Source organism: Ictidomys tridecemlineatus, chromosome Y (genome assembly GCF_052094955.1).
Source record: "Ictidomys tridecemlineatus isolate mIctTri1 chromosome Y, mIctTri1.hap1, whole genome shotgun sequence".
Lineage (NCBI taxonomy): Eukaryota > Metazoa > Chordata > Mammalia > Rodentia > Sciuridae > Ictidomys > Ictidomys tridecemlineatus.
In genome coordinates, this window is record NC_135494.1 from 5,572,568 (window position 1) to 5,830,271 (window position 257,704).

General features: G+C 35.0%; 2 protein-coding genes and 1 pseudogene across 8 annotated transcripts; 1 reads left to right on the forward strand and 2 right to left on the reverse strand.

Moving 5' to 3' along the window:
• Positions 1-1,533: 1,533 nt before the first annotated feature.
• LOC144372002 (lysine-specific demethylase 6A-like) lies at positions 1,534-199,249 on the reverse strand. 6 transcript variants are annotated; one of them, XM_078035390.1, is made up of 29 exons: positions 198,599-199,238; positions 198,323-198,386; positions 184,375-184,483; positions 155,044-155,093; positions 142,936-142,994; positions 141,272-141,392; positions 113,464-113,518; positions 111,826-111,860; positions 93,484-93,577; positions 91,793-91,919; positions 86,340-86,438; positions 85,949-86,168; positions 85,122-85,256; positions 83,781-83,876; positions 82,317-82,415; positions 81,325-81,720; positions 61,002-61,780; positions 57,383-57,512; positions 55,962-56,067; positions 55,109-55,314; positions 45,329-45,393; positions 45,181-45,255; positions 44,292-44,440; positions 40,750-40,864; positions 38,736-38,923; positions 37,168-37,309; positions 11,091-11,217; positions 8,343-8,513; positions 1,534-5,924 (listed from the first exon to the last, which is right to left on the reverse strand). In XM_078035390.1, exons 1-29 carry the CDS (start codon positions 198,748-198,750, stop codon positions 5,895-5,897), a joined length of 4,194 nt encoding a protein of 1,397 aa, XP_077891516.1. In that variant the 5' UTR covers positions 198,751-199,238; the 3' UTR covers positions 1,534-5,894. The 6 variants fall into 6 exon arrangements, with proteins under 6 accessions (XP_077891516.1, XP_077891517.1, XP_077891520.1 ...); XM_078035391.1 differs by lacking the exon at positions 85,122-85,256 and having other exon boundaries at positions 198,599-199,237; XM_078035394.1 differs by lacking the exon at positions 81,325-81,720 and having other exon boundaries at positions 198,599-199,237.
• LOC144372003 (G patch domain and ankyrin repeat-containing protein 1 pseudogene) lies at positions 189,296-190,400 on the forward strand (annotated as a pseudogene).
• A 36,052-nt stretch (positions 199,250-235,301) lies between the features above and the next one.
• LOC144372004 (ATP-dependent RNA helicase DDX3X-like) lies at positions 235,302-248,267 on the reverse strand. Of its 2 annotated transcripts, XM_078035396.1 has the most exons (17): positions 247,998-248,267; positions 245,320-245,386; positions 244,630-244,677; positions 241,926-242,055; positions 241,476-241,634; positions 241,296-241,395; positions 240,997-241,132; positions 240,590-240,675; positions 240,315-240,413; positions 240,072-240,232; positions 239,575-239,719; positions 239,319-239,463; positions 238,971-239,152; positions 238,616-238,733; positions 238,383-238,536; positions 237,905-238,041; positions 235,302-237,710 (listed from the first exon to the last, which is right to left on the reverse strand). In XM_078035396.1, the coding sequence occupies exons 1-17, from the start codon at positions 248,040-248,042 to the stop codon at positions 237,631-237,633; spliced, it is 1,992 nt and encodes a 663-aa protein (XP_077891522.1). In that variant the 5' UTR covers positions 248,043-248,267; the 3' UTR covers positions 235,302-237,630. The 2 variants fall into 2 exon arrangements, with proteins under 2 accessions (XP_077891522.1, XP_077891523.1); XM_078035397.1 differs by lacking the exons at positions 241,926-242,055; positions 247,998-248,267.
• Between the last annotated feature and the right edge of the window lie 9,437 nt (positions 248,268-257,704).

Consider the following 257,704-nt stretch of genomic DNA (forward strand, 5'->3'; position numbering starts at 1 on the left):
CACCTTGTTGTTGGGTGAGTGATTTCGGTAACTTTCAGTTCACAATGATTTCTCTATAAGTTCCTTGTTCTTTTTTTTTTTTTTTAATTCCTATGTTGTACTAGCCATTCTTATATCTATATATCTATATATAATTTTTTTGTGGGGGGGGCACTACTGGGGATTGAACTCAGGGGCACTTCAACATTTATCCAGCCTTATTTTGTATTTTATTTAGAGACAGGATCTCACTGAATTGCTTAGTGCCTTGCTTTTGCTGAGGCTGGCTTTGAACTTGAGATCCTCCTGTCTCAGTCTCTTGATGAATTAATAAGACATCTCTCTGGTTTTATATGTTGATCTGAAAGAGTCTGGCAAGCTGTGATTTCCACAAAAATGACTGCCATGACTGTCATGGTTTTCAGTCCACAGTTAGGATTAAATTACTTGATTTCCACTAACTTTACTGTTCCTGTCATGTTTTGGTCTGCATTTCTTTCTAGTTGATAAGAAGGTGAACTGATATGCTTTTCCTCTCTTCTTTTACTGATGTCCTTCTCCTCTTTATCCACTCTGTCCGGGGGTTCTGGGCCAAAGAACTACTTACACTGTTACCCACCTTTCTGGTTAAATGTTCCTTCACTGGCTCCTTTCTAAAGCTGTGGAGTTGTTACCTATCTCCAGCCTACCACATTCCTTTTTCTGGAGTTTTCTTTCTTTCTTTCTTTTTTTAATATTTATTTCTTAGTTGTAGTCGGACACAATACCTTTCTTTTTATTTATTTATATGTAGTGCTGAGGATCTAACCCAGGGCCTTGCCCTTTCTGGGCCAGTACTCTACCACTGAGCCACAACCCCAGCCCTCTTTTTTCTAATATATTTAGCTACAAATGGACACAATATCTTTGTTTACTCATTTTTTAAAATGTGGTGCTGAGAATCAAACCCAGAGCCTCACATGTGTGAGGCAAGCGCTCTGCCACTGATCCACAAACTTAGCCCCTCCTGGAAGTTTCTTTTTTAACTAAAATAAGCATCCTAAATGACTCAGCTATTGTACTCCTCTTAGGTGTTTACCTAGTGAAATTTAAAAAATTAAAACATGATTGCCCAAATAAACTCAAAAGCTTTATTCAGAATAGCTCCCAAAATGGAAATAATACTAGTTTTAAAAGCAAACAGCAGTATTAAAAACTGTGACACTTTAAAACAAATATTTCTCAATTTAGGAGGGTAGTGACTAGGTCTGTGTGTGCAGTGAGGACTCATTGTTATGAGAGGGTATTTTGTTGCTGTTTTCCCATGGCTGTAATGGCAAGCTGACTTTCTAGATTCTCATTTTTATAAGGGCATAATCCTATTCAAGGGCATTAATCCCATATGACCTCTCCTCTAATCAGACTATCTCCTAATGTCACTTGGGGAACAGGATTTCAACACAGGAATTTGGAATGGGAGACACAGTTTACATGAGAAAAGTAGTATATCTAAACAATGGATATGAACCAGAAATAAAAACTAAATTAAGGAACTGAAAATACATCTCCAGGGAATTGATGCTAGAATCAGATCAAGTTTGAATCTTTATTGACCTCTCCATTCTTTAGTTCTTTATTGATTAAATAGAAACAAACAAACAACTGAGATTGCCCTACGGGGATCACTGTTAGGGTTAAACAAAGAAATACGTGCAAAGGTTTTAGCATGATGTTTTCCAAGTATACAATAAATGGTTAAGTCATATAAAACATATTCTTTCAAAGCAAAATATCATTTTTTGGGTTTCATATACTGAGACATGAATATCTGTATGTACAGGCTGAGTCAGAATGGCAAGTTCAAAATTAGCCTCAGCAAAAGTAAGGCATTAAGCAACTCAGTAAGACCCTGTCTGTAAATGAAATACAAGATAAGGCTGGGGATGTGGCTCAATGGGTGCCCATAAAATCAATCCCAGGTATCCCATCTCCCTCAAAACGTACACTAGATAAATGCTACAAAATGTTGCTTTAAGTCAGTAATCTTCTAAACCTAATCTCACATTCCAGTGTTTCTACAAAGAGCCATCCAAATTGAAAATCTTTCCTCAATTATGGTAATCAGGTTTTAGAACATTATCTCACAAAAAGAGTTCAGTGTAATGTCACAGATACCTTGTGCTAATTCACCTGTTTTCTTCTATCTAAGCAGATTAAAATTTTCCTAAATATTCTCCAGGTAATTCTAATCATCTGCTTTGACTCTTTTGGAATTTATTATTTTTTTTAAATCAAAAGCACTCCTGTCCACTAGAAAGATGATGAAATCTAGAAAGATGATGAAATGAAATCTGTGAACTTTATTTCTTAAAATGTTTTCCAAATTTGTGTCTATACTTTTCCATTCTACGATATAAATATGAAAGCCCAAACCATTTTAAAATTTCTATATTTAGAAATAAACAATTCCCTGGCATGCAAGTAAAGAACAAATAAGAGTGTGCCACACAGGAAGATTTTGAAATTTTCATAATATACTTCTGTTTAAAAACATTCAACATTTTCATGACTAGATGTAAGGATAATATAAAAGTCTTAACATAAGAGGGGGTTAAGCCAGGAGTTCCCTTTACTAATCTTCTGATAATTCTCTCATTCCTTAGTTATGCCAGCTATTTAGGTGTTTAGAGGTATGAACCACAGATTACTCTACCCATCCTCAAATGCAAAACTCAATTCTTGTTATCTGATGTATTTCTATGAATCTCTGATATTGGATGGCAAAATGTTTGTGATACTGAGGGTGGGAGGCAATCTCACATCATATCTATATTGCAACTTATTAGAAACTAAATAAGAAAATGAATAATGGAAAATACAAATTATAGTAATTTAAAGACTAAACAAAGGGCTCATGTTTCTGAGGAACAAATCTTCATTTAGGCAGAAATCATGTTATTTGATTGTAAACCTCAGTTAACCAAATATCAGTGTTTTCAAGATCTTGTTTTATAATTTTTTCCTTTGGAAAAATAATGATGTAAAAAATGATTAAAAAACACAAGCCAAATCTTGTGTTTTTTAATCTAGCACAAGTAAGTTGAAGGACACAATTGTGGCAGAAATTGAAACTAAACTTCAGTAAGTTTGTATTTAATAGTTGAGAAAGAAAAAAGAATATTATTGAGTTTCCCACTGTTCCTACTTTATTTTAAGAAAAAATAATTGTCGCTCTAGAAAATTTTTCGATTAGGATCGTTCCTAACACTAATTATGATAAACATTTGCTTAAATGAAAAAGCATTTTATTCTTCAATTTTTAAAGAACAAAACAAAACAAAGTAGGAATGTGTATCTTTCAAAAAGTAAACACCCTTAGAAAGGATGATGATAAAGTAATAAAAAGAAAGTAGGTAATTGAAGATTTCAGTTATCTTCATCTACTTAAGTGATATTGATTTAAGGCTTCTTATTTCCTGATTCTACCCATTAGACTTATACTAACTTCTGAAAAGTGAAAGTATTATTTTTAATAAATCCAAACGTAGTAAAAGAAAAATATCATTTTTTCAACTCCAGAAATAGTAAATTAAATTTACATGAACTGTAGTAAAAAATTCATCTTAAGAAGTTAAGATATAATATTGTGAGAGTAATGAAAAGAAAAAAGTGTAAGAAAATTTCATGCATGGCTTTAGTATTCTATAATTGTTTTCTCCATGTTTGTTTTTAATTTTTGTTGAAAAAAAGTTTGGGCTGACTCAATGATTTCTGAACAAGAGGATTTATAAGAAAAACACAAGACTATTGGCATTTAAAATATCCAGAGGTATTTACTACTTCTCTTCATTTACTGAAAAACTGCAATTATTCTCTTCTAAAGTAATATATAGGTGATTACAGCTCATGGGTTTCAATACTTAAAAATTACTCAACAATCAAATGTCTCCATGTCTTTAGTCTTCAAATTACTTCTAAATATAAAAACATCTCAAAATTGTATTGAGAAGAAGCTTCATTAATGCTATCACCTAGACATTTTTCACACAAGATTAAAGCTTCTTGCCAGACAGCTCAGGAGGTTGAGGCAGGAGAATTAAGAGTTCAAACCCAACCTCAGCAAAAGTGAGGTGCTCAGCAACTCAGTGAGACCCTGTCTCTAAATAAAATACAAAATTGGGCTGGGGATGTGGCTCAGTGACTGAGTGCCCTGAGTTCAATCCAATTCCCAGGAGCATTAAAAAAAAAGCTTCTCTTTTTAGAAAGTTATATAACTTTATTTATACAATATTGTGACTAATCACTTAAGTTTCTTAAAAAACATTTAGAACAAGTGATAAAATGACAATACAGCTGGGTGTGGTTGCACGTCTGTAATCCCAGCAGCTCCAAGGCTGAGGTAGAAGGATCATGATTTCAAAGCCAGCCTCAGCAATTTAAAGAGGCCCTCAGGAACTCAGTGAGACCCTGACTCTAAATAAAATACAAAAAAGGGTTGGAGACGTGGCTCAGTGGTTGAGTGCCCCTGGTTCCAGGCCCCAGTACTGCACTGTACTATATCAAACCAAACAACAACAACAACAAAAACAGGTTTTTGTAGAACTTGTTAAAAATACTCCCAATCCCTTTTCTTTCCCTTCTATCATTTTGTCATCTAACTTTAAAAAATAAATCAGCTAATATGTTTAATTTCTAAAATAAGTCATCATTCTGAATATCTTTTCAATTTAAAAACCTCTAAATGAAAAATAAGATTTATCCAATTTATAATGTTCCCTTTAATATCCTTACTATTTTTACTGTTATTAAAAATACATTTGCCAGCAATTATTTATTGGCTATCATTGCAATAACAGCAACTTAATAAATGAGACTGAAAGACATAACTTTAAAAATAAACAAACTTTTTTTTTGGTAAGCAATTCTTTTATAATAGGCACCTCAAAAACTATTGTAGATGTAAAAAATTAAAAATTGTTTTGTTTATACAATTATATATTGATATTTCTGTATACACTATACATATGTGTGCATACTCACACATATAAAATACATGTATTCATTTGATTTGATATGAGCACAAACTGGGTTTTTTACAGAAAGGCTTTTTAAAACTCATAATGGTGGAAAAACCTTTAAACATTAAACAATTTTAATACAAGTTTCTGTACAATGTAAGCAGTTTTATTTATACATAGAAAATGTAATAGGAGTAGTATTTAAAAGTACAGAACTCCTTGGTATTTAATGGCAAGTAAATCTGGAAAAAATAACAACATTCCATCCACAAATATTGTCAAGCAATAAATATGTATTTATATAAATAATTTAAATCTGTATCAAGATTAGAAAGAAAATCACAATCTGAATTTTATTCTTTAGTCTACACCTAATCCATTATCTTTGTATCTTGATGATTAATTTTCTGTTTTATTTTGAAACCAAAGGATAATCATCATGGTCTCTAAACATTACAGGAAAATCAAAATGGTAAAAAACTTTCTCATCCAAAATAAAAAGTTGGTCCAAAATTTTAAAAAAATTTGTTAGTCATATTACAAAGAATGACCACCTAGGACAGTATTTTTTATGCCAGGAAAATCCTGAAAGAGTAAAATACAGATGAAAATTTATCCATAAGCCTAAAATTGCAGACGCATAAAAAAGGTTATTTTTTAAAGTTAGTTCTTACTGACAGCTCTGTCAGATATACATACATAAAACATATGATGATGACAATTTTTCTGAAATACACCTGTGTCAGCTTTCTGAGTCTTGCAATAAAGGCAGTGCTCTTCTTGTCCAGTTGACTGACCCTCTATTCTTGGAACATTGCATAGACATAACTTTGAATCAGCAGTTCATGAAACAGCTATAAAACCAGTGATACAGGTATTTCCTGAAGAGCAGAAAGGTCTCATGTTCATGGAACAATATTAAGATGAGGAAGATGATAATGAAGGAGCCTAAAAAGAAATATAAGGTTGTAAAATCATTTTATTATATAAATTAAGAATGTTTGTAGCTCATATCTATAAACAACATAACATTTTCATAAAGTAACTTTGAAAAAAATCAGCAAATCTCAATAGTTTGGTAAGTAAGATGTTCTTCTTGTGTATACTAGAATCTGTTTCCCATTACTCTTATACCGTTATCTCCATCATTCTTTATACTTCATCACTTAAGTCAAAAACTTTTGGGCGAAATCTGAGCGGTCAGAGGCTCTTAAGGCTGTAGCATTACCGAAAGTGCCAGAGTATAGCCACTGGGGTGCTTTGTTGTTTTACGGATTCTGAGGTTTGGAAATGGTGAAGTATGTTATGAATAAAAGTGGATTAATTTCCATTTAAACGAAAATGGCCAATTTTTTAAGAGGAGAAGTACTGAATCTTTATAAAAATCTGCTGTACCTTGGATGGGACTATTTTAAAAGGCGTTTGAAGGATATTTTCCTTAAAAACAAAGATGTGGGGCTGGGGATGTGGCTCAAGTGGTAGAGCGCTCGCCTGGCATGCGTGTGGCCCAGGTTTGATCCTTAGCACCACATACAAACAAAGATGTTGTGTCTGCCAAATACTAAAAAATAATATTAAAAAATTTCTTTCTCTCTCTCAAAAAAGAAAAAAAAAAAGAGGTGAAGGATCCAGAGAAGATCAAAGAACTTACGGAAGGAGGCGAATTTGTCATGAAAGAGCTAGAAGTCTTGTACTTCCTTAGGAAATACAGAGCTACTAAACAATGCCATTATTCAGATATCAACAAAACTAAGTGACCATTACTACTGCAAATCAGCTGAAAAATCAGTTCCAACTGTTTTGTGTATACCAAATATTCTAAGCTAGAATGGCAAAATATACATGTGTAAAAAAATACCTGAACTGTCCTGCTAAACCAAAACTAGTATGTTTCAACTGGATAACTAAGAGCTATATCCACAATCCTTTATACTCAATTTTTATTAAAAAAATAAATTTATTTATTAAAATAATTTAGCTATACTATCAATTATAAATTAATAAGAACCCAGTAAGAAATTGTTTTCTAACTTAATAGGTTTTAGTCTGTTACTTTTAGCCAATTTCTTCCTTGTACTGACAAGAGAATGCCATTTAATGAGCAAAATAATTTCTTTATCATTTTAAATTTTTTTCCAGTTGTAGATGGACACAATATCTTTATTTTTATATGGTGCTGAGGATCAAACTCAGGGCCTCATGCATGCAAGGCAAGCTATAACCCTAGCCAGCAAAATAATTTCTTAACACATTTATTCTCCTTACTTTTGGAGTACTTTTATTTTTGACCCAATTTGGTAACCTAAAGCACATATTAAAGGATGATTTAAAAAAAAAAATAACTCCCAGTAATGCAGTTCTAGAAATAAAGATATGAAGATTACTTCTGACCTTGACTTTGAAATAGCCTCCCAGTGATTGGCTTTATATAACTATTATTTCCATTATTAACTTTGATGTTGACTCCCTTGGGCCTTAAAACATTTGTTGTGAATCAATTACCTTCTTTCACAAATAAAATAATAACCTTATTCTAAAAACACTTTTGGAATTTTATTAATTTGACAAATTTTTAAAAATACTTAAACTCTAGCCTTTTCACTACTAAAAAAAAGTTGATTTCAAAGTAACTGAAAAATTTCTTTAAATTCTCCTAATAACTGAATTATGATTATTCCTCATAAATTATATATTCCATATAAGTTCTTTTCTTCCTCAAATAAGAGGTCATTAAATAAGAACCATTAGGAACTATTTTAAATTTAGAGCAAAAGGTCATATGACAGTATTAATAACTCATGAATTATTTTCTGTATTTTTATTTATAAAAAGCCATTGAAAGCCAGAAATAAATGGTATATCAAAGAAATAGTGTTCCAAATTCAAAACTCTGCAACTGACTCTAAATATTATTACATTACATGGGTGTTACATATTGAACCATTTAGTCAATGTTCATCAAATATTCACGTAAGGTCAATACTTACAGGAATGATTACCTTTTAAATAAATAATTAGCTTGGAAAACAAGTGTATTTTATTTTTTTAAAAATTTATATTTTAGTTGAACAAAATATTTCTTATTTTATTTTATTTTTTATTTCTGTGTGGTGCTGAGGATTGAACCCAGCGCCCTTCGCATGCCAGGCGAGCACATTACTGCCTGAGCCATATCCCCAGCCAGACATTTTATTAAGTAGGGAAAAATGTCAATTTCAAATTCATAAATTACTTTGAAGTATGAAGGAGAAGAATATTTTTCTTTATACCATATCTGTAAGATTAATATATTATTAACTTGTATTTACTAAGTAACACAAAACAAATACTACTGCTTCATAAACCAGCTATGTTAAATTCACTTACTAATGTAAACTGGTCATAGACTTGCATTAGATCCTCCATTTTGTACTGTTCTAGCACCACAAAATTTTCCAAATTTCCACTTGTTTTTCGCGCACAATCTTGGCAATGTACTTTGTAGGTCCTCTGAGAATTGCTTTCATTAGTGACAAAAAGCAGATTAAAAACTTCCACCTATTTTTGTACAAGAGAAAAAGAACAATAAATAGAGACATCTGAATTCTAACAAAATTTTTTTACTCATTGGTATCACCATGAAATAGTATTTTTACATGAAACTGTAGGCATTGATTTGGGTTAAATTCAAGTGCTTAAAAATCATACTTGTATGTGTGAGATGCTATTTTATACAACATCCAAAGGTAATGTTATATATTTAGAGACTAAGAACATTAACTCAAAGTTTGATAAAGAACAACCTCTTTTTATTTTATTCCAAATGACAGGGAGCAATTAAATAAAAATGATCATTATTTACCTTGTAGTATTTTTATAATAGTCTACCCTCATGTTTTTCTTCTCTCGTAGCCTGAACTCTAAAGGAGGTACTGTATGTTATTCATATTTTGATCTCTAGAGCATTTCACTAACACTGTGATACTGGGAATTGGAAATAGGAGCACTCAATCACTAAACCACATCCCTCTGTCCCAGCCTTTTTTGTATTCTAGAGACATCGTCTTGCTGAGTTGCTGGTGCCTCACTTTTGCTGAGGCTGGATTTGAACTCATTATTCTCCTGCTCAGCATTCCGAGTTGCTAAGATTAAAGGTATGCACCACTGCACCTGATACAACTGTGTTAATAAGAGCTAAAATAACAAAAAACTTGAGTAATTATAATCAGTCTTTCAAGAATGGGAAACCTAGGTAAGTAACAAACTGTGTTCAAACTGTGTTCAAGCAAGTACAAAAAGAAGTGTATTTGTGAGCATATATATAAGAAGATAATAATTCATCTTTTAGACAAAGATTGATGAATTACAAAGGCTCAATCAGGATAAAGGATATTTATGGTACATAATAGCTGTTTCTATTTTCAATATTGGAAAGAGATCTGTTCAATTTCAGAAGCAAAGCACTAACTAGAATTTATCATAATAAAAGACTCTTGTTTTAAATAAGATATAGAAAATCATTGGATTTAATTAATTTATCTCAGAATTACAGACACTCAAGTTTTAAGAATGTGTCTTCAATTTCTTAGTCAAGAGGTTCTCTAACTTCTTGTTGATTTCCCCAACGATAACTCATTTCTTGAAGTCATATTAGAGTAGCTCTGTTAAATTCCAGAATTTATAAGGTTTTTCATTACTATCTATAAGCTGTAACAATAGTCTAGTGGCCCGAGTTAAAAATTTGGTATCTCCGGTTTGTCACTGTTCTCCACTTCATTAACTGTCTTGTTATTATACTTGTTACATACTTTTCAACCTCTCCTTTTTCTTTTGCATTTTTAGGGCTACCTTATAGTCTAGTCTCTTCATGAACAAAACATGTCTTAAGAACGTTCCAACCATCTCACAATGGATCATTTTGCTTTCTATATAAATACTCTCCAATTTTCAATCACTTTTCTCTTTGAAATGTGTATCTTGGTTTTTTGTTCAAAAAACTTAGTGAGTTTTAATTTTTCAGAATAAATAATAAATGCTTTTCAATGAATCATGATGATCTGTGAGATACATTCAGCCTACCCTTAAAAGACTTAAGAATTTGTAGTCTATTTTTTAGGTCCAGTGGATTGACTGCTCAACTTTACTAAAGACCCTAGTATTTCTTCCACTCCTAGAGTGTTTTCAAAGCCTAATGGATTTTCTATAAACCTCCAACCTTAGCCATTTTGACAGCTGGAAGTTAGCACAATCTTCAGAGATTTAATTTTTAATAAGTCTGTATGGTCATAACATGCCAAAGTTAGAAGAAAATGACTTTCCTCACTGTTTAATAATTTGTCTATATTTTCAGTTTCATATTCATTGTATCTGTGTCATAATTATTGTATAAATGTTTATAATCTGTCACCTACAAGTAAAATGTAAGATCCTTAAAAGTACCCACCACACATTTGTTTCTATACATCTTTCAACAGAAAAATGAACAAATACAAATTAAATATCCCTTACAGATATTAGAAATTTGAGATTTTGGAATATTTGCAAATACCTAAGGATATACCTTCGCCCAAGTCTAAATGCAAAATTCATTTATATCTTAGATACTCACTACACATATAGACAAAAAGCAATTCTATACACTATTTTTACTGTGCCCATGTTTTTACTAAAGCCCTTAATGTTAAGTATGGGATTTTCCACATGTGACATCATGTCAATATTCATAAAATTTAAAATTTGGATCATTTCAGATTTTGGGCTATCCACTTAATATATGGACTTAATACTATCTTCTAGGAATAAATATGGCTTGTTTACATCTATACTCTTACTATGCATTCTTTGTACTTTAAAATCTGAGATGATTATTATCTGCTAAGCATCTATTACATGAATGTGTTTGTAGGAGATTTCCAAGTTAATACATGTATCACTGAAATGTTTTACTTCAGATAAGAATTTATCATGGTAGCCATAATAGCTGGTTCCAGTAAAAATCATTACAAAAAGGTATAGGCAAATTTGTAAATAAGAAAAAGAGAAGAGTGGGGAGGTGATGAAAGGGGAAAGGAGGAACAGAAAACAGAATTTAGAAAAGCCAAAACAAAACAACAAAAATAAGAACAATTTACTTACCTCACAGATGCTACAGTAATGAGCTGGTTCATTTTTTGTCCGCCCATGCCATAAAATCTCTTTTCCTGCTGCAACAAGAGCTTCTCTCAATGACTGACACTGCTTTAGAATTTTCAGAAGACAATATCTAACATGGAGAAAAATTGTGAGAGCAATATTATATTAAAAAATAATATGACAATTAAATTATATAAACTAATATACAAAATAAGTCTATTATCAAACAAATAAGAATTATTCAATTATGGCAGAGAACAATGATTAAAAGAAAAGATTTTGGGTAAAGATTAATTAAACATTATGCTTAAGACTTAATGCTTTGGCTTATCTTATTCACAGGAAATAATTTTTGAATGTATGAAATAGCTTAAAAAATATGAAAAAAAGGTAGTTTTGATGTTTCCTCAAATTTTTAGTTTTGTGTATTTTAGTATAACAAGAATTGAATATAAAAAAATCTAACTCCCCCAACTAAATACTCAAAACGTCAGGATGGAAACAGACACTGGGTGGCTACAACTTGGGCTGATTCTTTTTTTTTTCTTTAGTTTTTATTTTTTAGTTTTAGATGGACACAATATCTTTATTTTTTATTTTTATGTGATGTTGAGGATCGACCCCAGTGCCCTGAGCATGCCAGGCAAGCGCACTACCGCTTGAGCCACATCCCTAGCCCTTTAGGCTGATTCTTTACTGACTAATCCTGATAAGAGTATGTTTATCACCATAATCTTTTTTTTTTTTAGTTCTTGATAGACCTTTTATGTTTTTTATTTATGCATGCAGTGCTGAGAATCAAACCCAGTGCCTCACACATGCTAGGCAAGTGCTCTACCACCGAGCCACAACCCCAGCCCTGTCACCAGAATCTTATTAGATGATAAGCAAATTAAAGAAGCAAGAGATGTTCTGCCTTCTCCTATAGTAGTAAAACTATGTGAACAATAAACTTTCCGCCACCTGTTAACCCAGAATTGTGTTCACTTGGAGTAATAATACAGGGCTGCATTTATGCTTAAGCATATGCTTTATTCACTAAATTACAGTCCCAGTAAAAAATTTTATTTTTATTCTTCAAAATTAGTATGAGAGTAATATTTCAAAAAAAAATGAGATAATTACTTCACTGTAGTTTTGATTTGTATTTCTCTGATAGTGATTTTTTCCATGTATTTATTTCAGGTATTGGTCATCTGTATGTCTTCTTTTGAGAATATGAATTTAGATATATGGCCCATACTTCAATGAAGTCATCTAATTTTGCTATGGAATGTTTTTAGGTTCCTTGTCCAAAAATATCTTGCCTATTCTAATGTCTTAAAGCATTTCCTTGTTTCTGCTAGTAGTATGATAACACCCAGTCTCACATTTGAAATGAATCTTTAATCCACTTTGAGTTGTTTTTTGTAACCGGTTAAGAGACCGGGGTCCAATGTCATTATTTTCCATGTGGATATCCAATTTTCTCAGCCACATTTATTGAAAAGACAGTCTTTTTACTGATGAATATTCTTATTAGCACCTTTGTTGAAAATCATTTGGCTATAAGTTAGAATTATTTTGGGGCACTCAATTCATGTACTGAGAGAACAATCTTGCCTTGTAGCTATTAAAAAAAAAAAGATAACAAATTTTGGTGAGAATGTGGAGAAAAGAGAACCCTTGGTAGGAAAGTGATTGACTAAAGCCATTATGAAAAACAATATGGAGGTTTTCTAAAAATCAACTGAAAATTTAAAACAGAACTATTGTAGGACCCAACCAGCCATCACCCAGATAAATCCAAAGGAAAGAAAATCAATCTGTTAAGGAGATATCTGTACTCCAAGGTTTACTACGGCACTACTCACAAAAGCCAAGAAAGGAAAATAACCTATTCATCAACTGATGACTGGATGAGGAAAATGTGGTTGATATACACACAATGGAATATTACTATTCAGCTATAAAAAAAGAATTTCTGAAATCTTGTCATTGTGGCAACAAGGATAGAACTATACATTCTTAAGTGAGATAAGCCAGGTACATAAAGACAAAGACCACATGATCTCACTTGTGTTGGAATATTAAAAAGTCGATTTAATCAGAGTAGAACAGCGGTTATCAGAGGCTGAACAGAGTAAAAAGGAGGTAGAGAAGGGAAAAAAAAGTAGATTAATGCATAGCAAGTTACAATTAGGAGCAAAAAGTTCTGGTATGTCACAGTTGGTGACTATATTTAACAATACTCAACTTACACAAATACTATAAAAAAGAACTTTGAAAGTTTTCACCATGAATAAATAAATAATGTTTGAGAAGACAGTATATTTAACCTGATTTAAACAAGCAATGTACACATTGATTCATCACATAGTGACACATAAAAACAAAAATTGACTATATGAGAAGAATACTAAGAGTAAATTTAATGTAAAAAAATAAATGCTAAAAAAAAGTCTGGAATAGCTGTTGCTTCTGCTGCTTCTTAATCATTAGAATCAATCATGATTAACATGAACTTAACAATCTGCATTATCTTGTGGAAGGATATAAGATCCCTGAGAATACAAGGGGATGGAACTTGATTATTTATGTACCTTATAAATAGACTAGTAAGGATGTACTTCTTGCTTGCCTGCTAAAGTGAAAGTATGGTGAAAAAGCAATGTTTAGTACTGCCTGCATAATAAATACCAAATGATGATTTTTCTCAAGCATCTGGTACTGCAACTGCAGTCACCATTTAGTCAAGTTTACAACCAACTGTGGCCATCCTCCAAGATACACCTGTTTTTTGCAAAGTGTGCAATCACCCACACCCCGCATCTTTCAAATCTGAAATGGTGGCATCTCTGTAAATCCTTCAGGGATGCAGTATTGATTTTTGCTATTTTTTTTTCTATAGGTAGAGGGAGTTCTAGGCAATTGAATTTTACCTTCCTGTACAAAATCATCTTCCCAGTACAGTTGAAGACCAAAAGGAGGAAAGTAGGTCTATTTCACTCATATATTCAGTATAAATTCAGTGACCCACTAGGTTCACCTTGATATGGAACTGAACTAATACTATATTGGTCTTATGGTCTCCATGATCCTCTCTCTGACTAGTAAACCAAAATATTCTTTTTTTCAGAGACAGTGCCTAATAATGCCAAGGTATGAATATTTCTTTTTCCCTAATGTTAAGTCTGTAGGCCTTGATGGTACAGACAGGGAGAAAAAAATTAACAGTATAAATACTTGGAAATACAGTAAGAGAACATCTTTATATTGATCCAGCACTGGTGCAAGTCAAAAAATTGATTGCACTGATAATGCTATTTTTGAGTTGAGATACAGTTTGTGGGCTGGGGTTGTAGCTCAGCGGTAGAGTACTGACCTAGCATGTGTGAGGCCCTGGGTTTGACCCTCAACACCACATAAAAATAAATAAGAAAAATAAAGGCATTGTATCCAACTACAACTAAAAAAAAAAAAAAAAAAGAGATTTGGCAGAAGTTCTATATATTTCGTTTCCAGAAACACCATGATCAGCTGGTGAATTACATAGGTCTCTGTAATTATAATAATCCTATGCTCTTCTATTTTTGATGATTAAGTGCCTCCACTTGACCCATTTCCCCAGCATCCTATTTACCCCATCTGTTTAGTTTCACAATTCAGGAACTAAAGAAAGAAATAATCACTGAATTTTTCCATGATGTTGGGAATCTTCTCTCAATTTTGTTACTCATGCTAACATCCTAATCTGTTGAGAGCCACAGCCGAAGGGGCCCCAGCAAACTTCCAGCTGCCGGCTGATGATTGGCTCACAGCGGCCCCAGCAACATCTAGCTGATTGGCTCCTCTGTGGTGATGTTCATTGGAGATGCTCATTGAGCTGTTTCCCTGCCCTTTAAGACATCATGCTAACATCCTAATCTGTTGAGAGCCACAGCCGAAGGGGCCCCAGCAAACTTCCAGCTGCCGGCTGATGATTGGCTCACAGCGGCCCTAGCAACATCTAGGTGATTGGCTCCTCTGCTGTGATGCTCATTGGGCTGTTTCCCTGCCCTTTCAGACCACGGAGCTGCTCATTGGGGGCCTTTTTTGGCTCCGCCCATGTGACTCAGCCAATCGGCCTCAAGAGCAGGAGGATTGTGGGAGGGGGTGAGGCTTGTGTTTGTGTGAGAGGTTTGTGGGAAGCAGGTGGTAGCAGTTGGGCTCTGAGGGTTTTTCCTGAGGAGCTGTTTTGTTTGGCGTGTGTGGTTCTAAAAATAAAGTTCGTTTCTTTTGACAAGTGGCTCCTGAATCGTGCCCAGCCAGACTGTGGCATTTGGTGGCTCGCATGGGGAGCAACTGAGGGTAAGTATTAAGGTAAACTACTCGACCCTGAGGGCAGGGCAAGAGGATGGGTAGCCATTCTAAGATTCCTCTTTTGTTTTGCTTCACTTTTGTTTTAAGTTGCCTGTCCCTGAAGATGAGTGAGATGGAAGAAAAACTGCTCACATCTGAGGAACAGATAGGGAGAAAGGACGGATGCACATGTCAGGAGGATAGAAAGGCTATAATGGGCACTAATCTCCCCCATGTATTTAATTTTTTTCCTCTAAAGTACACTATGATGAATCTGGAATTTCAGGTTACTTACTGTGGGGCACATTTCAGTCAATAAACTAAACAAACTAGAAACTCTGACAAGTCCAAGATTGAGAAGCCAACATCTCATGAGAGGATCTTGCAAAATCCCACGGCAAAGTAGGAATATATGCATGTAAATGTAAGAGAGGGCTAAACTTACTTTGAAAACTGGATCTATTGCTCCACCACACATTCTCTGCCAAAATATTCAGTATTACCTCAGGCCCAAAATTATGGAGTTAAGTCACCATGAACTGAAAATGCTGATATTATGGCACAAAATAAACTATTCATCTTGTAAATTGATATATGTCAGGTATTTTATCATACTAACAGACAACTGACTTATACAATAACTCCTGAGACAATAAACCCACTCTTACATGCACCTCTTAAAGGTCCTACTTTGCAATTCTGTTGCATGGGGATTAAGTTTCCACCACATATATTTTGAGACACATTAAAGGAAGAGGAAATGTTTCACAGATAATAATCATTTTTTGCTCAATTCTTTGGATTTAAATGTTAATCTCAATTTAAAAAGTGCTTTTACTGAAACATCTAGTGCTTATCTAGGTTTTGCTGCCTTGACAACGTGATTCAAAATTAACTGTTATATATCATCAATAAGACGTAACAAATATGATCATATGATATTTCACAACAAAATACTAAGTATATATAAAGGTTAACATTTAATGGGAGAAAAAGAAATTTCTTAAATAAGAGTTGAGAGACTTCCAATAGTAGATGTAACTCGATCAAATGAAACAATCAAATGAAGGGCTATAAACACTTCTATTAAGAAATAGTTTACGAAACAATAACCTAATTCTACACCTAGAAAGTAGAGAAACAGCAAATTAAACTAAATCTGTCATAAGGAAAGAAATAAACATTAAATTTAAGACTGAGGGAAATAAAAAACAAAAACATTGACATAGTTTTGGGCAGAATAATTAACAAAGTGGGAGTCTCAAATTATTAAAATTGGAAATGAAAGTAGAAACACTGTTATACAATTATTGAAATAAAAAGGATTACAACAGAATGTTAAGAATATTAATATACCCATTAATCAGATAATCCAGATGAAGTAAATTCCTAGAAATGTAAAAACTATCAAAACTGGGGCTGGGGATGTGGCTCAAGCGGTAGCGCGCTCGCCTAGCATGCGTGCGGCCCGGGTTCGATCCCCAGCAGCACCACATACCAACAATGATGTTGTGTCCGCCGAGAATTAAGAAAAAAATAAATAAATGTTAAAATTCTCTCTCTCTCTCTCTGTGCCCCCCTCTCAAAAAAAAAAAAAAAAAAAAAAAAAAAAAAAAAACTATCAAAACTGACTTAAGTTTCAAATCAAGGCTTATCAAATAAAATACTGCATAAGTAATCATTCACGTACCTACAACAAACATCAACATAACATTGGAAGACTTTAACAACGTTATCAAAGACAGTACATGAATGTAAGAGGGGTTAATTAATTTCCCAAATACCAGAAATTTTAAATGACTTCACTAATGCATCCTACTAAGCAAATCGGTTATTTCCAAACTCAATCTATGAAGGTAAAATTACTATATCAAAGCAACTAAAGGTATCACACAGAAATTGCAGACCAATATTCTTTATAAATATGCAAAGATCCTCAAAAAATCTGACTCCTACAATCTGACTCCTGTAACACATTAGAAGAAATATACATGGTGAATTCTTGTCCTAAGAATTCAAAGGTATTTCAAAATGTGAAAACAAACCAATGTAATTATGTTATAAAGGAAAAATAAACTTGACATCATTTCAATCAATGCTGAGCAAGAATCTGACAAACGCTGTCTAAATTGATGCAAAAGGGAAGTTCCTAAAAAACAAAACAAAAGACATATATGAAAATCCACACTTCATACCACACTAAAACTTTTAGCTGTAAGATGAGGAGTAAATTGAGGATGGCACTTTGACCACTTTTTTCTTTATCATTAATGAAGTTAGGACTAACCACAGCATGTAACCAAGAGAAAGAAATTAAAAGCATCCAAATTAGAAAGGGATTAAAAAAGTTATCACTTCACAGATGACTAATCTTATTTTTAAAAAATCCCCAAGAACATAGATTGTATATAAATTGAAGTTATATATATTTAAGTTGTAAGCTGGGCATGCCTGTAATCCCAACATCTCAGGAGCCTAAGGGAGGAGGACTGGGGGTTCAAAGCCATCCTCAGCAACTCAGAGAAATCCTGTCTCAAGTAAAATATTTTAAAAAGGGCTGGGGATGTGGCCTCAGTGGTTAAGCAACCTTGAATTCAATCTCTAGTACCCTCTCCCCCTGCAAAAAAACACAATTGCAGAACACATATCATAATGGAAAATTCAATTGTATTCTACATATAAAAAATGAACAAGTGTGGAGGCTGTGGCTCAGTGGTACAGCACTTGCCTGGCATGTGTGAGGCATTGGGTTCAATTCTCAGCCCAGCATGTAAGTAAATGAATAAAATAAAAAGGTTATCAACATCTAAAAAAAAAATATTAAAAAAAACAGTGATTCTCAGCACACTGATTATTTTGACTAAAATAATGATTTTTTAATTCAGTAGTTATACCTCAGTTGGTAAAGTGCTTGCCTTGCATGCACAAAGCCCTGGGTTTAATCTCTAGTATCACCAAACAAACAAAAAAATAACATCCAGGATCTTTATTGTTTATTGTTATTATCTTCCACATGTAATATGAATTGAACAGTACACTTTTGAACAAACTGCACTTTGAAGAAATTGAGAAAGCAAGAAAAAAATTAAAAATTTCCTAGAATTGAATGAAAATGGAAGCAACATATCAGATTATGTGGGATACAACAAAAGCAGTACTAAAGACGGCCTTTACAACAATGATTGTATTACAATAAAGAGGTATCAAATAAATAGCATAAGGCAATTTAAACCCATGGAAAAAGAACAAACAAACCACCAAATTAGTGGAAGGAAACAAATGATAAAGATTGCAGCAAGTGGGGCTGGGGATGTGGCTCAAGTGGTAGCGCGCTCGCCTGGCATGCGTGTGGCCCGGGTTCGATCCTCAGCACCACATACAAACAAAGATGTTGTGTCTGCCAAGAACTAAAATAAATAAATAAAAATTTAAAAATTCTCTTTAAAAAAAAAAAAAAAAAAAGATTGCAGCAAGCAAGGCAGATGGAAGGCCCAGCCTGTAGCGCTCACTCTGCAAGATGCAGAGGGAAGGCATGCAGAACAGAGGCTTTGCTTGCAGGTCAACAGACCAAGCTCTGGACACAGCACAAGGTAACCCCAACTCCCCCCACCTCACCAAACACCCTATGCGGGTAATAGACAGAATCCATACTGGAAAACCTTACTCGCCATCTATCGGTGGGTGTGGCCACCAGCATGGTTCTGCGGCTGATCAGAGACAACATTTATACAGAGCTGGAAAGAAACATGAGTAATATGAAAAGACAAGGAAAGAAAGGACTACAAACAATGCTGGACAAGTTAACATTAGAAGAGGAATGTCAGATAAAGATTTCACTATATACATGGTTCAGATGACATGAGTCTTAATGAAGACATTAGACAGCAAATGAAGACAATGAAAATTCACTTTGACAATGAATTACATAAACAAATCCAAGAAGCAAAAGATACAGGGAGATAAAAAAAAAGATACAGGGAGATAGAGGTTATTAAAACAATTACAGTAATAGCAATAAAAAAAACAAAAACAAACAGAAATCCTGGAAATGAAGGAAATTATAAATCAAATTAAAAACTCAAATGAGAGTATCATCAGTAGAGTAGACCAATTAGAGGTCAGAACGTCAGACAATGAAGACAAAATATATCATCTTGAAAACAGCCTAAACAACTCAGAAAAGCTGACAAGAAACCATGAACAGTACATCCAAGAAATCTGGGATACCATAAAAAGACCAATCTAAGGGTTATTGGGATAGAGGAAGGTATAGAGGTCCAAATCAAAGGAATGAGCAATCTGTTCAATGAAATAATTTTAGAAAACTTTCCAGACATGAGAATGAAAGAATGAAATAATGAAAACATGAAGACTGAGACGGAAATCCAAACCCTAGAAGCCTACAGGACGCTGAATGTACAAACCCCGAAGAGACCCATGCCAAGATACATTATAATGAAAATGTCCAACATACAGAACAAGGAGAGAATTTTAAAAGCTACAAGAGAGAGGAGGCAGATTACATTTAGGGGTAAACCAATTAGGTTAATGGCTGATTTTTCATCATAGACGCTGAAAACTAGACGATCCAGGAACAACGTATTTCAAATGCTGAAAGATAATGGGTTCCAACCAAGAATCTTGTATCCAGCAAAATTAAGCTTCAGGTTTGACAATGAAATAAAAACCTTCCACACAAATAAAAGTTAAAAGAATTCGCATTTAGAAAACCGGCTCGGCAGAGCATCTTGGGCAAAACATTACACGAAGAGGAAATGAGAAACAACAACAAAAACCAACAGTGGGAGATACTACAGTAAGAAGAAAAAACTAATCAAAGAGAAAAAACAAATCAAGTTAAATAACAAAAATAAACAAACATGGCTGGAAGTACAAACCATATCTCAATAGTAACCCTAAATGTTAATGGCATAAACTCACCAATCACAAGTCATAGGTAGCAGACAGGATTAAAAAAACAGATCCAACAATATGCTGCCTACAGGAGACTCCTCTGATAGAAAAAGACATACACAGACTGAGGGTGAAAGGTTGGGAAAAATCATACCACTCACATGGACCTTGGAAGCAAGCAGGGGTGTCCATACTCATATCAAATAAAATAGACTTCAAGCCAAAGTTAATCATAAGGGATAAAGAAGGACACCACATACTGCTAAAGGGAACCATTCATCAACAAGACATAACAATCATTAATATATATGCCCCAAACAATGGTGCAGCTATGTTCATCAAACAAACTCTTCTCAAGTTCAAGAGACAAATGGACCACAACACAATAATCATGGGAGATTTTAACACACCTCTCTCACCACTGGGCAGATCTTCCCAACAAAAATTGAATTAAGAAACTATAGACTTCAATAACACAATAACTTAGACTTAATCAAATGGATATACTTTTTTCTCAGCAGCTCATGAATCCTTCTCGAAAAAAGACCATATATTATGCCATAGGGCAACTCTTAATGGAAATCAACTATTAAACTAAGGAAGAAAAATTCCTACATCACACTTGGAGAATGAATAATATGCTACCGAATGAATAATGGGTTACAGAAGCCATCAAAGAGGAAATTAAAAAATTCTTAGAGATAAATGAAAACACAGGCACAACATATCAAAATCTGTGGGACATTATGAAAGCAGTACTAAGAGGAAAATTCATTGCATGGAGTTCATTCCTCAAAAAAAGAAAGAGCCAACAAATAAATGATCTCACACTACATCTCAAAGCCCTAAAAAAAGTAGAGCATATCAGTAGCAAATGCAGTAGAAGGCAAGAAATAACCAAAATCAAAGCTGAAATCAATGAAATCGAAATAAAAGAAACTGAAAAAACTGACAAAACTAAAAGTTGGTTCTTCGAAAAAATAAATAAGATTGACAGACCCTTAGCCAGGCTAAGGAAAGAGAGAACCCAAATTACTAGCATACGGGATGAAAAAGGCAATTTTACAACAGACATCTATAGAAATACTTAAGATAATTATAAATTATCTTGAAATCTTATATTCCAATAAAATAGAAGACAGTGAAGTCATAGATAAATTCCTTCAGTCATATGATCTGCCCAGATTGAGTCAGGAAGATATACACAAACTTAAACAGATCAATACCATGTAAGAAACAGAAGAAGCAATCAAAAGATTATCAACCAAGAAAAGCCCAGGACCGGATGGATATACTGCAGAGTTTTACAAGACGTTTAAAGAAAAACTAATACCAATACTCTTCAAATGATTTCAGGAAATAGAAAAAGAGGGAAAACTTTCAAATTCATTCCGTGAGGCCAATATCACCCTGATTGCAAAACCAGACAAAGACACTTCAAAGAAAGAAAATTTCAGGGCTGGGGATGTGGCTCAAGCGGTAGCGCGCTTGCCTGGCATGCAACCCGGGTTCCATCCTCAGCACCACATACCAACAAAGATGTTGTGTCCGCCGAGAACTAAAAAATATTAAAAATTCTCTCTCTCTCTCTCTCTCTCTCTCTCCTCTCTCACTCTCTCTTAAAAAAAAAAGAAAAAAGAAAGAAAATTTCAGACCAATATCTCTAAGAGAATATAGATGCAAAAATCCTCAATAAAATTCTGGCAAATTGGATACAAAAACATATCAAAAAGATCATACACTATGATCAAGTGGGTTTCATCCCCACAGAAATCAATAAATGTAATTCACCACTTAAGATAAGAACCATATGATCATCTCACTAGAGCATTCGGCAAAATACAGCATCCCTTTACGTTTAAAACATTAGGAAAAACTAGGGATAACAGGAACTTACCTAAACATTGTAAAAGCTATCTATGCTAAGCCTGAGGCCAGCATCATTCTGAATGGAGAAAAACTGAAGGCATTCCCTCTAAAATCTGGAACAAGACAGGGATACCCTACTCTTACCACTTCTATTCAACACAGTTCTTGAAAGACTAGCCAGAGCCATTAGAGAGACGAAAGAAATTAAAGGCATAAATATAAGCAAGAAAAGAAGAACTTAAAACTAGCTCTGTTTGCTGATGATATGATCCTATACCCTGCAGATCCAAAAAGTTCTACCAGGAAACTTCTAGAACTAGTAACTGAATTCAGCAAAGTAGCAGGATATAACATTAATACCCCTAAATCAAAGGCATTCCTGTGTATCAGTGACAAATTCTCTGAAATGGAAATGAGGAAAACTACCCTATTTAAAATATCCTCAAAAAAGAAAAAATACTTGGGAATCAACTTAACAAAAGAGGTGAAAGATCTAAACAATGAAAACTATAGAACCCTGAAGAGAGAAATAGAAGATCTTAGAAGGTGGAAAAATATACCTTGCTCATGGATAGGCAGAATTAATATTATTAAAATAGCCATATTACCAACAGCACTCTACAAATTCAATGAGATTCCGATCAAAATCCCAAGGGCATTCCTCACAGAAATAGCAAAAGCAATTATGAAATTCATCTGGAAAAATAAGAGACCCAGAATAGCTAAAGCAATTCTAAGCAGGAAGAGTGAAACAGGTGATATTGTTATACCAGATCTTAAACTATACTACAGAGCAATAGTAACAAAACCAGCATGGTACTGGCACCAAAACAGGCTGGTAGACCAATGATACATAATAAAGGACACAGAGACCAACCACAAAATTACAACTACCTTATATTAGCAAAGGTGTTAAAAGCATGCAATGGAGAAAGGATAGCATCTTCAACAAATGGTGCTGGGAGAACTGGGAATCCACCTACAACAAAATGAATCTGAATCCCCATTCCTCACCATGCACAAAAGTTAACTCAAAATAGATAAAACCTAGGAATCAAACCAGAGCCTTTGCATCTAGATAGAAGAAAAAGTAGGCCCTAATCTCAATCACGTGTGGTTAGGCTCCAAGTTCCTTAATAAGACACCTATAGCACAAGAATTAAAACCAAGAATCAACAAATGGGATGAATTCAAACTAAAAAGATTTTTCTCAGAAAGAGAAATAATAATATGTGAAGCGATTAGGGAGCCTACATCCTGGGAACAGATTATTATCCTTCACAATCATAGAGCTCTAATCTCCAGGATATACAAAGAATTCAAAAAGTTAAACAAGAAGAAACAAATAACCCATTCAACAAATGGGCCAAGGACCTGAACAGACACTTCTCAGAAGAGGATATACAATCAAACAACAAATTCATGAAAAAATGCTCATTATTGGTAGCAATCAGAGAAATGCAAATTAAAACTATTCTAAGACACCATCTCACTCCAGTAAGAATGGCAGCCATTATGAAGTCAAACAACAACAAGTGCTGAGAGGATGAGGGGGAAAAGGTACACTCATATATTGCTGGTAGGACTGCAAGTTGGTGCAGTAAATTTGGAAAGCAGTGTGGAGATTCCTTGGAAAATGGGAATAGAACCACCAAATGACCCAGCTATTCCTCTTCTTGGAGTATACTCAAAAGATCTAAAAGGGTATACTACAGGGACACAGCCACACCAATGTTTAGAGCAGCACAATTCATAATAGCTAGACTGTGGAACCAACCTATATGTCCTTCAATGGATGAATGGATTAAAAAATATGGTCTTTATACACAATGGAATATCACTCAGCACTAAAAAATAACAAGATCATGGCATTTGCAGGGAAATGGATGGCATTAGAGTAGATTATACTAAGTGAAGTTAGCCAATCCCAAAAAAACAAATGTGGAATGACTTCTCTGATATAAGGAAGGTGACTCAAATGGGATAGGGAGGAAGAGCATGAGAAGGAAATTACCTTTAGATAGGGAAGAGAGGTCGGAGGGAAAGGGAGGGAGAATGGGAATTGCATAGAAGATGGAAGGAGACCCCCTTCTTTATACAGAATACAGGACGATGATGTGAGGGGAAAAAAAAAATAAGAAGGGGTCACATTAGATTGGAAAGACAGCAGAATAAAACAGACATTATTATTGCTGTGGGTATATACATGACTGCATGACCAATGTGATTCTGCAATCTGTACACTCAGAAAAATGAGAAATTATACCCCATCTGATTCAAATGTATAATATGTCAAGATCATTGTACTGTCATGTGTAACCAATTAAAACAAATAAAATGGAAAAAAAGAAAAGACTGCAGCAAAAACAAAAGAACAATTTAAAGCTTCAATGAAACGAAGAGCTGCTTGAAACACACAGCAGGCATTATAGTACCTGAATTAAAAATATAGTATAAAACCACCATTTTAACAAAAAGTGTACTAAACTGGCATCAAAGTAGACCTGTAGATGCGTGGAACATAATGAAAATCCAGAAATAAAACCTGCCTTGACAGCCATCTGATTCTAGGCAAAGGGATATCTTGATAGTCTCTTTCATAAATTGTGTTAAGAAAACTGGAGATATAACAACAGAAGATGAATTAGATCCTTATTTCCTAACCTATACAAAAGTTAACTCAAAATGGATCAAAGACCTTAATGTAAGATTTAAACTACAAGAAGAAAACAGGAGAAACTTTAGAGGTACAGGCATAAGAAATATAAGAGTCTGACACCCAGTATATAATAGCAACAACTGATAATGGGATTATGTCAAATTAAAAATTATCTTCACAGTGATGGCAACAATTAACAGAGTGAATAGAGAACTTCTAAATTGGAAGACACTCCTTGCCAGCTACTCCTTTTATAAGATGCTTGTCTAAAATATAAAAAGAACTTAATTATTTTAACACTAGAAGAACATGTAATCCAATAAAAAAATGGACAAATGATCTGAACACACTCAAAGAAAGAGGTGCAAATGACAAAAAAACATAAAAAAAAGAAAGAATTCAACATCTTTAGATACCAGAGAAATAAATGCAAATCAAAACTACACTGAGATTCCATCTTACCCCAATAAGAATGGCTATCATAAAGGAAAAAAAAAAAAAAAAAAACAGGATTGGTGATGTGGTTCAGTGATAAAGTGCTTGCCTGGCATGTATGAGGCCGTGGGTTCAAATCACCAAGCCTCCCCCCCCAAAGAAAGAAAGAAAGAAAATAAATAAATAATACTGGCAAGCATGCAGGGGAAAAAAGTATTATAGGGAATGTAATTAGTATAGCCAATATGGAAAACACTACAGAGGTTTCTCAAAAACTATAGAACTACCTATGATTTACTTAAACCATTCCTTAACTATATATAACCCAAGGAATATAAGGTGGGAAGCTAATGTCTGCCAGAGCTAATAAATTCAGCAAAGTGCAACTTACAAAATCAACAGCTTTCCTATATATCAACAATGATATGCTGAGAAGGAAATCAGGAAAACAATCTCATTCACAATAGCTTAAAAAAAATCTCATTCACAATAGCTTAAAAAAAAGTAGGAATAAATCTAAAATGGAGGAAAAAGACTTCTACAGGACACTGAAGAAAGAAATTGAAGAAGCCCTCATAAGATGGAAACACCTCCAATGTTCGAATAGGCAGAATTAATATTGTCAAAATGGCTATACCACCCAAAGCAATATATATAGCCAATAATCCCCATCAAAATAAATGATATTCTTTATAGACTAGGAAAAATAATCCTAAATTTCATTCAAAAGAATGAAATCTCAGAATAATCAAAGCAATTCTAACCAAACTCAGAAAAAAATAAACAAAAAAAAAAAAATAAGTTAGGCTTCATGTTATCTGAGTTCAAATTATACTACAGAGTTATAATTACAAAAACTGCAAGGTACTGACATAAAAACAGACACACAGAAGACATAGAGACAAACCCACTTGGATACAATTATGTGATCTTTCCTTTGATCTCCACCAAAGTGCCAAAAAACATGCCCTGGAGAAAAGACTGTCTTTTTTAGCAAATGCTACTAGGACAACTAGTTATCTATATGTAGAAGGACAAGACTAGATACTTTTATCCCACCCTGAACAAAAATCATCTCAAAATGAATCAAAGACCTAGGAATTAGACAAGAACAAAGGAATTCCTTTAAGAAAGTGTAAGGCCACCACTCCAACATATAGGTGCAGGCAATGACTCTCAAAACTTAGGAATTTAAAGGAATGATGTCAAATGCTTCTGCAGAGCAAAGGAAACAACTAAGAATGTATAGAGAATTTACAGAATGGGAGAACATCTTTTTTAGCTACTGTTCTGACAGAGGATTAATACCCACTTTATATTAAGAATTAAAAAAAAAATTAGCAAAAAAAGCAAATGACCCAATTAATAAATGGACAAATGATCTAAACACTTCTCAAAAGTAGAAATACAAATGGTCAATAGGTACACAAGGAAAAAAAGATACAACACATTAGCAATTAAGGAAATGCAAATCAAAATTACAGTGAGATTTCATCTCATTCCGGTCAAAATGGCAGTCATCAAGAATACAAGTAATAAGTGCTAGACAAGACAATCAAGAAAAAGGAACACTTTTACTCTATTAATGAAATGGTAAATCAGTACAATTATGATGGACATCAGTTCCAGGGACTAGGCATGAAACCACCATGTGACCCAGCTATTCCACTCCTGGATATTTATCCTGAAGAATTAAAGTCATCTTACTGCAGTGATACTTGCATATCTGTGTTTATAATAGCACAATTCATAACAGCCTAGGTGTCCATCAATAAATTAATGGATAAAGAAAATGTAGTGTACATATGCAATAAAGTTTTATTTGGCCATAAAGATAAAAGAAACTTTCAGGAAAGCGGATAGACTTTAAGACTAGAAAAAAATAAGCCAAACTCAGAAGGTCAAGGGTTCTATGTTTTTTCTCATGTGTGGAATCCAGAGAGAAAAAAGGAAAAGGTGATAAAGAAGGGAGTCTCATGAGTATCCAGGGAGATCAGCAATGCAAAGAAAAGGGACTAGTGGGAGAGAAAAGATGGGGAAAAAGGGAAATACTGGGGAATGATATTGGCCAAAATATACAGTGTGCATATAAAAATATGTAACAATGGATCCAACCATTATATAAGATTATAATGCACCAATAAAAATACAGAGAAATAAAAGATCATGTTCACAAATATAAATAATTTTTTGACAATTTAATAAAATAAAATGTAATTTAGAAGTCTCAACACCCAACTAAAAAAATTTGCGAAAAGTAAAAAATGATATAAATTCATGTAGAAAGGTAGTTTCAATTTTTTTTTTTTTTTTTTTTTTTTTTTTTTTTTTTTTTTTTTTTAAAGAGAGAGTGAGAGAGGGGGGGACAGAGAGAGAGAGGATTTTAACATTTATTTATTTTTTCTTAGTTCTCGGCGGACACAACATCTTTGTTGGTATGTGGTGCTGCTGAGGATCGAACCCGGGCCGCACGCATGCTAGGCGAGCGCGCTACCGCTTGAGCCACATCCCCAGCCCGGTAGTTTCAATTTTAAAAAAAGAAATAAAGTGAGTTATAATGTAAACATCATTTTCCACTATTAAATTTGTGCCTTGTGCAAAAAGAAATTCAAAATCATAGTTTTACTATTTTCTTCTAACACACTAATTTGGTATTAAACAATTATTATTTGACATATTTAGAGTGTCTAGACTCTGAAAAGGAAATAGTTTGATTCAAAATGTTGTCTTAGATTTGATTTATAGAGTAAAATATTTTTATAAAGACAAATATATGCATGCATGTGTATACACACACACACACACACACACACACACACATTCCTGCTCCCCACAAAAGACACATTTGTTCAAAGAATTTTGGAAAGGGAATTATGACTAATAGCACTTGTGTGAACTCTTTTCTAATATTTTGTAACCTGATGGAAAACAAAAATAAACTCTCCAGCTTGACTTGGTTTTAGCTGACTTAAAAACTACTATCTTTGCTGTAAATAATACCTCTCTGACTCACATGTCAAGATAATGATTACTTAAGTTACGTTACTGGAACTTGAAGGCTGCTTTTGTTGAAACCACTAACTCTTCACTTAGGCCTGTCTAGATATCTGATGGGTAATCTTTTGATGTTGGAAGGCCCCAAACTGCTCTCAGGCCATTGTTAATATTGTCATTTTCTGGACATGAATACTAACAAAATACATGCAGATCACTGGTTACTTTACTTCCAATTGTCTCATATCCTGCTTCTTCATCCTATAAGTATCCCCAAACCAGATTATCATAGTTTGATTTGAGATGTGGATCTTCCACCTCCATGCTTGTATGACTTACTAATGAAATATTTCTCTTTTGCAAAGCTTGTTGCTTCAGTGACTGGCATACTGTGCAGCTGGCAAATGGTCCTGATTCAGTTTCGTTCTCAGAAGATCGTTCAATCTTCCATGTGGCTTTCTAGTTATTCCTTATCAATCCTTCCATCAAAGCAAAGGTTGGTTTTATACACACACACACACACATATACACACACACATTGTTCTTCTTCTGATTACTTAATTTTTAAAATTTATTTTTATGTGGTACAAGGATTAAAGACAGTGCCTCACAATGTACTAGGCAAACACTCTACTACTGAACCACAAACCCAATCCCATCAGACTACTTATTCAACTTCTCGAAGAACTGGTCATATTTCTTAAAAACCAACTATAAAAAATCTATTAAAATATATATATTATATATATATAATATTATGTAGTGTCAAAACATTTAGAGGGTAAAAAGTGACAAATAATAGAAACTTTTTATATATTTTTTCCATTTCCACTCTTTCACATCAGCTGCTTTTTAATTTCTTCTAAATTGTCAAGAATTTGAATGTTGAGGTGGGTGCAGCGACACACATGCCTGTAATCTCAGCTGCTCAGGAGGGGGAGGCAGGAAGATTACAAGTTCAAAGCCAATCTCAGCAAAAGCAAAATGTTAAACAACTCAGTGAGACACTGACTCTAAATAAAATTCAAAATACGGCTGGGGATGGGGCTCAGTGATCAAGTACCTGAGTTTAGTCCCTGGCATACACACACACACACACACACACACACACACACACACACACACAATATTAATTAATTAAAAATTTAAGTGTTGAAGTAATACATAACTGCTCTACTTAAATTATAAAAATCATGCTTTCTTATCAAAGGAGGATTAAAATAGTAGATAAGTAGCAGCAAAATAATAGAAAGATTTAAGCATATACCAAAAAATAGTAGAGAAATAATTATTATAATAGGAGAGATGAGATTTTGAAGCAACTCATATGGTTTACATAAAAAATGTAAATTAATTCTAAAGAAAGCTTATAACTGGGATATTTTATATTTTAAAACGATTGGTCATTCACAGAGGTCAACAGAATAATTACCAAAAGTTAAAAGCCAGGTTGCTATGAATGGTATAATGAAGAGAAGATGAAGAAAATACCTGGGGTGACATGAAAATTCCCTCAAAGCAGAGAAAAATTTTCAAGCAAAGATTGTTTCTTTTAAAAGAAATATTTATTATTTTTTAGTTGTATTGGACACATTATCTTTATTTCATTCTTATGTGGTGCTTAGGATCGAGACACATTATCTTTATTTCATTCTTATGTGGTGCTTAGGATCGAACTCAGGGCCTCACATGAGCTAGGTGAGTGCTCAACCACTAAGCCACAATCCCAGCCCCCAAATATTACAGACTTAAAGTTTGAGGACCAAAGGAATCATGTGGATATAAGCACTTTTTAGCAAAACAAAAATGTTCTACTGTATTTCTGTAACAATATATTATATTCTCCATGGTCTCCTGCCTTTCTTTCCTTTTTTGCATCCTTACCTAGTCTTTCTTTTTCCCACTCTGTAATAGAAGTTAATTCTCATTTCTGTTGATGACTTTTTGTTTTTTGTTGATCTCTTCCACTCAAAGCCATCATTAACTACTAAGCAGAACACTTTCCAGTCAATAAATACTAACTTTGACTTCTATATGAAGTTTTGCATTTTCAATCTTTTTTTTTAACAACAGTATTTAGCATCTCAAAGTTGTTACTATAATAAAATGAAGCCACTGTCACATTTATGAACTTTAATTTTGTTGAACTAAATGGATATGGGGCTTGAATAGCAGATAATGCTATAAAGCACTTGGAACTTACTAACTTTGCCTTTCCTAACTTTGGACATTTATCCAGGCGTAATCTGACTCAAGGAGAGGCTTGTAAGGCCAGCCTACTTTTTAGAGGCACTCTTACTGTTTCTTTCTGAATAATATACAAAACAGAACATTTAGGGAAACCTGGATTCAGATTTTCCTCTATTACTGTAACTGAAAACATTCCAAAACAGACTCCTAGAAAATCTGATTCTGATACAGTAGAAATGATTAAAGGCTCAGGGGGTGAAGGGAGGGAAGCAGCCTACTAAGAATTTGTTGTTAAAACCTAGTAAGAATCAGGTTATAAGACTATAATCACCATGAAAGAGGATATCAAAAGCATGACACATCACACAGACGAATTAGAGAGCTTGAACTCAGTCTACTTGAAAATATACTGTTGGAGAAAATAAAGAAGGGAAATGAAAATTGAGAAATTTAAGACAATGTTAAAAAGGTCAAATGTTTGGGTTTGGTGGGCTTCAAGAAGGACATGAGAATGCCTAAGAGATAACAGCAAATTTATACCAAACTTAGAAAAGAATATAAATAGTCAGCAATAGGAAGGTTAAAGGTCAGGATTTAACTCATTCAAGTCTACTCCAAGACATAAGAAAAGATTCCCAATGTGGCAAAAGAAGAAACAAACAACATACAGGGTTATCCCTACTGATTTGAGTGTAGATGCCTCAGCAGAAACGTTAGGCCAGAAAAGAGTAGCATCAAATTTTCACAGTACTGAAGGAAAAATCTACCTACCAAGAATATGGTACCCAACAAAGTTAACTGTAAGAAAGTCATTTCAATTAAAAAGCTTGAGTATTTGCTCTGCCTATAAATAATATATTAGGTAAATAATATATTATTATTTACCTATAAATTATTTACCTATAAATTATTATTTGCCTATAAATAATATATTAGGTAACTAAATAAATCTTAACAAATTTATATATTCAATTTATATTTTTATACATAAATTACACTTACTAATATAATTACTGATATAATTACTAATCACAGCAGAGAAGCTACAGGAAGATTATGATATCCAGGTGAGTACATTTGATATTTAGTAACAACTGATTCCTTAAATACATATCTTTAGGAGAAATGTGTTTATTGAGAAGGACTTCCCACAAATGTGGTAGAGAAACTCATTTCACCACATGCTTTCTGAATCTCCATATAGGACACAAGAAATACAATAAAACAAGTAAGATGATAAGTCTTAAATTCCTAAATCTCAAAGTGGAAAATTCTAAAGATATCAAAGTGGATAAACACCTGAAAATTAAAAGCTGTGATTTTTTTTTCCAACAGTCAATGAAACTCAAGAGGATATAGAAATACAGTTAAATGAAATTGGTAAACAATGTGTAATATGAATGCACAACTTGACAAAGAAACAGTTTTTGAAAAAGAACGGGAAAAGAACCATTGATTAATTAATCAATGGCTTTTTTTAAATGTAGAAAAATGAATATGCACATATACAAGAATATATGTCTCTCATATATTACAAAAATCAACTCAAACTGGATTGGAAGCCTTAAGTGTAAGATCTGAATGTATAAAATTACTAAAACAATATAAAGGGGAAATGTTCAGGTCACCAGAATGAGCAAGGATTTGGGGGGGGGCAACATCACAAAAGCGCAGAAAAAATTACAGATGAAGAATCAAATGAAACTAAAGCTTTTACAGAGCAGAAGAAATGATCAGCAAAATGAATAGACAACCTATAGAAGGAGGGGTTATATTTGCAAATTATATATGTCAAAAGGAATTAATGTCAAGAATTAATAAGGAATTCCAGAAACTCAATAGCAAAAAACCAAACTACTCAAAATTTAAAAAGTAGACAAAAGAACTACACAAAAACTTCTCAAAAAAACACAAATAGCATATATGTATGTGAAAAAATGTTCAACATCACAGGAAATGAGCATGAAAACTACAACGAGATAGCATGTCCCCACAGTAAAAATGGCTACTACCAAAAAAGACTAAAAATAAGTCCTGATAAGGATATGAAGGAAAGAAAACAAATGCACTGCAGATGTGAAAATTAGAATAGACAGTATGGAAAACACTATGTAAATTACTTCTAAAATTAAAAATAGATCTGCCATATGACCCGGCTATCCCACTACTAGCTATATAGTTAAAGGAAATGAAATCACAATGGAATTCTTTTCAGCCATGGAATACTTTTCAGCCATGGAAGGATGTCATCTGTGACAACACAGATGAAATTTGAGATCATTATGTTAAGTGAAGTGAAGCACAGAAAGACAAGCATGATCTCACAAGTGGACTCTAAAACAGGTTGCTCTCATAGAAGTTGAAAGTGGATTGATGATTGTCCAAAGCCAAGGGAAATGGGGGCAGAAATGGGGACTATTGGATATTAAGTAACAAATTGGTACAAGTTCTGTTGCACTCTCCCATAGTGAAGAAGAGGCTTTGATAATAATGACATAAGAATGAAAGTAGACACAAAACAATTAGTTCTCATCATTGACTGCCTTAAATTTTTATGTTACATTCATCACATAAAAGGCACAGAGAGCTAAATAGGTTAGAAAACAAGACCCAGGAATGTGCTGGGTCTTAAGTTTAAAGGTAACACACAGATATAAAGCAAAGGAATGAAAACAACAACAACAAATTCCATGCAAATTAGCAAAATAAAACAGAATACCTATATTTAGGAAAACCACTTCCAAATCCAAAACTTCTCTAGAGATAGGGAAGGTCATTATGTGCTTATAAAAGGATCTATTCTACTAGGAAGTACAGGAATTGTAAATAAATACGTATGCAACATCAGAACACCTAAATGTAAAAAGCAAATACTGACAGATCTGAAAGAGAAACTGACAATATTACCATAATAGTTTGAAACTATAATACCCTACTTATAATAATTATTGAACATTCAAAGAGAAATCAATTTAAGAATTGATAACACTACAGACCAAACAGTATATACCCAATAGCAGACTACACATTCTTCTCAAGTATGTGTATAATATTCTCAGGATAGATAATATGTTAGGTAACTAAACAAATCTTAACAAATTTAAGATCAAAATGATCCCAATGTAATCTAGAATCTTTTCTAACCACAGTGAAATCAAACTAGAAGTCAACAATGTAAAAAAATCTGAAATGTTACAAATATATGAAAATTATAGTTAAAAAAAAATCGACCACTGGGCAAAATGAAAATTAGAGAAAAATTTAGGAAGTATTCGAGACAACCAAAAATAAAAACACAACTTACTTAAACCTCTAGAATGCATCAAAATAGTACTAACAAAAAAGTTTATGAAAACAGACATGTACATTTAAAAAAAGGAAGGTTTCTCAAATAACTTCATAGAACTATAAGAGATTAAAGGAAACAGATTGCAGCAGAAATAACTCATATACACAATAAAAATCCTAAAAATGAGCAAAAAACACATTTAAAAAAATGTCTCAACTTTACTAAGGAAAAAGAAGATTCAAATAACAAACATCACAAGTGATAGAGAAGACATTACAACAGATGCTGAGAAAGAATTAAAATGACTTTCATGAATGAATACTAATATGCTGATAAAAGGATATCCAGAAAACCAAGAAACATTCTGCCTATCACATAAGTATCAAGAAAAAGAGGGGTAGGGATATAGCTCAGTTGGTAGAGTGCTTGCCTTGCATGCACAAGATCCTGGTTTCAATCCCAGCACCACAAAAAAGAAAAAGAGAACCTGGACATATTAATAACAATTGAAGAGATTTAATTAGTAATAAAAATAGAGTGGTATGCCAAAAACATGTAGTGGGAAAGGAAAGTTGTCAAAAGGCAGCGAGGTGGAAGGTCCAGAGGGGGGTGCACAGGCAGGGGGTCCAGATGCATATTTGCCTGGTTACTCAGAACAATGGGGGAGGACAATAGCCAGTTTAGCAGCCAGGGCAACTTAGCAAGGCATTTAAGTAGTAAATTAACCCAGGTTCATCATCAGTATTATCAAGGAATAATAGAAAAAATAGAAGGGCTAGGAAAACAGGACAGTTGCATGGAGAATTATGAAATTGGGCCATTATTTCATATCATACAAAAAAAATTAACTCAAAAAGAATTAACAGTTGTCAGGCATGGTGACACATGCCTATAATCCCAGCAGCTCAGGAGGCTGAGGCAGGAGAATTACAAATTCAAAGCCAGCCTCAGCAATAGAGGCACTAAGCAACTCAGTGAGATCCTTTAGTCTCACTGAGACTAGAGATAGGGATGTAACTAGTAGAGCTGGGGATGTAACTCAGTTATTGAGTGCCTCTAACCTGAATACCCCCAACTGTTGAGAGCCACAGCCAAAGGGGCCCCAGCAAACTTCCAGCTGCCGGCTGATGATCCAGCTACCAGCAAACTTCCAGTTGCCGGCTGATGATTGGCTCACAGTGGCCCCAGCAACATCTAGCTGATTGGCTCCTCTGCGGTGATGTTCATTGGGCTGTTTCCCTGCCCTTCAGACTGCCAGCTGATGATTGGCTCACAGCGGCCCCAGCAACATCTAGCTGATTGGCTCCTCCACAGAGCTGCTCATTGGGTGACTTCTTTGGCTCTGCCCACGCAACCCAGCCAATCGGCCTCAGGAGCAGGAGGATTGTGGGAGGTGGGGAGGCTGGTGTGGGAGAGAGAGGCTTGTGGAAGCCGGTGGTGGCAGTTGGGCTCTGAGGGTTTTTCCCTGGAGCTGTTTTGTTTGGCATTTGTAGTTCTAAAAATAAAGTTAGTTTCTTTTTGACAAGTGGCTCCTGATTTGTGCCAAGCCAGACTTCGGCACCCAACCCTCAAAATTAATGGCTCAAACATAAGAACTGAAACTGTAAAAGTACCAAAGGAGGACACAGTAAAAAAGCTTCTTGGCATTGGTGTGGGCAATGATTTTGGGGACATAACACCAAAACTCAGACAAGAAAAGTGGAACTAAATAAGTAGAACTCTTATCAAACTAAAAAGCTTCATAGCAAAAGAAACAATCAACAGAGTGAAAAGAAAAAAGAAAAAATGGGAGAAAATATTTCAAACCATGCACTTGATAAGAAATTAATACTACAAATACAGAGGGAATCTTCATAATCAATGGGAAAAAATAAGATAATCTGATTTTAAAATGTGCAAAGAACTTAAAACAGACATTTCTCTAAGTCATTGAAATAGGCAATAGGTATATAAAGAATGCACTACATTCCCCTGCTAGTAGTAGGGAAATGTAGAGCAAAGGTACAGTAAGATATCACCTCACATCTTCTAGGATGGCTATTACCTAAGGACAATAAGGAGATTGGCTGAGATGGGGGAAAAAAAAACCAGAAACCTCTTAAAAAACAATTGGTAAGAATGTGAGTTGGTATAGCCAACACAGATAATGGTACAGAGGTTCCAAAATATTAAACCCTTCAACTACCACATGATCAGCAATTATATATATACTCATGACAAACAGGAAATGGAATCAGTTTAAGTGTCTGCTAATGCATATGGTATCTATATACAATGAAACAATAGTCTTAAAAGAGAAGGAAATTTGGGGGCATGGTGTGCATACCTGTAATCCCAGAGATTCAGGAGGCTGAGGCAGGAAGATCACAAGTTAAAAGCTAGCCTCAGCAATAGTGAGGTATTAAGCAACTAGTGAGACCCTGTCTCTAAATAAAATACAACTAAGGGCTGGGAATATGGCTCAGTGTTTGAATACCCCCTGAGTTCAATCTCCGGTACAAAAAAAAAAGACAGAAGGAAATTATAATATCAGTGATATCATTAATGAATGAATCTTGAAGGTTTTTTGTTAACTAGAATGAGCCAACTTCAAAAAGACACATACTGCATGATTTCACATACACATGGACTCTAAAAATGTCAAATTAACAAAGTAAATTGTTAGGTTACCAGAGCTGAGGTTGAATGTGATTTGGGAAAATGTTGGTCAAGGGTGCAAAGTTTGTTATCAAGTAAATAGGTTTTAGGGGATGTAATGTACAGTATGAAAACAATAGTCAAAATCTAAAGGGAATTAGTGTTCTCACTATACACACATAAATTTGTTAATTATATGAGGCAATTTTATAATGGCCTTAACTAAATTTCTAAATGCATAAGTGTATCATCTTAAAGCAAAACATAACATCAAGTGTATATCTTTAATATGTACAATTTTAATTGCCAACTAGATCTCAATAATTGAAAAACAGAAAAAAATAAGATAAACAATAATTTTAAAATAATGAAACAACTTGAGTTGTTTTGGGAAATAAATTTTGTTAGAGTACAAGCTGAATTTGTGAATTTACTGAAAATCAGCTGTCTTTATTATTGTAGTATAAGAATCCTGATTATATGTGAAAAAAAAAGTATGTTGTTTTTTAAAAAATATTTTTAGCACTCAATGGATTGATTATTTATTTATTTATATGCAGTACTAAGGATCGAACCCAGGGCCTCACACATGCCAGGCAAATGCTCTATCACTAAGCCACAACTCCAGCACCCAAAGTATATTCTTTTATGATATTTTAATAAGCTTTCTGGACCATTTTATCATTTGAGGTCAGGATTCTTTAGAGGGAAAAAAACTTAATTATCGCTTCCTACTCACAAAATGGACAACAGCAGTTTTAGAAAGTACTCACTTAATCATTTCAAAAAGCTTTGGATCTGAGACTTTAATGTTTCGTGCCATATTCCAGGAAAGATGAACCATGGGCACAACTGACTTCACATTTTGCAACTTGTTCCATTCATATCGTTCCACTGCCAATTTATACTGGCAGGCTAGGGGGGGAAAAAAGCAACTGTCATAAAATAATCCAAATTAACAAATAATGAGAAGATAGCTATTATTACATCTCAGGTATAATTTCCTCACTAATTCTAAAATCTTAAAACATGAAAGATTTGTTTTATGGTGATTAAGTATTCTATCATGTAAGAAATACAAATACTTGCAGTATTATGCTGGGTTGTTTTTATATCTTATTTCATCTTTGCCTATCTTTCTTGATTTTCCAATCCATATTTGTAGATGATGAAACAGAGGTCCTTAGGATTTTTTTTTGAAAAAAAAAAAAAAAAAAAAAACTTATTGAAGTAAGGAAGTTAAAGATGTAGAGTCCAGGTAAAATTCAGATCTTTCTGGCTCTAAGAATCAGACTGTTCATCTTAGTAAAAGCTTATATTAAGTGTTTTAATGTTTCTTCAAAGTTGAGGATAATTCCAAAACTTAAAAAAAATATATAATATCTGTATTTATTTCAAGGTGTTGGCTTGCAAAAGCCTGCAACAGGAACTGAATTTTTGCAAAACTTCGACACAATAGCATTGTGTCAAACCACATAAAATAAAAATTCTTAATAATTGCTATTGCTTTACTCTTCCATAAAAAGATCCTTAATAAATATAAAACATGACATTCTAAGATATTAAAAGCATATCTCCTATGTCTACAGAGAAATATATTCATTATTCACTGAAATCTGTCATTGAATTGATGTTTTTAACATGAATTTAATATCGGTACGAGCAATTTTTTTTTGCTTCTTCTGCTTTTCCATGAAGGGAGAGCAGAAGGGAGATACTGGGGATTAAGCCCAGAAGCACTTTACCACTGAGTTACATCCCCTGCCTTTACTTTGAGACAGGGTCTTGCTAAATTTCAAGTTGCTGAAGCTAACCCTGAACTTCTGAACTTCCTGCCTCAGCCTGAGTTGCTGAGATTAAAAGTATACTCCACCACCCCTGCTGATTTTCTATTTCTTTCTTCTTCTTTTTTTTTTGTACTAGGGATTAACTCAGGAATATTCAACCTGTAAACTACAACTCAGTTCTTTTTAAAAATTTTATTTTGGGGCTGGGGATGTGGCTTAAGCGGTAACATGCTCGCCTGGCATGCATGCAGCCTGGGTTCAATCCTCAGCACCACATACAAAGATGTTGTGTCCACCAAAAAACTTTAAAAATAAATAAATAAATATTTTTAAAAATTCTCTCTCTCCTTCTCTCTCTCTCACTTTCTCTTTAAAAAAAAATTAAAAATAAAAATTTTATTTAGACACAGGATCGCACTGAGTTGTTTAGTATCTCACTGTTGCTGAGGCTGGCTTTGAACTTTCTACTTTTAATAAATTACTTTTTAACAAAAAACTACCTAATGGAAACAATCCCTTAAACATTAAATTTGTTAAGGAATAGCATACAATACCTGTAAGTGGTCCAACATTCCAGGCAATGTTGTTGCACCACCCAATAGCCTGCACCCAATGCACAGTGCCTGCATTTATCCAGACCAAATCTCCAGGTCGCTGAATAAATCTATACACAGGAACATTTGCTTCATAAAGATCTTCAAGATTTGGCCACCAAGAACTCATTAGAAAGTTCAAATTATTTCTGGGGGAGGGGGAATAAATAATACAGAGAATTATTTTTTATCAAAGATCAGAAAATAATTTTAAAAGTTTTAAAAAAATTTGTATTTATTTCATTAAAGAGTTGAGCTGCACAAGCACTGTAAAGAGAACTGCATTTTTTAAACGTGAACACTTCAATGTGATAGAATCCATATTTGGAAAAATTAACTGCATGTGAGTATTGGTTGACTTGGGCAAACATTAATGACTATAATTTTTATTATTCAAACACCTAAAAGTTAAAGTTACATTTAAAAATAGAACAACTAGTTTCTTTAATACAGAAGATGAGGATTTTATCAAGTCATTTAAACTCAGAACCAAAATATTACAGATAAAAGGATTAGAATTTCCTTTAATTCCTAAGACAAAATTGAAGTGAGAGTCGTCTTCTAACTGTTCTAAAATATAAGCAAAAAAGAGGTATCTCTATATGGGCTTAGCAATTAGTTGACTAAAATGAAGTTGTTGAGTAAAACTATCAAAAGAAACACATATATGTACATATAAGGTTTATTTATTTATTTTAAATACACTGTGGATTGAATACAGGGATGTTTTCTTTTTTAAGTGTTTTGGTAACAGTGACTGAACCCAGGGAAACTCTACACTAAATCATATCCTCCCAGTTATTTATTTGTTTATTTATTTATATTGGCTGTTTTTAGTTATATATAATATATGTAATGAATCATATATGTATATGATTCATATTAAATCATCAGAAAAGCATAGCATATAATTTGTTCTAATTCAGACCCAAGTTTTTTCCCTTTCCCTTCCCTCTGCTTCCCTTCTTCCTTCCCATTTCCGTTCCTTTATTCTATTGATCTTCTGAATTATAGATTTTTTTTTTTTGAGACAAGGTCTTGTTAAGTTGATAAGTTTGGCCTTCAACTTATGATTCTCCTAAAGGTCACTGGGATTTCAATCATTCTCACCATGCATAGATAGTTAAGGCTTAATTTTGAAGTCTATTTTTTTTTTATCATTCTCCTTCATTACAATATAACTGTTGTGATTCTTTTATTTACATTGTTGTTTTCACAAAGAATTTTATGATATACTTTACTTGAAACTAAGTTTTCTCAAGAAGAAATGTATACATCAGAAATGTTAAGATATAAGAAACAGCACTTGTTAAAATGATAAAAGATGTTTTGTTGATATAGATTCTTATTTACCTCCTTTTCTCCTTCTAAAACTAGTGTGCGTCTACAAGACCCTAACAAATGAAGGATAAAAAAAATCATGTTTTCTTCATACTTCTCAAGACTTATCAAAAAGTAAATAAACAAAAAGAAAAAAAAAGCTATAAGTATCAAATAAACCTTACCCCTAATTACCCATATACTACAAATTGAAACTGAAGAAAACTAGAGGCACTGATAATAATGTTATGAGGCTGACTCACAAAAATACACAAAATCAAATTATTAATAAGGTATAGAACAATTTATTTTAGAGTTCTTATCATTTAAAAAAATAATTATAAAAAGCCTATTTTTCCCTTAAAGCACATCTATCAAAAACATGTTTATATCATTTTTAACATAAAGAGTTTACTTTCTATTCTCAATTTTTATCTATTACTAATTTAGAGGCTGTTTTAAAAATATCTTTAAGTATCCCATGTAACAAAAATTTTTTTTAATTTAAAATCAAGTCACTTAAAATAAAATTTCTGCTGAATAAAAAGTAAAAATCCTGCAGTTCTATAAAGAAACTCAACTTTGTATTTTGTCTGGTACAAAAACATTTTTTCACAATCATATATTAAAAGAAACTTTAATTTCTGAAACCTACTTTTCACAGAATTCATTCAGAACACCCCAATAATCTTCAGGTACAACAAACCATTCACAATCACCTGGGCCAATGTTTATGTTAACAGAACAGAAATTGTTATTTTCTTGGTGACCTAAAAAGTAAAAGAAAATTAAAGTCATTATCATAGTAAAAATTTAGTAGAGAAAATGTCTTTAATTTACTGGAGAATTTTGAAGACTAAGTGAAAAAGAGACATCTGGAAGTGAGAATAATACATTAAGTGCAATATATACCTTCTTAATATGATTTCCTCTTTCCTTTTGATACAGATACTATCAAAAATTATAAATTTAAAAAACAAAGTTTTCAAAATGTAAATGGGGTTTCAGTCATTTTATAGGTGCTATCACATCCCAACCTGATGTAAGGTAAAAACCTGTTGACTCTTTCATCATGGGTAAGTGGATAATACTGCTCATGGTTTGAGGCTTTAAAAACTAAAATTAGAGCTGGGCATGATGGAGAAAGTCTGTAGTCCCAGTGGCTCAGGAAGCAGGAGGGCCATGAGTTCAATACCAGCCTCAGCGAAAGCAAGGTGTTAAATAAAATACAAAATAGGGCTGGGGATGGAGCTCAGTGGTCCAGAGCCCCTGAGTTTAATCCCTAGTACTCCTTCCCCCAAAAGATTAAAATTAGAGAAAGGCATGGTAGTGCACACCTGAAATCCCAGAAACTCTAGAGGATGAGGAAACTAGAGGATCACAAATCTAAAGCCAGTCTGGGCAACTTAGCAAAAAATAAAAGTTGCTGAGAACATAGTTCAGTGGGCCAATGCTTCTGGGTTCAATCCCTAGTACCAAAAAATAAATAAAAATTAAAATGAGAGTAGCTGAAACACCATAGGCAAGGCCATTCACTTACCCATACTGAAAGAGCTACAAGTACCATATACATGATCTGATCTTAAGATCTATGAACAATCTGAATTTTTTTGAAGACACAAGAGCATTCAGATTGTGAACTCTATTATACAGATACCATTTTTATTTATGTAACAATAAAAAACAAAATTCACATAGAACAGCAACCCAAAGTAACTTTTTTTTAATTATATCTAGCAAACAAAACATAACAGATTTCTGCCAAGAAATTCCTTAAGGTTCCATAGGAACATAAATTGAAAAATATACTAATACTCGCTTACTTAACTAAAAATCCCAAACATTTTAGACACGCTGGCAAGAGATATCATATTTTACCTCCTCTAAATTTTTAATGAAAAGAATACATTTTCTTTCTTTTCTTTTTTTTTTAATATTTATTTTTTAGTTTTCGGCGGACACAACATTTTTGTATGTGGTGCTGAGGATGGAACCCGGGCTGCACGCATGCCAGGCGAACACGCTATCGCTTGGAGCCACATCCTCAGGCAAGAATACATTTTCATTACACGCAATTTCACTTAAAGTTTTCAAAATTAATGGTTTCAATTTCTGTGCTCAAACTGTATTATTCATTGGCAGATTTGCAAAATATTCTTATGTGATGTTCTCAGAGACCTACTGAATAGCAATATCATGACTTTTTAAAAAAAGTCAGAAATGAAAGCTGATTCTCACTTCTTCTACCAAACAACAGATTGATAACATTATTATTATGAAGTTACACTGCATTCTTCAGAGCTCAGAGACGAAAATTTTTTTGAAATGACTCAAGAAAAAAACACCATTTGTCACTGTTATTTGAATATTGCTGACCATGGAAATTTTGTTGCAGCCTTTGAAATTTTTCCTAATTAATTAAACTTCCAAATTAAACAGTTTAAAGAGATCTTACATGTGAAATTTATACTAAAGTAAACTTATTTTGAAGACGAAAAAAAATTCTGAGATCAAAATTAATACAAAATTATCAATTTTTAATTTCTTTACAAATTTCAGTTTCTATAAAATAATAGAACAAGCTAGATCTTCATTCCTATGTATATTTGCAGCATATAACAAGCGAGATCAGTTTCTATAAAATAATAGAACAAGCTAGATCTTCATTCCTATGTATATTTGCAGCATATAACAAGCGAGATTCCCATTCTCACATATATTTGTAACATATCAAGTCTCACATTTATTTGGAAAATTTCAAGTAAAACTTTGATTATCCTAGCCCTTAAAGAAGAATTCTGTTGACTACTACTTTAGATTATTTTATTTACAAAAACTAAGGGGAATAAAAAGGAACAAATAAGTAAGACAGCAGTACACTGTATTTTAAGTATTATTAATAAAGTTTTTTTTTCACATATGGTTCAAATAAAGAAGTTCATGATAAAATGTGGTTCTTTCTTACAATAACTGTAGTGAAAAAAAAATTAGAAACACCTGACAGTTTGCAGTCAATAGAATAATAATTTATGGCCTTTACTCAGTATGGGGCTTAATTCTCGTTTCCTAGTTTAATTTTTTTAATTACTTTATTCTCTACACCTAATCAAACGAAATAATACTGATATTAGTTATAATTACAAACACTTATTACAAAGAAAAACTTCAAAAAAATCATTTCAGTTTTAGTAATTATAAATAGATATAATATATTCAATAAATGGTAAGGATCTGAACAGACATTTCACAGTACAATTGATCAACAAATATATGAAAAAATGTCCAACATCTCTATTCATTAGAGAAATGCAAACCAAAAACGACACTGAGATTTCATGGCACTTCAGTCATAATGACAATTATCAGAATACAAGCAACAATAAATGTTGGTGAAAATGTGGGGGGAAAGGTACACTTATACACTGCTAGTAGAACTGCAAATTGGTGCGACTGCTGTGAAAAGAATTATGGAGATTTCTCAAAAAAAAAATTGGAAAGGAACCTCCATTTGACTCAGTTATCCCTCTCCTGGTTTTATACTTAAATCACTTAAAATCAGCATACTTCAGCGACACACTCACATAAATATTTATAACAGCTCAATTCATTGTAGCTAACCCATGAAACCAGCCTTCTTTATTCAAATGATTAATGAATAAAGAAGTTAAAGAAATGTGGACTGTATTCACAATGAAATATTACTCAGCAATAAGGAAGAATGAAATTAGGGCATATGCTGGTAAATGGATGGAGCTGGAAAATACTATGCTAAGCATAATAAGCCAATTCCAGAGAACCAGAGGCTGAATGTTTTCTCTGACTGTGGATGCTAATATATAATAAGAGCATGGGGGGCTAGAAAAGAATAGAAGTAATTTGAATTATGCAGAGGGAGGTGAAAGAGAAGAAGTGATAAGGGCGTAGGAAGGACAGTAGAATATATTGGAAATTATTACCCTATGTTCATATATGAATACACAACTTGTGTACCTCTGGATCATGTACAACCAGAAGAATGAGAAGTTACAGTCCATTTATGTATGATATGTCAAAAGACATTCTACTGTCTTGTAACTAATTAGAACAAATTAAAAGAAGAAAGTAAATAAATGAATGCAAAGATATTGATTCTGTGTGTTTTTTGATTTAAACTTTAGTTTTTCAACTATATAAAATATATTAGTTCATAAAAATTACCTGGTGTTCTACTGCCTGGAACTTTCATATATAATTGAACTGTATTCATGCCCAGGATGGTATGACCAACATGGCTTAGAAGATTTCCTGCTGATACAACACGTACAAAAGCAGGAAGTTTAGTCAGCTCATGTAACTGCAGCTTCCACCTGCAATAAAATAACAGATTGAAAGTGAAACTCTTTGCAAATACTAGTGAGAATTAATCAGGTCCTCAAAATTCATTTTTTTTAAAAAAATATTTTTATAGCTTTATTTTATTCATTTATTTTATATGGTACTGTGGTTTGAATCCAGGGCTGCACACATGCTCATCAAGTGCTCTACCACTGAACCACAACCCAGCCCCATCCAAATTCTTATGATTCAATCAGAAGATGTTACACATAGAAATATTTTAATAGTAATAGTAAAGTGTTTTAATTTTTTTCAAAGAGAAAAGTCCTAAAATAGAGATCACCAAAAAAAGTCTCATATAAATTTATAAAATCCTAGTAAGTGAAATAAACAATGTACTTTCTTTCTTTCTTTTTTTTTTTTAGCAAGAGAGAGAAAATTTTAATATTTATTTTTTAGATTTTGGTGGACATAACATCTTTGTTTGTATGTGGTGCTGAGGATCGAACCTGGGCAGCATTGCCAGGCGATCGCGCTACCACTTGAGCCACATCCCCAGCCCTGTACTTTCTATTTTTAAGCTTGTAAATTAGTATGTTTTTTCCAGAAGAAAAATCTCTAATTATAAGATCTTATACAATAATATATGAGTCTTAAAGATTTTATCCAAAACTTAGATGTCAACATAATATAATGACTAAGTGAAAGAATAGGAAGGAAGGCAATTCTCAATTCTGTAATCCCCTTTGCTTTATTTAGTTAATAAACTTACTTTTTGTTATCAGAGAGGTCAATGTTGGTCCCAAATTTTATGGTTTTAAAAGGTCCTTTTCTTCTCCTTCCAGAACTTAAAAAAAGAGAAAGTATTAGATCCATGCCTTTCAGACAGAAATAAAGAGTGGATGCTAAAAATTACTTACTTATCTGAAGATGTGGATTCATTATCTGAATAGTCTTTAAGTTGTGTTTTTCTTTCATTTTCTTCCTACAGAGTAAGCAGAAGATTCACACTTAGTATCCTATAAATGTCCATATTTTAAAAACAGAAATACATGCACAGTTTGTAGAAAATACCTCCAATTTCTTAATATTTTCAAATTAAATAAAGACCCAAGAAATGTTAAATTGTACTGACTTTGTACTCAACCTCTGTATTTACACAAATTAATATTATGAAATTCTGGTATTGTACTAATTTACAAGAAGAGCAAAAACCTATTCTAATTTTGCTTTGGCTAAAGTTTCTAAGTGACAAAGGAATGTAACTTTTACAGAATGTCCTGGGAATTAAAGACAGAACTAATAATAAACAAAATTTATAGGCAAATTGTTAGGAAAAAGTTGTTAAAAAATACCAGAAATGGAGAACTAATATTCTATTTTAACATCACAAAGGCAAGTTTTGGGTTGTGGTTGTTGCTCAGTGGCAGAGTGCTTTACTTAGCATGTGTAAAGTAGTGGGTTCGATCCTTAACACCACATAAAAATAAACAAATAAAATAAAGGCATGCTGTCCATACAAACTAGGGGGGGAAAAAAAAAAAGGCTTGTTTTGGGGAATAGGTAAGATGATAGAGAGGAACCAGGGAGGGATCTCTAATTTCTCTGCAGCATGGAAAAGAGGGAATGAAGGCACAGCTGATATGGAATGTGGGTGACCAAAAAAATGCTTCAACAATTAACTCTGTCAACATGAAAGAAGAGTAAATGTCAGAGGAAGAATTTACAAAGTTCACAGTTAATGTTCATTGTGCTAAAAGATGTAGAGAGTAAGTTTAGAAAACACAGAAAGTTAAAGAAAAATCATTTTAGAAAATAGAGACTCTGAAAAGGAACCAAACAGAAATCCTGGAAATGAAAGTCAAGAAATTAAATTTAAAATTCAACGGAAAGTAACCGTAATAGATTAGGTGACTCTGAATATAGCTTGTCATAAAACCAAAGTATATAATCTTAAAAGTAATGTTAACCATAAAGAAAAGATGTTAAGAGACTATTCCAGCATATTCAAGAAACCAGATTTAAGAATCACTCGGGTAGATTAAGGCTTCAAAAAACAAACTCAAGAAAAGCATGATATTTCAATGACATAATATTAGAAAATCTTTCAAATCTTAGAAATCAAATGAAAATCCAAGTACAAAATTATAAAGAACTCTGATAAGCAAGACCAAAAAAAGTCCTCTCCAAAACACATTGAAATGAAAAATGCCAAATATACAGAATTAGAAGAGAATTTTAAAAGATGTAAAATAAAAATGGCAGATAATATTTAGAGGTAAATTAATTCAAATTTCAACTTATTTCTGAATCCAGGTCCTAAAATAAAATCCAAGAATGATACATACCACCAAGATTACTATATCTGGTTAAATTATTCTTCACAACTTAAGATGAAATAAAACTTTCATGATACGTAGAAACTAAAATAATTCATAACTACTATGTCTGTACTATAAAACATAATATTTCATGCAGAAGGAGAAAAAAACCCTCATTTCAATGATATGCACTAGGAAAAAATTATAGGAGAATTAAATCTAAATTAACCATTAGAAAGAAATCAAAATGGCAGGAAATAAAAATCATCTCTCTTGAATAACTGAATGTAAATAGTTTAAACTCTTCAAACAAAATACACAGATTGGTAGATCCAAACGCCAGGAAAGTTGGCTGTTGTCAAATCAGACTAAGAAGACAACAAGTCACAATTAATCGGAAAAGTCAAAGACATGCAGAATCAAAGAGATGGTGACATCTAAACAATATTTCATCCATTTACAACATGACTCACTTTCTTCTCAGTGGCACACAGAACATTTTTTGAAAAAGATCATATTTTAGGTCACAAAGCAAATATTCACACATACAACAACAACAACAAAAAAAAACCCCATAATTCCTTGCATTCTATCAGATCATAAAACAATGAAACTAGAAATCAACAAGAGAATAAAAACAAAACAGCAACCATTCTAACCTAGCAATGAAATAATAACCTTTGAATGTTGAATGGATACCAGAAAAAATCAGAGGAGACATAAAAAAAATTCTTAGACACAAATGAGAACAATGATAAAACATGTCAAAAATCTCTGGAAGAGTGTGAAGGTAGTTATAACAGGAAAGTTTATAGCACTGAGTTCCTATAAAAACAAAACAAAACAAGAAATGTAAAAAATAAATAATCAAATGTCACACCTTACAGCACTAGAAAAAGGAGAGCATATTAACACTAAAATCAGTAGAAGATAGAAAATAATTAAAATCAGAACAAGGGCTGGGTATGGTGGTACACAAAGATACTCAGAAGGCTGAGGCAGAAGGATCACAAGTCCAAAGCCAGCCTCAGAAATTTAGCAAGGCCCTATCTCAGAAATTAAAAAAGAAAAAAAATTTTAAAATGGATTGGAGATGTGGTTTAGTGATAAGTGGTGCTGAGTTCAATCCCCAGTACAGGGGGACAAACAAAATCAGAGCCAAAGACAATGAAATTGAGAATAAAGCAAAATAAAACAAAAAGCACAAAGGGCCAATGAAACGGAGTTGATTCTTTGAAAGAAAAATAAAATTGATAAGCCCTTAACCAAACTAATCAAAGGAACGAGAAAAGACCCAAGTTAATAAAATTAGAGAAGAAAAGGCAAATATCACCATAGACACTACTGAAATCAAGAGATTCATTAGAAATTCGTTTGAAAATACAATAAGCTAAAAAATTTCAAGTAATGAAACTGAAGCAGCTACAAAAAGCTTTACAGAGAAAAGCCCAGGGCTGAACAAGTCCTACTAAACCTTTTAAAGAAATAAATGCCACCAATTCTTCTCAAACTATCCCAAGAAATAGCAAAGAATTTAACCCTGACAAATTTATCCTATGAAGCCAGTGTAACCCTGATATCAAAACCAGAAAAGGCACAAAAAAGAAAAGAAAATTTCAGACCACTGTCAATATATGAAAAATTCTTTCATAAACACATTAAGAATATGGTGTACTATGCCTAACTGGGTTTCATCCTTAGGATGAAAGTATGGCTCAACATGTCAAATCAATAAATGTAATTCATCACAGAAATAGAGTTAAGGACAAGAATCACGTGTTTATCTCAGTACATGAAGAAAAACCATTTGACAAAGTACACCGCTCATTCATATTAAATCACTAAAGAAACTAGGCATGAAGGAACTTACCTTACTTAACATTGTAAAGACTATATGAGACAAACCCAATGCCAATATCATATTAAATGGAGAAATACTGAATGCATTTCCTCCAACAACAGGAATAAATCAGTGATGTCCACTCTCGTCACTCCTTTCAAAATAGTTCTTAAAAATTCTAGCCAGAGCAATCAAGACAATAGAAGGAAATTAAACAAATACTAAAAGACAAAGTCAAATAATGTGTTTGCTCATGGATCCTATATTTAGAAGATCCAAAAACTCCACCAAAAGACTTCTAAAACTGATAAACAAATTTAGTAAAGTATCAATACACAATATCAGCCTACTAAAGCAACCATTTTCCTGTACTTCACTAATGAATCTGCTGAAAATAAATTAGGAAAACTATGCAATATAAAAGAACTTCTAAACAACAATAAAAATACTTGGATATTAATCTTAATGAAAATTACACAATACTGAAAAAAGAAATTGAAGAAGACATTAGAAGAAATGAAGACCTTCCATGTTCACAGACAGCATCATTCACGTTATTCTGGATAGCTTTGGCTATTCTGAGTTTCTTAGAATTCTCTTACAATTCTTAGTGTCAAAATGGCAGTTATACTAAAAGCATTATCCAGATTTGATACAATCTCTATCAAAACCCGATAACATTCTTCACAGAACTAGAAAAAATAGTTCTAAAATTCATTTGGAAAAAGTAAGAAACTCAGGGCTGAGATTGAGGCTCAGTGGTACAGTGCTCACTTAGCATGCATGAGGCACTGGGTTGGATCCTCAGCACCACATAAAGATAAAATAAAGGTTATTGAGTCCACCTACAATTAAAAAAAAAAAAAAAAGGTAAGAGACTCATAATAGCCAAAGCTATCCAGAGTAAGATGAATGATGCTGAAGTCATCAAAATATGGTGCTGAGAAAATGGGAAATCCATATGTCAAAGAATAACACTTGACCACTATCTTTCTCACAAAAACCTACTCAAAGTGAATCAAAGACCTAGAAATTAGACAAAAAGCTCTGCAGCTGTTAAAAGAAAATGTAGACCAAACTCCAACATATGCACAGGCATCAACCTCCTTAATTGAAATTTCCTAAGTGGAAAAAATAAAATAAAAAATCAATACGTGAAATTAAAAAGCTTTTGCACAACAAAGGAAATAAGAATATAAAGAGAGAAGGGGCTGGGGTTGTGGCTCACTCAGCAGTAGAACGCTCGCTTAGCACGTGCGAAGCCCTAGGTCCGATCCTGCACACTACATAAAAATAAATAAATATATTATGTGCAATTAAAAAATAAATATAAAAAAAAACTCAACAAAATAAATGGCCAATCAATTAAAAGGAAAAAGAAACACACTTATCAAAAAAATACAAATATGAAAAATGTTCAACTCTAGTTGTTGAGAGCCACAGCCAAAGGGGCCCCAGCAAACTTCTAGCTGCCGGCTGATGATTGGCTCACAGTGGCCCCAGCAACATCTAGCTGATTGGCTCCTCTGCGGTGATGTTCATTGGGATGTTTCCCTGCCCTTCAGACTATGGAACTGCTCATTGGGGGACTTCTTTGGCTCCGCCCACGCGACCCAGCCAATCAGCCTCAAGAGCAGGAGAATTGTGGGAGGAGGTGAGGTTGGTGTGGGTGAGAGGCTTGTGGAAGCCAGTGGTGGCAGTTGGGTTCTGAGGGTTTTTTTTCCCTGAGGAGCTGTTTTGTTTGGCGTGTGTTGTTCTAAAAATAAAGTTAGTTTCTTTTGACAAGTGGCTCCTGAATTGTGCCCAGCCAGACTGCGGCATTTGGTGGCTCGCACGGGGAGCGACTGAGGGTAAGTAAACTGCCAATAAATATATGAAAAATATATGAAAAATGTTCAACTCTAGTAATAAAAAAATGCAAATAGAAACAACACAAAAATTTCATCTTCTTCTAGTCAGAATGACAATTTCAAGAATACAAATAATAATGTTGATAAGGATATGGAGGAAAAAGGTTTACTCATATTGTTGGTGGAATTGCAAATAAGTTTATTCATCTGGAAAGCAGCATGAAGACTCCTCAAAAAAATTAAGAATGGAACCATCATATGACCCAGCTATCTTGCTCATTGGTATTTATTCAAAAGATCTAAAATCAGCATGCTATTGATGCAGCTTTATCAATGTTTACAGAAGCACAATTAACAACAGCAATCTAGGTGAATGAATGAAGAATATATAATATGTATACAGATTAAGAATTAATCAGCCATAAAAAATGATATTATGGCATTTCATCAAATGGATAGAACAGGAGACCATTGTGCTAAGTGAAATAAGCCACACACACAAGAAGTCAAAGGCTGAATGTTTCCTCTGATATGCAGAAACTAGTCCAAAGTAAGGAAAAAAGGAAAGAACAAAACAGAAAAGAAAAGTAGGGGATCCATTAAAATAGAAGAAAGATCACTAGAGTAATTGAAGGAGATTGAGGGAGAGAAGAAGGGACAGGATAAAGGAAGAACAGTAAAATTAATATGACCAAATTTTCCTAAACACATATGAATTTAGCAAATGAATCTTACCATCTTGTACATTTAATAATGAAACACTGAAACTGTTAATAATAAACTATTAAGTAAATAACAGAAAGATCATTAAAGTAAAGAGAACAGGGGGAGGAAAAAAGGGGAGAAAGAAAAAATATTGGGCTTGAATAATTATGTAAAAATGAATCCTAATGTCATATATAACTAAAAGAACTATTGAAGAAATCGAGGTCTGGAGTAGCTCAGTCCTACTGGGGTTAAACCAATTATATATATATATATATATGTATATGTATTTTGAAAAGCCTTGTTTTGTCTTTTCATATTGGCCTTACTCTATAAAATAGAAATCTGTATATTCTTCTACCTGTCCCAAATATGAAAAGAAAATGAACAAATTAAAATAAGACCAGGAAGCAACAGAACTATCTACATCAATTAGGAATACCAACTGGCAAAGTAATGGTACACATTTCAAAGTAGGAAATGTATCTCTGCATACACATACCAATATACATACCTACTGTATATAGAGAGCATGAAAAAAGTTAAGATGTTCTATTTCTGATTATATTTTTATTTAGTCACTCTGTCTTTCCTTTATAAATCATACAACAAAGGTAAGAACATAGGGAAGATGTTTTTCCTAGAACTTCTGAATATTCTGACACATGAATTCTGAATAATTAGTTTCATAGTACTTGTAAAAAAAATGCTCAATAAAAAACTGTTTTTACAAGGATGACAAAATTATGAATGAAATTATAAGTAAATGATGGATGAAATTCACATGAAAATGAATGAAATTGAACTTAAACCTAATATCATGTGGTAAATTCAACTCAAAATATATCAATAACCTAAATATAAAAAGATATAACAAGAAAACTTTTAAAAGAAAAACATTGCTAAATCTGCAAGTGTATGTATTATGCATATACTTTTAGTGATGGTAAAAAAAGAAGAACAATCCCAGAAAGACAAATAAATTAGACAATAACAAAATTAAAACTTATACTTCAATGAACATCATAAAAAAATGGAAAAGTAACTTGTAACAGAAAAAAATGTACTTTAAATACTTGTCAATGAATTGTAATAAGAATATACCGAAAGAACATTACCAATCAATAGCAAGACAAACAGCCAATTAAACGATGGATAAAGAAATAGAACATATACTTCAACAAAGATGTTACAAGGACAATATAGCCATAAAAAAATCTTAATAAACAGCCTTTATTTCCTATTTGCAAATACAAATCAAAATTGTAAGAGCTATTACTTCACAAATACTTCAGTGGCTAAAATCAAAAGGTAATACACAGGTGATAGAAAGGATGAAAAAATGGACACTTATAAACTAAGACTAGGAATAAAAAATGATGCAGCCATTTAAAAGCAAATTAGCAGTTTCTTAAAGTGATCAACATCGGGTTTCCATATCACGTAGCAATTCTACCACATAATTACCTAAGAGCATCAAAAATAGAATTCCCATACTAATACCTGTATGAATAATAAGAACAATATTATTAACAATAGTTACAAAGCAAATGCAACTGAATCCTGTCAAATGATTGAAGACAACTCTCCAAAAAAGTGACATACATGAAATATATATTTAGTAATGGAATATTATTTAGTAATAAAAAAGAAATAAATTCTTGATACATGATATAAATAAACATTGAAAATCTTAGGTTAATAATAATAATAAAAAAAGACACTGGTCATGACACACATTATAGCATACATTTACATTAATACTCAAATTAGGCAAATCTATAAATACAGAAAGAACAAGATACTTTCTTAAGACTATAGAAGTTTAGGACAATGTAACACTGAAAATAGGTATAGGGTTTTATTTGAACCTAACAGAATGTTCTAACAATAATTATGTTGATGGCTGTACAACTATGAATATATTTGATCTGTATATTTTAAATTGATCCATTAGGGTCAGGATGTATGTATAGCATTTGCCTAGCATTTAAGAGAAAAAAAAATATAGCTCAGTGGCAAAGTATCTGCCTTGCATTTGCAAATCTCTTGGTTCAACCCTCAGTTCCAAAACAAACAAACAAACAAACAAACAAACAAAACAACAACAACAAGAGATCCTAACTTCCAGTACTATGTAATAAAACAAAACTAAATTGGTGAATTTTATGCTGTGTAAATTATCTCAATAAAGCAATAAAACAGAAACCTGCAACTGGTGACATAAGCGAAGTGGTAATAAGAGAGATTTTAAGGCCATGTTATTTTCTCATGGAAAAAAGTCTTAAAACTAGTCTGAAAGAAGTTTAGTATCTGTGGAAAACAGTCACACATCTACATAAAAAAAAAGCAAACAATCAAGACAAAGCCATGCTAAAATCATAAGGAAATCCTATGGTGTCTTTACTTTTCTTATCCTACTCTTGATCAGGCATATGAATAACAGTGCTGCTTTGGAGGTTTTGAAAACTTAGTTAATTATCTGCCCCACAAACCAGAAATAGAAGAGTCTATGTGCACAATTCGAACCCATCTAGGGATAGTTCAAAAGACTGGGATAGTTTTTGCTTGCTATTAAAGTTTTTATAAAAATTAAAGAGGAGGAAACAATTTCCAATTAATTCTATGAGGCAGTTTTACACTAGAGAGATAAAGACACTAGAAAACCATATAGTAATGTTTATTAATTTATTAATACAAATATTAGTAAATTGAATTTAGCAACACATCAAAAAAGATTATATACCATGCTCCAAATTCTTTTTTCCTGAAAATCAAGGATACAATATGAAAATTAATCAATATTATTTAAAAGGAAATATTTTCAACCAATAAAGACAATTTTGAGAAAGCACCAGAGATAATAGCATACTCACAAAAAGTTCAAACACTCTCTTCTAAGTTCATTGAATAGGGTAAAGGTTAGTCTTTTCAATAAATGATACTAAGAAACTGGCTTTCAACATGCAGAAGAATGAAGCACAGCTCTTATTTTAGACCACATAGGAAAATTAACTCAAAATATATCAGTTGCCATATATATTGTTAGAACATTCTGTTAGGTTCAAATAAAACCCTATACCTATTTTCAGTATTACAACTGTAAGAAGAAAATAGTGGAAAAGCTCTGTGATATGAATTTGGCAATGATGCTTAGACTTCAAAGCACAGAAAACAAAAGAAAAGATAAATAAATTAAACACCACCAAAAATTTAAAATATGTGCATCAAAAAGCACTACCAAAAAGTGAAATGGCCAACAAAATGTAAGAAAATACTTTCAAAATCATATCTTACACAGAATAATATTCATATTCTATAAAAACTTCTAAACTGGCTGGGCTGGGGTTGTGGCTCAGGGGTAGAGCGTTCGCCTAGCACATGTGAAGCCCTTGGTTCAATCCTCAGCACCACATAAAAATAAATAAAATAAAGGTATTGTGTCCAACTACAACTAAATAATAATTAAAAATAAAACCCAAAAAACTTCTAAATACAACAATAAAATAACAGATAATCAGGCTGAAAATAAATATGCAAATTTCTCCATAAAAGACCTCAATACTACAAATAATGAAGGAAATTTACTTTAAAGCCATGAGATGATGGTGAGAGTGTTCGCGCACCTGTGTGTGTGTGTGTGTGTGTGTGTGTATACATAAAATGAAACAAAATGAAACATTTCTTCCTTGGTTGAGTGAACATTTGCGCTGCCTCCAAATTTTCTTCACATTATTATTATCATTCTCCCAACTATAATGTAGGCTTAGTTTATAATTTTAAATGAAAATATTCAAAACTCAAAATAGATACTAGATAATAATTTTTTCTATGTATACATGTATTATTAACCATAACCTCGCTTAAATTTTAGTTTAATAAGGTTTAAGTTATAAGTATTTATAAAACACAATAGTAAACACCAAGTAGTTACAAAAGTAATGTGCTCTATAAAATGGAGGGAGTAAAACCAAACAAACTTACTCTCAATGATTCCTGGAAGGAAGAGGCCTGGTACTGTGCATACTTAGCAATTGTGGTATGTGATCTATTACTTTCGTAACGCCAAATTTTCTTTGTACCAGTGGGATCCCAGTTTTCATCTGCTGGTTGCAACAACTGTGTCCTCACTTCTACCATGTGTTCATTATTAGCTTCTACCAAAGTTTTGGTAGAGAAAAGTCCAAGATCTTCATAAAAAATAAGTTTTGTTAGTGAATAAAATTATTTTCAGTATAATAAAAAATTCAAAGTCCTTTAAAAATTTATCTTTGTGTAGTTCCATTAGTTTTCCTTAAGAAGTCATTTGGTACCAGATTTTCACAATAGAACCTGGATATAACTATCAGTTTAACAAATGAGTTATGGTGTTTATAAGCAGAATTAAATGCTCTGTATATTTCATATAAAAATTTATATAATAAAATTACTTTTTGTTTCATAACTGATACTCAATTTAAACTTCACTGCAGAAATTGCCAATAACCAATATCACTAACATTATACATTTAAAATATGTATGCCCAAATTCCACATAGACAGACTTTCTTAAAAAAAATATGATTGTTTTATAAACTATCAAAATTTTAATGAGACAGAGCAGGAAAGATAAAGACAGAGATGAGATTGGAAGAGAGAGAAACAGAGATAAATAAAAACAGTGACAGAATTTTTATTAAAATTTTTTATTTTAATAAAATAAAAAATTTTTATTTTATTAAAATAAAAATTCAAAATGGTAAAAACAAATCAGCAAGTTTCTACTGGTGCTCTTCTATTTGTATTCTTAATTGAAACATTTCTTGTTCAACTTTTTTTTTTTTTTTTAAATGCTTACCTAACTTAAGAGCTCCAGCGAGGCCTCGTATTACTGTTACAGGGTTTTTTGGGTTTGTACAAAATTGATGTAATGGAGGAAAGAAAGCATCACGCTTATTTTCCAACTATAAAATTAAAATGTATTGTTAGGTCTCAGGAAAATGACTATTATTCTGCAAATTCATGTCATTTTTCAACCAACTCAACAGTTTATAAAGTCTAGACTACATACTAGTCTTTTCAAAAAACTGTGGAAACAACTCTGTAAATTTCTATTTTAAAGAAATACATTTAAATGTTTTAATGTCCTTCACCTCTTTCATCAAAGATTCATAAAACTACATTTAAATATTTTAGCTTTTCAAGTATTTCCCAAGTATACTTTCCAAGTGTACTTCCATTACTTAGAAAAATAAAAAGAATACAAATCTTTTTGTATTCATTTCTTCAAAATTTGATGAAAAACATCATCTCGTCTCTATTTCTATCCTTCTCTAAAAGTTATCTAATTTTAATTGGGTAAGGAATTAAGATAATGTCTGATAGAGAAAAAGCTAAATTTCACAAATCCACTTAAAAATTTAAGTTCATTCTAAGGTCTGTATCTTCACTTCTTAACCTAGGATTTTTTTTCTTTTTTGACTATTTTTTCTTTTTTGACTATTAAACAATGAAAGGCACAAACTCATCAGGAGAAAAACACAAATATTGTCTGAATTTTTATTTTCTGAATTTCAACTCAACTTTCTGTATCAAATACTTACATTGATGACATTCAAAAATGGTAGGTAGTTTCAAATTCAAAATTTGAAATACCTATTATATTTTGGTAGACTTTATAATAACATATCTTATCATTTTCATTCTCAATTACCATTTTTGAAAGTAGAAAAATTCTTTGATTAAAAAGGCATAAACTGAATAAATTTTTAAGGTTCACACAATTGGTAATTCATGCAATGCAGATTTAAAAACATATTTACTAAATGCTTAAACTGAAACAACTATCTTTGGAGGTTCTCAAAATCCCAGTTAATATATGAAAATAGATTTAAAAATTTTTCTTCACAAAATATTTTTTAATATACCAATGATTAACAAACTTCTTTGCCAGATACAATAAAGTTTTGTTTTTTTTTTACTTTTGAACTACCTTTTTCCTTCAGCCATTAACATTGAAGGCAGAATGTAAAGAAATTGATGAGGCTGTGTTTCAATAAAACTTTATATTTATCAAGAAAAAAAAGGAGTGTACCATATGTAGATGAAGAACACTTTTTTATCATCCTTTGGAAAATAAGTATATTTTTAAAATATTCAGACTGGGAAAATAAATTTAATGTTTCCTAAAAGGCATCTAAATTGATTTAAAAATTTATCCTCTAAAGGCAGACAAGTTCAGACACTTGATTTATTTATAGTTAATCAGTTGAGACTCACATAAATACTAGGTGTGGGTGGATTCAACTTCTCCTTTGGTAAGGGAGGATACGGTGAAGCTGGTGGTCGTGGAGGTGGACATTTATCCAACAAAATGTGACTATTAGACAAGCCATTTTTCCCTAGATTCCTTTAAAAACAGCAAAAGAAATAAATCAGCATTATACTTACTTTGAAAATAGAAAAAAACCTGCATTAAGTTAGCTATAAATAATACAATCATTCTGAAGCAGGTTGAGCCAATAAAAAACTCGAAAATGGCTGTTAATTTCAGTAGATGTTCAGTTAGATTCTTTTAACTACACAAAATATTCACTTTGATTCCTTTTATCTTTTATTTAAAATATACTATAAACCTCACAAATATTTTTCAATATAATTTTTAAATTTATTAATTATAATTACTTTTTAAATTTATTATCTTAATTTTTCTAACTCATTCTATGGTCAAATTCTCTCCATTAAATATTAAAACACTTGTCCAAGGTTTAGATATCAGTAATAATGACAACAGATAATTTTTTAACAACACATTTCACTAATTATTTCCAAAATATCTTGTGACAACTTCTAAACCCAGCAATTCACTAGTTCTTTCTTTTCAAAACTTATTTTCTATGTATTAGCTGGCTAATATATTCAGCATGGTTCCAAAATTTATAAATTACAATAATTTTTAAGAAGATATAAAAATATGCTACTCATCCTCATATTATATCTGGTTATTACTTAATGGTATCTGAATAATTTCTTCCTTTACTGAAAAGTATCACATTTACTAAATAACAAATTCATAAAATGTGATAAGAATCACTATCAAACTAAATTCTTCTTAAGGTATAAGCAATGTAAGAAGAATATTTCTAAATACTTAATATTTTTTAAAATTTATTTTTTAGTTGTAGATGGACAGAATATATTTATTTATTTTATTTATTTGTTTTTAATGTGGCGCTGGGGATCAAACCCAGTGCTATACACGTGCTAGGCAAGTAGCACTCATTACTACAAGCACAACCCCTAAAGCCTTAACATTTTAACAAATTCAGAAAACAAGCCTTTGAAATTATTCAAAATGCCTTACCTAATTATTAAAATTTTAGAAGAAACAACATGTTAAAACATCAAAGGAAAAGAGCTTTAAAATACTAAGATTTCAGACAAGAAAAGAATCTTTATTTTGAAAAGTAAAAAAAAAATCACTAATTGCATTTGCTTCTGAAGAAATTATGTCTTTCATTTCAATCTATAGAACAATAAAATTTTGAAGAAAATTTATCACTGCTTTGTTGTATTTTCTGCACAGAAAAATTCCTCTAAGATCTTTGATATTGGGCTAATAAAAGTAGGGCTTGAAATGTACGATTATGCTCTATTTAATATTATACCTTTTGAGGTATAATATTAAATAGTTCATAAAAGGTACAACATTTCTTAACACAACCTAGCTACAACCCCAGCTCCCAAATAACTTTTAAAAAATAGAAAATACTTTATCTACAGGACAATTCAAAAATCGTCATTAGGACAGTTTCATGACAATAATAGTCTCTATACAATAAAATATGGCCTTCAATGCTGAACTATACGTCAGCTACTCTTTTTTAAAAAAATATTTTAAATTTATATTATTCTTTTAATATTAGTAGTAATTGGACACAATACCTTTGTTTTATTTATTTATTTTTATATGGTGCTGAGGATTGAACCCAGTGCCTTGCATGTGCTAGGGGAGCACTCTACTGCTGAGCCACAACCCCAGCCTCTACTTTTTATATAACTGCAGTTGCTAGAAGGAAAAATAATATTTAAAATCATGCATTTCAGTCAATAATAAACTACATACTTCATTATACTTCCTAGTGAAGTCACTGTCATCTTAGTTTCTGTACATTCAACTCTAATGTTCTCACAACAATCACCTAATAATTGTTTGACATATGATTAATAATATTTTGAGATGTCTCAAGATATGAGTCAAGTATTTAATTGTACTAGAAAAGTTTCTTAACCTAATTTATTTTGAGACCAAGTTAAGCTTATTTAATACCTCAATATGAATAAGAGCTTAGGAAATAATGACTTTAGAACTGTATTTCTACAGTTATATAACAGAATTTTAAAAATGAATTTACTTTTATAGGAAAGTAAAGTAATGGGAAAATGTAGATACTTATTTCAAAAAGAAAGATTATATTGGAAAAAATGACCCACAACCGAATCAATTACTTGAATTTTTACAAATTACAATAATAAATCTTAAAAGAAACAGACTTCTAGGTTGCTACCAAGTTGAATAAACAAGACAGTTTTAAAATAAATTAGAAACAAAAATTCTGTATACCTAAGGAAGCTGACGTAAAGAGTCAGGAGTTTGAGACCAGCTTTGGAACCAAAAACAGACCCCATTGTAAAAGAAAGGAAAAAATGACTAGGAATTCAAAATTAAAGGATTATCTGCATAAACGGTGCAAACAATCACATCTAATAATTCTTATTTATTAGGACAGATCTAAAGAAGATATTTATGTCCCTAATCATACAAGTCTTTTCCTGTTAAAATATACTCCCCAATCCTAATGCAAGTGGATAGGCCTGCAGACAACAAAAAGAATTATGTTTCCATTATATGTGCACTAAATTGTTCAAGAGATATAATTAAACCTTACTACAAGAGTTCAATAGTCGAATAATGAAGCAGCAGAAAAGGTAGGTATGGGAAAGATTAAGTTTACTCCATTCTAATAGCTTCTTGACTCAGGAAGTTGCTTATTGCAGAAATCTATAAATCTGCTTTTTAAAATAGTTAATTTTAAAATATCTAACTTCAATTTTCATTTACATTTTCTTGTTGTTTACTACAGAAATAAAAGATACTCTTTAGATAAATTCATCAATGATTTAGTCATCTTTCTTATCAAAATTTCTTTATCAGGAAAATTAACATTCGTAGAAAGATGTTCCTTTGCATTTTCTGGGTTCACAAACTTCTGCTCAGAATAGGTACCACTATCAACTCTTCTAATTGGTTCTCATAGAACAACACAGAAGATTGTCATTTACCACTTAGTTACTTCTTGGGCTAAGAATAATTTTTTCCCCAGTTTTCAGATTTCAACTCCCCACTCCTCTTTGCCCCTCCACTTCTGCCTTTTCCTTTTTAAAAATTAATTCTTTAATCCTCAGAAAAAGGTAATCACATTGAAGCTGATGACTTTGATAATCAATAAAAGTCAGTAATACTAACAAAACACATAATCTCTCAGGTAATGCTTTATAAATATATGCTTCTGACATCTGGTAAAGTATAAAATAACAATGTTCCTTATGAAATTATTATTTTAGATATGTAATATGGTCTTTTGCTACACTTCAAAAAAACAAAATTCTATTTTCATTTTTTTAAGATAAAAATCAAGACTTTTGAGCTACCAACAGTCAGCCATTTTCACGTTTTTTTGTTAAATATTGATTTTTTAAGTTATAAACAAAAATGTATTTTATTTTATATGGTGCAGAGGATTGAACCCACTGCCTCATGCATGCTAGGTAAGTGCTCTATCTCTGAGCTAAACCCCAACTCCCATTTTCACTTTTTGATGAACTTTGCCACACTAACCTGCATGCCTTTAGAACTTCTGTTGAACTGGAGTATATGGACACAGACATTGATGGTATAATCTGAGGATCAGATTTGAGGTTAATTATAGGCAGATCTATTTTTGTAGAGCTCTGTGAATTCTCTATCCCTTCTCCATTAATCGTGTGTAACCCACTTTGAGGACTATTAAGGCTGGTAACACTGTGTGTGCTAGTCGGCTCAGTCGACTTTGGAGATGGTGTAGCTGTGGAAATGGCTGAAGAAGGTGAAGAGGTAACAGAATTATCAGTCTTTGTATGAATAGCTGGATGAGTATTATTGACTTTTTCAGAAGTTCCAGGGCCCACACTGTCATTGGCTTTTCCAATTAACAAGGCAGAAAGCTGAGGATTGTCCGAAATTATTAAATTTGGTGATATAGAATCTCCATGGTTAAGACTGGAAATAGAAATTGTTGTCGCCTGATGTACATGATTAGAAAGTTCCTTGACATCAGCATAGCTATTAGATGTATCTCCATCTTGCCTCCTTGTTTCAGACCCCAAGGATCTATTTCTTGAAGGTTTGCTCTCTTTGGTAAAGGTAATACCTTTTTGTCCACCTGAGGTAGCAATATGAGAGGAGAAGTGATTGAGAGCATCCCCCTGTGGTACTGAATTTCTAGGCAGCGTGTGAGGTCCATTTTGATTTTGACTACTAGTGCAAGCTGCCTGGAGATACTGAGTAGACCCAGTAGGAAAGAGAGGTTGTTCATCATTAGATCCTGCCAAATGTGAACTCTGACCTTTATGAAGCCCCTAAAAAAAAAAAAAAAAGAAGTAAAATTGGTTTAAATATTAAATTATGCAAAGCTCCAAATACATATACAGAACAACAATGAGGATTAAAAATTTAAGTAAAAATAAAGTCACCAAAAATAAATAACTAAATGTGGAATGTAATTTAAAACCAAAACCTAAATCAATAATTTAACTCCAAAATAAAGTGATGAGTAATTTCAGAGTAAAATGATCTAATTGGGATACTTAATTTAATTCCATTTATTATAGCAACAGAAATTTTTCTCACATATAACTTGAGAATGTTAAATGGTTCCGTTCTGACATTTGTATTTCATCTCAAGAAAAATATGTCTCTATATTTAGATTTTAGTGGAGAAAGTTATTCATGGCCATTAACCTAGTCATGAACACAAAAGATAAGTAAGTTTAATATACAAATTATACTTATTAAACTTTTAAAATTATCAGCAAAGTTGTAATATAGATATGGCAATAATCCTCAAAAGCAAAAATGCTAAATCTCAGAATATATTTAGTAATAACTTATTTAAGAATTTCCACTCTCAAATCACCCAAACAGGTAAAGACATTCTAAATGCAATGTCCCCAACTAATGATCGGATAATTGTTATTTTTTTAAACTCAAAAGTTAGAAGAATATACTAAAACTGTTCAGTAATTTTTAAAAAGCAGTCTACTATAGATAATAATTTTGTGTTTTAGATGAAGAGAAAAGTTATTTCATAGACTGAAAATATAAATCATTTAAGCAATTTTTATCCAAAATTTGCCTGATGTTGTAAACTGCATTATGATAATTCATATTTAATTCCAAAATAACTAATAAATTAATTTCTCAGGAATACTTCCTAAATAAGGGAATACTGCAACAATAATCTAATAATTTCCCCAAATAAACAACTACTGATATACAAAAACTATTGGGGTAAAACTGTAATTACATAATAACATAGTCTTTTTTAAAAAAATATTTTTTAGTTGCCAATGAACCTTATTTATTTATTTACTTACTTTTTTATTTATCTGTGGTTTTGAGGATCAAGCCCAGAGCCTCACATATGTCAGACAACTGTGCTAATACTGAGCCACAACCCCCGCCCACATATTAACATATTCTTAACTTTCAATACCAATATTTAGTGGAACTTCAGAATGGACAGAGAACACATTAGAATGATTGCTTTGTGAATTGAGAATTATTTAGAAGCAAGATAAAAGTCTTTTTATTTTGATATAAAGGGGCAATTGTCAGAAACAAGCTTTGATTTAAAAAAAATTAAAGTCACAAGTTATATATACTCTAAAATTTGGTGGTATGCAAAACTGTAAAGATCATGAAATAACAAAATGTTTCTAATCAGAAATATATATACATTTATATGTAGTACATATATACAGAATTTTTTAAAACTGGATTCATGCAAAATGGCACAGAATGTCAGTGTTTAAGGAAATAAAGAATAACCTTGGTATTAAAGAATTCTTATTAAATAAATATATTTTCAAAATTTACTAAATATTGTCAAAATTTACTCTTAAACTATCAGAAGGTGTAAAAAATTTTATTGTTTCTTCTGCTACAGAGAAAAGCATTCTGAATTACCAATTCTTACATCTGAAGTTCACTGTGGTGAAAGCAAAGAGAAACTGGAGAACCTGATAGTAAGTTTGAAAGTGTTCCTTAACTCACACAAAAATCAGTAGTCATATAATAGAAACCTAATATCTATGGACACAAGTTTGGCACTAATAAATAGCTGACCTCTGAATTATGTGAAAATCAGAAGAATCCTAAGTTACCAAGCTAAAAATTAAGATTAAAAGCAGAAGATGGAGACTACATAACTCCAGAAAATAATTGATGTAAGTCATTTATAAAGAGAATGAAAACAGTTCCAAAAGTATAATATTAAAAATGCCCTACTTCTAATAAAAATTTGCCAAATGTTCAAAGAGATCATTAAAAATATATATTTAAAGAAATCCAGGAAAAACAATTTTCAATTTAAAAAACCTCATTACATAAAGAAGTTCATAAAACTTTCAATGGAGTAAATGTAAAAGGAACTTCACCACAGTCATCATAATCAAATTATTAAAGCTATAGTACAGACAATCCAAAACAGGAAAATCACTTATCATTTTAAAGAGAAAAGTGAAATGATTCACTAAACAGACTTAAATTTTAGGAAGAATGACATAGTAAAACAAAACAAAACAAAATACAGTGGTAAGAATTCTGTGTCAAGAGGCTGGGGTTGTGAGTCAGTGGTGGGTTGCTCGCCTAGAGCGTGTGAGGCCATGGGTTTGATCCTCAGCACCACATAAAAATAAATAAATAAAATAAAGGTATAATAAATATAATTTTTTAAAAAAGAATTCTGTGTCAAGTAAAATAGTTCCTCAAAAACAAACCTGAGGGCTGCCGCGCTGGGTTACAACTTCAGTACCACATAAAAATAAATAAGTAAAATACATAAAAAGAATTGTGTTTTAAAAAACAACAACAACAAAAAACAACCCTGAAGGCTGAGGTTGTGGCTCAATGGTAGAGCATTTGCCTAGGATGTGTGAGGCACTAGGTTTGATCTCAGCCCCACATAAAAAAATAAATAAATAAGATAAAAGTGTCCAACATGTTTTTCTACAACTAAAAAAGATACTAAAAAACAAACAAGCAAACTTGAAACAAAGACATTCCCCCCAAAATACTTAGTAGCACAGGTGTACACTACTAACAAAAATTATGTAGATCAGATAATAAATTAGGTCTGTAAGATTGAATGAATAACCATGGAAATATTCAAAGAGCTACAAATAGAAAAAAATATTTATCAATATATGCATACTATGTGTCTTGTTTTTAATGACATAAAAATATTTAAAGGAATTATAATACTCATCAAATTCAAATTTTATGCAAAATACACATGCACACACTGTAAGTGGGGAAGGAAAAAATAAAAAATAAAAGAAAAAGGGCAGAGATTCTCAGGCTGATTAAAAACACCAAAGCCAAACACAATCATTTTGCATAACAATGGGGATATGTTTACAGACAATTTTGTTGGTAAATATCAACAAAGTGCATTTTTTACAAGCTGCTACATTTGCATCACTAGATAATATAATTTCATGATTACCATCTTACATGCAGTTCATAGTTGATTGAAACATCATTATGCAGTATAAGATACAACATGCTGTATATAAAATATTCTTTTTCTTCAAATACAGAGAAATATTCAAAAGAAAGGAATGATGAATGAACATAACAAAAACAGTAACTGCAGGAGTTGGAAAGGAGATATTAGTACAAAGAACACTTTAAAGAAAGAATTAACTAATAAAAAGAATAAAATTTCACAATGGTAAGTCAATATTATGTAATTTAAAATAACTTACTAAATATAGATTTAAAAATATATGAAGAAAACCATAATAAATGTGAAAAACACTATATAATTCAACATTAAGAGCTGGAGATTTCAATAGCTTATTATCATTAGTTGATAAAGCAGATAATCAAGAAATATGAATCCAAGACTTTAGTAATAGTATCAACTCTTTTAATCTGTCATGTAAAAAATGTTTCATTTGACATTGACAGAATACAAATTGTTTACAAATTCTCATGGACTATCATTCATGATCAGTCAGTATAAAAGGAAAAACAAGTCTCAAAATCAGATTATTCAAAGGATATTTCTAAACAAAATTGGTTTACATTAAATACCACAAAACAAAAACTAATAAATAACCAAGTTTTTGCAAAATAAATTAGAGCCTTAATTCTTCAATAAGTCAAATTAAGAAATTTCTTAAAAATTAGAAATAACTTGACAAGTTATTGTTGCATCAAAATTTATGCTGAAAGTAATTCTTGATGGTTATTTATAGCTTTTAATATATTGGCAAAGAAAGGTCTAAGACTACCAAAGTAAGCTATTATATTAAGAAGATAAGGGAGATTTCAAACCAAAATAATTACCAAAAAAGCAATAACACTGATCAGAAGTAAACTCGGTGAAATAGACAACAGAAAATCAAAGGGAGAAAGCAAAGTTGAGAGAGAGAGAGAGAGAGAGAGAGAGAGAGAGAGAGAGAGAGAGAGAGAGCGAGCAAGAGAGCGCGCACACACACACTCCAGATGTGGTGGTGAGTGCCTGTAATCCCAGTGGGAGGCTGAGACTAAGGGACTCAGAGCCTTCCCCTTTCTCTAATCCTGATTTCAACCCAGCCTCAGCAATTTAGCAAGACCCTCTCTCTAAAAAAATTTAAGAAAAAGGGCTGGGGATGAAGCTGAGAGGTTAAACGTTCTGGGTTTAGTCCCTGGTTAAAAAAAAAAAAAATAGGGAGAGAGAGAGGTAGAGAGCAAGGAGGAAGAGAAGGAGAAAGTAAAAGGAAATAAAACTTTATATACTGCTGACAGGAATGTAAAAAATGGTTTAGCACCTTAGAACAAGATAAATTTTTTTTTAACTAAGCAAATCTTTACCTCATGATAGTAATTCCATTTCTTTTTTTAAATATATTTATTCTTAAGTTTTAAATTTGTAAGGGTCTGGCGGAGCGTCGGAGGGAGAGACCACACAAGAGACCGGCTTCATGCAATTGGCAAAAGGGGATTTATTGAACCAGCATGCTGGGAATCAAGGCTCACTCAGGAAGGGAGAGCAGCCCAGAGCCCAGAGCAGAGGTCAAGGAGAGCTTAAGTACACTTTCTGGAGAGGGTGGGGGACTTTGCATACATCAGAACAAATCATCTTGAGGCATGGGAAAATTGAACAACAACTCTGAGCTATGATTAGTACATTCATTGGCGGGAACAGTCTGGGTGGGGTGATTGGTCACTACTAAGCGGGGTGGGGGGTGGGGGGGGTGGGGGGGTGGGGGGTGTACACATTTAAACTGATTGGTTTTGTGGCCTGGATGCTTACCTACCAAGCTATTTGGAGCCCTTAGCTAATAAACAACCAGCAGTTCAGGTATTGTCCTAACAGCTACAGAGATTACAGGTTCCGGGGGTAGCAGAGGAATTTTAACAATACCTGGCCTATTATTTTTTTTTTTTTTTAGCCCAAGCCTTTCAATTTAGAAACTTTACAATGCCCACTCTTTTACACTTTAACTCAGACTCTTGCAGCTTAGAGTCAGCTTAGAAATTTTACAAGGAATATTAATCAGCCTTATAGAAGAAAGAAATTAGAACATTTGCTGGTAAATGGATGGAACTAGAATCTGTCATGCTAAGGGAAATAAGCTATTCCTAAAAACCACAGTCTGAATGTTCTCTCTGATTGTGAATGCTGATTCACAATCAGGGGAGGGATATGGAATGGAGATTCACTGGACTGTACAGGGAAGAGTTGGGGAAGAGTAGGCGAATGGGAATTGGAAAGAGTAGAATGAATTGGTCATAACTTTTGTATGTTTGTTTATGAATACATAACCAATGTAATTCCACATCATGTACAACCATAAGAATGGGAAATTATACTCCATGTATGTTTAATATAACAAAATACTTTCTACTGTCATGGATAACTGAAAAAACAAAAAAAAAAATTAAAAATGTTGAAGAACCATGTGTATGACATTGGTATGAACAAAAAATATTTTGACAACCCTCTAAAAGCCCCCCAAAACAAGAGGAAAACTAAACAAAAGGGATAATCTCACATAAAAGGCCTTTATAAGGGCTGGGATTGTTGCACAGTGGTAGAGCACTTTCCTGACATGTGGGAGGCAATGAGTTCAATTCTCAACACCATGCAAAAATAAATAAACAAAATAAATGTATTGTGTCCGTCTACAACTAAAAAAAATTGTTCAAAGGTTTTACAAGCAACAACAACAACAAAAGAAAACAAGAAACAAACAGCAACAACAAAACTTTGGCAGACTGATAAGTCAATCAGGAAAGTGGGAGAAAATATTTGTAAGTTACTAAACCTATAAAAAAGTTAATATCCAGCATGTATACAGAATTCAAATTTCTGAGCTGTAAAATATCAAAGAATCCACCTTTGGCTATATGACATGAATACACATTTATTACCAAAAGAGTATGGCTAAAAAGCACATGAAAAAATGTTCAACATATCTAATCATGATGAAAATACAAATTAAATAAATAATGTTACCCAATATAAAAATAGCTATTAGCAAAAATAATTTAAAAAAACAAATGCTGGTGAGAATGGAGAGAAAAAGAAGCTGCATGCTATGGGTCAGATGTAAATTAGTACAGCCATGATGGAAAAGAATAGCCAACAAAAATAAAAATACAAGTGATTCATAAATACCACTGAAGGCAATAAGTAAAAAAAAAAAAAAAGAATACAAATATGCTAATGAGACAGTTCCATTGCATAGCAGTCAAGACATGGAATCAATTTAGGAAACCATAGGCAGATTTTTAAAATATGAAATACAAAATCAACAGGATACTATTCGTCCATAAAAAGAAATGAATTCTTTCATTTCTGACAACATTTGGATAAGCAAGGAGAATACTATATTCAGTGAAAGAAGCCTGGCACTAAAAAACAAATACTACATGTTCTCACTCATATTGGAATCTAAAAAAGTTGATCTCGGGCTGGGAATGTGGCTCAGGCAATAGCGCGCTCACCTGGCATGCGTGCGGCCTGTGTTCGATCCTCAGCACCACATACCAGCAAAGATGTTGTGTCCGCCGAGAACTAAAAAATAAATATTAAAAAATTCTCTCTCTCTCTCTCTCTCCTCTCCTCTCTCACTCTGTCTTTAAAAAAATAAAAAATAAAAACATTGATCTCACAGAAGTAGGGAGCAGAAGAGAGGTCATAACAGGATGAAAAAGTAGAAGAGAGAGAATGGATTACAACTGACAACTCAATTAGAAAGAATTAGTTCTAGTATTCTGTTAATACAGGATGATGATTATTGCTTTACAAAGGTTTTTTTTAACAGTATTCTTCAGCCTAATAACAAGATTTGAATGTTCCCAACAGAAACAATTAATACTGAGTAGACAAAAACAGTAATTCTGATTTCAATCATTACACATAGTATTCATGTTCTAAAATCTCCCAATCTTGTTAATATATATAATTAGTATTATTACTAGAATTTTTTTAAAAATTGTAATAAATAAAAACCCATGCTATTCAGGAATGCGTATCTCTTCCAAACTCCTTCAGAAATGAAGGATAAAAAGCTTCTCCCGATAATCAAAAGCTAAGGAAGTTATTCAAGGTTTTGTAAGAAAGATCTGTCTTACAAAAAATGGTAAAGGGAGCTCTTTGAACTGAATGAAAAGGATATACAGTAACACAAAGACATATGAAGGTATAAAACTCACTGGTTTAAAAAAAAACTGTACAGTAAAATTTAGCATACTTAAATACTGTAATATTTATATCCTTAAAATGAAGACTAAAAAGACAAAACTAGTTTAATATAACAACAATTTCTTAAGCATATACAATATGAATGGATGTGGATATACAATATTTAAAGTGTATCATTAAAATTTTAAAATGGGGAAGTTGTATTAAAATGTAGAATTTCATCTTTTGCAATCAATGACAAGTTGCTATCAGCTTCCTATAATTTCTTTTTACCAATAGATTGGTTTCTTTAAGCCTCAGCTTACCACAAACCAATGTCTGTAACTGATATATTAAACGATAAAAAGTGCAGATACTTACATATTAATAGAGAAAATTACTTAACCACAAAGAAAGACTGTAGAGAAAGATCTACAAAACAGTGCACAATTAACAAAATGGCATCCTTTACCATCAATGTTTACCTTCAATATAAAAAACTTAAATTCTCTAATCAAATTACATTGTGGTTGAATATAGATCAAAAAATAATACCCATCTCTACATGTTGCCTATAAGAGACTCTGTTCAACTATAAGAATGTACATTCAATGAAAATAAAGGAATGGAGAGTGACATTCCATGAAAATAGAAAACCCAGAGACAGGAAGAACAACATTTAAATTAGATAAACAGTAAAGAGATACAAAGAGAAGCATTACAGAGTGATAAATGGAAAAAAATCTGCAACAAAATAAAGCGACTGTAAACATGCCTCAGCATCAAAGCACCTAAATATAAAATGTTGACAGATTTGAGGGGTAGGTAGACTGCAATAAAATAATTTTAGAGGACTTCAACAGTGCATTTTCATCAATGGGAAGATCTTCCAGAAAGAAAATCAACAAAGAAGCATCATATTTAAACCGGATTCTACACCAAATGGTAAAGAGGCATTCACTGAAAATTCTATCCAACAGGTATAAAACGTGCAGTCTTCTCAACTGTACATGGTAAATCACAAAATAAGTCTTTAACAAATTTGAAAGAATGAAAACCCTATCAATAACCTTTTGTATCACAGTCTTATAAAAAATTAGCAATAGGAGGATTTTCTGAAACTTTACTAAAACATGGAAATTAAATAACAAGGTCTTTGATAATCAGTGGGTCAATGAAGAAATTATAAAAGAAAAAATAAGAATCTTTCGTAATTCTTAATTCCATTTTCAAAGGAAGTGGATTATGACATACTGAAATCTATGGAATGGTGCAAAGCAGGATTATGCTAGCAAAAAATATTAATAAAGAAGAAAGATAGCTACACCGTAACCTGGAGGTGCAGGACAGGCATAGGGCACACCGCTCCACACACTGGGGTTCCTTATTCATCAATGTATATGTTGGGCTCCACAGCCCAACATCAGAGTACACATAGGCTTGAGGGTGCCACCACTTCAAAACTGGGATATTGCAGCTTCTATCAAGAGACAACATTAAGGACCTGGTAAGACGTCAGCAAGGTCCTTGTGGCCTGGCTGCACCAGAAGTTTCTCTACGAAGGGTGCTAACAGTTATCCTGTTGCTGACGTAACAGAGTCTTGGATAGGGTTCTCTCTCTCTCATTTCTCCTACTAACATCCTACTAACATCTTATAATTACCCTCTTACTAGTCATATAATCTAATACCTCCGTATTCTCACATCCTATGTCATAAACATCTTAGCCCCCCAGGCCCACCTTCTACCATTATAAATTGTAAAACATTATGCAAACACATTGACTATATGTTAGAAGATAACTGAACTCTTCATTTTTTATTGTAGTGACAGAACTATAAATGTAAAAATAGAAGCCAACTGACATATGGCTGCATATTTGGTTATATTGAGTACTGTAATACTGATCTCTTCTTTAAAAGTGAGGTACTGGTAACCTGAAGGGATACTATAAGACAATAGGGCAGAAGGTGTAATATCTCATATCTACACTGCAAGAGAAAAAGACACATAAATCTCATGAAAAAACAAGGGAGGACAGTGCCCCAAACCAACATACTGTAACAACAGAATCCATATATACCACAGTAGGCAAAAATGTCAGAGAAGGCGATCAGAATATACATCACTAAAATGATTTGGGAATTAAAGAATGTCTGTAGTGAGCAGATACAGGCAAAAATCAATCACTCTAACAAAGAGATAAGAGAGCAAATACAGATAGTCAGAGATTACTTTAGGAACGTGATAGAGATTCTGAAGGGGAAAAAAAAACAAAAACAAAACAGAAATACTTGAAATAAAAAAAAAATAACATCAGCAACAGACAAGATCACCTGGAAGACAGAACCTCAGACAATAAAGACAAAATATACATTCTTGAAAAATAGAGTTGACCTCACAATGAAGATGGTAAGAAACCATAAACAGAATATCCAAGAATTAAGGGATACCATCAAAAGACCAAATTTAAGATTTATTGGGATAGAGGAAGGTTTAGAAATTCAAATCAAAGGAATGCACAATCTCTTCAATGAAATAGCATCAGAAAATTTCCCAAGCATGAAAAATAAATTGGAAATCAAATACAAGAGGTTTATAGGACACCAAATATACAAAATTACAGATCTACACCAAGACACAAGATAAAGAAAATGCCCAGCACACAGAATAAGAATAGAATTTTAAAGGATGAAAGAGAGAAAAATCAGATTACCTTTTAAAAGACCAATTCAGATCTCAGCAGATTCTTCAACCCAAACCCTCTAGAACAACACATACCAAGCTCTAAAAGATAATGGATGTCAACGAAGAGTCTTACATCCAGCAAAATTAAGCTTCAAATTTGATAATGAAATAAAGACCTTCCATGATAAACAAAAGCTAAAAGAATTTACAGCAAAAAAGCCTGTACTATAGAACATTCGTTTTTTTTTATTATTTAAAACTTTGATTTGCTACATGACAACAGAATGCATTACAATTTGTATAATACATATACAGCACAATTTTTCATATCTTTGGTTGTACACAAAGTAGAGTCACATCCTTCATGTCTTCTTACATGTACTTCGGGTAATGATGGCAATCACATTCCACCACCTTTCCTATCCCTGTGTCCCATCCTTTCCCTTTTCTCCTTTGCCTATGTACAGTTCATTTAATCCTCCCCCCACCACAGCATATTATGCCAGCATCCTTAAATCAGAGCAATCATTCAGAATTTGTTTCTGTGGGATTGGCTAACCTCACTTAGCATTATATTCTCCAGCTTCATCCGGGTACCTGCAGATGCCATGATTTTATTTTCTTTTAATGCTGAAAAATATTCCATTGTGTGTGTATGTATGTATGTATGTATGTGTGTGTGTGTGTGTGTGTGTGTATATATATATATATGTATACATTTTATTTATCCATTCATCTTCCAAAGGGATCTAGGTTGGTCCACAGTTTAGCTATTGTGAATTGTGCTGCTATAAACATTGATGTAGCTATGTTCCTGTAGTATACTGTTTTAAGTTCTTTGGATATAGACCAAGGAGTGGGTCAAATGGTGGTTCCAGGGGGCTGGGTTTGTGGCTCAGCAGTAAAGTGCTTACCTTGCACATATGTGGCCCTGGGTTTGACCCTCAACACCACATAAAAATAAATAAATAAAATGAAGGTACTGAATCCAACTACTACTAAAAAATAAATAATTTTTTAAAAAAATGGTGGTTCCAGTCTCAGTTTTCCAAGGATTCTGCCTTCCACATTGGCTGCACCAATTTGCAGCTCCACCAACTATGTATGAGTATGCCTTTTTCCCCATATCCTCACCAACACTTATTGTTCTCTGTATTCTTAATACCTGCTATTCTGACTTGGAGTGAGATGAAACCTTAGTTTTGATTTGCATTTCTCTAATTGCTAGAGATGTTGAACATTTTTTTTATATATTTGTTGACTGATTATATATCCTCTTCTGATAATTCAATATATGAGGCTACTATGACCTTGACACCACACCCAAGCAACAACAAAAGCAGAAAAAGAAAACTATACACAAATATTCTTGATGAAATTAGAGGCAAAAATTCTCAAAAGTAAAACAAATCTAACAGCACATTCAAAAGATCATTCACCAGATTAAAAGGGATTTACCCCAAAGATGCATGCGTGGTCAACTATGCAAATCAAAAATGTGAAACAGCCAGTCTTCAGTTAGGAGGGTCACACGCTGAAGTCCAGCCTCAAAAATCTGGTGAGATTGTGTCTCAAAAAAAAAAAAAAAAAAAAAAAAAGGCCTGGGGCTGAATGAGTGAAAGACAGTCCACAGACCCCTCTCTGCCAAAAAAAAAAAAAAAAAAAAAGTGATAGATCACATTAACCAAATGATGGGCAAAAATCATAGGACAATTTCAATAGATGCCGAAAATTGAGTGACAAAATTGAACATGTTTTTCTAATAGCAACCAGGCAGAGAAGTAACAAACTATTTTAAAATATCAAAAGCCACATGTAACCCACAGTTCAGGAATCTTACTGAAGGGTAGGTGAGGTGGATTCAGAAAGCCTTTCCATTCAGATCTGCACAAAAGACAAGGATGCCTACTTCAGCGTCTTTGAGTCAATATAAAATGGAAACTCTAAGCCAGAGAAATTAGGCAAGACAAACAAGTAAAATGCATCCAAATTAAAAAGGAACAGGTCAGGTCATCCCTATTTCAGTGGCATGTTCTTTTACACTAAAAACACAAAAGTTGAACCAAAAAATTAGTATGGTAAATTTGTAGGATACATAATCAACAGATAATGATCAGTAACATTTCTGTACATTAATCTTGACTACCTGAAAGAAAACTGTAAAACCCCAGTTAGTTTCTATACCAAACAACAATTAGAATAAATTCAACCAAAAGCAAACATGGCACATCAAAAATTGTAATTCAGGCAGAGGGCAGTGGGCATGAGAATAGTAAACAAAACTCTAGATAGGGCAAAAGGACAGAGTGGAAGGGGAGGCATGGGGGTAGAAAAGGTGGTAAAATGAGTGAACATTAGTACTCTAAGTGCATGTTTAAAGACACAAATTGTTTGACTCTTTGTTGTATACAACCAGAGATATGAAAAATTGTGCTCTATGTGTGTAATGAATTGAAATGCATACTGTCACATAACAAATTAGAATAAATTTTTTTAAAAAATTATAGCCTATAAGATAGTGATTAATATATATTCCATTTTCCTTATTTTGATTTTTTGAAAGGGCAGCTTTATTAAAAGTTAGCCATATTCTTTCTATGTACAATGCCAAATATAATTATGCAAACAATAAAACTGTTACACCCCCAAAATACTTAAGTTAGTAAAAGGGAGAAAAAAAGAAGAACAAAAAATTGTAATGCACTGTGGAAAGAAATTAAAGAAGACATGAATACGCAGGAAGATATTCCTTGTTTGTGGACTGGAAACATTAATATTGTTAAAGTAGCCAAAGCACATAAAACAATCTACAGTCAGTAGGGTCCTTACCAAAAAACCAATAGCATTCGTAACAGAAATTAAAATGTATAGAATTTGTATAGAATCACAAAATTACAAGAATAGTCAAGTTAATCTTTAGGAAAATGAAATAAACACAGTAAAACTGAGTTGAATGCTACCCATTGGCTGTCTTTAAAATGTACTATAAAGCTAACATAAACAAAATAACATGGTACTGGAATAAACAAACACATGCACCAATGAAATGCAATAGAGAGAGCCCATAAAGAAATCCACATGCATACAACTAACCACTTTTCAACAAGGATACCAAAAACACACATCAGAGAAAGGACAATCTCTTAAATAAATAGAATCAGGTAAACCACATGTCCATTTGCAGAATGAAACTGGACCTATCATTGACCATACATAAATTTGAACTTAAACTAGATTGAAAACTTAAATGGAAGATTTTAAAACTATGAAACTGCTAGGAGAAGTATTTCTTGCCATTGGTCTAGGCAGGGATATTTTGAATGAGAAGTCAAAATACAGATGATGAAAGCAAAAATAGACAAATACGCTTACAAGATATTAAAAACTTATATACAGCAAGGGGAAAAAAAACCACAATAGAGTGACATTTTGGTTATGATAAGCATTTTGTCCAATAAGGGACCCTGACACACAGTCCAAAACCTTAAAGACAAAGTCTTTAATTTAAGGCAGTCAACTGAGCATGTTATGCTGGCCATTGTGGTTCAGACTTTTTCTTGTTAACACTTTTGCAAAAGATCAAGGCTGTAAGTTAGCATATAAGCGGCTTTTGTCCTGCCTTGGGATCCAAAGATCCACCTGTCTTCCTCCCTCCCAAGACATACTTCTACATGTAAAGTGTCAATCAAATTGTACTTTGTTAAATCCTGTAACTATTTCTGTCTATGTTTGGTTGGTCTCACATGACAAGACTTCCATGAATCAACTGGTGATTTTTCAATTTCCAGGAAGCTCAGGAAACACACACAGGGAGTCAAGTGTGAGGAGACATTTTGGGTTGAACATCTACCTGAAGTATGAGGGCTAAAGACTGAGGCTTGGGCACTATATGCTGGATGCCTGTGGCTGACTGCAAGAACACAGGGATACCTTAAAATGTCACCAAGTTTGCAGCAATTGTTCACAATGCTGCTTTCTGACCAATGTGGTCAGAAAGAGTGACATGATTGGCAGGCTACTGTTGTGGGTTCTTTATGTCCCTACCATACAAAATGCCACAGAAGAAAAATAGATTTAAGACTTTTCACCTCCCTTCTGCTTTCTAATTCAACAGGGAAAGTGTAAGAACCACATTTAAAATTAGAAATCACTCTGGTGTGGATATAAAATGTCTCCCAAAGGCCAAAGGCTTGGACATCAGCCTGTGGCACTACTGGGAGTTGGGTCTAGTTGGAGAAAGGAGATTGTTGGGGAATTCCTTCGAAGGGTAGTCATACCAGGATTCTGTGCACTTCTCTTTTTCTTTACTTCTCAGACATAAGAAAGTGAGAAGCTATTCCTGCAAAACATTTCCACCATGATGTTCTGCTTCACCACAACACAAAAACAAGAGCCAAGTGACAATAACTTTAGCTTCTGAAACTGTGAACTAAAAATTCTTTCCTTTAAGTTGATATGTTAAGAATTTTTGTCATAGTGATGGAAAGTTGATTAACGTGGAAACACTAGGACCAGTTTGTCAGACTGGAAAGAAAAAAAATCAGGAAACAAAATGTTTTATAACCTGCATTTTCCAGAATATGGATGAACCTGGAGGACATTAATGGTAAGTAAAATAAGCCAAAAGACAAATACCACATTATTTCACTCACGTGGAATCTTAGAAAGTTGATCTCACTGAAGTAGAGAGTATAATGACAGTTATCAAGGGCTAGAAGTAAACAGTATTGAATAGTGTTTAAGAAGAATGTAGAGTAGGGGAAACATTGGTGAGTACATACAGTTACAGTTATATAGGAGGAATAAATTTCAGAAGATCTAATTTATAGCAAGATAGCAAGGTCATTACTGGAAAAGATATACAATAACTTTCCAAATGTAAAGAAGTGCAGTGGCTTACTCCTATGATTCCAGAATTTCAAGAGACAGGCAGGAGGATTGCAAGTTCAAAGCCAACCTCAGCAAAAACAAGGAGCTAAGCAATTCAATGAGATCTTGTCTCTAAATAAAATACAAAATAAGGTTGGGAATGTGGCTCAGTGGTTAAGTGACCTGGGGTTCAATCCCCAAAACGAAAAAAGAAGAAAAACAGATGTAAAGAAAGTTCATGTTATTAGTTCTTACACACACACATACACGCACACACACAAAAAAAACTGATTAAGATATAAATTTGATTCACAACATTTAATAATAAATGCATATTAATTTTTATATATGCCAATTTTTTAAAAATATATTTTTAAAATAATAATTTTCTTAAATGTTTTTAGTTTTAAGTAGGCCTTTATCTTATTTATTTATTTGTATTTGGTACTGAGGATAGAACTCAGTGCCTCACACTTGCTAGGCAAGCTCTCTACCACTAAGGCACAATCACAGCCCTTAAAAAATATAGTTTTGAAAATAAAAACAAATAAAAATCAGTAGTCAAAACTTCCACCTTAGCATACTAACCAAAGAAGAACCAATTATATCCAAAGTAACTAAAGTAATAATAATTACAAGGTAAATCAATTAAATAAATACAGAAAAATAGTAGTGAAAAATCAATGAAATAAAAAATGGGTCATTTGAAAAGATCAGTAACATCTGCTTGCCTCTAGCCACAAGAAAAAAAAAAAACAGATTGGAAAAAAACAAACCACTAAATCAGAATTGGAAATGGAAATGGTTCCACTACTACTAATCTACATTTAAAGGATCATAGAGAAATATTATGAGCAACTTTATAACCCAAAGACTGATGAATTAGTTGAAATGACACAATAACTACAGAATTCACCTAATGAAAATTGACAATCTGACTCAAACTATTTTCTAGTAAGAAAAATAATTATTGAATAAATAATTAATATCCTGTCCCAATAGAAAACAGTGGCCATTTGGTCAATGTAAGAAGACAAAATTACCCCAAAACCAAAATGGCAAGAAAGGAAAGTCATGAACAAATAAAATTATGGCAAGAAAAGAGAGTCATAAATAAAGCTATGGCAAGAAAGGAAAGTCATAAACAAATCTCTCTTGTAAATATTAGATGCAAAAATATGGACAAAGCATGCAAAGACAAAAAAACCAGAACATCTAACACCATTTTAAAAGAGAACAGGGACAGAGGATCAACACCAACTGACTTCTTGGTATTCTTCATAAGGCAACTGTAATCAAGACAAAGTGATATTGGCGAAAAGGATAGACAAATAGAGAGTTCAGGAACATCTAGAAAATCAAAGATCTTGGGCAAAGGAGCAAAAGAGAATACAACAGCAGAAAGTAATCTTTTCTGCAAATAATGCTGGAACAACTAGATGTTTAAGTGCAAAAACAAGAAAAAAGACAGAAAAACAAAACACTAAAACAACAAAAGGAAGAAAAAAAAAAAGGAATCCTTAGATAGATTTTTTTCCAGTCTCTTCAAAAAAGTAAATAAAAATGGATCATGAATCTAAACATAAAAACTATAAAAAAAAATTCCTGGATGAAAAAAGAGAAAATCCATATACCTTGGATTTGTTAATGACTTTTTCAGTAGAATAACAAAAACATGATACACAAAAGATATGATAGGCTGCAGTTAATTAAAACTAAACATGTGCAGAAGACATTGCCTAAGAAACAAGAAGACTAGCCATGGACTGGTAGAAAATACTTGCTAAATACATCTGATAAAGGATTATTACTCAAAATTGACAAGAACTCTAAAAATCCAACATTAAGAAAATGAACAAAAGAAACAAATAACAAATAAACAAATCTGGCCAAGGATCTGAACAGTTAACTCATCACAGATAATACACATAAGGCAAATTAACATATGAAAAGATCCTCCCCATGGTATTTCATTAGGATAATGTAAATAAAAATAATAAGGAAATGCCACACTACATACTAATAAGATTTCCTAGAGCAAAGAAAGCAATAGCACCTAGTATGAGTGATGATATAGACCAACAGGAAGACCCATTCACTGTTTATTGCAGACTGAAATACAAAATGGTGTAGCCACTTTAGAAGACAGTTTGATAATTTATTTGAAAATAAAACATGTCCTTGCCATGTGATCAAAAAATGACATTCTTAGATATCTACCAAAAATGAGTTAAGGATTTCTATATGGAATCTACACATAGATGTCTATTTCAAATTTTATATAATTGCCAACTCAACTAAGAAGTACTTCAATAGATGATTGGCAAAACAAATTTGTACATTTACACATGGGACTAGTATTCAGGGTTCAAAAATTTAAAAGATCTATTATGCCACAAAAAGACAAGGAGGAAAATAAATGTGTGTATCTAAGAACAAATCAATCTGAAAGGCTTTATAATATATGGTTCCAATAATATGGCCTTTTGAAAAGGGAACACTACAGAAACGATAAAAAAGTCTGAGCCAGTGTGTAATCAGTAACTTGGGAGGCTGAGGCAGTAGGATCACAAGTTCAAAGCCAGCCTCAGCAATTTAGTGAGACACGAAGCAACTCAGTGAGATCCTATCTCTAAATAAAATATAAAACAGAGTTGGAGATGTAGCTCAGTGGTCTAGTGCCCCTGAGTTATATCCTTAGTACCCCCAATCAAAAAAAAAAAAAAAAAAAAAAAAAGGTCAGGTTGGCGTAAGTTCAGGAGAGGTGGAGAGGGATAAACAAACATAGCACAGCATACATTTAGGAGAGTAAAATTTTTTTCTTGGGTACTATTAAGATGAATGCATGCCATCCCCTATTTGTCAAAACTCATAAAATACAACACAAATAGCAAACTATGGACTTTAGTTAATAATAACCAATGTTGTCTCATCAATCCTAAGAAATGCACCAGAGTAGTGTAAGAGATTTGTGAAGAAATGGAGGAGGGAATGGGAGGTTTCTGTCTGTCTATAAACCTAGAAGAGCTCTAAAAAAATATACTCCATTAATCACTAATAAGTTTTAAAGAGGTTCAAGAAATTCACATTGTTAATCAAAAGCTTAATGGCTCTTTCCTGTATTCAAAGTGGGACCTTTCCTAAAGCCTCACATTTAACCAGCCATACTTTATCTTTCTCTTTCCAAATTCCTTAAACTATCTGAGTATCTAATATTTTGGCCCACCTGTGGCACTTCTTACCTATAGTTCAAGTTACACTTTACTGTAATTTATGGTATTTAAAACTTTTTTTTTTGGTCCAAAGAGAATGAATACTTAGCATCTGGCATAATGTTGATTTTTATTCAGGGAATATTTGAGCATAGACCTGCAGATAAGAGATATTTCTTTTTTTTTTTTTTTTTTTTTTTTTTTTTAGAATTTTAACATTTATTTATTTTTTTCTTAGTTCTTGGCGGACACAACATCTTTGTTGGTATGTGGTGCTGCTGAGGATCGAACCCGGGCCGCACGCATGCTAGGCGAGCGCGCTACCGCTTGAGCCACATCCCCAGCCCATAAGAGATATTTCTTGTCTTATGGAGGGATTATATCCTTCTAAATCCCCAAAAGATAAAAATATTATAAGCTGGGGCTGGGGATGTGGCTCAAGCGGTAGCGCGCTCGCCTAGCATGCGTGCGGCCTGGGTTCGATCCTCAGCAGCACCACATACCAACAAAGATGTTGTGTCCGCCAAGAACTAAGAAAAAATAAATAAATGTTAAAATTCTCTCTCTCTCTCTCTCTCTCTGTCCCCCTCTCTCTCTCACTCTCTCTTAAAAAAAAAAAAATATTATAAGCTGAAAACAGTTAATACATCTTACCCACTAAACATCATAGTTTTGCCTAGTCTAACTTTTATAAACCTGCTCAAAATACCCACAATCTGCTTGAGCCTACAGTAAGTGCAAAATTATCTAATACAAAGTCTGTATTATAATAAAGTGTTAAATAACTTATGAAACTTATTTAGTATTATACCAAAAGTGAGAAAGAATGGCTGCATGAGTATAGTATGCACACATGGGTTTTGTAGTTACCCTAGGATGCAAAAACACAAAATATATTAAAAAATTCTGATCCATAGAGGACACAGTACAGTAAGAGATGTTTAACCTCATGATCACACGACTGCCTGGGAGCTGGCAATAAGTTGTTGCCTCTATTAGCACAAAATATTCCGAGCCCACAAATGATCAAAATTCAAAGTACAGCTTCTATTGAGTGCATATAGTTCATTCACCCCACAAAATGTGATTTTGATAGTTTAATTAGCAACTAGATTAAGGGCCCCCTCCCTTCTTTCCCTTGACTCCCATACTATCTAACATAATGTGTATGTGTACTAATCATACACTGATACATTTATGTGCACAGACTGAGTAAAAATTTAGTAATGATCCTAGTTAAAAATCTTATATGGTTATTGAATTATTTAAAGTTAGTTCTTAAAGATAAAACCATTCTTTAAATTTAAATGGTTATTGAATTATTTAAAGTTAGTTCTTAAAGATAAAAACCATTCTTTAAATTTAAATTTCTTCTTCTTCTCAAAATGTATACAAGCCAAATAAAGATAAACTATTGTATAAGAGCCAAAAAAACAGCTAGTCTTTCTTTTACCTGAGCAGAGTTAGACAGTTGTTTTCTCCATGGCTCTCCTGTGATGCTGGTCAGGTTTGTGCAGTTATGAGGTAGAGTGAATGTGTTTTGCTGCAGGTAAGGCACATTTCCATTACTTCCACTTCCTTTTATATAATTATTGCCTACCAAAATAGTGTCTGTATTCCCTAGAGTTTCTGATGTGCCGAACGGAACATAGCCTGCAGAAAAAGGTCCGTTGGACAAAGGCTTTTCAAGACAAGCAGGGCGAACTCCAGGCTGAGAGATGCTAGGTGCTCTGGTCAGAGCTGCATGTGGTTGCTGGCTAGAGATAGAGTTTGTACGCAGTGATGAGTCAGATATTGGCCCATTAGGAATTCCAGTAGTTTGTACCTGAGCAACTCCTGTTTGTCTCATCTTCAAAAACAAAAAGAAAACCTGCTTGTGTGATTCTGAAAATGTGTAATCAAAACATCTGTAATTTTATCATAGCATTTCATCTAAGTTAGAAAAACACTTTCAAAAACAAGAAACCATGCTTGATTTTAGAGGTGATTACTGCATAAAAATTAATATTTCCTTGCAGAGACAATAAAATCAGCTAAAATTCATGGATTACAAATCATAAATTAATAGGCCTTTTTTTTTTTCATCATGAAACAGAGGACTTCAAGTTTCCATTTTATTTATACCAAATCCTTCCAGTAACACAATCATTAAAGCATCACCACCTCAATTTGGGGCAATTTGTTAATTATTAATATTAAAAATAAGCAACTTAAGACACAAATAAAACATTATGCAAATAAATAATAAAATACCAAGTGATTGTTATAAATTAATTTGTAGCTCTTTTTCCCTTCAAAAATCTGTTTCAAGCATTCAAAGCTGATATTAAATTCCACTGAATACACACAAAAACTAGCAGTGACCTTAATGTCCTCTAAAATGACACTGCAATAAAAAAAATCCCATGTGCTAATATATTTTAGAAATGATAAAAGTGTACATACTCTTTGTTGCATTAAGACAAACTGATTTTCCAGCTGTTCCAGCATCAGTCTCTGAGCTGGATTTAAATTATCTTTATTTGCACGCAGCTGTTCCAAGTGCTAAAAGGAAAGACCAGAATAAAATCCAAGTTTAAGCAAAATATTAGAATGAATACAAAGTTTTATATAAAAACATGATAAGGCAATTTCTCAATAGAAAGTCTGTAAACTCACCCCCTGTACTCATTTCCAAAATAAAATTTTTCAGAGGTATGAGAAAGGCACAGATCTAAAGATTCATCTCAAGAAAGTTAATTTGTTTGTTTTGAATGAAATGTATTGAGGAATTGAAATTTCAGAGAGAAAACTATTTAACAATTTTGTATCCTTAAAACAGCAGGATATGACATAAAAACCCAACAATGGGGATTTGATTAAATGAGGTATAATCCCCACGAAGCCTCAATTGGAACATATATCACCATAAAAAAATAATAAAGCAGGCTGGGGATATATAGTTCTGTTGGTAGAGTGTTTGCCTTGCAGGCCGCACAGGCCCTGATTTCAATCCTCAGTACTACCAAAAAAAAAAAAAAAGAAAGAAAGAAAGAAAACATGAAACAATATAAAGACATGGGAAAATCCTCAATTTACATTTTTACAAAATAATTTAAAAAACAGGGCTGCAGTTGTGACTCAGTGGTATAGCGCTCGCCTAGCAAGTGCAAGGTCCTAGGTTCAATCCTCAGCACTACATAAAAATAAATAAAATAAAGGTATTGTGTCCAACTACAACTAAAAAATAAATATTTTTTAAAAAGAAAAAAGAGGGGCTCTGGACATTGATTGCTCAAGTGGTAACATGCTCACCTGGCATGTGTGAGGCACTGGGTTCGATCCTCAGTACCACATAAAAATAAAATAAAGATACTGTGTCCACATAAAACTTAAAAATAAACATTTAAAAAAAGAAAGCAAAATTCTGCAATAAATACACACATAACTTCTGTTTATCTAAAGTTCTACCTACATTTCTATTTTAAAAATGCAAAAAAGGAATGTATGAGAAAGACATATTTGTTTGTATTTGCAAATTTTCCGTCTACAAGAAATGATACCGCCTGTCTGTGAAAAAGGAAAATTGGTAACTGAAGGAAAGAAAAAACCAAACAGAGCTTTTATACTCTCTAATCCACCCATTTCTACTTTCTGCCCAACCACCAAAATTAATTATAATTTCTATTACTTTGAAAGATAATGTACATATTAACTAAAAATTGACTGAATTCTAAAACAATCCTTATTACTTCTACTTAAAAAAATACATCAAAAGAATATTTCAGGGGCTGGGGCTGTAACTCAGTGGTAAAGTGCTTTGCATGTGTGAGGCATTGGGTTCGATCCTCATTACCACATAAAAATAAAAAAAGATAATGTGTGTTTATCTACAAATAAATAAATATTTTAAAAAAGAATATTTCATACCTGTAATTTCTGTGGTGTCAAACTCCATGAATGTGCTTGTTGCTGTACTGGATGAGGTGAAATAGTTTGGCCACTATTCCAGTTATCAGAACCATTCTGAGAAAAATTGATTTTAGGAATATTTGGTTAAACTCCTATAGTAACAGCTATGACTAATGAGACAACAAATGACTAGAAATTGGAATATTTATTCATACACCTATAGACATTAACTTTTAAATTCTTCTAAATATAGTCTAAGAGGCTCAAACAGTTTGTAAACACATACATTTAGGGAAAAGTCTAATATCTAAATCATTTCTCAAAATACTTAGACTACCTACTATAACCAACATTTCAATTTATTTCAACGTAGTACAGAGGAATGATAAATAACTGTTAAAAATCATAAAAGCTGTGAAATGAATGGAATGACTGATGAACACAAAATTATCCCTGCTTTCTACATACAATACGATGCAGAGATTATGGAACAGAAATACTGTTTTATTCCCTGATGTCCACAGATTAAAAATAAATGATAAGGAAATTTCAGAAGAGTTGAAGCTTCATTTTTAACTGAGATTTTTCCATATCTCATAAGTATGTGCTGTGTCTGTATATATAAATATATATATTGAAAATGAAAAAAAAAGTCAAAAGAATATCTCATACCTGTTATTTCTGTGGTGTCAAATACCAATGAACTTGTTGTTGTACTGGATGAAGTAAAACAATTTGACCACTTTGGGGGGGGGGATATATATTCATGAACACACACAACACATACATATGTGCGATACTTTGTTGGACTAGGTGTTCTTTTTTTCTTCGAAAGAGTGGGCAGGCCTTCTACTTGACTACAAGTGATCATGTGTACTGACAAGGATTGCTGTGAAATTAGTGTTTGACTAAAGTCTAACACAAGTTCAGTATTTGGACCATGAACTTTATAAGCCTAAGTAAGGTTCACATTAGTACAACAAAAATAGGACAGCATTCTTAATTCATTCCTTCAAATTATAAAACATTATCAGCTGTGTACTTTTCAAAGTTAAGTGGACATCACTGATTGAAAATACTGAAAATCAAAATGAAGTATTCAATAGACTCAAATAGTTTTTCTTTCAAGTTTTGAAAATATACAAAGATTTTTAACTGACACCAAGATCCTTCCCATATCAGAGGAAGATTTATTTTTGACCTAAAATCCCTTTGAAATTAAAAAGGACTTTATATTGTCAAATTAAAGGGATTTTTTACGTTAAAAGATCCTACATGTATTAAAATAGGTTTAACTACTACAGATTGGAAAGAACCCTTAAAAGCTGGGCACCTACAGAAGACAACCCAACTTCTCACCTGCTGTGCTGTGTTCATGGCACCCTGCCTGGAGGTAAGCTCTGCGGGGATTGGTAGGCTCCATGCCTCCTCAATACTAGGAAGTAATTTAGTTTTATTCTGTAGACTAGCTTGTGGAAGGTTACACAACTGAGCCTAGGAAAAATTATGTAAAAAGCAAATTTAACACAAGCCTACTTAAGTAAGAGCAAGTCCACTAAATCTTCCTCAGTGCTATAAGTATTTTACTTTTTATAGAAATATAATTCTGAAATTGGGATTTTAGATAGATGCTAAGTATAAAAAGGGCAACTAGAATATACTTGTAAATATTAGAACAAAGTTATGCTCTAATTTTATGAAATTTCAACCAAGCGTGAAAAGCAGTGTGTGTGTTCTTTTCTCTAAAATGCTATGAAAACTTAAAAATGAAGATAGCACACTGAAAATGTTCACGCATATTAATGTATAGCATGTAAATTAATATGCATCAACAAAGTACATGTGCAAAGGGATATATTTTAGATACCACATCTTACTTCAAATGACAAGAAAAGTAATTTCACAAAATATTGTAAGTATGGAAACAAATTAGCATCAAAACACAAATAGACAAACTTTCCTGCCACTTTTTATAAGGGGAGATGTGTGTATTTTAAAATATGTTGGTTTAGGGCTGGGGTTGTGGCTCAGCAGTAGAGCGCTCGCCTTTCATGTGCGGGATCCTGGATTTGATCCTCAGCACCACATAAAAATAAATAAGTGAAATAAAGGTATGATGTCCAACTACAACTAAAAAATAAATATTAAAAAAAATAGACAAAATATATTTTAGTTTAAATTTTTACCTGTAATAGCTTAATTCTTGCTGCAAGTGAAGAAGTACTACTACAAGTTTTGCTTCTAGTTGCATTTAAGTAGCATTTAATGGCATCCTGAGGCTGGTTACAGGATTCATAGAGAGTTCCTAGGTCCATCCAGGCTGCTGCATGCCCATGGTCCAATTGTACAGCACAAATATAGGCCTGCAAAGCATCCATAGGCTGGTTTTGTTGTTGATAGAGCACACTGCAAACAGAAATGAGTTTTCAAAAACTGATTAGTTTTATGGTATTTCGACACATCTTTCAAGGATGCTCTTCATTGATTAAAATACTATTTATTTTTATATATAATATAAAATAAACATTAATAATAAAATATAAATACACAAAAATTATTTTTAACATACAGCCTTACCCTATTGAACACCATGTATCTGCACTTGCTTCTGATTTATCAATAGATTGTCTATAGGATATAAATGCATCCTGGACTTTCCCAATACTTGAATAACACCTAAAAGAATAAAATATACACACAATTAAACAAAGTCCATTAATAGATAACTTATTTGCCAAAATGAGAGACTGTATATTTAAATGAGAAGAAGAGAGTAAATAAGGTATATATATATATATATATATATATATGTGTGTGTGTGTGTATGAGAGAGGGAGAGGGAGAATAAGGAGGGAGAGGGAGAGAGAGAGGGAGAATATACACCTAGATTCATACATAATTTTAATCTCCATTATATTATAATTTGGTGTTTTGTAAATACTAGGATATGTTTTGTAAATACTAGTGCATGTTACACTAATGAAGAAACTACTGAAACTATTACACTGTGAATTTCTTCAATGCTTTGATACTGAGAGTTAAACACAGAACTCATCTTACATAATTTAAATTCAGGTTTCCTACATCGTAAGAGTAGAGGGTTAAAAGTACAGAAAAAAATCCACAATCTATTGGTAATGATTTCTAAACTGGATTTAATTCTCATTCTCCAATTGATAACACAGCAATCATTCTGTCATTTTGAGTTATTTGTTGTGAAAGGAAAATTACTGTATCATTTCCAACACTTTATATTTAACTCTACATTCTTATATGTAGCAATCTTTCCCCTCACACAACCTGTCTCATCATATATACATATATGCATGTGAGTGTGCAAGTATATGTACAGCTGTCCACACACATGAGTATTCTTCAAGAAACTATCTGTATGGTTTCACTCAGGATGACAATCAAGATATAAAACAACAAAAGTCTTTTAATATTATTAATGAAACAAGTACCCTATGTTGACTGCTGTACTTACTCAATGAAATTTTTATAACTCGCATAGGTAAAATGCCTGGGAAACATAAATTAAAAAGGAAAATTTGCACGGAGACATTTCATATTGGTTTAAAGGACTTCATCATGAAAGCGTCTCACATGTGCAAAAAAAGAGAAAATTAGCCTAAAAATAGAAAATTTTAACCTACTCTGTGATTTTTCTTAGAAGGCAAGTGGCTTAAGAAAAGAACTTTAAAGGAAATTGCTCACAAATCTGTCTTTTTTTAGACCTTAAGACTGATACTTAAAGTCTAAAAAGGACATAAATTTGGACTTACAGAAGGTGAATACATACATTGTCTTAGAGTTACAGGCAAAGTAATGAAGGGACAAATAAGAAAAAGGTGGGGAAAGAATACACCTAATAATTGGTTTTAAAAAACTGAATGATTCAAGTAGGAGGATAATAAATCTGTTTTAAAACCTAGTTCAGCTAAAAATTGGCAGAAATACTGTTATAAAACCAAGTAACTAGTGGCAAGGGAGTTGAAGCTCAGTGGTATGTGTAAGAATCTGCATTTGATTTTTAGCACCATATATAAATAAAATTAAATAAAGATATTGTGTCCATCTACAACTAAAAGCATTTTTTAAAAAAGCGAGAAACTAGTTTGAAAAAAACATCATGAAAAAAGTTTTAAAACATGCCAATGAGGATGTGAGGTACAGTCTTTGAGTATGTATAATGCAAAGAACAACTAGATGTAGTACTGAGATCTTTAAATTTCAATCTCATGAAACTGAAGAACACAGGACATTATCAAAAGAGGGATAGAAATAAGCCTTAAAAAATGGCTTATCTATGGGCTCTAGGAAATTTAAAAGTGTAAAAAAAATGAAAGAAGGCAATATCAGAGAGTTCTTACAACCTGTGTAGAAGGGCTGGGAGAATGGGACAATTTCAGAAGAAAGCAACAATGTAAACAACCAGAAAGAATGTAAATGTTAAGAGAGAGTAAGACATATTTTTTCTTAAAATGAACTGAATTTCAGATCATCAGACAACTCTTCACAAATGCCAAGAGTAATAAGCAACATTTCATAGTCCATTTCTAAAAAGTGAAAATAGAAGCAGTATACCTGTGAAAATTCATTTATATAAATGGAGTCATTCCTATTATACTCCACTAAAATGGAGTTCAGGGGTATTAGACACATCTTTCAAGGATGCTTTGCATTGATTAAAATACTATTATTTTTACATTATTTTATTTATTATTATTTTATTTTTATATAATAATATAAAATAAACATATGAATAATAAATATAAATACACAAAAACCTGGACTTTCCCAATACTCGAATAACAAGATGAGAAAGGAAAGCAAATCACAGAACCCTAATTCAGAAATCATCTCACAGAATAAAACAAACTATCCTATCTTTAAGACAGTTTTTACTTGGCAAGCCATGGTAGAACTGCCAACTTTGACCTTCAGATTACCTTTACAAAGTTAACTTCTGCCAGTTGGTAGTCAGAACTTGCCAGCTCCCTCAAATGCTGAGACAGACAATGAACTTTCTTTCAGAATTCCTTGTATATATTTCTTTCTCCCGGAAAAATTCTAAACTTTCTTTTTTCTTCAGACATATAAAAGGCCACCCTAGTCTGTGCATATGCATCCCACAGTGCAATTCTATGTCATTTTTTTTTTTCCTTTCGAGGCTGGGTATCAGGAATTATACCCAGTGAAACTTAACCATTGAGCCACATCACCAACCCCTTTTATTTTGAGTTACTTTGGGACTCACAAAGCTGCTGAGGATGTCTTCGAACTTTTGATCCTTCTGCTTTAGCCTCCCAAGAACTGGGATCACAAGCATGTGCTGCTCCAATTCTATTCTTCATGCCTAACAAAAGTTTCTATAATTGGGTTTCATCTGTATATGAACACTTAAGCCTGACAAGCCCAATCACAGATGTCTGAGTCTACTGACATACTGTTTTTCCTATATGTAACTTGTCTAGATTACATTGAAGTAGTCTGAGTAATTAAAACAACAATAAAAACACAGGTGGAAGCTGGTGCTCCTTTTCTAATAATAATTACTATGAAACTTTACGGAAAACACTTTATTCCTCTGGACTAGTTTCCCACAGTGGATCTAAGAAGTTGGATTCTTTGCCTCTTGAATTCAAGTAATGAAATCCACAGACAAGCAAAGGATAGGGAAATAAGTGTTACTTAAAGTAGAGAAAGAAGAGAGCCTCAAAGAGTGGGAGGAACTACTGAGGAACTAGCACTAGATGTTCTTTGCATAAAGATGTTAAGGCTTATCTACTGGTTCTGCAGGGGCATTAGAGAGGGATGATGCTAATGGGTATCCTGCTATGAACCAATCAACTCATGGATTTGAACTTACTAAGACAATCAGGAATGTATGATTTCAATCTCTTTACAAAATTAAGAAGATGGGTCCAACATTTTAGTCTCGTGTCTATAAACAAGAGGAAGCATTTGGGTAGGAGTCTGCTTATGGTTGACTTAGGGATAAGAGCAAGGACAACTAAGGAAGGCTGCTGTGGTTGAAGATGTTTGACACAGAAACAAGTATTCTAGGTCAGAAGAAGGCACTGTGGTTAACACTGGCAGGGAGCAGCAACTCCCAGGATATCTTTCAGACACACTGTCTCTTTTTAGGTTGGCATGATGTCCCTCCCTCTCCCCTCTTGTTCTTTTCCGAAGGCCCTACTCCTACCTACCAAGGTAAGATCTACTGTCTGCCTCAAAATGAGTAAACTAGGAAGCACCCTACTCTAACCCAAATCTAACATTATACCATCTTAGGAAGCCATTATCAGAATTAATAACTAGTGATAGTATAAATGTATTACCCACTCTTTTCCCTTTTATATATACATCCCAACTAATAAGTGAGCTCAATATTCAACATAGTATTAAACACATAGATAATGTATACATGTATCAGAAATATTACTGTCATCAAATTTTAATATTTTTAATAACACCTAAGTTCTTCATGTAGAACTTATAAGTTTTAAAATATAATTTCACAAACTTGTTTTCTTTCTCCCAGCAAAAAAGCAGATTCGAAGGAACATAAAGTAAAAAAGAAAAAAATTTAAAGCTAATTAATACCTAAAAAATAATACTGAACCTAAAATAGGTTACCATCTTCTATCTAAAAAGTCAAGAAAGTGTTCTGTGGGGACAAGTGCATGGAGTACTGCAGACATGGCATATATTAAGGGCATCTGAGTGGCAAACCAGCCCCCCATGCCAGGCATGTATGCAGCAAACCACTTACGCCATAGGCACAGCCCTGAGCATGAGGCCACGTGTTGCAGTCCCTTCACCTGCTCCACGGCCCATTCCTAGATTGGTCGCTGCAAGGACAGCTGGCCAGAAATTGCATAAGTATCTGCTTAGCTACTGCCTCAGTGTGTGTGTGTGTGTGTGTGTGTGTGTGTGTGTGTGTGTGTGTATAAAAAAACTGTGCAGTAAAATCAGACCTGCTTCCTCTTTGGTCTCTGGAGTTCTTGTTTAGCAACTCTGCAGCCACATTCTCCTCTACCCTGCTCCGTGACCTCTTCACTGAATGAGAGAGAGCCCAGGTATCATTCTGTTCACTTGGAAACTTTTATCCAGAAAAGGTTAAAAGTAAAAAGTACACTAGTGCTTTAAATCCTGATTTACTGGAGAAGATCTCTGTGAATATGGCTGTCCTCACATAAAGCTGGTAAAAGTACAGCATTTGTACAAAATTCATACTTTAAAGAGTATGTTTCCTATGTGTTTATTACAGTAAACTACAATAATACAAATCTCTGGCACTAGACACACCCACAATGCTATGATATAATGTGCTACAAATCTTATTCTTTTGTGTTGTTGTGGGGGCAGGTGAGGTACCAAGAATTAAACCCAGGGGCACTGGACCTCTGAGTCACACCCCAGCCCTATTTTGTAATTTATTTAGAGACAGGGTCTCACTCAGTTGTTTAAGACCTCCCAGCTGCTGAGGCTGGCTTTGAATTTGTGATTCTACTGCTTCAGCCTCCCGATCACTGGGATTACAGGCATGAGCCACCGTGCCAAATCTTATTCTTGACTGAAAAAGAAATCTAGGTAGAAAAACAGTTCTAATATGTAAAATTCTTATGTAAAAGTCTGCTTTTACTAATAATATAAATGCATTTTCTGTTTTACTAAATAAATGAAAAAAATAAAAGAAATTTACAGGCACAACTTAAAACACCAAACTAAAAACTATTAGTGACTGCTATTTGATAAAAAGCTATTTAATATTGTTTAAGAACAATTCAACTAAGATTACAATAATGTGAAAACAAAATCTAATCAAAATAAGAATATCTCAATAAGAGCAAACACATTCAGATTGTCCATTTTCACCTTCCAGAAATCTTCATTATATTAAAGACATAAAAAATCTTACGATATTTAAGATATCTAAAATATGTCTATGACCAGACCATTTCATGTAAACTAACATTTTACAAAGCATATCAACTCTAAGCAGTCAAAGAGTTCAATCTCACCTTCCAAGGAAATACCAAGATTGGCCAGAATTAGGATCTGCCTCCAGTGATTTTTGGAGATACTGAATAGCATAACTTTCCTTTGTGGCTTTGTCTCCTACTAGATCCATATTATGATGCATCCAACCTGTAACAACAACAACAACAAAAAGTCACATGTATTTACCCATCATTCAACTATTTTTTTTTAGCATTAAGAATACCACATAGGGTACAAATAAATTAAAACAATATTTTAGTAATTTATTCCATTGCTTGAGATTATGTTTTCCCCAAATTGGAAACCACTGAATGAAAGTGCAAGATAATCTGTATCATACAGAGAAAATAACTAAGTGACCTTGAGGCACTGGATTTCTTAGAGTTTATAAACCAGAAATTCTCCTTTCCTAAATTTAATTTTGAAAAAAAAATCCAGAAATGATATGGCTAAAGATGATACACTTATTTTTCCTTTGAAAGTCACAATACACCAAAAAGAATAAAGAATAATTTATGCATCCTATCTTTATTACCAAAGAATAAATGCAAGATTATATAATCAAGGGTAAATCCTTTTTTCATTTTTGAAACCTTACAAAAGGCCCAGCATCTTACTAACATAGATTATTTACAGGAAGATCCTAAATATGACAGCGTTTGATGGAACAACTAAACAAAACAACAACAAACTCCAAGACTGTATGGAAGAGCTCAGTGAAAAGTAAGTTCAAAAAGTTATGAGAATGGTATAGAGTTATGCACCACAACTGTTAACTTAATAACTAGATTTAAAACTATAGCTACACAGACAATTGAAATATTAGGTTATGAGGCACTATGTGATAAACAGAAATAAGTGTTTTAGCTGTGGCTCAATTAAAGTATACAAAATTTCTTTGCCAAAAGTATTATCTAAGCAAAACTAAGCTTTGCTGATACTGTAATTGTATTAAAAAAAAAAAGACATACAATAGCATTCCTCTTATTCCAAACCTCATTGAAACGCAGAAATTATTTGCTCCTACTATGTATAAACAGTGAAAGTAAAACCAACCAACCAAACCATGACCCAAATGCCAAGTATCATAGAGAAGACAAATAAGCCTTATCTAAAATAATTATTGGGAGAAATCCTCATTATCTTTAAAATTTTAACACTTTATATTATTTTCAAATACATTATTTCTTCATTATACGAATAAAGAACTCTATTCAAGGAAATATAGAATGAGATATCCTCTAATACATAGGTGAAATGTTTCTATCAATCCTATTATCAACAAAACTATTAAAGCAAGCTCAGAACTTATTAAACTGTAATAAATTGTCTTAATTCAATTAACTTCCTAAGAACCCTGCATATAGAAGTACTCAAACCCCATCCTCCCTTGGTCTAATGGTAAAGAGAAATATTGAGAATATAAAAGAACTAGCTTCATTACATCTGGATGAATGGTGAGACAAAGTTTGCCTAACAATAGGTATAAATATAATAATTATAGACAAAAAAGAAAAATAACACATTTATAAAGAAAGGAATTAAGGTACTCATATTAAATTTAATTATAACACAATACATGGTACATTTAATCCTAAAACAGATTTCAAGTGAAAATGAATTTCTAAGCAGAAGGCTAACTACCCCATCCTATGGCAAAACAACATCTTTAAATGAATGTAATGGGTAATAAAAAATAAGTCTTATGTACCTAACTGTTGCAATACAGTTGCTTTTACTTGTGCAGGTAGGTTTTCTGTCTTTAAGAGTTGTTCATAAGCTTCTTTTGCAGAGTGATACTTCCTCTGAAGAGTAGGGGAGAAGAGGAATATTTAGAAAAAATGAAACAACAAAGCCTTTAAGTAGAAATACCCTTGATCTTAAACAACCAACAATAACTTTATTAACTTTTTAAGCAATTAAGCAGATAAAAACTGCAGCAATATACAGTTGATCCTTGGTATCCATAAGGAACTGGATCCATGACTTCCATAGATACCAAAACTGGGAGATGCTCAAATGTCTTTTACATAAAATGGTAAAATATTTGCTTATAGTCTCTGTATATCCTTTCATTTACTTTCTTATCTCTAGATTACACTATGTGAAAATGCATTAATCACTCTAGAAACACTTTCAAAGGCAGGGTTAATTAATACATTGAGCAAAAAAGCAAATGTCACTACCCTTTGGATGAGAACAAAAAGTAGTAGAATTTGAATTTTCAAGTGCTCAGTTCTGGGGAATATTTTTTCCAAAATATTCGTAAATGGGTTACTTTAAATTTAAATTTAAATGGGTTACTTTACATTTCCCACTGATAGGATATAATAATATTGTCTAAGGTTACATAAAATTTATAAGTGACTCCATTTGTCACCCATCTTCCTCAAAAACTTATAATGAAACTAAAATCCTTTCTTGTTCTCATCAGAAGGCCGAAGAAAACTCCTCCAAAACCAAAGAAAATACTAACAAAAGAAAATCAAGTAAATTTTATCTTAAAAAATTTAACAAAATAATGGCTTACAATAGCTCTATTTCCCTTAGCAGCTTAGACATTTTTAAAAGTACAATAGTAGAAAGTGTCATTTCAAGAACTACTCATGATTATTTTAAATTAGCTGAGCAATCTGATTATATCAATGATGTAAAAACTGTGCTAGACATAGAGTAAAAAAGACCAAAACACACCCAACAAGTAAAGAAGTAGAGAGGTACATAATATTGTTTTTATGTCTGTCTCACAAAGCACCCAACCACGCCATAATCTAAACAAAGACACATCTTTAAAATTCATAATTACTTCCACTTACATGGTAATAAACACATCCCAACTACATACACACTCACATACCCTAAAATTGGCAGTCAAGGTGAAAGAGAAAGTCTTATATTCCGAAGTAAAATTTATGTGTACATAAAAATCTAATTAGTAATAAAACTTATGAAAGAAATTTTCAGATAAGGGTCCCAAGGCCATCGAAGAATAACACAGGAAATTGAAGAATAACAAAGGAAATTGCAAAGATGTGAATATCTGAATTTATATTAATATGTCAATATACAACTTTTTAATGCTAAAGTATCCAAAAGGCAGGCAAGAACACAAAGTGATGACAGTTTTTAAAAAGTTAAAAAAAAATTTTAAAAGCCAACACAAACCCAATGTCCATTCAATAAATACCTCAAATGTAAAATGAAGAGAATAAAGCCAGACATAGTGGAGCACACCTGTAATCCCAGTGGCTCTGGAGAAGGATGGCTCTAAGCAGAAGGATTAAGAGCTCAAAACCAGCCTCTGCAACTTAACAAGGCCTTAGGAAACTCATTGGGACTCTGTCTCTAAATACAATATAAAAAAGGACTGGGATATGGCTCAGTGGTTAAGCACCCCAGGGTTCAATCTCTAGTACCAAAAGAAAGAGAGAAAAGAGAATGAAAACATATGACCCCATCACATGCCATTTGTAAACAACTCATTTCAAATTTAACAACCAACTGAAAATGAAAAAAACATAAATAATTAAAAATGTATTTCCAGGATATAATCAGAAAACACCACAATAATATAGTCAACTCCATGGGCCCATCCAGCCATAAAAATTTATCAAAATAAATCAAAAACTGCCTTTGGATAACCAAAAGTTTATAGCAATCAAAGTGTTAGAAAAGCAAGAAAGAAAAAACTGGAAAGAGAGCCTTCTTGGGAATTATGATATTTAAAAGTTGTGGAGTTCACTGGAGAATTTGGAAAACCATACCCAACACCCTGAAAAAGACTTATGCTTTTAAAGATCTAAAATCATTGCATTTCAAATGGCAAAGAGGAATTGAAGGCTAAGATTTGTAAGCTACCTAGAAAATGTCTCTGTGCCTCATCAAAGGGATAATCTGCAAAACAGATAAATTGTTTGGTGGTTTCTTTTATTTTTTAAAAAAATTCTCTCTCCCCACTTCCCTCTCCTTTTGTTTACTTTCTTACTTTTTACTTCTGGGATGCAAAGAAATCTTTATTATGTGTCATATAATTGAACAGAAGCTAAAAGAACAAGGGTTTGATGAGAGAACACAAATAAAAAAGAATACAGACGGTTACAAAAAAATTAACATAACATTGTCACTACACAAACAGGCTACAATAAATAAAAAGAATGCAGTAAGCAAACAATCAAATTCTGAGGAGGAAGAATTTGACTTCTGGAAATGTCATATTAAAATATTCAAAACATCAAAACATTATGAAGCATGTAAAGAACACAGTATTTCCCATTCAAAAATATAGATTTCTGTGTTTTTATATTGCAAGTAAGAAGCTGTAAGGGTCTGGTGAAATGTTGGAGGGAGAGACCACCTACTGGCCATTTAGCCTAGGGCCCTGTGCAGTTTGTCACAGGGCTCGAACCAATCAGTTTGAATGTGTACCCCGCTTAGGAATGACCACTCACCCCCGCCCAACCTGTTCCCGCCAATGAATGTGCCAATCACGTCTCAAAGTTGTTGTTTAATTTCTTAAAGATTACCTGTTCAAAAACTTACACTTATAACCAACTTACACAGACTTTCTTTATCACTTACTTAAACCCTCTTATTTACTTAAACTCTTATCCAGAAACACATTTTCCCTCTATTAAATCCATACCTAGAACCTTCTAGTTTCTCTTTTTCATCTGTTAACCTTCTTCTGTTCACATCTTGAAACAATACTTGTAAACTTTTGAATTTAAGCAGAGTTAACATTTTATTAGGGCCTTTTTGAACACATAGAGAAACTTATAAGTTTAATTTTAAAGACATCTTTACTTTTATCTGTTTACCCAATCTAAATTGAACCATTTGAATCAAGTGAATCAAAGATATTTGGATCCATTTTTTTTTAATTTTTTATGAGTGCTCCTCATATATCTGCCAATTGTCATATAACTGCATGATATATGGACATACAACACATAACACAAGTGTGCACACATATACAAGGCCTTGTAGCTGTTTTCTCAGGTGAAATCTCCATTGCAATGTTTAAAAACTCCACAGTTGATCAAAAATAGAACTGATCAGTAAACATTAACTTGTCTGTAGGATCAAAATATTGAGCTAAAAAAAAAAGAAATACAGAATCTAAGAAAAAGCAAGAGTCCTAAAAAAGATGACCAGCCAGTAATTAGTAAATACCATACAATTTACTTTTTGGTTTGGTCTAATTTGAGTTCAGGTAAAAAGACACTTTTACTTTTTTTTTTTTTCCCCTTGGGCCTGAGCTCCAAGCTGCTTCTGTTTGCATATCAGCTTAACCCCTGGCTAAGGTCTGGAAGGAGCAGGGAAAAACTGCTATTTTGAGCAGACACTTTAGGCCTAAGGAATTTTAACCTTAAGTTACAATTTCCAGGTTTAGATGTTGAAAATTATGATACAAATTTAAGACGCAATTCCCAAAATTTCATCTTTTTACACTAGAAAAACTTGCTTACATAAAACTGGAAATAGGATCTCTACCATCAGAAGAAATTTCTTTAGGACCTCTAAGCCACTTTGCTTGTTCTGAAGTTTCTAAATTAACATTAAGTTATATTAAATTTGCCTGAAAAATTTTAAAAAGAGAACCACACACTACCATGCATATCTGAAATTAAGCTTTAAAAATTCCCAAGACTGTTGCTAATTAATGTCATTTCAATAAGCCAGACCAACGTTTTAATTCAACACTTTTTCCTAAATCTTACACACTGAAAGAAACAGATACCAAATTGTAATTTACTACCCTTGCCCAAATCAATGCACTGTATACCTAGGGAAATCTCCTTAGGCTACCCAGTTCAAAAATTGATGAAAAAAATAAAACTGAATGATTGGGAGTTACTTGCCAACTTGGAAGTAGAGTTCTTTTAATTTTCTATCCTAAGTATCTAAGTTCTCTGGCATGAATTGTCTGAAACCACAAACTAAACAATTACCTAACCCTAACTTTTAACTGCAAGATTATACAATGCTTCAAACTCATTTAGATACCAGATGTTACAATGAAACGTCTTTTAGACACACATTTAGCCTAGATTATCCCCAAGAAACAATCTATAATAACCTTTAAAACAGACCAGATAAGAAAAAAAAATCTCTCCAGGTTTTGAACTTCCATTTAATTATGACTCCTATCAGTGGCACCTTAGATTTCCCATGAGTGGACAAGATGTCCTCACATAGGAGCTGCCAATGTCTCGGCTTGGCACAGAATCACGAGCCACCACACACCTTGTAGATTCAAACAGCAGTCCTTTATTCCCGAAGTCACACTGGCCTCTACACAAACAGGTTCTGGGGAAATCCATGTTCTGCCACCAATTCACCTACTCCAGGAGGCTTTTTCCCAATCCCATTTTAATCTCACGAGAACTCAATGGGAACAAGCAGCAGGAGCACCCTAATCTCAGCAGCAATAATCTTTAACCTTCAACTTCCCTAAAACCCCTATTGTCTTAAACCAGGAACACCCTAAACCCAAATTATCTTAAACCTGCAGGATACACCCTAATCCTGGATCCACCCTGGTCATTGAGCAGGGTCACCTTTCTCAAACACACATGCAAGGTCACAGCAAATTCTCAGTGTGACTGACTTACTGCATTTAGGTGGAGTAATCCTTATAGTGCAGAGAAAAAAATGAGGAAATTTCCCCAAAGCAGAAAAAGGCTCTGGCAGCTGCTGGGAATTCCTCAGTTTTCCCTTTCACTTGCAAGATTAGCTCTCCTCCAGTTTGGTTTGACCTTAGGCACTAGGCATATTTTTTTTTCCTAACTTTTTAGTAGCCAGCTCATCCTCTGTTTGCAGTTATTTTGAGTGCTAGGCTTCCCCAAGAAAGCAAAGTGGGGATTTCTTAAAAGCCCCCTTGTGAGTGTCAAAATTTGTGACTGAAAATTTGGTTCCCATCCCCCAAAGCCAATTAACACCAATTTAATCAGCAGGCATCTCTATTTTCACTCAAGCCAACTAAGGGAGGGAAAGAAAACATTGTTTTCCTAATTTTGTTTAACAAAGGGGAGCAAAGTTTACCACCCGCCTTGAGGCTGCAATCCCAAGCAGCCAATCAGACTCTGGGGACCTGGTCCCTTCTGCCTCCACAAGGGAGGGAAAGGGCCAGGTGCCCCTAGCCACCTTCCCCCCCTCCCCGGGTGGTCGGAGGGAGGGGGCAGTCCCTTGCCAGGTCCATCTCTGACCCGCCTGCCCCACTGTGGTGGAAATGGTTACCGGCAGAGCAGGGGGAGGGGCGGTCCCCCCCACCTTACCTCCAACCCTGCCCACCGGAGCACCACCCCCCTCCAGGGAGAGGAGATGGCGAAGGGGGGGAAAGGACAGGTGGGTGGAGGGGCCAGGAGGAACAGGGACAGGACAGATCTGTGCGTACCCCACCCATGCAGGAAGAGATTCGCAGAGGTCCTGAAAGGTTAGAAGCCATGATCTAGATGGACATGTGGCCTGGCTCAAAGACAATATCTCTGACTTTGCAGATTAGAGAGAGAGAGATGGAGGGACTCTCCTGGGGGCCATTCAACTCCGAGGGAGGGCCATTCTGAAAGGCAGAGAGACAATACAAACGTGACACAAACACAGGCACACACAATAAACGTTTAACACAAATTCAGAAGCAAAAATTAAAGACAGACAGTCGCCTTCACCAGAGGAAAAAAAAGCCAGACGGGTTGGCAGCAAAACACACCGACGAGGGGCACCTCCGTCCCCCCGAGTCCCCCAAAGCATCCCTTGGGGTGTGGCCTGTGGCTCCTTAGACACGTCTGCCTGCCACCGCCAGGGGGAGCTTACGCTCTCCACTGACAGCCACACACAAACACTGCCAACCCCACCGGAGGCTCTGAGGGCTTATGCCTTCTGGGGACTTACGCCCGCCATTGAGCCAGAAACCGAACCTGAATGCTCTCTGGGAGCTCATGCCCCCCATGGAGTCAGACATCGAACCCAAGCGATTGCAAAATAAAAACAAGAAGGAGAAAGTGGAGGGAGAGAGAAAGAGAGAGAAAGAGAAAGGCGCCTTACTTACCCCCCTGAAGCAGTCCGTTGTTGGGGTCTCCCTGTCCGGAGAAGCGCTGTTCCCTGCCAACGCACCAAATGTAAGGGTCTGGCGAAACGTCAGAGGGAGAGACCACCCAAGAGACTGACTCCATGCAATTGGCAAAAGGGGATATTTATTGGGGATCCATTCCAGCACTCTGGGACTCTGTGCTCACTCAAGGAGGGAGAGCAGCCCAGAGCCCTGAGCAGAGGTCAAGCAGAGCTTAAGTACACTTTCTGGAGAGGGTGGTGGGCTTTGTATACATCAGAACAAATCATCATGAGGCACGGGAAAATTAAACAACAACTCTGAGATGTGATTGGCACATTCATTGTCGGAAACAGGTTGGGCAGGGGTGAGTGGTCATTCCTAAGCGGGGTACACATTCAAACTGATTGGTTCGGGCCCTGTGACAAACTGCACAGGGCTCTAGGCTAAATGGCCAGTAGGACGCCTTCTTAACTATCTCAGGAATCTGGGTGTAACAGAGGAACTTAATAATACCTAATTTTAATTCAAGCTTTCCAGCTTAGAAACTTTACCCTTTCAAAGCCAATAGTTAACATTCCATCCTCACAAGTAAAAAGCCATAGGAACTCAAAGACAAATAGCTGTCTTTAGACTCACAAAAGAGATGGGGTTGGGGGCAAACCAAAGTCTCCTAAAAGGGAGAGAATGAAGGACAAATGTAGAGAACAAGACTAGCCAAAGCAAATACCAAGAAAAGAATTAGAGTGCAGAAATTTTTGCCAACACAGGGAAACTTGAACTGTGATTGTTTTAAGTGTGCTGACATTACCATAAACCAAACACATTAGTGTCTTTCCAAAATTTCAGAGTTTGCTGAACAATAGTAAATTCACAAGCTACACCACTTTTAACTGAAGAGTTGTAGATGACCTTGTAGGTGAAGTTGGGCAATCACTGGTTCTCTTATTCCAATTTTCATTTCTCATATTTAAAAACCTCAAGTCACAACCACACTTTACACACACACACACACACACACACACACACACACACACACACACACACACACACAAGCTAAAAAAGGATTAAGGTGGCTGAAGGGAGAGCTGAGGCAGAGAGCAGATATGAACGCAAAGAGTCAAAGTAAGTAGCCAAATAATATAAAGAACCAAGAGCAAGAACTTGTTTTAGGTCAAGGTCTGGATGGTAGCAGCTTCACAGTGTCACTTAAATTGTGAGCTGGAGAAGACCAGTGGCAGTGGCCATGTGTAATCCTCACCATCAGGGAAACCACATTCTACTAAAACCTGAGGAAAGAGATTCAAAGGTTCATTGCTTTGGCAACTTTCCTGGGCAATGGAGTCAGGTGCTGCTGTGTCCAGTCTTGGAATGCCCCTTCTTTTGTAGTTTCAAGTGAGGGGGTTGCATCATTTAGTGGTCTAGTGTGTTTGATAACTGGGGCTTGTTTTTCCAATAAGAGTTAATACAGGCACATGCATCCATGTGCCTCTGATTAGCTGATAAGTGATCATTCATATTAGCATTGAAGCCAGATTTAAAGTTAGGTGGTCAGTGTAGTTAGGTAAATCTGGGTCTAATACTGAGTGAAATCTAAAATGGAGGCCATGCTGAGAATGACTCAGGGAAAACAGGACAACTCATGGAATGTTAATGAAGTCCCAAAAAGGCCCTAGGCCAAAGTCCACCTCAAAGAAATATTAATGGAGCCCAGGAAACAACCCCCAACAGATTTGGAGATAGCCCATCCCAGAGAAGTGATAAGCCCATCCCAAAAGTCCTTCCTGCCCGTTTGGCCCACCTCTGTCCTAACCCTTCCCCCTTGCAGTCCATCACCAAAACTATAAAAAGGGGAAACAACCACACTTCCATGGATTCCACCTCTTGGGTCCCCTTCTTCCTCCAGGAGAAGTCTTTTCTGCTGTCCTTTAATAACCTTCTAATTTCTACTCTGACCTTGCCTCCGCGTGCTTCCTTGGTGTTATTCTTCAACATTGGAGAAGCAAGAACTCTTTACCGGTCAACAGCGGTAACAGCATGACTGATTTACTTATCAGTTTGTACCTTATTGCTTTCCAGGCAAATGATTGTTTACTTGTATGCAGTGTGGAGTTACTTCATCTCAGTCCTTAAACTCAAAATGAAGTAACTTATGGCAATCTACTGCTTTACCAAATGGAGGAACTGCTATTCTATACATTATAAAGTAACTCCGAAAATGCTTTCCATATGAGTTCCAAAATTGCAAGGAGTTCAGCATAAACAAATTTGGTAAAAACACCATAGGAACTCATACTCTTTTTGAGTATTACTCACAAGTCCTCAATCTTGGAAGCACTCTGTTCTTTTTCTTTAGAAGAAACTGTTTACCAAGGTTAACCTGATAAAGGCTTAACTGACCTAAGGAAAAAGACATATCCAACTCCAAGACCTTCTCCAACTCCCCACACAAATAGAGTCTTCTGCCTTCCGCATTCTACCATCCCCAATCTGCTTATTCAATATCTCTGCCGTGCTTATGATCTCTTCAAACTGAGTCCTTTACCTCTTAGCATGTCTTATAATATTTTTATTGACAGCTATACAAAAAGCAGTGTCCAAAATATATAAAACCAAAAAACAAAGCAAACAAAAACTTAAAAAATGGTTAGTTCATGTCTTCAGATAGAAATACTGGACACTGTTAGAATGACAGTTCTTTCCAACTAAACCTACAGATCTATACATTAATAAAATCTCATTTAAAATCTAAACAACTTATTTTGTTACAAAGAAAGGCCCAGAATGGACACCACAATGATGATGAATGAAGAAATATACTATTATAATTAGTATAAAAATATACCAACTCATTCAGAAAATGAAATACTGTTCAACTCAAAAGAAATCAACCATAAGCCACAAAAAGACATGAGAGAAATTTATCTGCATATGATTACATGAAAGAATCCAAATGAAATGGCTACATATCCTGATTCTAGTTCTACAATATTCTGGAAAAAGACAAATCTAATAGTAAAAACAATGGTTGCCAAATTAGTGGTTGAAGAGAAGATGGGCAAAAAACATATATGTTTAGGGCAGTTAATCTATTTGGTATGACAATGTAATGATACTCTCGTGTTTGTTCAGATTTTGAGAAAGTACAACATCAAAGGTGAACCCTGATTTAAATGGTGGTGTGATGACCATGATGAAATATTAATGCAGTTTCATCAACTGAAATAAATATGCCACTATGGCAGCAGATGTTGGTAATGGATTACTACCAACATATATGCAAGGAAATTAGGGATGTGTTGAAAATCTTTGTACCTTTTTCTTTGTACCTTTGACACGACATAAAACTCCTTCAAAAAAGTAATGCTTATTGATTTATTGGGTAATATAATAAAGGGGAACTATCTCAGCGGCAGCACATGTTATACTTTCTAGAGAAACACTTTTCTAGCAACTGCCTTAAATACATTTAAATAACAAAAACTATGGAAAAGAACAAAAGGAAATTGAAAATAATCTTGAACAAACAATATCAATAAAGAAGTAAAAACATAAAAAGTAAGCTAAAAAAATATACATCTTAAAAGTGTAACAACAAATGAATATTCACTATTTATAGTAAGATTCATTATAAGATTTCTGCAGGCAGACTTATCAAAAAATCTGAAGACGAGGCAACTAAATTCATCCAAGCAGTGGAGCTTTTAATATTTTCATTCTTTTAAAATATTTTTTTAAAAGAATGAAAATATTAAAAAAAATTAAAAGACACTAAGAGAACACTGGAAAACTGTGAAGTATATCAGCATATGCATAATATAAATGTCAGAAAGAAAGAATGAGGCAGAAAGAACAAAGTTTAAAAAGTCAAAAGTTTCAACCTGAGTTTTTATAAAAAGGCAAATTTAAAAATCTGATGAGATGCAATCTCTATTTAAAAATCTTCATCCAAAGAAGGGCAAGCTTAAGATATTACTATCAAGACACATAAGGTATCTAAATAATTAAGAACAAAGACAGAATCTTCAAAGCAGCATAACTATGCTGCTCATCAGAAACTATGAAGTCTAGAAAACAATGAGATGAAATATTTAAAGTAGTGCAAGTAAAAAATAAAATAAAATAAACACTGTCAGACAAGAATTCTATATGTGGCAAAACTGCCTTTCAAATATTTAGGGTGATCTCTGGTACTAAAATAATAATAGACAGTTAGCAATATCAAGATAAACAAAGTTGACCTGGCCTATGAGAAAAGATATAATAAATCCTTTAGATTAGAATGAAAGGACTCTACATAGGAACAAACAAACTAAAAAAGTAATCTGTCTGTCTGTGACTAAAAAAGTAATCTGATGAAAGTAGGTACATGGGAACATTAAAAAGCCAGTATTAGCAATTTCAAGTTTATAATTCCTCTTTTTTCCTCACTATATAACTGAAGAAAATATGCTAAAACAATAAACAAAAGCATATTAAAAGATAAATAATATTAAAACAATAATTTGTAACAACAACGATATGAGAAAGAATAAATCTACAAGAAAAATCTATGCCACTTAAAGTAAGTTTGTACCAATTCAAACTATTGTTTTAAAAAAATCTTGTCCATGATAAAACTATTCCTATACAACCAAAGAGAAAAGGAAGACAGAATGGAATCAAACTAAACCACTAGAAAATATCAAACACAAATAAAAAAACTGAAGAGAAATAAGAGACCAAAGAAACCTCTACCACATAAGAAAAAAGCAAAAGGATGGTAGGATGCCTTTCCTTATTACTGGTAAGTGAACTAAATTATCCATTCAAAGGCAGAGTTAACAAAATGTATAAATTCAAGTTCTAACTTTATGTTATCGACAACAAAAGATAGTTCAAATGGAGAGAAAGTAAATATTCCACATTAATAGGAACAAAAATACAGATTGAGTGTCAACATTAGTATCAGACAGAATTAACTTTAAGTTACCAAAAAAAAAAAAAAAGACAAAAAAGGCATTAAATGATCCACGGTTAGTTAATAGAGTGCTTGCCTCAAATGCACAAGGTTCAATCCCTAACACCACAATAATAAATAAACAGACAGATAGATAGAGTTAAACCAGCAATATTTATTTATAGAAAAAAGAAAAAAAGGAAAAACTACATATTATAAACATATACATGCAAAACAAAAATTCCAAGATACAGGAATGACAACATGACAAAATTAAAGGAGATGTTTTATAATCATAGATAAAGACATCAAACCCATTTTCAAAAATGAATTATTAACTATTAATAACTATTAATAATCAGTAATAACAAACAGTAATAAACTATTAATAATACTAATTGTTAATTAAGCTAAATTTTAAAAATATGAACAACAACCACACTAATGGCTACTAGAATAGAATACACATGCCTCCAACTACACATGAAACATTCCCTACAATATAGACAGTACAACATCTTTTAATAAATTTTAAAACTGTAAAATAATACAGATTATCTTTGCCATCCACAAGAAAGTTAATAACAGAAAAGAGAACTGTTAGAAAATTATAAATAAGTACAAATTAACTGATTTACACTTAAAATTAACAATAATTCAAACAAAAGTCACAAATTAGAAAATACACACACACAGATAAATAAAAACAAAAATACAATCTAATAAGATATGTAGCAAAAGCAGCCTCAAAGAAAAACAAATGATGCCTATCTTCACATGCTAATTCAGCAATAAAAAATGTGGAAAACATTAAACACAAAGCCAGAAGAAGCAATAATATTACAAAAGATAAAAAAATAAATAGAAGGAAAATAAGAAAATCAAGAAAACTGAATTTGAGCCTTTGAATCTAAATTTGATCTATAAAACTTAAAAATCTATGGAGTCTGACAAAAAAAATAAAAGAATTGATCACAAATTCATGTGGGAGTTAACAGTACTCACCTCAGAAAACCAAAATGCATCTTGAGGATACTATGCAACACTGTGACATCAAAATATTCGTAAGAGAAAACAAATATCAAAATGAAGCCAAGATGAAATAGTAAAGTATCAGTAAATCCATAACAAGATAGCAGAAGATAAATGAACACAAGCACCCAGTTACTACTAAGCTCCACTGAAAGATAGGAACAAAGTGAATACAAAGGATTATAAAGAGTTGATTCTTTAAAAACATATACAAGATTGACAAATCTTGAGCCAAATTAACCAAAAGAAAGAGAGAATAGACCTAAAGTAATAAGATTAGAGGTAAAAAGGAACAATCAGAACAGATGTCACAGTGGATTTCCATAAAATCATTGCATTCTATAAATCCAGTTAACCTCCCGCCAAAGCCTGATGGGGACACAACAACTAAAAGTAAAAAGAAAAATAATAAATCTAAAAACTAAGATTCCCAATGAATACACTATGGAAAAAATGCTCGACAAAATACTTGCAAACTGAATTCAATAGCAGATTTTTTAAAAACTCAGAGACATCATGATCAAGCTGGTTTTATTCGAGGAATACAAGGGATGGTGAAGATATGCAAATCAATAAACATTAACAGGAAATACACTCAAGATAAAAACTATGTGACCATCTCAACAGATACAGGAAAAAAAAAATCTGATAAAATTTAACATGGCTTCATTGTAAAAGTCCTATACAGATAAGGTACACATGGATCATACCTTATTATAACAAAGATTTTAGACAAACCATAATCAACATCACACTTAATGGGGAGAAAGGAAAAGCATTTCCTCTAAGGCCAAGAACAAGAAAAGGGTATCCGCTGTTGTCACTCTTATTCAACACAGTAAAAGAAACTCTAAGCTTCATCCAAGACGGCAGAATAAAGGACGTGTCATTCCTGGCTATTCCATGGCATAAAACCAAGAAAGGAGACAGGTAGCTTCTCTGCAAAATGAGTGAACAAAAAAGGGGAAATGGAGAGACGTTTGAATGGAACCTAAAACTGGACATTAAAGCAGACTGGAGATACAGGAGGCTGGATATAATAAAATAAAGAAAAAAAAATCCCAGCAGCATAGCCACTGCCATAGCGGGATCAGAAGTGCCAGCCAGAGAGATCCCTCCATAAGCATAGTAGAGGGAAAAGAGAATTAAAGAAATATGAATTTAGGGGAGGAATTAAGTGTGTCTGGCTACAGAGCATTTAGAGAACAACGACATTGCCCAACAAACCTTAAAGACTTGTTTCACAATATCACTCTCTGAAGGATATTCCTCATTGCACTTTTTATCCACGTGCACGGAAAGAACCAACCATCTTTCCCTGGGAGAAGGAAGGAACTATTTTGCAGCCAAGGCACAGGGGAGGGCTGTGCCTTTTTTAAGGAAGCAAATTCCTGGCAAACCTGAGTTTGGCCTGAAATACAGGGCCAGTAAATACATGACACAGTGTGCTTAATGATTAGGAAAAAAATCAAACATAGAGAGAAATTTACACAGAGGAACACTGTCATGGAAACCCACCTGGCTCTACCTCTCCCCTTCCAATCTTAGTGCTTGCAGGATTTTCCTGGGAAATATGTATCTAGCCAGGAACTTGGAAAGGCAATGGCAGAAGGCTAAACCTGAGACCAGGAAATGTGGAGTCTGCAGATTACAGAGGGGACTTAGAATTGGTTCCTACATCACAAAAGTGGAACCCAGGGAGGATCCCTCGGGTAATCTCACTTTTCTGACATTTCTTCCACTGTGGTGGAATGTATAAACATATATATATATATATATATACACATAGATGTATCCCATAATTCTCTTAAAGTTCCAAGAGGGACCAGCAAGTACTAGGCACTGGAGGTGCACTGATTTAAAAATCTCCAGACAAAACTGGCATTCAGTGAAGGGCTTGGAGCCCAGTAAAACCTAAACCCATCCTCTAGGAACTCTGCCTATGGGATTACTCCTCTCACTCCAGCAATCCAAAGAGTGGAGATCCATGCTCCAGACAAACTCACCTAAAACACCTGAGAAAGTGGGAATATTCTGAACTGCCAACAGAAAGATTATTTTAACCTTTTATAAGGATTTTTTTTCTTTTTTTCAAAATTATTTTTCTGTTTCATTGTGATCTTGATGGTACATGGCTATTAATATATTTTTATAATTTTTTCTCATTTCTACCATTTATGAAAGCAGTTATTTTCTATTTCTGTAAACTAAGATATATCATTTTTTTGAAATTTTAGTTTAGTTTTGTAGTCTTTTATTTTTATTTAAATATTTTAAAATTTTTATATATACATATGTATGTGTATCTATATATCTATGTATGTTTGTATATATATACATATATGTATGTATATATAGGTACATATATATTTATACATATACATATATGCATACATATTTATTTTTTCCCCTGAAGACAACAACAACAAAAAAGCAGAAATCCTAGAAATGAATAAAATAAAAATAAAAGCTCAATAGAAGGCATCACCAACAGACTAGACACTTGGAGCACAGAAGCCAAATATATAATCTTGTAAACAGAGCACAGACAGACAATGATACGAAACCGAAAACAAGAACTTCAAAGAACTATGGGATACATCTATATGTATATCTATCTATATACATCCCACCACAGTGAAAGAAATGTCAGAAAAGTTAGGTTAGGAAAAAAAAAATACACACACACACACACACACACACACACACACACACACATTCCTCTATTTCCCTTGATTCTTTTTTTCTTCCATTAAAAGGTAATCTCTATTATTCTCTTCTCTTCCTTTATTCTTTTACTTCTGTCTTTTCTACTCCTCCCTCATACTCATCATACCCTACATCAGTTCTGTTTTCTCCCATCCACCATTTGAAATTATAAAACTTTTTGCAAACTTGCTGTATTTATTACACGCAATAATTGATCGTTACCATTTCCGTTTATTGTGATAATTAACATTTTAGGCATTATTATAGTAGCAACTTTTTAGTACAATGCTATATATTGCTTGTAATGGTTGTTGTTAGTATTCGTCTCTTACAAAATAGTACAGGAAACCTTTAGAGACACCATGGAGTAGAAACTACTGCCCTATATCCACTGGGTAGACACACAATATGAAAAAGTAAGAAAACAAATCGTCCCACTCAAATGAAGATACTCTAAAAACACAACACCACAGTGTTCTCTGGTACTCCCAACCTTATTGTGATTAGGATGTGCCTATTAGAGAAAACATTTGGCCTTTAGTTATTCGGGACTGGCTTCTTACTCTTAGCTTGATACTCTCCAACTCCATCTATATACCAGCAATGTCATAATTTCATTAAATTTCATAATTTCCTTAAAGGTGAGTAATATTCTATTAAAAATATACTACATTTTCTTTATCCATTCATTCATTGAAGAACACCCAGGTTGGTTCCATAGGTCAGCTATTGTTAATTGAGTACTATAAACATTGATATGACTGCATTACTGTACTATAATGATTGTAAGTCCTTTGGATATAAACCAAGGAGTGAGATAGCTGGGTCAAATGGTGGTTCCATTCCCAGTTTTCTGAGGAATCCCCATACGCTTCCCATAGTGGAATCCATTGCACGGATTTGCAGTTCTGCTAGCTATGTACAAGTATACATTTCCCCCATATCCTTGCCAACATTTATTGTTGCCTGTATCTTAAGGATTGCCATTCTAACAAGAGTGATGAAATCTTAGTGTTGATTTGCATTTCTCTAATTACTATAGATGATGAACAATTTTTCATGTTTGTTGATTGACTATTTCTTCTTCTGTGAAGTGTCTGTTCAGTTCCTTAGCCCATTTATTGACTGGGTTATTTGTTTTTTTGAGTTCTTTATTGGAGGTGTAACTGGTAAAAATTTTCTCCCAATCTGTATATTATCTCCTCACATTTTTTATTGTTTCCTTTGCCGAGAAGAAGCTTTTGAATTTGAATGCCTCCCATTTATTGATTTTTTAATTTTACTTCTTGCTCTTTAGGAGTCTTGTTAAGGAAGTCAGATCCTAGGCTGATGTGGTGAAGTTTTGGGCCTATATTTCCTTTTATTAGGTGCAGGGTCTCTGTTCCAGTGCCTAAGTCTTTGATCCACTCTGGGTTGGTTTTTGTTCAGGGTGAGAAACACAGAAACAGCAGTTTACTTTCATTTTGCTACATATGGATTTCCAGTTTTGCTAGCACCATTTGTTGAATAGGCTAGCAGTTCTCCAGTGAATGTTTATGGCTTATTAGACATAACCATATTTATATGCATTTGTCTCTGCATACTCTATTCTGTACCCTTGGTCTACGAGTCTACTTTGGTGCCAATACTTTTCTGTTTTTGTTACCTTAGCTCTGTAGTATAGTTTAAGGTCTAGGATTGTGATGCCTCCTGCTTTATTTTTCTTGCTAAGGATTGCTTTAGCTATTGTGGATCTCTTATTTTCCAAACAAATTTTATGATTGCTTTTTATTCCAACAAAATTGAAAATATCAAAGGCTTCAACAAATTTCTAGAGACATATGACCTATCCAATCTGAATGAGAAGGTCAAACATGATTTAAACAGATCAATTTCAAGTAATGAAATAGAAAACACCCTCAAAAGCCTACCAACAAAGAAAAGCCCAGGACCAGATGGATTCTCAGCCAAGTTCTAAAAGACTTTCAAAGAATTACCACCATTACTCCTCAAAGCATTCCATGAAACAGAAAAGGAGAGAACCCTTCCAAACTCATTCTATGAGGCTAATATCACCCTGATAACACCACCAGCCAAAGACACATCAAGGAAAGAAAATGTATAGACCAATATCCCTAATGAACATAGATGCAAAAATTCTCAATATAATTCTGATAAATCGCACACAAAAACATATTAGAAAGATAGTGCACTACGATCAAGTGGGATTCATCCCAGGGATGCAGGGTTGGCTAAACACACGAGAATCAATAAACGTAATTTATCATATTAATAGACTTAAAAACAAGAATTATATGATCAGATACAGAAAAAGTACACCTTCACATTCAAAACACTAGAAAAACTAATAACAGTAGGGACATACCTAAATACTGTAACTATATTGCTAAACCCAGTCTCTCCCCTCTCCCCTTTGTGTTTATTTCTCTTACCAATATTATTTTTACTGGATAATTTATGGAGTAGTTACATTTATTTTTAAAAATCAATGAAACCCATGTTAATAACAAAATGTATAACACTATAAAATAAACAATTAAAGGTGTTATAGAACTCAATATCAATAAACACTGTTACTTTAGGTTATAACCAATTTCTTTCCTATTTTCCATTACAAACTATAAATTTGTATGTTTCTGTGGTAACAAAACTCACCTGAGACTCTTTTTTTTAAATATTTATTTTTTTGGTGTAGATGGACACAACACAATGCCTTTATTTTTTGTGTGCTCTACCACTGAGTCACAATCCCAGCCCTCACCTGAGACTCTTAACTAAAATTTTCTCTAAACAAAATAATCTTAAAGAAGTGTAACACTACTGGACATTTCAAATGCTAAGATAATTAAGAGACTTCACAGTCTTAGAGAAAAATACTGAAGAAACTTCTACAATAATCCCTGGTTCTAACCATCCATAAATATTTTGAAAAGAAATCTAAACATCACACATAAAAATAGGAGACACTTTCTTATGGCATAGCCATAGATGTAAATCATATTAAATATCAATATTAACCATATATCAATTATTATATTTAGAAAATGAATTAAAAGTTTATGACAGTTACCACAAATATTACAAATATACTGAATAAGTCCCAAAATCTTTTATTTGTCTTAAATAATTGTATCAGCAAACAAAATTTCAAACACAATTAATAAGGATAAAGCACTAAAAATATATGTAATAGTAAAATACCTAAATAAAATCATATGATAAATTCATTTTGTTTAAAGCAAAAAATTTTTTCCTGGTATATTATATTTCACTGAAAGCATAGGTGGACAAGTCTGTTTTTAAGAAAGGTAAATTAAAATGCTTACCTGGGTTTCATACAAGTGGGCAATATGAAACTGAACTGTAATGGATCATGGAAAAAAATCAATTTCAATACAGCTACATTTCAAGTAATAAGGTAGAGCCAAAGTAACAATGACATAATACATGATTCAAAACACAAGCAAATGTAAAACTACAGATTTCTTTCCATACAAGAGAAAATTCTTTCATAATTAATTACATTTCTAAATTCAACCAACTTTGTAGGACAACATATGGCTTTATAGGTAAATAGCAAAGTTAAATAGTTGCCACATAAAATAAATACTATTTATTGAATAAAATATATCACAAAATAATATGCCATACACACACAGGCACAAGAATAATACCCCTTTACCTCGTAGTTTGAGAGATTTTCTTCCTCGTTAGTTATTTTTCCCACTCAGCTTTCCTTACTATTTTTTTTTTAATTTTTAATATTTATTTTTTAGTTTTCGGCAGACACAACATCTTTGTTGGTATGTGGTGCTGAGGACTGAACCTGGGCCGCACGCATGGCAGGCGAGCGCGCTACCGCTTGAGCCACATCCCCAGCCCCAGCTTTCCTTACTATTATCAAGTCCAATTAATAGAAATTTTATCTTATTTCATTATTGGAGGTACATGGATTATAAATTAAGAAAAAGGCAAAGATAAACATTTAGGCCCCCATTTTCCCTATACTTGTGTAATCTGTTGAAGATTATAAGGAAGGAAAAGAACAGTGATGATTGGCAGGCATGTTTATACCATCAGAAACCAATCTAGATTTAGTCTCAGGGCCCAAGACTCTGACCTCACATTTCATAAGACACAATGTCACTTTTTAAAAGGTAAAAATCTCAATTTTTTAATACATTCATATATGTTTTATTTTTATTTAAACCAGGGATTGAATCCAGGGATACTTAACCACTGTTAAGTGTCTTACAGACAATCATATAATATTAAGTGTCACATTACCTTATTCTTTGCTTTGAAAACTTGTGATTTGTAACAGCGTTTGTAACACAGTCAAAATACAAGGAATGTACAAAAGGGGAGAATTTATGCTTTTATTTTAAAATGGACACAAGGAATATCTGATAATAATGATTATCAAGCTGGCAATAAGTATTAGTGATCAGTGAGAAACCAGGCTTTTCTAGAGTTACTAAATGATCACATTGATTTTCTTTCTGTCTTTTTTTTTAAAAGGGCACATTGATTTTTGTAAGTTAAAAGAGAGAGAGAGAGCAAGCGAGCGCAGGCATGGTGGCACAAGTCTGTAATCTCAGCAGCTTGGAAGGTTGAGACAGAGGATAGTGAGTTCAAAGCTAGCCTGAGCAATGGTGTGGCGCTAAGCAACTCAGTGAGGCTCTGTCTCTAAATAAAAACAAAATACAGCTGGGGATATGGCTCAGTGGCTGAGTGCTCATGAGTTCAATCCCTGATCCACACGCCCCCCAAAAAAGAAAGAAAAAAAAGTAGTACGCAAATGAACTGAACATGTCTCTGAATCACCCACATGTCTTCCCATTCCTCCTCTCAATTAGCAATAGAAACAAAGATATAGTAAACATAAACATATACTCATGGTCATAATTTGAAATGTTCTTGCTCTAAAGTCAAAAACAATATTGTACTTAAAAAATACTTACTTTCTGCCCTGGATAAAGTACAGGGATTACAGTCAATCAAAGCCAATTGAAAATGCTACAAAGAGGAAAGTGAAAAAAATTAATGCTTAAATTTAGAGTTATTTAAAATAATTTTATTTTCTACTTTAGCTTTCTAAGGTCTAATGACAGAATAAAGGCCATACAAACAAAATATACTACTCAGTCAAATAAAATCATTATCATTAACTTATATCTGAATTGTCACCAGTTATTTTCACAAGATAGTAACAAATGAAGAATAAGAGTTAACATCAACTAAATGTTTAGTTATATAAAAAAAGTTTGAATCGTCAAGTAAATAAAACATTAAATTATAAAGTGTTTAAATGGACACAGATATTAAATCACTTTTTAAAGTTTAGAGGTACAGTGGTATTTTTTAGAGTATCAAAACTTATATTAAAATATGATATAAACTTTATGAACCAAATTAAATAATAATGAAATGAGAATTTACATGAATAAAACATGTCTGCTTGTACTGATTCTTCAATGTCACTAAACTCTAAGACCTTTCAAACCTGTAACCCTGTGTGTGTGCATGTATGATTCTTTAATCCATGTTCAAATTCATATATAAAATGTAGTTTTTAAAAAATATTTATAAATTATATGAATAAAAACATTAAAATTATTAATAAATTCTGAATGTATACATCTATAAAACGAGTTCTAAAAACACAAGAAAACATTAAGACACCAAAACATTAAAAAACATTAAGTTATGACTAACAACAAAAATTAACAATTGGCATGAAATCACAAAAGTTCTATTTATAAAGCAAATATTCTTAATTTTGCTAAACATCTAATTACTAAATATTTTTTTAAAATAGTAATACATATACTCCCAATACCAGTTTCTTTGTTAAAAAGTTTAAGAACTGTTTCAATAAAAAAATCAAAGTAGAATTATTAAGAACATTTCTATATTAATCATTTAGAATTCTCAAAAACTAACATTTACTGCTCAATATAACGAAAAAAAATTGTGAATAAATGTTATAAAGAGAGAGGCTGCTTTTGCTACAAGCACCAACTCTTCACCTGGACCTGCACAGATGTGATGGATAACTGAAAGCAGGATGTATACCTGACATCTCTCTTCATATGGCTCTTTAAAGTCCTTTAGCACTTTAAACTCTGGGACAGGTTTCTGCTAGGGACTGCACTTCGACATGTTCACTGTGTCAGAAGTATTCCTATCATCCCCAAATTCAGTCTGTCTTCTCTTCCTTCAAGGCTGAAAATGTCAGGATGGAATTAACTTTCATAATCTGCGTATTATCAACTGCCAGCTCTTCCAAAGGTCCTGCTACTACTAACTACTGGAGTAGCTTTTAAGTCTCTACTCATTGACCTAAACCTGAAAGCTACTCAATCACTGACCTAATTTCATCTGAATTTTTTGACTCATTCTTATTCTTCTAAGTCATTCTCTCTTGCAGTTACCTTGGATCTCAGTGATGACAGGTCTGGTGGATAAACCTCTTATGACTATAGCTAAAATATTTCCAGACAGCAGCCACTTTTATTTTTTTATCACCAACAAGGCTGCTCTTGACTCTGAGATAATGATCAATCAGTTCCTGGCCTGCAGACTGATAGCAGCCCTCCAATCCTTGCCTTTGCTCCTTTCCCATGTAACCCTATGACTAGTGTTAGCATCTGCAAAACAGAATTCTATATTCTTTCCTGTGTAGCCACATCGAGAAGAAACTCCAGCCTTCCATACCATTCATCTCTTTAATTAGCCTTTGATTTATATAGCTGCTCAAGGTTAGTTGGAATCCCGGAGCCAGGATTTGATCAACTCCAGTAAAAGCAAAATTGATTTTAAGATAATTAGGTGCTATAAAGAGAACTCTAATGTGCTTTTAAGTAGAACTTTTCAGTAAGTGATGTTTGGAAAACCAAATATCCACATGAAAAGAATTAATTTGGATCCTTATATTACACTTTATGCAAAAGTTAACCCAAAATATTTCAAAAACATTACTGTAAGGGATAAAACCTTTAGGAGAAAATATGAAAGAAATCTTTGAGGCTTTGGATTTGGCAATGATTTTTTTTTGGATATGACATCAATGGTAAAGGCAACTAAAGAAAAAAAATCAATAAACTGGGGGGGGGAGTCATCTAAAGGACTCAAAGCTTCTGTGCATGAAAGGACACTATCAAAAGACTTATTATCAAACCTTCAAGATATGGGAAAATATTTGCAGACCACAGATCTCAAACTGGATAAGAACTAGATACACACATACATATACTATAAAATGTTTTGTATTGTTTCAGGAAAAGCCTCTATAATCCACTCACGAACAGTATCGAAACAACCTTTCCAGAATGCACATGCACAAAAGAAGCTAGCTTGTCTGATCAATAATCATTTGACATCACAGGTCAAATTCCTCTGTGCAGAACATGGTAATTCTCCACTGAAAGAAAGGTAATCTTTCAATAGGTAAGATACCCTTTAAAAAAATGCTAAAATTTCTATCTCTTACCATCCAGTCAAAAACAGATTCTGCCCACTCCTGCCTACAAATTCTATGCTACAAACTGATTTAAAGAGCAGGTTTGAGCTGAGTGATCCTGATCAATATCATGGCACCAGTTTTTGCAAAAAGAAAGAGCTTTATTAAAGTGAATCACTAAGGATTCCTCTCACCCTTTACAAAAAATGAACACAAAATGGATCAAATATCTTAGGAAGACCTGAAACTACTAGAGGAAAAACATAGGGAAACCCTTCAAGATACTGGAATAGGTAATAATTTCCAGAAAATAAAAACAATTGATAAACTGGGATTATCCCAAAACAAAAGGCTTCAGAACAACAACAACAACAACAAAGTGATCAATCAGCAGAGTGAAAACAGCCTATAGAATGGGAGAAAATCTTTGCCAGATATTCGTCTGACAGAGGATTAATAACCAGGTTATATTAAGGACTCAAAAGATAAGACCAAAAGAGCGAGCAATCAAATCAACTAACAGAGTGATGATCCCAATGGACAATTCTCAAAAGGAAGGTAAAAATGACCAATAAATAAATTTTTTAAATGTCTGATATCTTGGGCTGGGTTTGTGGATCAGAGGAAGAGTGCTTGCCTACCATGTGTGAGGCACTAGGTTTGATCCGCAGCACCACATAAAAATAAAGATATTGTGTTCATCTATAACTAAAAAAATAAATATATATTTCAAAAATGTCTAATACCTTACAGGCATGTTGGCATAGACCAGTAATCCCAGCAGCTTGGGAGGCTTAGACAAGACAATTGCAAGTTCAAAGCCAGCCTCAGCAACTGTGAGGCACTTAGTAACTCAGTGAGACTGTCTCTAAATAAAATACAAAACAGGGCTGGGAATGTGGTTCAGTAGTCAAATAATCCTGAATTCAATCCCCAAAAAAGTTTAATATCTTTACCTATCAGGGAAATGCAATCAAAAACTACACTGAGATTCCATCTCACCCTAATCAAAATGGGTACTGTGAAGATTTTGAGAAACACATTCACCTCATCCAAACGCAAACAATGGGATCGAAGACGGGAGATACAGGGGCAAAAATAAAGTCAGACTTTAATTACATTCTTGTGTGTGTGTGTGTGTGCACAACCGCAGTACTAGGTACTGAACCCACAATTTTGTGCAAACAAGGCAAGCACTCTACCAACTGAGCTATATCCCCAGACCTAGTAACAGTTTTGCAAGATTAAGCGCCTTGTGGTCAGAAACCCAGGGGTAGTCACAATCAGCATTTATCCTCTGATGCACAAGGTCCTTCCCTGGGTTCTTTCATGGCTCAGTACTATAGAGTACAGTCTTCCTAAACATGACGTAGGTTTTAGCATCTCTAATGGGGTTTATTTAAAATATGTACTTCTTTTCTTGTAGCAGAAAAGTAGTCTTTGGGGTGTATGCACTCTGGTACACATGCAGCTCTCATGTCTTTCCTTAAGCTAGAACTTCTTTTTCTTCTTTTTTTTTTTTTTTTAAGCAGGATTGACTGTCTTTATTTAGTGGTAATAAGAAAAAAGGCTGAAGATTGGTACTTAAATGTGCAGTTAACAGTGACCCTTTAATACAGGCAAAAATAAAGAAGAGACAGGAAAACTGAAAACTAAGGGAGACTTGAACAAAGGCAATGTTAGTCCAAGCACTGCAAGCTCTGCTGTACTCCTGTACTTCAACAAGGGGAGAAAGACAAAAGTACTGACTATTTTCCAACCAGCATGTTTTCTCTCTAAAGTCTGTCGATGGTTATATTTCACTGTATCTTATGAATATATTTTTATATATATGACATTGTATCAGAAAAATTACTAAGTTTTTCTTTGTCTTAGTCTTTTTTTCCATGACAGTTTAAGTGTTCAAGTCCCTTGTACTCCTTCTGTATCAGAAATGCAATGCTTGAAAACTATTGTATCATCTTTGTCATCCACCATTCCCAACACTTCAGATTTTTATTTCTCCAAAAATGTTGATGCACAAACTTGAATAGGGCCCTAACTATCTGCAGAATTCTCAGGAGTGGTAGCAGTGCCTTTAGAAACCCTTTACTTCTGCTGCTTTTTTATGCCTAAATAATTTTATTTTTTGGAGGTTTTTCTGAAGGTCTTATTGGATAAAACCAATGGAAGAAAATCATAATTAATTTCTTTTTCTGCTGATTTCTTCTTGAGCAATTTTTTTCTTCTTTTAAGTCACTCTTCCATCTGTGCTTTTAAACAAATGTCCACTTTTGATTATACCACTTCATAGTTGGATATGATGACTAATGAAATGGAACATTCCACTCTTTAAAAGTTCTTCCTATACTTTTTCTGGTGGCATAAAATGACACACCAAAAGTTTCATCAAAAAAGTAGTATATCACTGTTTCAGCAACTATCTTGGCAACATCTTCAGTTTTTCTTGCTTTTTTCTGCAAGAATACTATACCTCCTTCTGATGGTTGATGGCTTTCTGTAGGTTCAAAGAATCTGTCCCGGTGGACAGTGTACCTTGACCCTGCCATGCTGAAAGATCTCTTCAGCACACTCTACGTGTGTTAAATAAAATTTATTCATTTGTAGAGGAACACACAGTATCTTTATTTATTTTTATGTGGTACTGAGGATCGAACCTAGTGCTTTACACATGCGAGGCAAGCACTTTACCACTGAGCTACAGCCCAGCCAAGCTACTAGTTTTTAACAAAGAGATTTCTATATCTGTTTATCAGGCTGACACCTTCCCTAACTCCTTTGTCTACAGGCTATTCGAATGCACGCGTTTTGGTTCTGTGGACTATGATGCTGTTGTGTAACTTGGCCTTCTGGTCTACTTCCCCTCTGGTTGCCTTTCTTACATCCCAATTTTACATTGAGGCTGAATAATGTACTCTGAAAATGGATCACTTCTCACAGTTTCATCAAGAAAAGAAAAAACAAATGTTGATGAGGATACAGTAGAAAAGATACCCTTATACACTATAGGTGAGAATGTAAATTAATAAAGTCACTATCAAATCATAAAAAAATAAAATGACCGTGTAACCCAGGTGTACCTCTCCTGGGAATTAAAGTAGTGTAAAACAGAAATGCCTATATGCCCATGTTTAGCAATCAAGTTATGCAATCAGCCTTGGTGCATGTCAACAGATAAGTCAATAAAGAACATGTGATCTAGATAAACACAATGGAAAATATTATTCAAGGATAAAAAAATGAAACTATGTCATCTGTAGGAAAATGAATGGAACCAAAAATCATCATGCTAAGCCAAAACACCTTTTTGGTGTGTCACTTTATGTCACCAGAAAAAGTACAGAATATATAGAGATGTATGGCATGTTTTCTCTTATACGGAGAATCAGATGGGGGGAAAATCTAGGAAAAGGAAAAAACATCAAGGAAAAGAGGGGAAAAGAAGAGGAGGGAAATATCATTAAAGCATGTTTCATGAAACATCAAAATGAAACCCATCACTCTGTATAATTAACATAATATAATTATATTAATTTATAAATATAATAATTTACTTCAGAATATATGAAGACTTAACATAACTCAACAACCAAAACCTAAAAAACCGAATTTAAAAATGGCATGGTCAATAGGCGTGGGTCCACCCCTCCACCAGCAGGCACCTGCCTGAGACCAGCCTCCAGCACAAGACCACCCCTTCCAACCAGCAGAGTATCACAGAAACCAGGCCTGGACCAGATCCAACACACTGACTTGCCCAGGACCCAGGTCCAAGATAGGTCTGAATTCGAAGTCCCTCTACCCGCTGCCCTAAGCCTAATTCACTTCCATCTTGGGACTCAACTCTTTCATCACTGGATAGATCTTCCAAACAAAAGCTGAACAAAGAAACTACAGAACTCAATAACATAGTCAATCTAACTGACATATACAGAATATTTTGTCCTTCAACAAGCAATATACTTTCTTCTCAGTAGCACATGGATCCTTTTCTAAAATAGACTGTATATTGTGTTAAAAAGCAAATCTTAGCAAATATTTAATTTGTATTCTATCAGATCATAATGGAATAAATTTACAAATAAATGATAAAATAAGAAATAAAAGCTACTCCAACACCTGGATACTAAAAAATATACTACTGATTGAACAATGGGTTGCAGAATACATCAAGGAGGACATTTAAAAAAATTTAGAGGTGAATGAGAACAAAGATACAACATATAAAAAAATCTCTGGGACACTACGAAAGCAGTTCTAAGGGGAAAGTTCCCTGCATCGAATTCATTCCATAAAAGAAAAAGTCAACAAACAAATGACTTAACATTACATCTCAAAGCCCTAGAAAAAAGAACAAATAAACACCAAAAGCAGTAGAATACAGGAAATAATTAAAATCAGAGCTGAAATCAATGAAATTGAAGCAAAGAAACATTTGAAAACAATGATAGAAAAGTTGATTCTTTTGAAAAAATAAATAAAATTGATAGACCATAAGCCATGCTAACAAAGAGAAGGAGAGAGTAAACTCAAATTACTAATAAAAATACAGAAGATAATTAAAAATTATTTTGAAAACTTGTACTCCAAAAAAATAAAAAATATTCTAAAATTATATAATTTGCGCAAATTCAATCAGGATGATATACACAATTTAAAAACATCAATTTCAAGTGATGAAATAGCAGATGCCATGAGAAGTCTACCAAGCAAGAAAAGCCCAGCGCTGGATGGATACACAGCTGAGTTCTACAAGATTTTTAAAGAAGAATACCAATACTCTTCAATTTATTTCAGAAAATAGAAAAAGAGAGAACACTTCCAAACTCATTCTACAAGGCCAATATCACCCAGATTCTAAAACTAGACAACGATAAATTAAGAACAAAAACTTCAGACCAATATCTCTAAAGAACATAGATGCAAAAATTCAATAAAATTCTGGTAAATAATTTCAAAACATTTTAAAAATATAGTTCACAACAATCAAGTGGGGTTAATTCTGAGGATGCAAGGTCGGTTCAACACCTGGAAATCAATAAGTGTAATTCATCATATCAATAGACTTAAAGATAAGAATCATAATGATCATATCAACAGATGCAGAAAAGCATTTGACAAAATACAGCACTAGAAAAATTAGGGATAACAGCAACATATCTCAACATTATAAAGGTTGTCTATGCTCAACCCCAGACCAACATCATTCTAAACGGAGAAAAACTGAAGGCATTCCCTTTCAAAACTAGAAAAAGATAGAAATGCACTCTTTTAGCATTTCTATTTAATGTAGTTCTTGAATCACTGACCAGAACAATTAGATGAAAAAAGTTAAGGTGATATACATAGAAAAAGAAAAACTGAAACTGGCACTCTTTGCTGATGATATAATTCTATACCTAGAAGAACCTAAAAGTTTCACCAGAAAACTTCTAGAACTAGTGAATGAATTCAGCAAAGTAGCAGGATATAAAATCAACACACATAAATCAAAAGCATTTCTGTATATCAGAGACAAATCCTCAGAAACGAGGAAAACTACCCCATTTAAAACAGCTTCAAAACAAACAAACAAATAAATAAATAAATAAATAAAATACTTGGAAATCAACTTACCAAAAGAGGTAAAAGAGCTATATAATGAAAACTGCAGAACCCTAAAGAAAGAAATCAAAGAAGGCCTTACAAAATGGAAAGATCTACCTTGCTCTTGGATAGAATGGAACAGATAGTGATGCAGCCTATAATCACAGTAATTCGGGACAGTTGAGGAAGGACAATTCCAAGTTCCAGGTCAGACTTGGTTACTCATCAAGAACCTTACTAACTTAGGAATATCCAATTTTGGAGTTAACAATAATAAAGGCTGGGGATAAAGCTTGATGGTAAAGGAAGAAAGAAAGGGACAGAGAAAAATTAAGCGACACATTGAAAGATACTGGTCATTATGAATTGCAATGTTCCCTTCCTGCTTCCTGTTTACACCACTGCTGCTTTTATATAGCATGCTAGGTTCCTATTGCTCAAGATAAAGGAACTATCTGTAGATTCATAAAACTTAATCATTAATTAAATCAATTTCGTTCTCAGGACTGCAAAAATAATGTCAATATTAATTTAAGATAGAAATTCAGGTATTAAAGTCACACCAAGAAAATTGGTTGTTCAAAATTTCAAAAAACAGGGTTTGGGATATTTAGTACATGGTACTAGGGAGCAAGGAGAATTTGCTTAACCTATGTAAAGCCCAGAATTTCATACCTAGAAAAGTGTACAAACTATGCACACTCTCAAGAAACTTTTCGGCCACCCTTCGCATGGGACAACACCATGGCAGAACACCATGGCAGAGAACAGACCTCAACAAAATTCGGTGGGTGGGATAGCTCCAGCGAAACTGGCGACTGCAGATGTGTAACCCCTGGGCCCCCACCTCCCCACAGCGGGGAAATCTCAAAGGCCCCTCCCCAGCTCTCCGTGAACTCAATTGTCTGACCGAAGTTGCCAGGAGGAACATCGGATGCCTGGCTACTGCTCCCACCAACGCTGACAACCGAGGTCACTTGCACCAGCTCCCAGGGGCGTGGCTACCAGAGGGAATCAGGTAAATAAGCTGACAGTCCCCAGCCCCTCGCTCCATAACCTTGGGTTCTGGGGGAATGGCAAACAGAGAGAGTGTGCCCAATTGTTCAAGAAAATAAGGCACCCGGGAGCGGCAGACCTGGTGTGTAGCTAGTTCTGTGGTGAACGCCACCGGTGAATGGGGCCTGGCTGGAGGTAAAGCAGGGAAGTGGCTGGAGATGAGGAAAGGCCTTGGGCGAACAGGATAGGAGAGCCGTACAGTGAGGGAGAAGAGCCGCCTCATAGGGATTGTTTCTTGCATATTGAGAGGAGAAGCATGGCCAGGTGGGCACAGCTCCACCTTCTGGAAGAGAAGTTAATCGAACTTTAAGACTGCATTTTTTTCCCATTTCTTTTCAATTTCCTTTTTCCCCTTTTCTTGAATTCTACCTATTTACTCAAATTCTCTTTGGCGACTTCTTCCTTCCCCCTCAAATACTTTTCCTCCCAAGCATTACGATGCTCTCTATGTGTAATTTACTACATGTATATAGGTAAATGTTCTGAGGCGATCAATAGTGACACCAAGTCCCTAGCTAACCCCAAATACTCTGCACCATTCTCCTGTTAATATGCCCCATCAGTAGAGCAATCTTCCAAGGTTGCCAAGATATACCAACCTCAATACCATCACATCACCCGACCTAAACTTAAGTCCCAAGACCAAATTGCAGATCGCTATATGCCATCAGAATCCGTACACATTTTATGAAACGAATGAATCTGCTTTAAAGTACAATAAAATTCATCATCTCTAGTCATAGTCTCCCATCACAAAGGAGAAACCCCGGAGATACACAAAACCAAATTAAATTTATAGAAGTAAACAGTAACTCAGCAGTCAAACAGGGCCTGAAGTACCATGAGTGTCATGAAAAGGCAAGAAAGAAAAGGAGTACAAACAATGCAGGACAGCCTAAATCTACAGGAGAGGATAGAGGCATCAGGAAAATGGTCAAATAAAGAACTCAAGGAATACCTTACGCAGTTGGAATGGAAACTTAAAAAGGTCATTAGAAAGAACACACTGAAATGAATTACATAAACAAATTCAAAAAGCAAATAAGCAACTTTAGCAGAAGCTAGATATTATAAAAAAAATCAAACAATTATCCTAGAAATATAGGAAACTATAAAATAAATTAAAAACTCAGACGAGTATCACTAGCAGAGTGGAGCAAGTAGAAGTCAGAACATCAGACAATGAAGACAAAATATATCATCTCGAAAAGAGTCTAGCCAACTCAGTAAGGCTGGTAAGAAACCACCAGAGAAACATCCAAGAGATATGGGATAACATAAAAAAACAAAACGTAAGAGTCATCGGGATAGAGGAAGGTACAGAGGTCCAAACCAAGGGAAAGAGCAATCTATTGAATGAAATAATTTTAGAAAACTTTCCAAACATGAAAAAGGAAACGTATGTACAAATTCTAGATGCATACATGATGCCAAGCATACAAAATCACAGTAGACCAACTCCAAGACACACTGTTATGAAGATATCTAATATATAGAACAAAGAGAAAATATTAAAGCTACAAGAAAAAAGAGGCAGATGACATTTAGGGGTAAACCAATTAGGTTAACAGCTGAGTTTTTGACCACAGATGTTGAAAGCGAGAAGATCCAAGAACAATGTATTTCAAACACTGAAAGACAATGGATGCCAACCAACAACTTTGTATCCAGCAAAATTAAGCTTCAGGTACAACAACAAAATAAAAATCTTTCACGATAGACAAAAGTTAAAAGAATTCACAGCCAGAAAACCAGCACTGCAAACCATCTTGGGCAAAACACCACATGAGTAAGAAATGAAAAACAACAACCAAAACCAACAGTGAGAAGTACCTCAGTAAAGTGGGGGGGGGGGGGAAGATAAATAATCAAACATGACTGAAAGTACAAATCATATATCAATAGTAATGTTAATGGCTTAAATTCACTAATAAAGTGACACAGGCTGGTACGCTGGATTAAAAAAACAGATCCAACAGTATGCTGCTTTCAGGAGACACATCTGATTGGAAAAGACATACAAAGACCAAAGGTGAAAGGTTTGGAAAAATCATACTATGCACATGGTCCTCAGAAGCAAGCAGGGGTGGCCATCCTCATATCAAATAAAATCGACTTCAAGAGTAAGTTAATCAAAAGGGATAAAGAAGGACACTATATACTGTTAAAGGGAATCATTCACCAACAAGACATATCAATTATCAATATTTATGCACCAAATTGCTTCAACTTTAATAAAACAAACTCTTCTCAAGTTCAAAAGTCAAATAGACCACAGCACAATAATTGTGGGAGACTTCAACACACCTCTCTCATCATTTGACAGATCTTGCAAACAAAAGTTGAATAAAGAAACCATAGAACTCAATATCACAATCAATAATCTAGACTTAACTGACATATATAGAATATACCAAACATCATCAAGCGGCTATGCTTTTTTCTCAGCAGCACATGGATCCCTCTCAAAAATAGACCATACATTATGCCATAGAGCAAACCTTAGAAATTATGAAGGTGTGGAGATAATACCATGCATCTTATTTGATCATAATAGAATGAAAATGGAAATCAGTGATAAAAAAAAGGAAGGAAAAAACCTACATCACTTGGAAAGTAAACAATATGTTACAATATGTTACTGAATGTTCAACGAGTTACAGAAGACAGAAAGAAGGAAATCAAAAAATTCTTAAGAGATAAATGAAAATTCAAACACAACATATCATATAAATTATATTAATAATTTGAGATAACTCAAATTATTAATATACAGGATAAAAAAGGCAATATCACAACAGACACTACAGAAACACAGAAGAAAATTAGAAATTATTTTGAAAACCTATATTCCAATAAAATAGAAGATAGTGAAGACATAGATAAATTTCTTAAGTCATATGATTTGCCCAGACTGAGTCAGGAGGATACACACAATATGAACAGACCAATATCAATGGACAAATAGAAGAAGCCATCAAAGGACTACCAAACAAGAAAAGCCAAGGACCGAATGGGTACAAAGTGGAGTTTTACAAAATCTTTAAAGAAGAATTAATATCAATACTTTTCAAGTTATTTCAGGAAATAGAAAAAGAAGGAGCTCTTCCAAATTCATTCTATGAGGCCAACATCACCCTGATTCCAAAACCAGACAAAGACAACTCAAAAAAAGAAAACTACACACCAATATCTCTAATGAACCTAGATGCAAAAATCCTCAATAAAATTCTGGCGAATAGGATACTAAAACATATAAAAAAATTTTACTATGATCAAGTAGGATTCATCCCTGGGATGCAAAGATGGTTCAATATACAGAAATCAATAAATGTTATTCACCACATCAATAGATTTAAAGATAAATGTTGAGAGCCACAGCCAAAGGGGCCCCAGCAAACTTCCAGCTGGTGGCTTATGATTGGCTCACAGTGGCCCCAGCAACATCTAGCTGATTGGCTCTTCTGACGTGATTTTCATTGGGCTATTTCCCCGCCTTTCAGACTGCCAGCTGATGATCGGCTCATAGCGGCCCCAGCAACATCTAGCTGATTGGCTCCTCTGCAGTGATGCTCATTGGGCTGTTTCCCTGCCCTTTCAGACCATGGAACTGCTCATTGAAGGACTTCTTTGGCTCCGCCCAAACGACCCAGCCAACTGGCCTCAAGAGCAGGAGGACTGTGGGAGTTGGAGAGGCTGGGGTGGGGGTGAGAGGCTTGTGGGAAGCCGGTGGTGGCAGTTGGGCTCTGAGGGTTTTTTCCTGAGGAGCTGTTTTGTTTGGCGTTTGTAGTTCTAAAAATAAAGTTAGTTTCTTTTGACAAGTGGCTCCTGAATTGAGCCCAGCCAGATTGCGGCATTTGATGGCTCGTACGGGGAGCGACTGAGTGTAAGTAAACTGCTCGCCCCCTGAGGACAGGGCAAGAGGATGGGTAGCCATTCTAAGATTCCTCTTTTGTTTTACTACATTTTTGTTTTACGTTGCCTGTCCCTGGAGATGAGTGAGACGGAAGAAAAACCGCTTACACCTGAGGAAAAACTATTTGCATCTGAGGAACAGATAGGGAGAAAATAAGAATGGAAAGGTCAGGAGGATAGAAAGGCTGATATAATGATTTCGTGTGGATTCATTTTTAATGCATTCTGACTCGGTTTTGTTTGGCGTCATCTTGTTGGGTTGTATTATAGTAGAAATACGGGATCAGAAATTAGTAAAAAACAAACCGAAAGAGTGTTAACTAAATTGTTAGAGGAAGGAGGTATCTCAGTAAAATCAAGAGCAGTCAGGGCATCTGTTGATACAATACAAAAATGTAGCCCATGGTTTTTTAAGGAGGAGTTGTTAAACATATCACAGTGAAGATTAAATTGGCCATCATGGTGAAGATTTAAAAAGAATAGAAAAGAAAAGCCCAGGAACTCTGCCAGTAGGCACATTGACATCTGGGTGTTGGTATCTGGTTTGCTTAGTCCAAAGCCTTCAGTTCAGACAACGGTAGAGGAAGGAGAACACATATTGATTCAAGTAAAAGAGAAAGTCTCTCAAGTTAGTCAGAAAGAGGAAAAGATTCAAGTAAAAGAGAAGGTCTTTCGAACTAGTCAGACAGAGGAAGGAAGTTTAGAGCAGAAAAAGCCATCAGGGGAAAAGCTACAACAGGAGACTGCTGCAAACACCTTTCTATCAGAGAGCATAAGTGTCCAACCAACAGCACCACCACTACAGGAGATGCTACTAACAGCATTCTATCACCAGAGGGCACAAGTGTCCAATCAACAGCACCACCTCCATATGCTAGGAGACTCCCAACCCCCGCAGTTGATAGTTGGGATCCTGAGACGGGATCTCAAGTATGCCCTGTATTTGAGGTAGGAGGGCAGCGAACTTACCAGGGTTTAAATTTCAAATCAGTGAAGGAGCTAAAAGAGGCTGTAACAACCTATGGTCCTAAAGCACCCTTCACTATAAGCTTAGTCAAATCCATTAACAATTTGAACATGACGCCAGCAGATTGGAATAAAATGTGTAAAGCTGTGCTAAATGGAGGTCAGTGCCTGTTATGTAAGGTTGCCAATGAGGAATTTTGCAAGGAGACGGCTAGGCGAAATGCAGCAGCTGGTTATCCTCAGAGAAATCTAGATATGTTGTTAGGAAAGGAACCTTATGAGGATCAGCAGCAACAAATTGCATATGATCCTGGCGTATACTCACAAATTACTGTAGAGGCGATTACGGCATGGAAGACTTTACAAGGACATGGAGGTGTACAAAATCAATTACCTAAGGTAATACAAAGAGCTAATGAACCTTGCGCTGAATTTGTAGATAGGCTTATTCAAACAGCTACCAGAATTTTTCGGAATACACAACAAGCAATGTCATTAATAAAACAACTGGCTTATGTCCAAGCGAATCGTTGGTGCAGAGATATCATTAGACCATGGAAACAGGAAGATTTAAACACATCTATTAAACTATGTAGAGACATTAATGAACAAGAGCAAGTCATGTAAAACAGGCTTTAGATGCCAGAGACATTAATGAACAAGGGCAAATTGTGGCAGCTGCAATAAAACAGGCTTTATATGCTAGGCCAAGAACATGCTACAATTGTCAACAAACAGGGCATTTCAAAAGGAATTGCCCCATAGGAGGAGGGTTGAACAAAACTAGGTATCAAAGGAGTAGAATACCGGGTATTTGCCCACGATGCCGTAGAGGGAGACATTGGGCTAATGAATGCCGTTCTCAAACCACCATAGAGGGTACTCCATTATCAAAAAACGAACAAAGACGAACTGTTTATATTGTGGAGAAAGGCATCGGGCTCCATTGCAAAAAAATGGACGGGAGGCCCAATGCTCCGGGGCCCAAAACCACAAATATCTGGAGCACTGGAGGAACCCAGCAACCCCATCAGGGTAGTGCCCAGGACACATTGTCCATCAGATCCCTCATCAGGCAAACCAGAGGGAGCGCAGGGTTGGACATCTGCGCCTCCGCCAGATCAGTACTAACTCCAGAGATGGGAGTTCAAATCATTCCCACAGGGGTGAAAGGACCTCTTCCCAAAGGAACAGTAGGCTTATTATTGGGACGCAGCTCTTCTACTCTAAAAAAACTTATGATAAGTCCTGGGGTAATTGATCCCGATTATAAAGGTGAAATAAAAATTATAGCTGTTTCTCCAAAGGGTATATCAGTAATTTCACCAGGAGATAGAATAACACAGTTACTAATAATACCAAGCCTACATGATAAATTTTCCAGTAATGCTGTAGAAAGAGGTTCCAAGGGATTAGGCTCCACAGGTGTAAATTGGCTATGCTTTCTTTAAATTTAGATTCTCGCCCCATGCTAAAACTAAATATTCAAGGACATGAATTTAATGGGCTACAGGATACAGATGCAGACCTTAGCATCATCTCTTGTCAAGAATGGCCAAAACATTGGCCATTACAACAAGCCACTCAAACGCTTCGAGGCCTAGGAGTGGTGTCTAATCCCCATAAAAGTGCAACGGAATTAGATTGGAAGGATCCTGAAGGATGTGAAGGAACTATACAGCCATATGTATTGGATCATCTTCGTGTAAATTTATGGGGACGAGATGTCTTAGATCAATTAGGTTTGACATTAACAAATAATATCAATCAAAATCCACCCACTATTATGGCTAGACAAGGTTTTAGGAAAGGAAAAAGATTAGAAAAACAAGAACAAGGTATAGCAGCACCAATACAAATAGATCAAGGAACAGACAGACATGGGATTTTCACAAAGGGCCACTGAGACAATAAAAATTACATGGAAATCAGAAATACCAGTATGGGTTCCCTGACTAAAGAAAAGATACAAGTAATCCATGATGTGGTCAAACAACAATTATTAGAAGAACATACATAACCTTCTGTATCTCCCCATAATACTCCCATTTTTGTCATCAAAAAGAAATCAGGTAAATGGAGATTATTGCAAGATTTAAGAGCCATTAATAATGAAATGGTCATTATGGGACCTGCTCAATCGGGGATTCCTCAATTGTCTGCTTTGCCAAAAACTTGGTATGTTTTAGTTATAGATATTAAAGATTGTTTTTTTTTCAATTCCAATTCATCCTGAGGATAGTCCACGTTTTGCATTTACTATCCCTGCACTGAATCTTGAAGGTCCTGATCAGAGATATGAATGGAAAGTACTCCCTCAAGGGATGGCTAACAGCCCAACTATGTGTCAAATTTATGTTAACAAAGTAATCCAGCCACTTAGAAATCAAAATCCTGAACTACAAATACTTCACTATATGGATGATGTATTATTAGCACACAAAGATAAAACACATTGCTAGAATGTTAAGTCACACTTATAAACTTATTAAAAAATTATAATCTACAGATAGCAATAGATAAAGTACAATTAAATTTTCCAATTAATTATTTAGGAGTTCTATTATCCTCAACCGTGGTCCGTCCACCAAAAATTCAAATACGAGTAGATCAACTCAAATCACTTAACGACTTTCAAAAGTTATTAGGAGACATAAATTAAATAAGGCCTTATCGAGGTATACCAACAGGAAAGTTGGGACCTTTATTTAATATCCTAAAAGGTGCATCAGATCCAAATTCACCCCGAATGTTAACACCTGAAGCAAGAAATGCATTAAAAATCATTGAAACATATATGGAAAATATACATTTGGATAGAATTGATATGTCTGTCTGTATTATTTATTGTACTACCAACAAAAAATATTTCTACAGGAGTATTTTGGCAAGAAGGTCCATTATCATGGATACACATATCTTATTCTCCTAACACTATTCTTACTAGTTATCTTGAGGCTGTAGGACAATTAATACTCAAAGGAATAAAAGCAGCAAAGGCAGTGATTGAAATTTCTCCCAATAAAATTATTACTCCATATACTATGAATCAAATTGATGAATTAGCTAATGAGTTAAATACTTGGGCAATAATCATGTGCAAATCTAATGTTTCATTTGATAACCACTTACCATCTAATCCTTTATTGTCTTTTTGGTCATTGCATCCTGTAATTTTTCCAAAAATGACAAGAAAAACACCTATCATTCACTGATGAGTCAAATAATGGTACAGCAGCAATAATTACACCTGATCAAACTTTTACATTTTTAGTACCCACACAATCTGCTCAAAAGTTAGAGCTTAATGCAGTATTACAAGCTTTTGTGATATTTAAAGATTCTGTATTTATTTATTTTCTGATAGTCAGTATATAGTTAATGCTATAGTGTCCCTTGAAGATGCTGGTAGGATTTGCCCTTCCTCTACCGTTTTCTCTTTGCTTTCCACTATACAAAGTCTAATCTGGGACAGAAAAGATCCATTCTTTATAGGACATATCAGGGCACATACAGGATTGCCTGGAGCCCTTGGTTTGGGCAATGATCTAGCAGATAAAACTACACATAACATACATATTTTCTCTACACTAGAAGAAGCTACAAATTTTCATAAAAGGTTCCATGTCAATGCTAATACTTTATAAAAGCATTTTAAAATAACTAAGGAACAAGCTTGAAAAATAATAAAACAATGTCAAAATTGTGTGACCTTTTTACCACAAGTTAATCTTGGAATCAATCCTGGAGGACTGATACCTAACCATATTTGGCAGATGGACGTCACACACTTGCCAGAATTTGGAAAATTAAAATATTTGCATGTTACAGTTGATACTTCTTCTGGATTTTTGATGGGCTCCCTTCATGCCACAGAAAAAACTGAAGATGTTATAGCTCATTGCTTACAAAATTTTGCCACTGTGGGCGTTCCAAAACAGTTAGAAACAGATAATGCCCCTGGTTATACTTCTACCTCTTTTAAACAATTTTGCTCATCATTTGGCATTACTCATATAACAGGAATCCCATACAATCCACAGGAACAAGGCATAGTTGAAAGAGCTCACCAAACTATTAAAATGTACTTATTAAAGCAAAAAGACCAAATTGAGAAGGGGTATATACTCCTCAAAGATAAACTTAAAATAACCCCTTTTACTCTAAACTTTTTAAATTTGGATTCATCAGGACTTAGTACTGCAGAAAGGCATATGTGTCCAAAAAATGTGCATAAGCCCAAGGTACTTTGGAAGGATATTCTAACAGGACAACGGAAAGGTCCTGACCCAGTAATTGTCTGGAGTCGGGGGTCTGTTTGTGTGTTTCCACAGGAAGAACTGCAGCCGATTTGGATTCCAGAGAGATTAACTAAAGTTCTGACCCAGTGATTGTCTGGAGTTGGGGGCCTGTTTGTGTGTTTCCACAGGAGAGCAGCAGCCGATTTGGATTCCAGAGAGATTAACTAAAGCAATTTCTACAGACCAAAAAGAAGATGATTTGGCTCAAATCCATAACAGCTGATATCCAAAACTCCAATTTGGCTATCCTTACATCTGCGACAGAACCAGGATGTTTTTTTCAATATCTATTTTATTATTGCCCTTTCCCATATCATGAAGTTCTGTTTTGTTTCTTGAGCTCATACAGACCTACGTTAATGTTTTGCTGATCAGTTCTATTTTTTTTTTCACTATAGAGTTTTTAAACATTGCAATGTAAAAAGTTATAAGGCCTTTACTATTATGTGTTGTATGTACTATATTATGTGTGCACACTTGTGTTTTGTGTTATGTTTGAATGTACGTATGTCCGTATATCATATATGATGAGCGCTCATGAAAAAATCGATCTAGTTTTTTTTTTTTATTCATGTGATTTAAATGGTTTAATTTTAATTGGGTAAACAACTGTTGAGGATTGTTTTAATATGTGAACAAAAAAGGAGGTTAACAGATCTGTGTGTTTCCTTTCAACTTTCCTTTTCTTTATATTTAATAATTCTCTTCAAGACAATGTAAATTGTGAAGACAATGTAATTTGTTAAGAAATTTGTTTTCTTTTAGTGCCTTCTGGAATGTTACATTAATTTTTCTTTAGCCATTATTGCCAGAATTCCTATCTTCATCCCAGTGTCGGTGAAAACAAAAATAAAACCAATCTACAGCTTCTGCAATTGCCATCACTGAACTGCTTGCCTGGACTATGTATCACTTGTATGCATTGTGAACTCACCTGTATGCACTGTGAACTATCTGTTAGTGCAGCGACTTGTGGTAGTTTTGGGGTATTTTTGCTGATGATGTCATCGGTGGTACAATTTTTCCAAAAGAAGCCGTCAATTGGCTTGGTGTATCTTCCTCCCATCTGCTTGTCATGATCTTTCAGCTGGTACCTCTCCACAGGAGTGGCTGTATACTGGACCAGTAGTCAATGATGGGTAAGATCCAATTACAATGGTACCAACCTAAGACAGGAGGCTGATGCCCTGAGGTCAGCTCATCCGATGACGGGTAAGGACCATATGTAGTATTGGACAACCTAAGGCAGGCATGGTCCCTAAGCCACATGCTTGTTGTTGAAAACAGAGGGGGAGATGTTGAGAGCCACAGCCAAAGGGGCCCCAGCAAACTTCCAGCTGCCAGCTCATGATTGGCTCACAGCGGTCCCTGCAACATCTAGCTGATTGGCTCCTCTGAGGTGATGCTCATTGGGCTGTTTTCCCGCCCTTCAGACTGCCAGCTGATGATTGGCTCACAGTGGCCCAAGCAACATCTAGCTGATTGGCTCCTCTGCGGTGATGCTCATTGGGCTGCTTCCCTGCCCTTTCAGACCACGGAGCTGCTCATTGGGGGACTTCTTTGGCTCCGCCCACGCAACCCAGCCAATCAGCCTCAAGAGCAGGAGGATTGTGGGAGGTGGAGAGGCTGGTGTTGGGGTGAGAGGCTTGTGGGAAGCCGGTGGTGGCAGTTGGGCTCTGAGGGTTTTTTCCTGAGGAGCTGTTTTGTTTGGCGTGTGTAGTTCTAAAAATAAAGTTAGTTTCTCTTGACAAGTGGCTCCTGTATTGTGCCCAGCCAGACTGCAACAATGTATAAACATGGATGTGTAACTGATGTGATTCTGCAATCTGTATACATTGTAAAAATGAGAGTTCATAACGCACTTGAAACAAATTTATGAAATATGATATGTCAAGAGCTTTGTAATGTTTTGAAGAACTAATAAAAGAGAAACTTTTCTAGTTCTCCAATAATAAGGGAAGGGAAAGAAAAAAATGATCAATTTATTAAAATTATCATTCTATTTGTATTTCAAATTTGTATTTCTTATAAATAGATACTTATTTATCTATCATGTCCATCAAGATGCCTTAATATCCTTACAAAATACAAAATAGTTTGCGATGTATTCCAGTATTCAATAACATAATTTCTTACTTATTTAGCAGAATTCAACCAAAACTAATTTTACTGAAAATTCAGATTCTCAAAATGAGAAGTAAGCCAGGCACAGTGGTGCGTGATCACGCCTGTAATCCAGCGGTTTGGCGGGCTGAGACAAGAGGATCAAAGATAGCCTCAGCAAAAGGCAAGGCACTAAGCAACTCAGTGAAACTCTGTCTCTAAATAAAGTACAAAGAAAGGTTGGGGATGTGTCTCAGCAGTTCAGTGCCCCTCAGTTCAATCCCTGGTACCCCTATACACACAAAAATGGAAGTAAACAAAAATGCTTACCTTTAAGTTACAAAATAAGTTAGGAACAAATAAATAATTACAAATTGATGTTGAGAAAACTGAAAATTCAGTGAATCATCAATCATCATACTAATATAATTATAAAAATGAGCTAATTCATACATCACCATGCAAATATGGTAATTAAAATTTATCTACAAAACTTTTAGGAGTTAACATATTTGTACCAAGTAACTAAGATTATAATAAGTTTACAAAATAGTTTGCGATCTTCCAGTATTTAATAACATAATTTCATACCTGTTTAGCAGAATTCAACCAAAACTTATTTTACTGAAAATTCAGATACTCAAAATGGGAAGTAAGCCAAACACAATGATGCAGCACTGGGAAAAATTTACTGTTCATTAATTAACTTTTTGAAAGATCAAATAATAGCGCTGGAGTTGTGGCTCAGCAGTAGAGCTCTTGACCAGCATGTGTGCACCCTGGGTTCGATCCTCAGCACCACATAAAAATAAATAAAGGTATTGTGTCCCATTACATCTGAAAAATAAATATTTTTAAAAAAGAAAGGTCAAATAACAGACAAACTAAATAATGATATATGAATATATGAGGAATTCCAAAACAAAGAAAATCAAGCAATTTTGTAAGTGGATGGGGAACTGTGGATTTTAGGGATGCTGGAGATATATATTTCATCCTTTACTTGGAGACAGGGGTTCATTAAATTCTCTCAAAATCATTCAGTCTTTCGAATGACCTTACTTCAGAATGTAAATCAAAACATACTTCTCTATCAAATAAATCTTACTACAAAAAAAAGAATTTAAAATTTCCACCAACTACCAAATGAACAATATAATTATTGATGAATTATTAAATTGCTAATAGGTTAAATTCAAGATTATTATCTTTATTATGAAATACAATCACCAATCTCTAAATCCAGATTTAACCAATTGGAAACCAAAATTATTCTGAAATAAAAAACTGCCTGAATTGAACATACACACCTTTTTTTCTATAATTTTTCCATAAACAATTGAATGCAACAACTATTTAAATCACATTTACATTGTTTAATCACCCTCATTATGCAGGCAGAATCACTTCCAGAACGTTACATATATCAAATTCCGATAATGGGGTAAAAATAAATCTATATGTATTAATACAGACAGTATTTTCACCCCAAATATTTGAGATGTGCTGTTCACTGCATTAAGTACTACAGGTAAACTAAAGATAATCAATAAGAAAAAAATGTTTGTTTGTTTTAGTCAATTTTGGTAATAGTATAAACAAAATACTATACACGAACAAAAAAAAGTTAAGTTTATTTGGTCAGTTTTGGAGGTCTCATTCCACATAAGGGAATTGTTCTGGTCCCAAAAAGGGTAGTACTTCATGGAGGATCGCCCTAAGGCAGGAAAGTTCTGAGCTCATAGCAGTGTCAGGGAGCTCAAAGAGAGGCAGAATCGGGTCACAGGGCAGAATGTACTCATCTAGAGCACAACACTAGTGACACACCTTGTATAGTTTTGCCCTACTTGCCTACAGTTAACATCCAATCAGTCCATTCAAACTAAAATGAATTGTAGAGGTTACAGATCTAAATCAAATCACTACACTTCCAAACACTCTAACAGTAACACAAGCTTTTGGGGAACACTCAATATCTAAGACATAACATCTTGTCCCTGACCTCCAAAATCTTGTATCCATCCCACAATGTAAATTCATTTGGTCCATAAGCAAGAGTCCCATAGTATTAATTTTCAGCATTGTCCAAAAGTCCAATTCCAAAGTCTTACCTAACACTGAAGGAAAACTCTTAGGTGGAAACCCCTGTGAAAATCAAGACTAAGTTATATAGTAGCACAGAATAAACACTCCCTTTCCAAGGGGAGGAAGACAACCAAAGAAAGAGATAGGGCAAAAAAAAAGACTGAAACCCTTTTACCAGTCAAGTAATCAGGTCCTGGTGCGTCACCCATAACTCTTCATACAGCATCTAGTACACACGGTTTTGAGATTTTATTTCCAAATGAATTTCCCCACTCCTTTTGCTATTGTAGCCTCTCTTAGCCAAAAGCTTTTCTTGGCAAACAATCCACATTACTGATCTCTTATTTTCTGAAGTTTCCATTACTGCTTCAACTCCATTTTCACAGCTTCAGGAATCTCCTCTTCAGGGCACCCAGGAGGGTTTCAAAGTTGATTATACTTTTCCTGGCCTCTAAAGTCTTCTCTAAGATTTCAGATGAAGCTTCCAAGACCTTTAACTCTACCATCCTACATTTCTGCAGAACCAGCACTATGTAGATGCTGCCAAGGTCTGCTGCCAGCTCAAGCAGTAGCTGAGCCCCCTGAAATGACTACTGCAGCAGACTCTTGGTAGTGTCTAGGTAGCTGAGCTGAGTAAAATACTTCCTAGGTCCCTGTATGTATGTAAAGCAATTCTATGGTTTTTACTGAAAGGAACTTTCCCTTTTACACCCCTGAATTTGCAATATATGTAATCCTGCAATTTCTGAACACTTTCAAGCCCCCTTCCCTACTGTCTTTATAAAAAGTCCTTAAAATATCCTAAGTTATTGATATCTCCTGAACAACCGTAACTTAATTTTACATGCACTTTCCTGGCCAATTACAAGTTTTTAAAATCCTTCAATTCTGCTTTCTTCTTTTTTTTTTTTAATTTTTTAAAATTTTTTTTAGAGAGAGAGAGAATGTTAATATTTATTTTTTAGTTATCGGCAGACACAACATCTTTGTTTGTATGTGGTGCTGAGGATCGAACCCGGGCCGCACGCATGCCAAGCAAGCGCGGTACCACTTGAGCCACATCCCCAGCCCCAACAATTCTGCTTTCTACTCCTGATTCTCATAGTATACCTGCTATAAAGCTGCCACATGTCATTGAATGCTAAGCTACTTTTAAATTTCCTAAAGTCCATCACTTTTTTGTTTAAGTTCACCACTTTTAAATTCAGCTTTACATCAAGTCTTAGGAAATGAGCAAAATGTAGAAAAGCTCTTTGCTATTATATATTATATAATATGAAAGGTCCCTAGTCCAATTCTCAAGAGTACTTTCATTTCCTTCCAAAACCTCATGAGTGCAAAAAGCATTCCTGTTGGTATTCTTGACCTCTGAGTTTTCACCAGTATCTTGCATTAAGGACTGCTTGCAACATTCTAAAGACTTTTGAGACTGCATCTCTAAATTTTTCCAAATTCCTCCCTCAAGCCAACTCCAAATTCTTCTGAACCTCACTATCAGGTTAGTCATATTTCTCCACTCACAGTATTTATTCAACTCAGATCTTTCAAACAAAGATGGACTAATTAGGTTATAGCTCTCGCAATCCAGTCACTTTACCTCCAAACAATCTTGCATTAACACGAGAGCTTTTGAGTAATACCTCATTTTCAAACCTCAATAAGGTTATAACAAATATTTTGTCATTTTGGTATTTGCAGGGAGTCCTAGAATCAATTCCCTATGATACAAGAATGACCATACTATAAATACTATCATAAACTTGCTATTATATAATGAGGAAAGTTCTAGTGATACCATTTTATCCAAAAATAATAAATATTTCATGATTAGGAAACATTTTCTCATAATTCTTCAAAACCAGATTACCAAAGCTACTTTTTTCTCTGATGTCCATTTGTTTTGATTATATAATTTAGAAGTAAATCATATAGGGTTAGGGTTAGGGTTAGAGTTAGGATTAGGGTTAGGGATATTTCACAAATGTAAAAATTTTCACTTAACACTACAAACTTTATCAAGTTTTAAATTCTATTCCCATCAAAAGAATATTTAGTGGATCAAAAGAGACCCTGAATTCATTTCTTCATTATATGCTAGTCTAAATATAATTATTATTGTATAGAATAAAATGAAACTGGTTACTAAAAACTGCATTTGGATTCACACACAGCGCCACTTGCTTATCTTAAACTTAAATGTTTCACAATCTCTTCCTCGTTGCCATTAGCCTATTTGTGTGTAGTTTGTGTGCATGATTGGTGTCTCTATATTTTTGTAATGAACTATAAAGATTTGGATAAACTGCCTTATGTGATCAGCACTGATGATTAAAATTGCAGAGGGAAAGAAAAATCTGTGCAGAAATAATGATCCTGTTTGTTGGCTAAGCAAAGACTTTCAATGCACACTTTATAAACTTTTCAATTCTCTTTTTCTACTTATAAAGTTCGAAGTACATTTATTTAATATTATTTATATTTGACAATCAAAATTAAACTTTATATCAAATATATCCAATAATAAAAATTAGACAATGATATGCCTGCGTTTTAATTTTGCTTTTCTAGACATTCTTTTTTTATGCATATGTTTATATAAACTGTATAAATCACACACACAGACACAGCATACATAAACGTTAAAATAATTTTTTAATTTGTACTATAAAGCATCTAATCAAGAGACAGCAATTGGGAATACAGAAAAAAAGAAAGATACTAGATATCAAAAGACAAACACCCATTAACCTTGGAATGCTGGATATGTCCATGAACTTCTGAACCTTCAAAATGCAAAACAACAACAACAACAACAAAAGCAACTTCTGAGTAACCTAGGCTGAACCCTTGTGATTAATAGGGCCTAAACACTAGGCACAAAAGGTAATGTAATAAGAGCAATGATTGACCATTGGTAAAACTGTCCCAACACATTTCCATGAACTCCTCAGGACCCTCTTCCAATGATGGAGTAAAGCTTTTAAGGTGATAATTTCACACCTGAAAATAATACTAGTAAAGATGAAAATATGAAATACAACTTGAGTAGCAAAGGAAAAAAAGAGCAAAGAAAAGAAATGGGAGTAGAGGGCAAGAAATTTCTTACCTAACAAAGTCCAACTGTTCTCATATGAAACCAAGGTGAAACTATGCTCATGAGACCAAGTTATCCTGTCAATGACTGCAAAGAAAGAGTTTAAGTTCAAAGAAGAAAATGGATTCATAGCTTCTTCAAGTATAAGACTTGTGAAGAGCCAGGCAATAAACATTCTCTGGTTTGTAGGACATACATAATCTGTAACAAACATTTAGCCAGTATCTCTAGCAACCAGGAAAATGCAAATCAAAACTACACAAAGATTTCATCTTACTTCAGTCAGAATGGCAATGATCAAGAATGCAAACAACAATAAATACTGGGAGATTGTGGGGGGAAAGATACAACTGAACATTTTCGTGGGACTGCAAACTAGTATAACACTCTAAAAAGCGGTATGAAATTCCTCAAAAAATAGAGTTAGAACCACCATATGACTCAGCTATCCTACTCCCTGATATTTTTTCTCAGAAGATCTAGAATTGACACACTATAGCAATATAGTCATCCCAAAGTGTACAGCAGCAAAATTCACAATAGCTAAATTATGGGACCAACCCAGATGTTTGTCAATAGATAAATGATCATAATTTCTTATTCATCCATCTCTTGTGTGATGTGTAGATGGATGCGATATATATCACACAATCCAGTTCTACAGCATTTGCCAGAAAATGGATGGAAATGTAGAAAATCATACGAAGTGAAATAAGCCAAGCCCTAAAACTCAAAGGTCATATGTTTTTCATATGTAGAAGCTACAGTAAAATATAGAAAGGGGGAAGGAAGGATAGGACCACATAAAAATCAGATCAACAATATAGAAAGGCTTACCTAAGTTATCTGAGTCCTTCTAACAAATCACTGAACTTCAGAATGGTTCAGAACAGACAACCCACGCAGTTTTTTTTAAAGTATTTATTTAAGAATTTATAAGGTAAGTAATAGAATTAGTGTATATATCCATCAATAGAAAACTGGCTAAAAAGAAAATGTGATATTATATGTAATAAAGTATTAATCAGCCATAAAGAAGAATGAATTATTCTCATTGGAGGCAAAATATATGGAACTGAAAGACATCATGTCAAGTAAAATAAAACAGAAAAACAAGTGCTTATGCTTTCCCTTAAATGTACAAGCTTTAAAATATAAATTAAAAAATAAAATCAACCAAAAATAGAACTGTTCTTACTAGAGACTGGGAAATAGAGTGCAAGTATAGTGGGAAGATAGTGAGTGAATTTTTCATTAGTGCATTCTACATGCATGTATTAAAGTACACTGAACCCCCTGAATATGTACAATTCATATACATGTTAATAAAAATATTTTAAAATAAATTTGTATTGGAATATAAAAAAAATTTATTAGGCATTTTCATGTTACTGAGTACAAAGTATATCTTACTAAATAAAAAAAGATATACATGCTATCTTTAAAATCAAGATAATCTACAAAAGATCTACACCTGGAAAAGGCCAAATATTCTTAATAATCATACTTTCACAAAACATGCTTTTTCTTCAGAAGCTCTTTCCAAAAGCAATAAATTTGTCTTCAGGGAAGTTCTATTTCCATAAAATGCCTTGTAAGATAAAAACATGGCATAAACCAAGAAAATAAAAATTTTTTTTGAGAAATCAAACTTGTCAGAATTAACATATTTGAACAATAATGTAGTATTTCTTTCTGATAATTTCACATTCATCAATTAGCAGTCCAAAGGCCTCACAGAGAAAATTCTGTTATATAAATTTACTGTCATATTTGTGCCACTGTTAAAGGAATGTAGCTTCCTAATAAGTCCTATAGAAATCAAAGATGAATGATTAATACAGAATCACTAATCAATTCATTCTCTTCTCAATGGTGGCAATCACTTAGAAGAAAATGATGTTTAGGCTGAAATGAAATCCATACCTGGCAACCATCTCCTGATCACAAACTTATTTAAACTTAAAAACAAAAGTTAGTTTATTATTACTAGATATTAGATTAAGAATCTTAACATACTAAAAGTTACCTTGCAAGTCTTAGAATTTTTATATCCCAAAACCCACCCTTTCTTATCTTTTAGTTCATATCCTAAATTCTCTAAATTTTTATAGTGCTACCATGAACTCTAACACCTTTTATACACACATAAACAGTAATAAAAAAAATATTTTATCTCTGGAAAATCTCATATCACCTACCTTTAAACTGGATTCATAATCTGTGTTCACTTTGAACATAAGCCCAAGTCGTAAATGAATTTCCTTAGCTCGACAAAAGCTGGGGTCAACGTAAAGCACATCCTGAAATGCTTTAATTGCCCTGAAAAAAATACAAATACAAGAAATTAAGTTTTTAATATGTATAGTAAAGAAAACATGGTGGCTGCCTAATTTTAATGGACATTATCAATTTTATAAAAATAATTATAAATAAGTACTATAAAAAATTTTTAGAAAATGGGAAGCTCAGGAAAATTTCTACTTAATTTTTTCCAATTATTTGACAATACTTTAAAAGTTCCATATAATTTTCAGTGCAATAGAAAGGGACAATGGAAAATTCTTGAAAAGGTGAGACAGTGAGGGTATTAGTTCTGTTGTTCCATATAACTATACTTATAGAAGATTTTTGGAGGAGGGGGCTTTTTATATTTATTTATAATCCACCTGGAGGGTATTTTAAGTAGGTATGATACAGAACAGGGTTGACTACTCCAGCCACCCAACATAGGATTCCTGTTGTCTAATGTAATTGGTGGAAAGGACCATTCTTACTTTCACAACAATATAATGCCATCACTTTTGTCATAAATTGAAGACTCAAGTTTACACTGTAATCTAAACTCCTAACAGACCTGTATGTGCTACTAAATAAATGTCTAAATAACACTGAATAAAAACTAATACATCCCATTTTCCTTATCTCAAAATTAAACATTAAAACTAAGATCTCCTATTGTTCTAAATGTTCAAAATTGTGAATTCTATAAATAGGATCTTTTAAGAATTATTAGAAACCTGAAAGTGGTCCCAAATTATTCTTGGTTTTAAATATAGGTAACCACATAAAAATGTAATATCACGTAAAACAAGGTTAATTCACGGGAAAAATCATAAGCATTGATAATCCATAAATTCTTAACAAAATTCCAGAGCTGACATAATAAATGAATCTCCAAATAGGGAAAGAAGACAGTAGAAGCTTCCTGAGTTAAATATTTACCTTTGGTACACTATATCAAACAGTTGACACTACATATTTAATAACTTACAAATAATACAGGATATATATAGCCTACATAACAGGTTTGCAATTCTTGGTCATAAACTGATTTCTTCTCTTTTCTTTTCTTTTGATACCCAGGACTGAACTCAGCAGCACTTGACCACTGAGCCACAACCCCAGTCCTATTTTATATTTAGAGACAGGATCATGCCGAATTGTTCTTTGCCTCACTGTTGCTGAGGCTGGCTTTGAAGTTGAGATCCTCCTGCCTCAACCTTCTGAGCCACTGGGATTACAGGTGTGCGCCACCACTCGAGGCTCCAATTTATTTTCCTTTGAACTCTTACAACTCTAAAAGGCAGAAAGTAGGATCATAGTTAATCCTCAATTGATTATATTCATAATTAATCCTCAGTGATGAATTGTTATTACCAGTAGGATATTGAAAGTTTATAACCAGTTGCCACCAAGAATTTATCATTTAGTTACCAGTTATTGGCCAATGTTCCTATCTATATAAGCAGTTGGAAGAAAGGTAAAAATGATTCTTCTGAAACAATTCTTAAGAGTATTAAAATATTTTGTGTTATTACACATACTACAATTTATTTGAAAATCCTGGAATAAATCAACTTACCAATGAAATGCATTGTAATAGAAGTAGACCAAACCAAGACCATATAAAAAGGCAGCATTCTGAAAAAGCAAAGGAACTTGTATTAAAAGTTTTATATCTACTATATATTTAAAGTACATTGGATGATTTAAATTCTGAATATTTTATCACATACTACAATATGCTTAAAAACACTGAATCAAACATATAATGCCAAAGTCATGCAACTGGGAAAGTATTTCTTTTCAATCAACCCATTCTAACAACAACAACAAAAAAAAATAGAACTCTCTGAAAGAAATCCAAAAGAGACATTCAGGAATAAGAAAATCTTCAGATTGTACTTTTCTATTGTTTACACCTTTCTCTGTTTATCTCTACTTTTCAAATTGAAATCAACTTTCTTTTCAATATTATTAAATGTTAATGTTATTTTAGAATTAAAAACAAATTAACTCCCAAAAGTAATTAACTTCACATAGCTAATGGATTTTTTTTTTAATATCACTAACTGTTTACAGTCCATATATAGATTTACTGAACTAACTTTCCACTTTATAACTTTCTCATATAGGACTTAGACACCAATGATACAGTTCCAAGTGTTCCATCTCCTCTCATCTTGATCCTGGTGATCACTTCCCTAAAGGACAGCTAGATAGAACCTAGCTGATTCACCTGATTTTCTCTTAAACTCCACATAATTTTACACGTTATCTATGAAAACCTCTCAGTTATCATATAACATTTCAGAATTCCTGCCTATTTTCTGTAACCTAGATCTCTCCTGAAGCAACCATCTTGGGCAAGGTCTGATCCACAATAGACTTTGGCCCATAGTTTTTCTTCACTTTCACTGGCTCTCACTTGACGTTCACCGGTTGGTTAAGTACACGTGTCAGATTGTTCTCTTCTTCCTGTTTGCCCTGACAAATATGCTGCCTTCTTTTCTCTGGAATCAGTAAGTAATAAGATGCTTCTGTTATTTCATGTGGCCTCCTATCACTGACTTGACTTATAAGCCCAAGCCTAACTCTCTCTTGATCAAAACTCTCCCAGAGAACAACTATCTTGGTAGAAATAAACTTCACACAGGTGAAAAAAGCCAAAAGTACCTAACCAGTAAAAACAATTTTACTGTGACAGAGTTACCTGGTCATGAGTCATAAACCTATGCAACAGGCTAGCCATTGGAAAAAAACAAATATTCTGTAAATGGCACAATATAAGCATCTACAAGTACCTTCCCTGGACTACTACTATTACAGCAAGGCTAGACTATGCAGTTACTCTTCACAAAGTGATTTTAAGACCAAATAAGAGAAAAATTCCACAATTCCAAATATAGTCATTGAAACAGTAAATGTAAATTTTTATTTAGTTCCTACTATGACAACTTTTTAAACTTTTGCCTTGATTTCTGGTTATAAATATTTTTAAGAGTAAATCAGGATAGTATTTTTATCAGACAGTGAAGGAAGTGAGACCCAAAAGAGTTCATTACTGAGTTATCCTGTTATAGTTAGTCTGGGGATTTTGTGTGACAGTATGGAATTCTACTAAGAGACCCTAATGTAGGGTTGGAAAGCTAGAGTATTCATCCCCCAGAGGTGACAACCATCTTTGATATTCCTTAAAGGAAGAGGAGGTGACGCTAATTATCCTATAGTAGCTGCCTGCCAAAGACAGTTCTTAAGTGCTCAATGTTCATAAAGCAATAACAAAGGGATATGAAAAAATAACAAAGGGATATGGGCAAAGTACCAATAGGGTTTATTACACAAATATTTATTTTTAAATAATTTAAATTGAATTTAAAGTAAAAAAAACTAAAATTAAAAAATTTATTTTAAAAATAAAATAAAAATAAAAAAACATTAAAAATAAAACAGTTATTCCACTTAGAGAACAATGATGATCCAATAAATGTCACTATTTCAATTGTCAAGAGATTATTCTTAAAAAGATGACGGCCCAAGGAAGTACTTTTTTCACAGGAAACATGTATACTCATGGATAAATTAGGTCATTAAGTTAACATCATTTAAACTAATGTTAATTCATTAAAAAAAATCATAAGCGTGTATAATCCACAAATTCTTTAACAAATAATTACCTTTAGAAACAGAAAGCTAGTTATCATTAGATATAGAAGGAAATACCATTTGTATAGAAATTAGTTTAAGACCTGTTCAAGCCAACAACAAAAACACAACCTACCAAGATTGATGGAAGCACCTATAACAATACTATAAGGACAACTTATAGCCAGAATTTAAAGTGGAATGGTCCAAGTACCTTAAGACTCAAGATATGACACTCAGTTGAATTCCCTAGATTCTCTTATGTCTGTTAAGAGCCCTGCAAAAGATTTCAAGCCAGGCCATGGAAGGATGCACAGTGGTGAGAGAATAAGAGAGAAAAAGCCTGTTATCTGTAATCAAAAGGCAAAAAATATAGTCATTTAAATATTTTACTTTTCTAACCAAATACTAAGGTTTAAACAAAATATAAAAAGAATGTGCATGCACACACACACAAATACACCCTAGGAATACAATGGAGCAAAGAAAGGAACAACCATTACTCTCTATCAGACAATGTTCTGCTTTCCAGTAATAATGGAACACACCGGGTCATATAAAATAAATTCACAATTTTGTGAAAATGCAAAATGGAAATCTGAAGAAACACAAAAATGAAGAGGATGAATATGCAATGACACATATAGTTTCATTGATTGCTTATATACCTTCAGAATAATAGAACTTACAAAACTACAATGTGAATTTGACAATCAACAGTAATGAATACTTCCACATAACTTCACTGATGAATTTATATATATATAAAATTAAGAATTAGCACCACCACTACTATTACTCTCACAAACTCTTCCCAAATGCTATATTGTTCATGCATAGAACAATAAGTAAAAAAGCATTATAAACACAGAAGACTGAAAATACAGTAAGCCAAACAGACCTGACAGAATGTACAGGCATTCCTCTCAGCAACAGAATACACATTCTTTTCAAGTTCACAAAAACATTTTTTGGGAGTGTAGACTATATAATAGCCTATAAAACAAGACTCAATTGTTTCAAACTATTAAATTCAGAACAACTATCTCTTACAATCACAATGGAACATTTGTAATCACAGAAGAGAAAAATCACAAATATGTGAAAAATATGCACATATTACAAATTTCCAGTAGATCAAAGAACAAAAGAAAAACCAGAAAGTACTATGATAAGAAAGAAAACAAAAACACAACCTACCAAGATTGATGGAAGCACCTATAGCAATACTACAAGGACAACTTAGAGCCAGAAATATGAGTTCCTAGAAGGAAGAAACTCAAGATTATCCTAATTAACCACATTAAACACTGGCAGAAATAAATTTTAAATTAAAAAAACAAACTAGACCAAAGCAAGGAAAAAAATGAAATATGTAGGAAAGCAAATAACTCAAGGAGGGTGCTGAGTTTTATCTGTAACCCCAGCTGGAGAGGCTGAAAGAAGAGGATCTCGAATTCAAAGCCAGTCTCAGCAATGGGGAGGTACTTAGCAAATTAGTGAGAGCCTGTCTCTAAATAAAATACAAAATAGTGCTGGATGTGACTCCCTGATTGAGTGCTCCTGGGTTCCATCCCCAGTACCAAATAATAATAATAACAGTAACAACAACAACTCAATAAGGTATAGAAAACAGAGAAAAATCAATTAAACCAAAATTTCAAAATAGAGGACAATACCAATATCAACCCAGAAATAAAAGAGATTGTAAAGCATTAAAATGAACAACTATATGTCAATAAATAACCTAAATGAGATTAATTAGTCCCCAGGAAGACATAAACTACCAAAATTAACATAAACAGAAATCAATAATCTGAATAAATCTGCAACAACTGAAGAGACTAAATTACTTCTCCAAAGAAAATTCTAGCACAAATGGCTTAACAGATAAATGCTATAGCAATCATTTAAAGTATAAGTACCACTCTTTTATAAACTCTTTTCCCCAAAAAGAACATTACTCAACTCAATCTATTATTACCATTTTACACTAAAATCAAAGAAGAATTTGAAAGCATTAGGCAAAGCAAAATAAGCCGAATTCTGAAAGTCAAAGACTGTGTTTTCTTTCATAGTTGGAATTTTAAGAGGAAGAAGGGGGGTAAAATTGGATGGGATGGCAGGGAATGGGAAGATCTTATGAAAACTAAAAGTAGACCAACAAGAAATAAAAAACCAGAGGAGTAGAGGAGGGGATACAAAATGAGAGGGATAATATTAGGGGACAAATAGATGAGGACAGTGGAAACATAAGGTTAAGATACGAATAATTTTATAAACTGGGCCCATTATGCTGACCTTCTTACATTCCAAGAAGCAATTTACCTGCAGTCTGCTGGCTTAAATGGACAGGATATGTTACATTCCTCAGCAAACTACCTATTACTTGCAGGAGAAAATATAGGCCCAAAATAACTCTGATAATGTATGGGAACAAATAATCCTAAAGTAACAATAACCTGGCAACCATTTACAGAAAAAAAAAAAAAAGTGTTTTTATGGGAGCTTTCAAAATCCCAGTGAAATCCAAGATATTTGGAAGGCTGTTTTAAGAAGAAAGACCCTGTTCAAGTAGCAGTCAAACCACCCAGCAACTTATCTACAGTTCTATCACCCTGTGGACTTTCCCACAGTCTGAAATAGCATTAATTCAGCTGAAGCCAGATTTAAAGTTAGATAGTCAGGGTAGCTAGGTAAATTGGGTCTAATATCGAGTGAAATCTAAAATGGAGGCCATGCTGGAAATGACTCAGGGAAAACACAGGAAAATTCATGAAATGTTAATGAAGTCCCAAAAAGGCCCTAGGCCAAAGTCCACCTGGAAGAAGTATTAATGAATAGCCCCCAGCAGATTTGAAGATAGCCCATCACAAAGAAGTGTTAATGAAGTCCTTCCTGCTCAGACTACTTCTTTGGCCCACCTGTGTCCCACCCCTCAGGCCTTCCAACCTACATTATCACTGAAAGAACTATAAAAAGGGGAGACAACCACACTTCCATGGATTCCACCTTTTGGGTCCCCTTCTTCCTCTGGGAGAAGTCTTTTCTGCTGCCCTTTAATAAACTTCTAATTTGTACTCTGACCTTGCTTCGGCGTGTGCTTTTCTGGTGTTATTCTTCACTGGGGAAGCAAGAACAGCGGTAACACAGCCACCACTACCAGAAACCCATAAGCCAGACCCATTGTTCCTTGGGTAACATGCCTGTCTACCTCAATATCACAGCAGATTTTCAACAAACATCTGCTAAGTAATATTATTTGTATATGTAATGTTCTCTAAAGGCCAATGTGTTTAAGACTTAGTCCCCACCTTCATGCTATTGGTAGGTGGTGGAATATGCCTGCCAAAGGGATTGTAGCGGGATGGTGTCTTCCTTTGTGCTCTTTTTTCACCTCCAGGCTGAGTGGAACAGCCTTGATCTACATGAATCCCCACAGAATGACATGCTACTGGGAGAGGACAAACAGATGAGGGTGGTGGGAATACTTGAGCTTAAGAGAATAATTCTACAAAAGAAGCCCACTCAATAGTTTCCCCAGTGCTTTCTTTGCCAAAAAAGCAATCTTCCTACAGTCCAGTCAGTCCTGAGGGAACAGGAAATAAGATAAAATCTTATTGCTTAAAAGTGTTTAAACAGAAAATTAAGAAATAATTTTTAATATTCAATATAATATCTGAAATATGCACAGTTGTAAGGGTCCGGCGAATCATTGGAGAAAGAGACCACAAGAGACCAGCTTCATGCAATGGGCAGGAGGGAGTTTATTGAAGAGGATCCTAATTCAGCGCGCTGAGGCTCAAGGCTCACTCAGGAAGGGAGAGTGGCCCAGAGCCCCAAGCAGAGGTTCAAGCAGAGCTTAAGTACACTTTTTGGGGAGGGCGGGAGGCTTTGCATACATCAGTACAAATCATCATGAGGCAGGGAAAATTGAACAACAACTCTGAGATGTGATTAGCACATTCATTTGCGGGAACCTGCTGGGCAGGCGGGGGTGGGAAGGTGGGGGGGGTTGTGATTGGTCACTCCTAAGCAGGGTACACATTCAAACTGATTGGTTCAGGCCCTGTGACAAACTGCACAGGGCTAGGCTAAATGGCCAATAGGTCGTTGTCTTAACTGGTTGTCTTAATCTGGGTGTCACAGAGGAACTTAATAATACCTCATCTTTTACATTTTAATTCAAGCTTTCCAGCTTAGAAACTTTACCCTTTCATAGTGAAATAATATAAAGCAGTGAGTCTCAATCATAGAAGAGTTTTCCACCAGGGACATAATGTTTAGAGATATTTTTGTCTTATTCATTCCCTTCCTTCTTATCCTTCCCTTCTTCCCTCTAACCCCTCCTTTCATCCTTTTTTATTTTTATGGTATTAGAAATTGAATCCAGGGTGAACATCCCTGAGTTTTACCCCTATTTACTTATTTATTTATTTTGATGCCAGGAATTGAAATTAGGGACTACTGAGCCAGCCCTATTTTGTATTTTGTATTTTATTTAGAGACAAGGTCTCACTGAGTGCTTAGCACCTCACTGCTGCGAAGCTGTCTCTGAACTCATGGTCCTCCTGTCTCACCCTCCCAAGCTTTTTATTTTGTGAAAAGTTCTCAATGCGTTGCCCAGACTGGCCTCAAAACTTGTGATCTTCCAACATCGGCTTTCCATGGACATTACAGAACACTGGGCCCAGCTAGAGACATTTTTAATTGTCACATTTGAAGATGGGTGGTAATTCCAGCATTTCCAAGGTTGAAGTTAGGGATGCTGCTAAATATCTAACATGCCCCACATGTTAATAGTGCCTAGGCTGAAAATTTTGATCTATGACATTACCAAACAAAAAAAACAAGGAACAAAAGCTGAGAGCACAACAAAACAGCAAAAAGTTTCAGATTCACACAGAAGGCAAGAAAAGCAAAACAATAAACACAAATAGAAAGATATAAGAATTCCAAGCCACATTGTATCAATAATATATTAAATTAAAGTAAATCAAGGGAGCCGGGTTGTGGTTTGGCAGTAAAGCGTTTGTCTCTTGCTTGCGAGGCCCTGAGTTCAATCCTCAGCACCACATATAAAGCCACAAAAATAAAGGTATTGTGTCCAACTAAAAAATAAAAATAGTTTTTTAAAAAGTAAACCAACATTTTAATCAACAACCATAAATTAGAATAAATTTTTTTAAAAGATATTTTTTAGTTGTAGTTGGATATAATACCTTTATTTATTTATGTTTAATGTACTATTGAGGGTCGAACCCAGGGTCTTGCAAGTGCTAGGTGAGCACTAGAGTGACCTATTTTACCTGGCCAGTGGCTGAGAAGAAATCAGCACTCCAAATTCTGGACACCTCCTTACTAGTTTTTCATAAATATATATATCCAGTATAGTAGTTTGTAGAAATGTGTAAACAAGGTCTCTGGCTTTGAGCTGGAGCTTCACAGAGATGTCAATATTTCTAAAATAAGAGAAGTCACCAATTTCGGCTTTATAGCAACAGCTGGGGGAGCAGGGCTGGAGGGAAGATCTCCCCTTCTCAGTGTTGTCCTTTGTTCAGAGCCACAGCTGAAGGGGCCCCAGCAAACTTCTAGCTGCCAGCTGATGATTGGCTCACCGTGGCCCCAGCAAACTTCTAGATACCAACTGACTGACTTCTCTGAGGTGATACCCATTGGGTTGTTTCCCCGCCCTTTCAGACCACAGAGCTGCTAATTGGAGGACTTTTTTTGGCTATGTCCACATGACCCAGCCAATCAGCCTCAAAGAGCAGGAGGAATGGGGCAGGTGGAGAGGCTTGTGGGAAGCTGGTAGTGGTAGTTGGGCTCTGAGGGTTTTTCCTGAGGAGCTGTATGGTGCGGTGTGTGTGTTCTAAAAACAAAGTTTGTTTCTTTTGACAAGTGGCTCCTTAATTGTGCCCAGCCAGACTGCAGCAGTCCTTGAAGGGTTAACTTGACTAGAACAGTGAAAGAAAAACTGCTTTTATGTGAACTTCTGCAGACTGTGAACTTCTGAGCCCCTTGTCAGCACCTCATAAAAATAAATAAAATAAAGGTCAATGACAACTAAAAAATAAATTAAAAATAGGATAAGACAGTGAGAGAGAAAGAGAGAGAGAGATAGAGAGAGAGAGAACGTGCTCCAGAGAGAAGGAAATTAAATAGCTACTCTGGCTTGAAAGACATGAGAAACCCATCCACAGTACAATAACTCCCCCAAAAAATGAATAAATAAAATACTTGAAAATTAATCTATCCAACAAGTTGAAAGATCTCTAATGAAAATTAGGTAACACAGAAGAAAAAATCGAAGATACCCCTTAGAAGACAGAAAGCCATTCCATAAACTTCGATAAGACAACATTAATTTTGTGAAAATGGCCATACTACCAACAGCAATATATACATTCATATAATGTTCATCAAAATCCCAATGACATTCTTCACAGACCTAGTCAAAAACAACCTTAAAATTCATATGAAGAGATCCAGAGTAGCCAACGCAATTCAGAACAAAAAGAGTGATGCAACAAGCATTATAATATCTGATCTAAAATTATACTACAAAATATCATACTAAAACCAGAATGGTATGGCATCAAAATAGATGTGAAAACCAGTGGAACAGAACAGAATGCATAGCGATAAACCCATATACTTATAGCTTCTGATACTTATTTACCAAGGGGACCAAAAATAAAATTGAATAAAAGAATCTTTTTAACAAACAGTGTTGGGAAAAATTGGATATTTTTAATGTACAAAAATGGAATTAGATCCCCATCTTTCACCTTGCACAAAAGTCAAATTAGAATGAATTAAAGACTTAGGAATTAGATTAGAAACCTTGCAATTAGTAAAAGAAATCACAGGGTCAACATTCCTATTCTAGGTGCAGGCACCAACTTTCTCAATAAGACTTTTAAAGCCCACAAAATAAAACCAAGAACCAATAATTAGAAGGCCACCAACCTAAAAGACTTCTGCACAGCAAAGGAACCAAGACAAAATTGTGGCTAGCTAATCCTATGATTGGCGATTTATATCCAGAATACACAAAAAAAAAAAAACTTGACACCAAAAAAACCCATAAAGGACCAATTAATAAATGGGCAAAAAAAGTTCTAAATAGAAATTTCTCATGAAAAGAAACTGAAAGGGCCAATAAATGTATTAAAAAAATGTTCAACACCTTTAGCAATCAGGGAAATGCAAACCAAACTACACTAAGATTTCATTTCACTCTAGTCAGAATAGAATTATCAAGAACATACACAATAATAAATGCTGGCAAGGATGTTGGAAAAAAACAGACATTGTTGGTGTGACAGCAAATTAGTGCCACCAATTTGGAAAGCATTAATGGGGCTTTTTCTCAAAAGACTAAGCCTGGAGCTGGAGTTGTGGCTCAGTGGTGGCGTACTAGCCTGGCATGTGTGAGGCACTGGGTTTGATCCTTATTACAAAGACAATAAAATCCATCAAAAAATATATATTAAAAAAAAAAGACTGGAACTACCTACCATATGATGCAATTTTAACTTACTGGTAAAAGAACTCAAATCAGAATACTACAGCAGCACAATTCACAAAAGCCAGTTCAGATGCCTGTCAGTACATGAATGGATAAAAAAAAATGTTGTATATACACATAATAGGATTTATTCAGGTATAAAGAGGGACAGAATTTATGTCATTTACCAATGAACAAATAGAAATAGAATAGAGACATCATGCTAAGTTGAACTAAATTAGGCTCAGAAAATCAAGGGTTAAATGTTCTTCCTCATATGGGGAATCTGAGTAAAATTGGGGAAAGGTGGTGAGGGCTGGATATCATAAATATATATATGGAAGGCCACTGGAGTAGAAGATCAAGAGAAAGAGAGAAAGGACAGGAAAGAGAAGGAAATAAAAAATGAATTTATCAAAATCACATTATATGCTTATAAAAATATACCACAGGGAATTTCACTTTTAGGTGTACGTACATAGTACCAATCAAAAATAAAAAGCAAAAGGAATACAATATAGTAGAGGAAGAAGAGGGAAGGAAGAGGTAAGGGATTTGGATTGAAATCAAATTCCTTGCATATATGATTTTTGCCAAAATTATTCCAACTAAAATCTCTAATTTTAATAGAATATTGATACATGCTACAACATGGATAAACCTTAAAAATATTATACTAACTGAAAAAAGCCAATCAGAAAACACCAGACATGACTTTATTTGTATGAAAGATACAAAATAGGAAATTATAGAGAAGACTATTGTTTCATTATTACATGAAGAAAATGTCCTAAAACTGACTGTAGTAATACTGGTTGCATAGCTCTGTGAATACATTAACACTACTGAACTGTACATTTTAAATATGTGACTGTACATTTTAAATATATGAAAAATATATACAAGGTTTTGTTGAAAATAATACTACATCAAAATAAATCTATGTATTTTTTGGATTTAAGAAGATTTCATTTTTAGTCTTCTTTGATATAAGGAGAGCAATAAAAAAAGCAGGGAGGAAGAGCATGAGAAAAAGATTAACATTAAACAAGGACAAGAGGTGGGAGGCAAAGGGAGAGAGAAGGGAAATTGCATGGAAATGGAAGGTGACCCTCATTGTTATACAAAATTACACATAAGAGGATGTGAGGGGAAAGAAAAAAAAATCAAGAGAGAGAAATGAATTACAGTAGATGGGGTAGAGAGAGAAGATGGGAGGGAAGGGGAGGGGGGATAGCAGAGGATAGGAAAGGTAGCAGAATACAACAGTCACTAGTATGGCAATATGTAAAAACGTGGATGTGTAACAAATGTGATTCTGCAATCCGTATACGGGGTAAAAATGGGAGTTCATAACCCACTTGAATCAAATGTATGAAATATGATATGTCAAGAGCTTTGTAATGTTTTGAACAACCAATTAAAAAAAAGGAAAAAAAAGATTTCATTTTTAATTGTTTCTTTCCACTTCAAATTAATCATGAAATAATTTGAAGTGGAAAGAAGTTGGAAAGAATTCTCCAATTCCAATCTTTTTGTATCCATAGACTGACCAAAAGCAAATCAAAATCATTTAGGAAAAACAAAAAAGAAGCTCTCTGCTAAACATGCAGATTTTTATGTCCTCTTGTCAGTATTCCCTGAATGATATAGTACATTGTCTTAGGTATTATATGTGATTCAGATGTAATTTAAAATATGCAAAGCATTGTGTATAAATCATATGTAAAAACCATGCCATTTTATACAAGGGTCTTGAGCAATTGTGGCATTTTCTAGAGGTTTGAAATCCCTATCAGGTACCAAACAATGACTATAGGTGTCTGTCCTTCATCATGAACCCTATCCATGGTTTATTTTCCCCTCTAAAGTAGCAATAACTTAAAAAGAATAATTGTTGGTTTCTTTTCTCCACATCCACCCCCTTCATTTTTAAAAATTACATTTATATTATCTAGGAAATCAATTGCAGGAAAAAGCTAATTAAAACTAAAATACCTCATACAAAATGCACATGCAATATACCCTGTATGTTCTAACTTTAGAATTAACATTTGTCAGGCAGGGATTGTGGCTCACCAGTAGAGTGCTCGCCTAGCATGTGTAAGGCCCTGGGTTTGATCCCCAGCACCATATAAAAAATAAATAAATAAGATAAAGGTATTGTGTGCAAGTATAACTGAAAAAAAACTTTTTTAATTGGCATTTTTGTCAGTAATAAAAAAGAGAGCAAAATAACTGGGTATCAGGATGCATGCCCATCCAAAATCCCAGCTGCTTCAAAAGCTAACATGAGGATCACAAGTTCAAGGCCAAGTTGTGCAGCTTCACAAGATCCTGTCTTAAAATAAAATTTGAAAGGCTTAAGTCAATGTAGCTTAGAGGTAGAGTGCCTAATGTGCAAAATGCTGGGTTTAACCCTCAGTTTTAGGGAGATAAAGAAAGTGGGGTGCGGGAGGCAATGGAGAATAAAATTTATATTGATCATAATTCATCCCAAAATGGAAAATTGGAATTCAAATTTGTACCAACCTTCCAGTAGTCAGACTGTAAACTGTAGTATCTCTGATATGCAGATAATGCTGAAAACAAAATAATAATAATAATAATTAATTAAATCATTTCACATTTGAAGATCTACAATAAGATTAAGAAACACTTTATTAGAAGTTGCCAGGACTGCTCATCTATCAACCAACTACCTGACATAAAAACCAACTAATTTAAATTTTGTGGCTTAAAAACTGAGTCAGGTGTATAGAAGCATGACTAAATCTCACCCATGTATTTGAACAAATGTAAAATCTTGGCATTTAGTTTCATCAACTTTTCTTCCCTTGGAAATTAAGAACAATGGAAGTTTTCTAAAGCTCATACATACTACAGTGAATCTTCTCAATTTTTTCTTAACATTTCTAACAAGTCAAGTTACTCTTAGTTGTGATGTTTCCCTTTACAAAGTCTTTGGACCCTGTTTTCAGTTTAATTCCAATATAGTTATGCCCTCCTCTCAACCCATCTTAAAGAGCAACATTTTCTCACGTCACATAAAGTAGTTTCTGACAGATGAAAAGGAAAATCAGAAGCTATATAAACATATAAGAATTAAGACATTCAGAATATTTTTAAAAAGGAAAATACTCTATCACTGTCTAACTGACTCAAGAGTTTACTTGGGTGAGATCTAAGCATGTATTTAAGTTCCCTGGAGTTAACTTTAAACTGAAAATGACCTTAAAGTAAAAAGAAAAAACTTAAATGAAAGTAGTGTCACACCAAAGGAACAGATTTTTATATCTTTCACAAACATTTTTATGAATTTCAGATGTCTTTCTAATAGAAATGTAAATATTATCTGAAATCCTTTAAAATTTAAACCACAATTTTTTTAAGTCTAATAAGAAACATTTGCTTTTTCAGTTTTAATGCTAAAGAGACAGCAGTATATGTAAGAATCACAATGCAGGCTATATTTCATGTCTGAAAATTTTATGACTAAAAACAAAAACATAGAAGAAAATGACTTCGGAAAGATAGCCTAAAGGATCCACAAATCCTTCCGGAAGAAAAGCAAACAAATGGTAAAAATTACCTTTAAACTATCACTTAAAAGTCTCTGGAAATTGTCTTTTAAGAACACGAACCAAATGAAAACATACTTGCATAAGAAAATCTATATAATATCAAAAGAACAATAAGAATGTATAGCACTTAGTCATAAATCATTCCTTCTCTCCCCATTCCCACTTCACACCTTACCCACTAGGATTCAACTATGATAATCTTAAAAACACTGAATTCTTTCTCCTTGCACAAGTGCCTGTTTTAGGGCTTGAATATCTCCCCAAGAGGTGCCAATATTTCTCTTCACCATTTGGCTCCATATTCCAAGCAAGAGCAAATGACAATGGTATTGCTTTGATCTATACACTCACTCTTACAGAGCTGAACCTAAATCAAGTGATAGCAGACCAAAACTATACCCACCCTCAGCCCTTATAACTCAGAGAGGAAGATTTCTTACTGGGAGAAGCAAATAGAGAAAGATCAAGATTTACTCCAAAAAGCAGAGGACTATTCTAAGAAAAAACACTTAATATCCCAGGCTCCAGCCCTCAAAAGGAGAAGTTCGGGCTGGAGTTGTGGCTCAGTTGTAGAGTGCCTGCCTAGCATGGGTTCAATTCTCAGCACTGCATATAAAGAAACAAATAAATATCCATCAACAACTAAAAAATATACTGAAGGAAAAAAAAAAGCAAAAGTTCCACTCTGAAGACTAAGGCAGGAGACTTCTGAGTTCAAAGTCAGCCTCAACAAAAGTGAGGTACTAAGCAACTCAGTGAGACCCTGTCTCTAAATAAAATACAAAATAGGGCTAGGGATATGACTCATCTAATGTCTTGAGTTCAATCTGTAATATTTATGCCCCTCCTCCACCATCCCCAGAAAAGAAGCTTAAAAATTATTTTTTTCCATCTAGGAAAAGATAATTAGGTCCACTCTCACCATTCATATAATACAGTGCTAAAAATTATATTCAGAGAAATTAGAAAAGGGGACAAAGAAGTGATAAAAACAGGGAAGAAGTCAATTTTTTTTAAAAAGAGAGAGAGAATTTTTTTTAAAAGAGAGTGAGAGACAGAGATAGAGAGAATTTTTTTTTTAATCTTTATTTTTTAGTTTTCGGCAGACACAACATCTTTGATTGTATGTGGTGCAGAGGATCAAACCCGGGCTGCAAGCATGCCAGGCGAGCGTACAACTGCTTGAGCCACATCCCCAGCCCGAGAGATAATTTTTTAATATTTATTTTTTAGTTTTCGGCAGACACAATATCTTTATTTGTATGTGGTGCTGGGGATCGAACCCGGGCCGCACGCATGCCAGGCAAGCGTACAATTGCTTGAGCCACATCCCCAGCCCAAGCTTAATTTTTTTAATCACTTTTTATTTATATGTGGTGCTGAGAATCGAACCCAGTACCTCTCACATGCTAGGCAAGTGCTCTACCACTGTATCACAACCCCTGCTCCAAAAGAAATCAAATTATCACAGTTTGTAGATATGATCCTATAGCTAGAATTTCAAAAACTCCACGAAAACATGATTAGAACTAATAAATTTGATAAAGTAGCAGGATAAAAAATCAATACTCAAAAATCAATAGCTTTCCTACATACCAGCAATGAATCTACTAAAAAAGAAATCAGAAAGCAATCCCATTATAATAGCTTCAAATAAACAAATAACCCAGCTAACCAACCTAGAAATAAATGTAACCAAGAAGGTGAAAGACCTCTGTTTGCAATGAAAACTGTCAACACCAAAGAAAGAAATTGAAGAAGACCTCACAAGATGGACAAACCTCGAATGTTCAATGATATAAAAACCCATATTGTTAAAATGGTCATAGTACCAAAAGCAATATATAAATTCAATTCAATCCTCATCAAAATACCAATGACTTATTCACAGTACAAGGGGAAAAAAAGACTAATGGTGAATAGAAGACACAGAGACAAACTTACACATCTACAGTCATCTGATTCTTCACAAAGCTGCCAAATACATATTAAAGATAGCCTGCTTAATAAATGCACCCAGGGAAACTGATTACCCATATGTCAGAAGATTACGATTACAACATTATCTCTCACTTTGCACAAAAAAATCAACTCAAAGTGGATCAAAGACTTAGGAATTATACATGTATGAAGACATGAATGATGTGACTCTACTTTGTGTATAACCAGAGTTATAAAAAGTTGAGATGCATTCTGCCGTCATATATAACAAATTAGAATAGAATAAAATAAAAGACCCAGGAATCAGACCAGAAACTATGCTACTCCTAGAGGAAAAGTTAGGGTCAACACTCCAGCATATAGGCACAGGCAATGACTACTTCCATAGGATCCTTAAAGCTTAGGTAATAATGACAGCAGTTAATAAATGGATGGCATCAATTAAAAAGCTTCTTCCCAGAAAAGGAAAATAAGTATGTGAAGAAAGAACCCACAGAATGGGAGAAAATCTTTACTAGCTCCTTCTCTGACAGTCAAAGATTAATACCTAGAATATATAAAGAAATCAAAACACATCAAAAAACTCAAATAACGCAACAAATGGGCAAATGAGTTAAACAGACAATTCTCAAAAGAAGAAATAGCCAACAATTTTTTAAAAAACTGTTTAATATCATTAACAAGTTGAGGAAATGCAAATCAAAACTACACTGAGATTTTATCTCATACCAGTTAGAATGGTACTTACTGTAAATACAAATAACAGTAAATATAAATGCTGGAGAAGATTATGGAGGGAAAAAGAACATTTTTACATTGGTGGTGGAATTGTAAATTAGTACAACCACTATAGAAATCAATACAGAGAATGCTGAGAGCCATAGCCAAATAGGAATGATGCATCCCATTTTTGGTTGAAAGGTGATGCCAGCAAGCCATTGAGATGATAATGATTATGTAAAGATGTGCATTCAATTGGAGATTAGACCCCTGCTTTCCTCCTTGGCCTGCTACTTTGGAGCTCTTGTGGGACTCCTGGAGAGTTCCCATTGGTTGGGGAAGTGAGGTAGGAGGGAATTCTAGAGGAGGGATTTCCTGTTGGTGCAGTGTGTCCCAGGAGAAGGCCACTTGAATGGGATTCGAGGGAGGTTTGGAAATAAAGCTTGTTCCTGCTTGAGTGACTCCTGATTTTGTGCCCAGCCAGACTGTGACAAGAGAGTCCTTAAAAAATACCAAGCATGGAACCATCATATAATGCAGCTATATCACTCCTTAGTATTTACTCTGAAGAATTATAATCATTCATACTATAGTGAAATATACGTACCCACGTTAATGGCAACACAAGACACAGTAGCCAAACTATGAAACTAACCTACATATCTATCAATGGCTGAATGGATCAATAAAATATGGTACATTTACAAAATAAAGTTTATTCAGCCGTAAGGGAAAATGAAATTATGGCATTTGCAGGAAAATAGACAGAACTATAGACCAATATGTTAAGCAAAATAAGTCAAACAAAAGGCTAAGGGTTGTATATTTTCACTCATATGAGAAAGCTAGAGAGGGAAAAAGGAAAAAAAAAGGTGGTGATTTCATGAAAATCAGGACAGGTAAGGGACCTAGGGTGGGAAAGGGGAAGGAAGAGGAAGTGCTAGGGAGTGACACTGGCAAAATTATACTGTTATGTTGTATACATGCATGAATATGTAACAACACATCCTATCAGTATATATAACTATAATCCACAAATTAAAAATACATAAGAAAAAAAACCTGCTTTTTTCCAGAAGAAAATGAGATGATATATTTAAAATGCAATAAAATACTGCAAATCAAGAAATTTTAAAATATGCAACAAAATTATTTTTCAAAAATGAAAAAGAAACTAAAACATTTCAGATAAAAAAAACTAGGCCAGATAAAAACAGAGACGGCTCACAAACAGTATGCTTGTTCAAATGCTAAAAAGATTAAAATTTGAAATTAAGACTTTACACACTGACCTGAAGTTATATTTAAAAGGGGGGGGGCTGGGAATATAACTCAGTTGGCCTCACTTGTATAAGGCCCTGGGTTCAATCCCCAGCAACACACACACTCACACACACACACACACACACACACACACACAGTGATTAAAGAGTGTCTACTTTGGGGTTGGGGTAGTGAGTGGTACAGCACTTGCCTAGTATGTGTGAGGCACTGGGTTCGATTCTTACACCACATATAAATAAGTAAATAAAGTGACGATCCATCAACAAATAAAAAAAAATTCAAGAATCTATATCAATATACATAAAATCCCATATTGTTTTTTATTTAAGCCTCTTTTTATATGCATTAGAAGGCAACTTCATAAATCAGTAATTATAAATCAATGCTAGAGATCACACAATGAATAAGGATCTAATTTGTGGACATAACAAATAGATTGTGAACAGAGATACAAAGAAAACAAAAAGACTTTCTAAATTAGTAGAAGTCTGTTAGTAGCAGTGCCCTGTAGAGGTGGTGCTGTTGGTTGGACACTTAAGCTCTCTAATAGAAAGGTGTTAGCAGCAGTCTCCTGTTGTAACTTTTTCCCTGATGGCTCTAAACTTCCTTCCTCTGTCTGACTAGTTCGAAAGACCTTCTCTTTTACTTGAATCTTTTCCTCTTTCTGACTAATTTGAGAGACCTTCTCTTTTACTTGAATCAATATGTCTTCTCCTTCCTCTACCTTTGTCTGAATTGAAGGCTTTGGACTAAGCAAACCAGATACAAACGTCCACAATGGCAATGTGCCAACTGGCAGAGTCCCTGGGTTGTTCTTTTCTATTCTTTTTAAATCTTCACCATGATGGTTCCATTGTGATATATCTAACAACTCCTCCTTAAAAAGCCATGGGCTATATTTTTGTATTATATCAACGTATGCCCTGACTGCTCTTGATTTTACTGGGATACCTCCTTCCTCTAACAATTTACTTAACACTCTTTCGGTTTGTTTTTTACTAATTTCTGATCCCGTATTTCTACTACAATACAACCCAACAAGATGACGCCAAACAAAACCGAGACAGAATCCAATAAAAAGGGAACCACACAAAATCATTATAGCCTTTCTATCCTCCTGACATGTGCATCTGTCCTTTCTCCCTATCTGTTCCTCAGACGCAAATAGTTTTTCCTCAGATGCGAGCGGTTTTTCTTCCGTCTCATTCATCTCCAGGGACAGGCAACTTAAAACAAAAATGAAGCAAAACAAAAGAGGAAACTTAGAATGGCTACCCATCCTCTCACCCTGCCCTCAGGGGCGAGCAGTTTACTTACCCTCAGTCCTTCCCCTAACGGGCCACCAAATGCCACAGTCTGGTTGGGCACAATTCAGGAGCCACTTGTCAAAAGAAACTAACTTTATTTTTAGAACTACAAACGCCAAACAAAACAGCTCCTCAGGGAAAAACCCTCAGAGCCCAACTGCCACCACCGACTTCCCACAAGCCTCTCACCCCAACACCAGCCTTTCCACCTCCCACAATCCTCCTGCTCTTGAGGCCGATTGGCTGGGTTGTGTGGGCGGAACCAAAGAAGTCACCCAATGAGCAGCTCCATGGAGGAGCCAATCAGCTAGATGTTGCTGGGGCCGCTGTGAGCCAATCATCAGCTGGCAGTCTGAAGGGCAGGGAAACAGCCCAATGAACATCACCTCAGAGGAGCCAATCAGCTAGATGTTGCTGGGGACACTGTAAGCCAATCATCAGCTGGCAGCTGGAAGTTTGCTGGGGCCCCTTTGGCTGTGTCTTTCAACAATACTGTTAATGGGATAGTTTTCCTAATTTTTCCTTCAATAGATTCCATATATGAATACAATTGAGTGTTAATTTTACATCCTGCTACTCTGTTGATTCAGTTATGAGTTCCAGAAGTTGTCTAGTAGAATTTGGGGGAACTTCTAAATATAGAATCATATCTTTGGCAAATAGAGATTTTTCCTATTCACATCCCTTTCATTTCTTTCTTTTAATTCTCTGGCAAGAGGTTCCAGACTGTGTTGAATTCAAGTGGTTCAAGATAGCATCCTTATCTTGTTCCCTTTTTAAAGGGAATGTTTTCAATCTTTCTCCATTTATAATGATGCTGCGCTTGGATTTAGTATATATCTTTTAAAATGTTAAGGTATGTTTCTATTATCCCTAGTTTTTTAAATTTTTTAATTTTTTATTTATTTTTTTTTTGGACAGAGAATTTTAATATTTTATTTTTTAGTTATCGGCGGACACAACATATATGTTTGTATGTTGCGCTGAGGATCGTTCTCGGGCCGCACGCATGCCAGGCGAGCACGCTACCGCTGAGCTACATCTCCAGCCCTTTAGTTTTTTTTTTTAATATTTATTTTTTAGTTTTCAGTGGACATAATATCTTTATTTGTATGTGGTGCTAAGGATTGAACCCAGCACCGCAGGCATGCTAGGCAAGCGCGCTACTGCTTGAGCCACATCCTCAGTCCCCTAGTTTTTTTTAGTTTTAAACATGAAGAAGAATGTATTTTGTCAAATGCCTTTTCTGCGTATATTGACATTCATGTGATTCTTGTAATTGACTCTATTTATCTGATAAATTATAGTCATTGATTTCCACATCTTGAAACAACCTTGCATCCCTGGGATGAAGCCCATTTGATCATGGTGCACTGTCCTTTTAATGTTTCGAAAGCAATTTGCTAGTATTTTGACACAAATTTTTGCATTTACATTCATCATCAAGAATATTGGTCAGAAATTTCCTTTCCTTTATTTGTCTTTGTCTAGTTTTGGTGTCAAGGTAATAGTGGCTTCATAAAATGAATTTGGAAGGAATCTTGAAGAGGCTTGATGTTGATTCTTCTTTGAAGGTGTGATAGAACTCAAGTGAGAACCTTTCTGGTCCTGTGTTTTTCTTTCACAGTTGGTTTTTGATGACATCTTCAATTTCTTTTTCTTTTTTTTTTTTTTTTAAATCTTGCTCCTGTAGTGTCTTCAATTGAGCTTCTATTTAGTATTTTATTTTTTATTTTTTGAAAGAGAGAGGGAGAGAGAGAGAGAGAATTTTAATATTTATTTTTTTAGTTCTCGGCGGACACAACATCTTTGTATGTGGTGCTGAGGATCGAACCCAGGCCGCACGCATGCCAGGCGAGCGCGCTACCACTTGAGCCACATCCCCAGCCCGGCATTTTCAATTTCATGCTTGAAATTTATGTTTAAATTTTTCGGTCCTCATAATTCTGTTTGGTAGATCATATGTCTCTAGAAATTTGTTGATGTCATCAGGATTTTCTAATTAAAATATAAATATTCAAAATAGTTTCTAATTATTATCTGTATTTCAATAGTGACTATTGCAATATTTCCTTTTTCATCACTAATTTTAGTAATTTGAGTTTACTCTCTTTATTAGTTTGGCTAATGGTTTATCAATTTTATTTAGTTTTCCAAAGAACCAACTTTTTGTTTCGTCAATTTTGGGAATTATTTCTGTTGTTTCAATTTTATTGATTTAAACTTTAATGTTTATTATTTCCTGTCTTCTGCTCTTCTTGTTGATTTGTTCTTTTTCTAGGACTTTAAGATATATACAATATTAGGGAGCTAGAGTTGTAGCTCAGTGTTGGAGCACTTGCCTGGCAGGTGTGAGGTACTGGGTTCATTTCTCAATACTATATATAAGTAAATAAATAGATGGATAGATAAAAGATGTAATATTGGGTTTTTATTGACTTTGCGTTCTCTTAATGAAGTGAGTTCAATGCAATGAATTTTCCTCTTAGTGGAAAAGTTAGCCTTAGTGGAAAAGGAAACAAGCCTTCATAGTGTCCCAGAGATTTTAATATGTTCTATCTCAATTCTCATTTATATCTAAGTACTTTTTATTTCATTTTTGACTATTTCTGCTATCCCTTGGTCATTCAACAGCATATTATTTAGTCTCCAGGTTAGACTAGCTTCTATTTTTTATTATTTCACTGATTTCTAACTTCATTCAATTATGATCTCATACAATACAAAGTATTATCTCTCTCTCTTTTAGCATAAAATATGGTCTATTTTAGAGAAGGAGTTCTGTACTGCTGAGAGGAAAGTATATTCAGTCATTGATGGATGAAATCATTCTATATGTGTCTGTTAAGTCTAATTATTTATAATTGTATACAGTTCTGTAACCTCTTTTTTGTCTAGAGGGCTTACCCAGTAGCGAGAGAGATGCATTAAAGATATCCAGTATTATTGTGTTGTGATCTATTTGATTATTAAAGTTGAGAAGGGTTTTTTTGGATGTATGTAGATTCTCCATTGTTTAGAGTATAAATATACACAATTATTATGTCTTATTGATATATAATTCTTTTAAGCAGTAAGAAATGTCTTTCTTTGTCCCTTCTAATTAACTTTGATGTGAAGTCCACTTTATATAAGACTACAAACTCCTGTCTTTTTACAACATCCATGTGAATGATATGTTTTTTCACATTGTTTCACCTTCAGTGCATGGATGTCTTTGCCTATGGTGAGACTGTTGGAGACAGTATATCGTTAGGTCTTGATTTTCATTTTTTTAGTTGTGGTGGACATTTAATGTATTTATTTACAGTGCTGAAAATTGAACCCAGTGCCTCACATACGCAAGGCAAGTGCTCTACCACCGAGCCACAACCCCAGCCCAGGTCTTTTTTTTTTTTTTTTTAATCCAATCTGCCAATCTGTCTTTCTAGTTTTTGAAATAGTTTCTCCTGTGACTATTCTAATGTAGTTTCTCCCTTTACTGTTTTCACTTTTATTTCTTCATCATGGAATATTTTATCGAGTATGTTTTCTAGAGCAGACTTTCTAGTTATGAATTCCTTTAACTTTATTTATCAAGGAAGGTATTGTTTCATCATCAATTCTAAAGCTAGGTAAAGTGTTCTTGGCTGGCTTCATTTTCTCTCAGAACTTGATATACATTGTTCAGAGTTTTTAGGGTCTGGATTGAGAAAATAGCTAAGAACCACAGTGGTTTCCCTCTAACTGTGACTTTTTGGTTTTTTTCTCTCTGGCAGCCTTTAAAAGTCTATTCTTGTTCTGTATATTAAGTAGTTTCATAATATGTGCCTTGATGTGAGTCTGCTCCTATATCTGATTTTCCATTCATTCTTTAGGTTTGGGAAATTTCCTAAGATTATTTCCTTTATAATTGTATACAGTTCTGTAACCTCTTTTTTGTTACAAACCCTTCCTTTGGTTTGTATATCTGAACCTTCACCTATCCCATTAAACCTTACTTTGGTCTTTTCAGTTTATCCCATATTTCTCGAATGTTCATGGCTCTTAACATCTTTTCTCCATGGTCAGCTTTATTTTCAAGATTATGTATTTTTTCTTCATTGCCTGAAACTCTTGTCTTCCAAGTGGTCTAGTCTATTGATGATGCTTTCCCCTGAATTTTTAATTTGGTTTATTGATTAATGAATTTCCAGAATTTCTGTTTAATTTTTTTTTCAAAATCTCTCAATAAAGTGATGTTTCACTTCTTATATTTTCTCTCTACTATCTCTTCTTACATCATCCTTAACCTTGAGAATTAGTTTAACTATGGGTATTCTACACTCCTTCTCTGACACTTCTTCCGCTGTATTGGTGGTGGATTCTGGGGAGAATTTTTCCATTGTTTTTCTTTTTTTTTTTTCCCATGTTCTTTATGAGTCTACCCTTCAAACAGTTTCTACCCTGGAGACTATAATAGTGTCCCTGGAGATTTCCAGTGACCCGCTTTTGGGGGAAAATAATAAGAACAATCAATGCAACGAACATATAGCATTAAACAAAACACTTTCTGCTATGATGTCTACAAAATTTTCACAATAAGTGGAAATGATATAATCACTTACTGCCAATGAAAAAAATCAGTAAGTGTGCAAAATGCTTTATAATTTTGAATGACGGACAAGAAGATTAGAAGTGATGTAGGATATGATGATTATGAGGGAGGAGGAGAGAGGACAGAAGTAAAAAAACAAAGCAAGATGAAAGGGAGAACAATACAGATTGGCTGTTAGCAGAAAAAAAAAAGATGCAAGGAAACAGTTAAGTGGGAGAAAATATATATATAAAGTTAAAAAATTTAAATCTCTGAAAATTTCTATTGATATCCATAAGATTCGCAGTTTCCCTTCTCAGCTGAAGGGAAAAACTGTTCTGAAGGTGTGGGGTTGATAAGAATGAGAGAAAATCTATAGGCAGAACTCCTGGAAGGGGTGTTTAGGCTTGGTAAGCTCCAGGCTCTTTGCTGGAGGTCAGCTGGTCTGAAGATTCTAAATCAGCACACCTCTAGATCCTATGAATTGCCTGCTGTTGCATGCTGGAAGAACTCCCATGAGTTCCACTCATGTTGAGGAAAACCAATTCTTAGTCCAATGCTTCACCTGCAGACCCCAAATCTGGTTCCAGGATGGGTCTAAACTCATGCTCTCCTGCCCCTACCATTTCAAATTCTGCTAGGAAAGTCTCTCTCCCCAGTCCTGCAAGCAGCCAGATTACAGAAGAAGGGGGACAGCAAGGTGGGTTTCTGTGACCAGTTGTCCCCTATGTAAATCTCTCTTCACATTTAATTTTTCTTGGTCATACTTTATGTTGTTCAGTTAGATTTGCCAGGACTCGCCTTCCACAGCTGCCAAGTCCCTATGCTGCAGTGGTTCTTTCCTCTGACCTCCATGTGCCATCAACTGAGATGGCAGTTTCTTTCCTGTAAAAGGGTGTTGTGCAGAGCCTCTTTTAGTTTAGTGGGGGAATGTCTTTTTTAAAAATATTTATTATTTATGTATCTTTAGTTTCAGTTATTAGCTTGTTTTTTTATGTAGTGCCAAGCATTGAGGATCTAACTCAGTGACTCATGCATGCTAGGCTAGCATAGTACCACCCAGCCCCAGGGGAGTGTCTTTGATTTCTAAACTCTCTGTACCCAGACACACCTCAGTCCTCCTAAATATGCAGACTTCTTTAATTACCACATCTCTCCACTGTGCTCCTGGAGAGACTAATTGTGGCTGGTTCCTCCAACCATAGCAACAGCTATAGCACTGTAGATTTTTTTCTTATTTTCTTTCATCTAACTGCCTGAGTCCTCAGGGTCTAATACTAAATTCCAGTAAAGTCCTCACACCCCTGCACCTTTTTGTTCCAATTCACCCATCTTACTGAGAAGCTGCCTGTCTGCTTTCTTGGCTTCATAACCACAGAGCAGTGAAGAAAGTGACTTTCGGATTTCTGCCATCCTGAAACCCCCTTCTACCAGATCTGTAAAGATGAATTTAGGTCAATGCTCCTCAAATTATTCCGTAAAATAGAAAGGAAGGAAACACTTCCACATTCATTCTCTGAAGCCCATATCAACATTCATAACAAAACTAGATAAGAACATAGAGTAAAGAAAACTACAGATGAACATCCGTGATGAAATTAGATGCAAAATTCCTTAAGAAAAGAAAAATTTTTTTAAGAAAGAGAGATTTTAATATTTATTTTTTAGTTTTCGGTGGACACAACATCTTTGTTTGTATGTGGTGCACAGGATCGAACCTGGGCCGCACGCATGCTAGGCTAGCGCTATACCACTTGAGCCACATCCCCAGCCCCTTAATAAAATATTAGCAAATAAAATTCAATAATATATTAACAAGATTGTGCTACATGACCAATTTAGTTTTATCCTAGGATGGTTTATCATATGCAATTTAAACATAATTCATCCCAATAACACAACTGAAGACAAAAATCACTCAGTCATCACAACAGATGCAAAGAAAGCCTCTAACACCCATTTATGATACAAACATTTAAGAAAGTAGGATCAGAAGTAAACAATCTTAACATCAAATAAGTCGCACACGACAAACTCAAATCCAATATCATATTGAATGAGGAAAAACTGAAAGCCCAGCCTTGAAAATCTGGAACAAAACAAGGATGTCTACTCTTACTACTCATATTTAATCTAGTATTAGAAATTCTGACCATTGCAAGCAAATAAGAAAATAATATAAAGTATTTAATAAAGAAGGAAGTAGATTATCACTGTTTGTAGATGATATGATTTTATACTGAAACAATCCAAAAAGCTCCATGAAAAGACTGCTAGAGCTAATAAAAATATTCAGCAAAGCAACAGATTGAAAAAAGTCAACATACAAAACTCAATAACTTTCCTATATATTAATGATGAATCTGATGACAAAAAAAAAAATTGGGAAAATAATCCCCATTCATAATTGTTGAGAGCCACAGCCAAAGAGGCCCCAGCAAACTTCCAACTGCCAGCAAAATTCCAGCTGCCGGCTGATGATTGGCTCACAGCGGCACCAGCAACATCTACCTGATTGGCTCCTCTGCGGTGAATCATCTTCCCGTAAATTTATGGGGACGAGATGTCCTAGATCAATTACGTTTGACATTAACAAATAACATCAATCAAAATGCACCCACTATTATGGCTAGACAAAGATTTAGGAAAGGAAAAAGATTTGAAAAACAAAAACAAGGTATAGCAGCACCAATACAAATAGATCAAGGAACAGACAGACATGGGTTGGATTTTCACAAAGGGCCACTGAGACAATAAAAATTACATGGAAATCAGAAATACCAGTATGGGTTCCTCAGTGGCCCTTGACCAAAGAAAAGATACAAGTAGCCCATGATCTGGTCAAACAACAATTAGCGGAAGGACATATACAACCTTCTGTATCTCCCCATAATACTCCCATTTTTGGCATCAAAAAGAAATCTGGTAAATGGAGATTATTACAAGATTTAAGAGCCATTAATAATGAAATGGTCATTATGGGACCTGCTCAATCGGGGATTCCTCAATTCTCTGCTTTGCCAAAAACTTGGTATGTTTTAGTTATAGATATTAAAGATTGGTATTTTTCAATTCCAATTCATCCTGAGGATAGTCCACGTTTTGCATTTACTATCCCTGCACTGAATCTTGAAGGTCCTGATCAGAGATATGAATGGAAAGTACTCCCTCAAGGGATGGCTAACAGCCCAACTATGTGTCAAATTTATGTTAACAAAGTAATCCAGCCACTTAGAAATCAAAATCCTGAACTTCAAATACTTCACTATATGGATGATGTATTATTAGCACACAAAGCTAAAAACACATTGCTAGAATGTTATGCCACACTTACAAACTTATTAAAAAATTATAATCTAGAGATAGCAATAGATAAAGTACAATTAAATTTTCCAATTAATTATTTAGGAGTTCTATTATCCTCAATCATGGTCCGTCCACCAAAAATTCAAATACGAGTAGATCAACTCAAATAAATTAACGACTTTCAAAAGTTATTAGGAGACATAAATTGGAAAAGGCCTTATCTAGGTATTCCAACAGGAGAATTGAGACCTTTATTTGATATTCTAAAAGGTCCATCAAATCCAAATTCACCCCAAATGTTAACGCCTGAAGTAAGAAAGGCATTAAAAATCATTGAAACATATATGGAAAATATGCATTTGGATAGAATTGATATGTTTGTCTGTATTATTTATTGTACTACCAACAAAAAATATTCCTACAGGAGTATTTTGGCAAGAAGGTCCATTATTATGGATACATTTACCTTATTCTCCTAACACTATTCTTACTAGGTATCCTGAGGCTGTAGGACAATGAATACTCAGGAATAAAAACAGCAAAGGCAGTGTTTGGAATTTCTCCCCATAAAATTATTACTCCATATACTATGAATCAAATTGATGAATTAGCTAATGAGTTAAATACTTGGGCAATAAGCATGTGCAAATCTAATGTTTCATTTGATAACCACTTACCATCTAATCCTTTATTGTCTTTTTGGTCATTGCATCCTGTAATTTTTCCAAAAACGACAAGAAAAACACCTATCATGAATGCTCCAAATATATTCACTGATGGGTCAAATAATGGTACAGCAGCAATAGTTACACCTGATCAAACTTTTACATTTTTAGTACTCAACCATCCAGCTGAAAAGGTAGAGCTTAATCAGTATTACAAGCTTTTGTGATGTTTAAAGATTCTGTATTTATTTATTTTCTGATAGTCAGTATAAAGTTAATGCTATAGTATCCCTTGAAGATGCTGGTAGGATTTCCCCTTCTTCTACTGTTTTCTCTTTGCTTTCCACTATACAAAGTCCAATCTGGGACAGAAAAGATCCATTCTTTATAAGACATATCAGGGCCCATACAGGATTGCTTGGAGCCCTTAGTTGGGGCAATGATCTAGCAGAAAAAACTACACATGACATACATATTTTCTCTACACTAGAAGAAGCTATAAATTTTCATAAAAGGTTCCATGTCAATGCTAATACTTTACAAAAACGTTTTAAAATAACTAAGGAACAAGCTAGACAAATAATAAAACAATGTCAAAATTGTGTGACCTTTTTACCACAAGTTAATCTTGGAATCAACCCTAGAGGATTGATACCTAACCATATTTGGCAGATGGACGTCACACACTTGCCAGAATTTGGAAAATTAAAATATTTGCATGTTACAGTTGATACTTCTTCTGGATTTTTGATGGGCTCCCTTCATGCCACAGAAAAAACTAAAGATGTTATAGCTCACTGCTTACAAAATTTTGCCACTGTGGGCGTTCCAAAACAGTTAGAAACAGATAATGCCCCTGGTTATACTTCTACCTCTTTTAAACAGTTTTGCTCATCATTTGGCATTACTCATATAACAGGAATCCCATACAATCCACAGGGACAAGGCATAGTTGAAAGAGCTCATCAAACTATTAAAATGTACTTATTAAAGCAAAAAGACAGAATTAGGAAGGGGTATATATTCCCCAAAGATAAATTTAACTCTTTTTACTCTAAACTTTTTAAATTTGGATTCATCAGGACTTAGTGCTGCAGAAAGGTATATGTGTCCAAAAAATGTACATAAGCCCAAGGTACTTTGGAAAGATATTCTAACAGGACAATGGAAAGGTCCTGACCCAGTAATTGTCTGGAGTCGGGGGTCTGTTTGTGTGTTTCCAGAGGAAGAACAGCAGACAATTTGGATTCCAGAGAGATTAACTGAAGTTCTGACCCAGTGATTGTCTGGAGTTGGGGGCCTATTTTTGTGTTTCCACAGGGAGAACAGCAGCCGATTTGGATTCCAGAGAGATGAACTAAAGCGATTTCTACAGACCAAGAAGATGATTTGACTCAAATCCACAACAGCTGATATCCAAAACTCCAATTTGGCTATCCTTACATCTGCGACAGAACCAGGATGTTTTTTTCAATATCTATCTTATTATTGCCCTTTCCCATATCATGAAGTTCTATTTTGTTTTTTGAGCTCATACAGACCTAGGTGAATGTTTTGCTGATCAGTTCTATTGTTTTTTTTTTTTTTTTGACTATTGAGTTTTTAAACATTGCAATGGAGATTTCACCTGTTAAAAGTTATAAGGCCTGTACTATTATGTTATGTGTTGTATGTAGTATATTATGTGTGCACACTTGTGTTTTGTGTTATATGTTTGAATGTATGTATGTCCATATATCATATATGATGAGTGCTCATGAAAAAATGGATCCAAATATTTTTTTTTATTCACGTGACTTAAATGGTTTAATTTAAATTAGGTAAATAGGGGCTGGGGATGTGGCTCAAGCAGTAGCGCGCTCTCCTGGCATGTGTGCGGCCCGGGTTCGATCCTTAGCACCACATACAAACAAAGATGTTGTGTCCGCCGAGAACTAAAAAATAAATATTTAAAAAATTCTCTCTCTCTCTCCCCTCTCTTTTTTTTTTAAAAAAAATTAGGTAAATAACTGTTAAGAATTGTTTTAATATGTAAACAAAAAAGGAGGTTAACAGATATGTTTGTTTACTTTCACCTTTTCTTTTCATTATATTTAATAATTCTCTTCAAGATAATGTAAATTGTTAAGAAAATTGTTTTCTTTTAGTGCCTTTTGGAATGTTACATAAATTTTTCTTTAGCCATTATTGCCAGAATTCCTATCTTCATCCCAGTGCCGGTGAAGACAAAAATAAAACTAATCTACAGTTTCTGCAATAGCCATCACTGAACTGCTTGCAGAACTTGCCTAAACTATGTGTCACTTGTATGCATTGTAAACTCACTTGAATGCTTTGTGAAGTATCTGTTGGTGCAGCAACTTGTGGTAGTGTTAGGGTATTTTTGCTGATGATGTCATCGGTGGTACAATTTTTCCAACAAGAGCCGTCAATTGGCTTGGTGTATCTTCCTCCCTTCTGCTTGTCATGACAAAGACCTCTCCACAGGTGTGGCTGTATACTGGACTGGTAGTCAATTAGGGGTAAGATACAATTACAATGGTACCAACCTAAGACAGGAGGCTGAAGCCCTTACCGAAGACGGGTAAGGACCATATGTACTATTGGACAACCTAAGGCAGGCCCGGTCCCTAAGCCACATGCTTGTTGTCTAAACACAGAGGGGGAGATGTTGAGAGCCACAGCCAAAGGTGCCCCAGCAAAGTTCCAGCTGCCGGCTGATGATTGGCTCACAGCGGCCCCAGCAATATCTAGCTGATTGGCTCCTCTGTGGTGATGTTCATTGGGCTGTTTCCCCGCCCTGCAGACTGAAAAGCTGATGATTGGCTCACAGCGGCCCCAGCAACATCTAGCTGATTGGTTCCTCTGAGGTGATGTTCATTGGGCTGTTTCCCTGCCATTTCAGACCACTGAGCTGCTCTTTGGGGGACTTCTTTGGCTCCGCCCATGCATCCCAGCCAATCGGCCTCAAGAGCAGGAGGATTGTGGGAGGTGGTGAGGCTTGGGTGGGGGAGAGGCTTGTGGAAGCAGGTGGTGGCAGTTGGGCTCTGAGGGTTTTTTCCTGAGGAGCTGTTTTGTTTGGTGTTTGTAGTTCTAAAAATAAAGTTAGTTTCTTTTGACAAGTGGCTCCTGAATTGTGCCAAGCCTGACTGGGGCATTAAGTTCAAAAAAGAATAAAAGCTGGGCTGGGGATGTGGCTCAAGTGGTAGTGTGCTGGCCTACCATGCGTGAGGCACTGGGTTTGGTTCTCAGCACCACATAAACAAAAAGATAATGTGTCCACCTAAAATTTTTAAAAACATATTAAAAAAAAAAGAATAAAAACCTAGGAATAAATGACAATGAAAGTGAAAGACCTTTACAATGAAAATTATGGAACACTGAAAAAGAAATTGAAGACCTCCCACATTCAATATTAGATAGAACTAATATTTTTTTTTTTAAATACAGGCAGATTTTTATTTATTTATTTATTTATTTTTTTAGAGTGAGAGAGGGGGGGAGAGAGAGAGAGAGAGAGAGAGAGAGAGAGAGAGAGAGAGAGAGAGAGAGAATTTTTAATATTTTATTGTTTAGTTCTCGGCGGACACAACATCTTTGTTGGTATGTGGTGCTGAGGATCGAACCCGGGCCGCACGCATGCCAGGCGAGCACGCTACCGCTTGAGCCACATCCCCAGCCCGATAGAACTAATATTATTAAAATGACCATACTACCAAAAACAATATACAAATTCAATACAATCTCCATCAAAATATCAACATTATTTAAAGAAATTTAAAAGAAAAAAGAGTGCTAAAATTCATTGAGAATAAAAAAAGACCCCAAATAGTCAAAGTATTGTGAGCCAAAAATCAATATTGGAGGCCTCAAAATTATACTACAGTGTTATATAACAAAAACTTCATGGAACTGGCATAAAAATAGAGACATAAACCATTGGTACAGAACAAAAGACCCAGAGAAAAACTAACTCATGTACAGTACTCTGATCCGTAAGAAAGGTACGAAAAGCATTATTGGAGAAATGACAACCTTTTTAACAACTGGTGCCAAGGAACACTGGATATTCATATATAGAAGAAATAAACTAGATTCTTACACCTCACCCTGCACAAAAGTCAACTTCAAATAGATCAAAGACCTAAGAATTACAAGAAATTGTGCAACTCCTAGAAGGAAACATATAATCAATACTCCAGCATATAGGCAGAGACAACAACTTTCTCAATAGAAATAAATTTGGAAATAAACCTCAGGAATAAAACTCACAAAGTAATGTCAACAACTAATAAATTTTATGACATTAAATTAGAAAGATTCTACACACCGGAAACAAAACAGTAAAAGAGAATATTCAGAATGAGAAAAATCTTTCCTATCTACTCTTCTGACAGAGAATTACTATTAAAAATATATGAAGAACTCAAAAACACCAAAAAATAAAAGAAAAAATGACAATTAATAAATGTACAAGGGCTGCGTTATGGCTCAGTAGAAGAGCATTTGCCTAGCATGTATGACGTGCTAGGTTCAATTCTTAGCAGCACATAAAAAGAATAAAATAAAATCAAGGTATTATGTCTATCTACAACATTTTTTTAAAAAAATTTTTTTTAAATACATATGCAATGCTGGGCATGGTGGCGCATACCGTCATCCCAGGGGCTCAGGAAGCTGACGCAGGAGGATTGAAAGTTCAAAGACAAGACTGAGCAAATGTGAGGTGCTATGCAACTTAATAAAAATAGGGCTAGGATGGGGCTTAGTGGTCAAGTGCCCCTGAGTTCAATCTGTGGTACCGAAAAAACAAAAATATATAGGCAAATGATTAAACAGACAGTTGTTAAAAGAAATACAAATGGCCAACAACTATATGAAAGAAAATATTCAAAATCATTAGCAACTGGGAAAATGCAAGTCAAAACTACACTAGTAAATCTCATTCTAGTCAGAATGCCCGCCTTTAAGAATACAAATAATAATAAATTCTGGAGAAAAAATGGAGTAAAAGGGAACACTTTTACACTGTTGCTAGGATAGTAAATTAGTACAACCACTATGGAAATCAGTAAGGAGGCTCCTCAAAAGACCAAGCAGGAAATCATCATATGACTTAGCTATATTACTGCTGGTATTTATTCTAAATATATAGTCTACTATAGTCATTATAATACAGATCGATGCACACTCACATTTATAGTTGCACTGTGGTCTTAACCAAAGTGACCATCAACAGATGAATGAATAAATAAAAAGTGGTGTATACACAACGAAGTTCTATTCAGCTATAATTAAATATGAAAATTATGTCAATTGCAGGACAATGGGTAGAACTTGAGATCATTATGTTGTGTAAAATAAGTCAAACTCACAAGATCAAGGGTTTCATGCAGTCTCTCATATGTGGAAGCTATAGAAGAAAAGGAAAAAAAAGGTCGGCAAGAAATCTTAAAAAAATCAAAGGAAGATCAATAACATACAGAAAGAGGCCAGAAGAAGAAAAAAGAAATACTGGGGAATGACGATGGCCAAAGTATATTATTATATTATGTCCACGTAGAAATATGCAACAAAACATCCTAATAAAAAAAAATAGAGAGGAGGAAAAAAGTAAAATTCTTGGTTTTGAAAAAGATAGTATTAGAAGCTAGGCATGATGGGGAACATTTATAATCCCAATTGTTCAGGAGGCTAAAGCAGGAGAATTGCCAATGAGGCCAGTTTTGGTTGGCAACTGAAAGACTACATTGCAAAATAAAACAGGCTATAAAAAAGCCTGAGAATGTAATTGAGTTGTAGAGTACCCTTGAGTTCAATTCCTAGAATTACTATATGCACATACATATATATCTCACCACTGAGTTAAATCCCCAATACCGCAAACATGCACAAATTAAAAAACATAATAAAGTTAAATGTACTGAAGGTATGGTGGCACATTCCTGTAATTCTGCCAACTAGGAAGGCTGAAACATAAAGATTCAAGTTTAACGTCAGCCTCAGCAATTTAGTGGGACTCTCAGCAACTTAGCAAGACCCTGTCTCAAAAATAAAATAAAAATGAACACACCTGGGTTCAATTCCCAGTATTAAAAATAAAATATGTACATAAACTAACGAACACTAACTGGCAAAGTTTCTACTCTCCACATAGTACAAATGGAATGATGTAAGGGTAGTTACTTTTATCTCTACAGAAGCATTTTGATTTGACCTTCATATAAACTCTCTACTCTTTCTTTATTGTATTTCCTGCTAAATCTCTGGCATCTCAAAATTAAAATTAGCCAGAAACTTTAATTAGTGTGTTAACTAGCATTCACTCATAGTTTATCCCATATATTTCTTCAGGAAATATAAACTTTCATGGGACTAGAGCCAGTTCTAACCCCAGATTCTTTTATACTTTTCCTACTTTAAAAAACTTCCTTCTAGAGCTGGGGCTGTGGGGCTTAGTGGTAGAGCACCTGTCTCACATGTCTGAGGCACTGGATTCTATTGTCAGCACCACATAAAAATAAATAAATAATAAAATAAAAATCCATAAACAACTTAAAAAAAATTTCCTTCTAAAAGCCAGTTGGATATGTGTTGACTATTCCGTTTTTCAAAACTAAACAATTTCCAGTCATTATTAAATGACATCAGGGAAAAAATTCCCAAAGAATTATAAAAAGAGCTCCTAAAACTAACAAAAGTTCAATAAGATCTCATAATATTAGGTCAATTTGCAAAATTTAACTAATGTTAACAATACTACAAATGAACAAACACACACACACACACACACACACACACCAAAAAAAAAAAATATTCACCAAAAACTGATATACTTAGGTATACTGTAAACAAAACATTTAGTAAAAATGTGCATGAAATATACTAAGAAGACTAAGAAACTAGGGGCTAGGGATATGTTCAGCGGTAGAACACGTGCCTCACACTTGTGAGGTTCTGGGTTCGATCCTCAGCAATATAAAAAATAAATAATGAAGATATTGTGTCCAAAAAAATCTTTATGTTAAAAAAAAAGACTAAGAAACTAAAGAAGCCCAAAATAAATAGTTATTTCACATACATTAACTGAAAGACTTAACATGACTAAAATGAAAGAGTCTCCATTTTTCACAGCACAAGGAAAAAAAAAATCCTAAAATGCTTGAAGCCCTTAGTTCTATCACCCATACTGCAAAAACAAGTAAAAAAAAAACCCACATAATTGAATTACAGTTTTATATGTAAGACCTGAAATTATGAAATTACTAAAAGAAAACCAAAGCAACATTAGGTTAGGATGTTTTGGTTAACCTGAAAACCATAGCCAATAAAAGAAAAATGAACAAATAGAAATACAATACACTAACTGAAAATCCTCTACACAAAGAAAACAAGCAACTGAATAAGAGGAAAAAATTGCAAATTGTACATCAGATAAAGATTTAATATTTATAAGCAACTCAACTCCATTGCAAAATTAAAAATAAATTTTAAAATAGGTAAAAATAATCAATAGAGGGCTGGGGTTGTGGCTCAGTGGTAGAGCACTTGCCTACCAAGTGAGGGACCTGGGGTTCGATCCTCAGTACCACATAGAAATGAATAAATTAAGGTATTGTGTCCAACTATAACTAAAAAATAAACATTAAAAAAAAAGTCATCAAAAGACATTTCTCAAAAAAGACACCTAAATGTTCAACAAATATATAAAAACAATGCTTAATATTACTAATCATCAGGAAAATGCAAGTACAATTCACAATGAGGTGATATCTTATTGTTAGAATGTGTATTTATCAACAACAAGTAGTGAAGATACTATTGGTGAGAATGTAAATTCACGAAACCATTAAGATAAACAATATGAAGGTTCTTCAGAAAATTAAAAATAAGGGGCTGGGGTTGTGGTTCAGCAGTAGAGCACTTGCCTAGCACATGTGAGGTGTTTGGTTGATCCTCAGCACCACATAAAAATAAATAATAAAATAAAGCTTTGTGTTCACCTACAACTAAAAAATTTTAAAAATAAAGTAAAAATAAAATTACCGTTTAATACAGCAATCACACTATTAGATAAATACACAAAGAAAAAGAAATCAGTAAGTTGAAAGTGTGCACTCCCATATTCATTCAACATTATTCACAGAAGCCAAGACATAGAATAGACCTATCAACATATGTAGTAAAGAAAATGTGAAATATATACACAATAGAATACTATTCAGACACAATAAAGAAGGAAATCATGTCAAAGTGACAAGAAGGAACATGGAGGATTATCGAAAAAGATAAAAGTAATACACATAAAATACTGCATGATCCCACACAAATATGTAATACAGCCAGGCGCAGAGGCACACATCCATATTCCGAGCAGCCTGGGAGGCTGAAACAGGACATCATGAGTTAAAAGCCAGCCTCAACAACAGCAAAGCGATACCCTATTTCTAAATAAAATAGCAAATATGGCTGGATATGGCTCAGGGGTTTAGAGCCACCAAGTTCAAACCTAATACCCCACACAAAAAAACATAATATAAAAAACTTGATTTCATAGAGAAAACACAATACATGTAAGGATGAAACTATCATACTGTATCCCGTAACTTGGTAAAATTATGTGTCGATTAAAATTGTAAAAATTTTCCCGGAGTTGTTTCTTGAAACTCAAACCCAGGACTGAGGCTGAAGCTCAGTGAGAGAGCATTTACCTAGCATGTGTGAGGTACTGGGTTTGATCCTTAGCACAACACAAAAGTAAACAAATAAAGGCATCTGCCCATCTACAACTAAAAAATTTTTAATTATGAAAAAAAAAATTTAAATAAAAAAATAATAAACTCTACATCCAGTAAACTTTTTAGTTGGAGTTTTATACACACAAGCCAATTCTATGATTTGAACATGGGTTCAAAGCCAGCCTTTGCGATTTATCGAGGCTCTAAGCAATTCAGCAAAATCTTGTCTTCAAATAAATACATAAAAAGGGCTGGAGATGTGGTCTGGTGGTTAAGCACCCTAGGTTCAATATCTGGTACAAAAAAAAAGAATTATAGATGTTATAAACTCTTATTTACCCTAGTAAGAGATGGTTACACATAAAAATATTATGAGGTATGTACACAAATGTTAATATTTATAAGAATAAATATATGATATTTATAGGTAGATATATGATATCTAGTAATAAATATATCTAGGATTCAGATCTAGGTATTTTACAAAATTCTCTCAAAAGAAAAAAGAAAAAAAAGAACTGGAGTTCCTTGAAGAAATAACTGATTCTTGAGCAGGAGTTATCTATCAAGCCAGAGAAGCAACTTTTGAGTACCAAAACAAAACAAAACTTTAAGACTCAAAAATCCCTCAATGATGACAAAAGGGCAGAAAATTCCTCATAGCCAAATTTCATCATGAAAATCCTATAACATATTTGATTATAATTCCAAATATGGCTATCCGTAAATCCCCTCTGACTAACGAGATAAATAACTGAAGGAGAAATAATGCAGAATAATTCCAAATAACATATACAGATATTCTGCCCTCAAGGAGGCAGAGCATTAACTCCCTTGGGCTATATTCCCCCAGAAGAATACAGAGTGGAATACAGCAAAAATGAATAACTTTACAATTGAAAACATAACAAACTCCACCTCAGCCAGTGATTAAAGTTAACTTAAACACTTGTAAGTCATAGTGATATTATACAGCTCAAACATGACATGATGAAATTTCAATTTACCTATAATTTTTCCCTTAAAAATGCCTAACCTTAGATTAATCATGAGAAAAACAACAGATGATCTCAAATAAGGAAAATTCTGCAAAATACCTAATCAGCACTGCTTAAAATTATGAACATTATCAAAAGTAAGGGGAATCTAAGGGAATGGCAACAGCCAAGAAGAGCATAAATAAACATGTAATTAGTTATACCAGATGGGATTCTGGAACAGAAAAAAAACAATATGCAAAAATAAAGGAAATACAAGCAGAGGCTTTAATTAATAATTTATCAATATTGCTTCATAATATTGTGAATGAACTCTCCTAATGTTAAGAGGCTAATGAGGGAAAATGAGTATGTACTTTATATAAAAACTACAAAACCTGACCATATGTACAGGAAATAAAAGCATTGCCATACTTATTAATTAAAAGATGCTCCTAGATAAAGTCATTAAGAGACTATTGTGGTAAGACTGTATTTTCAATCAACAAAGTTAAAATTCAAAACTCATATGATTTACCAAAAATTATTAACCCTTTTAAAATCTTAGGTATCATCTCATAACTTATGTTATCTTTTAGCCCACTTATATAAATTCTCAAGAATACATTCTATTCCATCAATCCTGGCAACTTATTTTCAGAAAAATCTTAACATATTCTATGTCTCCTATTCTAAATAAGCTAGCCAGCAGTTTTATAGTGATGGATATTGAAAACTTCAGTTTTGATAATCCTTGCAACCAATTTTAAGTTTTAAACAACCTTTTACTTTCTAAAAATACTCTCTTTTACCTCTATTTTAGTTTGCTATAAGCTAACATCCCCACTTTTGTTAAAGGTATCCCAATGAAGGCTGGGGTTGTGGCTCAGTGGTAGCGCTCCCCAGGCATGTGTGAGGCATTGGGTTCAATTCTCAGCAACATATATAAATAAAAAAAACAAAGATCCATTGACAACTAAAATAAAAAAAAAAAAAAAAGCAACCCAATGGGAGAAAAACAAGTATCCGTCTCAAACAAGTAACTCTCAAAAACACACATTAGGCTTACAGGATAAGAACAGATTAAATACACATAATACTTCTTAAATATTAAAATGATTGCAAAAACATCAACAATGTATTTGTAATGTGCAATTCTGAAAAAAATAAATTCAAAAGAAAACCATCAAAATCAAGTTAACTGTAAGTATTACTAAAACAACCTCATTGAATTTTGATCTTTTAAAAAGCATAAGTAAAAAAGAGAAAAGGAAATAAAACAAGAAAATTAAAAAGAAATTGAGGAAGGTGCTATACATATAGTTATTTGTTCTTTCACCTCAAAAATCTTTCTTTATCTTTTCCAAATAAGGAATTTAAAACACACTGGGAATATTTTAGCCACAGGATATAAAATTTCAGAGATAAGAAGAATAAATTCAAGGGGCTGGGGATGTGGCTCAAGCGGTAGCACGCTCGCCTGGCATACGTGTGGCCCGGGTTCAATCCTCAGCACCACATACCAACAAAGATGTTGTGTCTGCCGAGAACTAAAAAAAAATAAATATTAAAAATTCTCTCTCTCTCTCCTCTCTCACTCTCTCTTAAAAAAAAAAAAAGAATCGTAAAGAAGAATAAATTCAAGAAATCTACACAACATGGTGACTAATATGGTAATAACAATTATTATTTTCTTGAAAACTGCTAAGAAAGTAGATTTTAAGTGTTCTCAAACTCACCACATAAAAAATTGATACATATATGGTAATGTAAATATTAATTACTTTGTTTTAGCAATAGACCAAAATCTTTCCAGAAAACAATCTGATATTATGCATTAAAAAGCTTATACAAATATTAGACATAATGCCAATAATACTTGAAGATATGAAAATAATTATGGATATGGGAAAAACTTAGCAAGGTATGTCAATACAGTAATCTTAACAGCACACACATATACAAAAAAATGCACAATAATATTTTGCATAATACAATAATAAACAGGAATTATGTTTTAAAATGTTAATGTAGACTCTAAATATAAAGATTTAGATATAGGATTATAAGTCTTTAAAAAAAAACATAAAATAGTAGCAGAAACAAAGTAAACTCCAATTTTTAATTTTGAGAATTTTTATGCTGCAGAATAGTCAAGTAGGATTTTTATCAAAATGTTTGCTTCTCTGGCTGGGGTTGTAGCTCAGTGGTAGAGCACTTGCCTAGCATGTGTGAGAGGCACTAAGTTCAATTCTCAGCACCAGATATGAATAAATAAAATAAAGGTCCATCAAAAACTAAAAACAATTCTTTTCAATGCTTGCTTCTCTTTAATAAAGGGCCACTGAAGCCTTCATATTACATTTCTCAAGTATTGGCATGCCTGCAGCCCAGGTTCAATCCTTAGCACCACATACAAACAAAGATGTTGTGTCTGTCAAAAACTAAAAAATAAATATTAAAAAAACAAAAACCAAAAACAGTTACAATGCTCAATGAAGAAAATCCATATAGACTACCATCCTTCATGTTCATCATTCTTCATTTTCCTGTTATTACTAAATTATAGCAAATACTAAAAAATCATTCCTCATCAAAAGAAATACAGGATTAAATTCCCATTAAATCTCAGCTATATAAATTTCATTACCAGATTAATACATAATCTTGTCTTATGTGGTTTTGTTTAAAATTATCTTACTAATGTAAATTTTACATACATATATATAAAGTTGACTCATTATCACTGAACTCTCTTGGCCAACAGCATTATAACTAATAAAATTTGATATTATAAGTAATATAGAATAATATATTACTTATAACATACATACATATTTCCAAAAGGCACACCCTCTTTTGTTTTTTGTTTTGTTTTCCACTTCTTCTTTCTTTTGGGCTGTTCTTGGGAACTGTGATGGAAATATTAAGTTTTTCCTTATGTAGTACTGGTAGTGGAACCCAGGTGGTTAAGCATGCTAAATAAGCACTCAACCACAGAGCTACAACCTTAGCCTCCAACTCTAAAACCACTTTTAATAGTCCACTCTTCTTCCCACTAACCATATTTGCTGAAGTGTCATAATGTTACCACCAAAATGTTTATTTCCATCAAAAACTTATAAAATATTAAGGCACTGTGGCACAACCTGTAAACCAAGTGGCTGGGGAGGTTGAGGCAGGAGAATAACAAGTTCAAAGCCAGCAACCCAGTGAGCCCCAGTCTCTAAATAATATACAAAAGAGTGCTGAGGCATGCTCAGTGGTTGAGCGTCCCTAGGTTTAATCCCTAGTATCAAAAAACAAAAAAAGTTATAAAATATTTTTGCTTATAAGACAGTTTTATATGTTTGTTTACTAGGAATATTGCTATGAAGGAGAAAATGTTTGAAGTGGTTTTTAGCTTCTTAAATGAACAATGGATCAGGCACCATGATACACATCTTAGTCCCAGCTACTCAGGAGGCTGAGAAGGCAAGATCACAAGCTTAAGGCCAATATAGGTAACACAGGGAGATCCTGTCTCAAAAAAAAAAAAAAAAAGAGAGAGAGCCTGGGACAGAGCTCAGGGATAGAATAGTTCCCTAGCATGCAACTACTGAACCTGAGTTCAATCACCAGTCTACACACACACACACACACACACACACAAATATATCATCTGATACTATAAAATAAAAGATCTTAAATAATTATTTCAAGGTATGTTTTTTCACCTATTTCTAAAAAACAAATGTGTTTTATGTAAAATCCAAGCTCAGAAGAAATTATGAATCCCTATTAGTCTATAATAATAAGATTATGACTTTTAAATTTTTCTAAATTTTTGAGAGGGGCATACTGAGGAGAGCACTTGGCCAGAGAGCCACATCCCCCGCCCTATTTTATATTTTACTTAGAGACAGGGTCTCACTGAGTAGCAGCACCTCGCTTTTATTGAGAGGAGCTTTGAACTTGGAATCCTTCTGCTTCAGCCTAGCCACTGGAATTACAGGCAGCTGGAATTATGGGCATGCGCTACTATGCCCAGATAAAATGGAAAAAAAAATTTTTAATATTTTTTAGTTCTTGATGTACCTTTATGATTTATTTATATGTGGTGCTAAGGATCGAAATCAGTTCCTCACATATGCCAGGCAAGTGCTCTGCCACTGAGCCATAGCCCCAGCCCCCAAATGGAAATTTTTTAAAAGTCAATCTGCGTTTGTTTTGTGTAGGTATGTAATGCTAGGAACTGAACCCAGGGCCTTGTGCATGCAAGGCAAGCACTCTACCAACTGAGCTGTACCATCAGCTGCCCAAAATTTCTACATTTGCACACACAGACAAAAATATTGAGGACTGGGGATGTGGCTCAAGTGGTACGCACCTGTTTCATATCTGAGGCACTGGATTAGATTCTCAGCACCACATAAAAATAAAATAAAAATATTATGTCCACCTACAACTAAAGAATAAATAATAAAAAATATATATTGAATTTGTTCTCTTTCTACTATGATAAAAGAACATAAATTTTCACAAGGACAAAGAGCAACAGACACATAGGATATTATATAAATTTTGCTGAATCATCAGGTTCGTTAAATAATTACATTGAGGTACAAAAAAATTCACATTTCCATCTACTCTTTTTTTCTCATTGCTTATTAAGTTATGAGCTGCTTAGAAGAGAGTAAGAAGACAGCAGGAAGTGATCTTGGTTAAAAAAAAAACAAAACCATTACAATTACATGATGCAAACATAAATCAAGCAAAAAAAATGGAAGAGAAAAAAATTTCATACCTTTTGAATAATCTTCCAATAAGAGGTTGAAGTGACCTAATTGACAAAAGAAATCAGACTCCACTTTTCCTTCAGCTTTTAATATTAAAGATTCGTAGCAGTGAACAGCCTAGAAATGAAAAATATAAACATTTTTAAAACAATAAAACCCTAGATAGCATTTCCTTCCTGAAAGAAAGCATACATGTTACAATTACTAAAGAAATCAAACTCAATCAATAAATGTCATTTTCTATCAAAAAGTTGGGATGAAGTAACACATTACTCTTGAATAAAACAGCTTTTCCAGTATTAATGGAGCCAGCAGTCATGAGGTAAGTGACTTCCCACCTAAACAAAGAACTGCCCAATAAAACAGTCTAGAAACACCTTAATAACATTTTATAAAAGTAGCAAATCTAAATTGTTACTTCAGTCCTTGTCCATACAGCAAAACTACTTTCAGATACTGAAAGAACTTTACTAAAAACTCAGTAGACACTAACTATATGAATATTTGAATATTTGAAATATGGTGACTCAAATTGAGATCAGCTGTAAATGAAATGTCATACAAATATTCCAAAAATTTCATATAAAAAACTCAGTAATTTGATGATCATAGTAAAATATTTATAAAATTTTAAATTACAAATATAACTCATATTTGTGATTTGCAATGCACTCTTCTCAGAGTTGCTATGGACTAATAATAGCAACTACCATTTGTATTCATCAGCTATAATTTGTCAGAAACTATATCACCTTCTAGAATAACATAAATCTTTCTGTTTTAAAACATACCTTTCTCTTCATATATTTCAAGCTCCAACACTACATGCCCCCATACACATAGATACAGTTTCATACTTTTTTTTTTTTTAACAGAGAAAAGTAACTCTTAAAGAACCACATGCGGGGCTGGGGATGTGGCTCAAGTGGTAACACACTCGCCTGGCATGCTTATGGGCCCTCAGCACCACATACAAGAAACAATGATGTTGTGTCCATCAAAAACTAAAAAAAAAAAAAAAAAAATATTAAAAAATTCTCTCTATATGAAAAAAAAAAGTCTGAGGAACCACATGTTCAGGCTGGGGATATAGCTTAGTTGGTAGAGTGCTTGCTTCACATGCACAAAGCTCTGGGTTTGATCTCCAACACAACAAAAGAAAAAAAAATCAAACAAAAGTTTTATCTTCAAAGGGACTACTAAAATGGGAAATACATGATTTCTTAGATCTGAGAACACTTTAAGGAAGACTCCCAGCTGTGATGCCTCTAAAAAACCATCTAAGATAAACTATCCCATAAAGGAACAAAGATAATATCCTATTACTATCCAAATATTTTATCTTACTCAGAAGAGTCTGTTGAGATGAGAAAATAGATTTTCTCATATAAAATGCCTTCATTTTTTTCCTCCTTTGAATAAAAAAGACACTTCAAACAAAAAGCTTGTAAGTACCTAATTTAATATATAATTCCTCAATAAGTTTAAAGACCCTCTCTAGTCCTGGAAAACTCAACCATCCTTAAGAGTAAAATTTAAATTTAAAAAAGAACTGAGCGGAGCTGGAGTTACAGCTCAGTAGTAGTTTGCTTGCCTGTGAGGCACTGGGTTTGATCCTCAGCATCACATAAAAATAAACAAATAAAGGTACTGTGTCCATCCAGAACTTAAAAAACAACAACAACAACAAAAAGATAAGTATGGTGATGTGGGTCTGGAGTCCTAGCATCTCATGAAGCTAAAGTAGGAAGATAACTTGAGTCAAAGAGTTTAAAAATCAGCTTGCACAACATTAGAATCTCCCATTTCAAAAATTTAAATTCAGTTAGCACAGTTTTCATTCTCTTCTACTCTATCTAGAGAGCATATTTAGTACCAAATCATCATCATTAAAAAATAATTAAAAGGCTGAATTTACTTTTAAATAATTTAGACATATATAATTGTTTGTGTTTTTTGACAAATAAAATTTATTATGGTTCTTCTAGCAAATTGAACATATTCTTAAGACTATATTAATCCATTTTGGCTCTATCCAGTCATAGGGGAAGGCCTCAGAAATAAATGTGACAATGAAATTTCACTTGCTTCATACTCTAAGCAACTTTCTCTTTTCTCAAATCACCACAATAATGCATTATTTACTAACAAGATCATGACAAATTCCTCAGATATATCAGAAATAAAAATAAAAACTACTTTCAAGTAATCAAGTTTTTCTTATCAGTCTTGGGTTATTAAAGAGTATTAATTCCAATCCCTCTTTCCAGAACTCTAGAAGCATATTTACAGGTACTGAGAAAAATAATAACAAATAACAAAAACTAAAATCAATGCAAGTTTTTTCTTTGTAAGATGAAGAACAGTTAAGGGATCAGTTAAGAAACTAATGCAAGCCAGGCCCAGATGCCCACACTAGTAACTCCAGTGGCTCAGGACGCTGAGGCAGGAGGATCTGAGTTCAAAGCAAGCCTCAGTAACAGGGAGATGCTAGCAACTCAGTGAGACCCTGTCTCTCAATAAAATACTGGGGATGTGGCTCAATGGTCAGTTTAATCCCCAGTACCAAAAACAAAAAACAAAAATTACTGCAAGATAGGCACAACGGTATATTCCTATAATCCTGTTAACTCAGCAAGTGAGATGAGGATCACACATTGGAAGCCAGCCTCAGCAACTTGGCAAGATCCTACACAATTTAGCAAGAATATGTCTCAAAATAAAAAATAAGAAGGAAAAGGGGACTGTTTGAGGATACAGCTCAAAGGTAAATTGCCCCTGGGTTAAATCCCCAGTACCAAAAAAAAAATAATAATAATTTTTAAAAGTGTTGGGAATATAGCTCAATGGTTCTGGGTTGATCCACAGCAGCACAAAAAGCAAACAAAAAACTAATACTGAATAATGGGGGGGGGGTGATTAATAATATACAGAAAAAGCACATAAGGGACTCTTCTAATCTTTAAAAAAAATGTTCAACTGTGCTTACACTAGAAAAGCAAATCCCAAAAGGCAAGCAATGACTTGTTTCTAATAACAAAACTAATAGCAATAAGAAGTAAATATGACACTCTCATCTTTTCTTTTTTTTTAAAAAATATTGATTATTTTAATTTGTAGCTGGGCACAGTAATTTTATTTATTTATTTTTAATGTGGTGCTAAGGACCGAACCTAGGGCCTCGCATGTGCTAGGTGAGTGTTCTACCACTTAGCCACAACCCCAGCCCTCTCACCTATTTTTACTGAGGATGATGTAGGACTGATTAGGCTGGACACATGGAATTAGCAGGAAGTAGGTTTACGAGCTGTAGGGCTCAAGAGCGACTATCACCTAAAAATTTCTGGACCATAAGTCTGGGAATTCTTTGAACTTTATACCCAGTGGGAGAAGGAATTTAAAAGTTCACTGAAATTTTAAAAAGTGCTTTTTATTCCAATTTTTTAGAGTAGACAGAGGTTTCAAAAGTCTTTACCACAGAAAGCAGAAATAACAATTCTTGTACGAAAATTTAGCTTTTGCAAGCCAGAGTAAACTCAGAGCCCCCACAAATAGTAAATTCCAAATTATAATGAGTTCTTTGCAGAATTTTTTGCTGATATTCTGTTAATAAGAATAAATATGGGGAGGATTTCTGAAGAAACTTAATTAAGATTGGTGGATGGGGCATCACTAAAGGATACAAACTGATATAAACATGAAATACAGCTTTTTCCCCTTAGGTCCCAGCTCGGCGCTACAGCCCTCCGGATGCACTCCATTCTAGGTCTATCCACTGGGCCCCTACTGCCAGTCAGATTCCTCCCCCGAGCCGGACCCATGTTTCACCCGGGATTTGGCGTAAGGCCGGGAGGTGTTACCGGCTCCATTCTGAGGGACTTGGATCGGGTGTGCTTAGGCTGAGCTGAGTGAGTGGTGTTAGAATCGGACCGCCCAGTGCGCTAACCTGAGGTGGCGCCAGCCATGCTGCTGTTCGTCCCTTAGACTTCTCCATTTCCTCTTAGGGCTTGAATGAAGCATTCTGCTGCGAGCTCTTAAGTGTGTTCTTCGAACCCTGGTCAGAGTAATGGTGAGGAGCAACGTGAGGTTATTTCATTTCACAGCTTCTGGGCATTCCACAGGTTTCCTTCTGGCTCCTCAGGGCCTTTCTTAAACCAGGGGTATGGTTTTCCAGCTCCAGGAAATGAACTTGTAGGTGGGGGCCACATCGAGGGCCGAGAAGGGCATTGTGGGGGCGTTATGTAAAAGTAGGACCCCAACCCACAGAACTCCGGGGTTCTCATGCTAGTGAGGCACGCGATGCTTGATGCATGTATTCGAAAAGGTTCCAGCGCTGGAAACCACCTTTTGGGTGTTTTGTTGTTGGTGCCGTCACGCATGCGTCTTCGTGCAGTGTTGCTGTTCGTCAACTCTTTAGAATAGCGCCATTTTACGGTAGGGAACCTATAAAGCAAAGCAGGCTGGAGCCTTTCCCATTTTCTGGAGATACTGCAGAAAAATGTCACGTCTATTTTTGTTTGGAAACAGGAGATCTCGAAATAGGATCCAGCAAGAATTAAAGGGCCGGTTTGAGTTTCCTTAGTGGTATGTATTAAGAGATTTTTTTTTTCTTCTCAGTGCTGCACATTGAAACCAGGGTTTTATATTTGCAAGAGCTCTGCCATCTATGTAGATCCACACGTCTAATTCCTCATGGAGTTTTAGTAATCTTTACTAAGGGGCCGGATCTATTATTCTAGGGGTCACTGTTTTTACATGTGACCCAAGACCCTTAAGTCTTGCAGGGCTTTAGGTTGTGGAGTCAAGTTTTGGGGAAGTAGGGTGTTGTTCATCCAAGGCCACCCTTTCTCCCAGCAGATCCCTGGAGGTGGTACTGGTCACTACAGAGGCCATCGGGTTAGGTTGCTTGTTTATCCTTTTTTTGTCTACATTTTCCCAAAAGCCATGTCCAGGCCTTTCCTCATCACATTCTCCCCAGCCACTGACCCCAGTGACCTATGGAAGGATGGGCAACAGCAGTCAGAGCCTGAAAAGCCAGAGTCCACCCTGGATGGGGCTGCAACATGGGCTTTCTATGAGGCACTGATTGCAGATGAGAACAGTACACCTGAAACCCAGAGATTTTGGCCTGATCCTGTTAGGGAGAAAAAAAGGAAGAAAAGAAGAATGACAAGGGAGGCTGCAGCAGAAGCAGTGGCAGTAGGAATATCAGGAAGACATGGACAAGGCAGATCCTTTGAAGCTGAGGACAAAATGACCCAGTGGATATTGAAGGCTGCCCAAGAGGGGGACCTGGCAGAACTTCGAAGGCTGTTGGAGCCCTGTGAGGCAGGGGGAGCTGGAGGGAATATCAACGCTCGAGATACCTTCTGGTGGACACCTCTGATGTGTGCTGCTGGAGCTGGCCAGAGTGCTGCTGTGCATTATCTTCTGGGCTGAGGGGCTGCCTGGGTAGGGGTCTGTGAGCTGGATGGTAAGGATGCTGCTCAGCTAGCTGAAGAAGCAGGCTTTGCCAAGGTGGCCCGCATGATCAGGGAGCCATGGAGAGACACGGAGCCCAGAGAACCGGTCTCCTTCTCCCTCCTCTCAGTACTGCGAGACCTGTGATGCTCATTTTGAAGACTCCAACCATTGCACATCCACTGCTCATCTGCTGTCACTGTCCAGGGGTTCCCAGCCCCCTAGCCTTACCTTTGGGGTGCCCACCTCCAGCCCTGGTTTCAAGCTGCTGTTGAGGGGAGGCTGGGAACCAGGAATGGGGCTAGAACCCCGGGGTTAAGGCCGTGCCAACCCCATACCTACTGTCCTCAAGAGGGACCAAGAAGGTCTAGGTTACAGATCAGCACCCCAGCCCCGAGTCACACATATCCTAGCTCCGGATACCCGAGCTGTGTCTGGGAGAGAGAGCTCCTCCAGTGGCCACATTTAGCTGGAGGGAGAACAGAAAGCAAGAGGAGAAGGACAAGGCCTGGGAGCGGGATCTGAGGATATACATGAACCTTGATTTCTGACATAGGTGAAATCTGACATTGGTCTGCTTTGAATTCTGAACTTGGATCTCTGACTTGGGCCCTTCCACTTACGTTTTCTGGGATCTACCCAGGTGCCAGATCTTCAGGTTTTGGTTGTTGGACACTGATATGGGGAGGAGAAATAAACATCTTGTATTGTGGTTTAAAAAATAAATAAATAAATAAACATAAAATACAAATGAACCTATTTCTGTTCCATTACTGCATTCCTAAAAATATTTCTATGTGCCAAATTCTATATAAGAAAATTGTTAAAAGAAAAATATAAAAACTAAGATTTCTCAAACACTATTTAAACTGACATAAAAAAAGGAATACTATAGCGACTGGGGTTTTGGCTCAGGAACACATCATTTGCCTCCTACATGTGAGACATTGGGTTCGGTCCTTAGCACCAATAGAATAAATAAACGAAATAAAGATATCAGGTTCATCTATAACAAAAAAAAATTTTTTTTAAAGAATACTATATAGGGACTGGGGTTGTAGCTCAATGGTAGATCACTTGCCTTGCATGCATGAGGCACTGAGTTCGAATCTCAGGACCACATAAAAATAAATAAATAAAGATATTGTGATTATCTAAAAATATTTTTTTAAAAAAATACTGGGGGACTAGGGATGTGGCTCAAGCGGTAGCGCGCTCGCCTGGCATGCGTGCGGCCCGGGTTCGATCCTCAGCACCACATACCAACAAAGATGTTGTGTCCGCCGAGAACTAAAAAAATAAATATTAAAAAAAAAAAATCAATCTCTCTCTCTCTCTCTCTCTCTCTCTCTCTCTCTCTCTCTCCTCTCTCACTCTCTCTTAAAAAAAAAAAAAAGAATACTGGGGCTGGGGATGTGACTCAAGCAGTAGTGCACTTGCCTAGCATGTGCGGAGCACTGGGTTTGAACCTCAGCACCACATAAAATAAAGATGTTGTGTCCACCAAAAACTGAAAAATAAATACTTAAAATTTTTTTTAAAAAAGAATTCTATCTAATCTTTAAGAAAAACATGGAATCAATCTCTAAGTATTAAGAAGGTTTTTTAAGACACTAAGACAAAAGTGAATATGATTTTATACTAATTTTATACCTTTAAAAATCTTTTTTTAAAAACAAAGGCTAAGGGTTGGGGTTGTGGCTCAATGGTACAGCATGTGCCTAGCATATAAGGCACTGGGTTCAATTCTCAGCACCTCAGATAAATACATATGGTAAAACAACTAACAAATAAAATTAAACAAACAAAAGCCAAGATGGGCACTGTGGCACACACCTGTAATCCCAGATACTTTGGAGGCTGAGGTAGGAGGATTGTACATTCAAAGCCAGTCCCACCAAGTTAGTGAGGCCCTAAGCAAGTCAGTGAGATCCTGATTTCAATCTGCAATGCCCCCCACCCCCAGCAAGTAAATAAATAAATAAATGGCTAGCGAGGCCAGGAGGTGCCCATCTGTAATGCATCAGCTAAGGAGGCTAGGGCAGGAGGATTTTGAGTTCAAAGCCTGTCTCAGCAATTTAGCGGGGCCCCGAGCAATTCAGCAAGACCTTGTCTCAAAATAAAATACAAAAAAGGCCTGTGAATGTGGCTCAGTGGTCAAGCACCCTGGGCTCCATTCCTGGTACTTAAAGTACTAAGATTTGATCAAAATCAAACACACAAAAAAAATTATATCATTTTTTTAAAAAATTGATATAATTCTATCACAATGATACAAGTCTATAATCCCATCTACTTGGGAGGCTGACACACAAGGGCTACAAATCTGAGATCAGACTTAGTAACTTAGCAAGACTCTCTCTAAAAAATATAAAATAAAATAATTATACTAATGAAATGAAAATGAAGTAGAAATTAAAGACAGGAAAAACTGTTACACATGGCACTGAATTAATTTACCATCTATATAGAGGCACATATCTTACCAACATAATAGTCAAATTGTGTTGATTTAGATCTTGTTTTTTAGCTGAACATTGATAGTTTTATTTGAAAATCCAACAGACTGTATTTTACTGCCCTGTAATACTCAAGCAAAAACTGTTATTTTGGAAAAAAAATTTATAAAGGACTAAAGACGTAGTTCAGTAGAGGAACAACCCTGAGCTTACACACACACACACACACACACACACACACACACACACACACACACCACAGGGCAGGAGCCATTCATTAACATCAGAATATAAAGCATGATAATGGATTGAAATGCAAAAAAAGAAAAAAAAAAGCCTGCAAACTCCATTTTGATATACAGTGTAAGCCTACAAATAAGTTTATCACCTGAGTAACAAAAAGTCATGTCATATATAACAATTTCACTAGATTATAAATAATGGCAGTCTGTTTGACTATAAAAAGAGCTGAGAACTTTATGAAAAAGTAAAACAAACCAAGAAAACTGCCTGTTTATATACAGTTTTGAATAATGCCTATGTCTTAAGATTTATGTGACTAATGTGGCACAATTTTAAAGAAATATTTTAGATTAAGACTTTTTTGGTAAAATATATAAATAATTGTTAAGACAGCCTCTTTCCAAGAAATCTTTTCTTTTTCTTTGTTTCTTTCTTTCTTTTTTTTGCACTTTTAATGCATCAAATAAAAGGTCTAATTCCTAAATAACAACACATTTGGGGCTGGGGATGTGGCTCAAGCGGTAGCACGCTCGCCTGGCATGCGTGCCTGGGTTCGATCCTCAGCACCACATACAAACAAAGATGTTGTGTCTGCCAAAAAACTAATAAATAAAAAAAATTATCTTTAAAAAAAAAAGAAACACATTACATTGTTTCTATGGTTGCTTCTTTAACTCAAATATCAATCTCCTTAAGAACTGAAAAGGAATAAATGAAATGAATCTGGTAAAAGTCATCAAATAGAAAACATATACAATGTAAATCACCTTAAATACTATTATTGATATATTTCAGAACAAAAATAAAACACTTTTGAAATCACTTTAATGTTTTCTCCTATCATTTACACGATCAATTCCTGAAAAATTCATGTTTTAATAAATTTAAAGTTTTATCATTACCTCCAAAGCTTTTAAACACCTACTCTAAAAAATAGACCCCCTATTTTACTGTTGAATAGTAAACAAACTGTAATTTCTCTATTCATCTTTCTACTAATAATTCTAGTACCAAAATAAAGACCACCAAAGGGACAAAGAGCAAAAGCATTCCTGAGCCTCAACTCATAGTCTGACAGCCAGCAGATAGTGGTTTGTTTCTTTTTCCTTCTTTTATCCCACTTTGACTTATAGTTTCTGAGGTAATGAAAGTTTGGCATGAATCTTACCCACCCACCTTAAACAATCTTATCGGCTTCAGAGACCAGGTGTACCATAGGATCAGGATGCTCTTGCCATGACTGTCAAGAATAAACAAGATTAATGGATAAAAACTCCTGAGGAGTCATCAAATAGCATACTTGCCATGATCTGTGTTCTCTTACGTTTCCAGGTTACATGTTTTTTTTTCCCCTGAGTAAAATCATAATTTTATTTTAAAATTATTTCCCCCCCCATGTTTTATTGGTGTATTACAATTACTTATAATATTGTCATGCATTATTACATGCACTATTTCACCTTTCCCTCCACACCTCCTACTTTGGTCCCCCTGTCCTCCACCCTCTACTCCATGGGTCCCCTGCTTTGATTTTAATAAGATTTTTCCCTACCCCTACCTTTCTTTTCCTTTCTCCTCTCTAGCTTCCACAATTGAGAGAAAACATTCAACCACTGCCTTTCTTATTTTTGCTTACCTCACTTAACATAATGCTCTCAAGCTCCATCCATTTTCCTGTAAGGGACATAATTTCATTTTTCTTTATAGCTGAATAACTGCCTATTTTAAACTGTGTTGCTATAAATATAAGCATGCACATATCACTGCAGTATGCTGCTTTTAGTTCTTTTGGTTACAAATCAAGGAGAAATGTAGCTAGGTTATATGATGCTTCCCATTCTTAGACTTCTGAATAATTTACATTCTGATTTTCATCACATCTCTGTGTTATCTTAACTGCTACAGCAATTAATTCCTATCACAAGGCAGGGATGTTCATATAGGACACAACATCAATATAAAAAACTAACATTTGGCTCCCAATAGAATTTCAATGTTTTGTTTGTTTGTTTTTTGAACAAGGGTTCAAAAAATTGAACAAGGGGACTCAGCAACTGAGCCATATCCCCAGCTCAATTTGTATTTTATTTAGAGACAAGGTCTCACTGAGTTTTGCTTAGCACCTTGATTTTGCTGATGCTGGCTTTGAACTCACAATCCTCCTGCTCAGCCTCCATAGCCACTGGGATTACAGGTATTAACTGTACCCAGCAAGGAATTCAATGCTTTTAAAAAACACTGCTCTTTCAGGCTGGAGATATAACTCAGTTAGTAGAGTGCTTGCTTGCATGCACAAGTGCACAAGGCCCTGGGTTTGATCTCCAGCAACAAAAAAAGAAAAAACAAAACAAAACACTGCTCTCAAAAATTTTCACTTAAGGGCTGGGGTTGTGGCTCATGCATGCTCGCCTAGCATGCATAAGGCACTGGCTTCAATCCTCAGCACCACATAAAGTACAATAAAGATTGTGTCTACCTATAAGTAAAAAGTAAATATTTTTTTTTAATTTTTTTCACTTAATTACTCAAACATGAAAAATTTACATTAAGTATAAATTCTCAGTATTAAAGATCACATGCAATTTCAAATATATGCTTAAGCAACCTCTGCCCACTTAAAAAAAATATTATTAAAAATCATTACATATGACCAGGCATAGTAGTCCATACCTATAATCCCAGCAGCTTCAGAGGCTGAGACAGGAGGATTGCAAGTTTAAAGCCAGCCTCAACAACTTAGTGAGGCACTAAGCAATTCAGTGAGACCCTGACTTAAATAAAATACAAAAAGAGACTGAGGATGTGGCTCAGTAGTGAAGTGCCTCTGGATTCTATCCCCAGTTTAAAAAAACAAAACAAAACAAAAAAAAAATATTACTAACATATATTATAACTTAGAACTCCTAATATCATAAGGCAAATATTCATCCCATAGAAACACTCATAAGTAGTATTTATTTTTTCAGTATGGATTATCAATATGTATGATAATGTTTTCAAACACTATCAATCGCAAGCAACTTCATAAACTCCAAGTTAAATTAGAAATAAATACTCCAAAATACAATCCAAGTTAAATTAGAAGTGACCATCTTTGTGAAGGCTCAGGAATCCAAAGAGATAACTACATGCAGAACACCTGCCGTGCCTTTTTATTAGTACTGGAGCTTAAATGCAGGGCCTCCCATATGCTAGGCAATCACCCTATTACTAGACTGCAATCCCAGACCCAGACATTTTTATTTTTCTTTGAGACAATCTCAGTAAATTGCCCAGGCTAACTTCACACTTGTGGTCCTTCTGCCTCAATCCCCCAGATCCCAACATCATTTATTTGCCCCCCCCCCAATAATTCAATTTAACTTAAAGAATATTAAAGGGGCTGGGATGTGGCTCAGTGGTAGAGAGCTCGCCTTGCATGTGTGCAGCCCTGGGATCTATCCTCAGCATCACATAAAAAAAAAATAAATAAAACAAAGGTATAAAAAATAGTTTTAAAAAAAAAGAATATTAAAGCCAGTCACAACTTGCCAGTAGTTTTCATGGATAGGTTTTTCACTCCCATAGTATTTAACAATCATATTCAACAATCAAATGAAATGAATTTTTAGGAAAAAAAGTATCACATCACTGATTTTTGGTCATTATTTGCAATCAAAACAAAAATTTAAAAATAGATTATAGGATTTGGGAATATAGCTCAGTTGGTAGAATGCTTACCTCATATGCATAGGCCCCCAACACCACAGGGGGAAAAAAAATAGATTACAAATTTAAAAAAAAACTTAAGACTATGCTAAACCAAATTACATATTAAAATCCATGCAAGTTAAATTTCCATTTTAAAAAAATGGCACCTATTTAAAAAATGGATACTATTCAACCATAAAGAATAAGAAAATCTGACATTTGCAGCACCATGGATAGAACTGGAAATCATTATACTCAATGAAATAAATCAGGCATAGAAAGACATTTACATAGCTAACTTATGTGGAATTCAAACAAGTTGATTTCAAAAAAGGGGAGAATAAACTGACTTTATTAGAGACCTGGAAAAGAAAGGACCCAGGAGGGATGGGGAACATTGATAAATGGATACAAAGTTACAGTTTCACAGAAGCAAGAAATTCCAGGTATTATGCCTACAGAAAAAGGGAATTACTTTGATTTCAAAAAGCCAAAAGAACTTTGAAAGTTTCATCATTGAGAAATGAAAATTTTTGAAGATAGAGATATTTTAATTTGACTTAAATATTACCAAACACATGAATACATGTATTAAATATTACTCGTAATTCATACAAGTTTAATGTATCTGTGTTTAAAAACCTTTTATTAAACTGGACAAAGTGGCATACAGCTATAATCGCCGCTACTTTTAAGGTTGATGCAGGAAGATCCTGAGTTCAAAGCCAGCCTCAGAAATTTAGAAAGGCCCTATGCAACTTAGTGAGACACTGTCTGTGAAAGAAAACACATAAAAAGGGCTGGGGATGTGGCTCCAAGGTTAAGTGCCCCTGGATTCAATCCCAGATACAAAAAAATAAAAAATTTAAAAAAATCCTTAAGAAAAAAATTAGCATGAGGACCTGGGTTCAAATCCCCCTGAGGGGGGGAGGGGGGGTGTTTCTTTCATTTGAGGCAACAAACTGTCACGTTCATAATTTCTGATTTCAACCAAATAAGAGAAAAATGTAATAGATGCAGCATTGATTATATGTAGCATTTTTTGTACAGTCCTACGTTCATCTTATCAAGTGATAGAATATAATTCATTTTAAATAATAAGTTTGATCAGGTCATAAACAGGCTTAAAAGTAAGGTTCTATGGAGTGTACACAACAGTCTACAAGAAGTAACTAAATTAGTTAAATGATAAATATACAGTAGGTTTAAGAATGTTACTTTGAAAAGACACCAATAATTCCCTTTCAAATAATGAATTTGTGCCAGGCAATTTATTAGATCTTTTCGCTAAGATTTTCCTGTTTATATCTCCTCCCTCCACGAAAACAATCCCTTCTTCATTTCTCCTCCCACTATTTCCCGCCATCTTGGCTGATAGGAGCAGCCATTAACTAAATGACAGTGCCAACTTTTCACACAAACAAGGAAATGTCTTCGGTCTCTAAAACCCAGGCATCAAGACTTCTAGGCCAAAAAACCAACCCCCAGCCCCCCCACACACACACAGACAACATTCTCAGCACTATTTCTGATGGCAAAACACTAAAAAGAGTAAGTACATCATTTATGTCTCAAACATAATGCCAATGAGGGTAGATCCAGTACCAATGCAAACTCCTGAACGCAAAAAATTATGTGAATTTAATCCTTAGGAGACAAAGTAATACAAGAAAGCATAAAACGTGCGACTAAATCAGACATAACAAGCTAGGAGCCAAACGAGGATTTAATTTAAAAAAAAAAAAAAGTAGGACGACAGGGAAATAGTAAATTCTCAGAAGTCTGCAAAATTGGCCAACTTTGAGCTAACATTCAGAAATCATAGGCTTAACCAAAAAGGTCTAAAACACCAGCAATGCTAATGAGTCTGTTAAGCCAGGCCCCAAAGACCAGGCGCAAACTATAAAGATTTTGGACAGCTAGAGAGCAATATGATCGGGCAAGAGGACAGCAAAAGTGATAAATAGTTTTTCAAATGCCCCTTGGCCACTGCTGTTGTCTGAAACGAAAGATGGCTAGAACAGCGCGAGACGCAATTACAAGGACTAGCAAAACGCAGGGCAAAAAGATCGTGTAGACAGTTGTGTTCGCGTAGTTGCCCTACCTTGCCCAGTAGGGTTTTCATACTGGCGCCATCTTCGCGAAGACTCAGGAACCCGAAGAGGCGACTGTAGGAAGAAACACACGTGTCTTGTTAAAGCTCGCGGAAAAACACTGACCCGTCCCTTCCCGAAACCGAGGCCCGGAAAGCACCAAGGGCTGGGTGAACGCCAAGACGAGGTGACCTCCCGTCGCCACCGGAGTCAAGCTGCATTTGAGCCCTTCTGGAGAGTGGCATCAACCGGTGAGTAGTCAACCTGCCTGTGACGACGGTTCGTACCTGTCCAATCCACCGAGCGCCTCCCTCTCCTGCACTGTTAAAGTGAGGGACCCCTCTTCGCTCTCGCCGCTCTCTTTTTCCGCCGCCATTTTCTTTTCCTCATCCCCAAATGTAGCCTCGGCAGTAGCAAGCGACAATGCACAGGATTTCATGGAAACGCCGCAAATTTGTAACTCCCACGTTGACGCCGACTCACCACCGTGTTCAGAGCTTCAAATGGTGATCTCAAACACAGCTTGAGACTAAGCAACTTTATAGCGACCGCAGTCGGTCGCGACCTGAAACTCCAAAGCACAGGCGAAAACCGCAGATGCAGAGGCTACAAGGCTCCTCTACCAGATCACATCACGAGGAAGGTGGTGACCAGAAGAACACAAAAGCTCACAATGCTGGACAGCCCAAGAGAAATTCTTAGAATTACAAACTTAGCCGGTACCAACACAAAGTTGTTGTAATAGTGTCACAAGGTAAACCCCACGCAACTGTCGTGACCTCTCCCCACAACCAACCAGGCTCACCAATAGATGTGACCGGCTTGCATCACATGACTTTTGTTGACTTACGTCAGCGATGGTGCCACTAAACTTGCTAGTTACCGAACTCAGCCGTTCAGAAATACTAAGATCCAGGGAACAGAACACACACTAACTTAGGTAGGTGGGTTATGGTCACATCTGTCCGAAAAAGGGTAGTCTTCGGAATGAAACAACCTTTAGATTGTTCGAGTTAAATTTACTAGTACAAAGAATGGAATGTCCTGGTGGTGTCTGTCCTTCGGCAGCCACCTAGGTCTCGTGAGGAAAAAGGAGGTGGTGGAAGGAGCGATATAAAACATCTCCTGCTGTGCACTCAAATGCAGCGCAAGGACTTTTTCCTGCCTGGTTGCACCTAGCCCATCCACTTGGTGCGGGATCACCTCACACTGAAGAGGATCTTGTTGCCGGAAACAAGTCACATACTGAGGTCCAGAAGACAAGAATTTTACACCGCAGGAAGAGTCTTCTCGCTAAGTGAGCGCAGATTGCCGAGCTTCTCACCGCTGCATACTTACTTGTTCTCCCTACCTTTTCACTCTTCCACATGAAACAAAACATTGTAGGATCTGTTCCCATAATTGATGGTTACCATAGATGCTGGTTCCTTACCCTTAACTCTGTTTATCCAAAATTCTATGTTTATTTGTTTGCGTGGGAGAGGAAAGTAGGGATTAAACCCAGAGGCGCTTTGCCACTGAGTTACATCCTCAGCCCTTTTTTTTTTTATGACTAAGTCTAAACTTGGATTTGTCATTTCCGGCCTCAGACTCCAGTGACGCTGAGATTGCAGGCTTCCTTCATCTGACTGACCCCCTTGATTTTTTTTTTAAGAGAGAGGAGAGAGAGAGAGAGAATTTTTAATATTTATTTTTCAGTTCTCAGCGGACACAACTGTTAGACCAGGACGCAAGAAAAGACCACTGACTCCAATTAAAATCAAATTAAAGCAAGCTTATTATTTCGACCGGCCGGGCTGCCTTTCCCTCCCAAAACAGCAGGGAACAAGACAGCAGCCCCACCTTTCCTACAGCCCAGCTTTATAGCCCAGAAAGTTACACAAAGGGGGAGTTACAGATAACAGAACTCTGACAAGCATCACACTAATGGTAGTTTACATTTTTTGCTGGCCCCAACATCAGAATTTATGAAGACCATTAGAGCCTCAGAGAGGGTCGTTGTCTGGCCAGGGAAGGCCAATATTTATGAGGTGTCACTAAAGTTTCAGAGAGGGCTGCTATCTGGTCAGAGAGCCAGGCATGGGTGAGTTCAAGGCATGGGCAGGCATTCCAAGCAGGTTCAGAATTTGCAGTAATTTATAGTAAAGCCGAAATTAGCTTTTCATGGCTTTGTGGCAAGATGGCTCCCAATTTAATAAAAGATCAGGTTGGGTTTATCAACAACATCTTTGTTGGTATGTGGTGCTTAGGATGGAACCCGGGCTGCACGCATGCCAGGCGAGCGCGCTACCGCTTGAGCCACATCCCCAGCCCCCCCTTTGATTCTTTAATGGGACATTTTAATGCTGATTTTATATATCTTAGCCCATTATTTTCTCTGAAACAGATCTATTCTTTTCTGACTCTACTATAAAAGGCTACACAGGTCTTAATATTGTCAATAGCTGTATTAACATAAGTACATTTATTATGATAATGGTGAGTTACAGGGACTGGGGATGTGGCTCAAGTGGTAGTGCGCTCGCCTGGCATGCATGCATGCGGCCAGGGTTCGATCCTTACCACCACATACAAGCAAAGATGTTGTGTCCAAACTAAAAAATAAATATTTTTTTTAAAAAATTCTCTCTCTCTTTAAAAAGAAAAAATGGTGAGCTACAGGACTGAAGAAGTTTTCAAACGTAAACACTCTTACATAAGAAAAATACAAATACTAGGGTTGACGTAGTACACGCCAGGAATCTGAAGGCTGAACCAGGAAGATCACAATTTGAGACCTGCCTAGTCACAAGACCCTGCCCTGCCCTAGAGCCTGTCCTAGTGGCCCAGGCGTACAACTCAGCCTTCAGCTGAGGCAAGGAGATCTGAAGTTCAAAGCCAGCCTCAGCAACAGAGAGCCCTAAGCAACTCAGTTTTATTAGAGACTCTGTCTATAAATAAAATACAAATTAGGGCTGGGGATGTGGCTCAGTGGTAGAGGGGCCCTGAGTTCAGTCCCTGGATACTTCCACGCAAATGGGGGTTGGAAGAGGGGTGATGGAGTGGCTGGAAATCTCACTCTGTGGTCAACAAGCTCCAAAACTGCCAAAGGAAAAGGAAGAAAGATAGAAATGCTGTAAAATGTGAAATGTGATCTTATCCAAAGGAAAGAAAATGTTTACAAATGTGTATCTGATAAAGGATTTTTATTTAAAATATATAATTATTCTCAAAACTCAATAGTAAACCAAACACAGTTCACATACCTATAATTCCAATGATGCAGGAGGCTGAGAAAGGAGGATTTCAAGTTCAAAACCAGCCTCAGCAAGCCCCTCAGCAAATTACTGAGACCCTGTCTCAAAAAAATAAAAAGGGGTTTGGGGATGTGGCTCAAGTGGTAGCACTATCGCCAGGCATGCGCAGGACACTGGGTTCCATCCTTAGCTCCACATAAAAATAAAATAAAGGTGTTATGTCCACCGAAAATTAAAAAATAAATATTTAAAAATAAACATAAATAAAAAGGGCTGAAAATGTGACTCGGTTGTTAAGTGCCCCTCAATTCAATCCATGCTACCCCCCAAAATATAGTAATAAAAAAAATCATTTTCAAAAATGGGCAGAAATAATCTGAAAAGACATCACCAAAGAAGTTACACCAATAATAAATAAGATACAATTTTATTTAGTAAATAAGGGAAATTAAAAGAACAAAGGATACCATTCACAATTATTAAAATAGTTAAAAAATTTAAAGCTGATAATGCCAATTGTTGATGAGGATGCAGGGCTATGGGAGATTTCATTCATTGTTGGTAGAATGCAAAAGCTAAGCATGGTCTCATCATGCAATCTGGCAATCTTGACTCTAATCAAATACTAAATCAGTGATTCAACAACTTAAGTCCACACAAATCTCTGAATGTTAATCATAGTCTTACTCATAATTACTTATTTATAAAACCAAAAATCAACATGTCCTGCAACTAATGAATGAAAAAACACACTGTGGTACATCTATTCAAGGTTTATATTATTCAGAAATAAGAATAGATATCAAGTTATGCAAACTTGGTTAAATTTTAATTTAATTTCACATTGTTAAATCTCAGAATGAAGAGGCCATATGTTGTATGATTGTGTTTTATTTGGTGTCCTTGCAAATTCATGTGAGTGATCTTACATTCAGCTGCCAGCGCTGGTTGGAGCAGCAGTTACCCTAATATCAAAAAAAAAAAAAAAAGAGCTGGGATGTAGTTTGCTGGTAGAGCACTAATGAGTTTAATCCTCAGTACTTCAAGTCATAGTAAAAATAAAAATAAACAAATAACAAAGATGTTAATTAATTCAACATCATACTATATAGGTCTTGGGTCTATCTGTTCAGAAAGACAAAAAAGAAAGTTAAAAAGCAAGAAAAATACCATTAATTTCAGACAGTATGATAATCAATCTTGCACCTTAAAAAGTCCAACAAAGGGGCTGGGGATGTGGCTCAAGCGGTAGCAAGCTTGCCTGGCATGCGTGCGGCCCGGGTTTGATACTCAGCACCACATACCAACAAAGATGTTGTGTCTGCCGAGAACTAAAAAATAAATATTAAAAATTCTCTCTCTCTCTCTCCTCTCTCACTCTCTTTAAGAGAGAACCCGGGCCGCACACATGCCAGGCGAGCACGCTACCGCTTGAGCCACATCCCCAGCCCCCTCACTCTCTCTTTAAAAAAAAAAAACAACTCAACATTTTACACATATTTTATCCTTTAAATTATTTATTGCCAGTATATTTTATACAAGATCCCCCAGAGCTTAAAAAACTAAGAAGATGCTGGGCATCTGTAATCTCAACAATTAGGAGGGTAAGGCAGGAGTATCACAAATTATGGCAACCCTCAGCAATTTAGCAAGACCCTGTATCAAAATAAAAAATAAAAAGAGCTAGGAATGTATCTGAGGAATAGAGCACCCTTGGGTTCAGTCCCCAGTAGCAAAAATTATTTAAAAAGAAAGTAAGTTGGGACTGGGGGTATAGCTCAGTTGGTAGAGTGCTTGTCTCTCAAACCCAAGACTCTAGGTTCAATCCCCAGCACCAAAAAACAAAAGAAAGAAAGAAAGAAAGAAAGAAAGTCAATGTTGGATCCCTAACATTTGAAAATATGCCTATATTGTCTTTTAGGTAAGAGAATTTTTATAATATTCCTTATACTTTTATATAATACAAGAAAATCAATTTCTTTTTTTTAATATTTACTTTTTAGTTGTAGTTGGACACAATGTTTTTATTTTATTTTTATGTGGTGCTGAGGATCAAACCCAAGGCCTCACACATGCTAGGTGAGCACTCTACCAGTGAGCCACAATTCCAGCCCCGAAAATTAATTTCTTGTGTAAGATATGAAATAAAATACATATGCTATAAAGGAAAGTGATGAAATTAAAATTAGTTAAAAATCAGGTACCATAAAAGCAAGTGATATCATTTCAAGGTTGTAACATAATATAACCTTGAAGAATATTCTTCCATTCCTAATATATTCATCTATAAAATAATTAGTAGGTAATATTATTAAATTATCTCATGTAATTGTGGTCAATTCTTACCTTCTTTAATTTTTCAAAATGCTAATTATTTTTCATATTTTTTTAAAAATTGTTTTTTTCTTATCCTTTTTTTTTTAATTATGAATGAAACTAGGAATACTAGATCACTGACCTAGAGCTCCATTTCTTTTTATTTTATTTTGAGATAGGGTCCCACTAAGTTGATCAGGTTGGCCTCAAAATTGTGATCTTCTTGTCTCCAGGATTATAGCCATGTGCCACTAAGCTACCTTAGACATTTTAAGTACCAAACAGTGTAGGTCATTTTTCTTCAAGGGGTGAGTTACATAGCTTTTATAAGTCAAAGGAATCATTTTCATGTCCCCAAATTGAAACATTCATCCTTTTGTTTTTATCATTTTTTTCTCAATTTTATTTTTTTAAATTTGACAGATTATATGGATTAAAGGTATACATTTTGGGGAGAGGATAGTTAATTGTTATTGAACCAAGGAGTACTTAACCATTGAGTTACATGCTATTTTTTTGGTTTATTTGTTTGAAACAAGATCTCAATAAATTACTGAGGCTGCCCTGGAACTTGAAATTCCATCTCAGTCTCCCAAATCTCTGAAATTGCAGGCATCTACCAATCTGTCTGCCTATGTGTCAGACATATGTATACTTTGTAAAATATTAATACACCTAACAAAGGAGCATTTTCATTCTCTCATATAGTTACCCTTTGGGAAGAGTTGTGATGAGAACACAGATTTCTCTTTAGCAAATTTAAAGTATGCAATAGTATTTTTAACTATAATCACTAAGTAGTAATTAGATCTGACAAATTTTTTTCCTGCATAACTGAAACTTTGTATATTTTATCGATACAACTGTATTTCCCATACTTCCAAAACTCTGACAAACGTCTCTTTAACCTCTGCTTTTGAGTTTAACTTTTTTACATTCCATGTTTTAAAATATATCAGCCATGTGTGTAGTATCACATTCTTATAATCATAACTACTCAGGAGATTAAGGCAGGAGGATTACAAGTTTGAAGCTATCTACCATGAGCAATTGCAATTTATTGAGTCCCTACTTCAAAAAAATTTTCAAAGGCCTGGGAATGTACCTCAGTCCACTTTACCTATTATGTGTAAGGCCTTGGGTTCCATGTATAGTACCACAAGAAAAAAATAATAATATCATTTATTTCATAAATATAATGTCCTCTGCTGTCATAGATTTTCCTTTTTTAAAGGCAGTACTATTTTTTGAAAAAAAACTTTTTAGTTGTAGGTGGTAGTTTATTTTATTAGTCTATTTTTATGTGGTGCCAGGAATTGAACTCATCGCCTCATGCATGCTAGGCAAGCGCTCTGCCCACTGAGCCACAACCCTGGCCCCAAGGATTGTATACCTAGGCTGCATTTTCTTTGTCCACTTTTATCTCTTTAGGGGTTAATTTCATATTTTAGTAATTGTGGATAACACTAAAATTAATGCTGAGAATGTATGTATCTCTTTGAGCAATCTTTTTTCTTGCAGATATATATGCAGAAATTAAATTGCTGGGTCATGTGATAGATTTTTTTTTTTTAACTTTTAGGGACAATCTTCATATTATTTTCTATAATGACCCTACCCATTTAGCATGTAATAAAATGAGAGCTAGCATATTTTCTTTCTTTCTTTCTTTTTTTAATAGTAACTATCTTCACATGGGTTGTAGTTTCACCCCCTTCCTCCACAAAAAAAGTCTTAAATGGGCTTTTCCAGAAATCTTCACCATGGCTGATTTTAGGACTGTCAGCAAAAGAGTCTCTGCAAAAGAGTTCAATGTAGATAAACTTCCTATTTTTGTGTTGCCCTGTTTACTTGGCCACTGGCCAAGAAGATACCAGCACTCCAGATGCTGGACACCCCTTTATTAGTTTTTCACAAACATATTCAGTACATATAGTACTTTGAAGAAATGTGCAAACAAGGCCTCTGGCCTTGAGCTGGGCTTCACAGAGATGTCTACATTTTTAAGATAAGTTACCAATTGGGCTCCATGGTAACAGCTGGCAGGGGGAGTCCTGATAGAAAGGGAAGAAACTTTTGCCTTCTCAGATGTTGCTCTTGAAGGGTTAACTTGCCCAAAACAGTGAAAGAAAAAAAATAGCTTTTATGTAAACTTCTGTAGATTGTCAACTTCTGAGCCCCTCCCCTTACATGCTGAGTATAAAATTCTGAAACTACCTGAACTCGGAATTTGGGAGATTGATTGATTACAGCAAAAGCTGGGCCCTCTGCACCTAGCTGCAGCCCAATAAAACTGTTTCCTGCTATCTTTGGTGCCTTGTCTCCTCTGTCCCAGTTACAGGTTAAGACATTTCCTGTTAATTTTGATTTGCGTTTTCCTGATGATTAGTACTATCAAATTTTTTCCCATTATTCTGTCAACTATGCATATGCCTTCTTTTGAGGAATATCAATTTTGGTTCTTGGCAAATTTTTCTCCCATTCTGTAGGTTATCTCTTCATTCTGTTTATTGTTTCTTTTACTGTGAAAAAGGTTTTATTATAATGCAATCCCAAGTTGTTTTTGTTCCCTCTGCTTTTGATGTCACATCAAAAAAACACTGCCAACACAGAAAAACTATTTTTATGTAAGTTTTACAAGTTTGATTTCTTGTAATGAAACATACACCTAAAGTCTTTTAAATTTATTTTTAGTTGTTATGTGTGAATGCACAAGAGGAATTAAATTTCATTTTTCTGCTTATGGATATCCAGTTTTTCCTAACACCATTTATTGACAATTATACTTTCTTCTCTGTTCTTTACCCAGTTGATGAATGTGTTTGAGTTTACTGCAGGACTCCTTATTCTGTTCCACTGGTGTGTATTTCTGTTCTTACATAGGTGTATTATTGGTTTAACTATTTTAGCCTTTGTAAAATATGTTTAAATAAGGAAGTATGTTATCTCCTCTGTCCATTTTTTTCAGGACTGCTTTGACTATTTGGGGTCTTTTATGGACCATACACATTTTAGGATAGTATTTTGCATATCTGTGAAACTTGCCATTGAAGTTTTGTTCAAGATTTCATTGAATATATAAATTGCTTTGGGTAATATGAACCCTTTAACAGTGTTAACTTTTCCAGTCCTGTACTTTGAAACCTTTCCTGTACTTTGAAACCTTTCCATTTTTATGTTTCTTTTATAATGTACTTTGTCAATATTTTGTAATGTCTATTGTAATGATCTTTTGATCACATTGTTAAATTTCTTTTATTATTTTTATGCTACTGTATATTGTATTTTATTCTTTTTGATATTTTATTTATTTTTTTTGTAAAGATATTATTTAATTTGTTTGTTTGTAAAACAAGGAATGGAACCCGGGGTCTCACAACATGTTAGGCAAGTGTTATACATTCAGCTACATCCCAACCTGCTTTTTAAATTTTTTTTTACTTTAATTTAAGTAGGGTGTCCCTAAGTTGCCAAGGCTTGAAGTCACAACTTTCCTGTCTCAGCCTTTTAAGTATCTAGGCTTAAGTATGTACTATCATATCTGGCTGGGATAAGATTTTCATTTCTCTACAATTCAGTCTTGGAACACTACATAGCTAGAAATTTGTCCACATCTTTTAGTTTACCCAATTTTTTGATTTATAATTGTTCCAGAACAACACAGTCATGGTGTATGAACTGATCCCCAAATGCCATGAAACCAAAGAAAGAGACAGATCTAGAATGGCACATGGCCCACTTTACTGAGGTACTTAGGGACAGAAGTATGATCCTGGCTGGCAAGAAGATGAGCTAAATCCCTGCAACTTGGATCAGAAAGAAGGATAGCTTTATGGATTAGGACAGACATCACTTCATCTGGACTGGCAGGTACTTGATTTATCTTAAAAATCATTCCTTCAGATGTATCCCTGGAGATAGGATCCTGTTAAGTTCCAAATATTACTTTTAAGGATTTGTTTGTTTATGCTTTTCTGAAAATGTATACTAGAAAAATTAGATAGTATTATTCAGGGAAATCATGGTGCCTATAACCCAAAATGGCTGTTTTCACGGTAGTATATTATGTTTCTCTGCAGTTCTGTGATACCTGCTATAATAATGTACCACAAACACACTAGTTTGTTATTATGTCACCTAAGATGGCCTGAAAATTGCAATCCTCCTGCCTTAGTCCCAGCAGTTGGTATTTTAAGTATACTGTCACACACAGTTGTAATATATTATTTCATTTCCAATTTTAAGTCTTTTCTCCTTTGTGTTAGGCTCACCAAAATTTTGTCAATAGGTTTTTTTTTTTAATATTTATTTATTTTATTTGTTTAGTTCTCGGCAGACACAACATCTTTGTTGGTATGTGGTGCTGAGGATCGAACCTGGGTTGCACGCATGCCAGGCAAGCGCGCTACCGATTGAGCCACATCCCCAGCCCCGAGGCTGGTTTTTCAATTTGCCATCCACTTGCCTTGGCCTCCCAAACCACTGGGAAGCGTGTTCAGATATTATAACTTCTTATTTGAGTACTTGTTTGTCCTGTGGATTGTTTAGCATTGTGTTAATTTCTACTTATTTTATTAATTATGTGGAGTTTTTCTTTTCCTATTTATAATTTCTAGTTTCATGTCATTATTTTTGGAAAGGGAGCTTTTTTGGTTATGTGGGGGACTCAACCAAAGTTTTTGTGAGGCACTCTACCAACTGAGCTATATCCCCAGCCTGGAAACATTTTATCCTGGAGAATGGCACATGTACACTTAAGAAAAATGTCTGTTTTGTTATTAGTAGACTTTTCTGTAAATAACTGTTAATTTCATTTGTCTATCATGTTTGTTATTGATTTTTGTGCCTGGATATTCTACCCATTTATTACTAGTGTGTATTGCTATTTTTACTCTTCAATTCTGTTAACATTTCCTGTATTTATCTTGTTACTCAAAGACTTATTTTTCTAGTGATAGACCCAACCTCATCTTTTATTATAATTGGGAGTCATCTTGCCACAAAGCCATGAAAAGATAAATTCGGCTTTACTATAAATTACTGCAAATTCTGAACCTGCTTGGAATGCCTGCCCATGCCTTGAACTCACCCATGCCTGGCTCTCTGACCAAATAGCAGCCCTCTCTGAAACCTTAGTGATGCCTCACAAATCTTGACCTTCCCTGGCCAGACAACACCCCTCTCTGAGGCTCTAATGGTCCTTATAAATTCTGATATTGGGGCCAGAAAAATAATGTAAACTACCATTAGTGTGATGCTTGTCAGAATTCTGTTATCTGTAACTCCCCCTTTGTGTAACTTTCTGGGCTATAAAGCTGGGTAGCAAGAAAGCTGCAGTGGCTGTCTTGTTCCCGCCGTTTTGGGAGGGAGAGGCAGCCCGGCCTTTTGAAATAAGCTTGCTTTAATTTGATTGTAATTGGAGTCAGTGGTCTTTTCTTGCGTCCTGGTCTAACATCTAATGCTGGGAAACTGCATGATAGGTCAGTGCTTTACTACTGAGCTATATCTCAGCTTGAGTGTTAAGGTTTTAATGCCTCCATTAAAATATCTTCTTGATTAAGTTATCCTTTTATCATTATGTAATGACTTTTTTCATGTCTTCTTGCAGTTTATTATTACTATTTTTTTTTTCTTTACAGGATATTAAACCAGGTTCTTCACATATGTTAATTCTGGTAGTGAGCTATAGCCTCTAGGCATTTTCATTAAAGTATATTTTGCTAGTGTGCAGCCACCTCTATTTTCTTTTGATTAGTATTTAACATATCTTTTCCTATCCTTCCATGTTCGATCCATGTATTTTCTTAAAGTCAGCCTCTTGGAGATTGGGTGTTATTTTTATTATTTTCTTTTACCCATTCAGCCACTGGATATCTTTTAATTACTTGACTTAAGCTATTTACATTTATTACAATTTTTATAAGGACTACTACTTTTTCCCATATTTTTATTGATTACAATTTTGTATAATATTGGGAATTGTTATGTATTTATACATGCATACACTATAACAATATAATTTGGCCAATAGTGTTCCCCAGTATTTTCTCTTTTCTTTATTTCCTTTTGATTTTCATGAGGTTCTCCTCCACTCCATCTTAACCATTTTTATCTCTAACTTGTAGATAGGAAATATATAATCTTTGAGTTTCTGAATTTGACTTATTTTACTTAACAAATGTTCTCAAGTTCCATCAATTTTCCTTCAAATGACATTTCATTCATCTTTATAGAAGAATTAGTCTCCATGGTGTGTATATATACTACATTTTATTTATTCATTCGTCCATTGACAGACACCTAGACCCATTTTATAGATGTTATTGTGAATTGTGCTCCTATAAACAGGGGTATGTACACTTTGCTTTAGGATGCTTTTGGGGGGGCGGGGAAGGGGCAGGTTCTAGGGATTGAATGCAAGTATGCTTAACCACCACCAAGTATATCCCCAGCATTTTTTTTTTTTAAATACAAGGTCTTGTTAAGTTCCTTAGTGCCTTGCTAGATTGCTGAAGCTGGCTTTGAATTTGTGATCCTCCTGCTTCCAAACTATAGTCTATAATTCTTTTGGATAAGAATCAAGGAGTAGTGTAGTTGGGTCATATGGTTGTTCCACTCCTACTCTGATTTTTGGATTTTGTTTTGGTGTGGGGAGGCAAGGGTAATCAGGGGTTGAACTCAGATGCACTCAACTACTGAGCCACATCCCCAGTCTATTTTACATTTTATTTAGAGATCACTGAGTTGGTCTATGCCTTACTTTTGCTGAAGTTGGCTTGAACTCCTTGTACTTAGCCTCCTGATCCATTGGGATTATAGGCTAGCACCACCATGTCCATCCAACTCATTCCTAGTCTTTTTTTATGTGGTGCTGAGAACTGAACTCAGTGCCTCTCGCATGCTAGGCAAGTGCGCTACCACTTGAGCCACATACCCAGCTCCATTCCTAGTCTTTTTAGGAACCTCCATAGTGGTTGTAATAGTTTTCATTACCACCCAGTGTTCCTTTCCCCTCAAATCCTTGCCAGATTTATTTGTATTCATCCTGATGGCTACCATTCTAACTGGAGAGAAATGAATTTTCAGTGTAGTTTGTTTATTATTCCAGGAATTGAATCCAGGGGCACTTAACCAATACGGCACATCTCTAGCCCTTTTATTATTTTTATTTTGAAGCAAGGTCTTGCTAAATTGCTGAGAATGGTCTCAAATTTGCAATCCTCCTGCCTTGGTCTCCCAGGGATTATAGGTATATATGACATGACAACAGGCTGTCAGTATAATTTTAACATTTCATAGTTGCTAAAGATGATGAATATTTTTGTTTCTGCTTTGGCAATTCTCTTATTTATATACTACTTTTGTCTTTTCTTTCTTGCTGTTTTCCTTTTTTTCTTGTAGTGATGTATTTGGATTCCTTTCTCTTTATCTTTGCATATATGCCACATTTTTCTTTATCATAAACCTTGAATACATGATAGTTGCATTTTAAAAGTTGCTAACAATTTTTCTGCCCATATTTATGCTATTGGTAATCACATAATTTACATTTTTAATATATGTGTTGAAAGGGTAAAGTTTCTAAGCTGGAAAGCTTGAATGTAAAAGATTAGGTATTATTAAGTTTCTCTATTACACCCAGATTCCTGAGATAGTTAACGCCTTACTGGCCATTTAGCCTAAGGCCCTGTGCAGTTCTTCACACGGCCCAAACCAATCAGTTTGAATGTGTAACCGGCTTAGGAATGACCAATCACCCCGCCCGACCTGTTCCCACCAAATGAATGTGCCAATCACGTCTTGTTCAATTTGTTGTTGTTGTTCAATTTTCCCTGCGCCTCATGATGATTTGTTCTTATGTATGCAAAGCCCACCGCCCTCTCCAGAAAGCGTACTTAAGCTCTGCTTGACCTCTACTCGGGGCTCCGGGCTGCTCTCCCTTCTTGAGTGAGCTCGGAGCTCCAGCGCGCTGGAATGGATCCCCAATAAATCCCCTTTTGCCAATTGCATGGAGCCAGTCTCTTGTGTGGTCTCTTTCTCTGATGCTCCGCCGGACCCTTACAGTGTCCATGAACAAATTAGGTTGCAAGCTTATTTTTTTTAAGCTTAAATTTGGAGACAATACCTTTATTTTATTTATTTTAGGATTGAACTCAGTGCCTCGCATGTGCTAAGCAAGTAGTCTGCTGCTGAGCCACAAACCCAACCCCATTTGCTTATTCTTAATACTAATTTTTGTCTTTTATGCTGAAGTTAAAAACAATGCATTAAAATAGCAGTAGTGAGTATTCTGAATGTGACTATATACTTACTTTCATCAGGGAATTTTACACATTTATGTTTTATTTTCTTTTTTATACATGGATACAGTATCATTGTTTATACTCCTTTGTGGTGCTGAGGATGGAACCCAGTGCCTCCCACGTTGGAGGCAAGCATTCTACCATTGAGCCGCACCCCAGCTGACCACATTTATGGGCACTTTTTACTTTGTTAATTAGCTGTCCATATATTCTTAGAGCAACTCTTCTCAGCCTTGGGCTATTCTAAACTCTTGACTGGATCCTTAAGCTTCCTAAGAATCACTCTTGTTCCTTGGGTGGCTGCAAAATCAATAGCTATATACAGTGTACCTGTGAATATATTGATTGCTCAAAGCAATAAAACCCAATCTAGTACAGCAGCATAAATTGGAGTGACTATCCTCATAAGTTATTAATAATCCAAAGTTCATTCTTTTTTTAAAAAATATTTTTTAGTTGTTGATGGACCTTTATTTATTTATTTATATATGATGCTGAGAATCAAACCCAGTGCCTCACTCATGCTAGGCAAGCACATTACCACTGAGCCACAACCCAATCACCCAAGTTCATTCTTCAAGATCCATTTTTCCACTGCACAAGCTGAAGAAGAGAGCTGAATGGAGATGTAGTAAAAAATAATTCATTACTTCTGTGTACTTCAAATCCCTCATGATGACATTACTCTGTGTAACTCCAAGAATGTGGAATAGATTTTTATTTGTAACTTTTATAGGTAGAGATTTTTCTTTGTATGAGTATGGTAGAGCCATACAGAAAAAAAGAAAAAAAAAAAAGTTTTTCCTCTTTGATTTTACTTCAGTTTGAACCCTGTGTCTTTAACAAGTACTGTAACATCCCCAGCCTTTTAAGACATTTTTGTTAGGATCTTGTTAAATAGCCCAGGATGGCCTTGAATTTAGAATCCTCCTCTTTTAGTTTCCTGAATTGCTGGGATTAGTGTCTCCCACTTGACCATTTTTTCTCTAGTAGCCCTCACAGGTCAGGGAACCAATATACTTTTTCTAGTTCTTGAGAATGTATCCTACAATCATACATTCAGGAACTAGGAAAACAATCTTAGGATGGGTTCAGGGAGTCAAGGACTGTACTAAAACTTCATTCATTACCTGACTCTATAATCCTCTTCTCTGATTAGCTAAATGCCATTTCTTTGGATTAGGGTAAGTTCAGAGCCAAGTTTTAGTATTTCCTAAAGCTCCCATTATTGCTGTCCCCAGTACACAGTTATCCTTGGAAAATATTTTGGCTCCCTTTGGGGAGGGCTAAGAGCAAGATTAGGACTACATTTTTTTTTTGGTTGGAATAAATTTATTTAATCTGTTTGTAAACAAGGTGTATAATAGTTATGATATTTTTTAAATGCATTTTTAATCAGATGAGTTAGACTGTATCCCAGATGTAGCAAAGTGCAGGGAAAGAAATGGACAAATCAGCAACAAGATTGTTTTAAATCTGTACATTATCCATAAGGCCCAAACAATAGAAGCAAAAACTAGAATGTCCCTAAAGTAGTGCCATTCGAAAGAAACCCATAATAGGTCAGTTATAATCCATCTCACAATAGTTCATTTTAACAATAGTATGGCACAGAATACATATGAAAAAATTCATCACAAGACAGCCAAGTCCACAATAATCCAACTTCATATAAAAACTCAAGCTGCAAATAAAAATTGGTCATATGAAAACAAACCGGACACACTCCATATAATTATGTTGGGAGACTTAATGTCCATAATGGCAGCCTTTTACAATTTTACTAAAACAAGTAGAGCTGGTTTGCAAAGAAAAAGACAGGAACAACAATGTAAGCTATTGTGGTGATGGAATGTCTCTGGGGGGGTGCATCAGTGTGGTTATGTGAGGTCATGAGAGGAGTGCCTTTTGCTTTTATTTTGCAGTTGCACTCTCCACAGGTCCTGCAGACACTGTGAAAAGACATCTGTCTACTCAAGTGCAACCACAATAGTAAAAGCAAACTACTGCAGCTCTCAACAGCTCGTCAACAAAGGGGATATAATTATAAAATAAACCAGCCACTGCTTAAAAGAAGTAAACCAAATATCTTATATGCAAAGGGAGGGCAAGAGAAAAGAGGCGTAAAGGAGAGATGCATGCACTTTCTTCTCCCAACCATGTGCTACAAAAGGAAGACTAAGTGAGCCAAATAAAGCTCAAAGTGCTGAAAAGACATCGATCAAATTAGATATTTTACAACCGGCACCTTGCTTAATATTAACTTATTTTAGTAATCAATATCCCATTAATTGCTAAAGTGATACCCAACTTGGCATGCCTCTCCCCTGCAATTTCAAGGTATCATGCAAATCATTATTGTGCTGCCAGTAGGGGTTGGTTATATATAGTGGTTAACAGATAAATGATGTTAGGCAAACTGGAACCATGACATTAGAAAGTAGGTAAAGAAACTAGCTACCATCTATCTAGTCTGGTAGCAGAGGACCACAATTGGGGTGGTGATGCAGACAGCTGCTAAGTAGATGAGGAGAGGCTGCTTACACATCAGACCTCCTTACGTAGAAAGCTAGCTCATAGGCTTTCTTGTTAAGTGTGCCTCCATGGACACCTTCCTTTCCCATGACTATTACCCAAGGCTGGAGTACACAGGGAAACAAAACAAAAGGGAACAGCATTACTTAAGGAGGGGTGGGCAGAAAGAAAGACACATTTCCCACCAACAGAGGGACACACAGGTTCATACCCTGAACAGCTAATAAAATTTCCAGAATTAAGACTTAAGCTTGGGGCTGGGGATGTGGCTCAAGCGGTAGCGCGCTCGCCTGGCATGCGTGCGGCCCGGGTTCGATCCTCAGCACCACATACCAACAAAGATGTTGTGTCTGCCAAGAACTAAAAAATAAATATTAAAAAAATTCTCTCTCTCTCTCTCTCTCTCTCCTCTCTCTCTCTTTAAAAAAAAAAAAAGACTTAAGCTTACCGCTAGGAAAGTTTAAGAGCAATTTCCCCTAATACTTAACAGTGTGCCTAGTAGCTAGAACCCAGAGTCTCTCTTGCCATTGAGTATGCCTTCTTATTCAATCCGTCTCCATGGACCCCTTCTTTTCTCATTATAAATACCAGCTCTGCCGATGAGAGGTTGTATGTTGGCTCTCCACCTTGACTCTTTGTCCAGATGTCCATTGTGCATTCGACATTGACATATAGCTGAACACTGAACACTTCTTTGTACCAAGAGTAAAACCATTGGTAAAGAAGCCTTCCTGGGCTTTTCCTACAATCATATCTATTTTTACTGGCGTGATGCTCCGGAAGACGCCCCTGGCTGTGTGACAGGAGAGTTACTGGAGAGTTTGAAATAAACAAAGGACAGGAGAGTTTGAAGTAAACATGTTGTGATGAAGAAAGGTGCCTAAGCTAGAAAATGTGTGAAATAGATAAGGATACAAGGTAAACATGTTTTGAGGTATTTTAGCACAAAACAAGTGTGATTGTCTAAGATAAGCAAAGATGTAAGCAAGGTGTGACGTAATAGAGACGATCTGTTAAGATAGGATAAGAAATAGAAATTATGGAATAAACATGTTTTTGGTTTGAAGTGTTGTAAACAACTATAGTATTTAAAGGCCAGGAAGGCTGAGCTCTTTGGCCAGTTCAGACCCACTATGTGTGGGTCAACATCGAGCGAACTGCGTCCCGCCAGCCTCTGTTCCTGTGCCTCGTGTGATGTGATGCCCTTGAAGTGAATAAACCGAGCATTCGAAAAGGCATCTAGCGTGTGGCGGCTTCTTCCTTCAAGACACGGATCGTCGGCCGGGAGAGGTTACCTGGGGCAGGGGCGACCGTGACTTCAGGACCACCCGGAAGCGGTCGGGGGACCTCGCCGCCGTCCCTTTGCTCGTGTCACTGTGGCAGCCCAAACGTATTTGGTGTCACAGTAGCCAACAATGGTGGGCTCCTGGTAGCAGCCATCGCACTTCAGGTTGTCCATGTACCTCTACCACCGGACCATCTTCAGCCCTTCTCATTGCAGCCTGGAAAGGCCGGCAGCTGGGCGGACTACATATTTTAACAACTATGTAGAAAGCGCTTCCTAACAACCTCCTCTTCATTCAAGGGGTTCTAGGTCTAAACTGGGTCAAGTCCAAGAAATGATTGAGGGGCCATGAGTCATTCTGGCTAGACTTTTTTTTTTTTTTTAACTTGACCTAGAACTTTTGTATTTATACAAAACACCTAAGAATTACTTGACATTTAGCCTGGAGTTATAGCTCAGTGGTAGAGTACTTGCCTTGCATGTGTGAGGTACTAAGTTTGATTCTCAGCACCCCATAAAAATAAAGATAATGTAAAGTGGGGCAAGTTGCATCAGAAAAGAGGAAACTTAACTTGCTGGCTGCTACCCGCTTCCCAGACCTGGGGCCACTTGTGGCTAAGAGAGCACCTAGCGATTAGCCAGAAGGCATTGCCGGGGGTTGTGATGAAGAATCACCGGCCACCTCTAGTATAGGTTCAGAACCGTTATGCCCTTGGACAGGCCAGCTCCTGTCTCCCATTACTGCCTGTAGGATGGGTGTAGATGTAAATTATCTCCACCCTGCTGACCTTTATCCTGATTGGCTCCTGTACATTATTTTTTTTTTCTTCAAAGAGAGAGTGAGAGAGGAAGAGAGAGAGAGAGAGAATTTTAATATTTTTTAGTTCTAGGCGGACACAACATCTTTGTTTGTAGGTGGTGCTGAGGATCGAACCTGGGCCGCACGCATGCCAGGTGAGCGCGCTACCGCTTGAGCCACATCCCCAGCCTGGCTCTTGTACATTATATTAGTTGTGTGTGTTTACTCAGTAAATGAGATACTGCTTTGACTATTCTCCCTGGAGGGTCTGATTGTCCTCTGGCAAGGGAGGGCTGGGTGAGGGTGGCCAGTCACCTTTACCTTTCTTGGTTCATCCTGGTCGGGATGTGGACCCCAATCTCTCCCACAGGTCAGGGGAGAAGGGGTGTGCCTAACCCCCCCCCCCCCCGCAACACATACTGTGTTAATCTACAACTAAAGAAATTATATTAGATTTTGCTAAATTGTCCAGGATGGCCTTGAATTTGGTGTCTTCCTCTTTTAGTTTCCTGTATTGCTGGGATTATGAGGGTGTGCCACTACACCACATTCAGAGTTAATATATAAAGAATTTACTTGACCTCTAATCAACTAGCCAAAGCCACAAATATATATATAATGGCTATTAGTGTCTGAAGTACGACATGGTAATCACACTTCTCTGGCCTCTGATGCTCAAGGGCTGCAATTCCCCCCCTAACATCCAAAATCTAATTATTCCCTTTGTTTAGGTTTCTCAACTTGGGTTAATTGGGACCATTTTAAGCATTGTCTTATGGAGAATCATTGAACTCTTCAAGAATGCTAGTTTGTTACTAAGGATTTGCTGATTTCCCCTACAAAGGAGGAGTGCAATGAATGTGGTATGTTTTCCTATTTATTGCTGGGAATATAAAAACTAGGGTCAGGGTCAGGTTGTGGCTTAATGGCAGAGCACTTGCCCAGTATGTGTGAAGCACTGGGTTCGATCCTCAGCATCACATATAAATAAATAAAAAACAAATGTACATCAACAGCTAAAAATACCAAATTAGCTTCTTAATCCAGGAGTATTGGAAAGTCATAAACCTAAGAGGAAATAAATGAGTTGCACTAATAAAGGAGAGATATATTGAAAAACCAGCCTCTATCTCTGAGCAAAGCCTGTCTAAGGAAGGGACATGGCCTTTGTCCTTGGAAAAACTCACAGAGCATTCCTAAGCACATTCCCACCCTGCTAAGATGTTTATCTACAAATAACAGGAGAGATCTGCTGTGCCAGGTGTCCCTGACTCAGTCAGGCTAGGTGGGGACCCATAGCAACCCCCTAGCAGCCACCAATCAGCATGAGACAGGGAAACACCTGGGATGCCAGATGACCCTCCCAGAAGTTTATGGTGGTTGATAACGTGTTGGGAAGCCATGTAGTTCAGCACGTACACCCCTCTTGGCTCAAACCAATCAGTTCAAATGAATACCCATTTTGTACTGACCAATCACCCCTACCCAACATGTTCCTGCCAATGAATGTGCTAATCATGTTTTAGAGTTGTTATTTGATTTTCCCTCGGTGTGTGATGATTTGCTAAGAGATGCTATAATGTATGTGGGGGTCCCTGCCTTCTCCAAAGAATGAACAAAACTGCTGCAAACCCTGGGCTCAGGGCCTCTCAGTGTCACCAGTTGCTGTGTGTGTGCGCGGAGGACCGAACTAGCTCGCAATAAACACGTCATTGCTGTTTACATCGATCTTGGTCTCCGGTGGTCTTTTGGGGGTCCCGAATCCAAGCATAACAGTATAGTGCATTCCTTGGTTATGCTAGGCCCTGAGGAGAACTCTGGTTTTAAGAAAACAAAAGTTTTTCATATTTTTCTGCTCACGTTGTAATCATGTTTAAATGAATGCATTTTTCTGATCAGTCTTATTTATCTAACTACAAAGGCTTATACAATCTTTGTTCAGACGCCAATTTCTTCAGGGTTTGCTCTCAAACACATTAAAAATTATTATTACTAGAGCCAGGCACAGTGATACATGTCTGTAATCCCAGAGGCTTAGGAGGGTAAGGCAGGAGAAAGTGCAAGTTCAAAGCCAGCCTCAGCCAAAGCAAGGTGCTAAGCAACTCAGGGAGACCCTTTCTCTAAATAAAATACAAAATAGGGTTGAGGATGTGGCTTAGTGGTCGAGTGTCACTGAGTTCAATCCCCAGTACCTCCCCCCACCCCAAGAAATTCTAATCCTAAAGGATATAGACATGGTGATGTTAGGAATAAATCTGATAAATAAATCAAGGACATATGGCTAGCTATCTGAAACCTTTGATTTTCATGTCCATCATGGTTGTTATATTTTATACCTAAAAGTTCCAACTGTATGGGCTGGGGTTGTAGCTTAGTGGTAGAGTGCTTGCTTAGCACATGTCAGGCCCTGGGTTCAATTGTCACCACACATAAATAATAATTTTTTTTTAAAGTTCCAGCTTTTTTCTAGATCACAGCTATTTATTATTTAGTGTTACTATTTATTACTGTTACTATTGTCAATTATTGACCCCGTCATTTTTGTGGAAAGTGGTAGTATTTGTCATGTCAGGTAATGTGCACTTATTTTAATTTTGTTATTTGTTTGTTGTTTAAGCCTTTTCTGTGAACTGCCAAAAATCTCCTGGTACATGAGTCCTTAGGATAGAAACACTGCTTCTAGGTTGCACCCCAAACCAACCGAAGAGTTAACACACTTTCCTCCATACATACATACTTCAGTGATACTTTAATAAAGCATGGGGGAGATAAAAACTCCAAAACAATAATCGGGTCCCTAATAGGGTTGCAGGGAAGAGAAGGGACTCAGATCCCAATCATGGACATTCATTTCTACGACATAAAAACACAATTAACACATAGGCTGTGCACATCACCTTTCTTGAAGGATCAATCTAGATTACTCCTCTTAGCCTTTTAGGACACACAGAATTAATAAGGGAAGAAGAGCAATCACAAAGGGATTATTCCACAAATCCTCCTGTGTAGAACACAACTGCCAGATCTAGATGAATGCCACTCTTTCAAAACCTAAGGAAAATAGGATCCTCAAACTCAAATTACATGGTTTGAGAATACTTAATCATCACAAAAGAAACTATACTACAAAATTCACTTGTAAATACATTGAAAAAATTCACAACCTGATACACAGGAACACTTTAGAAAACAAACAATAAAGACAAACAACAATAACAACAACAAAAAGAAAACATGAGATCTGTTATTGTTTAGATTTAAGGTGTCCTGCAAAAGCTCAATGCAAGAACATTCAGAGGTAAAATGATTGGCTATGAGATCTAGTCTATTCTTTGAATTAATCCAGTAACATGGGATGTGGCTGGAGGAGGTGGGTTACTGGAAGTATGCCTTGGGATTTATATTTTGTCATGGTGAGCAAAGCATGCTTTCTCTGCTTCCTGATTTGATTCCTGAGCCACTTTCTTATGCCATCTCTTGCCTCACCCTCAAGAAACTGTGAGCCACCAAATAAACTTTTCCCTCTTAAAATTGTTCTTGTCAGCTGGGGATATAGCTCAGTTGTAGAGGGCTTGCCTCCCTTGCACAAATCCCTGAACATCTCCCCCCCACACACATACACAAATTGTTCTTGTCTGGTGTTTCAGTCATATCAGCAATAAACCTGACTAAACAAGATTCACTAAAGTACATAATTCATAAGCAACTAACTCCAAAAATGTTAAGGTGAATGAAATAGTAGATAAATAATTCACAAAGCTGATTACAAAAATAAATAAATCCCAAGAAAACAGAGAAAATTAGCTGAATGAATTAAGAAAATTAGTCCAGGATATGAATGATAAAATCAACAAAAAATAGAAAATCAAACAAAGGTTTTGGACAAACGGCCCAATAAGCCAAATAAAACGTTCAGTTGAAAGTGTCTTAGGGGCTGGGGATGTGGCTCAAGTGGTAGCGCGCTCGCCTGGCATGCGTGCGGCCTGGGTTCGATCCTCAGCACCACATACCAACAAAGATGTTGTGTCCGCTGAGAACTAAAAAATAAATAAATAAATAAATAAATAAAATAAATAAAAAAAGAAAGTGTCTTATACAGTAGACCATGTAAAGACAGAATTTCAAAGTTGGAAAACAAAGTGGTCAGCCTTGAATTTCACACAGTAGTTAAGAAGTAACCATGACCAGTGTTTTAGTCAGCTTTTTTTTTTTGCTGTGACCAAAAGACTCCACAATAACAATTTTAGAGGAAAAGTTTCTTTGGAGCTTATTGTTTCAGAGGTCTGAGTCCACAGATAACTGAGTCCGTTGCTCTGGACCCAAGGTGAGGCACAACATCGTAGTGAAAAGATGTGGAAGAAAGAAGCTAAGGACATAGCACCAGGAAGCAGAAAACTCTTACCTGAGAAAAATACAAACCCTACTTGTCATCAGTTACTGTTCAGTTAACCCAATTAGTAGATTAAGACACTGATTAGGATAATAATCTAATAAATCAATGACTTCACCCCTGTAAATGCTTGGATTTTTTTGAGTTCTTGGGGGTACATCTTGTATTTAACTATAATATTCTGTCCATTGCCCCCTAAAGCTCATAACCTGTCACAATATAAAATATATTTAGTCTATATCTAAGTATCCTCACAACCTCAATAGATCCAACATTGCCCCAAAATCCAAGTCCAAAGTTTTGAGACTCAAGGCAAACTCAGAGCATGAGACCCTGAAAGTTACATCATTCAAATACATAATGGAACAGAGTAAACAGTTACAAACCATAGAAATAGAGACATAGAAAAAAGAGATTCAGGGCCAAACACAGACCAAAGTCCATCTGGGTAACAAGTTGTATAGGTAACATCCAGCATCTGGGGTACATGGCATTATGTTCTTTCCAAAAGTGTTATGTAACGCCACCCATAATTGCAGCCCACATGGCTTCTCTCTTGGATTGTGTCTGTTTGATTCTGGCAGCTTTCCTTTGTAGATATCCTACGTTACAAATTACTGGCATCTCAATCCTAGGGCTCTCCACTGTAGCTTCAGCTTCCTTCTCACATCTCTACCCATTGCTCTATTAGGGGCTTTCAACAGGGATTCTGACTCTGCTACACTTTGCCCAGCCTCCCAGGACTTCCTCTGGAATCTCAGTGAAAGCCTCCATAATACCCTAATTCCAACATTCTGAATTCTACAGAAACACTACCACATGATTAATAACAAGGTCTGCTACTTTCTCTAGCAGTAGACAGGCCTCTTGGGATCCTGAATGTAGCAATCTGAGTATTTAAGCAGCATGGTGAAAAAACTTCCAAGGTCCCTCTATAAACAGGATACTTTCATGGTCTCTTCTGAAGGAATTTTTACTTTTATTTCCTTAGACCTGAGTGGATGTATTTTTACCAATTCCTGAAGTGCCTTCAAATTACCTTTCCGATGTTTTCAGGGTAAAGTATTTAGCATTTCTTTAGTGACTATAATCTAATAACCACAACTTCCTTAGCCAGTTTTATTTGCATATTTCTGGCCAAAATGCAATTTTTTTTTTGAAGAGAGAGAGAGAGAGAGAGAGAGAGAGAGAGAGAGAGAGAGAGTTTTTAGTATTTTTTTTTTAATTTTTGGTGGACACAACATTTTTGTTTGTATGTGGTGCTGAGGATTGAACCCAGGCCACACACATGCCAGGTGAGCGCGCTACCACTTGAGCCACATCCCCAGCCCCAAAAATGCAATTTTTAAATTACATTATTTCTAACCTGATTACCACAAAATACTTGGCTAAAAGCTTCTAGCTATATCCATAACATTGCCTGAATTCTGTACTGCCTTGACATTTTCTCCCCCAGATAAATAAATCACCCTTGAGTTCAGCCTCACTAAAACCTCAGGCATGGGTAAAACGTAGACAACTTCTTTGCCAGAACATATCATGAAGGCCTCTAGTCCAATTTCCAATAGAGGTGCCCTTCTCCTCTGAGACCTTATCAGCCTAGTCATTTTGTCTTCTTAGCTCCTGCCAGAATTATCCTTTAAACTCTGCTTTTCTAGCTGCATCTCTAAATGTTTAAGAATTTCTTCCCCAAAGTATAGCTCCAATATGTTCTAATTAGTTATACATGACAGTAGAATGCATTTTGACATCTCCACACTGCCTTCCATAATGGTCACACCAATTTGCAGTTTCACTAGCAAAATAAGAATGTACATTTTCCCCCATATCCTCACCAACATTTCTATGGAACACTAAAGAAAGAAATAAAAGATCTTAGAAGATGGAAAGATCTCTCACATTCTCAGACAGGCAGAATTAACATTGTTAAAATGGCCACACTACAAAAGGTGTTATACAGATTTAATACAATCCCTATTGAAATCCCAATGGCATTCTTCAAAGCAATAGAAAAGGCAAACATAAAACTCACTGGAAAAATAAGATACCAAGAATAGTCAAAGTAATTCTTAGCAATCAATAATATGAAGAGAGAGCTTATAGAATGGAAGAATATCTTGGGCTGGGATTTTTGTTCATGGTAGAGTGCTTGCCTACCATACATGAGGCACTGGGTTTGAATCTCAGCACCACACATGATAAAATAAAATAAAACTTTCACCAACATCTAACAAAAATATTTAAAAAAAAATCTTTACCACATGCACTTCAGATAGAGCATCAATCTCTAGACTATATAAGGAATTAAAAACAAAACAAAACAAACAAACAAACAAAAACCCTTTTTGTTGTTGTTACTGTGACCAAAAGGCCTGAGAAGAACACCTGTAGAGGAAGAGTTTGAAGCTTGGGGTCTCAGAGATCTCAGTTCATGTATGGCTGACTCAATTGCTCTGGACCCAGGGTGAAGCAGAAATCACTTAGAAGGGCTGGGGATGTGGCTCAAGTGCGCTCACCTGGCATGCGTGCGGCCCTGGTTCAGTCCTCAGCACCACATACAAAGATGTTGTGTCCGCCAAAAACTAAAAAATAAATATTAAAAAACAATAATAAAAAAAATCATTTAGAAGACATGTAGGAGCAAAGAAGCTCAGGACATGGCAGCCAGGAAGTAAAAAGAAAACTCTTAATTATGAGAGACAGTCTTGCCTCAGAGACCTATATCCTTTAGCCACATCCTACGTGTCTACAGTCACTGCTTAGTTAATCCAATTAGTAATTTATTCCATTGATAGGTTAGGTCACTGGGTTATCAATGATTATATCACCAAAACACTTGTGTTGTCAACACCTGAGCTTTGGATATCTCTTAATAATCTCTCTTCATGTTATTGTTTCCTTTGCTGTGAATAAGCTTTTTTTAGTTTGAATTCATCCCATTTGTTAATTCTTGATTTTCCTTCTTGCACTTTAGGAGTCTTGTTAAGGAAGTAAGTTCCTAAGCTGAAATGGTGAAGATTTGGGCCTACTTTCTCTTTTGTTGGGCCACGGGTCTCTATTATAGGGCCTAAGTCCTTGATCCACTTTGAGTTTTGTCCAGAGTGAGAGACAGGTGCTTATAATTTCATTTTTCTGGCTTTCTCATAGCAATCTGAATAAGAACCGTAGGATAGCATTAATAGAACAAAATGTAAGAACAAATGGATTTAAGAAAATTGAGGGATATTCACTAATTATATGAATCTTCCTTGAAGAAAAAAAAAAGCAGAAAAAAATTCAAACCTTGGAAATGAGATGAACATTCAGACATAGAAGGCATTTAGAATTCCAAACAGACATGATCAAAAAAGATTCTCTTCATGACACATTTGATTTATAATATTTAACATACAGGTCGAGGATATAATTTTAAAAGCCTCAAGAGAGAAAACTCAGGTCATTTTTGGATCAAGTCAAACAGAAAGACTGATTTCTCAGCATAATCTCTATATAATTTTGGAAGTCTTAGAATGATGTGTTCTAAACCCTGAAAGAAAATAATTATCAACCAAGTTTGCTCTATCTAGCAAAGCTATCCTTCAGAATTAAAAGTCAAGTATACACCTACCAAGATGAGCAGAAAGTAAAACAAACAAACAAAATTCATGATTACTAGGACAGCACTTCAGAAAATAATGTAAATAAATAATGTCTTCACTCTTCAGTTATAAACAAAGTCTGGTAGAATGGATTAAGAAACAAGACCCAAATATGTTTTTTTCTTGAGATTCACCTCACAGACAAAGAGAGCTACAAGATAAAAATAAAAAGATGGAAACTAATATACATACAAATAGAGCCTGAAAACAAGCACAGGTTGTTACTCAAATGTCTGAGAGAGTAAGAATTAAACCAAAGAGACAAAGAAAGTCACTTCATACAAGTAAAGGAACAATAATAAGATATTAAATTGTACTCCTAATTACATTATTTTGGGTGATTTCAACATACCTCTCTCACCAATAGATAGGTCATCCAGACATAAACTCAGTAAAGACTCCTCAGACCTAAAAAAAAAAAAATTATAAATCAAGTGGATTTACCAGAAATAGAATATTTCATCAAATAAGTGTTGCACACATCTTTTTCTCAGTTGCTCAGGGTATCTCTCTTCCTTATTAGGCCATATTTTAGGCCATAAAGCAACTCCTTGCCATCTTTTCTGATCATAATGAAATGAAATTAGAAAATCAACAACCACACACACACAAACACTAAGAAACTATGTAAAAACATGGAAATTGAAAAATGCACCTTTGAATTAAGAATGAAAGATAAAAGAAATCAAGGAAGAAATTTTAAAACTCTTAGATGAGAATAGAGATATCAACTATCAGAACCCCTAGGACACAACGAAGACAGTTCTAAGAGGAAAATTTATAGCTCTGAGTATCTAATGAATCATCTCAACATCCTGCAGAAACAAAGCAAAACAATTCCCAAACCAGTAGAACACAAAAAATAATGAGGAACAGAATCAAAATTAGTGAAATTAAGAATAAAAAATGAATCACAAAGGACCAATGAAATGAAATACTGATTCTTTGAAAAGATAAAAATTAGCCAAACTAACTAATAAAAATTAAAGGTGAAAAGGGAGAAGTCACCACAGGCATCACAGCAATACAGGAGATGAATAGGGACAATTTTCAAAACTTTATTCCAATCAGAAACTCTTGATGAAATGAATACATTTCTAGACACAGATGACATATCCAATTTGAACTAAAGGGTATAGAATCTTATTCAGGCTAATACCAAATAACTAGCTAAAAGTAGTAAAAAAAAAAGAAAAAGAAAAATTTCCAAAGAAATGCCCAGGACCAGATTCTTAGCCGAGTTCTACTAGACCTTCAAAAAAGAATTAATGCAGGGCTGGGGTTGTGGCTCAGTGGTAGAGCGCTTGCCTAGCACGTGAGGCCCTGGGTTGGATCTTCAGCACCACATGAAAATAAATAAATAAATAAAGGTATTGTGTCCAACTGCAACTAAAAAATATATATTTTTAAAGAATTAATGCTAAACCTCCTCAAATTATTCCAAAAAATAAAAATAGGGTAGATACTTCAAAAGCAGATAATACAGCAAGGAAAGAACTAGACTAATATTCCTAATGAACTTTGATAAAAAAGTTATTAAAGATTTAGGAAATCAGCTTAACCTTCCTTTAAGCAGCCTAAGGTGAACTGTGAAAATTGTTCGCTACTCTCTTGACCCAGAAAATCCTACAAAAATTATGCAAATCTTGGGGCTGGGGATGTGGCTCAAGGCAGTAGCACACTTGCCTGGCATGCGTGAGTTGCTGGGTTCAATCCTCAGCACCACATACAAATAAAGATGTTTGTGTCTACTGAAAACTAAAAATAAATATTAAAAAAAAAAAGAACACCACTGCATATCCTTCAAGGCCATCAGGTATGCATAATTTTAAAAGCCACCAAGTACCTGAAAGATGTCATTTTTGTTGATTTGGGTCTTCTCTTTCTGTTGCTGGGAATGTGGCTCAATGATTAAACACATCTGGGTTCAATCCCCATTACAAGGAAAAAAAAAAAAAGAACTCAGAATAGCTCTCATGGAGAAGTAGGCCATAAAAGAAACTACAGGAGGAATTTAAAAATTTCTAGAATCAAAGAATACTAGTGATAAAAACATAACCAAAACCTCTGGGACACTATGAAGATAGTACTAAGAGGAAAGAAAGTTCATAGCATTTAAAAGTGCCTATATTTTAAAAAAAATCTGAAAGATCCCAAATAACCATTTTAATATTACATGAGGGTTCTAGAAAAGCTAGAAAAAACTAATTTCCAAACCAGAAAAAGAAAAAGTCTGAGTCTTTTTTTACCTACAATCTCTCTTCTATTTCTAGAATCCAGGTTTAATGGCACCAGTGTCATAATAGATTCACTAGAATTACTTTCATGCACTTAGAATCTCTGGCCTCAGAGGAGCATGAGTCCGTCTCTGGAGGCACAAAACCTTTTATTTTTTTCCCAGAAATGTATCTGTTACCCAATACCCTATTTTGTGTTTCTTTGGTATAGACCTAATATTTACAAAATCCTAAATGAGGGAGAGGTAGAGAATGGCTATTACTTGTTTAAAAAACAGTCTACGTCTTTTCACATGAAATTAGTTTAATTCAATTATCCCACTAATAATCATAGGAAATAATTTCTGTAAGTATTGGGAAATAGTGTTTTTTTTTTTGGTTCATTTGTTTTGTTTTTATACCAGTGATTGAATACAGGGACATTTTACTACTGAGCTACATTCCTAGGCCTTTATTTATTTTAAAACAAGATTTTAGCAAATTGTAGAGGCTGGTCTCAAACTTGGGATTCTCCTTCCAAAACCTCTTTTGTTGCTGGGACTACAGGCTTGAGTCCCTGCTGATTTGAAAATGTACTTTAAATGTATGGAGATTCAAAGTAATAGTTTTATGCATACAAATTCAAATACTTTTATTTTTATTTTATCCTGCTGATGTTTTAAAACATGTGTTTTTCTCTTCAGTTCAATTGAATACATTTATGATTAGAGAATGCCAAGCTTAAGGCCAATCTTGAAAATTTACTAAACCCTGTCTCAAAAATAGACTAGGAGTGTAGCTCGGTGGTAGAGTGCTTGCCTAGAATCCTTAGATTCAAGCTCCAAAACCAAAACAAAACCCCAAAGATCATAGAAAGAGGAGAAAGGATAATTTCTTTCTTTAAGAGTGTTTGTCTACTTTTAACAATTACAAAATATAAACCTGTATCATAAAAATTTTGGTGTTAAAATATTTTGGCATTTTTTTCTGTATTTATATTACTTTTCATAATATTGGGAACCAAACCCAGGACTTCATGCAGGTCACATAAGTGCTGTATCACTGAGTTATGTCTTTTGCTCTGTATTTTTTTTTTCAGAGTAGAAATTAGAAGTTTATTAAAGGACAGCAGAAGACTTCTCCTGGAGGAAGAAGGGGACCTAAGAGGTGGAATCTCTGTATTTTTTTTTTAAGGGAAAATTTTGTTCCTGCAATCCAGTTTAAGATTTTCTACTGCTTTTATAATCCAAAAATCCTATTTAATTTTCAGTGCCTTACTATTACATTATCTATTTACATAGATATATTTTTCAGATATTATGGGCAGCTGATTTAAAAACCCTTATTGGTGCTCAAGGGGTTTATTAATTTCAGTGTCTTGAGAAGTCATAACTTTTTTGAGACTCTAGGTCAAATAAGAAATTTCATAATTATTCAATGAAGCATATTATTAAACAAAAATTGTACATTGATTGCATCTCAATTCAAAATGCCTGTTAGTGGTCAGAGAGACCAATGAGTAAACAACTGTGGATATTTCTAAGATTTCTGTGATGTTCACTTCTTGTTCCATTCTGGACTTGGTAGAAATACTGGAGTGGCAATCTGAGTTCATATATTCCATCAAACAATATTTTGGAAGATTCTGTTGTGTCAAGTATTAATTCTTATAGATCTATTGTGTTAAAATGGAAAAATAAGGGGACAGGTGGGTCAGCATAACAAATATCTAAGAAGACAGGTGAATAGTTGGAAATTAATGATTGGCATGGTCATAGGCATATGAAAAGCAGGTAAGTGGATGAAGAGAGAGCAGTCATCTACATAGATCCTGCAGCTAAGAGGCAGCCTTGGACCAGAATCTTTCTGCTCCCTGTAAGCTCTTAGTCTTAGCCAAGCCAGAGAGGATTTTTTTTTTTTTTGGTACCAGGGATTGAACTCAGGGGCACTTGACCAATAAGTCACACCCCCAGCCCCCCCCCCTTTTTTAATATTTTATTTAGATACAATATCTTACTGAGTTGCTTAGTGCCTCGCCATTGTGGAAGTTGGCTTTGAACTTGAGATCCTTCTATCTCAGCCTTTGGGATCACCATGTGGCAGAGAGGATTGTTCATGTTGAGTGCAGCCATAACTTGCAGCCTTGACAGGTGAGGCCATTGGAGGGTACTAGCCTGCCCTGGGAAGGTGCCCTCAGGTAGAAGAGCATGGTCTCAACAGGCTTGACTGAATCAAAACAATTTGGCCCAGCAATTTCTCTTGTCACCTATTCCACTCACCAGGGAAGCTTAGGGACAGCCAAGAGCACACCCATTGGCTACTGAGGATGGTAATGTCCTGGGTACTTGACCTGTGACCTTCAGCCCCCCACCCCTGCCCAACACCAGCACCCCAGTGGACACAGAATGTCACATCCTGATCTGAGACACCACCAATCAACAGAGCCCATTTCCTGATCAGCTTCTGTGCCTCAACCTCTGTATTCCAAAGACACCTGTCAGGATGTTTCCCAGGAACTTTGAATGGTCTGGTGTCCTTAAAAGCAAAGGGGCATCACAGTAGTCTACACAATGTTTGCAAAGGATGTGAATTGGATCCAAAAGAGTCATGAAGAATAATTGACCTGCTTCCTCCATCTCTCCCCCTTAACTTAGGGGTCACTCTGACCCTCAGAGCCTGTAGTATTTCCTTTCTCAAATTCCCAGCTCCCACTTTTGTTTCTAGAGAACTTCTTGGAACTGCAACTCCAACCAGCTTTCCTGAGACCCATGACTAGGTGGGAAGGCAGCAAAACTGTCTGGAATAAATAAAATATAACTGGGGTGGGGGAAGAAAAAAATAACAGATCAACTGGGTATACAATATGCTGGTGAAGATGTCACATTATTAGGGACAATGTAAATTTGTATATCACTCTGGAAACAATTTCTTACCAAATTAATTATACTTACCCATGTCCTATAAATGACCATTTTTTCTGCAGAAATGAAAATGACAGGGGCTAGAAGTGTATCTCAGTGATAGAATAATTGTCTACAATTATGTATGAGGACTTGGGTTCAATCCCCAGCACTGCCTCTACCCCAATAAAGTAAGTTCACATACAAACCTTTGCACGTGTATGCTTCCCATCTTTAGTCATTAAAACTGGAAACCACCTATATGTACTTTAATCAGCTAGAGTACAAAATGCTTATTATTCAGTGATTTAAAAAAGAATGAATACTGACCTATATTTTCAGGTATTTTTAAACTTTCAAAACAGGTCCCACACCAATTGCTAAGGTTGGTCTCAAATCTGCCTCATCCTCCAGAGTGACTGGGATTACAGGTATATGACATCATGTCCAAGTCAAATGACAACTCTCACTCTTACCTTGCTTCTCTCTCAATATTAAGGGTAGAACAACTTGTTTTTCCAAGTTAATTGAAAGAATACTAAAATTTGAAACACTGGCAGTTTGGCTGGGCACAGTGGTGCACCACTGTAATCCTAGTGACAGATTAAGGCAGGGATATTGCAAATTCAAGATCAGTCTCAGCAACTAGTGAAATCCTGTCTTCAAATAACAAAATATTTTGGACATAACTCAGTAATTTACTCAAATACCCTTGGGTTGAATTCTGAATATCAAATGAAAACTTGAAGAACTGCTCCCCTACCCACCTTCTCCCCAAACAAGTTTGGTGGTTTGATAGTTTTTCCCCTAATGGATCCCAGCAAGAAAAAATACTTAGCAGGGTTCTTGGTCTTGAGAAGCCCATTTTGAAATTAAAGAAATGCTTCACCAGGACCACTGGAGTCAGAATCGCTATAGAATTTCAGATTTAAGCCCTCATATTTTTCAATCCAACTAACATATATAGCTCATGGCAAATTCATGATTCTTTTATTAATGGCATATCTTTTATCTGCTTCTGACATCATCACCTGTATCCATTCTCCTTTCTCTTTGGCTAACCACCTCCATTTAGGTACCCAAGACAATAATCTTACTATAATTATGTCTAGGAATTGACTCAGGAATCACAAATGAAAGATAAGTTTAAAAAGGGAAGAACAATAGAAGCCAATTTACCATCGTGGGCAACTAAACTCTTTCTTGCTAGAAAACTTTGGTAGTGGTGACTACTTTTAAACTCAACCCATCAATAGTTGGAGAGATTGCAGATTTCATCCACATTCTCATCTCTCACTTTTTTTAACTAGCCTATCTGAAATCTCCAGAGAATAATTCCTGTTTTTGTGATACTAAAAAAGAGCCCTAGCTCAAGAGTAATAATAGAGGCAGGCAAACTCTTATAGGAAATTACCAATCATTTCCTCCAAGGCTCAGATTCCCAGCACTGAACTTTTTAACAACTATTTGCTCAACATCTTGGAAAATAAAATCTGGCACTGTGAATTTGTGATACAACTGGTCTATGTATATGAACACTGTCAAAAATTACAAGAATTAGTAGTAATTAATCCCAGCTCTGAATGGAAAAGCCTCCACAAACAGAATGATTAGATATTGAAGAAGCACCTGGAACTACAAGTTGGGGCCTATCTTTAATCTTAAACTTAACTACCTGAGTGAAATTATCCAGCAGTCTCTTCATTCTCTTTGAGATCTAAACCAAGAAAAGCTACCTTTAATATTTTTGGTGCTGGGGATCGATCCCAGTGACTTAGCCACATCCTTAACCCTTCATGTTTTATGCTGAGACAGGGTCTTGTTAAGTTGCTAAGGCTGGCTTTGAACTTGAGCTTCCTTGCCTGGGTTTTAGTAACAAAGATTACTTTAAAAATGAAAAAACTAAGAGCCTGGGGAAATAGCTCAGTTGGTTGAATGTTTGCCTAGCATGCACAAAGCCCTGGGTTCAATCCTCAGCACCACCAAAAGAATAAAAACACTAGTCAGGTGTGGTAGCACATGCCTGTAGTCCCAGCTGTGTGGGAGATCAAAACTGGACAATCAATTACCCTGCAAGTTGTAAGCCAGCCTGGGCAACACAATGAAAACCCATCATAAAACAACCAATTCTACAAAAAGGAACTGTTTCGATTGAGGATATACCCTTGCCTAGCATGTGATCTGATCCTCAACATCACATGTAAATAAAATAAAATGTATTATGTCCATCTACAACTAAAAAACACCCCCCCCCAAAAAACCCCCAATATTTGCCATATTAGCATGTTTAAGAAATAAAGTTTAGGATTGTATTAGTACTCAATATCCAGAAACACCCCTGGCCCTCACAAAAGTAAACAATTATACTTTCCATTCTCTGTCATCAACCTGTTTTAAATTTAAGGCCTGGGGCTGGGGTAGGGCTTAGTGATAGGATATTTAATCAGCAAGAGATCATTCAGTCATCAGCTCCACCAAGGTAGGGGAATGGGAGAATTAAGATTTGGCTATGTATTCTCCTGCCCTGTGTTGTCACTTCCCTTTGAATCAGAACATATTTTCTTTGGCCTGTATTTGACAAAAATCTCAAAATTAAACCAGTCAAAAGACATCATATTAATAAGTTCATATCATTTTCCACCTTCTCAGAAGGTCACTAAATTTGCCCACTAGACTTCAGTACAAGTTGAAATTTCCTCATGACAAAATTCCCAGAATGCAAAAACAGTGAGCAAATTTTGGCTTAGATGAATGTATAGGTCATTCGAGAGCCATGACTGCAGTATAATGAGCCCACAGAGAAAAACATCTAAGACAGACAGCCCAGGTGAAACTTTAAGATACATTACATATTTGCCTAGTCTACACCTGTAACTTGACTGAGCATCAAGAAAAGCCTCAAATCTGAAGTATGCCTATTGTAAAATTTTCTGCAGCTTCAGCATTACCACTCTGTAAAAAAAAAAAAGACTACATTTTTCCTCAGAAGTTGTCTGCTATTTATATTCTGAAATGGCAGTGTCAACACTTCAAAACATGATTCAGATTATGAAATACATAACTCAGAAAATATTTTAGCAGTATAAATGACAGGGAACAATCTTTCTTAAGACAACACATGGGCTGATGACAAAGGCAGTGAGGTTTTCATGGTTATTCATCTGACATAATTGAAGAAGAAAAAAAAGGGGAGATGACATCAAGGACAGAGCTGAACCTTCTTTGTCAAAGTTTAAGTTTCTCATATATAGGCCAATAATGCAATATTCTACTGTTCAAGAAAAATTATATTAAGTTTAGGAATACCATTTAGCAGATTCTCTTATGTGTGAGCTCGCTCATAACAGTATACTTTTAAGCTGGGCTCAGTGGTGTTTACCTGTAATCCCAGTGGCTTGAGGATGAGGCAGGAGGATTTCGAGTTCAAAGCCAGCCTCAGAAAATGGTGAGGCACTAAACAATTCAGTGAGACCCTGTCTCTATAAAGAAAATACAGAAAGGGTTGGGGATGTGGCTCAATGGTCAAGCGCCCCAGTTCATCCTCAATACCAAAAAAAAAAAAAAAAAAAAAAAAGTGGACTTTTGTCAAAACTCATGGAGCTGTTTAAAAAAAAAAATCTATTCACTAACTATATGTTGCCCCCAGAAAAATAAGGTTAGGGGGAGAGTAATTGGATCAACTGTTACAAATGGAAAAATGTATACATCCTAACCGTACCCATCAATAAATTATAAGGTAAACAAATTTATGAAATCTGACTATACCTATAACATTATACCAGAAAAGCTGCTTTCTCATTTCTGTCTTCAAGGTAACCATCATCCCAATATCTATATCATTTTCATCTTTTAAATTTTATATAATCAGAATCAATTGTATGATTATGGATGACCCCTACAGGCAGAAGCTGGATGTAAGCAAAAAAACTTGTTCTGCCCTATTCCAACAGATGCAATGATGCAGCAGCAAACCACATTGCAAGAATAATGTAATATGGAGATAGCATTTCCATTGGTAAGGCCAGTTCCCCTTAATTTGGTTTACTATCTGAAGAGACAGCTGTTAAATCTGCAAAATATTAAGAGTTCTACCTGTTATTTACCAATACTCAAACATCAAGAGTGGATACTCTAGTTTGAAGAATTATCAATATTTCATTGATTCAATCCACTTCCCACAGACTACCAGTATTTCAGTATGCTCTTAACTAATAAAAGCAAACTCCAGGCTGAGTTGTTAATCACTAGGTTTCAGGGAAATACAATTTAAAATAAACAACTAGCTGATTATGAAAATGTGCAATAAACCAAGTAATTCTAAGAACAAGGGGCAAAAAGAACACTACATAAACTGACAAGTATATAAAAACTGAATATTCTGGAAAAATTTCAAGGGTCCATTCAAAAAATGTAGAACATATAAACTCTTATTCTACTTTACAATGTTAACAGAAAATGCATATCTCCAATAAATCAAAGTAACTCATAGGGCTGGGTTGTGGCTCAGTGATAGAGTGTTTGCCTTGCAAATGTGAGGCACTGGGCTCAGCAACACATACAAATAAATGAATAAAATAAAGGTCAGAGCTTGGGATGTGGCTCAAGCAGTATCGCGCTTGCCTGGCATGCGTGCGGCCCTGGTTTGATCCTCAGCACCACATACCAACAAAGATGTTGTGTCTGCCGAGAGCTAAAAAATAAATATTAAAAAAAAATTCTCTCTCTCCTCTCTCACTCTCTCTTTTAAAAAAAATAAAGTTGAAAAGAAATGTGAGTTTAAAAAAAAATAAAATACATAAAGTAAAATAAAGGTCATACAACAACAACAAAAAAAGTGTAAATAATATATGGGATAACTCACAGTAGACAAAAAAGGACACTGAATTCAGCTAAAATATTTCGTAGCTAAATAAGATGTTAATTGTTGTCTATTTAATGTTTACCAATTGACAGTGTCTGCCTCTAGCCACATGTGGCAATAAATTACAAAAATAAAAATTAACTGTCTATCAACCATCTCAATTACTGATCTCTTCAATTCTTGATTCTTTTTGTAATGAAGAAAATAACATCATTTTTTCCCGATCAATTCATTCTTAGCTCAGCCATTCTTTATATCAAAATATTATTTATAACAGAGAAAAATCACATGACATACGCCATATTCAGGCCTTTCAGATTTTCATAATTTGTAACAAAAATCCTGTTTCTCTATACTCTAAGCTCAAACAAACTTCATACATTCTTGAAATAGTTAAGGAATACAAGTAACTTCATAAAGTCTCACAAATAACTCTAAGAAATGATTTTTTCCATTTTTTCCCGGGAGTTCTCTTGTACTTTACATTAAGCCACAACTGAAAGCCAAAAGATTGTGTTCAATTTTTTATTTTAGTAAAATCAGAATAACACAGCACATGCAGTGCTAACATCTATAACTAATACAGTAAGCAGTTACTAAATTTACAGTGACTTGAAATTCAATATTTACATTCAGCAAGTTAAATCTATTCTTATTTACTGAAAATATGCTGGCTGACAAAACTGAATGTAAGAGTCACTGATTATGGCAATACACAAAGATAACCACATGTTTGAAGACTGCAAATATGCCAGACAATCACTTAAAACCAATACAAACAAAACAAAACTCAAGAGAACTTTGAGAATCAGTGTTTAAAAGTGTTTTCATTAATATTTTTAAGACAAGTATCAAAACCTTGGCATATTTTCATCTCACATTGCCAATTTTGTCAGAAAATTATAGCTACACTGCAAATGCCAGATCTGGTTAATTTGACTCAAGTTTAATAGGACTTAACATGAAAAGCTCACACTACCCCGAAATATATTATTTCACACATGGTGACATTCAACATTCAATTGCCAGTGTTTTTGTATTGTCTTTTGGTCAAGTTTCTTTAAACTTTCAAAGAATCACTTTTAGGCTTACAAAAATAAATATTTGTCAAAATGTTCAATAAATATTACACAAACTAGCAGCAAAAAGTTATCTAAAGTCTGTCGTGTGCAAATAGTTTTCTTCTCATCTATCATTCTATGGTCCCAAATAAAATTTTAGAATCTAATTCTTGACAAGCTGCTTTCAACAATCTCCAAGAGACAAAATAAGATTGGAAGTTTAAGGACTCGCACAGAAGACATATATATAAAATTCTCTGAATGTGCAATAAAATAAGTACTTTGTAAAAAGTTATGGGCAAAATGTACAAGAGTCTAAACCTATATTAATTGAAATAGCACCGTAACAAATGTCCTTAATACTGTCAAGTGCACCTACTACAGTAGTTTTAGAACAAGGCACAATACACTTGAAAATCTATTGCACTTTAAGAAATTTTTACCAACTTCTTATGCCACTTTCAAGATATACTTTTCTTAAAGGTCACTCTCCATTCTGGCCACAAAATTCTAGGTGGGAGAGGCATTTTTAGAAGTGGACAACATCTTTGGCCAAATTTAGCATAAAGAGATTATAAATATAATGGAAACCTATGCAACTAAAAAATAACTGAAACTGCACTATAAAGAACTAACACCTTGTGCAGTTTAGTACATATTTCCAACCTGTGAGATCTCAAGGATTTCAGTTTGTTATTCTACAATTTACAAAGTCTACAAGTGTAAGCCATTTTAACCTTTCAATGCAGCTGTAATAGAGAAATATGAATCTGTATTAAAATAAAGCCTGCTGCATAATCATTTCTGTTCACACACCCTTGACCAAAAAACATCAACACTAGCATGCGTTAAAGACCAGAATCCAACAAGGCCGGTAATGAGGACTGGTCATTGACATGGTCAGCCATTCTACCATCTCAATTTTATTTACGGCAGGCATTAAAGAATATAATTAAATGAACCCTCCAAACAAACCTTGAGCTTTTCCTGTAATCATATGCCCACAGATGCCTAACTTAAAATAACTGTCTAAACATTAAATAAGGAATTGTGTATTAAATGTTAACTTTCAAAAGAGTGCTTTCAAAAAATTTGGGTGTATTCATACAACACACCTGATAATGCCTGGAATGGCTTCTTAAAAAGAGTTTAAGGTTCCAAGTGCCTATCCAGGATAGAGTGAGCAAGTCAGAACTTTAACTTAGTACAGTTTGCCACATTAGAAACTAATTATGTTTTCATGTTTCTCCCCCCAGTCTGCAAAGATGGAAATATCATTAACAGGCTACTACTATGTAATTTTTTTCTTTATCAATACATGTATGCATGAACTGATGATTCCTGTTAAGTTGTATCACACCTGTGTGCCAAGGTTTGATTGTAGCCCAAGTTCAGTAAATTTATTTGTCAAAAGAATTAATATCTTGAGCATTATTGAGCCAACAGGACATCAAAATAATAAGTTGTCTAAAGTTAAAGTCACAGTACATTAACAAACAAATGATCCTCGGTCATAAAATTATAAATGCAGTTTGGGGAGGGACTAAGCAGGAGGGGAGTTAATCCAAACTATAGCAACTAGATCTTCAAACCAACTTCTGAATAGAGCTGCTGGTTGTTCCTTTCTTCTTGTGACTTTGAGCTCCCTTGGAATTTTCAGGAGAATCACAGCTGGTAATGTACTGCAAAGTTCTTGAAGCTACACGATATAGTCTGGCTAAGTTACATGTGGTTTCCATATTAGCTTGTATGAAAGGGTGACTTTGCTGCAAAGCAGATTCAGTTGCCCCACCAGTCAACCCCCTGGGAGTTATAATTTCCTCCATATCCATCACTATTGTAGAAGCCTCCATAGCCACCTATCAAGAAATGTTTAAAGAGAGAAATTAAGTCATCCACTGTTAGTACCTTTCCCTTTTGCCTCAAATACTTTGAAGAAAATCTAAATGTTGGATTTTATTTTTTGGAAATTATAATTTCCCTAATAAATTATGCTTTAAAAAGGTGACTAAAGGGGGGAAAAAGACACCCCCCCCAAAAAAAATTTAGTTACCTCCACCAAATCCTCTGTTACTGCCATGACCACCTCCACCACTGCAGCTACTGCTTGCGCGATTACTACTAAAACCAGAATTGCTGGATCCACTACTTTGTCGGTAGTCTCTGGCACCAAATCCTCCACTGAATCTACTGTTGTAAGAAAAAAATAACATGTGGTGGCCTATGAGGATGAAATTCAGTTAAAATACCAACTCCTGTTTTCAATTTGTTTTTTAAAATTAAGCCCTACTATGTGTGATGATTATTCTTTGATGGATATTTCCAAAAGCCTAAGCACTGAAGAGCTGACACTTTGTCATATTAACTTTTATAATTGTCCAAAATATTCTGGTTGTTGAATTATTTATTTAAGTTTAAGATTAACATCTTAACGCATTATGTCCCATAGCCTTATAAATAAAACAGAATGGATCAATTAATTCAATCCTTTGGCCTTCAAACAAGGAATAAAGATCCCAAATAATGTGTACCTCTTTGAGCGTCCACGACTGCTACCTTTGTAATGGTGTTCATAAGCCATATTCTCCAACCAAGATGGCACTTCTTGTTTAGCTTCCACAAGAAGATCCAACAAATCCTTTGTGATATTTACATTTCTTTCATTAAAGAATGAGGTGGCAAGGCCTAAAGAATTTAAAATATTAACTTTCTGTAGAAAATTAAAGTTACATAAAAAAGAAAAAAATTCAAATGAACACCTTACCAAGGTTTCCAACACGTCCTGTACGGCCAATGCGGTGTACATATTCTTCAATATCACTTGGCAAATCAAAATTGATTACATGTTTCACATTTGAAATATCCAGACCTCTTGCTGCCACCTGAAAAATTAATATTCATTAAAAGAAAACAGCTCACAAGGTAGCATAGGCCTGTTATCCCAGCAGCTAGGAAGGCTGAGGCAAAGCCAGCCTTAGCAAAAGCAAGGGATTATGCAACTCAAAATGAGGCCCTGTCTTTAAACAAAATGCACAATAAGGCTGGGGATGTGGTAGAGTGCTCTCCCCTCGAAAGAAAGCAGTATTCAAACTATAAACTAGAAAATGAATTATACGCACAGCTGTAGCTACTAGAATTGGGCTTTTCCCTGAGCGAAACTGATGAAGGGCCTCTTCTCGATCTCTCTGAGATCGGTCTCCATGAATACTGGTACATGCATATCCTTCGTGGTATAAGAAATCCTCCAGTGAATCTGCACCCTTTTTGGTCTCTACAAACACTAAAGTCAGTGAATCCTTGCCTGAAAAATAGGAAGGTTCTGTTTACTAATAGGCTGGACATCAATGCTTATGCCAAATATTAAATAGTTTAATTCTTGTATTTACTTAAAAAGAGGTGCAAGTACTATCAGAAGAGCCAAAGAGACTCTCCTTTTATCTAGCTGATGCTAGGATTCATAATTTCACCTGTTGCATTTAAGAGATCAAGTAGAAATGACCGTTTGTCTGCCTCTTCTACCCAAACCACTTTCTGTGTGATGTTCTCAGAAGTAGAGCCTACTCTGCCTACAGCCAGGAAGATATATTCATCCAAGAAGTCACGGGCAAGCATCTGAAAAAGTAAAAAAAAAAAAAAAAAAAAAAATCCATTCTAAACATAAATTACAAAATCCAGAAATGCTAATGTACTATTAAGAAAAATAAATGCAGCTTCAAACAGTACCTGTATCTCCTTAGGAAAAGTAGCACTAAACATCATAGTGTGGCGAACACCCTTTGGTGGCATAGTATCTTGTTCAACTATACGACGTATTTGAGGTTCGAATCCCATATCTAGCATCCTATCAGCTTCATCCAACACTAAATACCTATTAATGAAAATAATTCAGTTGATGTGAAAAATAGTTTTTTTTGCCTCTGCTGAAAAGACATTGAGTAAATGTTGTCTAAAATTAACTATGCCAACAGCCAGGGATGAGGGCACATATCTGAATGTACCCAGGTAGGTTTCAGGCGAACCTCACAGCAACTTAGCAAGATTCTATTTCAAATTGAGAAATAAAAGGACTAGATATATAGGTTCAGTAATACAACATTTCTGGGTTTAATCCAAGTGTGTGGGAGATCTCACTGTGCCAACATACTTTCTAAGCTCTAATTTTAAACCTTAATTTTTTGTCTATCATAACAGACTACCTCAATTTATAAAAGTTAACATACTTGCAGAAGTCTAATCCAATTTTTCCTCTTTCCATCATATCCACTAGACGTCCTGGAGTGGCTACTAACAAATGGCATCCACGTTCTAAGTCCCGAATCTGCTGACCAATGTCAGCACCACCATAAACTACACAAGGACGAACTCTAGACCTGTATGAAAACTATAAGCAAAAAATTTATTAGTCATAAAAATATCATTAGAATTGATGAAAAAGGCAATAATTAACTAAAATGCATACTCACTTTTCTGGCTTCCTCGTAGATCTGTACAGCCAATTCTCTTGTTGGGGCTAACACCAAGGAAATTGGGTATTGTTTGCGACGCCCATATCTTCCGTTTTCCTAAGACAGTAGTATAGTTTTCAACTTTAAGTCCCCAAACTTTAGCTCTACTTCATTAGAGTAAAATTCCCTGTAATTTTAATGACACCTAAAAACAGTTTTTGTTTAGAGAGTTCCACAACTATTTACAAAACATTTTTTTAAGCATAAATTTGTTATTTTATAGAAAAGACTACCTTCACAGCCTTCAAGGCCTCTCCTGGACCATCTGTATATATCTGACTTAAGATGGGTAGAAGAAATGCTGCAGTTTTTCCAGATCCTGTTAAGAAAGCACTAGCTTATTAATTGTTAATATTATGGCTGTATTTACATTTTTTTTAGTTTACCAGTTTATGACTTAACATTTCCTATTTACTTTCTGCCACTACAAAAAAATCTCTGCTGTAGCACTACTAACAATTTGCTATAGGCAAAAAAAGATGGCCTGATTAAAAAAAAGTAGTTTCATCTTACAATCTCAGAAGTGTAAGACAAAAAGATAATCCATACTAAACAAAGGACTTGGGCTTCTTCATATAAAACACTTCCCATAAATATCGAGTCCATTTTAGACATTAATACTTTAATCAAGTAAGCTTACCTGTTTGAGCACAAGCCATTAAGTCTCTTTTTTCTTTGATAATAGGAATAGCATGTTTTTGCACTGGAGTAGGTCGAGTGTAACGGGTAAGCTCAATGTTCCCCATGATAATTTCTCCCATTTCAATATCACTGAACTGTTAAAGAAATTAAACTAGGTCAATCAAATACACCAGCAACACTATACCTACTACATTTTAAAATACACTAATATAAGAAAGCCACCATTTATGCTTTTCATATGCTTTACACATCTACATTAGAGTGGTAACCATCACAAATTCAAACAAAAACACTTACACTTTCAATATGTGGAGGGCAGTTATTGCCTGTTGCCTCTACTGGTATATCATCATATTTCTCAAAGTTAATCCCAGTGTTACCTCCAGAGAAGAGTTCCCTAAAATCAAATTGTTATCACATAAATGTTACAGCATGTAATGAGTTTCATGACAATTAGCATACATTTCAAAAACTTACTGTTCTAAGCGTTCACTTGGTGGAAGTGGTTTTGACCAATTATCTTCATCTGATTTATCACACCAACGACTATGTCCACTTCGCTCAAATTTGCCAAACCCAGTTCTGTCACCACGACTGCCCATACCATCATAGTCACTCCGTCCTCGGTCATCAAATCTGAACAGTATGAGCACAGAGTACGTCATTTATCACTCAAGAAAAGTATTTGTACTAGTAGTTAAATTATTGAATAAAAGTTCCCTTAGGTATGTCAAAACTTACAACTCAGGTCATCTTTTGTAAAATAAAGTCCTCTAGCTAACCATTGCTAATATGAAACTATATCTTCACTTGAAAAAAAATTAATAGTTTTGTGAAATTCACTGCTGAAATAAGACTTCACATAGGACTAAATACAATTATTAGGTTCTTTGTTTACATTAGTAAAAAAAAAAAAAAAAAAATTACCTTCCTCTTGATCCACTTCCACGATCACTGAAATAACTTGGCTTTCCTCTTGAATCACGAGACCCAAAACTGCTGTATGCATCCTTATCTTTACTACAACTCCACCCTGAACTGTCCTTATCATAGTATCCTTCAAGAAAAATACTAATATTAGAAAATAACAATATTTTATGATTTCCATTTTCCCAAATATATAGCTCTTCATGGACTCAGCCTTCCTTTCTCTGATCCTTGTGGGATCAAAGGTCAGGGGTCCCACAATTTTTACCATCTTAAATTCTCTTGTCCTCCAGAAATTGTTATATTAACCAAAGTAATTTCATGGTTAAATAATGTTCTAAGTGAATGTAACTTCTAAGAGACTAACAACTCACATTTAACACTACTATTACACTAGTGCTATTATTATACTTTATTATAGCATCACTACAAATATTCCAGTTTGTATTTATAAAGTGTAAATTTTATGCATCTAAAACATGAGTTTAATCAATTACTTTTTAAGACTTTGGCAAGCTTTAAAATTTATTTTAAAACTAGGCTTATCTATTAAGGGTGATTTCAGGGCTGGGGTTGGGGCTCCATGTTTGAGTTCAATCCTGTTACCGCCTACCCGCCCCACCAAAGAATATTGTTCTTACAGGTTTTGGTGTGGTGGCTCATAGGTGTAGGCACAATTTCAAAGTCAGCCTCAGCAACATTTAGCAAAGACACTAAGAAACATTAGCAAGTCCCTCTCTCAAAATTTAAAAAAGGGTTAGAGATATGGCTCAGTGGTAAAGTGAGTTGTATCTCTACAGGCCCCCCCCCCCCCGACTTCAAATACCTCCATTAAATCTTTTAAGCTCACAGGGGACAGGCTAAAGCTAACTAGATAAAAAAAAGCCAGAAATGCTGTACTAACGCTATTTTAAATATAATACACAGTATCTATAATTCATATTTTGGGACAGTTCCAGCTAACCAAATGTTAGCTCAAGAACAGTTACCTGGAAAAAAGCTTTAGATATATAACCAACCAGAAATAATCTGTTTGATGTAACAGTAAAGAGAATTTCGCCCATTTTTTTTTTTTTGTGTGTGTGTAATGGTGAAAAATGAACTTGATAATTCCAAGTACTTTGTAATCAAATCACTATGTGGGCAACCATACAACATGTCATGAAAAATAAAAGGGACACGTTCATGAAAGAACCTGGAAAAGTTAACATCAATGTAAAAAACAATCTGGCTTCATTTAGTAACATCAAAAAAAACAGATCAAATGAGGAATTTCAATATGATCAGCTCTGCTCCATTAGACTGTTAGGTGGCCCTTATAAATGCGTAAGTAGTCCGGTTAAAAAATGTACACTGAATTATAAAATTTAACTGCAGGCAAAGGATAGCTTAACATCAAGAGCAAATCCGATTTTTCCACCAAGGAATACTACATTAGAAAACTCATTTTCTAAAGTTACTATAACACCCTAAAAACAAAAGCACCCTACTAACATTTCTTAATCCAACTGAAGTTTTTTCAAAAGTTAATTTCATACTGAGGCATAACATGGCTATTTCAATTTAACAGAAATAGTAGGTGGTATAATGGTTACCAGGTTATATTCATGAACTGTCAAATTCTAAGAGTCCAACAATACTGTATCACCTTTATAAAGTTGATGAGAAGCAAGTACACTTGGAAATAAAACAGAAATCAACCTTATTGCTGACTAATTTCCGTGGAGACAGATAATAAAACATAAACTCATGACAAAACAAATAAACAAACAAAAAGCTGAAATAGTTGAAAGCTTAATCAGGCATTTTATAGTTTCAGAGAAATATTTATGGTTTCTTTTACTATTACTATAAGTTCTAAAATACTGCCACTCCTTTTAAAGTAGTTAATGTTCCTGGGATGCAACTGCAGCCAGATAAATCCTAAACAATAAAGAATACCATAATGAAAAAATTCTGCTGTCATTGTGAAAATAAAGCAAATATCATTAGCTAAGTAATCTTCTGATTAAACAATATACAGACATGTATAATTCAATAGAAAGGAAACTCAGCCACAGGTTAATTGTCTTCTCTAACCTCTCAGTATTCTACCCCTGATATTCTATCACAATCATCTTTCTTTTAACTTTAATATTTTGCATTCCCTCCATTTTCAGATCACCCCTTTTGATTATTTGCTACTCCATACTATGACTCCCACAATATTTTTTTTGTATATATCTGTCTATAGGACAAAGTTCATAATAGAAGTTTTTAAGACATTTAAAAAAAAATCTTTCAAAAAGAAATTGTTCAGGCAAAGAGCTAAGAACTGGCAAATATCTAACCCGAGTGTGGTCAAATTATAATGCTCCAACTATTAGCTACTTTGCAAAATCTGCACTTTCACTATAGCATCATAAAGTTTGTTTTTCATAGTAGGATGGGTCCTAAAATTACACATTCCAAACAGTATTATTATGTTTACAAACAGATTAAATAATAGAGTGATGAAAACTGTCCATAAGAGTCTTTGAGCTTAAAGTCTGTCAAAAGAAAATAAAAATTAAGGGACATTTCCAAAGATAGGAAGTTCTAGTTTCTGAATATAGGACTGATCCAACAAGTACAAAAAAAGAAATTTCTTAAGTAATTTTGTTTTCCTCTATGTTCTGGGTATCTTCTAAGAGCAAAAGATCTAGAAAATTTCATAATCACATACCTTTAGATGCTTCTCTGTTTCTTAAATGAGGAGGTATATAGCGTCCTTCTAAAAAAAGAGAAAACTACTATTGAAAGCCCTTCATAATCTCCAAGATACAACTTTTTATGGAAATATCGATTACTCAAATGGTGCTTAAAGTTTTACCTGGACATATGAACACCATACATAATCCCACATCATACATAAAACTAGAAAAAGAATGATTTGATAAAATTACATATTTTAATTTTAAAATTTCTAAAATAAGACAACAGACTAGTTGATGGGTAAGCAAGCAAATGAATAAACCTCCCACTATTTTTAAAGGAATGTTGTTGAATTTAATGTGACCCCCAAAGATCAGATCTTAGTTTTATCACTACATCTCGGGTTTCACTGTGGTAAATTTAGGTTGCAGCGTACAGCCTGTAAGTATACAACTTCTGTAATTGGTTTATTACAATTCAGGAGAGGATGAACATACTCTACCCTCTTTATAATTGATGGGACATAAATTTTCTAAAAGATGTGTATTACGTGAATAGTAATACTTAACTGTTTTAAGCCTGAAAGAATCACTCTTTGTCATTCAGATGTGTCACAATAATTCACATTTAATACAATAAAATTTTAAAGTATAAAATTAAATTTGAAATTGGTTAACAGAAATTTCTGATATAAATACTATATTTTAAAAAATTTACTTACTGCTACTGCTCGCTGTACTTCCTCCTCCACCCTGATTATCAGAGGAGTTCAGGTCTAAACCAGCAAACTGAAAGAGAAATGTTTATGTCTCACACATTTACATACGAAAAACTAAGATAAAAATAAAATCGATCATTGTCACAATTGCAAACCAGAAGTTCTACATTTCAGTTCTGATCCTACAGTATTTACTATGTAGTCTGCCTCCTAAGGTTTGAAGAACATTCTGAAATCTACAAAGTTTAATGATGGCAAGTAGCTTCATCTAAAACAAAAATGTCTATTTTCAATTGAAAAAGCACTTAATTCATCAAAATATTAACTTAATTTCTCAGCAGTTATAATTTATTTTGATTCTTTTTGAGGAATTAAACCAGCTGTTTCTACTTGATATTGTTTTTTTGGTACACGATTTTGAACTCTGGGGCACTCAACCTCTGAGCCACATTCCCAGCCCTATTTCTTATTTTATTCAGAGACAAGGTATCTCACAGAGTTGTTTAGTGCCTTGTTACTGCTGAAGCTGGCTTGCTTTGTTTTGTGGTACTGGGACTGAACCCAGGGCCTTGTTTATGGGAGGCAAGCACTCTACCAACTGAGCTGTGACCCCAGCCCCTGAGGGTAACTTTGAATTTGCGATCCTACTGCCTCAGCATCCAGAGCTACTGGTATACAGGCAGGCGCCTGCTTTCTACTTGGTATTATTTTAAGGGGGGTCGGGGGAGTCCACATTAGGACAATTTGAAGATTTCGTAATTTCTTCACACAGGAAAGGAATTACTTTTAATTTGGAATTCCTAAGCATGAAAAATAAACCAACCAACAACAAGGTGGTGACTGCAGTTATTTAAAACTTTACATTCTTAGCCAGCGCGGTGGGCGCACACCTGTAATCCCAGCAACACGAGAGGTTGAGGCAGGAGGATGGCGAGTTCAAAGCCAGCCTCAGCAACGGGGAGGTGCAACTTAGTGAGATACTGTCTGTAAAATATAAAATGGGGCTGGGGATGTGGCTCAGAGGTTGAGTGCCTGAGTTCAACCTACATTCGAAAAGTTACGTGCATCATCAAGAAATTGCACTTAATCATTAGAAAATTCCCAAGTCGGTTTATTCTAGAGACTCTGGAAATCGTTAATCAAGATTTATGCTTCCTTGGGGCTGGGGATACAGCTCAATCCTTAGAGTGCTCGTCTCCCACGCAAAAAGGCCTCGGTTTCAATCCAGCATCACACACCACACACACCAGCCCAGCATGGTGGCGCACACCTGTAATCTCAATGGCTCAGGAGGCTCAGGCAGGAGGATCTTGAATTCGAACCCAGCCTCAGCGTTGGTGAGGCAATGACCAACAAAACCAGATCCTATCTCTAATATACAAAATTGGGCAGGGGATGATGTTGCTTAGTGGTCGAGTGCCCGGAGTTAAATCCCCGGTACCACCCCTCCACCCTCCCCCTCAAAGATGAGATCAATTCCCTCACATTACATACAATCATTACAACTTAAAAATCAATCAGCACTCATTGAATCGGGAGACAAAACTTCAAACTGTCCAAATAACTTAAGGGCCGCTCGGAACAAAACTACAGGAACAAGAACCTTCTAACACGAAAAAAGCGCTTCCGCGCCACCACCAACACCTCAAAAGAATAGCAATTCTACTTTAAAAAATGTAGGCTCTGGCTAGTAACCTATTTCAAGGTCCTCCTCAGACATACAATTTTAACAAAATTGCCACGCAGATGGTTGATTACAGTGACCAGATGTTCTTCCCTCAGGCCGACTCTTAACCTAAGAACACATACTACATTTAAAAACACTGCTCTCAAATAACTTGTCATCCATATACTGAATTTAAGTATCAGTGTACAAGGTGCCGATTCCCTAACATCCCAGAAGTCTACCCGCTGGCGTCCAACCTCCATTATTCCCAGGCACTGATCAAGAGAAGCACGAGGCGGCCATTCTTCCCTCCCCTCCTACTATTCCCTTCCGGCTCTCGGCTCTCGTGCGTCACAAAACTTTCCACTCCGGAAATGAGGCCTCGTCATTATTTAAGGCAACTAGATGGGGACCACCGGAGAATAATTATTAAACACCAGATACCCAATTCTTTAAACTTTTGTTACAGATTTTACCTTACCCCACCAATCAAGCCTACAAAAGGTCAAAAGAACCATCCAACTGTGCTACCCTACACAAAGGCCATCGCCATTTCACGAGCGAAGGCCCCCCTCCTCCCGCCGCTACATTCTGTGGCAGGCCTTAGTTCTTTTTCCGCTTACGCACCAACGACACAGAATCGTCCACATCAGTCACCCAGTGAAAGCCAAACCTTTCAGGACAAAAAAAGGCCGCGTTCTGCGCAACAACACTATCACCAACTAGTCAAAACTCGCACCTGCGCGTTTCTGAGGTCTCGCGCTTGCATCGACACAAGCCGCCATTACACGCGACCGGGTACAATACCTCAGGCACAACCAACATTACCGTTACAGTCACAATCAACATTACCGTTACAGTCCTTACCTACGTTTTAAATCGCTTCTTCTCCCGCTCCCACCACCCCGAAAAACTAAAACCCGGGGAAAAAAGTCGTCAGCACTACGCTGTAAGCCAAATTAAACCAAAAGTAGTAAGTCTAAAAAAGGAGCCTCATTAAGTTATTTCAGCTCACCTGCTGGTCCAGCCCAAGCGTATTTTCCACCGCCACATGACTCATCCCTGAAGAAAATCGAGAACTCGGATCTCCCACAGCAGACGTAATTACACCCTCCTATTGAACTTCTCACAGGGAACTATAGCTCTGAAGTACACCGCTTCGCGACACCCGTAATATACCTACTCCGATGGCTTTACGTCAGCACGCAGGACGTGCGTGCACCTCGTTCCGCACACCACCAACCCCTTTATTGCTACCGTTACTTTTGCTTCGCTAGCTTGCGTTCGTTTAGTCATAACCTCGCGGTATCTTCTTTTTACTCTCGTCCGAAGCACAGAGATCGCGGGATTTTCTCCCCCCCCCGCCCTCCCCCCCCGCCTCCTTCCAAAGCTCGAATTCGGGGAATTAGTGAAACTTCAGCCTTTCTCCAGATTGGTGGTTTTAAGCATAGTGGCAACGTGCCACTTTCCTCCCTCCTCCCCCCCCCAACCCCTCGTTCCCTGCTTTTTTTTTTCCCCCCTAAACGCTTTCTTGTCAAGTTCACTTTCGCCAATCGGAAGTTTTGTAAAATTTCTGCGTACTATCTTCTTCCTTTTGGAAACTTCACCGAAGTCGGAACTAGTGGGAAAAAACCCTGAAGCCGGAAGGGCTTAGGGTCAAGTGACCACAGGTGTCGGGCGCAGTGTCCATTTCGCGGGGTAGTAACAATGGCTTGAATATTCTAGCTGGAGACGCAAAAGAGGTGGGTAGGAATACTGCAGAAGGTGGATGGAAGGTGGATGGTGATCTGGTGGGTGAAAACTGGGAGTCTGCAGTACGTGCTAGCAGCTGATGCTTCCCGGCTTGAGTGATTTAAGTTGTCCCGGCTTAGCTGGGAACCCGAGGTCTCGAGTTGCGCTTGAGCGCTGCTAGCAGGCCAGGCCACCGCCTCCTGCAGTGAAGAAACAATGAAATTATATTAACTTGAGTGACGCCGGTGTAGGCGTATTTTCCTGGTGACCTCAGCGGGTCCTTAGGCCGCCTACTTTAAGATGCCTTGTAAATTGCCCAACTTATTCTGGCTGGTTCCCTAAAGTCCACCAGCTCTGAGACATTGACAGCCCGATAGTGCACCAGAATCTCAACTATTTCAGCTTGCTTATGGAACTGAGACACGTTTGTCAAACTCGTTTCGGAATGACCCCAGGCAACTGGGATGGGTGGAAATATAAGAAATGGACTTCTGGAGTGGAAGGCATGGCTTCGCATGGCTCACACCTATAAATACTCTTGTCCTACTGATTTAGAAGAAAATGTATTGACCTGTAGGTCCCAGGCTTTAAGTGACCATCGGAATGTATGTGGTTCTTACAACCCTTCTCCTAACTATAGAGAAATTAAGAGCTTTGAATGCATCATTCTTCACAATGTTTAATGCATCGTAAGGTTTGGCATCATTCTTTGAAGGATCCGGTGCTGCATTGTAAATACCTCCAAACATTTTTCCGTCTGTTTTTCCAGTTTTGAAATTAAAATAGTCAAATATGACTGAAACGTGAATTTCCTGAAGTTGCTTTTTCTAGTTTGCTTAAAATGTGCTAGCTAGATTAGCTAATAGTTTTATTAACATTCTTCTTTACCATTCTGATAGTAAAATATTAACATAAGTTAAATTCACTGATGTACGTTTCCCCCTCGAAAACCTAAAAAATGGCTAAATGATTTATAATAATGTTTTAGAATGTAAATAATTACCATAGAGGCCACAGAACTGCACTTATCCATTCAGCTTCAAAATAGGATATATCCACAACACAGGTGTATGAATAGTATTTCAATTAGTGGTATAATTTTCCAAAGTAGGGAAAACTATCCAGGTTTACCTTGCATTATACAGTACTTGTATGCCTGGAAAGCTCCCTGTGTATAGAAACTATTAAGAAATACTTTGTGTTTTTATATAACACACATGTCTAGGTTTAGAGCTTGAGAAAAGGATTTTCACCCATATAAATGACTTCTGCATTATCTGATATTGTGGAGAACAATGTCCAAGACTGGGGTCTCTGATGACCTCATGGCTGTGGCATGCCTGGTGTATAAAAATGCTCCTGTGCAAATGTGTAGGATGCCTAGATGCTGTGGTAGTGCCCTCCATGAGAGCACTCTGCAAAAGAATCTTATCAGCTTCAATCTTGATCTCAGGCACATAGTTCCTACCAACAGAGGAACTCTCTTGCTAGAGAATCACAATGTTTTACTAGTTCTGCTGCTCCTGAACTGTTCTGCTTAACAGTAACTTTAAACAATGGACTTTCATGAGCTACATAAAGGTCTTAACATTACACATTGCAGCTGTAGATTGCAAGTGCAGAAAAGCTGCATACATGTTTCTAGCCCTGTAACTTTCTAAATAAAACAAATAATGCTTACATAGTATTTAACTTAATAATGAGACATATATAAAGATTGCTGCTTTAATTCTTTAGATCAACTTTTCCATCAGAGAGCAGCACTCCATCTGATAGTAGCTACTTACTTATCTTCAATATCTACATGTCTGAGTAGTTTGTTTTCCAGTCCCCATTGCTTCTTGCTGGACCATATTCGATTGGGTACACTGCTTGCAGCATGATACATCTATCTCTTAACTATTAAAATGCCAGTAACTCTTTGTCAATTTTTGTGATAATCAGAACTGCTGTCGTGAGATACACTAAGCTTTATTCTTTATTCTTTTTAAATGGTCTTCAAACTCAGTTTTGTGATTTCATGTTATTGAACATGTAATTGGTGAGGTGAATAATTGGTCTGATTCATTTCCTTTTCACGTAGATCACAGTAAATGTGATTTATGTGCTTTTCTATTTATTGAAATAGCTTTTTTTATTTATTTGTTTTTTTTAGCAGTTTCTGTTTTCAGGTATTGAAGACATAGTTCCAAGCAACTAGGATTATTTGTTAATCCATGTAATAGTAGGGTTAGTTGGGAAAGAAAAGAAGACAAAGCTTTTTCTTAATGTTCACTCTGCGGTAAAATTATACACTAGAGGAGGTATTGTATAAGTTAGGATAGACAGAAAAGCAGGCAAATAGTTAAGGCCAACCCTAACTCCCAAAGAGTCTTCTCTAAATGAATAGGCAACTCCATGAAATTAATATGTAGAAACATGACAAACATTCCAGCTAACTCATTTGCCTTGGAGCTTTAAGAAAAGGGAGGCAGAACAGACCTGAGTGAAAGAACAGACTTGAGGGATAACCAGTTAGGATGTTGCAGGTCAAGGGCTGGAATGTGGCTCAATGGTAGAGCATTTGCCTGGCATATGTGAGGCCTTGGGTTCAATTCTCAGCTCCACATATAAATAAATGAATACAATAAAAGTCCATCAACATCTTTAAAAAAAATGGCATCCCTTAAAAAAAAAAAAGAATGTTGCAGGTCAAACCAATATCTTCTAACACTTTTCCAGTACCTCCTTAGCATACGTTTTGACCAATAGCCTTGGCACTTTTCTAATATACAATTAGCCGAGCTATTGATCCATAGGCTTGGTACATTTTCAATATCTGATTAACATAAGTATTTACCAATAGCCTTGATACCTTTCTAACACCTGATTAGCACAGATATTGATCAGTAATTATATAACTAGATTTAAGTATTCTTAAAAGGCAACCTGTTATCAATTCCCCTCTTGCCCAGCAAGAGCACTGTTTTTCTCACTTAAATAAACTCTACTCCTCTCACTTTCCTGTTCCATTGAGAATTTTATTTTTCAAAATTATGAGACAAGAACCCAGGACGAAATAAGTGGTAAGCTGCGATACTGGACCACTTGTCTTCAGAGCTGTTGAATCAATTTCATAGAACTTCAGGTTTTTAAGTATTATTTCCAATCCCACTCTGCATGTTCTTACTTTGTACCATAAAATATCTTTCTTCAGTATTCTGTGGTTCCAGTTTTTTTGAATGTGTATGTGTCTGTAGGAGATGGATGTTGTTTGTATTAAACCTGAGGCATTTTACCGCCGAGTTGCATCCCCACTGCTTTTTAAAAACTTTTTTAGACAGAGTTTCTCTAGGTTGCTAAGGCTCTCCCTAAGTTGCTCAGGGAGGCTAGCCTTGATTTTTCTAGCCTTTTACCTCAGTCTCTTGATTTGCTGATATTGCAAGTCTGTACCACTGTGACTAGCTCCAGTCTGGTATTGAAGACAGAATATTGAGATATTTAAAACGTTAGCATAATGGAAATCATTATGTTTTTGTGATGGTGCAAATAATGAGCTTTACCAAAACTATGCTAGGAAAAAAAAAAAAACTTTCAGGAAAAAGCACAGTTAAAAAAAGATTCCAAGAAGCAGAAATCTCAGTCTTAAAGAAATTCACTATTACCACAGACTTGACATTTCCTTTAAGAAAGGTTTGAGAACAGTGCTCAGAGAGAAACTCCCTACTAAAGCACGGATAATTTGGTATAAAAATAAAAAGAAATTCCCTGCTAAACCTGTTCTTATACTTTAAAAGTGTAATGGATTTCTGGGCATTATTATTATTATTTGTGATACTGGGGATTAAACCCAGGGCCTGTGCATGCAAGGCAAGCACTCTACCAACTGAGCTATATTCCCATGCCCTGGGTATTACTTTTTAAGGGAAAATAAAACTTCAAGAATTGGATTAGCTAAAAAAGTTATGATAAAATTTCTACAGATTTTATTTTTTATCCTATAATATTATTGCTGTAAACTCCCTTTTTTATAGTTTGAGATTTAACACCTATGAAACTTGTAATTTTTTAATTCATTATACTTAATTATATTCTCAACAGGACTTGGCAAGGAGTCCGCTTTCCTTTCTGCAGAGATGTAAAGATCAAAATCAAAATAAAATATTATATTTTTAAAAGCCTGTATCATAAACCACACTACACTTTTTCCTTTTGCTTGCACAAATAAATGATTGGGTAATAGCAGGGATAAATAAAAGGAAAATCTTGGGTAGTTGGTCTTAATTGAAGGGAAAATGGCAAGGAGATTGTTTTACCTCAAAAGAGTAAATGAGAAAATGTTGGGGTAGGGTCATTAGAACAACAAGATCAACCTGAGTGCAAACTCACAAATAAACATAACTTTTTATTCAGTGACAAAATCACATATCTGATGGACCCACTTTCCTTATGGAAAATGAGCCACTGGCCAAAGGGGGAGTTCGTACTTCAATGGGTTACACTGAGAAGAGGCTTAGTTAATGAGCCAGTCAGTTTGGGCACTCATGAATTTGGGATCTGTTTTTAGTGGGATCAGCAATCAGTATCTGGAATTTGCCCTTATGAGCAGAGGGAGGGTCTGGGAAAGGATTTGTTTTGGAAAGAACCAGTGCTTTGGCCTCTTTTCAGAGCCTGTCATTCCAGGCTTGATATCTCCTACCCAGGGCTTGTCTTGTCACTGGGAAAGAATGCATTGGGAATGGATCAGTGTTATCAATGTGTTGCCTTCTTCTTCACTCCCTCTTCCCAGGCTATACTATTTTGGGCTTGTCATATAGATTTTCCATATTTAATAAGGGTGAATAAGTTACATGCATTAGGTTAGATCTTTTTTAGTAGTTTTTATTTCTGATGATGTAGAAATTAAAGAGACGTAAGCACTAAGGGAGGGCTGATGGATCATTCATTTTTTTTTGTAATCTTTTTTTTTTTTTTTAAAGAGAGAGTGAGAGAGGAGAGAGAGAGAGAGAGAGAATTTTTAATATTTATTTTTTAGTTCTCAGCGGACACATCTTTGTTGGTATGTGGTGCTGAGGATCGAACCTGGGCCGCGCACATGCTAGGCGAGCACGCTACCGCTTGAGCCACATCCCCAGCCCTGGATTATTCATTTGATTTTAGTCTCTTTGCATTTTTTATTTCATAATTTCTATTTTTGACACACAGAACTTACCACACATCAACTTCCTCATTTAAGGACTTTAAAAATCTTTTTCAACTTTCTTTCTTGCTTTTGTTTGTGTGTGTGTATGTATGTGTGTTACTGGGGATTGAACTCTGAATCTCACATGTTAGGCAAGTACTCTACCACTGAACTATATTCCCATTCCTTTCATGCTACACACACATACACATAGACAGACAGACACACAGTTTTTTGTTTGTTTTGTTTCCAGGCATAGATCCTTTTTGGGGGGGGAGTGTTCTAGGTATTGAACTCAGGGATACTCAACTACTGAGGTCCATCCCCAACCCTATTTTATATCTTATTTAGAGACAGGGTCTCACTGAGTTAGCATCTCCTTAGTATCTTCCTGTTGCTAAAGCTGGCTTTGAATTCCCAAATATACTTTAAATATACTTTAATATTTAATATACTTTAATTACCAAGTATATTCAAAAGTAGAATTTATTATTCTAATTTCAATAATTATCAGTACATGAACATTTCATCTCTACCCTTTCTACATCCCCTGACTCCTACCTTGGATTATATTGTAATGAATCCCTGAGAACAGATATTTTACTCATAACTACTTCAATACATATTTGTATGCACAGGCAGCAGGAGTGGCTGTGCCCTGCTTGGCAGCTGCTTTTCTCATGGCAGCCAGGACATTGCTCTACTCCTCTTGCTTTCTCTTGGTCTCTTGGTGTAGATGTGCATCCCCTCACTATTGCCTAACCACTGAGCCACATCCCTGTCTTTTTAATTTTGCTTAAAATATAAAAAAGACACAGGGTCTCACTAAGTTACTTAGGGCATCACTAAGTTGCTGAGGCTGGCGACTTGCAATCCTTCTGCTTCAGCCTCCCAAGTGGCAGGGATTACAGGCATACACCAATGCATTCTTCTTGATGAACCTGAGGGCCCACTTGTCCTTGGAGTCTTGGAACAGCTTCATGTGTACCATTTGTGAAGCTGTGCAAAGCCCCACACCTCTCCAATCACATCCCACCCACACTAGGTGAGCAGGGTGAGATGCCTGCAGCAGCAGCAGCAGCTATACCTCAATGTGATCATGTTCTTGGTGCCTTAGGGCTCTTCCTGAGACCCAGGGCCATCAGCTGTACAGAGACATGGCTGCTGGTCTTTAGTGACTGCAGAGTCCTATTATGCATTTTGAAAAGAGCTTTTTCTTCCTTATTCTACTTCCCACCCTTTCCCTTTGCATGTTTCTTCATAACCATGTTGCTACTGTTAGGCCAAAAAAGTCATCAGTAATTTCTTAAGATTCTCAAATACTGGATCAATTATCAAATCCTCAGGATTGACTCATAAGTGCTTTTATAAGTGCTTTTTTTTTCAGGGGGCAGGGAATAGTATCAAGGATTGAATTTGGGGCCACCTGAGCCACATTGCCAGTCCTATCTCACTGAGTTGCTTATTAGCATCTTGCTTTTTGCTGAGTTTAGCTTTTAACTCATGATCCTCTTGTCTCACCCTCTCAAGCCACTGAGATTACTGGCATGTGCCACCATGCCTGGTTACAAGTGCTTTTAACATTAACTTTTGGGGTTCTATGTTCAAACTGTTGCACTCATTTGCAGTTACTATTTCTTTCCTTTTCTGGAGATTTAACCCAAGGACACTTTAGCACTGATTACATTCCCAGCCCTTATTTTAATTTTTATTTAGAAATAGGGCTTCACTAAGTTGCTTAGGCCTTGCTAAGTTTCTAGGGCTGACCTTGAACCTGTGATCTTCTTGTCGCAGCCTCCTGAGTCACAGGGATGATAGTTATGTGCTTTCACGGCACAATACACTATTCACTTTTTGATCAGGTTGTCCCATCTTTGGCAGTGGAGCCACAGGGAGACATGTGTGTTCTCGGACATGTCTGTGTTGGTATTTTTAAGATTAAAAAAAAAAATCTTAAATATTCAAAGGAAGCTAATATACTATTTATAAAACAATTCTTCACTCCATTTAAAAATTCAGTCTATAAAAATGATATTCCAAAGTACTGAAATGTTAAAAGAAGGATATAACAATACGTTTGATATAAAAACCAAAACACATTAAAGCCTTTAAAATATTAAAAAGGATTAATGGGACTATTAACAAGAGTCCACTGAGGTTGATGTGAAGGAATCATAGCTAAAGATGTCATTTGGGAAGGAAGATTCCTTTATTAACCCAGGAACAGTAAGTTAAATTCTGACCAGCTATTGATCTCATTCCCATTAACATGGGATTGACTTGTAAATGAAGCCCTCCTAAATACGATGGCCACCATGACTGTTCCATAGAGGACCAACTAAGTGAAAAAACTCCACTGCCTGATGTGAAGGAGGAGTTGAATACCTGCTTGGCAGAATACAGAAGGTGATCCCCAGTTTTCCTGGTAAATATAGAGTTGTCTCTGTTTTTTTTAATATTTATTTTTTAATTTTCGGCGGACACAACATCTTTGTTTGTATGTGGTGCTGAGGATCGAACCCGGGCTGCACGCATGCCAGGTGAGCAGGCTACCGCTTGAGCCTCATCTCAGCCCTGTTTTTACTTCTAATAAAGTTCTCTTGCATGACTTTTGGTGTCTTGACTTTAAATTTTTTCATCAGAACACAAGAGCCAAATTTTGGAGTTTCAACTCCTTGCTTTCCTGTGACAGGACTCCTGTAATAGGATTTTAAGTTCAAATGCCAACAATGTATGAGTGATTGAGAGGAAAATAACCGATTTTTGTATATAAACTCTAGACTTTGCAATTTTGATATAATATATTAAATGTTCCAGTTTGTTTGGGATTTTCTACACATACGATATATGCAAAGACTTTTATTTTCCAGTTTCATTTGATTTCCTTACCTTACCGCACTAGCAAGGACTTTTAGTAACAGGATAAGATAGGACACAATTTATCCAATTCTTATCTTAGAAGGGAAGCATTCAGTTTATCATAATTAGATATTTTTCATATTTCCTAAAAAAATTTCACTACTGCATTCTGTGATTTTTTTTAATAGATCACTGGATAATACCTGGACTTTTCTCCTTTAACCTTTTAATATGGTGAATTTGTGCATCTGTAGCAAAACTCAAATGGTTTGTCTTTTTTCTGCTTTCATACCACAATCACAACAAAAATATCTGACACCAGATATGTGGGAAACTTACATGAAAGGAAGCAATGGATACCAGCCAGGAGTCTTTTTATTTCACTTAGCACTACCTTCCTAGATATAGCATCAGAGCCCACAGGTACAAGCCTTAATTCCCAGGACTGCCCTTCTTCATACCCAGTCTTTGGAAAAAAAAGTCATGGTATTTCCATGACCTGTTTCTCTGATTTCATATCTCCATGCACAAAGAATTGAAGAACATGACAAAAATACAGCAAGAAAGAAGTAGGTTCGGGCTGGGGATGTGGCTCAAGTGGTAGCCCACACACCTGGCATGCGTGAGGCCCGGGTTCGATTGTCAGCACCACATACAAACAAAGATGTTGTGTCTGCCAATAACTAAAAAGTAAATATTAAAAAAAGAAGTAGGTTTTTTGCCTGGAGGAACAGTGTGGCAAAGGGAAGTAGTTCACATGATAATCAGAAAGCAAAGAGATTTCCACTTGTTAGATACAAAATATGTACTACATGCCTCCAATTCCCACTTCCTCCAGCCTCACCCTACCACTTCAGCTACAACTCAGTTAATCCCAACATGGATGAAGTGAATGGGGAATAAAATGAAAACCCCAGAAATAGTATGGCCTGGGAGCAGGGAGGGACAGACAGAAATTCTGAAGATGGTAC

Excerpts from the sequence above, each read along its gene's own strand:
- LOC144372002 (XM_078035390.1), bottom strand. The coding sequence starts at position 198,750 with ATGAAATCCTGTGCATTGTCGCTTGCTACTGCCGAGGCTACATTTGGG. Across the intron at positions 91,920-93,483 it reads AACTGTATTGCAACAGTTAG|GTTGGATGCATCATAATATG; the intron begins GTACATAAGACT and ends TTGTTGTTACAG. Across the intron at positions 38,924-40,749 it reads CTGAATGAATTCTGTGAAAA|AAATAATTTGAACTTTCTAA; the intron begins GTAGGTTTCAGA and ends CCCCTCCCCCAG.
- LOC144372004 (XM_078035396.1), bottom strand. The coding sequence starts at position 248,042 with ATGAGTCATGTGGCGGTGGAAAATACGCTTGGGCTGGACCAGCAG. Across the intron at positions 241,133-241,295 it reads GCCCTCCACATATTGAAAGT|TTCAGTGATATTGAAATGGG; the intron begins GTAAGTGTTTTT and ends TTTCTTTAACAG. Across the intron at positions 239,464-239,574 it reads CTTTTCCTAAGGAGATACAG|ATGCTTGCCCGTGACTTCTT; the intron begins GTACTGTTTGAA and ends TTACTTTTTCAG.